The sequence below is a fragment of the Scyliorhinus torazame genome, chromosome 3, assembly GCF_047496885.1.
Source record: "Scyliorhinus torazame isolate Kashiwa2021f chromosome 3, sScyTor2.1, whole genome shotgun sequence".
NCBI classification, from domain to species: Eukaryota; Metazoa; Chordata; class Chondrichthyes; order Carcharhiniformes; family Scyliorhinidae; genus Scyliorhinus; species Scyliorhinus torazame.
This window is the reverse complement of record NC_092709.1, coordinates 356,438,293-356,666,409: the sequence shown is the minus strand read 5'-3', so window position 1 is coordinate 356,666,409 and position 228,117 is coordinate 356,438,293. Positions and strand designations below refer to the sequence as shown.

The 228,117-nt window shown below is 53.0% G+C and overlaps 1 protein-coding gene and 1 non-coding gene across 2 annotated transcripts; one reads left to right on the top strand and one right to left on the bottom strand.

The window, feature by feature from the left end:
- Positions 1–42,466: 42,466 nt before the first annotated feature.
- Positions 42,467–192,740, top strand: LOC140409360 (retinol dehydrogenase 11). The gene is made up of 6 exons (XM_072497796.1): positions 42,467–42,654; positions 66,365–66,604; positions 103,381–103,470; positions 163,905–164,096; positions 187,677–187,786; positions 192,416–192,740. Exons 1-6 carry the CDS (start codon positions 42,477–42,479, stop codon positions 192,593–192,595), a joined length of 990 nt encoding a protein of 329 aa, XP_072353897.1. The 5' UTR covers positions 42,467–42,476; the 3' UTR covers positions 192,596–192,740.
- Positions 192,741–211,271: 18,531 nt separating this feature from the next.
- trnat-ugu (transfer RNA threonine (anticodon UGU)) lies at positions 211,272–211,344 on the bottom strand. The gene has a single exon. It is a non-coding gene; the product is annotated as a tRNA-Thr (tRNA).
- Positions 211,345–228,117: the final 16,773 nt, after the last annotated feature.

Here is a 228,117-nt window from a genome sequence, read left to right as displayed (position 1 = left end):
CACACGCCCATAAGTATGAACAGGAGTAGACTATATCACCCCTCAACTTGATTCACTGTTGTAGAAGGTCATTGGATGATCCTGACTCTCGACTACACTTTCTCGCCCTCTCCCCGTCTCTCTTGATCCCCCACAGCGATGAGAGCACCTAACGAGTTTGGCCTTGAAGATAATGTTGGCGCATTCAAAATCCGCTGGGAAGGGGGCAGTACTGGACCTGTTATTGGGGAATGCACCTGGACAGGTGGTCGAGGTTTCAGTAGGGGAACATTTTGGGAGTAGTGACCACAATTCCATAAGTTTTAGGGCACTTTTGGCAGGGATGAGGGAACCCTCGCCTTAAGGTGCTAAACTGGGAATCAGAAATTACAATAACATTCAACAGGAATTGAAGAATTTGGATTGAGTGCAGCTGTTGGAGGGTTAATCAACATCAGACATGTGGGAATCTTTCAAGCGACAGTTGATTAGGATTCAGGAAAGTCACGTTCCTGAGGGAACGAAGGATAAGTATGGGAAGTTTAGGGAGCCTTGGGTAACGAGGGATATTGTGAACCTCATCAAAAAGGAAAAGGAGGCTGTTGTACGGTCCAGAAGGGTGGGGACAGTCAAAACCCTTGAGAATATAAAGAAAGAAGGAAAGTACTTAAGCGTGATATTAGGAGGGCGAGGAGGGGGTCATGAAAAGTCCTCGGCAAGTAGGATTAAGGTGAATCCTAAAGCTTTTCATTCATATGTAAAAAGCAAGAGGGTGGCCAGGGAAAGGATTGGACCACTTAAGGACAGTGGGGAGAATCTATGTGTGGAGCCAAAGGAAATGGGTGAGGTACTAAATGAGTACTTTGCATCAATGTTCACCAAAGAAAAGGACTTTGTGGAAGATGATTCTTGGGAAGGGTGTGTGGACAGTCTGGATCATGTTGACATCAAAAAGGAGGAGGCATTGGACCTTTTAAAAGACATTAAGGTGACAATATTGAATTCTTTACCCGTCAGTCTGGCCTCAATAAAACTCGAGATGGATTTGTAGGCATAGTATTATTTATTTTTAACCAACTTGCAAGTCTGACTGGCTTCACAATGAGCCTCAGAACACACAAGCTGTCTTCTGAAACCCTAGGAACCGAGTGCTATCAGAGACCAAGGAATCTCTACAAATACATTCAAATGGCATCAAGGTTCACACGCAAGATTCCCATAGGTCATCCTATACTACTGACCTTGCCATATATCCTGATTGGCTCACTTCTCATTCCTTAACCCTGGGCCTCTTGTTACCCAGCATCCTTTTCCCATCCTCCACCAGACACCCCTCCCCCTTCCTTGCCATGCTTTCTGAAATCCTTTTCTGTGAACTCACTACTATTAGACTGATCACATCCACATTACTGTAACTAATATTTGAACTAACTATTTTATATCACATTCGTTTGTTCAATTCCTCATTCCCTCCTTTTATCATTTCATGATAACCTATCGGTCCAATCTGTAGCTACGGCCCCTCATCTAAGAAGATTTGTCACTGCATTTCCAATTCCTGTTGCAGCACCCCGTCATCCGCTGCACCCTCGTGGATCCTAACGGCCAAGGTTCCAGGGGTGTCTATCCGTTCCAGTGCACCCTGCATTCTACCCATCACGCATTTAAGGATGGCAAGGCCCACAAAGATGCAGCCGAGTGCCACTGCTAAATACATGGCCATATTTATCAACCAGACCTTCCAACCCCCTAATCCCCAGTTACCCCAAGAGCCAGGATCCTGCATTCCGTCCAGGTGATCCCGTATGCGATCCATAAATTTAGTGATGTTAGCGGTTAGGTCTTGAACTCCCATGATACACTTGCCTTGTACTATGGCGCATGCCCCACCCTCACGGGCCAGAAGATAGTCAAGAGCATACCGGTTCTGCATTGTAAACAACCGCAGCTGAGACAATTCCTTAGTTATTGCCCCGAGGGCTCCCAAAGTTTCGTTTCCCAGGATGGTAAGGCCACAAATAAAATAATTCCTATCGCTAACCGCCAAGGAACTCCCCACACCTCCCAGTGTCAAGATGCTCAGAATTCCCCACCCGGCCGAGTGGCCCCGGTTGGGTGCGAGAACCTGAGGTTTTTTCCAGTTCTCGCAGAATTCAGCCGAGACTGCCCGGCGTGCTAACCGATTATGCAGCATCCACGCCGAGGGGCAGGGGACTGTGGTAGGGACTAGAGTCCCAATAGCAATTTGGCGGGAAAATGGGGGTGACAAAACATTGGTCGCTGTGCCATTAAAAAAAAGTAGTATCCTTGCTCCGTGTACAGGCTAGCATCACAATCAGTATATCGGTTGCATAGGGATCCCCCAGTAGCCCAGTTTACCCAGCTTTGGAACGCCCATTCAGGCCGCCTAGCAATGCGGAAAACCCTAGTCCCAAAAGTGATATGAGAGACATTCGCCCAGCCACAAAGGAGCTGGAGGCCGGTGTTCAATGGAACGCAGGTGGTGTTGTAACAGACGTATTGGCCAGACGCCTGGGTGATATGGCACCTCCTGTCCGTACAGGTGGGGAACAGACATGTTATATTCGATTCCACCTCTACCAGCAAACAGCCGTATCCTTCACTGCTGAAACAATTCTCATACGACCGGGAATCCGTATTGGGAGTGAAGTGGCTAGGTATGTACGCCCTCCACCGTTGCAGCCTATCATACTGTGAGTGGGAATTATCCCGAGGAAGGGGAAGGCAAATAGCCGGTGGTGCTGAACCCGGATCGTAAGGAAGAGTGACTTGCTCGGGCGGTGGCTCGGAACGCTGACAATGAACCACCGTTTGGGGAGTGCCCCAAAGCGGTGAAACAGAAAATAACCTAGACACCGCTGCGGGGTTCGGGTAGCAGACAACCCGTCCCTGGCCATACAAGCGATGGTAAATCTGGTAGAAGTGATTCATACTACCCAGGTTTCCCTCATTCTGGGTCCTAAATGAATTGAGTGTATCTCCTGATAACCCACGTTCTAGTTGTATTCCCCTCCTTACACGCCCCGTCCTCTCTCTAGTCCCCCTCTCTCTCTCACAACCTCTTCCTACCCTCTCCTGACGGTCTGATTTTACCTTTATGGCACCAATCTTAACACATCCAAAATCAAATTTACATGTACTCCAAAAACAAGGCAATGTCCATGAAATGTTTCCTTCCCATCGCCGGGACCGATGCAATTGCTTCATGAGTCCTGCATTGTCCGTTAACCAGATGACCTTCCACGAGTCACAGAATGTCACCTCGGCATAAGTGAAATGTCCGTGTAGTTTGGTTGGGGTTACAGATGTAGAAGATATTTCCCTTTTCCATTTCCGCCGCCGATGTCACTCCAAGCGAGGCGAGGCCGAAGATTACACAGGCGGTGCGTAGCCACCCCATCATGCTCCACACCTGTAAAACAGCACTGGGGAAGAGAGGCAGGTTAATCTGTCCAAGAAAATGAGGCCCGTTATCAGAACTCAATTGAGCTGGTATACCATACCGGGGAATGATTTAACCACAGTAGCAGCTTTATTATCGGTAGTCGGATACACCTCAACCCATCTGCTGAACACATCCACAATGACCAAAACATGTTTATAACATTGACAGCTTTCCAACTCAATGTAATCCATTTGGAGCGTCTCAAAGGGACTACTGGGCAACGGGGTTTGCCTCATACCACAAGGGATAACTTTGCCGGTGTTATATTGCTGACAAATCAAACACCGATTACTGATACTCTGGGACAGCCCCTGCATTTTAGGGTGCCACCAAGTGTCCAGCAACAAATCACTAGTCCCCCGAGCCCCACAATGAGTTGCAAAGTGTACACATTCGATGACCCATAAAGCCAGTACATCAGACATACAAGTCTGATGTGCTGGCGTGGTCCATAAAGAGGAAACAGAATCATATGTACAACCTAACCGTTTCCACATTTGTTTATCACTCTCAGGAGCGTCCTCCTGTAACCTTATGACTTCTTGGATGGTTGGCATTGACTTGTCAGAAGCAGACCTATTTATAGCAGATCGTTTAGTCTGACTTAACATTTCAGGCACCATCACTTGCTGAATTTGCGCGGCTGTTCGCGCTGCACAATCTGCTCGTTCATTACCAACGTCAACTGGGGTCTTACCGTTTGTGTGGGCAGTGCATTTAATGATGGAAATCTGCGCGGGCATAAGGAGGGCCTGCAGTAGGTCCTTAACTAAACCCCGGTGGGATATTTCCGTGCCGGCCGAGGTAAGGAATCCCCTATTCTCCCAGAGCTGTGGGTTGGCTAAAGTCGAGTGTTAATCGTTTCAGGGACCTCAAAATATTTTATGGAAATGCCGTCTGGCGTGACTTGAAGTGCGTACTCTGTTGGATCTGAATGATCCACTGCCCTCCTTACCATAGGCCCCAGATCCTTGGCATGGTACTGGTCGTGGACCTGACGTGTAATATGAGGGCTTACCGAAGCTGACTGTGGCCATAAATGTGGTGATATTGTAACAAAATCGGCTGAACCTGCTTTTCCCGTGACTGTGGCTGTAATCTTGACTGGCCATTCGGTCCCAATTAATGGCCAGTATTTGTCCTCCAACTCCCTGTTCTGTCCGGTTCTGTCATAGGCCAGGGTAACGTGGTGCAGTGAATGTTCAATGTCTAACGTCCACCACTGGGTAGTGATAGAAATATAGCACTGTTGTCTCATCCTCCATGATTGAACCGTTATCCTTTCGTCTCCGCACTCTAGCTGTAGCTGGAAAATACACAGTAAATCTCGGGCCAACAAGTTACAGTCCAATCCAGTAGTCACTACAAATTGATGATCTGCAGACTTATTCTCGTAAGTGACTGTCACAGGTTCAGAAATAGGGTACTCACACACCTGTCCTTGGAACCCCGACAAATGCTGCGTGTGGTCGGATAGTGGTAGTCGAAGTTCTGATTGCACTGAAGACATGGCTGCTCCAGTGTCGATTACAAATGGGTGATGTTGATCTCCTGTCTGCAGAGAGATAATAGATTCCCTGTCCAATTGGAGAGTCCTTATGACTAAATTAGCTAGTCAATCTTGTGTTGGGAAAGGGTTTGTCTGGGAGAAGTCGGTGTACCTCACCTGTCCTCCCCTTGGTGGGTACCCCCTCCTTTTGGGTCGGGTAGTCTCCTTCAGCTGCCTGTCTTTTAAAGGGGCATTCCTGATGCCAGTGATCTGTACGGCCACAATTAAAACATGTATTGTTCCCTCTATATCTGCCGCTGGTTGGGGTCTCAGATCATCCTTTTTCATTACATACTCAGTCTTAATCTTTGTAATTGAGCCTCCTTCCTGGCCTACACCCTCCTTCCAATAAAATCTGACTGCCCTGGCCATTCGGGAAGGGTCGTTCTCTGTCCAATTCATGTTATTACATTTCACGGCAGTAGCCACGGAAGGTGGTAGGCAATGCATTAACATAGCACAATATTGAGGGGAATTCTGACCATTTTGATATGGCAAGTCGCCTGACTGCCCACGGTAGATTTCATTAAAACGCTCCAGAAATTCCTCTGGCTCTTCAGTCTTTTTAGGTTTGAGGTCTAAGATAGCAGAGATGTTTATGGGCTTTTGAAATGTGACATTCAACGCATTCAGGATTTGTGCCCACCTATCATCGTCCAAGGCATGGGCTTGCTGAAGTGCGGCGTGGCTAGCATAATTCAAGTGGTTGAGGTAACTGCGGTGCTCTGCTGGGGTTAAAAACTGCTGGACTAGGGCCCAGAGGTCCCTTGAATCAGCTTGATAAACTGAGATGGTAGTTCTCAGATAGTCCACGAAAGCAGCAGATTTCTTCCTGTCTGGGATTGCAGCCAGAATAGCCTCATCTCACTGGGTCTCCATGGGAAATAAATGTCTATCGTGGGCTAGGCTGCTGCTGTTGCAGCATCAGTGTTGGGTATTTTCCTAATCGGCAACTGTCTCAGAGTCTCACTAGGGGGCGCTTTAGTGGATTTCTCTGGCTCTTCAAAGACTTCGATGTCCTTCCCTTCCACTAGGGGGAGCTCCAGCTCCTCAGAACCATTCCCATCCTCTTTCTTTGTTCTCATACTTTTCTGTCCTACTATATCGGTCTTAAGGAATCTAGGTGGTATGCGTAATTGTTTCTGGATAGGATCAGGCCCCTCTCTCATTGTCTGAGATCGGGTCCTAGAGCTAACTGGGCTTGTGGAACAGAGCTCCCCTTCTCTAACAGACGGTGAAAGTGCAGAAATAGGACCCAAACTATTAACCGAAGGGGCTGGAGAGGCTGGCATGATTTAAATCTGGGGAGCAATGACTGGACACCCTGGTGGTTCCGGAATTAGTGCAGACAATGCTACTGGTGCAGTTGGGACTCTAGCCGACATGGTTCAATTGTCTGGGTCATCATCTGCGTCTGTCAATGCAAGGCCAGCCATTGAACTACGTAGCCCATCTTTTTAACTCGAGTCCACCCTCTCTTTACTTGCGCGTTTTTTGAATGCACACTTCTTTTTCAAGATCTCCAGAGTTTCCTGGTTCCCCCCTTCACTAATTGGAATCCCCATTTTAAGGGCATTTTCTTGCCAACTTAATCACATGATCTTGTCCCTCTCCTCTTGACACTATTGTCTCCATAATCGAATAACTCTTTAGCTTTCATACTTTGGCTCTTTATTTATTTATTTATTTGCCTATTTATAACCAATGGCAATTTTTGCTACTTGGCAAAGATATTTAAAAGGTTTTAACAGTGTTCTTTCAAAACTTAAAATGTTTGAAAATTCAAATTGAATTACTGCAAACTGCAAGCTTAGTTCTGATCTCAACTCAGAACTGAATTTACGATTTGCTTAACACAAACTTGTATGACTTTTACAACTTAATTAATTCTTTATCTTAACAATTTTTCTTTTAACAAGCTTTTCTTACATTCACAAAAATGTGAGCTGCTATCAATGAGGGAGCAGTTAGCTGCGGTGATGTATACCGGAGCAAAGTCAACTGTCATCTCCAGATTTACACTTTTAAAAATGGTGTCAGTGAGTTTCTTTCAGTTTCTATTAATTCACAAATAAAATGAAATAAACATTATTTCAAGGAATTCAAACTTAAGATTCTGGCAATTTCAATCAATCGCTTGCTAAAATAACTTTTATCAAAGAGGTGGAGAAACCCACTGGTTTCCTTTAATTAATTCAAAACGTAACTTTGCTGGAGTTTCGCTGACTCGATTACATCACAGGCTGCTGCTGTTATCTCAAGGCCCGTGTGAGAAGCACTGTCTGTAGTCTTTAACTTTAACTTTGGCTGCTGTTAACCCTTTGAGAGACTTCTGCTTTAACTAACATGCAGCATCCAGTTCTATGGATGCGTCTTTGTTTTGAAATCTATCCAAGCAATTTCCCATAATCTCTAACTAGTCCTCAAGACTGCGTTTCTCGCCACTACAGTCCAAGGATACAATTTTAGCTTAATCAACTATAGTTTTAAAAATACTCGTAGAACTGAACCATCCTTTCCGATGTCCCATCAGTTCATCAAAAACACTCATGGAACTAAACCATCTTTCCGATGTCCCATCAGTTCCACAATTAACCCAAAACTGAACTATCAATTATGATATCCCATCAGTTTAATTTTCGAATCCCCAGACTGACCTTTGATTTCATCGAGACGATCTTTCCGTACCAACCGCGAGTGACCAGACCAATCAGACTATGAGAAGAGGGGAAAACCAATGTGGGTCGTTTTCCAGCTACACACATTGTGGGCGCTTTTCCACTTTCCTTGTCCAACATCAATCTAATTCTGATTTCGCAGCTGGCCGGTGACCGTCTGGAGAAATCCCGGGTTTCGGCATCAAATGACACTATTGAATTCTTTACCCGTCAGTCTGGCCTCAATAAAACTCGAGATGGATTTGTAGGCACAGTATTATTTATTTTTAACCAACTTGCAAGTCTGACTCGCTTCATAAAGAGCCTCAGAACACACAAGCTGTCTTCTGAAATCCTAGGAACCGAGTGCTATCAGAGACCAAGGAATCTCTACAAATACATTCAAATGGCATCAACGTTCACACACAAGATTCCCATAGGTCATCCTATACTACTGACCTTGCCATATATGCTGATTGGTTCACTTCTCATTCCTTAACCCTGGGCCTCTTGTTACCCAGCATCCTTTTCCCATCCTCCACCAGACACCCCTCCCCCCTTCCTTGCCATGCTTTCTGAAATCCTTTTCTGTGAACTCACTACTATTAGACTGATCACATCCACATTACTGTAACTAATATTTGAACTAACTATTAATATCTCATTCGTTTGTTCAATTCCTCAAAGATAGATAAGTCTTCTGGGCCGGATGGGATTTATCCCAGAATACTGAGGGAAGCAAGGGAGAAAATTGCTGGGGCCTTGACTGACATCTTTGTATCCTCATTGGCTACAGGTGAGATCCCAGAGGACTGGAGAATAGCTAATGTGGTACCGCTGTTTAAGAAAGGTAACAGGGATAATCCAGGAAACTACAGGCCAGTGAACCTCACGTTGGTAGTAGGTAAATTATTGGAGAGAATTCTCAGGGACAGGATTTATACCACTTGGAAACAAATGTACTCATTGGCGATGGTTTTGTGAAGGGGAGGTCGTGCCTCACTAACTTGATCGAGTTTTTTGAGGAGGTGACAAAGGTGGTTGATGAGGGGAGGGCGGTGGATGTTGTTTACATGGACTTCAGTAAAGCTTTTGACAAGGTGCCTCATGGCAGACTGGTACAAATGGTGGAGTTACATGGCATCAGAGGTGAGGTGGTGAGATGAATACAGAACTGGCTCGGTCACAGAAGGCAGAGGGTAGCTGTAGAAGGGTGTTTTCTGAATGGAAGGTTGTGACTAGTGGTGTTCCACAGGGATCTGTGCTGGGGTCTTTGTTGTTTGTAGTGTACATAAACGGTTTTGAGAAAAATGTAACCGGTCTGATTAGTAAGTGTGCGGATGACACCAAGGTTGGTGGCGTGGCAGATAATGTCGAGGATACAGCAGGGCATAGATAGATTGGAGACTTGGGCAGAGAATTGGCAAATGGAGTTTAATCCAGACTAATAATAATAATAATCTTTTTCTTGTCACAAGTAGACTTAGATTAACACTGCGATGAAGTTACTTAAATATGAGGTAATGCATTTTGGTCGGTCTAACATATACCGTAAATGGCAAAACTCTTAGGAATATAGAAAGTCAGAGCGATCTGGGCGTGCAGGTCCACAGATCTTTGAAAGTGGCAACACAAGCGGACAAGGTAGTCAAGAAAGCACACGGAATGCTTGTCTTCATTGGATGAGGCATCGAGGGATGCTACAATTGTATCGAACGTTGGTAAGGCCGCACTTGGAATATTGCGCACAATTCTGGTCGCCACACTACCAGAAGGATGTGGAGGCTTTGGAGAGGGTGCAGAGGAGATTTACCAGGATGTTGCCTGGTCTGGAGGGTGTTAGCTATGTGGAGAGGCTGAATAGATTCAGGTTGTTTTCATTAGAACGACGGAGGTTTAGGGGCGACCTGATAGAGGTCTACAAGATGTTATAAAGGGCATGGATAGAGTGGATGGGCAGGCACTCTTTCCCAGGGTGGAGGGGTCAGTCACCAGGGGACATAGGTTTAAGGTCTGCGGGGCAAAGTTTAGCAGAGACGATCAAGGCAGGTTTTTTTACGCAGAGGGTGGTGAGTGCCTGGAATGCGTTGCCAGGGGAGGTTGTGGAAGTGGATACATTAACGGCGTTCAAAAGGTATCTCAGCAAATACATGATGTGGAGATGCCGGCGTTGGACTGGGGTGAGCACAGTACGAAGTCTTACAACACCAGGTTAAAGTCCAACAGGTTTGTTTCGATCTCACTAGCTTTCGGAGCGCCGCTCCTTCCTTCACCTGAGGAAGGAGCAGCGCTCTGAAAGCTAGTGACATCGAAACAAACCTGTTGGACTTTAACCTGGTGTTGTAAGACTTCGTACTGAGCAAATACATGGACAGGATGGGTATCGAGGGATACGGCACAAGGAACTGCTGAGGGTTTTGGCCCAGGGTGGTATCATGACCGTAATGGCTTGGAGGGCCGAAGGGCCTGTTCTTGTGCTGTATTGTTCAGGGGCTGGTTTAGCACACTGGGCTAAATCGCTGGCTTTTAAAGCAGACCGAGGCAGGCCAGCAGTTCAATTCCCTTACCAGCCTCCCCGAACAGGCGCCGGAATGTGGCGACTAGGGGCTTTTCACAGTAACTTCATTGAAGCCTACTTGTGACAATAAGCGATTTCCTTTTCATTTTAATTTTCATTGTTCTTTGACTGCAGAATGTTCAGCACCATTCAATCGGGCAGGAGATACTAAAGTAGGAAGGGCGAGGAATGCCCTGCCTGCAACAGTAGTGGACTCGCCAACATTAAGGACATTCAAATGGTCATTGGATAGACACATGGACGATAAGGGAATAGTGTAGATGGGCTTTAGAGTGGTTTCACAGGTCGGTGCAACATCGAGGGCCGAAGGGCCTGGACTGCGCTGTAATGTTCTATGTTCTATGTTCTAAAGTCTGAGAAAATGCACTAAAAGATTCAAAAACAGCTTCTTCCCCGCTGTTACCAGACTCCTGAATGACCCTCTTATGGACTGACCTTATTAATACTACACCCTGTATGCTTCATCCGATGCCAGTGCTTATGTATTTACATTGTGCATTTTATGGTTGCCCTGTTACGTTTTTTTTTCATGTACGGAATGATTTATCTGAGCTGCTCGCAGAACAATACTTTTCACTGTACCTCGGTACACGTGACAATAAACAAATCCAATCCAATTAAATCCAATCCAATTGTTGACTCCTCAGATAATGAAGCAGTCCGTGTCCAAATGCAGCAAGACCTGGACAATATCCAGGCTCGGGCTGACAAGGGGCAAGTTACATTCACACCACACAAGTGCCAGACAATGACCATCTCCTACAAGAGAGGATCTAACCATCGCCCCTTGACATTCAATGGCATTACCTCACTGAATCCTGGGGGTTACCATTGATCAGAAACTGAACTGGACTAGCCATATTAATACAGTGGCTACCAGAGCAGGTCAAAGACTAGGAATCATGTGGTGAATAACTCACCTCCTGACCCCCAAAGCCTGTCCACCATCTACAAGGCACAGTCAGGAGTGTAATGGAATACTCTCCACTTGCCTGGATGAGTGCAGCTCCAACAACACAAGAAGCTCGACACCATCCAGGACAAAGCAGCCGCTTGATTGCTCTCCCTTCTACAATTCACTCCACCACCGACGAACAGTGGCAGCCGTGTGCACCATCTACAAGATGCACTGCAGGAACTCACCAAGGTTCCTTAGGCAGCACCTTCCAAACCCACGACCACTACCATCTAGAAGGACAAGAGCAGCAGATACCTGGGAACCCCACCACCTGGAGGTTCCCCTCCAAGTCACTCACCACCCTGACTGGGAAATATATCACCGTTCCTTCACTGTCGCTGGGGCAACATCCTGGAACTCCCTCCCTAACAGCACAGTGGGTGTACCTACACCACGTGGACTGCAGCGGTTCAAGAAGGCAGCTCACCACCACCTTCTGAAAGACAACTAGGGACGGGCAATAAATGCTGGTCTAACCAGCGAGGCCCACATCCCGGAAATTAATTTAAAAAAAGAATACTTTGCTCCATGAGTAATTGGACAAAGAAATGGGAATTTAGTATTTGAAGACAAAACTTTATTATAAATACAATGTTAAACTCTTTCACATGATACCTGAAAATAGTTTACATTTACTCCTTAATTACTATGTCCATTCCCTATTAAATAACAATTAAAAAAACACACAGCTCTCAATCCATCCTACATCCCAGTGGCACAGAGTAACACTTTCCAAAACAGATTTGGCTCCTGTTAGAACCCCTGCAGACTGTGGCTGGATATCGTCAAAAAGCTGTGTCAGGGGCGGTACGGTGGTGCGTGGTTAGCACTGTTGTCTCACGGCGCCGAGGACCCAGGTTCAATTCCGGCCCCAGGTCATTGTCCATGTGGAGTTTTCACATTCTCCCTGTGCCTGAGTGGGCTCACCCCCACAATCCAAAGATGTGGAGGGTAGGTGGATTGGCCGCGTTAAATTGTCCCTTAATTGGAAATTATAAAAGCTCTTTCAACTGGTTTGTTTCAGCTTCTTCCTTGTCCTCAGACAAGTCTGCACAGCTTTAAATACTATTCAGCATTTTTTTTACTATCCTAAGTGAGAGCAAAAGAGTAGGCTAAAAGGTAGCCAGATCCTCAAAGATAACTCAAAAAACTTTCTCAACATGTCTGAATGCCTTAGCTCCACCCAGCAATGACATCATAACCTGAAGCTGGAAACAAATTAACTCCCCAGGCTGAAAACACATTAACTCCCCATAGACAGAGAGAACAGTGCATTAGCCCAGGCTTTTTACTCTGGTCTTATTCACATCTGACTCCTAAAAGCGTTCCAGTTTTGCAAAGCAAGGTTCTTTTAAAAACATGACTACTTCAGTCAAACACACTCTAACCCAGGCTTTTAACCCTTAAATTGTCAACTGTTTATAATCCAATGTATGTAAAATCCTGCATGCATCACTAATGGTAAGATATTACAAAGTGTAGATACACAAAGGGTGTTCATGTCCACAATTCATTGAATGCCAGCATACTATGGTGCAGCAAACTATTAGGAAGGCTCATGAAATGTTAGCCTTTATCGTGAGAGGATTTGAGTACAGGAGGAGTGAGGTCTTGCTTCAGTTATATAGAAGTTTGCTTTGACTGCCCCTGGAGTATTGGACGCAGTTTTGGTCCCCTTACCTCAGAAAGGATATTATTATCACAGAGGGAGGTTCACCAGACTTGTTCTGGGATTGGCGGGACTGTCTTATGAAGAGAGACTGGACAAACTGGGCCTGTATTCGCTGTAGAGTTTCGAAGAATGAGAGATGATCTCACTGAAACCTACAAACTACTTAAAAGGAATAGACGGGGTAGATGCAGGAAGATGTTTCCCTTGGTAGGGGGCACAATTTCAAATTATGGGGGAAACAATTTAGGGCCGAGATGAGGTGAAATTTCTTTACACGGAAGGTTGTGACTCTTTGGAATTCTCTACCCCAGAGGGATGTGGTAGCTCAGTCACTGAGTGTGTTTAAAGCAGAGATTGACAGATTTCCGATGAACGATAACAGAAAGGGTTATGGGGATAGTGGGTGTGAAAGGCATTGAATTGTCCGATCGGCCGGGTTATTATTGAAATTCGAAGCAGGCCCGATGAGCTGTATGGCCTATGAACCTATCGAGCTTTGGAGCAGGATTGAGGGGTTGAATGGTCCCTTCCCAGAATTAATCCCAAATTCACAGAATCTGAAATCCTTGCTCCTTCACCATCCCTCCAGCCTCTCATGAACGCTTTTATCGTCTTGTGGCGTTGTTGCCTGGCACTGGGAGTAATCCAGAGATGATTACGTTTGAGGTCCATCTCCCCTGTCTCTTCCCTACCTCCTCAAACTCCTTTCCGAAGGACATCTGCCCGTTTCCTTCTCGCGTCAGTGGTTCCAACATAATCCGCAAGGTGTGGCTCACTCTCTTTCCTCCTGCAGAATGTTCGCGAGAGGGAACACCACGCGGGATTCGCCATCCCGCCACACGGAGCATCCCCACAGCGCCGAATCCAGCCCACCATGTTTGTCGAGACCTTGCTTTCCACTGGATGGGGTTCAGAGGTTCGAAGCTGCCCGCTGCCACGAAGGAAATGGCCAAGGAACAACGCCACGCGGGGTTATACAACAGAGAGGGTCATGGACCTGACCCAGAAGGAGAAGACTCCCTGGGCAGCACAAAACCAGCCAATGACCCAGAGGCAGGTGGGGCTGGTGGGATGCCCTGCTGTGGGAAACGCATCATTTTCAGATTTGTAAATCGAGAAAGTCATTTTGCAATGGTTCTGCAAAAAAAAAGCAACTGATTACAGATTTACTGACTCCTCTGCCGCAGCGATTATAAGAGTCTCAGGTCTCCGCACCGTCATCCACACAAACAGTGGAAGCAGCCAAATCTTGCACACTTTTAAATTCCTAATCATGGCATATTCAGACTTTTTAAATATAAGTAAATATAAATAGGACAGCACCGTGGCGCAGTGGTTAGCACTGCTGCCTCACGGCGCTGAGGACCTGGGTTCGACCCCGGCTCTCAGTCACTGTCCGTGTGGAGTTTGCACATTCGTCCTGTGTCTCCGTGGGTCTCGCCCCCACAACCGAAAGATGTGCAGCTAGGTGGATTGGCCGCGCTAAGTTGCCCCGTAATTGGAACAAAATAATTGGCTATTCTAAATTTCAAAATATGAATGTGAATATACACATAAGTAACTACACTTCTGAATGGAATTATAAAGCAAGAAATAAATGGGCATTATTTGATGCATACAATGAAGAACTAGGGACATAACCTGTTCAGACCAGTTTGGAAATGATAGTAACCCCATTTACCAGAACAGATGTAGTGCCGTCACCACCAGTAATTCTGCTGTCACCACCAGTAATACTGCTGTCACCATCAGTAACACTGCTGTCACCACCAGTGATGCTGCTGTCACCACCAGTAACACTGCTGTCACCACCAGTAATACTGCTGTCACCACCAGTGATGCTGCTGTCACCACCAGTAACACTGCTGTCACCATCAGTAACACTGCTGTCACCACCAGTGATGCTGCTGTCACCATCAGTAATGCTACTGTCGCCATCAGTAATGCTGCTGTCACCACCAGTAATGCTACTGTCACCATCAGTAACACTGCTGTCACCATCAGTAACACTGCTGTCACCATCAGTAATGCTGCTGTCACCACCAGTAACACTGCTGTCACCATCAGTAATGCTGCTGTCACCATCAGTAACACTGCTGTCACCACCAGTAATGCTACTGTCACCATCAGTAACACTGCTGTCACCATCAGTAACATGGCTGTCATCACCAGTAATGCTGCTGTCACCACCAGTAATGCTGCTGTCACCACCAGTAATGCCGCTGTCACCACCAGTAATACTGCTGTCACCATCAGTGACACGGCTGTCACCAGCAGTAATACTGCTGTCACCACCAGTAACTCTGCTGTCACCATCAGTAATACTGCTGTCACCACCAGTAACACTGCTGTCACCATCAGTAACACTGCTGTCACCACCAGTGATGCTGCTGTCACCATCAGTAATACTGCTGTCACCACCAGTAACACTGCTGTCACCACCAGTACCTCTGCTGTCACCACCAGTAATACTGCTGTCACCATCAGTGACACGGCTGTCACCACCAGTAATACTGCTGTCACCACCAGTAACTCTGCTGTCACCACCAGTAACTCTGCTGTCACCACCAGTAATACTGCTGTCACCACCAGTAACACTGCTGTCACCATCAGTAACACTGCTGTCACCACCAGTGATGCTGCTGTCACCATCAGTAATGCTACTGTCACCATCAGTAATGCTGCTGTCACCACCAGTAACACTGCTGTCACCATCAGTAATGCTGCTGTCACCATCAGTAACACTGCTGTCACCACCAGTAATGCTACTGTCACCATCAGTAACACTGCTGTCACCATCAGTAACATGGCTGTCATCACCAGTAATGCTGCTGTCACCACCAGTAATGCTGCTGTCACCACCAGTAATGCCGCTGTCACCACCAGTAATACTGCTGTCACCACCAGTAACTCTGCTGTCACCACCAGTAATACTGCTGTCACCATCAGTAACAATGCTGTCACCACCAGTAACACTGTTGTCACCACCAGTAATACTGCTGTCACCATCAGTAATGCTGCTGTCACCACCAGTAATACTGCTGTCACCACCAGTATCACTGCTGTCACCATCAGTAATGCTGCTGTCACCATCAGTAATACTGCTGTCACCATCAGTAATGCTGCTGTCACCACCAGTAATACTGCTGTCACCACCAGTATTACTGCTGTCACCATCAGTAACACTGCTGTCACCATCAGTAATACTGCTGTCACCACCAGTAATGCTGCTGTCACCACCAGTAACGCTGCTGTCATCACCAGTAATGCTGCTGTCACCACCAGTAATGCTGCTGTCACCATCAGTAACACTGCTGTCATCACCAGTAATACTGCTGTCACCACCAGTAACTCTGCTGTCACCACCAGTAATACTGCTGTCACCATCAGTAATAATGCTGTCACCACCAGTAACACTGTTGTCACCACCAGTAATACTGCTGTCACCATCAGTAGTGCTGCTGTCACCACCAGTAATACTGCTGTCACCACCAGTATTACTGCTGTCACCATCAGTAATGCTGCTGTCACCACCAGTAATACTGCTGTCACCATCAGTAATGCTGCTGTCACCACCAGTAATACTGCTGTCACCACCAGTATTACTGCGGTCACCATCAGTAACACTGCTGTCACCATCAGTAATACTGCTGTCACCACCAGTAATGCTGCTGTCACTACCACTAACACTGCTGTCACCACCAGTAATGCTGCTGTCACCATCAGTAACACTGCTGTCACCACCAGTAATGCTGCTGTCACCACCAGTAACACTGCTGTCACCACCAGTAACACTGCTGTCATCACCAGTAATGCTGCTGTCACCACCAGTAATACTGCTGTCACCATCAGTAACACTGCTGTGGCCACCTGTAATGCTACTGGCACCATCAGTAACACTGCTGTCACCACCAGTAATGCTACTGGCACCATCAGTAACACTGCTGTCACCATCAGTAACATGGCTGTCATCACCAGTAATGCTGCTGTCACCACCAGTAATACTGCTGTCACCATCAGTGACACGGCTGTCACCACCAGTAATACTGCTGTCACCACCAGTAACTCTGCTGTCACCACCAGTAATACTGCTGTCACCATCAGTAACACTGCTGTCACCACCAGTAATACTGCTGTCACCACCAGTAATACTGCTGTCACCACCAGTAATACTGCTGTCACCATCAGTATCACTGCTGTCACCACCAGTGATGCTGCTGTCACCATCAGTAACACTGCTGTCACCACCAGTATTACTGCTGTCACCACCAGTAACACTGCTGTCACCACCAGTAATACTGCTGTCACCACCAGTAATACTGCTGTCACCATCAGTAATGCTGCTGTCACCATCAGTAACACTGCTGTCACCACCAGTAATGCTACTGTCACCATCAGTAACACTGCTGTCACCATCAGTAACATGGCTGTCATCACCAGTAATGCTGCTGTCACCACCAGTAACACTGCTGTCACCATCAGTAACACTGCTGTCACCACCAGTAACACTGCTGTCACCACCAGTAATGCTGCTGTCACCACCAGTAATGCTGCTGTCATCATCAGTAACACTGCTGTCATCACCAGTAATACTGCTGTCACCACCAGTAACTCTGCTGTCACCACCAGTAATACAGCTGTCACCACCAGTAATACTGCTGTCACCATCAGTAATAATGCTGTCACCACCAGTAACACTGCTGTCACCACCAGTAATACTGCTGTCACCATCAGTAATGCTGCTGTCACCACCAGTAGTACTGCTGTCACCACCAGTATTACTGCTGTCACCATCAGTAATGCTGCTGTCACCACCAGTAATACTGCTGTCACCATCAGTAATGCTGCTGTCACCACCAGTAACACTGCTGTCACCATCAGTAATACTGCTGTCACCACCAGTAATGCTGCTGTCACTACCACTAACACTGCTGTCACCACCAGTAATGCTGCTGTCACCATCAGTAACACTGCTGTGACCACCAGTAATGCTGCTGTCACCACCAGTAACACTGCTGTCACCACCAGTAACACTGCTGTCACCACCAGTAATACTGCTGTCACCATCAGTAACACTGCTGTCATCACCAGTAATGCTGCTGTCACCACCAGTAATACTGCTGTCACCACCAGTAATACTGCTGTCACCACCAGTAATACTGCTGTCACCATCAGTAACACTGCTGTCATCACCAGTAATGCTGCTGTCACCACCAGTAACATGGCTGTCACCACCAGTAATACTGCTGTCGCCATCAGTAATACTGCTGTCACCACCAGTAATACTGCTGTCACCACCAGTAATGCTGCTGTCAGCACCAGTAATACTGCTGTCACCATCAGTGACATGGCTGTCACCACCAGTAATATTGCTGTCACCATCAGTAATAATGCTGTCACCACCAGTAACACAGCTGTCACCACCAGTAACAGTGCTGTCACCACCAGTAATGCTGCTGTCACCATCAGTAACACTGCTGTCACCACCAGTAATGCTGCTGTCACCACCAGTAATGCTGCTGTCACCATCAGTAACACTGCTGTCACCACCAGTAATACTGCTGTCACCATCAGTAACACTGCTGTCACCATCAGTAATGCTGCTGTCACCATCAGTAACACGGCTGTCACCACCAGTAACACTGCTGTCACCACCAGTAATACTGCTGTCACCATCAGTAACACGGCTGTCACCACCAGTAACAGTGCTGTCACCACCAGTAATGCTACTGTCACCATCAGTAACACTGCTGTCACCATCAGTAACACTGCTGTCACCACGAGTAATACTGCTGTCACCACCAGTAATGCCGCTGCCACCACCAGTAATGCTGCTGTCACCACCAGTAATGCTGCTGTCACCACCAGTAACACTGCTGTCACCACCAGTAATACTGCTGTCACCATCAGTAACACGGCTGTCACCATCAGTAACACTGCTGTCACCATCAGTAATGCTGCTGTCACCATCAGTAACACGGCTGTCACCACCAGTAACACTGCTGTCACCACCAGTAATACTGCTGTCACCATCAGTAACACGGCTGTCACCACCAGTAACAGTGCTGTCACCACCAGTAATGCTACTGTCACCACCAGTAATGCTGCTGTCACCATCAGTAACACTGCTGTCACCACCAGTAATACTGCTGTCACCACCAGTAATGCTGCTGTCACCACCAGTAATACTGCTGTCACCACCAGTAATGCTGCTGTCATCACCAGTAATGCTGCTGTCACCACCAGTAACACTGCTGTCACCACCAGTAATACTGCTGTGACCACCAGTAATGCTGCTGTCACCACCAGTAACACTGCTGTCACCACCAGTAATACTGCTGTCACCACCAGTAACACTGCTGTCACCACCAGTAATACTGCTGTCACCATCAGTAACACTGCTGTCAGCACCAGTAACACTGCTGTCACCACCAGTATTACTGCTGTCACCATCAGTAATGCTGCTGTCACCACCAGTAATACTGCTGTCACCATCAGTAATGCTGCTGTCACCACCAGTAATACTGCTGTCACCACCAGTATTACTGCTGTCACCATCAGTAACACTGCTGTCACCATCAGTAATACTGCTGTCACCACCAGTAATGCTGCTGTCACTACCACTAACACTGCTGTCACCACCAGTAATGCTGCTGTCACCATCAGTAACACTGCTGTCACCACCAGTAATGCTGCTGTCACCACCAGTAACACTGCTGTCACCACCAGTAATACTGCTGTCACCATCAGTAACACTGCTGTCATCACCAGTAATGCTGCTGTCACCACCAGTAACATGGCTGTCACCACCAGTAATACTGCTGTCACCATCAGTAATACTGCTGTCACCATCAGTAATACTGCTGTCACCACCAGTGATGCTGCTGTCACCACCAGTAACACTGCTGTCACCACCAGTAATACTGCTGTCACCACCAGTAACACTGCTGTCACCATCAGTAATGCTGCTGTCACCATCAGTAACACTGCTGTCACCACCAGTAATGCTACTGTCACCATCAGTAACACTGCTGTCACCATCAGTAACATGGCTGTCATCACCAGTAATGCTGCTGTCACCACCAGTAATACTGCTGTCACCATCAGTGACACGGCTGTCACCACCAGTAATACTGCTGTCACCACCAGTAACTCTGCTGTCACCACCAGTAATACTGCTGTCACCATCAGTAACACTGCTGTCACCACCAGTAACTCTGCAGTCACCATCAGTAACACTGCTGTCACCACCAGTAATACTGCTGTCACCACCAGTAATACTGCTGTCACCACCAGTAATACTGCTGTCACCATCAGTATCACTGCTGTCACCACCAGTGATGCTGCTGTCACCATCAGTAACACTGCTGTCACCACCAGTATTACTGCTGTCACCACCAGTAACACTGCTGTCACCACCAGTAATACTGCTGTCACCACCAGTAATACTGCTGTCACCATCAGTAATGCTGCTGTCACCATCAGTAACACTGCTGTCACCACCAGTAATGCTACTGTCACTATCAGTAACACTGCTGTCACCATCAGTAACATGGCTGTCATCACCAGTAATGCTGCTGTCACCACCAGTAACACTGCTGTCACCATCAGTAACACTGCTGTCACCACCAGTAACACTGCTGTCACCACCAGTAATGCTGCTGTCACCACCAGTAATGCTGCTGTCACCATCAGTAACACTGCTGTCATCACCAGTAATACTGCTGTCACCACCAGTAACTCTGCTGTCACCACCAGTAATACTGCTGTCACCACCAGTAATACTGCTGTCACCATCAGTAACACTGCTGTCATCACCAGTAATACTGCTGTCACCACCAGTAATACTGCTGTCACCACCAGTAATACTGCTGTCACCATCAGTAATAATGCTGTCACCACCAGTAACACTGCTGTCACCACCAGTAATACTGCTGTCACCATCAGTAATGCTGCTGTCACCACCAGTAGTACTGCTGTCACCACCAGTATTACTGCTGTCACCATCAGTAATGCTGCTGTCACCACCAGTAATACTGCTGTCACCATCAGTAATGCTGCTGTCACCACCAGTAACACTGCTGTCACCATCAGTAATACTGCTGTCACCACCAGTAATGCTGCTGTCACTACCACTAACACTGCTGTCACCACCAGTAATGCTGCTGTCACCATCAGTAACACTGCTGTGACCACCAGTAATGCTGCTGTCACCACCAGTAACACTGCTGTCACCACCAGTAACACTGCTGTCACCACCAGTAATACTGCTGTCACCATCAGTAACACTGCTGTCATCACCAGTAATGCTGCTGTCACCACCAGTAATACTGCTGTCACCACCAGTAATACTGCTGTCACCACCAGTAATACTGCTGTCACCATCAGTAACACTGCTGTCATCACCAGTAATGCTGCTGTCACCACCAGTAACATGGCTGTCACCACCAGTAATACTGCTGTCACCATCAGTAACACTGCTGTCACCATCAGTAATGCTGCTGTCACCATCAGTAACACGGCTGTCACCACCAGTAACACTGCTGTCACCACCAGTAATACTGCTGTCACCATCAGTAACACGGCTGTCACCACCAGTAACAGTGCTGTCACCACCAGTAATGCTACTGTCACCATCAGTAACACTGCTGTCACCATCAGTAACGCTGCTGTCACCACCAGTAATACTGCTGTCACCACCAGTAATGCTGCTGTCACCACCAGTAATGCCGCTGCCACCACCAGTAATGCTGCTGTCACCACCAGTAATGCTGCTGTCACCACCAGTAACACTGCTGTCACCACCAGTAATACTGCTGTCACCATCAGTAACACGGCTGTCACCATCAGTAACACTGCTGTCACCATCAGTAATGCTGCTGTCACCATCAGTAACACGGCTGTCACCACCAGTAACACTGCTGTCACCACCAGTAATACTGCTGTCACCATCAGTAACACGGCTGTCACCACCAGTAACAGTGCTGTCACCACCAGTAATGCTACTGTCACCACCAGTAATGCTGCTGTCACCATCAGTAACACTGCTGTCACCACCAGTAATACTGCTGTCACCACCAGTAATGCTGCTGTCACCACCAGTAATACTGCTGTCACCACCAGTAATGCTGCTGTCCTCACCAGTAATGCTGCTGTCACCACCAGTAACACTGCTGTCACCACCAGTAATACTGCTGTGACCACCAGTAATGCTGCTGTCACCACCAGTAACACTGCTGTCACCACCAGTAATACTGCTGTCACCACCAGTAACACTGCTGTCACCACCAGTAATACTGCTGTCACCATCAGTAACACTGCTGTCAGCACCAGTAACACTGCTGTCACCACCAGTATTACTGCTGTCACCATCAGTAATGCTGCTGTCACCACCAGTAATACTGCTGTCACCATCAGTAATGCTGCTGTCACCACCAGTAATACTGCTGTCACCACCAGTATTACTGCTGTCACCATCAGTAACACTGCTGTCACCATCAGTAATACTGCTGTCACCACCAGTAATGCTGCTGTCACTACCACTAACACTGCTGTCACCACCAGTAATGCTGCTGTCACCATCAGTAACACTGCTGTCACCACCAGTAATGCTGCTGTCACCACCAGTAACACTGCTGTCACCACCAGTAATACTGCTGTCACCATCAGTAACACTGCTGTCATCACCAGTAATGCTGCTGTCACCACCAGTAACATGGCTGTCACCACCAGTAATACTGCTGTCACCATCAGTAATACTGCTGTCACCATCAGTAATACTGCTGTCACCACCAGTGATGCTGCTGTCACCACCAGTAACACTGCTGTCACCACCAGTAATACTGCTGTCACCACCAGTAATACTGCTGTCACCATCAGTAATGCTGCTGTCACCATCAGTAACACTGCTGTCACCACCAGTAATGCTACTGTCACCATCAGTAACACTGCTGTCACCATCAGTAACATGGCTGTCATCACCAGTAATGCTGCTGTCACCACCAGTAATACTGCTGTCACCATCAGTGACACGGCTGTCACCACCAGTAATACTGCTGTCACCACCAGTAACTCTGCTGTCACCACCAGTAATACTGCTGTCACCATCAGTAACACTGCTGTCACCACCAGTAACTCTGCAGTCACCATCAGTAACACTGCTGTCACCACCAGTAATACTGCTGTCACCACCAGTAATACTGCTGTCACCACCAGTAATACTGCTGTCACCATCAGTATCACTGCTGTCACCACCAGTGATGCTGCTGTCACCATCAGTAACACTGCTGTCACCACCAGTATTACTGCTGTCACCACCAGTAACACTGCTGTCACCACCAGTAATACTGCTGTCACCACCAGTAATACTGCTGTCACCATCAGTAATGCTGCTGTCACCATCAGTAACACTGCTGTCACCACCAGTAATGCTACTGTCACTATCAGTAACACTGCTGTCACCATCAGTAACATGGCTGTCATCACCAGTAATGCTGCTGTCACCACCAGTAACACTGCTGTCACCATCAGTAACACTGCTGTCACCACCAGTAACACTGCTGTCACCACCAGTAATGCTGCTGTCACCACCAGTAATGCTGCTGTCACCATCAGTAACACTGCTGTCATCACCAGTAATACTGCTGTCACCACCAGTAACTCTGCTGTCACCACCAGTAATACTGCTGTCACCACCAGTAATACTGCTGTCACCATCAGTAATAATGCTGTCACCACCAGTAACACTGCTGTCACCACCAGTAATACTGCTGTCACCATCAGTAATGCTGCTGTCACCACCAGTAGTACTGCTGTCACCACCAGTATTACTGCTGTCACCATCAGTAATGCTGCTGTCACCACCAGTAATACTGCTGTCACCATCAGTAATGCTGCTGTCACCACCAGTAACACTGCTGTCACCATCAGTAATACTGCTGTCACCACCAGTAATGCTGCTGTCACTACCACTAACACTGCTGTCACCACCAGTAATGCTGCTGTCACCATCAGTAACACTGCTGTGACCACCAGTAATGCTGCTGTCACCACCAGTAACACTGCTGTCACCACCAGTAACACTGCTGTCACCACCAGTAATACTGCTGTCACCATCAGTAACACTGCTGTCATCACCAGTAATGCTGCTGTCACCACCAGTAATACTGCTGTCACCACCAGTAATACTGCTGTCACCACCAGTAATACTGCTGTCACCATCAGTAACACTGCTGTCATCACCAGCAATGCTGCTGTCACCACCAGTAACATGGTTGTCACCACCAGTAATACTGCTGTCACCATCAGTAATACTGCTGTCACCACCAGTAATACTGCTGTCACCACCAGTAATGCTGCTGTCAGCACCAGTAATACTGCTGTCACCATCAGTGACATGGCTGTCACCACCAGTAATATTGCTGTCACCATCAGTAATAATGCTGTCACCACCAGTAACACAGCTGTCACCACCAGTAACAGTGCTGTCACCACCAGTAATGCTGCTGTCACCATCAGTAACACTGCAGTCACCACCATAAATGCTGCTGTCACCACCAGTAATGCTGCTGTCACCATCAGTAACACTGCTGTCACCACCAGTAATACTGCTGTCACCATCAGTAACACTACTGTCACCATCAGTAATGCTGCTGTCACCATCAGTAACACGGCTGTCACCACCAGTATCACTGCTGTCACCACCAGTAATACTGCTGTCACCATCAGTAACACGGCTGTCACCACCAGTAACAGTGCTGTCACCACCAGTAATGCTACTGTCACCATCAGTAACACTGCTGTCACCATCAGTAACACTGCTGTCACCACCAGTAATACTGCTGTCACCACCAGTAATGCTGCTGTCACCACCAGTAATGCCGCTGCCACCACCAGTAATGCTGCTGTCACCACCAGTAATACTGCTGTCACCACCAGTAATGCTGCTGTCACCATCAGTAACACTGCTGTCAGCACCAGTAATACTGCTGTCACCACCAGTAATGCTGCTGTCACCACCAGTAATACTGCTGTCACCACCAGTAATGCTGCTGTCATCACCAGTAATGCTGCTGTCACCACCAGTAACACTGCTGTCACTACCAGTAATACTGCTGTGACCACCAGTAATGCTGCTGTCACCACCAGTAACACTGCTGTCACCACCAGTAATACTGCTGTCACCACCAGTAACACTGCTGTCACCACCAGTAATACTGCTGTCACCATCAGTAACACTGCTGTCAGCACCAGTAACACTGCTGTCACCACCAGTAATACTGCTGTCACCATCAGTAACACGGCTGTCACCACCAGTAACACTGCTGTCACCACCAGTAACACTGCTGTCACCATCAGTAACACTGCTGTCACCACCAGTAATACTGCTGTCAGCACCAGTAATACTGCTGTCACCATCAGTAACACGGCTGTCACCACCAGTAACACTGCTGTCACCACCAGTAATACTGCTGTCACCATCAGTAACACGGCTGTCACCACCAGTAACAGTGCTGTCACCACCAGTAATGCTACTGTCACCATCAGTAACACTGCTGTCACCATCAGTAACACTGCTGTCACCACCAGTAATACTGCTGTCACCACCAGTAATGCCGCTGTCACCACCAGCAATGCCGCTGCCACCACCAGTAATGCTGCTGTCACCACCAGTAATACTGCTGTCACCACCAGTAACGCTGCTGTCACCATCAGTAACACTGCTGTCACCACCAGTAATACTGCTGTCACCACCAGTAATGCTGCTGTCACCACCAGTAATACTGCTGTCACAACCAGTAATGCTGCTGTCATCACCAGTAATGCTGCTGTCACCACCAGTAACACTGCTGTCACCACCAGTAATACTGCTGTGACCACCAGTAATGCTGCTGTCACCACCAGTAACAGTGCTGTCACCACCAGTAATACTGCTGTCACCACCAGTAACACTGCTGTCACCACCAGTAATACTGCTGTCACCATCAGTAATGCTGCTGTCAGCACCAGTAACACTGCTGTCACCACCAGTAACTCTGCTGTCACCACCAGTAATACTTCTGTCACCACCGGTAATACTGCTGTCACCACCAGTAATAATGCTGTCAGCACCAGTAACACGGCTGTCACCACCAGTAATGCTGCTGTCACCACCAGTAATAATGCTGTCAGCACCAGTAACACTGCTGTCACCACCAGTAACTCTGCTGTCACCACCAGTAATACTTCTGTCACCACCGGTAATACTGCTGTCACCACCAGTAATAATGCTGTCAGCACCAGTAACACGGCTGTCACCACCAGTAATGCTGCTGTCACCACCAGTAATAATGCTGTCAGCACCAGTAACTCTGCTGTCACCACCAGTAACTCTGCTGTCACCACCAGTAATACTTCTGTCACCACCGGTAATACTGCTGTCACCACCAGTAATAATGCTGTCAGCACCAGTAACACGGCTGTCACCACCAGTAATGCTGCTGTCACCACCAGTAATAATGCTGTCAGCACCAGTAACTCTGCTGTCACCACCAGTAATGCTGCTGTCACCACCAGTAATACTGCTGTCACCACCAGTAATGCCGCTGCCACCACCAGTAATGCTGCTGTCACCACCAGTAATACTCCTGTCACCACCAGTAACTCTGCTGTCGCCACCAGTAATAGAATCATAGAATCATACAATTTACAGTGCAGAAGGAGGGCATTCGGCCCATCGAATCTGCACCGGCTCTTGGAAAGCGCACCCTACCCAAGGTCAACACCTCCACCCTATTCCCCGTAACCCATTAACCCCACCCAACACTAAGGGCAATTTTGGACACGAAGGGCAATTTAGCGTGGCCAATCCAACTAACCTGCACATCTTTGGACTGTGGGAGGAAACCGGAGCACCCGGAGGAAACCCACGCAGACACGGGGAGGACGTGCAGACTCCGCACAGACAGTGACCCAGTGGGGAATCAAACCTGGGACCCTGGAGCTGTGAAGCAAGTGTGCTAACCACTGTGCTACCGTGCTGCCGTACTGCTGTCACCACCAGTAACTCTGCAGTCACCACCAGTAATACTGCTGTCACCATCAGTAACACTGCTGTCACCATCAGTAACAATGCTGTGACCACCAGTAATACTGCTGTCATCATCAGTGATGCTGCTGTCATCACCAGTAACACTGCTGTCACCACCAGTAATACTGCTGTCACCATCAGTAATGCTGCTGTCACCACCAGTAATGCTACTGTCACCATCAGTAACACTGCTGTCACCACCATTCATACTGCTGTCACCATCAGTAATCCTGCTGTCACCATCAGTAACACTGCTGTCACCACCAGTAATGCTACTGTCACCATCAGTAATGCTGCTGTCATCACCAGTAATGCTGCTGTCACCACTGGTAATACTGCTGTCACCATCAGTAACACTGCTGTCACCATCAGTAACACTGCTGTCACCACCAGTAATGCTGCTGTCACCATCAGTAATGCTGCTGTCATCACCAGTAATGCTGCTGTCACCACTGGTAATACTGCTGTCACCATCAGTAACACTGCTGTCACCACCAGTAATGCTGCTGTCACCACCAGTAACACTGCTGTCACCACCGGTAATACTGCTGTCACCATCAGTAACACTGCTGTCACCACCGGTAATACTGCTGTCACCATCAGTAACACTGCTGTCATCACCAGTAATGCTGCTGTCACCATCAGTAACACTGCTGTCACCACCAGTAATACTGCTGTCACCACTGGTAATACTGCTGTCACCATCAGTAATACTGCTGTCATCACCAGTAATGCTGCTGTCACCACCAGTAACATGGCTGTCACCATCAGTAACACTGCTGTCACCACCAGTAATGCGGCTGTCACCACCGGTAATACTGCTGTCACCATCAGTAATACTGCTGTCATCACCAGTAATGCTGCTGTCACCACCAGTAACACGGCTGTCACCATCAGTAATACTGCTGTCACCATCAGTAACATGGCTGTCACCACCAGTAATATTGCTGTCACCATCAGTAATACTGCTGTCACCACCAGCAACACGGCTGTCACCACCAGTAACAGTGCTGTCACCACCAGTAATGCTGCTGACACCATCAGTAATACTGCTGTCACCATCAGTAACACTGCTGTCACCACCAGCAACATGGCTGTCACCACCAGTAATGCTGCTGTCACCACCAGTAATGCTGCTGTCACCACCAGTAATGCTGCTGTCACCACCAGTAATGCTGCTGTCACCACCAGTAATGCTGCTGTCACCATCAGTAACACTGTTGTCACCACCAGTAATACTGCTGTCACCACCAGTAATACTGCTGTCACCACCAGTAATGCTGCTGTCACCATCAGTAACACTGCTGTCATCACCAGTAATGCTGCTGTCACCACCAGTAATGCTGCTGTCACCATCAGTAACACTGCTGTCACCACCAGTAATACTGCTGTCACCATCAGTAACACTGCTGTACACATCAGTAATGCTGCTGTCACCATCAATAATGCTGCTGTCACCATCAGTAACACTGCTGTCACCACCAGTAATACTGCTGTCACCACCAGTATCTCTGCTGTCACCACCAGTAATGCTGCTGTCACCATCAGTAACACGGCTGTCACCACCAGTAACACTGCTGTCACCACCAGTAATACTGCTGTCACCATCAGTAACACGGCTGTCACCACCAGTAACAGTGCTGTCACCATCAGTAACACTGCTGTCACCACCAGTAATGCTGCTGTCACCATCAGTAACACTGCTGTCACCACCAGTAATACTGCTGAAACCACCAGTAACAGTGCTGTCACCATCAGTAACACTGCTGTCACCACCAGTAATACTGCTGTCACCACCAGTAATACTGCTGTCACCACCAGTAACGCTGCTGTCACCATCAGTAATGCTGCTGTCACCATCAGTAACAGTGCTGTCACCACCAGTAATGCTGCTGTCACCATCAGTAATGCTGCTGTCACCATCAGTAACACTGCTGTCACCACCAGTAATGCTGCTGTCACCACCAGTAACACTGCTGTCACCACCAGTAATACTGCTGTCACCATCAGTAATGCTGCTGTCACCACCAGTAACACTGCTGTCACCACCAGTAATACTGCTGTCACCACCAGTAATGCTGCTGTCACCATCAGTAACACTGCTGTCATCACCAGTAATGCTGCTGTCACCACCAGTAATACTGCTGTCACCATCAGTAACACTGCTGTCACCATCAGTAACACTGCTGTCACCACCAGTAATGCTGCTGTCACCATCAGTAATGCTGCTGTCATCACCAGTAATGCTGCTGTCACCACTGGTAATACTGCTGTCACCATCAGTAACACTGCTGTCACCACCAGTAATGCTGCTGTCACCATCAGTAACACTGCTGTCACCACCGGTAATACTGCTGTCACCATCAGTAACACTGCTGTCACCACCGGTAATACTGCTGTCACCATCAGTAACACTGCTGTCACCACCAGTAATGCTGCTGTCACCATCAGTAACACTGCTGTCACCACCAGTAATACTGCTGTCACCACTGGTAATACTGCTGTCACCATCAGTAATACTGCTGTCATCACCAGTAATGCTGCTGTCACCACCAGTAACATGGCTGTCACCATCAGTAACACTGCTGTCACCACCAGTAATGCTGCTGTCACCACCGGTAATACTGCTGTCACCATCAGTAATACTGCTGTCATCACCAGTAATGCTGCTGTCACCACCAGTAACACGGCTGTCACCATCAGTAATACTGCTGTCACCATCAGTAACATGGCTGTCACCACCAGTAATATTGCTGTCACCATCAGTAATGCTGCTGTCACCATCAGTAACACTGCTGTCACCACCAGTAATACTGCTGTCACCACCAGTAACTCTGCTGTCACCACCAGTAATGCTGCTGTCACCATCAGTAACACGGCTGTCACCATCAGTAACACTGCTGTCACCACCAGTAATGCTGCTGTCACCACCGGTAATACTGCTGTCACCATCAGTAATACTGCTGTCATCACCAGTAATGCTGCTGTCACCACCAGTAACACGGCTGTCACCATCAGTAATACTGCTGTCACCATCAGTAACATGGCTGTCACCACCAGTAATATTGCTGTCAGCATCAGTAATACTGCTGTCACCACCAGCAACACGGCTGTCACCACCAGTAACAGTGCTGTCACCACCAGTAATGCTGCTGACACCATCAGTAATACTGCTGTCACCATCAGTAACACTGCTGTCACCACCAGCAACATGGCTGTCACCACCAGTAATGCTGCTGTCACCACCAGTAATGCTGCTGTCACCACCAGTAATGCTGCTGTCACCACCAGTAATGCTGCTGTCACCACCAGTAATGCTGCTGTCACCACCAGTAATGCTGCTGTCACCATCAGTAACACTGTTGTCACCACCAGTAATACTGCTGTCACCACCAGTAATACTGCTGTCACCACCAGTAATGCTGCTGTCACCATCAGTAACACTGCTGTCATCACCAGTAATGCTGCTGTCACCACCAGTAATGCTGCTGTCACCATCAGTAACACTGCTGTCACCACCAGTAATACTGCTGTCACCATCAGTAACACTGCTGTACACATCAGTAATGCTGCTGTCACCATCAGTAATGCTGCTGTCACCATCAGTAACACTGCTGTCACCACCAGTAATACTGCTGTCACCACCAGTAACTCTGCTGTCACCACCAGTAATGCTGCTGTCACCATCAGTAACACGGCTGTCACCACCAGTAACACTGCTGTCACCACCAGTAATACTGCTGTCACCATCAGTAACACGGCTGTCACCACCAGTAACAGTGCTGTCACCATCAGTAACACTGCTGTCACCACCAGTAATGCTGCTGTCACCATCAGTAACACTGCTGTCACCACCAGTAATACTGCTGTCACCACCAGTAACAGTGCTGTCACCATCAGTAACACTGCTGTCACCACCAGTAATACTGCTGTCACCACCAGTAATACTGCTGTCACCACCAGTAACGCTGCTGTCACCATCAGTAATGCTGCTGTCACCATCAGTAACACTGCTGTCACCACCAGTAATGCTGCTGTCACCATCAGTAATGCTGCTGTCACCATCAGTAACACTGCTGTCACCACCAGTAATGCTGCTGTCACCACCAGTAACACTGCTGTCACCACCAGTAATACTGCTGTCACCATCAGTAATGCTGCTGTCACCACCAGTAACACTGCTGTCACCACCAGTAATACTGCTGTCACCACCAGTAATGCTGCTGTCACCATCAGTAACACTGCTGTCATCACCAGTAATGCTGCTGTCACCACCAGTAATACTGCTGTCACCATCAGTAACACTGCTGTCACCATCAGTAACACTGCTGTCACCACCAGTAATGCTGCTGTCACCATCAGTAATGCTGCTGTCATCACCAGTAATGCTGCTGTCACCACTGGTAATACTGCTGTCACCATCAGTAACACTGCTGTCACCACCAGTAATGCTGCTGTCACCATCAGTAACACTGCTGTCACCACCGGTAATACTGCTGTCACCATCAGTAACACTGCTGTCACCACCGGTAATACTGCTGTCACCATCAGTAACACTGCTGTCACCACCAGTAATGCTGCTGTCACCATCAGTAACACTGCTGTCACCACCAGTAATACTGCTGTCACCACTGGTAATACTGCTGTCACCATCAGTAATACTGCTGTCATCACCAGTAATGCTGCTGTCACCACCAGTAACATGGCTGTCACCATCAGTAACACTGCTGTCACCACCAGTAATGCTGCTGTCACCACCGGTAATACTGCTGTCACCATCAGTAATACTGCTGTCATCACCAGTAATGCTGCTGTCACCACCAGTAACACGGCTGTCACCATCAGTAATACTGCTGTCACCATCAGTAACATGGCTGTCACCACCAGTAATATTGCTGTCACCATCAGTAATACTGCTGTCACCACCAGCAACACGGCTGTCACCACCAGTAACAGTGCTGTCACCACCAGTAATGCTGCTGACACCATCAGTAATACTGCTGTCACCATCAGTAACACTGCTGTCACCACCAGCAACATGGCTGTCACCACCAGTAATGCTGCTGTCACCACCAGTAATGCTGCTGTCACCACCAGTAATGCTGCTGTCACCACCAGTAATGCTGCTGTCACCATCAGTAACACTGTTGTCACCACCAGTAATACTGCTGTCACCACCAGTAATACTGCTGTCACCACCAGTAATGCTGCTGTCACCATCAGTAACACTGCTGTCATCACCAGTAATGCTGCTGCCACCACCAGTAATGCTGCTGTCACCATCAGTAACACTGCTGTCACCACCAGTAATACTGCTGTCACCATCAGTAACACTGCTGTACACATCAGTAATGCTGCTGTCACCATCAGTAATGCTGCTGTCACCATCAGTAACACTGCTGTCACCACCAGTAATACTGCTGTCACCACCAGTAACTCTGCTGTCACCACCAGTAATACTGCTGTCACCACCAGTAATACTGCTGTCACCATCAGTAACACTGCTGTCATCACCAGTAATGCTGCTGTCACCACCAGTAACATGGCTGTCACCACCAGTAATACTGCTGTCACCATCAGTAACACTGCAGTCACCATCAGTAATGCTGCTGTCACCATCAGTAACACGGCTGTCACCACCAGTAACACTGCTGTCACCACCAGTAATACTGCTGTCACCATCAGTAACACGGCTGTCACCACCAGTAACAGTGCTGTCACCACCAGTAATGCTACTGTCACCATCAGTAACACTGCTGTCACCATCAGTAACGCTGCTGTCACCACCAGTAATACTGCTGTCACCAGCAGTAATGCTGCTGTCACCACCAGTAATGCCGCTGCCACCACCAGTAATGCTGCTGTCACCACCAGTAATGCTGCTGTCACCACCAGTAACACTGCTGTCACCACCAGTAATACTGCTGTCACCATCAGTAACACGGCTGTCACCATCAGTAACACTGCTGTCACCATCAGTAATGCTGCTGTCACCATCAGTAACACGGCTGTCACCACCAGTAACACTGCTGTCACCACCAGTAATACTGCTGTCACCATCAGTAACACGGCTGTCACCACCAGTAACAGTGCTGTCACCACCAGTAATGCTACTGTCACCACCAGTAATGCTGCTGTCACCATCAGTAACACTGCTGTCACCACCAGTAATACTGCTGTCACCACCAGTAATGCTGCTGTCACCACCAGTAATACTGCTGTCACCACCAGTAATGCTGCTGTCCTCACCAGTAATGCTGCTGTCACCACCAGTAACACTGCTGTCACCACCAGTAATACTGCTGTGACCACCAGTAATGCTGCTGTCACCACCAGTAACACTGCTGTCACCACCAGTAATACTGCTGTCACCACCAGTAACACTGCTGTCACCACCAGTAATACTGCTGTCACCATCAGTAACACTGCTGTCAGCACCAGTAACACTGCTGTCACCACCAGTATTACTGCTGTCACCATCAGTAATGCTGCTGTCACCACCAGTAATACTGCTGTCACCATCAGTAATGCTGCTGTCACCACCAGTAATACTGCTGTCACCACCAGTATTACTGCTGTCACCATCAGTAACACTGCTGTCACCATCAGTAATACTGCTGTCACCACCAGTAATGCTGCTGTCACTACCACTAACACTGCTGTCACCACCAGTAATGCTGCTGTCACCACCAGTATTACTGCTGTCACCATCAGTAACACTGCTGTCACCATCAGTAACACTGCTGTCACCACCAGTAATGCTGCTGTCACCACCAGTAACACTGCTGTCACCACCAGTAATACTGCTGTCACCATCAGTAACACTGCTGTCATCACCAGTAATGCTGCTGTCACCACCAGTAACATGGCTGTCACCACCAGTAATACTGCTGTCACCATCAGTAATACTGCTGTCACCATCAGTAATACTGCTGTCACCACCAGTGATGCTGCTGTCACCACCAGTAACCCTGCTGTCACCACCAGTAATACTGCTGTCACCATCAGTAACACTGCTGTCACCACCAGTAACTCTGCAGTCACCATCAGTAACACTGCTGTCACCACCAGTAATACTGCTGTCACCACCAGTAATACTGCTGTCACCACCAGTAATACTGCTGTCACCATCAGTATCACTGCTGTCACCACCAGTGATGCTGCTGTCACCATCAGTAACACTGCTGTCACCACCAGTATTACTGCTGTCACCACCAGTAACACTGCTGTCACCACCAGCAATACTGCTGTCACCACCAGTAATACTGCTGTCACCATCAGTAATGCTGCTGTCACCATCAGTAACACTGCTGTCACCACCAGTAATGCTACTGTCACTATCAGTAACACTGCTGTCACCATCAGTAACATGGCTGTCATCACCAGTAATGCTGCTGTCACCACCAGTAACACTGCTGTCACCATCAGTAACACTGCTGTCACCACCAGTAACACTGCTGTCACCACCAGTAATGCTGCTGTCACCACCAGTAATGCTGCTGTCACCATCAGTAACACTGCTGTCATCACCAGTAATACTGCTGTCACCACCAGTAACTCTGCTGTCACCACCAGTAATACTGCTGTCACCACCAGTAATACTGCTGTCACCATCAGTAATAATGCTGTCACCACCAGTAACACTGCTGTCACCACCAGTAATACTGCTGTCACCATCAGTAATGCTGCTGTCACCACCAGTAGTACTGCTGTCACCACCAGTATTACTGCTGTCACCATCAGTAATGCTGCTGTCACCACCAGTAATACTGCTGTCACCATCAGTAATGCTGCTGTCACCACCAGTAACACTGCTGTCACCATCAGTAATACTGCTGTCACCACCAGTAATGCTGCTGTCACTACCACTAACACTGCTGTCACCACCAGTAATGCTGCTGTCACCATCAGTAACACTGCTGTGACCACCAGTAATGCTGCTGTCACCACCAGTAACACTGCTGTCACCACCAGTAACACTGCTGTCACCACCAGTAATACTGCTGTCACCATCAGTAACACTGCTGTCATCACCAGTAATGCTGCTGTCACCACCAGTAATACTGCTGTCACCACCAGTAATACTGCTGTCACCACCAGTAATACTGCTGTCACCATCAGTAACACTGCTGTCATCACCAGTAATGCTGCTGTCACCACCAGTAACATGGTTGTCACCACCAGTAATACTGCTGTCACCATCAGTAATACTGCTGTCACCACCAGTAATACTGCTGTCACCACCAGTAATGCTGCTGTCAGCACCAGTAATACTGCTGTCACCATCAGTGACATGGCTGTCACCACCAGTAATATTGCTGTCACCATCAGTAATAATGCTGTCACCACCAGTAACACAGCTGTCACCACCAGTAACAGTGCTGTCACCACCAGTAATGCTGCTGTCACCATCAGTAACACTGCTGTCACCACCAGTAATGCTGCTGTCACCACCAGTAATGCTGCTGTCACCATCAGTAACACTGCTGTCACCACCAGTAATACTGCTGTCACCATCAGTAACACTACTGTCACCATCAGTAATGCTGCTGTCACCATCAGTAACACGGCTGTCACCACCAGTAACACTGCTGTCACCACCAGTAATACTGCTGTCACCATCAGTAACACGGCTGTCACCACCAGTAACAGTGCTGTCACCACCAGTAATGCTACTGTCACCATCAGTAACACTGCTGTCACCATCAGTAACACTGCTGTCACCACCAGTAATACTGCTGTCACCACCAGTAATGCTGCTGTCACCACCAGTAATGCCGCTGCCACCACCAGTAATGCCGCTGTCACCACCAGTAATACTGCTGTCACCACCAGTAATGCTGCTGTCACCATCAGTAACACTGCTGTCAGCACCAGTAATACAGCTGTCACCACCAGTAATGCTGCTGTCACCACCAGTAATACTGCTGTCACCACCAGTAATGCTGCTGTCATCACCAGTAATGCTGCTGTCACCACCAGTAACACTGCTGTCACTACCAGTAATACTGCTGTGACCACCAGTAATGCTGCTGTCACCACCAGTAACACTGCTGTCACCACCAGTAATACTGCTGTCACCACCAGTAACACTGCTGTCACCACCAGTAATACTGCTGTCACCATCAGTAACACTGCTGTCAGCACCAGTAACACTGCTGTCACCACCAGTAATACTGCTGTCACCATCAGTAACACGGCTGTCACCACCAGTAACACTGCTGTCACCACCAGTAACACTGCTGTCACCATCAGTAACACTGCTGTCACCACCAGTAATACTGCTGTCAGCACCAGTAATACTGCTGTCACCATCAGTAACACGGCTGTCACCACCAGTAACACTGCTGTCACCACCAGTAATACTGCTGTCACCATCAGTAACACGGCTGTCACCACCAGTAACAGTGCTGTCACCACCAGTAATGCTACTGTCACCATCAGTAACACTGCTGTCACCATCAGTAACACTGCTGTCACCACCAGTAATACTGCTGTCACCACCAGTAATGCTGCTGTCACCACCAGTAATGCCGCTGCCACCACCAGTAATGCTGCTGTCACCACCAGTAATACTGCTGTCACCACCAGTAATGCTGCTGTCACCATCAGTAACACTGCTGTCACCACCAGTAATACTGCTGTCACCACCAGTAATGCTGCTGTCACCACCAGTAATACTGCTGTCACCACCAGTAATGCTGCTGTCATCACCAGTAATGCTGCTGTCACCACCAGTAACACTGCTGTCACCACCAGTAATGCTGCTGTCACCACCAGTAACAGTGCTGTCACCACCAGTAATACTGCTGTCACCACCAGTAACACTGCTGTCACCACCAGTAATACTGCTGTCACCATCAGTAACGCTGCTGTCAGCACCAGTAACACTGCTGTCACCACCAGTAACTCTGCTGTCACCACCAGTAATACTTCTGTCACCACCGGTAATACTGCTGTCACCACCAGTAATAATGCTGTCAGCACCAGTAACACGGCTGTCACCACCAGTAATGCTGCTGTCACCACCAGTAATAATGCTGTCAGCACCAGTAACTCTGCTGTCACCACCAGTAATGCTGCTGTCACCACCAGTAATACTGCTGTCACCACCAGTAATGCCGCTGCCACCACCAGTAATGCTGCTGTCACCACCAGTAATACTCCTGTCACCACCAGTAACTCTGCTGTCGCCACCAGTAATAGAATCATAGAATCATACAATTTACAGTGCAGAAGGAGGGCATTCGGCCCATCGAATCTGCACCGGCTCTTGGAAAGCGCACCCTACCCAAGGTCAACACCTCCACCCTATTCCCCGTAACCCATTAACCCCACCCAACACTAAGGGCAATTTTGGACACGAAGGGCAATTTAGCGTGGCCAATCCACCTAACCTGCACATCTTTGGACTGTGGGAGGAAACCGGAGCACCCGGAGGAAACCCACGCAGACACGGGGAGGACGTGCAGACTCCGCACAGACAGTGACCCAGTGGGGAATCGAACCTGGGACCCTGGAGCTGTGAAGCAAGTGTGCTAACCACTGTGCTACCGTGCTGCCGTACTGCTGTCACCACCAGTAACTCTGCAGTCACCACCAGTAATACTGCTGTCACCATCAGTAACACTGCTGTCACCATCAGTAACAATGCTGTCACCATCAGTAACACTGCTGTCACCATCAGTAATGCTGCTGTCAGCACCAGTAACACGGCAGCCACCATCAGTAACACGGCTGTCACCACCAGTAACTCTGCAGTCACCACCAGTAATACTGCTGTCACCACCAGTAACACTGCAGTCACCACCAGTAACTCTGCAGTCACCATCAGTAACACTGCTGTCACCACCAGTAATACTGCTGTCCCCACCAGTAATACTGTTGTCCCCACCAGTAATACTGCTGTGACCACCAGTAATACTGCTGTCATCATCAGTGATGCTGCTGTCATCACCAGTAACACTGCTGTCACCACCAGTAATACTGCTGTCACCATCAGTAATGCTGCTGTCACCACCAGTAATGCTACTGTCACCATCAGTAACACTGCTGTCACCACCATTCATACTGCTGTCACCATCAGTAATGCTGCTGTCACCATCAGTAACACTGCTGTCACCACCAGGAATGCTACTGTCACCATCAGTAATGCTGCTGTCATCACCAGTAATGCTGCTGTCACCACTGGTAATACTGCTGTCACCATCAGTAACACTGCTGTCACCATCAGTAACACTGCTGTCACCACCAGTAATGCTGCTGTCACCATCAGTAATGCTGCTGTCATCACCAGTAATGCTGCTGTCACCACTGGTAATACTGCTGTCACCATCAGTAACACTGCTGTCACCACCAGTAATGCTGCTGTCACCATCAGTAACACTGCTGTCACCACCGGTAATACTGCTGTCACCATCAGTAACACTGCTGTCACCACCGGTAATACTGCTGTCACCATCAGTAACACTGCTGTCATCACCAGTAATGCTGCTGTCACCATCAGTAACACTGCTGTCACCACCAGTAATACTGCTGTCACCACTGGTAATACTGCTGTCACCATCAGTAATACTGCTGTCATCACCAGTAATGCTGCTGTCACCACCAGTAACATGGCTGTCACCATCAGTAACACTGCTGTCACCACCAGTAATGCTGCTGTCACCACCGGTAATACTGCTGTCACCATCAGTAATACTGCTGTCATCACCAGTAATGCTGCTGTCACCACCAGTAACACGGCTGTCACCATCAGTAATACTGCTGTCACCATCAGTAACATGGCTGTCACCACCAGTAATATTGCTGTCACCATCAGTAATACTGCTGTCACCACCAGCAACACGGCTGTCACCACCAGTAACAGTGCTGTCACCACCAGTAATGCTGCTGACACCATCAGTAATACTGCTGTCACCATCAGTAACACTGCTGTCACCACCAGCAACATGGCTGTCACCACCAGTAATGCTGCTGTCACCACCAGTAATGCTGCTGTCACCACCAGTAATGCTGCTGTCACCACCAGTAATGCTGCTGTCACCACCAGTAATGCTGCTGTCACCACCAGTAATGCTGCTGTCACCATCAGTAACACTGTTGTCACCACCAGTAATACTGCTGTCACCACCAGTAATACTGCTGTCACCACCAGTAATGCTGCTGTCACCATCAGTAACACTGCTGTCATCACCAGTAATGCTGCTGTCACCACCAGTAATGCTGCTGTCACCATCAGTAACACTGCTGTCACCACCAGTAATACTGCTGTCACCATCAGTAACACTGCTGTACACATCAGTAATGCTGCTGTCACCATCAGTAATGCTGCTGTCACCATCAGTAACACTGCTGTCACCACCAGTAATACTGCTGTCACCACCAGTAACTCTGCTGTCACCACCAGTAATGCTGCTGTCACCATCAGTAACACGGCTGTCACCACCAGTAACACGGCTGTCACCACCAGTAACACTGCTGTCACCACCAGTAATACTGCTGTCACCATCAGTAACACGGCTGTCACCACCAGTAACAGTGCTGTCACCATCAGTAACACTGCTGTCACCACCAGTAATGCTGCTGTCACCATCAGTAACACTGCTGTCACCACCAGTAATACTGCTGTCACCACCAGTAACAGTGCTGTCACCATCAGTAACACTGCTGTCACCACCAGTAATACTGCTGTCACCACCAGTAATACTGCTGTCACCACCAGTAACGCTGCTGTCACCATCAGTAATGCTGCTGTCACCATCAGTAACACTGCTGTCACCACCAGTAATGCTGCTGTCACCATCAGTAATGCTGCTGTCACCATCAGTAACACTGCTGTCACCACCAGTAATGCTGCTGTCACCACCAGTAACACTGCTGTCACCACCAGTAATACTGCTGTCACCATCAGTAATGCTGCTGTCACCACCAGTAACACTGCTGTCACCACCAGTAATACTGCTGTCACCACCAGTAATGCTGCTGTCACCATCAGTAACACTGCTGTCATCACCAGTAATGCTGCTGTCACCACCAGTAATACTGCTGTCACCATCAGTAACACTGCTGTCACCATCAGTAACACTGCTGTCACCACCAGTAATGCTGCTGTCACCATCAGTAATGCTGCTGTCATCACCAGTAATGCTGCTGTCACCACTGGTAATACTGCTGTCACCATCAGTAACACTGCTGTCACCACCAGTAATGCTGCTGTCACCATCAGTAACACTGCTGTCACCACCGGTAATACTGCTGTCACCATCAGTAACACTTCTGTCACCACCGGTAATACTGCTGTCACCATCAGTAACACTGCTGTCATCACCAGTAATGCTGCTGTCACCATCAGTAACACTGCTGTCACCACCAGTAATACTGCTGTCACCACTGGTAATACTGCTGTCACCATCAGTAATACTGCTGTCATCACCAGTAATGCTGCTGTCACCACCAGTAACATGGCTGTCACCATCAGTAACACTGCTGTCACCACCAGTAATGCTGCTGTCACCACCGGTAATACTGCTGTCACCATCAGTAATACTGCTGTCATCACCAGTAATGCTGCTGTCACCACCAGTAACACGGCTGTCACCATCAGTAATACTGCTGTCACCATCAGTAACATGGCTGTCACCACCAGTAATATTGCTGTCACCATCAGTAATACTGCTGTCACCACCAGCAACACGGCTGTCACCACCAGTAACAGTGCTGTCACCACCAGTAATGCTGCTGACACCATCAGTAATACTGCTGTCACCATCAGTAACACTGCTGTCACCACCAGCAACATGGCTGTCACCACCAGTAATGCTGCTGTCACCACCAGTAATGCTGCTGTCACCACCAGTAATGCTGCTGTCACCATCAGTAACACTGTTGTCACCACCAGTAATACTGCTGTCACCACCAGTAATACTGCTGTCACCACCAGTAATGCTGCTGTCACCATCAGTAACACTGCTGTCATCACCAGTAATGCTGCTGCCACCACCAGTAATGCTGCTGTCACCATCAGTAACACTGCTGTCACCACCAGTAATACTGCTGTCACCATCAGTAACACTGCTGTACACATCAGTAATGCTGCTGTCACCATCAGTAATGCTGCTGTCACCATCAGTAACACTGCTGTCACCACCAGTAATACTGCTGTCACCACCAGTAACTCTGCTGTCACCACCAGGAATGCTGCTGTCACCATCAGTAACACGGCTGTCACCACCAGTAACACTGCTGTCACCACCAGTAATACTGCTGTCACCATCAGTAACACGGCTGTCACCACCAGTAACAGTGCTGTCACCATCAGTAACACTGCTGTCACCACCAGTAATGCTGCTGTCACCATCAGTAACACTGCTGTCACCACCAGTAATACTGCTGTCACCACCAGTAACAGTGCTGTCACCATCAGTAACACTGCTGTCACCACCAGTAATACTGCTGTCACCACCAGTAATACTGCTGTCACCACCAGTAACGCTGCTGTCACCATCAGTAATGCTGCTGTCACCATCAGTAACACTGCTGTCACCACCAGTAATGCTGCTGTCACCATCAGTAATGCTGCTGTCACCATCAGTAACACTGCTGTCACCACCAGTAATGCTGCTGTCACCACCAGTAACACTGCTGTCACCACCAGTAATACTGCTGTCACCATCAGTAATGCTGCTGTCACCACCAGTAACACTGCTGTCACCACCAGTAACACTGCTGTCACCACCAGTAATATTGCTGTCACCACCAGTAATACTGCTGTCACCACCAGTAATGCTGCTGTCACCATCAGTAACACTGCTGTCATCACCAGTAATGCTGCTGTCACCATCAGTGACACGGCTGTCACCATCAGTAATCCTTCGTAATGTGAAGGTGCCCAGAACTGCTCACAGTAATCCAAGTGGAGTCCAACCAGGGTTTTGCGTATCTGCAGCATCACCCCTGTGTATTTATAGTCCATTCATCTTGAGATAGGGTCTGGTTTAGCACACTGGGCTAAATAGCGCGGGATCAGTTCCCGTAACGGCCGCTCCAAACAGGCGCCAGTATTTGGCGACCATGAGCTTTCCACAGTACCCTTATTGAAGCCTATTTGTGACAATAAATTATAAAGACTAGCATTCTATTCGCCTTTTTCTGCACTTGTTTGTGGCATTTTAAGGACTGTGCACCTGAACCCCCAAATCTCTTTGGACATCCACTGTACCTGGCCTCTTTGCATTTAGAAAGTACCCTGTTCAATCCATTTTTGGTCCAAAATGGATAACCTCACACTGAGACTGAATTCCACCTGCCACAAATCTGCCCATTTGCCGAGTCTGACGCTCACTTCAGCGTGTGTTCCCACAGGGAGGTTCTGGATTATTTCCAATTCTCTGAAGTTGCTACTTTACCTAAAAGTTTCATTGCCGTTCATGACGTCCACCTCGGGCTCCAGAATTTGTTTTCAAATAGCAAGTTAATTGCTAAGCGTTGAGTAAACATTGCATTCTGGGCAATGGGTTAGACTCTGCACTGTGAGGCTCAGCTGCATTCATGGAGCTGCCTCTGCTCTTCGCCCAGCTCCTGTCGCCCGCCGCGCACCCTGTCTGGTTCACAGTTTCCTTCGTCCTGTTTTTCATTGTCAGGTTGCAACGGAGAGGATGGTGGAGGCCCAGTGATTGCCCAGTGGATCTCAATGGCAAAACGGCCATTGTCACTGGTGCTAATACAGGTAAGAGTTTATATCACCTTTGCTCATCGGCTCAATCCTGACTCCTCAGCACTGGCTTTCCGTGTGAAGGGTGTGCTGCATTGACAGAGGTGCTGTCCTGCAGGTCAAATATTAAACCAAAGCCCCAATGCTGGTTCAGACCTTGTCTCTTTCTCTCGTTGCATATCTGTATCGTGTCAGGAATGTCACGCCGATGATATCTGCGAGGGTATCTCAACTTGAATCACCAGATTATGGGGCTGCATAGTGTTTTTGTAATGATGTGCGGAGAATAATAATCCAGTCATCGCGCAGCAATTATTATTTTTTAAAAAATATATTTTATTGAAATTCTTTTCCCTGAGCAACATTTTTCCCGCTTACAAAACAAGCGAAACGATAACAGTAACAAAACAGAAATTTTTAAACTTTTTAACAATAATAATAATAGTAGTAATAATATACAAGTAACAAAACCTCGTACTCTATTGACCTATACTCAACTGCCTCCCCCCCTCCCCCACCCCCCCCCCCCCCCCCTGGGTTGCTGCTGCTGGTCATCCGTCTTCCCTCTAACGTTCCCCTAGGTAGTCGAGAAATGGCTGCCACCGCCTGGTGAACCCTTGAGCCGATCCTCTCAGGGCAAACTTTATCTGCTCCAGTTTAATGAACCCCGCCATATTGTTTACCCAGGCCTCCAGTCCGGGGGGTTTCGCCTCCTTCCACATGAGTAGGATCCTGCGCCGGGCTACGAGGGACGCAAAGGCCACGACATCGGCCTTTTTCGCCTCCTGCACTCCCGGCTCGTCCGCAACTCCAAATAGAGCTAACCCCCAGCCTGGTGTGACCCGGGCCTTCACCACCTGCGAAATCACTCCCGTCACTCCCTTCCAATACCCTTCCAGTGCCGGGCACGCCCAAAACATATGTGCGTGGTTTGCCGGGCTCCCGCCACACCTCCCACATTTGTCCTCCACTCCAAAGAACCTGCTCAATCTTGCTCCCGTTATGTGTGCTCTATGTAGCACCTTAAATTGAATCAGGCTAAGCCTGGCGCATGAGGAAGAGGAATTTACCCTGCTTAGGGCATCAGCCCACATACCCTCCTCTATCTCCTCCCCTAATTCTTCTTCCCACTTTCTTTTTAGTTCGCCCACCGACTCCTCCCCCTCTTCCCTCATCTCTCTATAAATCTCTGACACCTTGCCCTCTCCGACCCACACCCCTGAAAGCACCCTGTCCTGTATCCCCTGTGTCGGGAGCCGCGGAAATTCCCTCACCTGTTGTCTAGTAAATGCCCTCACCTGCATATATCTCAAGAAATTCCCACGGGGTAACTTATACTTTTCCTCCAGTGCTCCCAAGCTCGCAAAAGTCCCATCTATGAATAAATCTCCCACCTTCCTAATTCCCAACTGGTACCAGCTCTGAAATCCTCCATCCATTCTTCCTGGGGCGAACCTATGGTTGTTCCTGATAGGGGACCCCACCAAGGCTCCCCGCACCCCTCTCTGTCGCCTCCACTGTCCCCATATGTTCAGTGTTGCCGCCACCACCGGGTTCGTGGTGTACCTTTTCGGTGAGAACGGTAGCGGCGCCGTCACCAGCGCCTCTAGACTCGTCCCTTTACAGGACCTTCTCTCCAGCCTTTTCCACGCCGTTCCCTCACCCTCCATCATCCATCTACGTATCATTGCCACATTGGCGGCCCAATAATAATCTCCCAAATTCGGTAGTGCCAGTCCTCCTCTGTCCCTACTGCGCTGCAGGAACCCCCTCCTTACTCTCGGAACTTTCCCTGCCCACACAAAGCTCGTAATGCTCCTATCTATTTTATTAAAAAAGGTCCTGGTGATTAAAATAGGGAGACATTGAAATACAAATAAGAACCTCGGGAGGACCATCATCTTAATTGCCTGCACCCTGCCCGCCAGCGATAAAGGCTGCATGTCCCACCTCTTAAAGTCCTCCTCCATTTGTTCTACCAACCGTGTCAGATTAAGTCTGTGCAAGGTTCCCCAGCTCCTAGCGATCTGAATCCCCAAGTATCGGAAGTTTCTTTCCACTTTCCTTAGAGGTAAGCCTTCTATCTCTCTACTCTGGTCCCCTGGATGTATCACATATAATTCACTCTTCCCCATGTTTAACCTATACCCCGAAAATTCCCCGAACCTCCTCAAGATTCGCATAACCTCTATCATCCCCCCCGCTGGGTCCGATACGTATAGCAATAGGTCATCCGCGTATAACGAGACTCGGTGTTCTTCTCCCCCTCTAGTCACCCCTCTCCATTTCCTGGAGTCTCTCAGCGCCATGGCCAGAGGTTCAATTGCCAGCGCAAACAACAATGGAGACAGCAGGCATCCCTGTCTTGTTCCCCTATATAATCGGAAATACTCCGATCTATGTCGACCTGTAACTACGCTTGCCGTTGGTGCCCCATAAAGTAGTCTAACCCAGCGAATAAATCCGTTCCCAAACCCAAACCTCCTTAACACTTCCCATAAATACTCCCACTCCACCCTATCAAATGCCTTCTCTGCGTCCATTGCCGCCACTATCTCTGCCTCCCCCTCCACTGAGGGCATCATTATCACCCCTAATAACCGTCGCATGTTAACATTCAATTGTCTCCCTTTTACGAACCCTGTCTGGTCTTTGTGCACCACCCCTGGGACACAGTCCTCTATCCTCGATGCCAGCACCTTTGCTAGCAGTTTGGCGTCCACGTTCAATAGTGAAATAGGTCTATAGGACCCACACTGCATCGGATCTTTGTCCCTCTTCAAAATTAGCGATATCGTCGCCTCCGACATTGTCGGGGGTAGTGTCCCCCCTTCCCTGGCCTCATTGAACGTCCTCGCCAACAACGGGGCCAACAAGTCCACATATTTTCTGTAGAATTCCACCGGGAACACGTCTGGCCCCGGAGCCTTCCCTGCTTGCATGCTTCCCAGTCCCTTAATAACCTCGTCCACCTCAATCGGCGCCCCCAGGCCTGCCACCGCCTGCTCTTCCACTTTCGGGAACCTCAACTGGTCCAGGAACTGCCGCATCCCCTCCTCTCCCTCTGGGGGCTCAGACCTATACAGTTCTTCATAAAAGGTCTTAAACACCTCATTTATCTTTCCTGCCCTTCGCACGGTGTCTCCCTAAAGGAATCTTTAATTTATAAGGAATCATTGCAGTTTTAAACAATAAAATTGACACTTAAAATACAACAGGCATTTCAAAATAATTATTAAAATTATTATACAATAAAAGTTGAACATATGATCTAGTAATAAATGGTAAAATGATTATCAAAATTGATGTCAAGTCTTTGACATCCTCTGGATTATACACAAAAGCTTGTTGAAAGGGTTAATTTTCTTACAGAGACAAAAGAGGCGTATCGCTTGGAATGATGCCATTCGCATCTTTTAAACTTTTTTTTTGTCACTCAAATGGACTGGGAGTAAAAGTTGGATTGCTGCCAAATTCCCGTTATCAAATTTCTTTGAACAACCTGTTCTTTTGGCTTTTAATCAAAGATTGTTGGTTTTTTTTTTAGTTGCTTAGCCAGTGTTGCTGACCAGAAGCCATACTGGGTGTGTCTTGTTGGTACGTGTTATATGGTTGACCACGAGGTGGAAATGTATTGTAGTGAACATTGTCTCCTTCATTATCATCTCTCGAATCCATCCGTTGTTTTTGATAGCATTTTGCCATCCAGTGTCCTACTCTACCACAGGAAAGACATTGTGGTATTTCCTTACGTGATTTTAATGGAGCAAGGGTACATGTTTGCTCTGGCGCTGGTGGTGAAATTGTAGTTACTGCTGATATTCCTGCAGGTGCTGCAACAGCCGCCGCTGGAGCAGCAGGTAACATGGGCTGGATTTGAGCAATAGGCTGCATTTGAGCAGCTGCAGTGTTAAAAGTTGCCTGATTGTGCAAACCACGATCTATCTGAATGCATCGGTCAATTATGTCTCGGTATGTGCCAGCTGTGGCCCAAGCTGGTAAAACCAAATTCAAGGCAGCAGAAACTCCAGGTTTAACACCGGCTATAAAAGCCGTTTTTAATGGACTTAAAGTGCTTGCATCCCATGTGTCATTTTCCTGGTCGAGTGTCATTCCTGAATATTCCATCCAAGTACGTAAAAATCTTTCCTCAAAATCCTGAATATCTTCATCATTTTTTTGAAAGCAAGCTGTGATCTTAGACCAATTGGTCCTCGGGGGGCGAAATTGTAATAGCCAATTCTTGATTGTTAGCCAACCAGCTTCTAAATTTTGCAAATCGTCTCCAAGGGCAACTTCTACTTCATTTCTAAGGGTTGAACTTATACGAGTACCTAGCATGATAGTCAGAATTTGTACTCCATCAAATGGGTGGAGACTGTAAATGGCTTGTAATCTGTGAATTCCATCCCATGTGGTCTTACCACCCTTTTTAGGGTGTGGAAGACCCTTGGACCATTCGTCAATTTTAGAAGGATCAATTTGTTCATGAACCCATTGGTGGTCAAATATGTTTCTAGTGATAGTTTCACCATCTTCTTCTATTTTTTTGCTTCCAACTCTAACCCGTTTGCGTTTTAAAGGGGCTAGTCGAATTGCTTTAGTATTTTGTATTGTAGGAACACTATCTTCGTCTGATTCATCCGACAGAGAAAATGATTTACGTTTAACAATTGATCTTGGCTGTGCAATTGCCGATTGTGCCACTAGGTGGGTGGCTTGGACTGCTTTCTGAGTTTGTTCAATCTTTTGTACAGAAAGCATGTTTGTCAAAGAATTGCAATGTTCAGTCACGCTGGTTATATTTCTTTCTAAAACACATCTTTCTTTCACTAACTTGCAATTTTCAAGTTCAATTCGCTCAGTTTTTTATTGCAATTGTCGGTATTTTGACTCCACTTCAAAGACTTGATTTTGGAATTCTGTTATTTGAAAAGATAACTGCTGGAGTTCAGAGGTTTTGTTTCGCAAATCTGTTTTAATTTCATCATAATGCTCAAGTTTGGATTTTGCATCTTGCAATTCTTCAACAACTGCAATTAGTTGCTTTTTAGTGGACCTATACTCATCATCGCTTCACTCAGTAGTTAATTGCAACTGTTGGTATTTTGACTCCACTTTAAAAACTTGGATTTGAAATTGCTGGAGTTCAGAGGTTTTGTTTTGCAAATCTGTTCTAATTTCATCATAATGCTCAAGTTTGGATTTTGCATCTTGCAAATCTGTTTCAAGTTTGGATTTTGCATCTTGCAATTCTGTTTTAATTTCATCATAATGCTCAAGTTTGGATTTTGCATCTTGCAAATCTGTTTCAAGTTTGGATTTTGCATCTTGCAATTCTTCAACAACTGCAATTAGTTGCCTTTTAGTAGACCTATACTCATCATCACTTCGCTCAGTATTTAATTGTAACTGTTGGTATTTTGACTCCACTTAAAAAACTTGATTTTGAAATTCTCCGATTTGAACATTTAACTGCTGGAGTTCAGAGGTTTTATTTTGCAAATCTGTTCTAATTTCATCATAATGCTCAAGTTTGGATTTTGCATCTTGCAAATCTTCAAGAACTGCACTTAGTTGGTCTTTAGTGGACTGAAGCTGATGATCACTTTTATTTTTAACAATGATCTCTTGCTGACTGTGTATCTGTCCCGTAATTACCAGGGACCATTTTACACGTTCTGCACCGTGTAATCGTGTGCATTTTCCCCATGCTCTCTTGATATTATTGAAGGACCACAGTCCTCTGGGGATATCATACTTTGATTCAATTTTTTGTGAGGTTTCACATAGGTTAAAATGTCTACGAGTGAAAGATCTACAATCCCCCAACATATCTTCAACAGAAACATCTGGTATTCCAGCACACCCCTTGGATGTAGTGGGGAGTAATTTTCTGTCTGCTGAAGGCTCTGAATCTACACTTTGAATTGGATCAGCCATAACTTTTCTTGATCGCTGACTGCCGTTTTATTTTAGTTACTGCAGTGACTAATCTTCCAGTCACGTCTGATAGTCTGACCGACTGGCACTTGATTTATTTAACACAGTTTATAAAAAAAAAAAATGTTCTTTTCAAGGGTCGAAGTACTGATTGATGCGGCTTTAAGACTTTTAATGGGTGAAAAAGATATTTCTTACCCTAGTCTAGCCATGGGTTCCGGCTGTCTTCTGGGCCTCCTTCGATTATCTCCGAAGCTTCCCGAAGGTTCCCGACCTCCTCCGATTATCTCCGAAGCTTTCCGTCGTCACCTGGGCCTCCGAAGGTCGTCCTCAGTACTCCCCCCTTCTGCCTGACTACGCCAATTAAGGGAATCTTTAATTTATAAGGATCTTAACCTGTCGAACTACGCCAAGTTTGGGGGAAACTTAGTTGATGAATCAAGTCCTGGCGCAATACGACAAGTTGTAAGATTTGTAATATTTGTAGACTGTGTTAAGTTGTTCGATTCCTTATATTATTCGACTGTGTAAAGTTGAAGGAATTTATATCATCTCTGCTATTCGGTTATCAGTAGCACTTTGCGAATACTGGAACTCAGCAGAAGTTTCAGTTAAAACTTCTCAGGTGCCAAAAAGAATTGTTTTATTTGTAGTCGCTTGATTACAATTTGAAAGTCATTTAAAAGGCAATTCGTAGACAATTCGAAGCTTTCAGAGAATTACAGACATTATCTTTCTTTGCTTAGGCAGACAGCTCGAAAGTAACTTTTAAAAGGTCAAAGTCTGGCAATGAAACATGAAGAGAGAGAGAAAGCTAATCTTCAGCTAAACTCAAACTCAAAGTCAAAAGTGGACTAACATCACTGACACAGACTGTTAGACTGACAGAACCCCAAAAGACATCTCTAAAATGGAGACTAGAATCAAAGGCTAAAAACACTAAACTAACAGAAAGACAACACAGCACAACACACCCCCAAAGACAATACACCACAGACAACACACGAAAAACTAAACCGAACCTACAAAGACAATACTCACAAAGACAACAAAACCCAAAATGGCGGGGGAAACTTTTTAGTTATACACTTTCATATCTGTCTTAAGTCATCTAATCACACCCCAATATAATCCTAATTGGTTTGGGTTAGACTCAAACACATTTGATTTGATGGCAAGCCGTCCATCTTCAATGTGCAACATCAGCTTTTCTGACCTAGCTGTTATCTGCATTGTGAACAATGGTGCCTTCATGTTGCTGTGTATTCAGTCCCTGTCCTTGACAATTAGCACAAGCAGTGTCAAATTATCTTGAAAATATGCATTTGCCAGAACAACGGACTTCAGTAAAAGTGAATTATGCTGTATAAATGGGTATTTAAAACTGGGGCTCAACATTTATGCTTAAACAGTTATCTTTTACCTATTCTAGTTGTATTTGAAATACTTGGCTTCTACACTCCCCTTTCATCCCTAATTCCTCCTATCTCCCTCGCTGCTGCCCTCTTTCGCAGTTGGTGCGCCAACAGGCGACTCGCCTTTTCCCCATATTCATACCTCCTCCCCTGTGCCTTCCTCCACAGTACCTCCGCCTTTCTGGTGGTCAGAAGGTCAAACTCGGTCTGGAGTCGTCTCCTCTCCCTGTACAGCTCCTCCTCCGGGGTCTCTGCAAATTCCCTGTCCACCCTTAAAATCTCCCCCAGTAATCTATCCCTTTCCTTGGCCTCTGTTTTCCTTTTGTGGGCCCCAATAGAAATCAGCTCTCCTCTGACCACCGCTTTTAGTGCTTCCCAGACCACTCCCACAGGGACCTCGCCGTCATCATTGACCTCCAGGTATCTCTCGATACGCCCCCGCACTCTTGCACACACTCCCTCATCCGCCATCAGTCCCACATCTAATCGCCAGAGTGTTCTCTGCTCCCTTTCCTCTCCTAATTCCAGATCCGAAACCGCTATGGCTGAGTATTCAGCTTCTTCCACCCTAGAGATCAACGACCTTCCTAGAACAAAAAAATCTATCCGGGAGTACACTTTATGGACGTGGGAGAAGAAGGAATACTCCCTAGCCCTGGGTCTAAGAAATCGCCATGGATCCACTCCCCCCATTTGGTCCATAAACCCCTTAAGTACCTTGGCCGCTGCCGGCCTTCTTCCAGTCCTTGAGCTGGATCTATCTAGCCCCGGGCCCAGCACCGTATTGAAGTCCCCTCCTAAAATAAAATTTCCTGCCTCCAGGTCCGGAATACGCCCCAGCATCCGTCTCATGAACCCCGCATCGTCCCAATTTGGGGCATACACATTAACCAACACGACCTCCATTCCCTCCAGCCTACCACTCACCATTACATATCTACCTCCGCTATCTGCTACGATGTTCTTTGCTTCAAATGCTACCCATTTCCCCACCAAAATGGCCACCCCTCTGTTCTTTGCGTCCAGTCCTGAGTGGAACACCTGTCCCACCCATCCTTTCCTTAGCCTAACTTGGTCCGCCACCTTTAGGTGCGTCTCTTGGAGCATAACCACGTCTGCCCTTAGTCCTTTCAAATGCGCGAGCGCTCGGGCCCTTTTTATCGGCCCATTCAGGCCTCTCACGTTCCACGTGATCAGCCTCACTGGGGGGCTACCTGCCCCCCTCCCGTGTCGACTAGCCATTACCTTCTCTAGGCCAGTCCCATATCCCGCCTCCGCGCTCCCGCTCGCTCCCCCAGCGTCGCATTCCGCCCCCGACCACCTTCTCTTTAGCCATTTCCTTTTGGATTTCCGCAGCAGCAACCCAGTTGTCCCCCCCCCCCCCCCCCCCGCCCGCTAGATCCCTATCTAGCTTGATTGCTCTCCCCGTATCACTTCCGTAAGTCAGCTGACTTCAAGTGACCCCGGCTACTCCTGCTCGCTCCTCGGCCCCCCCGGTGTGAGGGAACTCCCATCCGCCTTGCGCCTGTTTTCCCGCCTTATTCTTTCTGGCGCGGGAACATCCCTTTACCTGTCCCGCCTCTTATGGCGCAGCTCCCTTTCCCCTCCCCCTCTCCTTCCCCATTCTCTGACTATGTCCCGCCTCTCCCCCTCACCGGCGCCCACATTTCCCCAGTGTCCCCCCCTTCCCTGTTTACTTCTCGCTTAACTTTCACCATCCCATTAACAAAAAAAATAATAACAACAATAACAGTTCCCTGCAGCATCAGTCCCTCAGTTCCGGTCCAGTTTCTCTTCATTGATGAAGGACCATGCTTCCTCCGCCGTCTCGAAATAATATTGTCTCTCCTGATGCGTGACCCATAGTCTTGCCGGCTGCAGCATCCCGAACTTCACCTTCCTTTTGTGCAAAACCTTTTTGGCTCGGTTGAAGCTCGCCCTCCTTCTCGCCACCTCCGCACTCCAATCCTGGTATATCCGTACCACCGCATTCTCCCATCTGCTACTCCGCACCTTTTTGGCCCATCTCAGGACCTCTTCTCTGTCCTTAAGGCGGTAGAATCGCACGATTATCGCCCTCGGTGGTTCTCCCGCTTTTGGTCTTCTCGCCGGGATCCGATTTGCCCACTCCACCTCCATGGGGCCCGCAGGGGCCTCAGCACCCATTAGTGAGCTCAGCATCTTACTTGCGTACGCTCCACAGTCCACTCCTTCCACACCCTCCGGGAGACCTAGTATCCGAAGGTTCTTCCTTCGCGCTCCATTTTCAAGGGCCTCAATCCTGTCAGTACACTTTTTATGAAGTGCCTCGTGCGTCTGAGCCTTGACCGCCAGGCCCAGGACCTCGTCCTCAATACCTGACACCTTCTGCTCCACCACGCGAAGTTCCGTCTCCTGGGTCTTTAAAGTCTCCTTAAGCCCCTCAATTGCCTGTAACAACGGGGTCATTACCTCCTTCTTCAGCAGGTCCACGCACCGTCTCACCACCTCGTCCTGCTCAGGCCCCCATGTCACCTGTGGTTTCTCCGCCGCCATTTTGTTTCACTCCCTCTCTCTCTCTCTCTCTGATCTTCTGGCTGCAGATTCTTCGGGCTGCAGCCGCCGCCGCCGGTTTTTCCCTCCGTCTTTCGGGGGGGACTCCCTTCCCTCGCGCCTCGCACCGGGTTTTACGGCCGTCCAAGTCCCGGTTGGGGCTCTTAAAAGAGCCCGAAGTTCCGTCGGAGCTGGAGCCGCCGAAACGTGCGGCTCGCTCATCCCTGCCGCAACCGGAAGTCCGTGGTGCAGCAATTATTAAAGACTATTTATTAAATTAAAGAAAAGACAACTGCACACGGACAGGATTACCATACCCTAGGCAATTACTATATCAATTACTAAACACACACACAGTTTATGTAGAATCCTTGTTGCTAAATATGTCTACAATTCCTGAACTCCTGAAGACTTTCCTTTCCCCCAAACAACATCCAAATTAAATAAATCCATAAGTGAAATCCAGTGTATAGTTACCACACAATACAGGGCTGACAATCAAGTCTGGGAAACTTTTTTTTTGTATAAATGCTTTTCACTGGGTTATTCGAACATAGTATTTACTCGGGGCGGGGCTGGGTGGTGCCCCTGCTGTTGCTTGCTTCTCCCGGTCAGTTTTTGCTGTTGTTGTTGTGCGCTTGCCTCCACTTCGGCCGTTCGGCGTTGCTTCCTCCTGGACTGTCTTACTTTCTGCTGCTGTGTTTGTCATGGTCGTTGTCATTTCCTGTGCCCTCCTTCCAGTTTGTGGGTTCCCTCGTCTTTCTCCCCTCTCTGGTTCCCCTCTATTGTTCTTTGCCCCCTGTCCTTCCTTCTTCCCCCCCCCCCCCTCCCTGCCCCCCTCCGCGCCCCCCCCTTCCCTCCCCCCGCTCCCTCCTGGTAACTCACCTTTCTTTTCTATTGTGTTTAGCTACCCCCTCTTGCACTGCTCCCCCCCCTCCCCTCCCCCGGGGTCTTTCCCTCCTTCCTTCTCTTTTCTCATGTTTTGGCTACTTTCCCCTGGCTCTTGGCTACTTGGTTATTTATCAGCCTGTTCGTTGGCCGCAAACAAGCCCCGGAACAATTGGATGAATGGCTCCCGCGTTCTGTGGAAGTGGTCGTCCGACCCTCGGATGGCGAATTTGATTTTCTCCATTTGGAGAGATTCCGAGAGGTCGGACAGCCAGTCTGCAGCTTTGGGTGGTGCTGCTGACCGCCAGGCGAACAGGATTCGACGGCGGGCGATCAGGGAGGCAAAGGCAAGGGCTTCCGCCCTCCTCCCCAGGAATAGATCTGGCTGGTCTGAAACCCTGAAGACTGCCACTTTCGGGCATGGCTCCACCCTCACCCCCACCACCTCGGACATTGCCTCGAAGAAGGCAGTCCAGTACTCCACAAGCCTGGGGCAAGACCAGAACATGTGGGTGTGGTTGGCCGGGCCTCCTTGGCACCGTTCACATCTGTCCTCCACCTCCGGGAAGAACCTACTCATTCGGGTTCTTGTTAAGTGGGCTCTATGTACCACCTTTAGTTACGTCAGGCTGAGCCTTGTGCACGTGGAGGTGGAGTTGAGCCGATGCAGTGCTTCGCTCCAGAGTCCCCACCCTATTTCGAGCCCCAGGTCTGTAGTGATATGTATCACTGTATTTACACAAGGGGTTAATGTACAACTAAGTAACCACTAGAGGGAGCACCAGAGATGTATATAATGGACAGGCAAGAAGTCAGGGGGCACTCTTCACAGGAACAGCAGCTGGTGAGCAGGACACAGACAGGCACCTCAGATGGAATATACAGTATAAGCGCTGGATAGAGAACGAACTCACACAATAAAGCATCTACTGTAACTGTAAGACTACGAGCTTTGTTCAGACACAAGGAATAATACAAGGTCGTCCTCCCATTTCTTCCTCGTAACGTTCAGTACGGTGTCAGCCCTCTCCACCAGTCATTCGTACATGTCGCTACAATTTCCTTTATCAATAATGTTTGCGTCCAGTAATTCGTCTAGTAGTGTCTGTCGTGGTGGTCGTGGATACATCCTTGTCTCCTTCCATAGGAAGTTTTTAAGCTGCAGGTACCTTTGTTTGTTGCCCCTAGCTAGCTGGAATTTCTCCGTCAGTTCGTCCAGTGTTGTGACCCTGCCGTTGGTGTATTGGTCCCTGTCATGTGAGAGTACCTTTAAGACATAGATGTTTAAGCAATGTACCTTTAAGAAAACAGTGATGTCAGAGAGTGGGTGGAGCTGAGGTCAGGACAGCCATTTTGCAGTTTAGTTTTGCAGTTTAAAAAGCAGTTGGTGTGTGTCTGTGTGTTTCCAGAGAGCTGCAAGTTTGAAAAGAGCTTGGGGGGTGTCTGTGTTTGCATTGAGCTGGATCTCTGCCATGAAAGATTGTCTCTGGATCATTTGGGTCATTTAAACTCATAATAGTAAAACCTTTAACCTGATGTGATTCTGTTTAAAGGTGTTAAGTCTCTTGGAAGTTTGAAGGAACATTTTAAGGAATTATTTACTGTTGCAATATTTTCGGAGTTATCTTTGAAGTAAGGGGCGTTAAGAGATCCAATGTTTATTTAAGATGTTAAGTTGAGTTCATGGAATAAACAGTGTTTTGTGTTTAAAAACCCACGTGTCCATAATTGTAATCCCACACCTAGGGAACAAGCCGTGTGCCGGGAAAAGCAACAATAGCATTAAAGGGAGAGGTTGGTTGAACTCCATGATACATTTTGGGGTTCTGAAAACGCCTCGCCCACAACAGTCCCTGAATGTCAGTGTCCCCCGTCCTGGCTCCACTTTTTAAAGGTGGCGTCGGTGAGTGCTGGTGCGAACCTATGGTTGTTGCTTATGGGGGCTTTGTCGGACATATTGGTCAGTCCGAATTGCTGCCGTAATTGGTTCCAGGTCTGGAGGGTGGCTATCACCACCGGGCTGTTTGAGTGCTTTTTGGGTGGGGATGGGAGTGCCGCCGTGGCGAGGGCCCGGAGCGAGGTCCCCCTGCAGGAGGCCTCCTCCGCACACACCAACTCAGCTTCTGGCTCCTTAATCCATCCCCTTACTTGTTCTGTTATTGCCGCCCAGTGGTAGAATTGTAGGTTTGGGAGGGCTAGCCCACGTCTGCACTTTGTTTTCTGTAGGACCTTCTTTGGGATCCTAGCATTCCCCCCCCACCCCACCCCCCCACCCCCCCACACCCCCACCCCCCCCACCCCCCACCCCCCCCACCCCCCACCCCCACCCCCCCATCCCCCACCCCCCCCAGACTAATTTTAAACATTTATTTTAAAATATCAAATACAATAACTTATTAAATATATAACTGAACCAATCTTGTGCTGTATCTTGATTTTCTGTAGATGAATTTGTCGATTCTGTTAAAGGAAACACAGCTAACAAGATATGTTAATTTCTTTAAATTAATAAAGCAACGTTCAGAATAATGACAGTTTTCTTAAGTTGACAGTTCTTGGCAACTTTTTAGCGATACATTGAGGGTTCTTTAGCTGCTTTGATGGCAGCCGTTCTGTTCTGAGTAAGTTCCCTTTTTCGTTTGGAAATTTTCTGTCCCAAGTAAACATCTTTCTGGGCAATTTGTGCTTTGTGAAAGCTAGCTTTGCGACTGTTAGTACTGAGGTGGTTCAAGACCACCCGTAAGTCTTTGTCACGATCATCTTTATTGATGGAGGTTATCAGAACATCATCTTCATATTGGATAATGGTGGAAGGCCGAACAGGCAGTTGCCTGAGATGATTCTGTAAAGCCATGTGGTAAACAGTTGGGCTATTATGATACTGTTGTTGATTAACTGTAAAAGCAAACCATGGTTGTAGTTGCTTAGCCAGTGTTGCTGACCAGAAGCCATACTGGGTGTGTCTTGTTGGTACGTGTTACATGGTTGACCACAAGGTGGAAATGTATTGTAGTGAACATTGTCTACTTCATTATCATCTCTCGAATCCATCCGTTGTTTTTGATAGCATTTTGCCATCCAGTGTCCTACTCTACCACAGAAAAGACATTGTGGTATTTTCTTACGTGATTTTAATGGAGCAAGGGTACATGTTTGCCCTGGCGCTGGTGGTGAAATTGTAGTTACTGCTGATATTCCTGCAGGTGCTGCAACAGCCGCCGCTGGAGCAGCAGGTAACATGGGCTGGATTTGAACACTATCTTCGTCTGATTGTGTTGGATCACATTTTGATCCAAAAAGACGAGGTGTTGGGTGTCTTAAAAAATATTAAGGTAGATAAGTCCCCAGGGCCGGATGGGATCTACCCCAGAATACTGAAGGAGGCTGGAGAGGAAATTGCTGAGGCCTTGACAGAAATCTTTGGATCCTCGCTGTCTTCAGGGGATGTCCCGGAGGACTGGAGAATAGCCAATGTTGTTCCTCTGTTTAAGAAGGGTAGCAAGGATAATCCCGGGAACTACAGGCCGGTGAGCCTTACTTCAGTGGTAGGGAAATTACTGGAGAGAATTCTTCGAGACAGGATCTACTCCCATTTGGAAGCAAATGGACGTATTAGTGAGAGGCAGCACGGTTTTGTGAAGGGAAGGTCGTGTCTCACTAACTTGATAGAGTTTTTCGAGGAGGTCACTAAGATGATTGATGCAGGTAGGGCAGTAGATGTTGTCTATATGGACTTCAGTAAGGCCTTTGACAAGGTCCCTCATGGTAGACTAGTACAAAAGGTGAAGTCACACGGGATCAGGGGTGAACTGGCAAGGTGGATACAGAACTGGCTAGGCCATAGAAGGCAGAGGGTAGCAATGGAGGGATGCTTTTCTCATTGGAGGGCTGTGACCAGTGGTGTTCCACAGGGATCAGTGCTGGGACCTTTGCTCTTTGTAGTATATATAAATGATTTGGAGGAAAATGTAACTGGTCTGATTAGTAAGTTTGCAGATGACACAAAGGTTGGTGGAATTGCGGATAGCGATGAGGACTGTCTGAGGATACAGCAGGATTTAGATTGTCTGGAGACTTGGGCGGAGAGATGGCAGATGGAGTTTAATCCGGACAAATGTGAGGTAATGCATTTTGGAAGGGCTAATGCAGGTAGGGAATATACAGTGAATGGTAGAACCCTCAAGAGTATTGAAAGTCAAAGAGATCTAAGAGTACAGGTCCACAGGTCATTGAAAGGGGCAACACAGGTGGAGAAGGTAGTCAAGAAGGCATACGGCATGCTTGCCTTCATTGGCCGGGGCATTGAGTATAAGAATTGGCAAGTCATGTTGCAGCTGTATAGAACCTTAGTTAGGCCACACTTGGAGTATAGTGTTCAATTCTGGTCGCCACACTACCAGAAGGATGTGGAGGCTTTAGAGAGGGTGCAGAAGAGATTTACCAGAATGTTGCCTGGTATGGAGGGCATAAGCTATGAGGAGCGATTGAATAAACTCGGTTTGTTCTCACTGGAACGAAGGAGGTTGAGGGGCGACCTGATAGAGGTATACAAAATTATGAGGGGCATAGACAGAGTGGATAGTCAGAGGCTTTTCCCCAGGGTAGAGGGGTCAATTACTAGGGGGCATAGGTTTAAGGTGAGAGGGGCAAAGTTTAGAGTAGATGTACGAGGCAAGTTTTTTACGCAGAGGGTAGTGGGTGCCTGGAACTCACTACCGGAGGAGGTAGTGGAAGCAGGGACGATAGGGACATTTAAGGGGCATCTTGACAAATATATGAATAGGATGGGAATAGAAGGATACGGACCCAGGAAGTGTAGAAGATTGTAGTTTAGTCGGGCAGTATGGTCGGCACGGGCTTGGAGGGCCGAAGGGCCTGTTCCTGTGCTGTACATTTCTTTGTTCTTTGTTCTTTGTTCTTTGTTGATTCATCTGACAAAGTAACCGATTTATTTGTGACATTTGTTCTTGGCTGTGCAATTGCCGATTGTGCCACTAGGTGGGGTGCTTGGGCTGCTTTCTGAGTTTGTGCTGTTTGTTCAAATATCTGCACAGAAATTTTGCAGTGTTCAGCTAAAACACATCTTTCTTCGATTAACTTGCAATTTTCAAGTTCAATTCGCTCAGTTTTTAATTGCAATTGTCGGTATTATGACTCCACTTCAAAGACTTGATTTTGGAATTCTGTTACTTGAAAAGATAACTGCTGGAGTTCAGAGGCTTTGTTTTGCAAATCTGTTCTAATTTCATCATAATGCTCAAGTTTGGATTTTGCATCTCGCAATTCTTCAATAACTGCAATTAGTTGGTCTTTAGTGGACCTATACTCATGATCAAATTTAATTTTTGCAATTGTCTCTTGATGTTTTTGGAGCTGTGCCATTACTGCAAAAGACCATTTCATACGTGTTCCACCGTTTAACCGTGTGGTCTTACCCCATGCCTTCTTGATATTATCAAGGGACCACTGTCCTTTGGGGATATCATATTTTGATTAAATTTTTGTAGCAACTTCAGACAGTCCAAATTGTCTACGAATGAAAGATCTAAAATCCCCCAACATATCTTCAACAGAAACATCTGGTATTCCAGCACCCCCCTTGGATGCAGTGGGAGTAATTTTCTGCCTGCTAAAGGCTCTGAATCTACACTTTGATTTGGATCAGCCATAACTTTTCTTGATCGCTGACTGCCGTTTTATTTTAGTTACTGCAGTGACTAATCTTCCAGTCACGTCTATGATAGTCTGAACGACTGGCACTTGATTTATTTAACACCGTCTATAAAAAATGTTCTTTTCAAGGGTCGAAATACTGATTGATGCGGCTTTAATGGGTGAAAAAGATATTTCTTACCCTAGTCTAGCCGTGTGTTCCGGCTGTCTTCTGGGCCTCCTCCTCCTATCTCCGAAGCTTCCCGAACGTTCCCGACCTCCTCCGATTATCTCCGAAGCTTCCCGAAGGTTCCGGACGTCCTCCGATTATCTTCGAAGCTTTCCGTCATCACCTGGGCCTCCGAAGGCCGTTCAGTACTCCCCCCCCCAGCTGCTGACTATGCCAAAATGAAGGAATCTTAAATTTATGGGATCTTAACCTGTCGAACTACGCCAAGTTTGGGGGAAGCTTAGTTGATGAATCAAGTCCTGGCGCAATATGACAAGTTGTAAGATTTGTAATATTTGTCGACTGTGTTAAGTTGTTCGATTCCTTGTATTATTCGACTGTGTAACGTTGAAGGAATTTATATCATCTCTGCTATTCGGTTATCAGTAGCACTTTGCGAATACTGGAACTCAGCAGAAATTTGCAGTATAAACTCCTCAGGTGCCAAAAAGAATTGTTTTATTTGTAGTCGCTTGATTACAATTTGAAAGTCATTTAAAAGGCAATTCGTAGACAATTCGAAGCTTTCAGAGAATTACAGACATTATCTTTCTTTGCTTAGGCAGACAGCTCGAAAGTAACTTTTAAAAGGTCAAAGTCTGGCAATGAAACATGAAAAGAGAGAGAAAGCTAATCTTCAGCTAAACTCAAACTCAAAGTCAAAAGTGGACTAACATCACTGACACAGACTGGTAGACTGACAGAACCCCCAAAAGACATCAACTAAAATGGAGACTAGAATCAAAGGCTAAAAACACTAAACTAACAGAAAGACAACACAGCACAACACACCCCCAAAGACAATACACCACAGACAACACACGAAAAACTAAACTAAAAATGGCGGGGGAAACTTTTCAGTTATACACTTTCATATCTGTCTTAAGTCATCTAATCACACCCCAATATAATCCTAATTGGATTGGGTTAGACTCAAACACATTTGATTTGATGGCAAGCCGTCCATCTTCAATGTGCAACATCAGCTTTTCTGACCCAGCTGTTATCTGCATTGTGAACAATGCTGCCTTCATGTTGCTGTGTATTCAATCCCTGTCCTTGACAATTAGCACAAGCAGTGTCAAATTATCTTGCAACTGTGCTGTTTTAATGTCACACTGTCTCTGAAAATATGCATTTGCCAGAACAACGGACTTCAGTAAAAGTGAATTATGCTGTATAAATGGGTATTTAAAACTGGGGCTCAACATTTATGCTTAAACAGCTATATTTTACCTATACTAGTTGTATTCAAAATACCTGCCTTCTACACCTAGGTCCAACCCCCCCCACCCCCACCCCCCCCCACCCCCACACCCCCCCCCCGCCCATTCCTGCAAAACCCACCCAAAGGGGCAATTTAACAGGGCCAACTTATGTGTTAAGGTTAAGAAACTGTATGTAATATGTTAGTGTTAGAATGGCCAATTTAACATAGAGAGAAACACAGGGTCTCTCTCTATGCGGACGATTTGCTGCTTTATGTCACGGACCCGGTGGGGGGTATGACTGAAATCATGGAGGTATTAGGAGAATGTGGGCGATTTTCAGGCTATAAGTTAAATATGGGAAAGATCGAGATGTTTGTGATCTAGGCACGGGGGCAGGAAAGGAGACTGAAGGAACTACCTTTTAAAGTGGTTGGGAGGAGTTTTAGGTATCTGGGGATTCAGGTGGCCAAGGATTGGGAGCAGCTTCACAAGTTAGAGAAGGGATTTTTGTAGATGGGACATGCTCCCATTGATGCTGGTGGGGAGGGTTCAGATGGTGAAGATGACGGTCCTTTCGAGACTACTTTTCTTTTTTCAGTGTCTCCCGACTTTTGGCCCAAAGGCTTTTTTCAGAAGTACGAATGTGATGATATCGAGGTTTAGATGGGCGGGTAAAGCCCCGAGCGTAAAGAGGACACTCCTGAAACGGACCCGCGGGGAAGGGGGCTTGGCTCTCCCGAGCTTTATTAACTATTACTGGGCTGCCAACATATCGATGGTCAGCAAGTAGGTAGTGGGGGGAGGGGTTGGTCTGGGAGCGGATGGAGGCAGCATCCTGCAAAGATACGAGTCTGGAGGCTTTACTGCTGGTGCCCCTGCCGTTCTCGCCGGCTCGGCTTTCTAAAAAAAACAATGGCCAAGATATTTAACCAGACGCATAACGTTTTTCAAGTTTTAAGACAATGCAGAACGAGCGATTCATTCTCGGAGAGATAATATATGAAATAGTGCATGGTTATTTTATAAACAAACTTTATTAAAACAAAAGAAAAGAAAACAATATTTAAAATTTTACTTCCATTCTAACACTAACATATTACATACAGTTTCTGAACCTTAAAACATAGGTTTCCATTAAACCATACATAGAACATAGAACATTACAGCGCAGTACAGGCTCTTCTGCCCTCGATGTTGCGCCGACCTGTGAAACCACTCTAAAGCCCATCTACACCATTCCCTTATCGTCCATATGTCTATCCAATGACCATTTGAATGCCCTTAGTGTTGGCGAGTCCACTACTGTTGCAGGCAGGGCATTCCACGCCCTTACTACTCTCTGAGTAAAGAACCTACCTCTGACATCTGTCTTATATCTATCTCCCCTCAATTTAAAGCTATGTCCCCTCGTGCTAGACATCACCATCCGAGGAAAAAGGCTCTCACTGTCCACCCTATCCAATCCTCTGATCATCCTGTATGCCTCAATTAAGTCACCACTTAACCTTCTTCTCTCTAACGAAACAGCCTCAAGTCCCTCAGCCTTTCCTCATAAGGTCTTCCCTCCATACCAGGCAACATTCTGGTAAATCTCCTCTGCACCCTTTCCAATGCTTCCACATCCTTCCTATAATGCGGCGACCAGAATTACACGCAATACTCCAAATGCGGCCGCACCAGAGTGTTGTACAGCTGCAACATGACCTCATGGTTCCGAAACTCAATCCCTCTACCACTAAAAGCTAACACACCGTACGCCTTCTTAACAACCTCTCAACCTGGGTGGCAACTTTCAGGCATCTATGTACATGGACACCGAGATCTCTCTGCTCATACACACTGCCAAGAATCTTCCATTAGCCCAGTACTCTGTCTTCCTGTTATTCCTTCCAAAATGAATCACCTCACACTTTTCTGCATTAAACTCCATTTGCCACCTCTCAGCCCAGCGCTGCAGCTTATCTATGTCCCTCTGTAACTTGTAACATCCTTCCGCACTGTCCACAACTCCACTGACTTTAGTGTCATCTTCAAATTTACTCACCCATCCTTCTACGCCCTCCTCCAGGTCATTTATAAAAATGACAAACAGCAGTGGCCTCAAAAGAGATCCTTGTGGTACACCACTAGTAACTGGACTCCAGTCTGAACATTTCCCATCAACCACCACCCTTTGTCTTCTTCCAGCTAGCCAATTTCTGATCCAAACTGCTAAATCACCCTGAATCCCATGCCTCCGTATTTTCTGCAGTACCCTACCGTGGGGAACCTTATCAAACGCTTTACTGAAATCCATATACACCACATCAACTGCTTTACCCTCATCCACCTGTTTGGTCACCTTCTCAAAGAACTCAATAAGGTTTGTGAGGCACGACCTATCCTTCACAAAACCGTGTTGACTATCTCTAATCAAATGATTCCTTTCCAGATGATTATACATCCTATCTCTTATAAACCTTTCCAAGATTTTGCCCACAACAGAAGTAAGGCTCACTGGTCTATAGTTACCGGGGTTGTCTCTACTCCCCTTCTTGAACAAGGGGACAACATTTGCTATCCTCCAGTCTTCTGGCACTATTCCTGTAGACAAAGATGACTTAAAGATCAAAGCCAAAGGCTCAGCAATCTCCTCCCTAGCTTCCCAGAGAATCCTAGGATAAATTCCATCCGGCCCAGGGGACTTATCTATTTTCACACTTTCCAGAATTGCTAACACCTCCTCCTTATGAACCTCAAGCCCTTCTAGTCTAGTAGCCTGAATATCAGTATTCTCCTCGACAACATTGTCTTTTTCCTGTGTGAATGCTGACGAAAAATATTCATTTAGCACCTCTCCTATCTCCTCGGACTCCAAGCACAACTTCCCACTACTGCCCTTGACTGGCCCTAGTCTTGCCCTAGTCATTCGTTTATTCCTGACATATCTATAGAAAGCTTTCGGGTTATCCTTGATCCTACCTGACAAAGACTTCTCATGACCCCTCCTGGCTCTTCTTAGCTCTTTAGGTCCTTCCTAGCTAACTTGTAACTCTCAAGCACCCTAAATGAACCTTCATGTCTCATCTTTACATAAGCCTCCTCCTTCCTCTTGACAAGTGTTTCGACTGCTTTAGTAAACCACGGTTCCCTTGTTCGACCACTTCCTCCCTGCCTGACAGGTACATACTTATCAAGGACACGCAGTAGCTGTTCCTTGAACAAGCTCCACATTTCCATTGTGCCCATCCCCTGCAGTTTTCCTCCCCATCCGATGCATCCTAAGTCTTGCCTCTTCGCATCATAATTGCCTTTCCCCCAGATATAACTCTTGCCCTGCGGTATATACCTATCCCTTTCTATCACTAAAGTAAATGTAATCGAATTGTGGTCACTATCAGCAAAGTGCTCACCTACCTCCAAATCTAACACCTGTCCTGGTTCATTACCCAGTACCAAATCCAATATGGCCTCGCCTCTCGTTGGCCTATCTACATACTGTGTCAGGAAACCCTCCTGCACACATTGGACAAAAACGGACCCATCTAAAGTACTCGAACTATAGCGTTTCCAGTCAATATTTGGAAAGTTAAAGTCCCCCATAACAACTACCCTGTTGCTTTCGCTCCAGAATCCAGACATTGTGGTTAGAGCACTTCAGAGTTACTGGAGCATGAAGGAAGACATGGGGCGTTATTCTCTCCCCCCCCCCCCTCCCCCCGCCCCACCCACGCCGGGTGGGAGAATCGAGCAGTGCCCAATACTGAGACTGGTACAGCTAGGATTGCCAGGGCTTGGATTGCCAGAGCTTCCGGCCAATCAGATTGCCCAGCAGCTCCCGGGGGCAGGATTCCTTGCTGCTGAGGGGTGGAAGTCTGACCTTTGCCTGTTTCGCCCAATAGCAGCACGTTCTGGCTGTGTGACGAGCTTCATTCAGGTGCGGGGTCGCCTGCCTACAGGGGTATTGGTGCAAGACACCTATGTCAGAATCCTATTTATCGACTACAGCTTACCTTCAACACCATCATTCCTACGAAACTCATCTCCAAACTCCGTGGCCTGGGCCTCGGCTCCTCCCTCTGCGACTGGATCCTGAACTTTCTAACCCACAGGCCACAATCAGTAAGGATAGACAACAACACCTCCTCCACGATCATTCTCAACACCGGTGCCCCACAAGGCTGTGTCCTCAGCCCCCTGCTATACTCCTGATACACCTATGACTGTGTGGCCAAATTCCCCTCCAAATCGATCTTCAAATTTGCTGATGACACCACCGTAGTGGGTCGGATTTCGAACAATGACGAGACAGAGTACAGGAATGAGATAGAGAATCTGGTGAACTGGTGCGACGACAATAATCTCTCCCTCAATGTCAACAAAACGAAGGAGATTGTCATCGACTTCAGGAAGGGTAGTGGAGAACATGTCCCTGTCGACATCAATGGGAACTAAGTGGAAAGGGTCGAGAGCTTCAAGTTTTTAGGTGTCCAGATCACCAACAGCCTGTCCTGGCCCCCCTCTGCCGACACTATAGTTAAGAAAGCCCACCAACGACTCTACTTTCTCAGAAGACTAAGGAAATTTGGCATGTCAGCTACGGCCCTCACCAACTTCTACAGATGCACCATAGAAAGCATTCTTTCTGGTTGTATCACAGCTTGGTATGGAGCCTGCTCTGCCCAAGACCGCAGGAAACTACAAAAGGTTGTGAATGTAGCCCAGTCCATCACGCAAACCAGCCTCCCATCCATTGACTCTATCTACAATTCCCGCTGCCTCGGAAAGGCAGCCAGCATAATTAAGGGCCCCACGCACCCCGGACATGCTCTCTTCCACCTCCTTCCGTCAGGAAAAAGATACCAAATTTGAGGTCACGTACCATCCGACTCAAGAACAGCTTCTTCCCCACTGCCATCAGACTTGTGAATGGACCTACCTCGTATTAAGTTGATCTTTTCTCTACACCTTGCTATAACTGTAACATTATATTCTGCAGTCTCTCCTTCCTTCCCTATGTATGATACGCATTGTCTGTACAGCATGCAAGAAACAATACTTTTCACTGTATACTAAAACATGTGACAATAAAAAATCAAATAAATCAAAGCAAATCATACCCCCTTCCCCAGTGCAATCCAGCCCCAGGAGCAGGAAGAGAAGTGAGTGCAAATCACCCCCTCCCTACAATGCGATAGTTGAGGATGGAAGCAGCAGATTGCACGCTCGCCCAACTGCGTTACGTTAGAACTGAATTTGGTGATTAACTATGTTCAAAGGCTGCAGGCAGACTCGGGAAAAGGTAGTTTACTTTTGCATGTTTACACAGGATGTTGTCAAGAGAGAGTGAGGAGAGGATGGGGTGTTTTGCGTCACTGTCTGTGCGGAGTCTGCACGTCCTCCCCGTGTGTGCGCGGGTTTCCTCCGGGTGCTCCGGTTTCCTCCCACAGTCCAAAGATGTGCAGGTTAGGTGGATTGGCCATGCTAAATTGCCCTTAGGTGGGATTACTGGGTTACGGGGATCAATTGCCCTTAGGTTAGGTGGGGTTACGAGGTGTGGACCTTGGGTGGGGTGCTCTTTCCAAGAGCCGGTGCATACTCGATGGGCCGATTGGCCTCCTTCAGTACTGTAAATTCTATGCTATGTTTTAAAGATTCATCCTTCCCAGAATCATTAACTCATGCTGCACAGAGAGAGGCCATGCGGCATCCTGTCTGTGCTAGCTCTTTTGAAGAGAAATCCAGTTAGTCCCACTCTCCCCGTTGGACGGTCAGCTCTTCACGTTCAAATTTTGCTCTAATTCCCTGAAGGAAAATTGTTGCGAAAAACGCCATCGTGTTGTTGACCCGAGCCTTTTTCTTCACCCCCTGCCCAGGTATCGGGAGGTACATTGCTCAGGACTTAGCCCGGAGAAATGCCCGTGTGATCCTGGCCTGCCGCAGTTTGGAACGAGGAGGGCGAGCAGCGCAAGAGATCCGGCGCAGAACTGGGAACAATAATGTTCACCTCCGCATTGTGGACACCAGCTCAATGGAGTCGGTGCGGAGGTTCACTGAGCAGATTAAGTCTGAGGAGAAACGGCTGGACATCCTTGTAAATAACGCAGCCACCTCAGGTGACGTGAAGTCTGTTACATTTAAACTCCTGGTACCATGTTATATTACTAAGTTGTAATATAAATATTGCTCTTTTGTCTTGCCGAGTTGTATTGAATTCTGATGCGAAATAGTCGAAGTCTTCCAAATGTTGACAAAATGTTTATTGAGTCATATACAATTAACCCGTGAGTTCTTTCACTTTAATACATTGATTATTAAACTGAATAAGTACGTTTAGAATAATTATGATAATACACTACACTCTGGTCTGATCACGCCTTCACTCTAGCTGTACTCCACGCACACTAGCCACGCACTGTTCCCAGTCTGATCCTGGATTCGCTGTCTCACTCCCATTCTGTTCCCATCCTGCTCCTCGAATCCCGGTCGCACTCCCACTCTGTTCCCATTCTGATCCTGGATTCCCGGTCTCACTCCCACTTTGTTCCCAGTATGATCCCGTATTCACGGTCTCACTCACACTCTGTTCTCAGTCTGATCCTGGATTCCCCGTTTCACTCACACTCTGTCACCAGTCTGATCCTAGATTCCCTGTCTCACTCCCACTATGTTCCCAGTCTGATCCAGTATTCCCGGTCTCACTCCCACTCTGTTCCTAGACTTCTCCTGGATTCCCGGTCACACTCCAACTCTGTTCCCAGTCTGATCCTGGATTCCCGGGCTCACTCCCACTCTGTTCCCAGTCTGATCCTGGATTCCCGGTCTCACTCCCACTCTGTTCCCAGTCTGATCCTGGATTCACACTCACTCCCACTCTGTTCCCAGACTGATCCTGGATTCCCGGTCTCACTCCCACTCTGTTCCGAGACAGATCCTGGATTCACACTCACTCCCACTTTGTTCCCAGTCTGATCCAGTATTCCCGGTCTCACTCCTACTCTGTTCCTAGTATGATCCTGGATTCCCGCACTCACTCCCACTTTGTTCCCATTCTGATGCTGGATTCCCGGTCTCACTCCCACTCTGTTCCCAGTCTGATCCTGGATTCCCCGTCTCAGTCCCACTCTGTCACCAGTCTGATCCTAGATTCCCTGTCTCACTCCCACTATGTTCCCAGTCTGATCCTAGATTCCCGGTCTCACTCCCACTCTGTTCCCAGTCTGATCCTGGATTCCCGGTCTCACTCCCACTCTGTTCCCAGTCTGATCCAATATTCCCGGTCTCACTCCCACTCTGTTCCAAGTCTGATCCTGGATTCACACTCACTCCCACTCTGTTCCCAGACTGATCCTGGATTCCCGGTCTCACTCCACTATGTTCCCAGACTGATCCTGGATTCCCGGTCTCACTCCCACTCTGTTCCCAGTCTGATCCTGGATTCCCGGGCTCACTACCACTCTGTTCCCAGTCTGATCCTGGATTTCCGGTCTCACTCCAACTCTGTTCCCAGTCTGATCCTTGACTCCCGGTCTCACTCCCACTCTGTTCCCAGACTGATCCTGGATTCCCGGTCTCACCTCCACTCTGTTCCTTGTCTGATCCTGGATTTCCGGTCTCACTCCCGCTCTGTTCCCAGTCTGATCCTTGACTCCCTGACTCACTCCAACTCGGTTCCCAGTCTGATCCTGGATTCCCATTCTCATTCCCACACTGTACCCAGTCTGATGATGGATTCCCGGTCTCACTCCCACTCTGTTCATAGAATTCATAGAATTTACAGTGCAGAAGGAGGCCATTCGGCCCATCGAGTCTGCACCGGCTCTTGGAAAGAGTGCCCTACCCAAGGTCAACAACTCCACTATAGCCCAATAACCCAGTAACCCCACCCAACACTAAGGGCAATTTTGGACACTAAGGGCAATTTATCAATGCCAATCCACCTAACCCGCACATCTTTGGACTGTGGGAGGAAGCCGGAGCACCCGGAGGAAACCCACGCACACACGGGGAGGATGTGCAGACTCCGCACAGACAGTGACCCAAGCCGGAATCGAACCTGGGACCCTGGAGCTGTGAAGCAATTGTGCTAACCACTGTGCTACCGTGCTGCCCCACTCCCACTCTGTTCCCAGTCTGATCTTGGATTCCCGGTCTCACTCACATTCTGATCCCAGTCTGATTCTGGATTCCAGGTCTCACTCCCACTATGTTCCCAGTCTGATCCTGGATTCCCGGTCTCACTCCCATTCTGTTCCCAGTCTGGTCCTGGATTCCCGGTCTCACTCCCACTCTGTTCCCAGTCTGATCCTGGATTCCCGCATTCACTCCCACTCCGTTCACAGTCTGATCCTGTATTCATGGTCTCACTCCCACTCTATTCCCAGTCTGATCCTGGATTCCCGGTCGCACTCCCACTCCGTTCACAGTCTGATCCTGTATTCCTTGTCTCACTCCCACTATGTTCCCAGACTGATCCTGGATTCCCGGTCTCACTCCCACTATGTTCCCAGACTGATCCTGGATTCCCGGTCTTACTCCCACTCTGTTCCCAGTCTGATCCTGGATTCCCAGTCTCACTCGCACTCTGATCCCAGTCTGATCCTGGATTCCCGGTCTCACTCCGACTCTGTTCCCAGTCTGATCCTGGATTCTCACTCACTCCCACTCTGTTCCCAGACTGATCCTGGATTCCCGGTCTCACTCGCACTCTGATCCCAGTCTGATCCTGGATTCCCGGTCTCACTCCCACTCTGTTCCCAGTCTGATCCTGGATTCTCACTCACTCCCACTCTGTTCCCAGACTGATCCTGGATTCCCGGTCTTACTCCCACTCTGTTCCCAGTCTGATCCTGGATTCCCAGTCTCACTCGCACTCTGTTCCCAGTCTGATCCTGGATTCTCACTCACTCCCACTCTGTTCCCAGACTGATCCTGGATTCCCGGTCTGACTCCCACTCTGTTCCCAGTCTGATCCTGGATTCCCAGTCTCACTCGCACTCTGATCCCAGTCTGATCCTGGATTCCCGGTCTCACTCCCACTCTGTTCCCAGTCTAATGCTGGATTCCCGGTCTCACTCCCACTCGGTTCCCAGTCTGATCCTGGATTCCCGGTCTCACACCCACTCTGTTCCCAGTGTGATCCTGGATTGCCGGTCTCACCTCCACTCTGTTCCCAGTCTGATCCTGGATTTGCTGTCTCACTCCCATTCTGTTCGCAGTCTGATGCTGGATTCCCGGTCTCACTCCCACTCTGTTCCCAGTCTAATTCTGGATTCCCGGTCTCACTCCCACTCGGTTCCCAGTCTGATCCTGGATTCCCGGTCTCACACCCACTCTGTTCCCAGTGTGATCCTGGATTGCCGGTCTCACTCCCACTCTGTTCCCAGTGTGATCCTGGATTGCCGGTCTCACCTCCACTCTGTTCCTTGTCTGATCCTGGATTTCCGGTCTCACTCCCGCTCTGTTCCCAGTCTGATCCTTGACTCCCTGACTCACTCCAACTCGGTTCCCAGTCTGATCCTGGATTCCCATTCTCATTCCCACACTGTACCCAGTCTGATGATGGATTCCCGGTCTCACTCCCACTCTGTTCATAGAATTCATAGAATTTACAGTGCAGAAGGAGGCCATTCGGCCCATCGAGTCTGCACCGGCTCTTGGAAAGAGTGCCCTACCCAAGGTCAACAACTCCACTATAGCCCAATAACCCAGTAACCCCACCCAACACTAAGGGCAATTTTGGACACTAAGGGCAATTTATCATGGCCAATCCACCTAACCCGCACATCTTTGGACTGTGGGAGGAAGCCGGAGCACCCGGAGGAAACCCACGCACACACGGGGAGGATGTGCAGACTCCGCACAGACAGTGACCCAAGCCGGAATCGAACCTGGGACCCTGGAGCTGTGAAGCAATTGTGCTAACCACTGTGCTACCGTGCTGCCCCACTCCCACTCTGTTCCCAGTCTGATCTTGGATTCCCGGTCTCACTCACATTCTGATCCCAGTCTGATTCTGGATTCCAGGTCTCACTCCCACTATGTTCCCAGTCTGATCCTGGATTCCCGGTCTCACTCCCATTCTGTTCCCAGTCTGGTCCTGGATTCCCGGTCTCACTCCCACTCTGTTCCCAGTCTGATCCTGGATTCCCGCACTCACTCCCACTCCGTTCACAGTCTGATCCTGTATTCATGGTCTCACTCCCACTCTATTCCCAGTCTGATCCTGGATTCCCGGTCGCACTCCCACTCCGTTCACAGTCTGATCCTGTATTCCTTGTCTCACTCCCACTATGTTCCGAGACTGATCCTGGATTCCCGGTCTTACTCCCACTCTGTTCCCAGTCTGATCCTGGATTCCCAGTCTCACTCGCACTCTGATCCCAGTCTGATCCTGGATTCCCGGTCTCACTCCGACTCTGTTCCCAGTCTGATCCTGGATTCTCACTCACTCCCACTCTGTTCCCAGACTGATCCTGGATTCCCGGTCTCACTCCCACTCTGTTCCCAGTCTGATCCTGGATTTGCTGTCTCACTCCCATTCTGTTCGCAGTCTGATGCTGGATTCCCGGACTCACTCCCACTCTGTTCCCAGTCTAATGCTGGATTCCCGGTCTCACTCCCACTCGGTTCCCAGTCTGATCCTGGATTCCCGGTCTCACACCCACTCTGTTCCCAGTGTGATCCTGGATTGCCGGTCTCACCTCCACTCTGTTCCCAGTCTGATCCTGGATTTGCTGTCTCACTCCCATTCTGTTCGCAGTCTGATGCTGGATTCCCGGTCTCACTCCCACTCTGTTCCCAGTCTAATTCTGGATTCCCGGTCTCACTCCCACTCGGTTCCCAGTCTGATCCTGGATTCCCGGTCTCACACCCACTCTGTTCCCAGTCTGATCCTTGACTCCCTGACTCACTCCAACTCGGTTCCCAGTCTGATCCTGGATTCCCATTCTCATTCCCACACTGTACCCAGTCTGATGATGGATTCCCGGTCTCACTCCCACTCTGTTCATAGAATTCATAGAATTTACAGTGCAGAAGGAGGCCATTCGGCCCATCGAGTCTGCACCGGCTCTTGGAAAGAGTGCCCGACCCAAGGTCAACAACTCCACTATAGCCCAATAACCCAGTAACCCCACCCAACACTAAGGGCAATTTTGGACACTAAGGGCAATTTATCAATGCCAATCCACCTAACCCGCACATCTTTGGACTGTGGGAGGAAGCCGGAGCACCCGGAGGAAACCCACGCACACACGGGGAGGATGTGCAGACTCCGCACAGACAGTGACCCAAGCCGGAATCGAACCTGGGACCCTGGAGCTGTGAAGCAATTGTGCTAACCACTGTGCTACCGTGCTGCCCCACTCCCACTCTGTTCCCAGTCTGATCTTGGATTCCCGGTCTCACTCACATTCTGATCCCAGTCTGATTCTGGATTCCAGGTCTCACTCCCACTATGTTCCCAGTCTGATCCTGGATTCCCGGTCTCACTCCCATTCTGTTCCCAGTCTGGTCCTGGATTCCCGGTCTCACTCCCACTCTGTTCCCAGTCTGATCCTGGATTCCCGCACTCACTCCCACTCCGTTCACAGTCTGATCCTGTATTCATGGTCTCACTCCCACTCTATTCCCAGTCTGATCCTGGATTCCCGGTCGCACTCCCACTCCGTTCACAGTCTGATCCTGTATTCCTTGTCTCACTCCCACTATGTTCCCAGACTGATCCTGGATTCCCGGTCTTACTCCCACTCTGTTCCCAGTCTGATCCTGGATTCCCAGTCTCACTCGCACTCTGATCCCAGTCTGATCCTGGATTCCCGGTCTCACTCCGACTCTGTTCCCAGTCTGATCCTGGATTCTCACTCACTCCCACTCTGTTCCCAGACTGATCCTGGATTCCCGGTCTCACTCCCACTCTGTTCCCAGTCTGATCCTGGATTTGCTGTCTCACTCCCATTCTGTTCGCAGTCTGATGCTGGATTCCCGGTCTCACTCCCACTCGGTTCCCAGTCTGATCCTGGATTCCCGGTCTCACACCCACTCTGTTCCCAGTGTGATCCTGGATTGCCGGTCTCACCTCCACTCTGTTCCCAGTCTGATCCTGGATTTGCTGTCTCACTCCCATTCTGTTCGCAGTCTGATGCTGGATTCCCGGTCTCACTCCCACTCTGTTCCCAGTCTAATGCTGGATTCCCGGTCTCACTCCCACTCGGTTCCCAGTCTGATCCTGGATTCCCGGTCTCACACCCACTCTGTTCCCAGTGTGATCCTGGATTGCCGGTCTCACTCCCACTCTGTTCCCAGTGTGATCCTGGATTGCCGGTCTCACCTCCACTCTGTTCCTTGTCTGATCCTGGATTTCCGGTCTCACTCCCGCTCTGTTCCCAGTCTGATTCTTGACTCCCTGACTCACTCCAACTCGGTTCCCAGTCTGATCCTGGATTCCCATTCTCATTCCCACACAGTACCCAGTCTGATGATGGATTCCCGGTCTCACTCCCACTCTGTTCATAGAATTCATAGAATTTACAGTGCAGAAGGAGGCCATTCGGCCCATCGAGTCTGCACCGGCTCTTGGAAAGAGTGCCCTACCCAAGGTCAACAACTCCACTATAGCCCAATAACCCAGTAACCCCACCCAACACTAAGGGCAATTTTGGACACTAAGGGCAATTTATCATGGCCAATCCACCTAACCTGCACATCTTTGGACTGTGGGAGGAAGCCGGAGCACCCGGAGGAAACCCACGCACACACGGGGAGGATGTGCAGACTCCGCACAGACAGTGACCCAAGCCGGAATCGAACCTGGGACCCTGGAGCTGTGAAGCAATTGTGCTAACCACTGTGCTACCGTGCTGCCCCACTCCCACTCTGTTCCCAGTCTGATCTTGGATTCCCGGTCTCACTCACATTCTGATCCCAGTCTGATCCTGGATTCCCGGTCTCACTCCCATTCTGTTCCCAGTCTGGTCCTGGATTCCCGGTCTCACTCCCACTCCGTTCACAGTCTGATCCTGTATTCATGGTCTCACTCCCACTCTATTCCCAGTCTGATCCTGGATTCCCGGTCGCACTCCCACTCCGTTCACAGTCTGATCCTGTATTCCTTGTCTCACTCCCACTATGTTCCCAGACTGATCCTGGATTCCCGGTCTTACTCCCACTCTGTTCCCAGTCTGATCCTGGATTCCCGGTCTCACTCCGACTCTGTTCCCAGTCTGATCCTGGATTCTCACTCACTCCCACTCTGTTCCCAGACTGATCCTGGATTCCCGGTCTCACTCCCACTCTGTTCCCAGTCTGATCCTGGATTTGCTGTCTCACTCCCATTCTGTTCGCAGTCTGATGCTGGATTCCCGGTCTCACTCCCACTCTGTTCCCAGTCTAATGCTGGATTCCCGGTCTCACTCCCACTCTGTCACCAGTCTGATCCTGGATTCCTGATCTCACTCCCACTCTATTCCCAGTCTGATCCTGGATTCTCGATCTCACTCCCACTCTGTTCCCAGTCTGATCCTGGATTCCCGCTTTCACTCCCACTCTGTCACCAGTCTGAACCTGGATTCCCGGTCTCACTCCCACTCTGATCCCGGTCTGATACTGGATTCCCGGTCTCACTCCCGCTCTGTTCCCGGTCTGATCCTGGATTCCCGGGCTCACCCCCACTCTGTTCCCAGTCTGATCCTGGATTCCCGGTGTCACTCCCACTCTGACACCAGTCTCATCGTGGAATCTCACTCACTCCCACTCTCTTCCCAGTCTGATCCTGGATTCCCGGTCTCACTCCCACTCTGTTCCCAGTCTGATCCTGGATTCCCGGTCTCACTTCCACTCTGTTCCCAGTCCGATCCTGGATTCCCGGTCTCACTCCCATTCTGTTCCCAGTCTGGTCCTGGATTCCCGGTCTCACTCCCACTCTGTTCCCAGTCTGATCCTGGATTCCCGGTCGCACTCCCACTCCGTTCACAGTCTGATCCTGTATTACTTGACTCACTCCCACTATGTTCCCAGACTGATCCTGGATTCCCGGTCTTACTCCCACTCTGTTCCCAGTCTGATCCTGGATTCCCGGTCTCACTCGCACTTTGATCCCAGTCTGATCCTGGATTCCCGGTCTCACTCCGACTCTGTTCCCTGTCTCATCCTGGATTCTCACTCACTCCCACTCTGTTCCCAGACTGATCCTGGATTCCCGGTCTCACTCCCACTCTGTCACCAGTCTGATCCTGGAATCTCACTCTCTTCCACTTTGTTCCCAGACTGATCCTGGATTCCCGGTCTCACTCCCACTCTGTTCCCAGACTGATCCTGGATTCCCGGTCTCACTCGCACTCTGATACCGATCTGATCCTGGGTTCCCGGTCTCACTCCAACTCTGTTTCCAGTCTGATCCTGGATTCCCGGGCTCACTTCCACTCTGTTCCCAGTCTGATCCTGGATTCCCGGTCTCACTCCCACTCTGTTCCCAGTCTGATCCTGGATTCACGGCCTCACTCCCACTCTGTCACCAGTCTGATCCTGGATTCCTGATCTCACTCCCACTCTATTCCCAGTCTGATCGTGGATTCTCGATCTCACTCCCACTCTGTTCCCAGTCTGATCCTGGATTTCCGGTCTCACTCCCACACTCCTCCCAGTCTGATCCTGGATTCCCGGTCTCACTCCCACTCTGATCCCGGTCTGATACTGGATTCCCGGTCTCACTCCCGCTCTGTTCCCGATCTGATCCTGGATTCCCGGGCTCACCCCCACTCTGTTCCCAGTCTGATCCTGGATTCCCGGTATCACTCCCACTCTGACACCAGTCTGATCCTGGAATCTCACTCACTCCCACTCTCCTCCCAGTCTGATCCTGGATTCCCGGTCTCACTCCCACTCTGTTCCCAGTCTGATCCTGGATTCCCGGTCTCATTCGCACTCTGTTCCCAGTCTGATCCTGGATTCGCTGTCTCACTCCCATTCTGTTCCCATCCTGATCCTGGAATCCCGGTCTCACTCCCACTCTGTTCCCATTCTGGTCCTGGATTCCCGGTCTCACTCCCACTCTGTTCCCAGTCTGATCCCGTATTCCCGGTCTCACTCCTACTCTGTTCCCAGTAAGATCCTGGATTCCCGCACTCACTCCCACTTTGTTCCCAGTGTGATGCTGGATTCCCGGTCTCACTCCCATTCTGTTCCCAGTCTGATCCTGGATTCCCGCTCTCAATCCCACTCTGTTCCCAGTCTGATCCAGTATTCCCGGTCTCACTCCCACTCTGTTCCCAGACTTCTCCTGGATTCCGGTCTCACTACCACTCTGTTCCCAGTCTGATCCTGGATTCACACTCACTCCCACTCTGTTCCCAGACTGATCCTGGATTCCCGGTCTCACTCCCACTCTGTTCCGAGACTGATCCTGGATTCACACTCACTCCCACTCTGTTTCCAGACTGATCCTGGATTCCCGGACTCACTCCCACTCTGTTCCCAGTCTGATCCTGGATTCACGGTCTCACTGACACTCTGTTCCCAGTCTGATCCTGTATTCCCGGTCTCACTCCCACTCTGTTCCCAGTCTAATCCTGGATTCTTGGACTCACTCCCACTCTGTACCCAGTCTGATCCTGGATTCCCAGTCTCACCCCCACTCTGTTCCCAGTCTGATCCTGGATTCCCGGTCTCACTCCCACTCTGTTCCCAGTCTGCCCCTGGATTCCCGCTCTCACTCCCACTCTGTTCCCGGTCTGATCCTGGATTCCCAGTCTCACTCCAACTCTGTTCCCACTCTGATCCCGGATTGCCGGTCTCACTCCCACTCTGTTCCCAGTGTGATCCTGAATTGCCGGTCTCACTTCCACTCTGTTCTCAGTCTGATCCTGGATTTTCGGTCTCACTCCCACTCTGTTCCCAGTCTGATCCTTGACTCCCGGTCTCACTCCCGCTCTGTTCCCAGTCTGATCCTGGATTCCCGGTCTCGCTGGCACTCTGTTCCCAGTCTGATCCTGGATTCCCGGTCTCACTGACACTCTGTTCCCAGTCTGATCCTGGATTCCCAGTCTCACTCCAACTCTGTTCCCAGTGTGATCCTGGATTCCCGGTCTCACTTCCACTCTGTTCCCAGTGTGATCCTGGATTGCTGGTCTCACTCCCACTCTGTTCATATTCTGATCCTGGATTTCTGGTCTCACTCCCACTCTGTTCCCAGACTGATCCTGGATTCCCCGTCTCACTCCCACTCTGTTCCCAGTCTGATCCAGGATTCCCGGTCTCACTGACACTCTGACACCAGTCTGATCCTGGAATCTCACTCACTCCCACTCTCCTCCCAGTCTGATCCTGGATTCCCGGTCTCACTCCCACTCTGTTCCCAGTCTGATCCTGGATTCCCGGTCTCATTCGCACTCTGTTCCCAGTCTGATCCTGGATTCGCTGTCTCACTCCCATTCTGTTCCCATCCTGATCCTGGAATCCCGGTCTCACTCCCACTCTGTTCCCATTCTGGTCCTGGATTCCCGGTCTCACTCCCACTCTGTTCCCAGTCTGATCCCGTATTCCCGGTCTCACTCCTACTCTGTTCCCAGTAAGATCCTGGATTCCCGCACTCACTCCCACTTTGTTCCCAGTGTGATGCTGGATTCCCGGTCTCACTCCCATTCTGTTCCCAGTCTGATCCTGGATTCCCGCTCTCAATCCCACTCTGTTCCCAGTCTGATCCAGTATTCCCGGTCTCACTCCCACTCTGTTCCCAGACTTCTCCTGGATTCCGGTCTCACTACCACTCTGTTCCCAGTCTGATCCTGGATTCACACTCACTCCCACTCTGTTCCCAGACTGATCCTGGATTCCCGGTCTCACTCCCACTCTGTTCCGAGACTGATCCTGGATTCACACTCACTCCCACTCTGTTTCCAGACTGATCCTGGATTCCCGGACTCACTCCCACTCTGTTCCCAGTCTGATCCTGGATTCACGGTCTCACTGACACTCTGTTCCCAGTCTGATCCTGTATTCCGGGTCTCACTCCCACTCTGTTCCCAGTCTAATCCTGGATTCTTGGACTCACTCCCACTCTGTACCCAGTCTGATCCTGGATTCCCAGTCTCACCCCCACTCTGTTCCCAGTCTGATCCTGGATTCCCGGTCTCACTCCCACTCTGTTCCCAGTCTGCCCCTGGATTCCCGCTCTCACTCCCACTCTGTTCCCGGTCTGATCCTGGATTCCCAGTCTCACTCCAACTCTGTTCCCACTCTGATCCCGGATTGCCGGTCTCACTCCCACTCTGTTCCCAGTGTGATCCTGAATTGCCGGTCTCACTTCCACTCTGTTCTCAGTCTGATCCTGGATTTTCGGTCTCACTCCCACTCTGTTCCCAGTCTGATCCTTGACTCCCGGTCTCACTCCCGCTCTGTTCCCAGTCTGATCCTGGATTCCCGGTCTCGCTGGCACTCTGTTCCCAGTCTGATCCTGGATTCCCGGTCTCACTGACACTCTGTTCCCAGTCTGATCCTGGATTCCCAGTCTCACTCCAACTCTGTTCCCAGTGTGATCCTGGATTCCCGGTCTCACTTCCACTCTGTTCCCAGTGTGATCCTGGATTGCTGGTCTCACTCCCACTCTGTTCATATTCTGATCCTGGATTTCTGGTCTCACTCCCACTCTGTTCCCAGACTGATCCTGGATTCCCCGTCTCACTCCCACTCTGTTCCCAGTCTGATCCAGGATTCCCGGTCTCACTGACACTCTGTTCCCAGTCTGATCCTGGATTCCCACTCTCACTCCAACTCTGTTCCCAGTGTGATCCTGGATTGCCGGTCTCACTCCCACTCTGTTCCCAATCTGATCCTGGATTCCCGGTCTCACTCCCACTCTGTTCCTTGTCTGATCCTGGATTTCCGGTCTCACTCCCACTCTGTTCCCAGTCTGATCCTTGACTCCCGGTCTCACTCCAACTCTGTTCCCAGTCTGATCCTGGATTCCCATTCTCATTCTCACCCTGTACCCAGTCTTATGATGGATTCCCGGTCTCACTCCCACTCTGTTCATAGAATTCATAGAATTTACAGTGCAGAAGGAGGCCATTCGGCCCATCGAGTCTGCACCGGCTCTTGCAAAGAGCACCCTACCCACGGTCAACAACTCCACTCTATCCGAATAACCCAGTAACCCCACCCATCACTAAGGGCAATTTTGGACACTAAGGGCAATTGATCATGGCCAATCCACCTCACCTACACATCCTTGGACTGTGAGAGGAAACCGGAGCACTCGGAGGAAACCCACGCACACACGGGGAGGATGTGCAGACTCCGCACAGACAGTGACCCAAGCCGGATTCGAACCTGGGACCCTGGAGCTGTGAAGCAATTGTGCTAACCACTGTGCTACCGTGCTGCCCCACTCCCACGCTGTTCCCAGTCTGATCTTGGATTCCCGGTCTCACTCGCACTCTGATCCCAGTCTGATTCTGGTTTCCAGGTCTCACTCCCACTATGTTCCCAGTCTGATCCTGGATTCCCGGTCTCACTCCCACTCTGTTCCCAGTCTGGTCCTGGATTCCCGGTCTCACTCCCACTCTGTTCCCAGACTGATCCTGGATTCCCGGTCTCACTCGCACTCCGATCCCAGTCTGATCCTAAATTCCCGGTCTCACTCCCACTCTGTTCCCAGTCTGATCCTGGATTCCTGGTCTCACTCCCACTCTGTTCCCAGTCTGATCCTGGATTCCCGGTCTTACTCCCACTCTGTTCCCAGTCTGATCCTGGATTCCCGGTCTCACTCGCACTCTGATCCCAGTCTGATCCTGTATTCCCGGTCTCACTCCCACTCTGTCACCAGTCTGATCCTGGATTCCTGGTCTCACTCCCACTCTGTTCCAGTCTGATCCTGGATTCCCGCACTCACTCCCACTCCGTTCACAGTCTGATCCTGTATTCCTGGACTCACTCCCACTCTGTTCCCAGACTGATCCTGGATTCCTGGTCTTACTCCCACTCTGTTCCCAGTCTGATCCTGGATTCCTGGTCTCACTCGCACTCTGATCCCAGTCTGAACCTGGATTCCCGGTCTCACTCCCACTCTGTTCCCAGTCTCATCCTGGATTCTCACTCACTCCCACTCTGTTCCCAGTCTGATGCTGTATTCCCGGTCTCACTCCCACTCTGTACACAGTCTGATGCTGGATTCCCGGTCTCACTCCCACTCTGTTCCCAGTCTGATCCTGGATTCCCGGTCTCACTCCCACTCTGTCACCAGTCTGATCCTGGATTCCTGATCTCACTCCCACTCTATTCCCAGTCTGATCCTGGATTCCCACTCCCACTCACACTCTGTTCCCAGTCTGATCCTGGATTCCCGGTCTCACTCCCACTCTGTCACCAGTCTGATCCTGGATTCCCGATCTCACTCCCACTCTGATCCCGGTCTGATCCTGGATTCCCAGTCTCACTCCCACTCTGTTCCGAGACTAATCCTGGATTCACACTCACTCCCACTCTGTTTCCAGACTGATCCTGGATTCCCGGTCTCACTCCCACTGTGTTCCCAGTCTGATCCTGGATTCCCGGTCTCACTGACACTCTGTTCCCAGTCTGATCCTGTATTCCCGGTCTCACTCCCACTCTGTTCCCAGTCTAATCCTGGATTCCCGGACTCACTCCCACTCTGTCCCCAGTCTGATCCTGGATTCCCAGTCTCACCCCCACTCTGTTCCCAGTCTGATCCTGGATTCCCGGTGCCACTCCCACTCTGTTCCCAGTCTAATCCTGGATTCCCGGTCTCACTCCCACTCTGTTCCCAGTCTGCCCCTGGATTCCCGCTCTCACTCCCACTCTGTTCCCGGTCTGATCCTGGATTCCCAGTCTCACTCCAACTCTGTTCCCAGTCTGATCCCGGACTTCCGGTCTCACTCTCACTCTGTTCCCAGTGTGATCCTGACTTGCCGGTCTCACTTCCACTCTGTTCCCAGTCTGATCCTGGATTTCCGGTCTCACTCCCACTCTGTTCCCAGTCTGATCCTTGACTCCCGGTCTCACTCCCACTCTGTTCCCAGTCTGATCCTGGATTCCCAGTCTCGCTGGCACTCTGTTCCCAGTCTGATCCTGGATTCCCGATCTCACTGACACTCTGTTCCCAGTCTGATCCTGGATTCCCAGTCTCACTCCAACTCTGTTCCCAGTGTGATCCTGGATTCCCGGTCTCACTTCCACTCTGTTCCCAGTGTGATCCTGGATTGCTGGTCTCACTCCCACTCTGTTCATATTCTGATCCTGGATTTCTGGTCTCACTCCCACTCTGTTCCCAGTCTGATCCTTGACTCCCGGTCTCACTCGAACTCTGTTCCCAGACTGATCCTGGATTCCCCGTCTCACTCCCACTCTGTTCCCAGTCTGATCCAGGATTCCCGGTCTCACTGACACTCTGTTCCCAATCTGATCCTGGATTCCCTGTCTCAGTCTCACCCTGTTCACAGTCTGATCCTGTATTCCCGGTCTCACACCCACTCTGTTCCCAGTCTGATCCTGGATTCCCACTCTCACTCCAACTCTGTTTCCAGTGTGATCCTGGATTGCCGGTCTCACTCCCACTCTGTTCCCAATCTGATCCTGGATTCCCGGTCTCACTCCCACTCTGTTCCTTGTCTGATCCTGGATTTCCGGTCTCACTCCCACTCTGTTCCCAGTCTGATCCTTGACTCACGGTCTCACTCCAACTCTGTTCCCAGTCTGATCCTGGATTCCCATTCTCATTCTCACCCTGTACCCAGTCTTATGATGGATTCCCGGTCTCACTCCCACTCTGTTCATAGAATTCATAGAATTTACAGTGCAGAAGGAGGCCATTCGGCCCATCGAGTCTGCACCGGCTCTTGCAAAGAGCACCCTACCCACGGTCAACAACTCCACTCTATCCGAATAACCCAGTAACCCCACCCATCACTAAGGGCAATTTTGGACACTAAGGGCAATTTATCATGGCCAATCCACCTCACCTGCACATCTTTGGACTGTGGGAGGAAACTGGAGCACCCGGAGGAAACCCACGCACACACGGGGAGGATGTGCAGACTCCGCACAGACAGTGACCCAAGCCGGATTCGAACCTGGGACCCTGGAGCTGTGAAGCAATTGTGCTAACCACTGTGCTACCGTGCTGCCCCACTCCCACGCTGTTCCCAGTCTGATCTTGGATTCCCGGTCTCACTCGCACTCTGATCCCAGTCTGATTCTGGTTTCCAGGTCTCACTCCCACTATGTTCCCAGTCTGATCCTGGATTCCCGGTCTCACTTCCACTCTGTTCCCAGTCTGGTCCTGGATTCCCGGTCTCACTCCCACTCTGTTCCCAGACTGATCCTGGATTCCCGGTCTCACTCGCACTCCGATCCCAGTCTGATCCTGGATTCCCGGTCTCACTCCCACTCTGTTCCCAGTCTGATCCTGGATTCCTGGTCTCACTCCCACTCTGTTCCCAGTCTGATCCTGGATTCCCGGTCTTACTCCCACTCTGTTCCCAGTCTGACCCTGGATTCCCGGTCTCACTCGCACTCTGATCCCAGTCTGATCCTGTATTCCCGGTCTCACTCCCACTCTGTCACCAGTCTGATCCTGGATTCCTGGTCTCACTCCCACTCCGTTCACAGTCTGATCCTGGATTCCTGGACTCACTCCCACTCTGTTCCCAGACTGATCCTGGATTCCTGGTCTTACTCCCACTCTGTTCCCAGTCTGATCCTGGATTCCTGGTCTCACTCGCACTCTGATCCCAGTCTGAACCTGGATTCCCGGTCTCACTCCCACTCTGTTCCCAGTCTCATCCTGGATTCTCACTCACTCCCATTCTGTTCCCAGACTGATCCTGGATTCCCGGTCTCACTCCCACTCTGTTCCCAGTCTGATGCTGTATTCCCGGTCTCACTCCCACTCAGTTCCCAGTCTGATCCTGGATTCCCGGTCTCACTCCCACTCTGTCACCAGTCTGATCCTGGATTCCTGATCTCACTCCCACTCTATTCCCAGTCTGATCCTGGATTCCCGCTCCCACTCACACTCTGTTCCCAGTCTGATCCTGGATTCCCGGTCTCACTCCCACTCTGATCCCGGTCTGATCCTGGATTCCCAGTCTCACTCCCGCTCTGTTCCTGGTCTGATCCTGGATTCTCGGGCTCACCCCCACTCTGTTCCCAGTCTGATCCTGGATTCCCGGTCTCACTCCCACTCTGATCCCGGTCTGATCCTGGATTCCCAGTCTCACTCCCGCTCTGTTCCCGGTCTGATCCTGGATTCTCGGGCTCACCCCCACTCTGTTCCCAGTCTGATCCTGGATTACCGGTCTCACTCCCACTCTGACACCAGTCTGATCCTGGAATCTCACTCACTCCCACTCTGTTCCCAGTCTGATCATGGATTCCCGGTCTCACTCCCACTCTGTTCCCAGTCTGATGCTGGATTCCCGGTCTCACTCCCACTCTGTTCCCAGTCTGATCTTGGATTCCTGATCTCACTCGCACTCTGATCCCAGACTGATCCTGGATTCCCGGTCTCACTCCCACTCTGTTCCCAGTCTGATCCTGGATTCCCGGTCTCACTCCAACTCTGTTCCCAGTCTGTCCCTGGATTCCCAGGCTCACTCCCACACTGTTCCCAGTCTGATCCTGGATTCCCGGTCTCACTCCCACTCTGTTCCCAGTCTAATCCTGGATTCCCAGTCTCACTTCCACTCTGTTCCCAGTCTGATCCTGGATTCCCGGTCTCAGTCCTACTCTGTTCCCAGACTGATCCTTATTTCCCTGTCTCACTCGCACTCTGTTCCCATCGTGATCCTGGGTTCCCAGTCTATCTCCAACTCTGTTCCCAGCCTGATCCTGGATTCCCGGTCTCACTCACACTCTGTTCCCTGTCTGATCCTGGATTCGCTGTCTCACTCCCATTCTGTTCCCATCCTGCTCCTCGAATCCCGGTCTCACTCCCACTCTGTTCCCATTCTGCTCCTGGGTTCCCGGTCTCACTCCCACTCTGTTCCCAGTATGATCCCGTATTCCCGGTCTCACTCACACTCTGTTCTCAGTCTGATCCTGGATTCCCCGTCTCACTCACACTCTGTCACTAGTCTGATCCTAGATTCCCTGTCTCACGCGGACTATGTTCCCAGTCTGATCCAGTATTCCCGGTCTCAGTCCCACTCTGTCCCTAGACTGCTCCTCGATTCCCGGTCACACTCCAACTCTGTTCCCAGTCTGATCCTGGATTCCCGGGCTCACTCCCACTCTGTTCCCAGTCTGATCCTGGATTCCCAGTCTCACTCCCACTCTGTTCCCAGTCTGATCCTGGATTCACACTCACTCCCACTCTGTTCCCAGACTGATCCTGGATTCCCGGTCTCACTCCCACTCTGTTCCGAGACAGATCCTGGATTCACACTCACTCCCACTCTGTTCCCAGTCTGATCCCGTATTCCTGGTCTCACTCCTACTCTGTTCCCAGTATGATCCTGGATTCCCGCAGTCACTCCCACTTTGTTCCCAGTCTGATGCTGGATTCCCGGTCTCACTCCCACTCTGTTCCCAGTCTGATCCTGGATTCCCCGTCTCAGTCCCACTCTGTCACCAGTCTGATCCTAGATTCCCTGTCTCACTCCCACTATGTTCCCAGTCTGATCCTAGATTCCCTGTCTCACTCCCACTATGTTCCCAGTCTGATCCTGGATTCCCGGTCTCACTCCCACTCTGTCACCAGTCTGATCCTGGAATCTCACTCACTCCCACTTTGTTCCCAGACTGATCTTGGATTCCCGGTCTCACTCCCACTCTGTTCCCAGACTGATCCTGGATTCCCGGTCTCACTCGCACTCTGATACCGATCTGATCCTGGGTTCCCGGTCTCACTGCAACTCTGTTTCCAGTCTGATCCTGGATTCCCGGGATCACTTCCACTCTGTTCCCAGTCTGATCCTGGATTCCCGGTCTCACTCCCACTCTGTTCCCAGTCTGATCCTGGATTTGCTGTCTCACTCCCATTCTGTTCCCATCCTGATCCAGGATTCCCGGTCTCACTCCCACTCTGTTCCCAGTCTGATGCTGGATTCCTGGTCTCACTCCCACTCTGTACCCAGTCTGATGCTGGATTCCCGGTCTCACTCCCACTCTGTTCCCAGTCTGATCCTGGATTCCCGGTCTCACTCCCACTCTGTCACCAGTCTGATCCTGGATTCCTGATCTCACTCCCACTCTATTCCCAGTCTGATCCTGGATTCCCGCTCTCACTCACATTCTGTTCCCAGTCTGATCCTGGATTCCCGGTCTCACTCCCACTCTGTCACCAGTCTGATCCTGGATTCCCGATCTCACTCCCACTCTGATCCTGGTCTGATCCTGGATTCCCGGTCTCACTCCCGCTCTGTTCCCGGTCTGATCCTGGATTCTCGGGCTCACCCCCACTCTCTTCCCAGACTGATCCAGGATTACCGGTCTCACTCCCACTCTGACACCAGTCTGATCCTGGAATCTCACTCACTCCCACTCTGTTCCCAGTCTGATCCTGGATTCCCGGTCTCACTCCCACTCTGTTCCCAGTCTGATGCTGGATTTCCGGTCTCACTCCGACTCTGTTCCCAGTCTGATCTTGGATTCCCGTTCTCACTCGCACTCTGATCCCAGACTGATCCGGGATTCCCGGTCCAACTCCCACTCTGCTCCCAGTCTGATCCTGGATTCCTGGTCTCACTCGCACTGTAATCCCGGTCTGATCCTGGATTGCCGGTCTCACTCCCACTCTGTTCCCAGTCTGATCCTGGATTCCCGGTCTCACTCCAACTCTGTTCCCAGTCTGTCCCTGGACTCCCAGGCTCACTCCCACACTGTTCCCAGTCTGATCCTGGATTCCCGGTCTCACTCCCACTCTGTTCCCAGTATAATCCTGGATTCCCAGTCTCACTTCCCCTCTGTTCCCAGTCTGATCCTGGGTTCCCAGTCTCTCTCCAACTCTGTTCCCAGTCTGATCCTGGATTCCCAGTCTCACTCACACTCTGTTCCCAGTCTGATCCTGGATTCGCTGTCTCACTCCCATTCTGTTCCCATCCTGCTCCTCGAATCCCGGTCTCACACCCACTCTGTTCCCATTCTGATCCTGGATTCCCGGTCTCACTCCCACTCTGTTCCCAGTATGATCCCGTATTCCCGGTCTCACTCACACTCTGTTCTCACTCTGATCCTGGATTCCCCGTCTCACTCACACTCTGTTCCTAGACTTCTCCTGGATTCCAGGTCACACTCAAACTGTGTTCCCAGTCTGATCCTGGATTCCAGGTCACACTCAAACTGTGTTCCCAGTCTGATCCTGGATTCCCGGGCTCACTCCCACTCTGTTCCCAGACTGATCCTGGATTCCCGGTCTCATTCCCACTCTGTTCCCAGTCTGATCCTGGATTCCCGGGCTCACTACCACTCTGTTCCCAGTCTGATCCTGCATTCCCGGTCTCACTCCCACTCTGTTCCAAGTCTGATCCTGGATTCACACTCACTCCCACTCTGTTCCCAGACTGATCCTGGATTCCCAGTCTCACTCCCACTCTGTCACCAGTCTGATCCTAGATTCCCTGTCTCACTCCCACTATGTTCCCAGTCTGATCCTGGATTCCCGGTCTCACTCCCACTTTGTTCCCAGACTGATCTTGGATTCCCGGTCTCACTCCCACTCTGTTCCCAGACTGATACTGGATTCCCGGTCTCACTCGCACTCTGATACCGATCTGATCCTGGGTTCCCGGTCTCACTGCAACTCTGTTTCCAGTCTGATCCTGGATTCCCGGGATCACTTCCACTCTGTTCCCAGTCTGATCCTGGATTCCCGGTCTCACTCCCACTCTGTTCCCAGTCTGATCCTGGATTTGCTGTCTCACTCCCATTCTGTTCCCATCCTGATCCAGGATTCCTGGTCTCACTCCCACTCTGTCACCAGTCTGATCCTGGATTCCTGATCTCACTCCCACTCTATTCCCAGTCTGATCCTGGATTCCCGCTCTCACTCACATTCTGTTCCCAGTCTGATCCTGGATTCCCGGTCTCACTCCCACTCTGTCACCAGTCTGATCCTGGATTCCCGATCTCACTCCCACTCTGATCCTGGTCTGATCCTGGATTCCCGGTCTCACTCCCGCTCTGTTCCCGGTCTGATCCTGGATTCTCGGGCTCACCCCCACTCTGTCACCAGTCTGATCCTGGATTCCCGGTCTCACTCCCACTCTGTTCCCTGACTGATCCTGGATTACCGGTCTCACTCCCACTCTGACACCAGTCTGATCCTGGAATCTCACTCACTCCCACTCTGTTCCCAGTCTGATCCTGGATTCCCGGTCTCACTCCCACTCTGTTCCCAGTCTGATGCTGGATTCCCGGTCTCACTCCCACTCTGTTCCCAGACTGATCCGGGATTCCCGGTCCAACACCCACTCTGCTCCCAGTCTGATCCCGGATTCCTGGTCTCACTCGCACTGTAATCCCGGTCTGATCCTGGATTGCCGGTCTCACTCCCACTCTGTTCCCAGTCTGATCCTGGATTCCCGGTCTCACTCCAACTCTGTTCCCAGTCTGTCCCTGGACTCCCAGGCTCACTCCCACACTGTTCCCAGTCTGATTATGGATTCCCGGTCTCACTCCCACTCTGTTCCCAGTCTAATCCTGGATTCCCAGCCTCACTTCCACTCTGTTCCCAGTCTGATCCTGGGTTCCCAGTCTCTCTCCAACTCTGTTCCCAGTCTGATCCTGGATTCCCGGTCTCACTCACACTCTGTTCCCAGTCTGATCCTGGATTCGCTGTCTCACTCCCATTCTGGTCCCATCCTGCTCCTCGAATCCCGGCCTCACTCCCACTCCGTTCCCATTCTGATCCTGGATTCCCGGTCTCACTCCCACTCTGTTTCCAGTATGATCCCGTATTCCCGGTCTCACTCACACTCTGTTCTCACTCTGATCCTGGATTCCCCGTCTCACTCACACTCTGTTCCTAGACTTCTCCTGGATTCCAGGTCACACTCAAACTGTGTTCCCAGTCTGATCCTGGATTCCCGGGCTCACTCCCACTCTGTTCCCAGTCTGATCCTGGATTCCCGGTCTCACTCCCACTCTGTTCCCAGTCTGATCCTGGATTCACACTCACTCCCACTCTGTTCCCAGACTGATCCTGGATTCCCGGTCTCATTCCCACTCTGTTCCCAGTCTGATCCTGGATTCCCGGGCTCACTACCACTCTGTTCCAAGTCTGATCCTGGATTCGCACTCACTCCCACTCTGTTCCCAGACTGATCCTGGATTCCCAGTCTCACTCCCACTCTGTTACCAGTCTGATTCTGGAATCCCAGTCTCACTCCCACTCTGTTCCCAGTCTGATCCTGGATTCCCGGGCTCACTCCCACTCTGTCCCCAGACTGATCCTGGATTCCCGGTCTCACTCGAACTCTGTTCCCAGTCTGATCCTGGATTCCCGGTCTCACTGACACTCTGTTCCCAGTCTGATCCTGGATTCCCGGGCTCACTCCCACTCTGTACCCAGTCTGATGCTGGATTCCCGGTCTCACTCCCACTCTGTTCCCAGTCTGATCCTGGATTCCCGGTCTCACTCCCACTCTGTCACCAGTCTGATCCTGGATTCCTGATCTCACTCCCACTCTATTCCCAGTCTGATCCTGGATTGCCGGTCTCACTCCCACTCTGTTCCCAGTCTGATCCTGGATTCCCGGTCTCACTCCCTCTCTGTCACCAGTCTGATCCTGGATTCCCGATCTCACTCCCACTCTGATCCCGGTCTGATCCTGGATTCCCGGTCTCACTCCCGCTCTGTTCCCGGTCTGATCCTGGATTCTCGGGCTCAGCCCCACTCTGTTCCCAGTCTGATCCTGGATTACCGGTCTTACTCCCACTCTGACACCAGTGTGATCCTGGAATCTCACTCACTCCCACTCTGTTCCCAGTCTGATCCTGGATTCCCGGTCTCACTCCCACTCTGGTCCCAGTCTGATCCTGGATTCCCGGTCTCACTGACACTCTGTTCCCAGTCTGATCCTGGATTCCCGGGCTCACTCCCACTCTGTTCCCAGTCTGATCCTGGATTCCTGGTCTCACTCCCACTCCGTTCCCAGTCTGATCCTGGATTCACACTCACTCCCACTCTGTTCGCAGACTGATCCTGGATTCCCGGTCTCACTCCCACTCTGTTCCGAGACTGATCCTGGATTCACACTCACTCCCACTCTGTTCCCAGTCTGATCCCGGATTCCCGGTCTCACTCCTACTCTGTTCCCAGTCTGATCCTGAATTCCCGCACTGACTCCCACTTTGTTCCCAGTCTGATCCAATATTCCCGGTCTCACTCCCACTCTGTTCCCAGACTGATCCTGGATTCCCGATCTCACTCCAACTCAGTTCCCAGTCTGATCCTGGATTCCCGGGCTCACTCCCACTCTGTTCCCAGTCTGATCCTGGATTCCGGGTCTCACTCCCACTCCGTTCCAAGTCTGAGCCTGTATTCACACTCACTCCCACTCTGTTCCCAGACTGATCCTGGATTCCCGGTCTCACTCCCACTCTGTTCCCAGACTGATCCTGGATTCCCGGTCTCACTCCCACTCAGTTCCCAGTCTGATCCTGGATTCCCGGGCTCACTACCACTCTGTTCACAGTCTGATCCTGGATTCCCGGTCTCACTCCCACTCTGTTCCAAGTCTGATCCTGGATTCACACTCACTCCCACTCTGTTCCCAGACTGATCCTGGATTCCCGTTCTCACTCCTACTCTGTTCCCAGACTGATCCTGGATTCCCTGTCTCACTCGCACTCTGTTCCCATCCTGATCCTGGGTTCCCAGTCTCTCTCCAACTCTGTTCCCAGTCTAATCCTGGATTCCCGGTCCCACTCACACTCTGTTCCCAGTCTGATCCTGGATTCGCTGTCTCACTCCCATTCTGTTCCCATCCTGCTCCTCGAATCCCGGTCTCACTCACACTCTGTTCCCATTCTGATCCTGGATTCCCGGTCTCACTCCCACTCTGTTCCCAGTCTGATCCTGGATTCCCCGTCTCACTCACACTCTGTTCCTAGACTTCTCCTGGATTCCCGTCACACTCAAACTGTGTTCCCAGACTGATCCTGGATTCCCGGGCTCACTCCCACTCTGTTCCCAGTCTGATCCTGGATTCCCGGTCTCACTCCCACTCTGTTCCCAGTCTGATCCTGGATTCACACTCACTCCCACTCTGTCCCCAGAATGATCCTGGATTCCCGGTCTCACTCGAACTCTGTTTCCAGTCTGATCCTGGATTCCCGGTCTCACTGACACTCTGTTCCCAGTCTGATCCTGGATTCCCGGGCTCACTCCCACTCTGTACCCAGTCTGATGCTGGATTCCCGGTCTCACTCCCACTCTGTTCCCAGTCTGATCCTGGATTCCCGGTCTCACTCCCACTCTGTCACCAGTCTGATCCTGGATTCCTGATCTCACTCCCACTCTATTCCCAGTCTGATCCTGGATTCCCGCTCTCACTCACACTCTGTTCCCAGTCTGATCCTGGATTCCCGGTCTCACTCCCACTCTGTCACCAGTCTGATCCTGGATTCCCGATCTCACTCCCACTCTGATCCCGGTCTGATCCTGGATTCCCGGTCTCACTCCCGCTCTGTTCCCGGTCTGATCCTGGATTCTCGGGCTCAGCCCCACTCTGTTCCCAGTCTGATTGTGGATTCCCGATCTCACTCCCACTCTGACCCCGGTCTGATCCTGGATTCCTGGTCTCACTCCCACTCTATTCCCAGTCTGATCCTGGATTCCCGCTCTCACTCACACTCTGTTCCCAGTCTGATCCTGGATTCCCGGTCTCACTCCCACTCTGTCATCAGTCTGATCCTGGATTCCCGATCTCACTCCCACTCTGATCCCGGTCTGATCCTGGATTCCCGGTCTCACTCCCACTCTGTTCCCGGTCTGATCCTGGATTCTCGGGCTCAGCCCCACTCTGTTCCCAGTCTGATCGTGGATTACCGGTCTTACTCCCACTCTGACACCAGTCTGATCCTGGAATCTCACTCACTCCCACTCTGTTCCCAGACTGATCCTGGATTCCCGGTCTCACTCCCACTCTGTCACCAGTCTGATCCTGGATTCCCGGGCTCACTACCACTCTGTTCACAGTCTGATCCTGGATTCCCGGTCTCACTCCCACTCTGTTCCAATTCTGATCCTGGATTCCCGGTCTCACTCCCACTCAGTTTCCAGTCTGATCCTGGATTCCCGGGCTCACTACCACTCTGTTCACAGTCTGATCCTGGATTCCCGGTCTCACTCCCACTCTGTTCCAATTCTGATCCTGGATTCCCGGTCTCACTCCCACTCTGTTCCCAGACTGATCCTGGATTCTCGTTCTCACTCCTACTCTGTTCCCAGACTGATCCTGGATTCCCTGTCTCACTCGCACTCTGTTCCCATCCTGATCCTGGGTTCCCAGTCTCTCTCCATCTCTGTTCCCAGTCTGATCCTGGATTCCCGGTCCCACTCACACTCTGTTCCCAGTCTGATCCTGGATTCGCTGTCTCACTCCCATTCTGTTCCCATCCTGCTCCTCGAATCCCGGTCTCACTCCCACTCTGTTCCCATTCTGATCCTGGATTCCCGGTCTCACTCCCACTCTGTTCCCAGTCTGATCCTGGATTCCCCGTCTCACTCACACTCTGTTCCTAGACTTCTCCTGGATTCCCGGTCACACTCAAACTGTGTCCCCAGTCTGATCCTGGATTCGCTGTCTCACTCCCATTCTGTTCCCATCCTGCTCCTCGAATCCCGGTCTCACTCCCACTCTGTTCCCAGACTGATCCTGGATTCCCGGTCTCACTCCCATTCTGTTCCCAGTCTGATCCTGGTTTCCCGGGCTCACTCCCACTCTGTTCCCAGTCTGATCCTGGATTCCCGGTCTCACTCCCACTCTGTTGCCAGTCTGATCCTGGATTCACACTCACTCCCACTCTGTTCCCAGACTGATCCTGGATTCCCGGTCTCACTCCCACTCTGTTCCCAGACTGATCCTGGATTCACACTCACTCCCACTCTGTTCCCAGACTGATCCTGGATTCCCGGTCTCATTCCCACTCTGTTCCCAGTCTGATCCTGGATTCCCGGGCTCACTACCACTCTGTTCCCAGTCTGATCCTGCATTCCCGGTCTCACTCCCACTCTGTTCCAAGTCTGATCCTGGATTCACACTCACTCCCACTCTGTTCCCAGACTGATCCTGGATTCCCGGGCTCACTCCCACTCTGTCCCCAGAATGATCCTGGATTCCCGGTCTCACTCGAACTCTGTTCCCAGTCTGATCCTGGATTCCCGGTCTCACTGACACTCTGTTCCCAGTCTGATCCTGGATTCCCGGGCTCACTCCCACTCTGTACCCAGTCTGATGCTGGATTCCCGGTCTCACTCCCACTCTGTTCCCAGTCTGATCCTGGATTCCCGGTCTCACTCCCGCTCTGTCACCAGTCTGATCCTGGATTCCTGATCTCACTCCCACTCTATTCCCAGTCTGATCCTGGATTCCCGCTCTCACTCACACTCTGTTCCCAGTCCGATCCTGGATTCCCGGTCTCACTCCCACTCTGTCACCAGTCTGATCCTGGATTCCCGATCTCACTCCCACTCTGATCCCGGTCTGATCCTGGATTCCCGGTCTCACTCCCGCTCTGTTCCCGGTCTGATCCTGGATTCTCGGGCTCAGCCCCACTCTGTTCCCAGTCTGATCCTGGATTACCGGTCTTACTCCCACTCTGACACCAGTCTGATCCTGGAATCTCACTCACTCCCACTCTGTTCCCAGTCTGATCCTGGATTCCCGGTCTCACTCCCACTCTGGTCCCAGTCTGATGTTGGATTCCCGGTCTCACTCCCACTCTGTTCCCAGTCTGATCTTGGATTCCCGGTCTCACTCGCACTCTGATCCCAGACTGATCCGGGATTCTCGGTCCAACTCCCACTCTGCTCGCAGTCTGATCCTGGATTCCTGGTCTCACTCGCACTGTAATCCCGGTCTGATCCTGGATTCCCGGTCTCACTCCCACTCTGTTCCCAGTCTGATCCTGGATTCCCGGTCTCACTGACACTCTGTTCCCAGTCTGATCCTGGATTCCCGGTCTCACTCCCACTCTGTTCCCAGTCTGATCCTGGATTCCTGGTCTCACTCCCACTCTGTTCCCACTCTGATCCTGGATTCACACTCACTCCCACTCTGTTCGCAGACTGATCCTGGATTCCCGGTCTCACTCCCACTCCGTTCCGAGACTGATCCTGGATTCACACTCACTCCCACTCTGTTCCCAGTCTTATCCCGGATTCCCGGTCTCACTCCTACTCTGTTCCCAGTCTGATCCTGAATTCCCGCACTCACTCCCACTTTGTTCCCAGTCTGATCCAATATTCCCGGTCTCACTCCCACTCTGTTCCCAGACTGATCCTGGATTCCCGGTCTCACTCCAATTCAGTTCCCAGTCTGATCCTGGATTCCCAGGCTCACTCCCACTCTGTTCCCAGTCTGAACCTGGATTCCGGGTCTCACTCCCACTCTGTTCCAAGTCTGATCCTGTATTCACACTCACTCCCACTCTGTTCCCAGACTGATCCTGGATTCCCGGTCTCACTCCCACTCTGTTCCCAGACTGATCCTGGATTCCCGGTCTCACACCCACTCAGTTCCCAGTCTGATCCTGGATTCCCGGGCTCACTACCACTCTGTTCCCAGTCTGATCCTGGATTCCCGGTCTCACTCCCACTCTGTTCCCAGACTGATCCTGGATTCCCGGTCTCACTCCCACTCTGTTCCCAGACTGATCCTGGATTCCAGGTCTCACTCCCACTCAGTTCCCAGTCTGATCCTGGATTCCCGGGCTCACTACCACTCTGTTCCAAGTCTGATCCTGGATTCACACTCACTCCCACTCTGTTCCCAGACTGATCCTGGATTCCCGGTCTCACTTCCACTCTGTCCCCAGTCTGGTCCTGGATTCCCAGTCTCACACACACTCTGTTCCCAGTCTGATCCTGCATTCCCAGTCTCACTTCAACTCTGTTCCCAGTGTGATCCTGGATTGCCGGTCTCACTCCCACTCTGTTCCCAGTCTGATCCTGGATTGCCGGTCTCACTCCCACTCTGTTCCCAGTCTGATCCTGGATTTCCGGTCTCACTCCAACTCTGTTCCCAGTCTGATCCTTGACTCCCGGTCTCACTCGCACTCTGTTCCCAGACTGATCCTGGATTCCCGGTCTCACTCCCACTCTGTTCCCAGTGTGATCCTGGATTGCCGGTCTCACTCCCACTCGGTTCCCAGTCTGATCCTGGATTGCCGGTCTCACTCCCACTCGGTTCCCAGTCTGATCCTGGATTCCCAGTCTCACACACACTCTGTTCCCAGTGTGATCCTGGATTGCCGGTCAACTCCGACTCTGTTCCTTGTCTGATCCTGGATTTCCGGTCTCACTCCCGCTCTGTTCCCAGTCTGATCCTGGATTACCGGTCTCACTCCCACTCTGACACCAGTCTGATCCTGGAATCTCACTCACTCCCACTCTGTTCCCAGTCTGATCCTGGATTCCGGGTCTCACTCCCACTCTGTTCCCAGTCTGATGCTGGATTCCCGGTCTCACTCCCACTCTGTTCCCAGTCTGATCTTGGATTCCCGATCTCACTCGCACTCTAATCCCAGACTGATCCTGGGTTCCCGGTCCAATTCCCACTCTGCTCCCAGTCTAATCCTGGATTCCCGGTCTCACTCGCACTGTAATCCCGGTCTGATCCTGGATTCCCGGTCTCACTCCCACTCTGTTCCCAGTCTGATCCTGGATTCCCGGTCTCACTCCAACTCTGTTCCCAGTCTGTCCCTAGATTCCCAGGCTCACTCCAACACTGTTCCCAGTCTGATCCTGGATTCCCGGTCTCCCTCCCACTCTGTTCCCAGTCTAATCCTGGATTCCCAGTCTCACTTCCACTCTATTCCCAGTCTGATCCTGGGTTCCCGGTCTCACTCCTACTCTGTTCCCAGACTGATCCTGGATTCCCTGTCTCACTCGCACTCTGTTCCCATCCTGATCCTGGGTTCCCAGTCTCTCTCCAAATCTGTTCCCAGTCTGATCCTGGATTCCCGGTCTCACTCACACTCTGTTCCCAGTCTGATCCTGGATTCGCTGTCTCACTCCCATTCTGTTCCCATCCTGCTCCTCGAATCCCGGTCTCACTCCCACTCTGTTCCCATTCTGATCCTGGATTCCCGGTCTCACTCCCACTCTGTTCCCAGTATGATCCCGTATTCCCGGTCTCACTCACACTCTGTTCTCAGTCTGATCCTGGATTCCCCGTCTCACTCACACTCTGTCACCAGTCTGATCCTAGATTCCCTGTCTCACGCCGACTATGTTCCCAGTCTGATCCAGTATTCCCGGTCTCACTCCCACTCTGTCCCTAGACTTCTCCTGGATTCCCGGTCACACTCCAGCTCTGTTCCCAGTCTGATCCTGGATTCCCGGGCTCGCTCCCACTCTGTTCCCAGTTTGATCCTGGATTCCCGGTCTCACTCCCACTCTGTTCCCAGTCTGATCCTGGATTCACACTCACACCCACTCTGTTCCCAGACTGATCCTGGATTCCCGGTCTCACTCCCACTCTGTTCCGAGACTGATCCTGGATTCACACTCACTCCCACTCTGTTCCCAGTCTGATCCCGTATTCCCGGTCTCACTCCTACTCTGTTCCCAGTATGATCCTGGATTCCCGCACTCACTCCCACTTTGTTCCCAGTCTGATGCTGGATTCCCGGTCTCACTCCCACTCTGTTCCCAGTCTGATCCTGGATTCCCCGTCTCAGTCCCACTCTGTCACCAGTCTGATCCTAGATTCCCTGTCTCACTCCCACTATGTTCCCAGTCTGATCCTGGATTCCCGGTCTCACTCCCACTCTGTTCCCAGTCTGATCCTGGATTCACACTCACACCCACTCTGTTCCCAGACTGATCCTGGATTCCCGGTCTCACTCCCACTCTGTTCCGAGACTGATCCTGGATTCACACTCACTCCCACTCTGTTCCCAGTCTGATCCCGTATTCCCGGTCTCACTCCTACTCTGTTCCCAGTATGATCCTGGATTCCCGCACTCACTCCCACTTTGTTCCCAGTCTGATGCTGGATTCCCGGTCTCACTCCCACTCTGTTCCCAGTCTGATCCTGGATTCCCCGTCTCAGTCCCACTCTGTCACCAGTCTGATCCTAGATTCCCTGTCTCACTCCCACTATGTTCCCAGTCTGATCCTGGATTCCCGGTCTCACTCCCACTCTGTTCCCAGTCTGATCCTGGATTCCTGGTCTCACTCGCACTCTGATCCCAGTCTGATCCTGGATTCCCGGTCTCACTCCCACTCTGTTCCCAGTCTCATCCTGGATTCTCACTCACTCCCACTCTGTTCCCAGTCTGATCCCGTATTCCCGGTCTCACTCCTACTCTGTTCCCAGTATGATCCTGGATTCCCGCACTCACTCCCACTTTGTTCCCAGTCTGATGCTGGATTCCCGGTCTCACTCCCACTCTGTTCCCAGTCTGATCCTGGATTCCCCGTCTCAGTCCCACTCTGTCACCAGTCTGATCCTAGATTCCCTGTCTCACTCCCACTATGTTCCCAGTCTGATCCTGGATTCCCGGTCTCACTCCCACTCTGTTCCCAGTCTGATCCTGGATTCACACTCACACCCACTCTGTTCCCAGACTGATCCTGGATTCCCGGTCTCACTCCCACTCTGTTCCGAGACTGATCCTGGATTCACACTCACTCCCACTCTGTTCCCAGTCTGATCCCGTATTCCCGGTCTCACTCCTACTCTGTTCCCAGTATGATCCTGGATTCCCGCACTCACTCCCACTTTGTTCCCAGTCTGATGCTGGATTCCCGGTCTCACTCCCACTCTGTTCCCAGTCTGATCCTGGATTCCCCGTCTCAGTCCCACTCTGTCACCAGTCTGATCCTAGATTCCCTGTCTCACTCCCACTATGTTCCCAGTCTGATCCTGGATTCCCGGTCTCACTCCCACTCTGTTCCCAGTCTGATCCTGGATTCCTGGTCTCACTCGCACTCTGATCCCAGTCTGATCCTGGATTCCCGGTCTCACTCCCACTCTGTTCCCAGTCTCATCCTGGATTCTCACTCACTCCCACTCTGTTCTCAGACTGATCCTGGATTCCCGGTCTCACTCCCACTCTGTCACCAGTCTGATCCTGGAATCTCACTCACTCCCACTTTGTTCCCAGACTGATCTTGGATTCCCGGTCTCACTCCCACTCTGTTCCCAGACTGATCCTGGATTCCTGGTCTCACTCGCACTCTGATACCGATCTGATCCTGGGTTCCCGGTCTCACTCCAACTCTGTTCCCAGTCTGGTCCTGGATTCCCGGTCTCACTCCCACTCTGTTCCCAGTCTGATCCTGGATTTGCTGTCTCACTCCCATTCTGTTCCCATCCTGATCCAGGATTCCCGGTCTCACTCCCACTCTGTTCCCAGTCTGATCCTGGATTCCCGATCTCACTCCCACTCTGTTCCCAGTCTGATCCTCGATTCCCGGTCTCACTCCTACTCTGTTCCCAGTCTGATCGTGAATTCCCGTTCTCACTCCCACTTTGTTCCCAGTCTGATCCTGGATTCCCGGTCACACTCCCACTCTGTTCCTAGTCTGACACGGTATTCCCAGTCTCACTCGCACTGTGATCCCAGTCTAATCCTGGATTCCCGCTCTCATTCCCACTCTGTTCCCAGCCTGATACTGGATTCCCTGAATCACTCTCACTCTGTTCCCTGTCTGATCCTGGATTCCCGGTCACACTCACACTCTGTTCCCAGTCTGATCCTGGATTCCCTGTCTCACTCGCACTATGTTCCCATCCTGATCCTGGGTTCCCTGTCTCACTCCCACTTTGTTCCAATTCTGATCCTGGATTCCCGGTCTCACTCACACTCTGTTCCCAGTCTGATCCCGTATTCCATGTCTCACTCCTACTCTGTTACCAGTCTGATCCTGGATTCCCGCACTCACTCCCACTCCGTTCACAGTCTGATCCTGGATTCCTGCTCTCACTCCCACACTGTTCCCAGACTGATCCTGGAATCCCGGTCTCACTCCCACTCTGTTCCCATTCTGATCCTGGATTCCCGGTCTCACTTCCACTCTGTTCCCAGTCTGATCCCGTGTTCCCGGTCTCACTCCTACTCTGTTCCCAGTCTGATCCTGGAAACCTGCTCTCATTCCCACTCTGTTCCCAGCCTGATCCTGGATTCCCGGTCTCACGCCCACTCTGTTCTCAGTCTGATCCTGGATTCCCGGTCTCACTCCCACTGTTCACAGCCCCGGGACAGGAGGAGTTCTGACCCCAGGGAGAGGTCCTGACTGAAATCCAGAGTGAAAATTGTCAGCAGTGTGTTGACAGGGACTGGATCGTTGAGCGTGTATGATTGGTAGATTCATTGATTCTCTAAATGCAGAAGGAGGCCATTTGGCCCATCAAGCCTGCGTCAACCCTCTGAAAGAATACTCTATCCAGTCCCACTCCCCACCCCATCCCCATAACCCCTCAACATAACCTACACACATCTTTGGACACTACGGGGCAATTTAGCGTGCCCAGTCCTCTTATGGGCCACAAGGTAGCTCTGTTGCTTCGCAGTGCTGGGGTCCCAGGTTCGATTCCCGGTTTGGGCCACTGTCTGTGCGGAGTCTGCACGTTCTCCCCGTGTCTGCGTGGGTTTCCTCCGGGTGCTCCGGTTTCCTCCCACAAGTCCCGAAGGAAGTGCTGTGAGGTGAATTGGACATTGTGAATTCTCCCTCTGTGTACCCGAACAGGCGCCGGAGTGTGGCGACTAGGGGCTTTTCACACTAACTTCATTGCTGATGTTATTTAAAAAAATATATTTTTATTTCAATTTATGCACTATGATGAACGGTTACTGTAACACTGCACCCTTGTCATTATGTGCGGTGATGTCCCCTTTAAGACTGGGCTTGGAACCCTGGGGGACTCCGCCTCCGGCTCCGCCCATCTGGGAGCCGTATATAAGGGGCTGCCTTGTGGCCGGCACCTCTGTTAGCACCCGTCTCAGCACCAGGCTAGTTCTTAGCTTATTAAAGCCTTCTTTACCGTTTACTCTCTAAGCGTCGTTATTGAGGGTACCACAATTTAATAAGCTAAACTACATCAGGATGGATGCAGGCCTAAAACCAGAGAAGCTCAACCTGGAAGCACAGACACCGGAGGCAAAGGACATCTTTTAATACTGGCTCCGATGCTTCGAGGCCTACCTGGACTCCTCAGAGACCCCCATCCTGGGGCCACGCAAGCTGTGTCTACTCCACGCCCGGGTGAGTCACAGAATCTCCGCCACGCTCGAAAAGGCGACGACTTATGAAGAGGCAGTCGAGCTACTCCGCAAGCGGTTCGTCAAACCCATCAACGAGGTACACGCCAGGCATCTGCTCTCTACCTGCCGGCAGTGCTCGGGGGAATCGCTAGACGAATTCGTTGAAAATCTCACCGCGCTTGCCAGGGACTGTGACCACCAGGATGTGACAGGGGAAGTCCAAAGATGTGCAGGTTAGGTGGATTGGCCATGAAAAATTGCCCTTAGTGTCCAAAATTGCCCTTAATGTTGGGTGGGGTTACTGGGGATAGGGTGCAGGTGTTGACCTTGGGTAGGGTGCTCTTTCCAAGAGCCGGTGCAGCCTCGATGGGCCGAATGGCCTCCTTCTGCACTGTAAATTCTATGTAAATCTATGTAACGTCCATATGAACCTGCACATCAGAGACGCTTTCGTGTCCAGCATCCGCTCGACCTACATCCGGCAGTGGCTGCTCGAAAACGGGGCAGAAGACCTCTAGGACACGCTAACGCTTGCCTCCTCGCTGGAGGTGGCCCGACATACTTTGGGTACGTATCCCGCGGACTCTGCGAGCCCCCTGTGGACTTCCTCAGACTCAACCATATTACAGGCCTGCACCACGCGGCAACCCGCTCATCATGGGGGCACACCGTGCTATTTCTGCGGGCAGGGCCAGCACCCACGCCCACGCTGCCCAGCCCGCTCTGCGATCTGCAGCGACTGCGGGAAGAAGGGGCAGTTTGCGAGGGTCTGCCTGGCCAGGCCCAGGGGCCCGAAGAACAAAGAACAGCCGGCCCGAAAATCAGGCTCTGAGGCCCGCAGGCCTCGCAATGCGGCTGCGCACCGACCCGTCACGCCCCCTTATGATGCGTCATCAGCCTCGTGCGAATCATGGGAGCGGCCATCTTGTCGGCGGCCATCTTCCCGGTCCGATACGTGCGACCGACGGCGGCGGCCATTTTATGAGTCCGACTCGGCTGAGGACCCGGACTACCCGTGAGTTGGAGTGATCACCCTTGACCAAACTCGGCCAAAACATCTGCAAAATTCGATGATGAATGTCCAAGTCAACGGGCGTGCCACTGCATGCCTCTTCGACTCCGGAAGCACGGAGAGCTTTATCCATCCTGAAAGGGTAAGGCGCTGCTCCCTGCGCATCCATCCCGTGTCCCAAACCAAAGCCCTCACATCCGGGTCCCACTCGGTACAAATCACGGGGTACTGTATCGCGGATCTCTCGATCCAGGGTGTCAAGTACACCCGTTTCAAATTTTATATCCCCCCCCCCTCCCCCCACCTCTGCGCCCCCCTGCTGCTCGGACTGGATTTCCAGTGCAGCCACCGAAACCTGACACTGAAGTTCGTCGGACCCTTGCCCCCCCCTCACGGTGTGCAGCCTTGCGACACTGAAAGTCGCACCCCCCTCGCTATTCGCGAACCTCACTCCAGGAGCCGGCGCTACAGTGCCCAAGATATGGCTTTTATCAAGTCAGAGGTCCGGCGTTTACTGGGAGAGGGGGTCATCGAGGCTAGCAACAGCCCTTGGAGAGCGCAAGTGGTGGTCGTCCGGTCCGGGGATAAGAAACGGATGGTCGTGGATTATAGCCAGACCATGAACCGCTTCATGCAGCTTGATGCGTACCCCCTTCCTCGCATCGCGGAAATGGTAAATCGGATCGCCCAATACCGAGTCTTTTCCACGGTCGACCTCAAATGCGCCTACCACCAGCTCCCCATCCGACCAAAAGACCGCCCCTCTCCTGCCTTCGAAGCAGCCGGCCGGCTCTTCCACTTCCTCAGGGTCCCCTTCGGCATCACAAATGGGGTCTCCATCTTCCAAAGGGCGATGGACCAAATGGTGGACCAGTACGGTTTGCGGGCTACATACCCGTACTTGGACAATGTCACCATCTGCGGCCATGATCAGCAGGACCATGACGCTAACCTCAAAAAGTTCCTCCAGACCGCCCGAGCCCTTAACCTGACCTATAACGAGGGCAAATGCGTTTTCCACACCACCCTGCTGGCCATCCTCGGCTATGTCGTGGAAGACGGGGTCCTAGGTCCTGACCCCGACCGCATGCGCCCCCTTAAGAAACTCCCTCTCCCCCACAGCCTCAAGGCCCTCAAACGGTGCTTGGGACTCTTCTCCTACTACGCCCAGTGTGTCCCCAAATATGCGGACAAAGCCCACCCACTCCTAAAGACCACCACATTTCCCCTCTCGGCTGCAGCTCGATTGGCCTTCAGCCGCATCAAGGCCGATATCATCAAGGCCGCCATGCGCACGGTAGACAAAACTATCCCCTTCCAGGTAGAGAGCGATGCATCAGACATCGCCCTGGCTGCTACCCTCAACCAGGCAGGCAGACCAGTAGCGTTCTTCTCCCGAACCCTCACCGCCTCCGAGGTTCGACACTCTGCAGTCGAGAAGGAGGCACAAGCCATTGTAGAGGCTGTGCGGTGCTGGAGACACTACCTCGCCGGTAGGAGGTTTACCCTCGTCACCGACCAACGGTCGGTCGCCTATATGTTCGATAACACGCAACGGGGCAAAATAAAAAACGATAAAATTTTGAGGTGGAGGATCGAACTCTCCACCTACACGTACGATATCAAGTATCGTCCAGGGGAGCTCAACGAGCCCCCAGATGCCCTGTCCCGTGGCACATGCACCAACGCGCAGGACGACCACCTGCAAGCCATCCACAATGACCTCTGCCACCCGGGGGTTACCCGGCTCGTCCATTTCATCAAGTCCCGCAACCTACCTTACTCAACCAAGGAGGTCAAGGCCATGGTCAGGGCCTGCCAGGTCTGTGCGGAGTGCAAACCGCACTTCTACCGGCCAGACAAGATTCGACTCGTGAAGGCCTCGGGGCCCTTTGAGCGACTGAGCGTGGACTTCAAGGGGCCCCTCCCGTCCACCAATCATAATGCCTATTTCCTCACCATTATCGATGAGTTCTCCCGCTTCCCATTCGCCATTCCCTGCCCCGACATGACCTCAGCCACGGTGATTAAGGCACTGCACAGCATCTTCACCCTGTTCGGTTTCCCTGCTTATATCCACAGCGACCGGGGTACATCGTTCATGAGCGATGAGCTGCATCGGTATCTGCTCAGCAAGGGCATCGCCTCGAGCAGAACGACCAGTTATAACTCGCGGGGAAACGGGCAAGTGGAGAGGGAGAACGCAACAGTTTGGAAGGCTATCCGTCTGGCCCTACGGTCGAGAACTCTCCTCACTACCCGCTGGCAGGAGGTCCTGCCCGATGCCCTACACTCCATTAGGTCGCTCCTCTGCACGGCCACGAATGAGACCCCTCACAACCGATTGTTTCTCTTCCCCAGGAAGTGTACCTCCGGGGTCTCGCTCTGGGACGGCTCTGGGACCTGTTCTTCTCCGGAGGCACGCGAGGAGCCATAAAACGGACCCCCTGGTCGAAAAGGTCCGACTGCTCCACGCCAACCCCAGTTACGCCTACGTGGAGTACTCCGACGGCAGGCAAGATACGGTTTCCCTCCAGGACCTGACACCCGCTGGATCCCCCACTACAGATGCCCCTTCCCGCGCCGCTCCTTTGCAGGACCTGGCACCCCCTACAACACACCCCCTCCCGGCCCCACTCCCCGTTGGTGAGCACCTACCGCGCGCGCCCCCTAGCGCCCCCCCTCTACACACCCCGCCGGCACCGCTACCCCCGGCCCCACCTATTCTCCCTGCGCCCCGTTCCCCTACTCCGACCCGGACCAAGGCTCCGACCGCCGTGCTCCCGGACGTACCCGCAACCAAGACATCCTTGCCCGCCGCACCACCGCCCGAGCTGAGGAGGTCGATGAGGACGAGACGAATGGACTTATGATGGCACTTCACCCCCGCCGGACTCTTTTTTAAACAGGGGGTGAATGTGATGAACGGTTACTGTAACACTGTACCCTTGTCATCATGTAAGGTGATGTCCCCTTTAAGACCGGGCTTGGAACCCTGGGGGACTCCACCTCCGGCTCCGCCCATCTGGGAGCTGTGTATAAGGGGCCGCCTTGTGGGCGACGACTCTGTTAGCACACGTCTCAGCACCAGGCTAGTTCTTAGCTTATTAAAGCCTTCTTTACCGTTTACTCTCTAAGCGTCGTTATTGAGGGTACCACATACACAGTATCACTTTCCATTTAATATTTACAGCATGTGTAGATCCTATATACATATAAGTACATGTATTGTCCCCTGGCTCCTATTCCGCCCTTTTTCACTGCTGTGTTAATGCAAACTTACTTGTCACATTAATAAAGATTATTATTATTGTAACCTGCACGTCTTTGGACTGTGGGAGGAAACCGGAGCACCCGGAGGTAACCCACGCAGACACGGGGAGGACGTGCAGACTCCGCACAGACAGTGACCCAAGTGGGGAATCGAACCTGGAACACGAGTGCTATTCCAGATTTGGATTAATTGTCGCTGATTTTCTTCTCTCCCAGGTTTAAAGCCTTCAGTCAGTTCTGAGGGGTTGGAAATGACCGTTGCCACAAACCACCTGGGCCCATTCCTCCTGACCAACTTGCTGCTGGGTGAGTGCTTCACCCGTCACTGATGCGTGCACAGGTTAACAAGGCCTGAAATATCAAACCATGCACTGAGTTCATTTCTGTATTAGGAGCTGTTCAGAGAGAGTTCCCTCAACTGATGGCTGGGATGGGGAGAGGTGGGAGGGGGTGCATTTATCTTATGAGGAAAGGTTGGACAAGCTGGGCCTGTATCATTGACGTTTCAAGAATGAGAGGTCTTAATGAAACATAGAACTTTCCCCGGGGCATGACCCCTCACTGGGGTCAGGACCATCCCCGGGACTGTGACCCCCTCACTGGGGTCAGGACCATCCCCGGGACTGTGACCCCCTCACTGGGGTCAGGACCTTCCCCGGGGCTGTGACCCCCTCACTGGGGTCAGGACCTTCCCCGGGACTGTGACCCCTCACTGGGGTCAGGACCTTCCCCGGGACTGTGACCCCTCACTGGGGTCAGGATCTCTCCTCCCCGGGACTGTGACCCCTCACTGGGGTCAGGACCTTCCCCGGGACTGTGACCCCCTCACTGAGGTTAGGACCTTCCCCGGGACTGTGACCCCTCACTGGGGTCAGGACCTTCCCCGGGACTGTGACCCCTCACTGGGGTCAGGATCTCTCCTCCCCGGGAATGTGACCCCTCACTGGGGTCAGGACCTTCCCCCGGACTGTGTCCCCTCACTGGGGTCAGGACCTTCCCCGGGACTGTGACCCCCTCACTGAGGTCAGGACCTTCCCCGGGACTGTGACCCCTCACTGGGGTCAGGACCTTCCCCGGGACTGTGACCCCTCACTGGGGTCAGGATCTCTCCTCCCCGGGAATGTGACCCCTCACTGGGGTCAGGACCTTCCCCCGGACTGTGTCCCCTCACTGGGGTCAGAACCTTCCCCGGGACTGTGACCCCCTCACTGGGGTCAGGACCTCTCCTCCCCCGTTACTGCGACCCCTCACTGGGGTCAGGATCTCTCCTCCCCGGGAATGTGACCCCTCACTGGGGTCAGGACCTCTCTTTCCCCGGGACTGTGACCCCTCACTGGGGTCAGGACCTCTCCTCCCCCATTACTGCGACCCCTCACTGGGTCAGGACCTCCAGGGCTGTGACCCCCTCACTGGGGTCAGGAACTCTCCTCCCCCGTTACTGCGACCCCTCACTGGGTCAGGACCTCCGGGGCTGTGACCCCCTCACTGGGTCAGGACCTCTGGGGCTGTGACCCCCTCACTGGGGTCAGGACCTCCCCCTTGGATTCTTCTTCTCTCCAATTGGATTCACTCCACGCAACATCCAGAGAATCCACACAATCTCTCCAGTGCAGAAGGAGGCCATTCGGCCCAACGGATCTGCACCGAGCCTCTGGAAGAACGCTCTAAACAGGCCCCCCGCCCTATCTCCGCAACCCGTTACCCCCACCTAACCCACACATCACTGGAGATGAAGGGGCAATTTCAGCGTGGCCAATCCACCTAACCTGCACGTCTTTGGACTGTGGGAGGAAACCGGAGCACCCGGAGGAAACCCACGCAGACACTGGGAGGACGTGCAGACTCCGCACAGACAGTGACCCAAGCTGGGAATCGAACCCGGGACCCTGATGCTGTGATGCATCAGTGCTAACCACTGCGCTGGTAATGGTGGCAGCAGAGTGGATGTTGAGAGGACGATTCCTTTTGTAGTGAGAGCAGGGCTAATGGACATAGTTTAAAAATAAGGGGTTTCCTTCTGAGACAGATGTTGGAGGGTCATGAGTGAAAGAAAATCATGAATGGGATGTGGGCGTCGCTGGCTGGGGCAGCATTTAATGCCCTGCTCTGAGGGAACTTCAGAGTCAACCACATTGCTGTGGGTCTGGAGTCACATGTAGGCCAGACCGGGTAAGGACGGCAGATTTCCTTCCTTCAAGGACATTAGTGAACCAGATGGGGTTTTACGACAATCGGCAATGGTTTCATGGTCATCATTAAACCTTTAATTGCAGATTTTTATTGAATTCAGATTTCACTATCTGCCGTGGTTGGATTTGAACCCGGGTCCCCAGAGGAGGGGGAAACACAGAGCAAAATTAAAAATAGAAATGATGTGGCGATGCCGGGGTTGGACTGGGGTGAGCGCAGTAAGGAGTCTGACAACACCAGGTTAAAGTCAAAACAGCTTTGTTTCGAATCACTAGCTTTCGGAGGGTAGCTCACCTGAGGAAGGGGCAGTGCTCCCAAAGCTAGTGTTTGAAACAAAGCTGTTGGACTTTAACCTGGTGTTGTCAGACTTCTCACTAAGAATCGAAAGGGGAATAAAAAAAGTGATGGCAGAGAAATCAAGGTTCAAATTCACACAACAGCGCCACAGTGACAAATAGTGGGAACAAGACAAGTGAAGTTAAAAAGACTTAACGCGAGGAGCATTCACAATAAAGTGGCGGAGAATCCCGCCCCCGCCGGGTCGGAGAATCGCTGGGGGCTGGCGTGAATCCCCCCCCGCCGGGTCGGAGAATCCCTGGGGGTTGGCGTGAATCCTGCCCCCGCCGGGTCGGAGAATCTCCGTGGCCCTGGCGTGAATCCCGCCCCCGCCGGGTCGGAGAATCGCTGGGGGCTGGCGTGAATCCCTCCCCCGCCGGGTCGGAGAATCCCTGGGGGCTGGCGTGAATCCCCCCCCGCCGGGTCGGAGAATCTCCGTGGCCCTGGCGTGAATCCCCCCCCGCCGGGTCGGAGAATCGCTGGGGGCTGGCGTGAATCCCCCCCCGCCGGGTCGGAGAATCCCTGGGGGCTGGCGTGAATCCAGCCCCCGCCGGGTCGGAGAATCGCTGGGGGCTGGCGTGAATCCCGCCCTCGCCGGGTCGGAGAATCGCTGGGGGCTGGCGTGAATCCCCCCCCCGCCGGGTCGGAGAATCCCTGGGGGCTGGCGTGAATCCCTCCCCCGCCGGGTCGGAGAATCGCTGGGGGCTGGCGTGAATCCCCCCCCGCCGGGTCGGAGAATCGCTGGGTGCTGGCGTGAATCCCCCCCCCGCCGGGTCGGAGAATCCCTGGGGGTTGGCGTGAATCCCCCCCGCCGGGTCGGAGAATCTCCGGGGGCTGGCGTGAATCCCGCCGGGTCGGAGAATCGCTGGGGGCTGGCGTGAATCCCGCCCCCGCCGGGTCGGAGAATCGCTGGGGGCTGGCGTGAATCCCCCCCCCCCGCCGGGTCGGAGAATCGCTGGGGGCTGGCGTGAATCCCTCCCCCGCCGGGTCGGAGAATCGCTGGGGGCTGGCGTGAATCCCCCCCCGCCGGGTCGGAGAATCCCTGGGGGCTGGCGTGAATCCCGCCGGGTCGGAGAATCCCTGGGGGCTGGCGTGAATCCCTCCCCCGCCGGGTCGGAGAATCGCTGGGGGCTGGCGTGAATCCCGCTCCCGCCGGGTCGGAGAATCGCTGGGGGCTGGCGTGAATCCCCCCCCGCCGGGTCGGAGAATCGCTGGGGGCTGGCGTGAATCCCGCTCCCGCTGGGTCGGAGAATCGCTGGGGGCTGGCGTGAATCCCCCCCCGCCGGGTCGGAGAATCGCTGGGGGCTGGCGTGAATCCCTCCCCCGCCGGGTCGGAGAATCGCTGGGGGCTGGCGTGAATCCCGCCCTCGCCGGGTCGGAGAATCGCTGGGGGCTGGCGTGAATCCCGCTCCCGCCGGGTCGGAGAATCGCTGGGGGCTGGCGTGAATCCCCCCCCGCCGGGTCGGAGAATCGCTGGGGGCTGGCGTGAATCCCTCCCCCGCCGGGTCGGAGAATCGCTGGGGGCTGGCGTGAATCCCGCTCCCGCCGGGTCGGAGAATCGCTGGGGGCTGGCGTGAATCCCGCTCCCGCTGGGTCGGAGAATCGCTGGGGGCTGGCGTGAATCCCTCCCCCGCCGGGTCGGAGAATCCCTGGGGGCTGGCGTGAATCCCTCCCCCGCCGGGTCGGAGAATCTCCCGGGGCTGGCGTGAATCCCGCTCCCGCCGGGTCGGAGAATCGCCGGGGGCTGGCGTGAATCCCCCCCCGCCGGGTCGGAGAATCTCCCGGGGCTGGCGTGAATCCCCCCCCGCCGGGTCGGAGAATCGCTGGGGGCTGGCGTGAATCCCCCCCCGCCGGGTCGGAGAATCGCTGGGGGCTGGCGTGAATCCCTCCCCCGCCGGGTCGGAGAATCGCTGGGGGCTGGCGTGAATCCCGCTCCCGCTGGGTCGGAGAATCGCTGGGGGCTGGCGTGAATCCCCCCCCCGCCGGGTCGGAGAATCGCTGGGGGCTGGCGTGAATCCCGCCCCCGCCGGGTCGGAGAATCCCTGGGGGCTGGCGTGAATCCCCCCCCCGCCGGGTCGTAGAATCGCTGGGGGCTGGCGTGAATCCCTCCCCCGCCGGGTCGGAGAATCGCTGGGGGCTGGCGTGAATCCCGCCCTCGCCGGGTCGGAGAATCGCTGGGGGCTGGCGTGAATCCCCCCCCCGCCGGGTCGGAGAATCGCTGGGGGCTGGCGTGAATCCCTCCCCCGCCGGGTCGGAGAATCGCTGGGGGCTGCCGTGAATCCCGCCCCCGCCGGGTCGGAGAATCCCTGGGGGCTGGCGTGAATCCCTCCCCCGCCGGGTCGGAGAATCTCCCGGGGCTGGCGTGAATCCCGCTCCCGCCGGGTCGGAGAATCCCTGGGGGCTGGCGTGAATCCCCCCCCCGCCGGGTCGGAGAATCTCCCGGGGCTGGCGTGAATCCCGCCCCCGCCGGGTCGGAGAATCCCTGGGGGCTGGCGTGAATCCCTCCCCCGCCGGGTCGGAGAATCGCTGGGGGCTGGCGTGAATCCCGCCCCCGCCGGGTCGGAGAATCCCTGGGGGCTGGCGTGAATCCCTCCCCCGCCGGGTCGGAGAATCTCCCGGGGCTGGCGTGAATCCCGCTCCCGCCGGGTCGGAGAATCGCTGGGGGCTGGCGTGAATCCCCCCCCGCCGGGTCGGAGAATCTCCCGGGGCTGGCGTGAATCCCCCCCCGCCGGGTCGGAGAATCGCTGGGGGGCTGGCGTGAATCCCCCCCCGCCGGGTCGGAGAATCGCTGGGGGCTGGCGTGAATCCCTCCCCCGCCGGGTCGGAGAATCCCTGGGGGCTGGCGTGAATCCCGCTCCCGCCGGGTCGGAGAATCGCTGGGGGCTGGCGTGAATCCCGCTCCCGCCGGGTCGGAGAATCGCTGGGGGCTGACGTGAATCCCTCCCCCGCCGGGTCGGAGAATCCCTGGGGGCTGGCGTGAATCCCTCCCCCGCCGGGTCGGAGAATCGCTGGGGGCTGGCGTGAATCCCGCTCCCGCCGGGTCGGAGAATCGCTGGGGGCTGGCGTGAATCGCGCCCCCGCCGGGTCGGAGAATCGCTGGGGGCTGGCGTGAATCCCCCCCCCGCCGGGTCGGAGAATCGCTGGGGGCTGGCGTGAATCCCCCCCCCGCCGGGTCGGAGAATCGCTGGGGGCTGGCGTGAATCCTGCCCCCGCCGGGTCGGAGAATCCCTGGGGGCTGGCGTGAATCCCGCCCCCGCCGGGTCGGAGAATCCCTGGGGGCTGGCGTGAATCCCGCTCCCGCCGGGTCGGAGAATCCCTGGGGGCTGGCGTGAATCGCGCCCCCGCCGGGTCGGAGAATCGCCGGGGGCTGGCGTGAATCCCGCCCCCGCCGGGTCGGAGAATCGCTGGGGGCTGGCGTGAATCCCCCCCCGCCGGGTCGGAGAATCGCCGGGGGCTGGCGTGAATCCCGCCGGGTCGGAGAATCGCTGGGGGCTGGCGTGAATCCCCCCCCGCCGGGTCGGAGAATCCCTGGGGGCTGGCGTGAATCCCTCCCCCGCCGGGTCGGAGAATCCCTGGGGGCTGGCGTGAATCCCCCCCCGCCGGGTCGGAGAATCCCTGGGGGCTGGCGTGAATCCCTCCCCCGCCGGGTCGGAGAATCCCTGGGGGCTGGCGTGAATCCCCCCCCGCCGGGTCGGAGAATCGCCGGGGGCTGGCGTGAATCCCGCCGGGTCGGAGAATCGCTGGGGGCTGGCGTGAATCCCGCTCCCGCCGGGTCGGAGAATCGCTGGGGGCTGGCGTGAATCCCCCCCCGCCGGGTCGGAGAATCGCCGGGGGCTGGCGTGAATCCCGCCGGGTCGGAGAATCGCTGGGGGCTGGCGTGAATCCCGCTCCCGCCGGGTCGGAGAATCGCTGGGGGCTGGCGTGAATCCCGCTCCCGCCGGGTCGGAGAATCGCCGGGGGCTGGCGTGAATCCCGCCGGGTCGGAGAATCGCTGGGGGCTGGCGTGAATCCCGCTCCCGCCGGGTCGGAGAATCGCCGGGGGCTGGCGTGAATCCCGCCGGGTCGGAGAATCGCTGGGGGCTGGCGTGAATCCCTCCCCCGCCGGGTCGGAGAATCGCCGGGGGCTGGCGTGAATCCCGCCGGGTCGGAGAATCGCTGGGGGCTGGCGTGAATCCCGCTCCCGCCGGGTCGGAGAATCGCCGGGGGCTGGCGTGAATCCCGCCGGGTCGGAGAATCGCTGGGGGCTGGCGTGAATCCCTCCCCCGCCGGGTCGGAGAATCCCTGGGGGCTGGCGTGAATCCCCCCCCCGCCGGGTCGGAGAATCCCTGGGGGTTGGCGTGAATCCCTCCCCCGCCGGGTCGGAGAATCGCTGGGGGCTGGCGTGAATCCCTCCCCCGCCGGGTCGGAGAATCGCTGGGGGCTGGCGTGAATCCCCCCCCGCCGGGTCGGAGAATCCCTGGGGGCTGGCGTGAATCCCCCCCCGCCGGGTCGGAGAATCCCTGGGGGCTGGCGTGAATCCCTCCCCCGCCGGGTCGGAGAATCCCTGGGGGCTGGCGTGAATCCCCCCCCCCGCCGGGTCGGAGAATCCCTGGGGGCTGGCGTGAATCCCTCCCCCGCCGGGTCGGAGAATCGCTGGGGGCTGGCGTGAATCCCTCCCCCGCCGGGTCGGAGAATCCCTGGGGGCTGGCGTGAATCCCGCCGGGTCGGAGAATCGCCGGGGGCTGGCGTGAATCCCGCTCCCGCCGGGTCGGAGAATCGCTGGGGGCTGGCGTGAATCCCTCCCCCGCCGGGTCGGAGAATCGCCGGGGGCTGGCGTGAATCCCTCCCCCGCCGGGTCGGAGAATCGCTGGGGGCTGGCGTGAATCCCTCCCCCGCCGGGTCGGAGAATCGCTGGGGGCTGGCGTGAATCCCTCCCCCGCCGGGTCGGAGAATCCCTGGGGGCTGGCGTGAATCCCCCCCCGCCGGGTCGGAGAATCGCTGGGGGCTGGCGTGAATCCCCCCCCCGCCGGGTCGGAGAATCGCTGGGGGCTGGCGTGAATCCCTCCCCCGCCGGGTCGGAGAATCCCTGGGGGCTGGCGTGAATCCCCCCCCGCCGGGTCGGAGAATCGCCGGGGGCTGGCGTGAATCCCGCCCCCGCAGGGTCGGAGAATCGCTGGGGGCTGGCGTGAATCCCTCCCCCGCCGGGTCGGAGAATCTCCGGGGGCTGGCGTGAATCCCGCTCCCGCCGGGTCAGAGAATCGCTGGGGGCTGGCGTGAATCCCTCCCCCGCCGGGTCGGAGAATCGCTGGGGGCTGGCGTGAATCCCTCCCCCGCCGGGTCGGAGAATCGCTGGGGGGCTGGCGTGAATCCCGCCCCGCCGGGTCGGAGAATCGCTGGGGGCTGGCGTGAATCCCTCCCCCGCCGGGTCGGAGAATCGCTGGGGGCTGGCGTGAATCCCTCCCCCGCCGGGTCGGAGAATCGCTGGGGGTTGGCGTGAATCCCTCCCCCGCCGGGTCGGAGAATCCCTGGGGGCTGGCGTGAATCCCCCCCCCCGCCGGGTCGGAGAATCGCTGGGGGCTGGCGTGAATCCCTCCCCCGCCGGGTCGGAGAATCGCTGGGGGCTGGCGTGAATCCCTCCCCCGCCGGGTCGGAGAATACCTGGGGGCTGGCGTGAATCCCTCCCCCGCCGGGTCGGAGAATCGCTGGGGGCTGACGTGAATCCCGCTCCCGCCGGGTCGGAGAATCCCTGGGGGCTGGCGTGAATCCCGCCCCCGCCGGGTCGGAGAATCGCTGGGGGTTGGCGTGAATCCCTCCCCCGCCGGGTCGGAGAATCGCTGGGGGCTGGCGTGAATCCCTCCCCCGCCGGGTCGGAGAATCGCTGGGGGCTGGCGTGAATCCCTCCCCCGCCGGGTCGGAGAATCGCTGGGGGTTGGCGTGAATCCCTCCCCCGCCGGGTCGGAGAATCCCTGGGGGCTGGCGTGAATCCCCCCCCCCGCCGGGTCGGAGAATCGCTGGGGGCTGGCGTGAATCCCTCCCCCGCCGGGTCGGAGAATCGCTGGGGGCTGGCGTGAATCCCTCCCCCGCCGGGTCGGAGAATACCTGGGGGCTGGCGTGAATCCCTCCCCCGCCGGGTCGGAGAATCGCTGGGGGCTGACGTGAATCCCGCTCCCGCCGGGTCGGAGAATCGCTGGGGGATGGCGTGAATCCCTCCCCCGCCGGGTCGGAGAATACCTGGGGGCTGGCGTGAATCCCTCCCACGCCGGGTCGGAGAATCGCTGGGGGCTGGCGTGAATCCCTCCCCCCGCCGGGTCGGAGAATCGCTGGGGGCTGGCGTGAATCCCTCCCCCGCCGGGTCGGAGAATCGCTGGGGGCTGACGTGAATCCCTCCCCCGCCGGGTCGGAGAATCGCTGGGGGCTGACGTGAATCCCGCTCCCGCCGGGTCGGAGAATCGCTGGGGGATGGCGTGAATCCCGCTCCCGCCGGGTCGGAGAATCGCTGGGGGCTGACGTGAATCCCGCTCCCGCCGGGTCGGAGAATCGCTGGGGGCTGACGTGAATCCCGCTCCCGCCGGGTCGGAGAATCGCTGGGGGCTGACGTGAATCCCGCTCCCGCCGGGTCGGAGAATCGCTGGGGGATGGCGTGAATCCCTCCCACGCCGGGTCGGAGAATCGCTGGGGGCTGGCGTGAATCCCTCCCCCCGCCGGGTCGGAGAATCGCTGGGGGCTGGCGTGAATCCCTCCCCCGCCGGGTCGGAGAATCGCTGGGGGCTGACGTGAATCCCTCCCCCGCCGGGTCGGAGAATCGCTGGGGGCTGACGTGAATCCCGCTCCCGCCGGGTCGGAGAATCGCTGGGGGATGGCGTGAATCCCTCCCCCGCCGGGTCGGAGAATCCCTGGGGGCTGGCGTGAATCCCGCTCCCGCCGGGTCGGAGAATCGCTGGGGGCTGGCGTGAATCCCTCCCCCGCCGGGTCGGAGAATCCCTGGGGGCTGGCGTGAATCCCTCCCCCCGCCGGGTCGGAGAATCGCTGGGGGATGGCGTGAATCCCTCCCACGCCGGGTCGGAGAATCGCCGGGGGCTGGCGTGAATCCCGCCCCCGCCGGGTCGGAGAATCGCCGGGGGCTGGCGTGAATCCCGCCCCCGCCGGGTCGGAGAATCGCTGGGGGCTGGCGTGAATCCCTCCCCCGCCGGGTCGGAGAATCGCTGGGGGCTGGCGTGAATCCCGCCCCCGCCGGGTCGGAGAATCGCTGGGGGCTGGCGTGAATCCCTCCCCCGCCGGGTCGGAGAATCCCTGGGGGCTGGCGTGAATCCCGCCCCCGCCGGGTCGGAGAATCGCCGGGGGCTGGCGTGAATCCCTCCCCCGCCGGGTCGGAGAATCGCTGGGGGGCTGGCGTGAATCCCCCCCCGCCGGGTCGGAGAATCGCTGGGGGCTGGCGTGAATCCCCCCCCGCCAGGTCGGAGAATCGCCGGGGGCTGGCGTGAATCCCGCCCCCGCCGGGTCGGAGAATCGCTGGGGGGCTGGCGTGAATCCCCCCCCGCCGGGTCGGAGAATCGCTGGGGGCTGGCGTGAATCCAGCCCCCGCCGGGTCGGAGAATCGCTGGGGGCTGGCGTGAATCCAGCCCCCGCCGGGTCGGAGAATCGCTGGGGGCTGGCGTGAATCCCGCCCCCGCCGGGTCGGAGAATCGCTGGGGGCTGGCGTGAATCCCTCCCCCGCCGGGTCGGAGAATCGCTGGGGGCTGGCGTGAATCCCGCCCCCGCCGGGTCGGAGAATCCCTGGGGGCTGGCGTGAATCCCTCCCCCGCCGGGTCGGAGAATCCCTGGGGGCTGGCGTGAATCCCTCCCCCGCCGGGTCGGAGAATCCCTGGGGGCTGGCGTGAATCCCTCCCCCGCCGGGTCGGAGAATCCCTGGGGGCTGGCGTGAATCCCGCTCCCGCCGGGTCGGAGAATCCCTGGGGGCTGGCGTGAATCCCGCCCCCGCCGGGTCGGAGAATCCCTGGGGGCTGGCGTGAATCCCGCCCCCGCCGGGTCGGAGAATCGCTGGGGGCTGGCGTGAATCCCGCCCCCGCCGGGTCGGAGAATCCCTGGGGGCTGGCGTGAATCCCTCCCCCGCCGGGTCGGAGAATCGCTGGGGGCTGGCGTGAATCCCTCCCCCGCCGGGTCGGAGAATCCCTGGGGGCTGGCGTGAATCCCTCCCCCGCCGGGTCGGAGAATACCTGGGGGCTGGCGTGAATCCCCCCCCCGCCGGGTCGGAGAATCCCTGGGGGTTGGCGTGAATCCCCCCCCGCCGGGTCGGAGAATCCCTGGGGGCTGGCGTGAATCCCTCCCCCGCCGGGTCGGAGAATCGCTGGGGGCTGGCGTGAATCCTGCCCCCGCCGGGTCGGAGAATCGCTGGGGGCTGGCGTGAATCCTGCCCCCGCCGGGTCGGAGAATCGCTGGGGGCTGGCGTGAATCCCCCCCCGCCGGGTCGGAGAATCGCTGGGGGCTGGCGTGAATCCCTCCCCCGCCGGGTCGGAGAATCGCTGGGGGCTGGCGTGAATCCCTCCCCGCAGGGTCGGAGAATCGCTGGGGGCTGGCGTGAATCCTGCCCCCGCCGGGTCGGAGAATCGCCGGGGGTTGGCGTGAATCCCTCCCCCGCCGGGTCGGAGAATCCCTGGGGGTTGGCGTGAATCCCTCCCCGCCGGGTCGGAGAATCCCTGGGGGCTGGCGTGAATCCCGCCGGGTCGGAGAATCGCTGGGGGCTGGCGTGAATCCTGCCCCCGCCGGGTCGGAGAATCGCTGGGGGCTGGCGTGAATCCAGCCCCCGCCGGGTCGGAGAATCGCTGGGGGCTGGCGTGAATCCAGCCCCCGCCGGGTCGGAGAATCCCTGGGGGCTGGCGTGAATCCCGCTCCCGCCGGGTCGGAGAATCCCTGGGGGCTGGCGTGAATCCCCCTCCCCCGCCGGGTCGGAGAATCGCTGGGGGCTGGCGTGAATCCCTCCCCCGCCGGGTCGGAGAATCGCTGGGGGCTGGCGTGAATCCCTCCCCCCCCGGGTCGGAGAATCGCTGGGGGCTGGCGTGAATCCCTCCCCCGCCGGGTCGGAGAATCGCTGGGGGCTGGCGTGAATCCCTCCCCCGCCGGGTCGGAGAATCGCTGGGGGCTGGCGTGAATCCCTCCCCCCCCGGGTCGGACAATCGCTGGGGGCTGGCGTGAATCCTGCCCCCGCCGGGTCGGAGAATCGCTGGGGGCTGGCGTGAATCCCTCCCCCCCCGGGTCGGACAATCGCTGGGGGCTGGCGTGAATCCCTCCCCCGCCGGGTCGGAGAATCGCTGGGGGCTGGCGTGAATCCCGCCGGGTCGGAGAATCGCTGGGGGCTGGCGTGAATCCCTCCCCCGCCGGGTCGGAGAATCGCTGGGGGATGGCGTGAATCCCTCCCCGCAGGGTCGGAGAATCGCTGGGGGCTGGCGTGAATCCTGCCCCCGCCGGGTCGGAGAATCGCTGGGGGCTGGCGTGAATCCTGCCCCGCCGGATCGGAGAATCGCTGGGGGCTGGCGTGAATCCCCCCCCGCCGGGTCGGAGAATCCCTGGGGGCGGGCGTGAATCCCTCCCCCGCCGGGTCGGAGAATCCCTGGGGGCTGGCGTGAATCCCCCCCCGCCGGGTCGGAGAATCGCTGGGGGCTGGCGTGAATCCCCCCCCGCCGGGTCGGAGAATCGCTGGGGGCTGGCGTGAATCCCCCCCCGCCGGGTCGGAGAATCGCTGGGGGCTGGCGTGAATCCCCCCCCGCCGGATCGGAGAATCGCTGGGGGCTGGCGTGAATCCCCCCCCGCCGGGTCGGAGAATCGCTGGGGGCTGGCGTGAATCCCGCCGGGTCGGAGAATAGCTGGGGGCTGGCGTGAATCCCTCCCCCGCCGGGTCGGAGAATCCCTGGGGGCTGGCGTGAATCCCTCCCCCCGCCGGGTCGGAGAATCGCTGGGGGCTGGCGTGAATCCTGCCCCGCCGGATCGGAGAATCGCTGGGGGCTGGCGTGAATCCCGCCGGGTCGGAGAATCGCTGGGGGCTGGCGTGAATCCCGCCCCCGCCGGGTCGGAGAATCTCCGGGGGCTGGCGTGAATCCCGCCGGGTCGGAGAATCGCTGGGGGCTGGCGTGAATCCCTCCCCCGCCGGGTCGGAGAATCACTGGGGGCTGGCGTGAATCCCTCCCCCCGCCGGGTCGGAGAATCGCTGGGGGCTGGCGTGAATCCTGCCCCGCCGGATCGGAGAATCGCTGGGGGCTGGCGTGAATCCCGCCGGGTCGGAGAATCGCTGGGGGCTGGCGTGAATCCCGCCCCCGCCGGGTCGGAGAATCGCTGGGGGCTGGCGTGAATCCCGCCGGGTCGGAGAATCGCTGGGGGCTGGCGTGAATCCCGCCCCCGCCGGGTCGGAGAATCTCCGGGGGCTGGCGTGAATCCCGCCGGGTCGGAGAATCGCTGGGGGCTGGCGTGAATCCCTCCCCCGCCGGGTCGGAGAATCCCTGGGGGCTGGCGTGAATCCCTCCCCCGCCGGGTCGGAGAATCCCTGGGGGCTGGCGTGAATCCCCCCCCCGCCGGGTCGGAGAATCCCTGGGGGCTGGCGTGAATCCCTCCCCCGCCGGGTCGGAGAATCGCTGGGGGCTGGCGTGAATCCCGCCCCCCCGCCGGGTCGGAGAATCCCTGGGGGCTGGCGTGAATCCCTCCCCCGCCGGGTCGGAGAATCCCTGGGGGCTGGCGTGAATCCCCCCCCCCCCCGCCGGGTCGGAGAATCGCTGGGGGCTGGCGTGAATCCCGCTCCCGCCGGGTCGGAGAATCGCTGGGGGCTGGCGTGAATCCCCCCCCCCCGCCGGGTCGGAGAATCGCTGGGGGGCTGGCGTGAATCCCCCCCCCCCGCCGGGTCGGAGAATCGCTGGGGGCTGGCGTGAATCCCGCTCCCGCCGGGTCGGAGAATCGCTGGGGGCTGGCGTGAATCCCGCTCCCGCCGGGTCGGAGAATCGCTGGGGGCTGGCGTGAATCCCTCCCCCGCCGGGTCGGAGAATCGCTGGGGGCTGGCGTGAATCCCTCCCCCGCCGGGTCGGAGAATCCCCGGGGGCTGGCGTGAATCCCTCCCCCGCCGGGTCGGAGAATCCCTGGGGGCTGGCGTGAATCCCCCCCCGCCGGGTCGGAGAATCGCTGGGGGCTGGCGTGAATCCCCCCCCGCCGGGTCGGAGAATCGCTGGGGGCTGGCGTGAATCCCCCCCCGCCGGGTCGGAGAATCGCTGGGGGCTGGCGTGAATCCCCCCCCCCCGCCGGGTCGGAGAATCCCTGGGGGCTGGCGTGAATCCCTCCCCCCGCCGGGTCGGAGAATCCCTGGGGGCTGGCGTGAATCCCGCCCCCGCCGGGTCGGAGAATCGCTGGGGGCTGGCGTGAATCCCTCCCCCCGCCGGGTCGGAGAATCGCTGGGGGCTGGCGTGAATCCCCCCCCCGCCGGGTCGGAGAATCCCTGGGGGCTGGCGTGAATCCCCCCCCCCGCCGGGTCGGAGAATCCCTGGGGGCTGGCGTGAATCCCCCCCCCCGCCGGGTCGGAGAATCGCCGGGGGCTGGCGTGAATCCCTCCCCCGCCGGGTCGGAGAATCCCTGGGGGCTGGCGTGAATCCCCCCCCCCGCCGGGTCGGAGAATCCCTGGGGGCTGGCGTGAATCCCCCCCCCCGCCGGGTCGGAGAATCCCTGGGGGCTGGCGTGAATCCCGCTCCCGCCGGGTCGGAGAATCCCTGGGGGCTGGCGTGAATCCCTCCCGGCACCGGAGATTCGGCGGGGGCGGGAATCGCGCCGCGCCGGTTGGCGGGCCCCCCCCCCCCCCGATCGATTCTCCGGCCCGGATGGGCCAAAGTCCCGCCGATAAATTGCCTGTCCCGCCGGTGTGGATTAAACGACCCTTTGAATGGCGGGACAAGGCGGGCTCCGGGGTCCTGGGGGGGGGGGGGGGCGCGGGGCGATCTGGCCCCGGGGGGGGGTGCCCCCACGGTGGCCTGGCCCGCGATCGGGCCCCACCGATCCGCGGGCGGGCCTGTGCCGTGGGGGCACTCTTTCCCTTCCGCCTCCGCCATGGCCTCCACCATGGCGGAGGCGGAAGAGACTCCCTCCACTGCGCATGCGCGGGAAACTGTCAGCAGCCGCTGACGCTCCCGCGCATGCGCCGCCCGGGGATGTCATTTCCGCGCCAGCTGGCGGGGCACCAAAGGCCGTTTCCGCCAGCTGGGTTTAAAATGGAAGGAAGAGGGATGAGTATTCTGGTTGCCGATATTGAAATCATTGCAGCCAGTTATCTTCCCAGGACATAGAGTGTTGAAACAACCAGTTGAATTGCTAATGAGGATCTTATGGCTGGAACATTCAAGCAGGACTGTCAGGCTGTGGGATCCCCTCGAGGCAGACACTTTTACTTGTGCCACCCTAAACCTTCACATGGAAGATCTACCTCATGTCTGTTTAATTCTGATTTGCTTCCATCTCCCCCAGATTAACTATCAGCATCACTGAGACCATAAGACCACAGTTCTCCACATGAGAGTTTTAAAAAGGATTCTTAAGATACAGCTCTCGGCTTGGAGCTTTTAATCAGTGTCCAGTCTCATGAGACCATCTACCAGCTCGGCTGAGGACAAAACAGAGACTCCAACTTGAGTCGGGGGGAAGGGGGGGGGGAGGACCCTCTGGGAGAGATTGAAAACGAGCTTCCTTAAGGTCTGACTGAGTTCAAAACGAAACTAACTTGGAAAAGAGTCTCACCGAGAAAAGGAATATGCAAGAACGGGCACCACCAATCAGCATCACATGTCAGTTGAGACTGAGGAATATAAAGTCGCTGGTTGGTTACCAGCCAAGTCCATCAAAATATATCATCACTGAGGTCAGACCAAGAGCATATCTTCCGGAGTTTTCCATTTTAAAAAGTATTAATGGTGCAGTCCGTCTGAAAGGTATAGGCCCGAGTAATTGTCCAGGTGCAAAAAATATAGAAGCCAAAAAGAACAGAGGAAAACAAGGGACAGACAAGGGTTTACAAGAGGATCCTTACAGCATGGCTGCAGGGCGACCAGCGATGGCAATTGAACTTTCAGGGACATTTAGTATTTAGGAAGGACAGACAAAAAGGAAAAGGCAGTGAAGTTGCAGTGCGCGTTAAAGAGGAAAGTAACACGATGGGGATCAAGACGGGGGCCGGGATTCTCCAAAATCCCGGCCAAGTGTTGTCGCCGGGGTAAACACTGGAATGTTTCACACCGGCGTCAACGGGCCCCTTGGCCCAGGGACTCAGTGGGCCACAGGGGGCCAGCACGGCACCGGAGTGCTGCGCTCTGCTCCGGCTTGGTACGCAGCCCTGTATTGCCGGCGCGGGCCTGCGCACGCGCGTGGTGGCCGTTTGCTGAGCCGGCGCCTCGCAACATGGTGGAGCCAGACATCCGGCCGGCGCGAAAGGAGGCAGGCCCCCTCCAGATCGGGGGCGCCCACCAATCAGTAGCCCCCGATCGCGGGCCTGGCCGTCGCGGGCCTCCCCGGAGTCTGATCCCCCCCCCCCCCCACCAGGACGGTCACTGTGGTGGCAGGTCCGAGCTCCGCCAGGTGGTACCAGGTTGGAGCCACGGTGATGGAACCCGGCCGGTGCTGCGTCAACCGCGCGCAATTGGCGGTGATAGTCCGGTCGCTGGAGAATCACTTCCTAGTGTCGGAGCGGCGTGGCGGAGACATTCCAGCCTGACCGCCGATTCACCCACACGGCGCGGGCTCGGAGAATCCCGGCCGGGAATCCTCGTCGGCTGACACTGGAACCGGGAAAGATCGATTGGGTGGAGAATGAGTCATGAAGCCAAAATGGGGTCGGCCTCCGGTATCTCGGCAGCAGCGTCAATCCGTTCCAGTCCGAACGCACAGGAAGCAGCGTTGGCATATCGTTGGCGAGGGGGGGTTGACGGGGGTGAGCAGGGGATGGGCCGTGGGGGCGAGGTGACTCCCCATAGTACCGGGGTATCCAGGCATGGAGCGCCATTGCCACGGCCTGCGAGGGAGCCACCTTGCGGCGCAGATCACTGACCACCCACCAAGGCCCATGGATGTGCAGAGTGACATCGACGTATATGTGCATCCACCACACCACCCTCGCACCACAGCCCCCACATTACGCCACCCAAACCGGGCGCCACCTGCCGACAGCATGCGGCCCAAACAAAGGGCAATGCCCACAGTAGCTCCTGCAGCAGGCTGCCGGACGGCACCCACGGAGTCTACCACTGACAGGGTAGTGCCAGTCAATGGTAATCCTGGCAACAGGTACGGGCACCTGGGCCAGAGAACAGCAGCGTCTCCTTTTCGGCGCTGGTGAATCGGGGCGGCGCTCTCCTCGCTGCCATCTTATTGGCTGGGGTGGTACGTGGGGAGTGGAGCTGGGATGGTGTACGTGGGGAGTGGAGCTGGGATGGTGTACGTGGGGAGTGGAGCTGGGATGGTGTATGTGGGGAGAGGAGCTCGGATGGGGTACGTGGGGAGTGGAGCTGGGATGGGGTACGTGGGGAGTGGAGCTGGGATGGGGTACGTGGGGAGTGGAGCTGGGATGGGGTACGTGGGGAGTGGAGCTGGGATGGTGTACGTGGGGAGTGGAGCTGGGATGGGGTACGTGGGGAGTGGAGCTGGGATGGGGTACGTGGGGAGTGGAGCTGGGATGGTGTACGTGGGGAGTGGAGCTGGGATTGGGTATATGGGGAGTGGAGCTGGGATGGTGTACGTGGGGAGTGGAGCTGGGATGGTATACGTGGGGAGTGGAGCTGGGATGGTGTACGTGGGGAGTGGAGCTGGGATGGGGTACGTGGGGAGTGGAGCTGGGATGGGGTACGTGGGGAGTGGAGCTGGGATGGGGTACGTGGGGAGTGGAGCTGGGATGGGGTACGTGGGGAGTGGAGCTGGGATGGGGTACGTGGGGAGTGGAGCTGGGATGGGGTACGTGGGGAGTGGAGCTGGGATGGGGAGTGGAGCTGGGATGGGGTACGTGGGGAGTGGAGCTGGGATGGGGTACGTGGGGAGTGGAGCTGGGATGGGGAGTGGAGCTGGGATGGTGTACGTGGGGAGTGGAGCTGGGATGGGGTACGTGGGGAGTGAAGCTGGGATGGGGTACGTGGGGAGTGGAGCTGGGATGGGGTACGTGGGGAGTGGAGCTGGGATGGGGTACGTGGGGAGTGGAGCTGGGATGGGGTACGTGGGGAGTGGAGCTGGGATGGGGTACGTGGGGAGTGGAGCTGGGATGGGGAGTGGAGCTGGGATGGTGTACGTGGGGAGTGGAGCTGGGATGGGGTACGTGGGGAGTGGAGCTGGGATGGTGTACGTGGGGAGTGGAGCTGGGATGGGGTACGTGGGGAGTGGAGCTGGGATGGGGTACGAGGGGAGTGGAGCTGGGATAGGGTACGTGGGGAGTGGAGCTGGGATGGGGTACGTGGGGAGTGGAGCTGGGATAGGGTACGTGGGGAGTGGAGCTGGGATGGGGTACGTGGGGAGTGGAGCTGGGATGGGGTACGTGGGGAGTGGAGCTGGGATGGGGTACGTGGGGAGTGGAGCTGGGATGGGGTACGTGGGGAGTGGAGCTGGGATGGGGAGTGGAGCTGGGATGGTGTACGTGGGGAGTGGAGCTGGGATGGGGTACGTGGGGAGTGGAGCTGGGATGGTGTACGTGGGGAGTGGAGCTGGGATGGGGTACGTGGGGAGTGGAGCTGGGATGGGGTACGAGGGGAGTGGAGCTGGGATAGGGTACGTGGGGAGTGGAGCTGGGATGGGGTACGTGGGGAGTGGAGCTGGGATAGGGTACGTGGGGAGTGGAGCTGGGATGGGGTACGTGGGGAGTGGAGCTGGGATGGGGTACGTGGGGAGTGGAGCTGGGATGGGTACGTGGGGAGTGGAGCTGGGATGTGGTACGTGGGGAGTGGAGCTGGGATGGGGTACGTGGGGAGTGGAGCTGGGATGGGGTACGTGGGGAGTGGAGCTGGGATGGGGTACGTGGGGAGTGGAGCTGGGATGGTGTACGTGGGGAGTGGAGCTGGGATAGGGTACGTGGGGAGTGGAGCTGGGATAGGGTACGTGGGGAGTGGGGTGTTTATATGCGGCCGTCAGCCTCTCCCGTGTCAATTTCAACTCTGGTGAATTGGATACGATTTTCCATTGGAATCGATTGTGATCCGCACGGGGATGGTGCCAGCCCATTAACATTGGAATCGATTGTGATCCACACGGGGGCGGTGCCAGCCCATTAACATTGGAATCGATTGTGATCCACACGGGGACGGTGCCAGCCCATTAACATTGGAATCGATTGTGATCCACACGGGGACGGTGCCAGCCCATTAACATTGGAATCGATTGTGATCCACACGGGGACGGTGCCAGCCCATTAACATTGGAATCGATTGTGATCCACACGGGGACGGTGCCAGCCCATTAACATTGGAATCTATTGTGATCCACACGGGGATGGTGCCAGCCCATTAACATTGGAATCGATTTGTGATCCACACGGGGACGGTGCCAGACCATTAACATTGGAATCGATTGTGATCCGCATGGGGATGGTGCCAGCCCATTAACATTGGAATCGATTGTGATCCACACGGGGACGGTGCCAGCCCATTAACATTGGAATCGATTGTGATCCACACGGGGACGGTGCCAGCCCATTAACATTGGAATCTATTGTGATCCACACGGGGATGGTGCCAGCCCATTAACATTGGAATCGATTTGTGATCCACACGGGGACGGTGCCAGACCATTAACATTGGAATCGATTGTGATCCGCATGGGGATGGTGCCAGCCCATTAACATTGGAATCGATTGTGATCCACACGGAGACGGTGCCAGCCCATTAACATTGGAATCGATTGTGATCCACACGGGGACGGTGCCAGCCCATTAACATTGGAATCGATTGTGATCCGCACGGGGATGGTGCCAGCCCATTAACATTGGAATCGATTGTGATCTGCACGGGGATGGTGCCAGCCCATTAACATTGGAATCGATTGTGATCCACACGGGGATGGTGCCAGCCCATTAACATTGGAATCGATTGTGATCCACACGGGGACGGTGCCAGACCATTAACAGTGGAATCTATTGTGATCCACACGGGGGCGGTGCCAGCCCATTAACATTGGAATCGATTGTGATCCACACGGGGACGGTGCCAGCCCATTAACATTGGAATCGATTGTGATCCACACGGGGGCGGTGCCAGCCCATTAACATTGGAATCGATTGTGATCCACACGGGGATGGTGCCAGCCCATTAACATTGGAATCGATTGTGATCCACACGGGGACGGTGCCAGCCCATTAACATTGGAATCGATTGTGATCCGCACGGGGACGGTGCCTGCCCATTAACATTGGAATCGATTGTGATCCACACGGGGATGGTGCCAGCCCATTAACATTGGAATCGATTGTGATCCACACGGGACGGTGCCAGCCCATTAACATTGGAATCGATTGTGATCCACACGGGGACGGTGCCAGCCCATTAACATTGGAATCGATTGTGATCCACACGGGGACGGTGCCAGCCCATTAACATTGGAATCGATTGTGATCCGCACGGGGATGGTGCCAGCCCATTAACATTGGAATCGATTGTGATCTGCACGGGGCGGTGCCAGCCCATTAACATTGGAATCGATTGTGATCCACACGGGGACGGTGCCAGCCCATTAACATTGGAATCGATTGTGATCCACACGGGGACGGTGCCAGCCCATTAACATTGGAATCGATTGTGATCCACACGGGGATGGTGCCAGCCCATTAACATTGGAATCGATTGTGATCCACACGGGGATGGTGCCAGCCCATTAACATTGGAATCGATTGTGATCCACACGGGGACGGTGCCAGCCCATTAACATTGGAATCGATTGTGATCCGCACGGGGATGGTGCCAGCCCATTAACATTGGAATCGATTGTGATCCGCACGGGGACGGTGCCAGCCCATTAACATTGGAATCGATTGTGATCCGCACGGGGACGGTGCCAGCCCATTAACAGTGGAATCGATTGTGATCCGCACGGGGACGGTGCCAGCCCATTAACAGTGGAATCGATTGTGATCCACACGGGGCGGTGCCAGCCCATTAACATTGGAATCGATTGTGATCCACACGGGGCGGTGCCAGCCCATTAACATTGGAATCGATTGTGATCCACACGGGGACGGTGCCAGCCCATTAACATTGGAATCGATTGTGATCCGCACGGGGACGGTGCCAGCCCATTAACAGTGGAATCGATTGTGATCCACACGGGGACGGTGCCAGCCCATTGACATTGGAATCGATTGTGATCCACACGGGGACGGTGCCAGCCCATTAACATTGGAATCGATTGTGATCCACACGGGGCGGTGCCAGCCCATTAACATTGGAATCGATTGTGATCCACACGGGGGCGGTGCCAGCCCATTGACATTGGAATCGATTGTGATCCGCACGGGGACGGTGCCAGCCCATTAACATTGGAATCGATTGTGATCCGCACGGGGACGGTGCCAGCCCATTAACAGTGGAATCGATTGTGATCCGCACGGGGACGGTGCCAGCCCATTAACAGTGGAATCGATTGTGATCCGCACGGGGACGGTGCCAGCCCATTAACAGTGGAATCGATTGTGATCCACACGGGGACGGTGCCAGCCCATTAACATTGGAATCGATTGTGATCCACACGGGGACGGTGCCAGCCCATTTACATTGGAATCGATTGTGATCCGCACGGGGACGGTGCCAGCCCATTTATATTGGAATCGATTGTGATCCGCACGGGGACGGTGCCAGCCCATTAACATTGGAATCGATTGTGATCCGCACGGGGACGGTGCCAGCCCATTAACATTGGAATCGATTGTGATCCACACGGGGACGGTGCCAGCCCATTAACATTGGAATCGATTGTGATCCGCACGGGGACGGTGCCAGCCCATTAACATTGGAATCGATTGTGATCCGCACGGGGACGGTGCCAGCCCATTTACATTGGAATCGATTGTGATCCGCACGGGGACGGTGCCAGCCCATTAACATTGGAATCGATTGTGATCCACACGATGACGGTGCCAGCCCATTAACATTGGAATCGATTGTGATCCGCACGGGGACGGTGCCAGCCCATTAACATTGGAATCGATTGTGATCCACACGATGACGGTGCCAGCCCATTAACATTGGAATCGATTGTGATCCACACGGGACGGTGCCAGCCCATTAACATTGGAATCGATTGTGATCCGCACGGGGACGGTGCCAGCCCATTAACATTGGAATCGATTGTGATCCACACGATGACGGTGCCAGCCCATTAACATTGGAATCGATTGTGATCCGCACGGGGACGGTGCCAGCCCATTAACAGTGGAATCGATTGTGATCCACACGGGGACGGTGCCAGCCCATTAACATTGGAATCGATTGTGATCCACACGGGGACGGTGCCAGCCCATTGACATTGGAATCGATTGTGATCCGCACGGGGACGGTGCCAGCCCATTAACATTGGAATCGATTGTGATCCACACGGGGCGGTGCCAGCCCATTAACATTGGAATCGATTGTGATCCACACGATGACGGTGCCAGCCCATTAACATTGGAATCGATTGTGATCCACACGATGACGGTGCCAGCCCATTAACATTGGAATCGATTGTGATCCACACGGGGACGGTGCCAGCCCATTAACATTGGAATCGATTGTGATCCGCACGGGGATGGTGCCAGCCCATTAACATTGGAATCTATTGTGATCCGCACGGGGACGGTGCCAGCCCATTGACATTGGAATCGATTGTGATCCGCACGGGGACGGTGCCAGCCCATTAACATTGGAATCGATTGTGATCCGCACGGGGATGGTGCCAGCCCATTAACATTGGAATCGATTGTGATCCACACGGGGACGGTGCCAGCCCATTAACATTGGAATCGATTGTGATCCACACGGGGATGGTGCCAGCCCATTAACATTGGAATCGATTGTGATCCACACGGGGCGGTGCCAGCCCATTAACATTGGAATCGATTGTGATCCACACGGGGACGGTGCCAGCCCATTAACATTGGAATCGATTGTGATCCGCACGGGGACGGTGCCAGCCCATTAACATTGGAATCGATTGTGATCCGCACGGGGATGGTGCCAGCTCATTAACATTGGAATCGATTGTGATCCGCACGGGGACGGTGCCAGCCCATTAACATTGGAATCGATTGTGATCCGCACGGGGACGGTGCCAGCCCATTAACATTGGAATCGATTGTGATCCACACGGGGATGGTGCCAGCCCATTAACATTGGAATCGATTGTGATCCACACGGGGATGGTGCCAGCCCATTAACATTGGAATCGATTGCGATCCGCACGGGGACGGTGCCAGCCCATTAACATTGGAATCGATTGTGATCCGCACGGGGACGGTGCCAGCCCATTAACATTGGAATCGATTGTGATCCGCACGGGGATGGTGCCAGCCCATTAACAGTGGAATCGATTGTGATCCACACGGGGACGGTACCAGCCCATTAACAGTGGAATCGATTGTGATCCGCACGGGGACGGTGCCAGCACATTAACATTGGAATCGATTGTGATCCACACGGGGACGGTGCCAGCCCATTAACTTTGGAATCGATTGTGATCCACACGGGGACGGTGCCAGCCCATTAACATTGGAATCGATTGTGATCCACACGGGGACGGTACCAGCCCATTAACATTGGAATCGATTGTGATCCACACGGGGACGGTGCCAGCCCATTAACATTGGAATCGATTGTGATCCACACGGGGACGGTACCAGCCCATTAACATTGGAATCGATTGTGATCCACACGGGGACGGTGCCAGCCCATTAACATTGGAATCGATTGTGATCCACACGGGGCGGTGCCAGCCCATTAACATTGGAATCGATTGTGATCCACACGGGGACGGTGCCAGCCCATTAACATTGGAATCGATTGTGATCCACACGGGACGGTGCCAGCCCATTAACATTGGAATCGATTGTGATCCGCACGGGGACGGTGGCAGCCCATTAACATTGGAATCGATTGTGATCCACACGGGGACGGTACCAGCCCATTAACATTGGAATCGATTGTGATCCACACGGGGACGGTGCCAGCCCATTAACATTGGAATCGATTGTGATCCACCCGGGGACGGTACCAGCCCATTAACATTGGAATCGATTGTGATCCACACGGGGCGGTGCCAGCCCATTAACATTGGAATCGATTGTGATCCACACGGGGCGGTGCCAGCCCATTAACATTGGAATCGATTGTGATCCACACGGGGCGGTGCCAGCCCATTAACATTGGAATCGATTGTGATCCGCACGGGGACGGTGGCAGCCCATTAACATTGGAATCGATTGTGATCCACACGGGGACGGTGCCAGCCCATTAACATTGTAATCGATTGTGATCCACACGGGGGCGGTGCCAGCCCATTAACATTGGAATCGATTGTGATCCACACGGGGACGGTACCAGCCCATTAACATTGGAATCGATTGTGATCCACACGGGGCGGTGCCAGCCCATTAACATTGGAATCCATTGTGATCCGCACGGGGACGGTGCCAGCCCATTAACATTGGAATCGATTGTGATCCACACGGGGACGGTGCCAGCCCATTAACATTGGAATCGATTGTGATCCGCACGGGGACGGTGCCAGCCCATTAACATTGGAATCGATTGTGATCCGCACGGGGACGGTGCCAGCCCATTAACATTGGAATCGATTGTGATCCACACGGGGACGGTGCCAGCCCATTAACATTGGAATCGATTGTGATCCGCACGGGGACGGTGCCAGCCCATTAACATTGGAATCGATTGTGATCCACACGGGGACGGTACCAGCCCATTAACAGTGGAATCGATTGTGATCCGCACGGGGACGGTGCCAGCCCATTAACATTGGAATCGATTGTGATCCACACGGGGACGGTGCCAGCCCATTAACTTTGGAATCGATTGTGATCCGCACGGGGACGGTGCCAGCCCATTAACATTGGAATCGATTGTGATCCGCACGGGGGCGGTGCCAGCCCATTAACATTGGAATCCATTGTGATCCGCACGGGGACGGTGCCAGCCCATTAACATTGGAATCGATTGTGATCCACACGGGGACGGTGCCAGCCCATTAACATTGGAATCGATTGTGATCCACACGGGGACGGTACCAGCCCATTAACATTGGAATCGATTGTGATCCACACGGGGCGGTGCCAGCCCATTAACATTGGAATCGATTGTGATCCACACGGGGCGGTGCCAGCCCATTAACATTGGAATCGATTGTGATCCACACGGGGCGGTGCCAGCCCATTAACATTGGAATCGATTGTGATCCGCACGGGGACGGTGGCAGCCCATTAACATTGGAATCGATTGTGATCCGCACGGGGACGGTGCCAGCCCATTAACATTGGAATCGATTGTGATCCGCACGGGGACGGTGCCAGCCCATTAACATTGGAATCGATTGTGATCCACACGGGGACGGTGCCAGCCCATTAACTTTGGAATCGATTGTGATCCGCACGGGGACGGTGCCAGCCCATTAACATTGGAATCGATTGTGATCCGCACGGGGGCGGTGCCAGCCCATTAACATTGGAATCCATTGTGATCCGCACGGGGACGGTGCCAGCCCATTAACATTGGAATCGATTGTGATCCGCACGGGGACGGTGCCAGCCCATTAACATTGGAATCGATTGTGATCCGCACGGGGACGGTGCCAGCCCATTAACATTGGAATCGATTGTGATCCGCACGGGGACGGTGCCAGCCCATTAACATTGGAATCGATTGTGATCCGCACGGGGACGGTGCCAGCCCATTAACATTGGAATCGATTGTGATCCGCACGGGGACGGTGCCAGCCCATTAACATTGGAATCGATTGTGATCCACACGGGGACGGTGCCAGCCCATTAACATTGGAATCGATTGTGATCCACACGGGGACGGTACCAGCCCATTAACATTGGAATCGATTGTGATCCACACGGGGCGGTGCCAGCCCATTAACATTGGAATCGATTGTGATCCACACGGGGCGGTGCCAGCCCATTAACATTGGAATCGATTGTGATCCACACGGGGCGGTGCCAGCCCATTAACATTGGAATCGATTGTGATCCGCACGGGGACGGTGGCAGCCCATTAACATTGGAATCGATTGTGATCCACACGGGGACGGTGCCAGCCCATTAACATTGTAATCGATTGTGATCCACACGGGGGCGGTGCCAGCCCATTAACATTGGAATCGATTGTGATCCACACGGGGACGGTACCAGCCCATTAACATTGGAATCGATTGTGATCCACACGGGGCGGTGCCAGCCCATTAACATTGGAATCCATTGTGATCCGCACGGGGACGGTGCCAGCCCATTGACATTGGAATCGATTGTGATCCACACGGGGCGGTGCCAGCCCATTAACAGTGGAATCGATTGTGATCCACACGGGGACGGTGCCAGCCCATTAACATTGGAATCGATTGTGATCCGCACGGGGCGGTGCCAGCCCAATAACATTGGAATCGATTGTGATCCGCACGGGGACGGTGCCAGCCCATTAACATTGGAATCGATTGTGATCCACACGGGGACGGTGCCAGCCCATTAACATTGGAATCGATTGTGATCCACACGGGGACGGTGCCAGCCCATTAACATTGGAATCGATTGTGATCCGCACGGGGACGGTGCCAGCCCATTAACATTGGAATCTATTGTGATCCGCACGGGGACGGTGCCAGACCATTAACATTGGAATCGATTGTGATCCGCACGGGGACGGTGCCAGCCCATTAACATTGGAATCGATTGTGATCCGCACGGGGCGGTGCCAGCCCATTAACATGAGAATCGATTGTGATCCACACGGGGACGGTGCCAGCCCATTAACATTGGAATCGATTGTGATCCGCACGGGGACGGTGCCAGCCCATTAACATTGGAATCGATTGTGATCCGCACGGGGACGGTGCCAGCCCATTAACATTGGAATCGATTGTGATCCACACGGGGACGGTGCCAGCCCATTAACATTGGAATCGATTGTGATCCGCACGGGACGGTGCCAGCCCATTAACATTGGAATCGATTGTGATCCGCACGGGGACGGTGCCAGCCCATTAACAGTGGAATCGATTGTGATCCGCACGGGGACGGTGCCAGCCCATTAACATTGGAATCGATTGTGATCCGCACGGGGACGGTGCCAGCCCATTAACAGTGGAATCGATTGTGATCCGCACGGGGGCGGTGCCAGCCCATTAACATTGGAATCGATTGTGATCCGCACGGGGACGGTGCCAGCCCATTAACAGTGGAATCGATTGTGATCCGCACGGGGACGGTGCCAGCCCATTAACATTGGAATCGATTGTGATCCACACGGGGACGGTGCCAGCCCATTAACATTGGAATCGATTGTGATCCACACGGGGACGGTGCCAGCCCATTAACATTGGAATCGATTGTGATCCACACGGGGACGGTGCCAGCCCATTAACATTGGAATCGATTGTGATCCGCACGGGGACGGTGCCAGCCCATTAACATTGGAATCGATTGTGATCCACACGGGGACGGTGCCAGCCCATTAACATTGGAATCGATTGTGATCCACACGGGGACGGTGCCAGCCCATTAACATTGGAATCGATTGTGATCCACACGGGGACGGTGCCAGACCATTAACATTGGAATCGATTGTGATCCGCACGGGGACGGTGCCAGCCCATTAACAGTGGAATCGATTGTGATCCACACGGGGACGGTGCCAGCCCATTAACATTGGAATCGATTGTGATCCACACGGGGACGGTGCCAGCCCATTAACATTGGAATCGATTGTGATCCACACGGGGACGGTGCCAGCCCATTAACATTGGAATCGATTGTGATCCACACGGGGACGGTGCCAGACCATTAACATTGGAATCGATTGTGATCCGCACGGGACGGTGCCAGCCCATTAACATTGGAATCGATTGTGATCCACACGGGGCGGTGCCAGCCCATTGACATTGGAATCGATTGTGATCCACACGGGGACGGTGCCAGCCCATTAACATTGGAATCGATTGTGATCCGCACGGGGACGGTGCCAGCCCATTAACATTGGAATCGATTGTGATCCGCACGGGGACGGTGCCAGCCCATTAACAGTGGAATCGATTGTGATCCGCACGGGGACGGTGCCAGCCCATTAACAGTGGAATCGATTGTGATCCACACGGGGACGGTGCCAGCCCATTAACATTGGAATCGATTGTGATCCGCACGGGGACGGTGCCAGCCCATTAACATTGGAATCGATTGTGATCCACACGGGGACGGTGCCAGCCCATTAACATTGGAATCGATTGTGATCCGCACGGGGCGGTGCCAGCCCATTAACATTGGAATCGATTGTGATCCGCACGGGGACGGTGCCAGCCCATTAACATTGGAATCGATTGTGATCCACACGGGGACGGTGCCAGCCCATTAACATTGGAATCGATTGTGATCCACACGGGGATGGTGCCAGCCCATTAACATTGGAATCCATTGTGATCCGCACGGGGACGGTGCCAGCCCATTAACATTGGAATCGATTGTGATCCACACGGGGACGGTGCCAGCCCATTAACATTGGAATCGATTGTGATCCACACGGGGACGGTACCAGCCCATTAACATTGGAATCGATTGTGATCCACACGGGGCGGTGCCAGCCCATTAACATTGGAATCGATTGTGATCCCCACGGGGCGGTGCCAGCCCATTAACATTGGAATCGATTGTGATCCGCACGGGGACGGTGCCAGCCCATTAACATTGGAATCGATTGTGATCCACACGGGGCGGTGCCAGCCCATTAACATTGGAATCGATTGTGATCCGCACGGGGACGGTGGCAGCCCATTAACATTGGAATCGATTGTGATCCGCACGGGGATGGTGCCAGCCCATTAACATTGGAATCGATTGTGATCCACACGGGGACGGTGCCAGCCCATTAACATTGTAATTGATTGTGATCCACACGGGGGCGGTGCCAGCCCATTAACATTGGAATCGATTGTGATCCACACGGGGACGGTACCAGCCCATTAACATTGGAATCGATTGTGATCCACACGGGGCGGTGCCAGCCCATTAACATTGGAATCGATTGTGATCCACACGGGGATGGTGCCAGCCCATTAACATTGGAATCGATTGTGATCCACACGGGGACGGTGCCAGCCCATTAACATTGGAATCGATTGTGATCCGCACGGGGACGGTGCCAGCCCATTAACTTTGGAATCGATTGTGATCCGCACGGGGACGGTGCCAGCCCATTAACAGTGGAATCGATTGTGATCCGCACGGGGACGGTGCCAGCCCATTAACATTGGAATCGATTGTGATCCGCACGGGGACGGTGCCAGCCCATTAACATTGGAATCGATTGTGATCCACACGGGGTGGTGCCAGCCCATTAAGATTGGAATCGATTGTGATCCACACGGTGATGGTGCCAGCCCATTAACATTGGAATCGATTGTGATCCACACGGGGCGGTGCCAGCCCATTAACATTGGAATCGATTGTGATCCACACGGGGACGGTACCAGCCCATTAACAGTGGAATCGATTGTGATCCACACGGGGACGGTGCCAGCCCATTAACATTGGAATCGATTGTGATCCACACGGGGACGGTGCCAGCCCATTAACATTGGAATCGATTGTGATCCACACGGGGATGGTGCCAGCCCATTAACATTGGAATCGATTGTGATCCGCACGGGGACGGTGCCAGCCCATTAACATTGGAATCGATTGTGATCCGCACGGGGACGGTGCCAGCCCATTAACATTGGAATCGATTGTGATCCACACGGGGGCGGTGCCAGCCCATTAACATTGGAATCGATTGTGATCCACACGGGGCGGTGCCAGCCCATTAACATTGGAATCGATTGTGATCCACACGGGGACGGTGCCAGCCCATTAACATTGGAATCGATTGTGATCCGCACGGGGACGGTGCCAGCCCATTAACATTGGAATCGATTGTGATCCACACGGGGACGGTGCCAGCCCATTAACATTGGAATCGATTGTGATCCGCACGGGGACGGTGCCAGCCCATTAACATTGGAATCGATTGTGATCCGCACGGGGACGGTGCCAGCCCATTAACATTGGAATCGATTGTGATCCACACGGGACGGTGCCAGCCCATTAACATTGGAATCGATTGTGATCCACACGGGGACGGTGCCAGCCCATTAACATTGGAATCGATTGTGATCCGCACGGGGACGGTGCCAGCCCATTAACATTGGAATCGATTGTGATCCACACGGGGACGGTGCCAGCCCATTAACATTGGAATCGATTGTGATCCGCACGGGGACGGTGCCTGCCCATTAACATTGGAATCCATTGTGATCCACACGGGGCGGTGCCAGCCCATTAACATTGGAATCGATTGTGATCCACACGGGGCGGTGCCAGCCCATTAACATTGGAATCGATTGTGATCCACACGGGACGGTGCCAGCCCATTAACATTGGAATCGATTGTGATCCACACGGGGACGGTGCCAGCCCATTAACATTGGAATCGATTGTGATCCACACGGGGACGGTGCCAGCCCATTAACATTGGAATCGATTGTGATCCACACGGGGATGGTGCCAGCCCATTAACATTGGAATCGATTGTGATCCGCACGGGGACGGTGCCAGCCCATTAACATTGGAATCGATTGTGATCCACACGGGGGCGGTGCCAGCCCATTAACATTGGAATCGATTGTGATCCACACGGGGACGGTGCCAGCCCATTAACATTGGAATCGATTGTGATCCACACGGGGACGGTGCCAGCCCATTAACATTGGAATCGATTGTGATCCGCACGGGGACGGTGCCAGCCCATTAACATTGGAATCGATTGTGATCCGCACGGGGACGGTGCCAGCCCATTAACATTGGAATCGATTGTGATCCACACGGGGGCGGTGCCAGCCCATTAACATTGGAATCGATTGTGATCCACACGGGGCGGTGCCAGCCCATTAACATTGGAATCGATTGTGATCCACACGGGGACGGTGCCAGCCCATTAACATTGGAATCGATTGTGATCCACACGGGGACGGTGCCAGCCCATTAACATTGGAATCGATTGTGATCCACACGGGACGGTGCCAGCCCATTAACATTGGAATCGATTGTGATCCGCACCGTGACGGTGCCAGCCCATTAACATTGGAATCGATTGTGATCCACACGGGGCGGTGCCAGCCCATTAACATTGGAATCGATTGTGATCCGCACGGGGACGGTGCCAGCCCATTAACATTGGAATCGATTGTGATCCACACGGGACGGTGCCAGCCCATTAACAGTGGAATCGATTGTGATCCACACGGGGACGGTGCCAGCCCATTAACATTGGAATCGATTGTGATCCACACGGGGCGGTGCCAGCCCATTAACATTGGAATCGATTGTGATCCGCACGGGGACGGTGCCAGCCCATTAACAGTGGAATCGATTGTGATCTGCACGGGGACGGTGCCAGCCCATTAACATTGGAATCGATTGTGATCTGCACGGGGACGGTGCCAGCCCATTAACATTGGAATCGATTGTGATCTGCACGGGGACGGTGCCAGCCCATTAACATTGGAATCGATTGTGATCCGCACGGGGACGGTGCCAGCCCATTAACATTGGAATCGATTGTGATCCACACGGGGACGGTGCCAGCCCATTAACATTGGAATCGATTGTGATCTGCACGGGGACGGTGCCAGCCCATTAACATTGGAATCGATTGTGATCCACACGGGGACGGTACCAGCCCATTAACAGTGGAATCGATTGTGATCTGCACGGGGACGGTGCCAGCCCATTAACATTGGAATCGATTGTGATCCACACGGGGACGGTACCAGCCCATTAACATTGGAATCGATTGTGATCCACACGGGGACGGTGCCAGCCCATTAACAGTGGAATCGATTGTGATCTGCACGGGGACGGTGCCAGCCCATTAACATTGGAATCGATTGTGATCCACACGGGGACGGTGCCAGCCCATTAACATTGGAATCGATTGTGATCCACACGGGACGGTGCCAGCCCATTAACATTGGAATCGATTGTGATCCACACGGGGATGGTGCCAGCCCATTAACATTGTAATCGATTGTGATCCACACGGGGACGGTGCCAGCCCATTAACATTGGAATCGATTGTGATCCACACGGGGACGGTGCCAGCCCATTAACATTGGAATCGATTGTGATCCGCACGGGGACGGTGCCAGCCCATTAACATTGGAATCGATTGTGATCCGCACGGGGGCGGTGCCAGCCCATTAACATTGGAATCGATTGTGATCCGCACGGGGACGGTGCCAGCCCATTAACATTGGAATCGATTGTGATCCACACGGGGACGGTGCCAGCCCATTAACATTGGAATCGATTGTGATCCGCACGGGGCGGTGCCAGCCCATTAACATTGGAATCGATTGTGATCCACACGGGGCGGTGCCAGCCCATTAACATTGGAATCGATTGTGATCCACACGGGGACGGTGCCAGCCCATTTACATTGGAATCGATTGTGATCCACACGGGGACGGTGCCAGCCCATTAACATTGGAATCGATTGTGATCCGCACGGGGCGGTGCCAGCCCATTAACATTGGAATCGATTGTGATCCGCACGGGGACGGTGCCAGCCCATTAACATTGGAATCGATTGTGATCCACACGGGGACGGTGCCAGCCCATTAACATTGGAATCGATTGTGATCCGCACGGGGACGGTGCCAGCCCATTAACATTGGAATCGATTGTGATCCACACGGGGACGGTGCCAGCCCATTAACATTGGAATCGATTGTGATCCACACGGGGCGGTGCCAGCCCATTAACATTGGAATCGATTGTGATCCGCACGGGACGGTGCCAGCCCATTAACATTGGAATCGATTGTGATCCACACGGGGACGGTGCCAGCCCATTTACATTGGAATCGATTGTGATCCACACGGGGACGGTGCCAGCCCATTAACATTGGAATCGATTGTGATCCGCACGGGGCGGTGCCAGCCCATTAACATTGGAATCGATTGTGATCCGCACGGGGATGGTGCCAGCCCATTAACATTGGAATCGATTGTGATCCACACGGGGCGGTGCCAGCCCATTAACATTGGAATCGATTGTGATCCGCACGGGGACGGTGCCAGCCCATTAACATTGGAATCGATTGTGATCCACACGGGGCGGTGCCAGCCCATTAACATTGGAATCGATTGTGATCCACACGGGGCGGTGCCAGCCCATTAACATTGGAATCGATTGTGATCCACACGGGGACGGTGCCAGCCCATTGACATTGGAATCGATTGTGATCCACACGGGGCGGTGCCAGCCCATTAACATTGGAATCGATTGTGATCCACACGGGGATGGTGCCAGCCCATTAACATTGGAATCGATTGTGATCCGCACGGGGCGGTGCCAGCCCATTAACATTGGAATCGATTGTGATCCACACGGGGACGGTGCCAGCCCATTAACATTGGAATCGATTGTGATCCACACGGGGCGGTGCCAGCCCATTAACATTGGAATCGATTGTGATCCGCACGGGGCGGTGCCAGCCCATTAACATTGGAATCGATTGTGATCCACACGGGGACGGTGCCAGCCCATTAACATTGGAATCGATTGTGATCCACACGGGGACGGTGCCAGCCCATTAACATTGGAATCGATTGTGATCCACACGGGACGGTGCCAGCCCATTAACATTGGAATCGATTGTGATCCACACGGGGACGGTGCCAGCCCATTAACATTGGAATCGATTGTGATCCACACGGGGACGGTGCCAGCCCATTAACATTGGAATCGATTGTGATCCACACGGGGACGGTGCCAGCCCATTAACATTGGAATCGATTGTGATCCACACGGGGACGGTGCCAGCCCATTAACATTGGAATCGATTGTGATCCACACGGGGACGGTGCCAGCCCATTAATATTGGAATCGATTGTGATCCACACGGGGACGGTGCCAGCCCATTAACATTGGAATCGATTGTGATCCACACGGGGACGGTGCCAGCCCATTAACAGTGGAATCGATTGTGATCCACACGGGGACGGTGCCAGCCCATTGACATTGGAATCGATTGTGATCCACACGGGGCGGTGCCAGCCCATTAACATTGGAATCGATTGTGATCCACACGGGGATGGTGCCAGCCCATTATCATTGGAATCGATTGTGATCCGCACGGGGACGGTGCCAGCCCATTAACATTGGAATCGATTGTGATCCACACGGGGACGGTGCCAGCCCATTAACATTGGAATCGATTGTGATCCGCACGGGGACGGTGCCAGCCCATTAACATTGGAATCGATTGTGATCCACACGGGGACGGTGCCAGCCCATTAACATTGGAATCGATTGTGATCCACACGGGGACGGTGCCAGCCCATTAACAGTGGAATCGATTGTGATCCACACGGGGGCGGTGCCAGCCCATTAACATTGGAATCGATTGTGATCCGCACGGGACGGTGCCAGCCCATTAACATTGGAATCGATTGTGATCCGCACGGGGCGGTGCCAGCCCATTAACATTGGAATCGATTGTGATCCGCACGGGGCGGTGCCAGCCCATTAACAGTGGAATCGATTGTGATCCGCACGGGGACGGTGCCAGCCCATTAACATTGGAATCGATTGTGATCCGCACGGGGACGGTGCCAGCCCATTAACATTGGAATCGATTGTGATCCACACGGGGACGGTACCAGCCCATTAACATTGGAATCGATTGTGATCCACACGGGGCGGTGCCAGCCCATTAACATTGGAATCGATTGTGATCCGCACGGGGACGGTGCCAGCCCATTAACATTGGAATCGATTGTGATCCACACGGGGCGGTGCCAGCCCATTAACATTGGAATCGATTGTGATCCACACGGGGACGGTGCCAGCCCATTAACATTGGAATCGATTGTGATCCACACGGGGACGGTGCCAGCCCATTAACATTGGAATCGATTGTGATCCACACGGGGCGGTGCCAGCCCATTAACATTGGAATCGATTGTGATCCACACGGGGACGGTACCAGCCCATTAACAGTGGAATCGATTGTGATCCACATGGGGACGGTGCCAGCCCATTAACATTGGAATCGATTGTGATCCACACGGGGACGGTGCCAGCCCATTAACATTGGAATCGATTGTGATCCACACGGGGACGGTGCCAGCCCATTAACATTGGAATCGATTGTGATCCGCACGGGGACGGTGCCAGCCCATTAACATTGGAATCGATTGTGATCCGCACGGGGACGGTGCCAGCCCATTAACATTGGAATCGATTGTGATCCACACGGGACGGTGCCAGCCCATTAACATTGGAATCGATTGTGATCCGCACGGGGACGGTGCCAGCCCATTAACATTGGAATCGATTGTGATCCACACGGGGCGGTGCCAGCCCATTAACAGTGGAATCGATTGTGATCCACACGGGGACGGTGCCAGCCCATTAACATTGGAATCGATTGTGATCCACACGGTGATGGTGCCAGCCCATTAACATTGGAATCGATTGTGATCCGCACGGGGACGGTGCCAGCCCATTAACATTGGAATCGATTGTGATCCACACGGGGACGGTGCCAGCCCATTAACATTGGAATCGATTGTGATCCACACGTGACGGTGCCAGCCCATTAACATTGGAATCGATTGTGATCCACACGGGACGGTGCCAGCCCATTAACATTGGAATCGATTGTGATCCACACGGGACGGTGCCAGCCCATTAACATTGGAATCGATTGTGATCCACACGGGGACGGTACCAGCCCATTAACATTGGAATCGATTGTGATCCACACGGGGACGGTGCCAGCCCATTAACATTGGAATCGATTGTGATCCACACGGGGCGGTGCCAGCCCATTAACATTGGAATCGATTGTGATCCGCACGGGGACGGTACCAGCCCATTAACATTGGAATCGATTGTGATCCGCACGGGGACGGTGCCAGCCCATTAACATTGGAATCGATTGTGATCCACACGGGGACGGTGCCAGCCCATTAACATTGGAATCGATTGTGATCCACACGGGGCGGTGCCAGCCCATTAACATTGGAATCGATTGTGATCCGCACGGGGACGGTGCCAGCCCATTAACATTGGAATCGATTGTGATCCGCACGGGGACGGTGCCAGCCCATTAACATTGGAATCGATTGTGATCCACACGGGGCGGTGCCAGCCCATTAACAGTGGAATCGATTGTGATCCGCACGGGGACGGTGCCAGCCCATTAACATTGGAATCGATTGTGATCCACACGGTGATGGTGCCAGCCCATTAACATTGGAATCGATTGTGATCCGCACGGGGACGGTGCCAGCCCATTAACATTGGAATCGATTGTGATCCACACGGGGACGGTGCCAGCCCATTAACATTGGAATCGATTGTGATCGACACGGGGACGGTGCCAGCCCATTAACAGGTGATGAACTGCTCTGGGAGCGGCGCCAGTTTTGCTGTTGCAGAACTCCACCGATTCTGTCCCCAATCAACACTTCTAGCTGCATTCTCCGGGTTTCGGGCTATGCCCGGGGCATTTGCCTAGCCTTACGATCAAAAGGTCGGCGCCGCTTACGCACCGATGCTCAGTCCAGCGGGGGGCGAGCAGCAATGCCGCGTAAAACCCCCGGCTTTACCCGCAGATACGGACAGAGAATTGCCGGGTCTGTGGTCGCGCACGTGCAAGGCGGCGCTAGCCACGCGCGGACCCGGCCTGCCAGATAGTGCCCTCCTGTAACCCCCCTCGTCACCCCCAGACCACCCCCATCAGTCCCCCCAGCCCCTGCCAACCCCCCCCCCCCTCGCCTGCCAGCAGGACGGCTCCCCCACCGTCTGGGCCGCAGCCGCCACGGGGCATCGCCAAAAAACTTTGATCAAAATTGTCCCACTCTGTCGGGGAGTGGGCCGATCGTGGGCGGAGCATCGAGGGAGGGCCTCAGGTGACATCCTGATATCGTCCCAATGGTTTGGGGCCTACTCGGCAATGATGCTGTTTTTGAGGGGCGGAGCATCGGAAAACAGGTGCCGCCCCCGATTTCGGCATCAAAAAGGATTCTCTGCCCAATCGCCGAATGCGATCTTGGCGTCGCCAATCGGAGAATCCAGCCCTCAGTCTCAGACATGGAGAATCCCGTCAATTGGCTCCGACAATGTGGAATGTGTATGGTCAGAGCTGAGAAAAACCAGGGGGAAATAAATGTTCAAGAAGGTTGTAAATAGACGCCCAAACTGTAGTGATGATGTTGGGAACGGCATTAAACAGGAAATTCGAGACGCATGCGAGAAAGGGACATCTGTAATTATGGGCCATTGTTGAAAAGAAATTCCAATTAATGGGCAATTTAGCGTGACCAACCCACTCATCCTGCACATCTTTAGGTTGTGGAGGTGAGACCCAAGCAGACATGGGGAGACATTCAGGATTCGATGAGAAGGAAAAGAGAGGCTTTTAACAAATAGAATCATAGATTTACAGTGCAGAAGGAGGCCATTCGGCCCATCGAGTCTACAATGAACATAGAACATAGAACATAGAAGCGCAGTACAGGCCCTTCGGCCCTCGATGTTGCGCCGACCTGTGAAACCACTCCAACGCCCATCTACACTATTCCCTTATCATCCATATGTTTATCCAATGACCATTTGAATGCCCTTAGTGTTGGCGAGTCCACTACTGTTGCAGGCAGGGCATTCCACGCCCTTACTACTCTCGGAGTAAAGAACCTACCTCTGACATCTGTCTTATATCTATCTCCCCTCAATTTAAAGCTATGTCCCCTCGTGCTAGACATCACCATCCGAGGCTCTCACTGTCCACCCTATCCAATCCTCTGATCATCTTGTATGCCTCAATTAAGTCACCTCTTAACCTTCTCTCTAACGAAAACAGCCTCAAATCCCTCAGCCGTTCCTCATAAGATCTTCCCTCCACACCAGGCAACATTCTGGTAAATCTCCTCTGCACCCTTTCCAATGCTTCCACATCCTTCCTATAATCCAAAATGAATCACCTTACACTTTTCTGCATTAAACTCCATTTGCCACCTCTCAGCCCAGCTCTGCAGCTTATCTATGTCCCTCTGTAACCTGCAACATCCTTCCGCACTGTCCAGAACTCCACCGACTTTAGTGTCATCTGCAAATTTACTCACCCATCCTTCTACGCCCTCCTCCAGGTCATTTATAAAAATGACAAACAGCACTGGCCCCAAAACAGGTCCTTGTGGTACACCACTAGTAACTGGACTCCAGTCTGAACATTTCCCATCAACCACCACCCTTTGTCTTCTTCCAGCTAGCCAATTTCTGATCCAAACTGCTAAATCACCCTGAATCCCATGCCTCCGTATTTTCTGCAGTAGCCTACCGTGGGGAACCTTATCAAACACTTTACTGAAATCCATATACACCACATCAACTGCTTTACCCTCATCCACCTGTTTGGTCAGCTTCTCAAAGAACTCAATCAGGTTTGTGAGGCACAACCTACCCTTCACCAAACCGTGTTGACTATCTCTAATCAAATTATTCCTTTCCGGATGATTATACATCCTATCTCTTATAAACCTTTCCAAGACTTTGCCGACAACAGAAGTAAGGCTCACTGGTCTATAGTTACCGGGGTTGTCTCTACTCCCCTTCTTGAACAAGGGGACAACATTTGCTATCCTCCATTCTTCTGGCACTATTCCTGTAGACAAAGATGACTTAAAGATCAAAGCCAAAGGCTCAGCAATCTCCTCCCTAGCTTCCCAGAGAATCCTAGGATAAACCCCATCCGACCCAGGGCACTTATCTATTTTCACACTTTCCAGAATTGCTAACACCTCCTCCTTATGAAACTCAAGCCCTTCTAGTCTAGTAGTCTGAATCTCAGTATTCTCCTCGACAACATTGTCTTTTTCCTGTGTGAATACTGACGAAAAATATTCATTTAGCACCTCTCCTATCTCCTCGGACTCTACGCACAACTTCCCACTACTGTCCTTGACTGGCCCTACTCTTACCCTAGTCATTCTTTTATTCCTGACATATCTATAGAAAGCTTTAGGGTTATCCTTGATCCTACCTGCCAAAGACTCCTCATGTCCCCTCCTGGCTCTTCTTAGCTCACTCTTTAGGTCCTTCCTAGCTAACTTGTAACTCTCGAGCGCCCTAACTGAACCTTCATGTCTCATCTTTACATAAGCCTCCTTCTTCCTCTTGACAAGTGTTTCGACTGCTTTAGTAAACCACGGTTCCCTTGCTCGACCACTTCCTCCCTGCCTGACAGGTACACACTTATCAAGACGCACAGTAGCTCTTCCTTGAACAAGCTCCACATTTCCATTGTGCCCATCCCCTGCAGTTTTCCTCTCCATCCGCTGCATCTTAAGTCTTGCCTCATTGCATCATAATTGCCTTTCCCCCAGATATAACTCTTGCCCTGCGGTATATACCTATCCCTTTCCATCACTAATGTAAACGTAATCGAATTGTAGTCACTATGACACAAGTGTTCACCTACCTCCAAATCTAACACCTGTCCTGGTTCATTACCCAAAACCAAATCCAATATGGCCTCGCTCTCGTTGGCCTTTCTACATACTGTGTCAGGAAACCCTCCTGCACACATTGGACAAAAACGGACCCATCTAAAGTGCTCGAACTATAGCGTTTCCAGTCAATATTTGGAAAGTTAAAGTCCTCCATAACAACTACCCTGTTGCTTTCGCTCCTATCCAGAATCATCTTTGCAATCCTTTCCTCTACATCTCTGGAACTTTTCGGAGGCCTATAGAAAACCCCTAACAGGGTGACCTCTCCTTTCCTGTTTCTGACCTCAGCCCATACTACCTCAGTAGACGAGTCCTCATCAAACGTCCTTTCTGCCACCGTAATACTGTCCTTGACTAACAATGCCATCCCTTCCCCTCTTTTACTACCTTCTCTGAGCTTACTGAAATATCTAAACCCCGGCACCTGCAACAACCATTCCTGGCCTCCGACCTCGAAGCAGCATCGGATGCCAGGAAGATCGCGCTATTTCTCTCCACCGCGAGGGACCACGCCATCCACATCTACATCTCCCTCACGTTCACTGACGGCGAAGACAAAACGAAATTCCAAACAGTCCTGCTGAAGTTTGACAGCCACTGCAACATTGAGGTGAATGAGAGCTTTGAACGGTACGTTTTACAGCAGAGGCTTCAGGGTAAGGATGAACCTATTCAGTCTTTCTTCACCCATCTCCGCATCCTAGCGCAGTCATGTAACTCTGACTCGACGACTGAGTCCATGATCCGGGATCAGATTGTTTTCGGGGTCCAGTCCGACTCCCTTCGGCAGCAGCTCCTGAAAGTCAAACAGTTGAGCCTCTCTGTCGCTATCGAGACTTGCGTTGTCCATGAGCATGCTGAGAATCGTTACTCCCACATCATGCCGGCAGAAACTGCGAAGCTGGCCTCCCACGAACGGGTGCAGGCCATTGCACAAATGCAGGGCCTGAGCATCGAGGGAGTGGACGTTTTGCGCGCTTTTCCCGGGTCCCTGCACATGCACGCCACGACCGAGTGGACGACGGGCCCGACAACCCGACTGCGCAGGTGCGTACGTGGACCGACCGCACGGCGCATGCGCGATGGCGCACGGAATGCGCTGATGTCGGCATCATGACGTGTCCGAATTGTGGCTCTGCCCATTTAAAGCGGCAATGTCCGGCAAAGGACGCCGGTGTCTACACAGTCCTTTGCAGATCTGCTCCACCGCTCAGCAGCCAGCGATCCCAGCTGAGGCGCAGAAGTGTCCGCTCAATACAACAAGGCATGCCAGATTCCGATCCCGACAGCCCAACGGACCCTGATGCTGACTGCCTCAAGTCCCCATACCGGGTGGGCATCATAACTACACATGCGCTGCCGTCCACCACACCTACGCAACGCCTCTCGATCCTCAGTGTGAATCCCGACGACGAGTTGTCTGCTGTCCTCACAGTGAACAAGGCTCGCATCCGGTTCAAACTGGACACCGGCGCATTGGTGAACCTCATCTCGAAATCCGACCTCGACACCATCCGCGCCAGACCAAGCATTCTGCCACCAGCCTGCCAGCTCCTTGACTACAATGGCAATGCCATAGCTGCCAGTGGCTCGTGTCAACTGGGGGTATCCAATAAGGCGATCAAGGCGATGCTGCGGTTTGAAATCGTCGGGCCTGACAGAGCGTCTCTGCTCGGTGCTCGTGCCTGCAAACTCCTGAACCTTGTTCAACGTGTCCACACCATGTCATCATCACCGGAGACGGCCTCGCCCGATGGAAACTTGCAAGCTGACATAGATGACATCATCACGCAGTACCACAGCGTGTTCGATGGAATGGGCACGCTCCCATACCGATACAAAATCCTGCTCAAGCCGAACGCCACCCCACGTAATTCATGCACGTCGCCGGGTGCCAGCGCCCCTCAAGGATCGTCTGAAGAAGAAATTACAGGACCTCCAAAACCAGGGCATCAAAGGTTACAGAGCCCACAGACTGGGTCAGCCCCATGGTCTGCGTCAAGAAGCCGTCAAGGGAGCTTCGCATTTGATTGACCCTGTGGAGCTAAACCGAAACATCACAGAGGGAGCATTACCCGATACCAAAACAAGAAGAGTTGACCAGTGAGATGGCTCATGCCAAATTCTTCACTAAGCTCGACGCCTCCAAGGGTTTTTGGCAAATACGACTGGACGCGTCCAGTCGCAAGTTGTGCACGTTCAACACCCCGTTTGGTCATTATTGCTGCAACCGGATGCCTTTTGACATCATATCTGCCTCCAAAGTATTTCATCGCATCATGGAGCAGATGATGGAGGGCATCGAGGGGATGCGAGTGCACGTTGACGATGTCATTATCTGGTCCCCAACGCCGCAGGAAAACATCGCTCACCTCAAAAATGTAATCCAAAGAATCCATGAACATGGTCTTCAGCTCAACAGGGCCAAGCGCTCATTTGGTCAATCGGAGATCAAATTCCTAGGTGACCACATCTCGCAGCAGGGCGTGCGGCCAGACGCCGACAAGGTCTCGGCCATCAACGCCATGAAGACCCCGGAGGACAAAAAGACGGTCCTCCGCTTTCTCGCAATGGTCAACTTCCTCGGGAAATTCATTCCCAATATGGCATCCCACACCACGGCCCTCCACCACCTCGTCCAAAAGTCGACGGAATTCCAGTGGCTTCCCACGCGTGAAGAGGAATGGCCGCGAACTGAAAGCAAAACTCACAACAGCCCCGGTCCGAGCGTTCTTCAATCCAACAAAGGAAACCAAGATGTCAACTGATGCAAGCCAGGACGCATTGGGGCGTTGCTCCTCCAGCGGGATGACTCCGCGTCCAGGGCTCCAGTGGCGTATGTCTCCAGGGTCATGACGCCCACTGAGCAATGGTACGCTCAGATTGAGAAGGAGTGACAGGGATAATCAAGTTCCACGACTATGTTTACGGCCTGCCGAAATTCACGGTAGAGACGGACCACAGGCCTCTAGTCCACATAATCCAGAAGTATTTAAATGACATGACACCTCGGTTACAGCGTATTCTTCCAAAGCTACGCTGCTACGACTTCGAACTGGTCTACACGCCAGGTAAAGAGCTGATCGTTGCAGATGCCCTGTCCAGGTCCATTACCACGCCGCATGAACAAAGTGACTTCATCTGCCACATAGAAGCCCAAGTGCAGTTGTGTGCCGCAAACCTTCCGGCCTCCGACGAACGGGTGGTCCAAATTCATGAGGAAACGGCCAAGGATCCTTTACTGCAGCGCGTGATGCAGCACCTTACCCATGGCTGGCAGAAGGGACAATATCCCCAGTTCTATAACGTAAAAGACGACCTGACGGTGGTGGAGGGAATCCTTTTGAAACTCGACAGGATCGTAATTCCTCAGAGTATGTGGGCTATGGTGCTGGGCCAACTCCATGAGGGTCATCTTGGGGTTGAGAAATGCCGACGCAGAGCTTGGGAGGCGGTCTATTGGCCGGGCATCAACCAGGACATTGCCGACACAGTCCTCAACTGCCCTACCTGTCAGAAGTTCAGCCAGCTCAACCCAAAGGAACGTTGCAGCAGCACAAGATCGTGACCTCTCCGTGGTCCAAAGTAAGTGTAGACCTTTTCCACGCCAAGGGGTGTGACTACGCACTCCTGGTTGACTACTTCTCCAGTTACCCAGAAGTAGTGAAACTGTCCGACCTCACATCGAAGACGGTAATCAAAGCCTGCAAAGAATCGTTCGCCAGGCATGAGATCCGCTCACGGTAATGAGCGGCAACGGTCCTTGTTTTTACAGCCAAGAATGGTCTGATTTTGCACAGACCTACAACTTCCGTCACGTAACCCCCAGTCCCCACTACCCGCAGTCAAACGGGAAGGCCGAGAAAGGGGTCCACATTGTAAAGCGGCTGCTGTGCAAAGCTGCAGATTCAGGCTCCGATTTTAACCTGGCGATGCTGGCATACAGGGCGACCCCACTGCCCACTGGGTTGACTCCAGCCAGATGCTCATGAATCACACTCTGAGGACCACAGTTCCAGCCATCCACGTTCCCGACCTTGACCACCTCACGGTCCTACAGAAAATGCAGCAGTCACGGGCCCAACAGGAAGCCACGTACGATGCCCATGCCACGGATCTGCCCGAGCTGGCCCCAACTGACCATGTTCGTGTCCAGTTGCCTGAGGGCGGCTGGTCAGCCACAGCTGTTGTGCTCAAACAAGTGGCCCCAAGATCATTCCTTGTCCGCATGGCTGATGGCTCCCTGCTACGGTGCAACAGACGGGCACTGCGAAGAGTTCCACGCCCGCTACCTGACCGGTGTGCCCCGCCGCCTACGATGCCTCCTCCGGACGTACCCGACCACGAGGCCACCGATCTACCAGCAATCCTGCCGGTCCACGCACCCACCACGATGCCAGCGATCCCGCCTCTCCAAGCACAGGTGGCTCCTAATCCGCCTCTGCGGCGATCAACAAGAATTCGTCGCCCACCACAAAGACTAAATCTATAGACTGAGCTTTTGTACATTTATGTGACTTCACCAATTGGACCTCTGTAAATATTGTTTTGTTTGCCCTGTATCTGCACTATTGCAACCTTCCTATGTATATATGTTTGTTTAGACATCTTTCTGTACATAGTCAGGCACATATATATATATTTATATATTTATAAGCATCCACACCTTAGTATTTATTTTTTTTTAAAAAGGGAGAGATGTCATAATATCCACGCATGTATATAACAAAGTGCAGACAGGCAGTGATTGGCACACAGGATGACCAATAAGCACACAGCATAGTGCAGCCAATCACCAGACAGGACACCACCACTATAAAGCCAGAGGGCACTCGGTTTCCCGCTCTCTCTGGACCCAACCACTGAGACAGTCAGTGTCCACGAGCTAGCACAGTACAAACACCATGCGGTAGCTAGTAAGTCTGGTCAGGCTACACCAAGGTCTCCAGTCAGTTCAGTATAGTGTCGACCCACAGTTAAATATGTATGTTAGTTCTATCGTTCAATAAAACCGTGTTGGATCTTCTGCAGTGTTAGAGGTCCGTTTCTCGCATCGCTGCATCAACTGCAGTCCACACCGAACCTACCTGCCTAACACATCAGGCACCTCCTGGCCACGTGACGGCAACTCCCGGGGGAGACTCTGGACGATTTCTTGTGGGCTCTACAGATCCTCAGTAGGAACTGTGACTGCCAGGCAGTTTCGGCAGTCCAACACACCGAACTACTAATCAGAGACGCTTATGTCACGGGCGTTAAGTCAACATATGTTCGTCAGCGGCTACTGGAAAAGGGTATGCTCGATCTTGCAGAGACTGTGCAGCTTGCCAATTCCCTGGAAGTGGCCTCCCGTAATCTGTAGGCCTACAACTCCGACCGCACGGCACCTGCGTGGGCATCGTGGGCCCCACCAGCTGAGACTCGAGTACACCGCAAACCTGCGCCGCGCGGCAGCCAGCCAACTCCGGAGGGCCCAAATGATATTTTTGCGGCCAGAGCAAACATCCCAGGCAGTGCCGCCCGGCGCGGAGTGCGACCTGCAATGGGTGTGGGAAGAAGGGCCACTTTGTTTCCGTTTGCCAGGCCCGGTCAGTCGCCGCTGTTTCCAGGCCCGACATTGCTACACCCCCCACCTGTGATCGAGGGGCGCCGCCATCTTCTCCACCACAAGCCACGTGCGGCCCGTGGGCGCTGCGATCTTTGACGCCGCCCACCGTGTGTGCCCCGTGGGCGCCGTCATCTTCGGCGCCATTTTGGACCGTGCCTCAGGACCCCTGCTCGTCGGGCCGTTCGTCGCCCGCTGCTACCTCCGCCACCGCTGATCAGCCCAGCAACTCCCAACATCTTCCACAGCTCGCCTCCACCACCCTGGGTCAGTCTCGGCCCCGCAACCTCGCGACCGCTACGACAACGGTAAAAATCAACGGGCACGAGACGACCTGCCTCTTTGACTCCGGGAGCACAGAGAGTTTCATCCACCCCACTACGGTAAGGCGCTGCTCCCTCCCGGTACACCCCGGCACCCAGAAAATCTCCCTGGCCTCCGGATCCCATTCCGTGGAAATCCGGGGGTACTGTGTCGCGACCCTCACCGTCCAGGGTGTAGAGTTCAGCAACGTCAGGCTCTCCATCCTCCCCCATCTCTGCGCTGCCCTGTTACTAGGTCTTGATTTTCAGTGCCACCTCCAAAGCCTTACTTTGAAATTCGGCGGACCCCTGCCCCCCCCCCTCACCGTCTGCGGCCTCACGACCCTTGAGGTCGATCCACCTTCACTGTTTGCAAACCTCACCCCGGACTGCAAACCCGTCGCCACTAGAAGCAGACGATACAGCGCCCAGGACAGGACCTTCATCAGGTCCGAGGTCCAACGGTATCTGCGGGAGGGGATCATCGAGGCCAGAAACAGTCCCTGGAGAGGTCAAGTGGTGGTAGTGAAGACTGGGGAGAAGCACAGGATGGTCATTGACTACAACCAGAACATCAACCGGCACGACGTGTTCCCTCCCACATTGATGCACTATCAATTACGACGAGACGAGAGTAGAGAGTAATCGAGGCTTTATTAAGCCTCCTGTGTAGCCTCCTGCAGCTGCTGTCAAAATGGCTGCAGCTCGGTGAGCACATACATTTATACTCCGCCTACTGGGCGGAGCCAGCAGGCAGGGATCTGCCCCGTACCTGTAGTACAGGAGCCTTACCGTATTACATCTCATATGTGATATATACAACAGTGGTGACTACCACATTCACCCCCTGTTAAAAGAGTCCAGCGGGGGTGGGGGGTGGGGGGGGGGGGGGGGTGGGGGGGGGGGGGGGTTGGAAAACTATTTACATGCATTTTAAGGTTAACATTTTGGGGAAAGATCACAAATTCAGCCGATCGGATGCCTTGATCCTCCGTGGTGAGCGCCGCAGTCCTGGTGGTGATTTTGGCGCCGGCTCGGTCGTGGAGCCGCACGTGTTTGCGGAGGAGAACGGGTCCTGGAGCCACCAGCCATGTTGGGAGCGAAACCCCGGAGGTGGACTTCCTGGGGAAGGCAAGGAAACGTTCATGGGGGGTGTCATTAATCGCAGTGCTAGGTAGCGATTGGATGGAGTGGAGGGTGTCGGGGAGGACCTCCTGCCAGCGGGAGACCGGGAGATTTTTAGACCGTAGGGGCAGCAGGACCGTCCCGTTCTCCCTCTCCACCTGCCCGTTTCCCCGGGGGTTGTAGCTGGTCATCCTGCTCGAGGCAATGCCCCTGTTGAGCAGGAACTGACGCAGCTCATCGCTCATAAAGGAGGATCCCCTGTCACTGTGGATGTAGGCGGGGAAACCGAACAGGGCGAAGATGGTGTTGAGGGCTTTGAAGACGGTGGGAGATGTCATATCGGGGCATGGGGCGGCAAAGGGGAATCTGGCGTATTCGCGACCAAGTGAAGGAAGTACGTGTTTCGGTCGGTGGAGGGGAGGGGCCCTTTGAAATCCACGCTGAGGCATTCAAAGGGGCGGGAGGCCTTCACTAGATGCACGCGGTCTGGCCGGTAGAAGTGCTGTTTGCACTCCGCGCAGACCTGGCAGTCTCTGGTGACCACCCTGACCTCCGCAATGGAGTAGGGCAGGTTGCGGGCCTTTATGAAGTGAAGGAACCGGGTGACCCCTGGGTGACAGAGAGCATTGTGTAGGATCCGGGGTCGGACTACTTGTGCGCTGGCACATGTACCTCGGGATAGGGCATCGGGGGGCTCGTCGAGCTTACCGGGGTGATACAAAATCTCGTAATTGTAGGTGGAGAGCTCGATCCTCCACCTCAAGATTTTATCATTTTTAATCTTGCCCCGCTGCGTGTTATTGAACATGAAGGCTACCGACCGTTGGTCAGTGAGGAGAGTGAATCTCCTGCCGGCCAGGTAATTTCTCCAATGCCGCACAGCTTCAACGATAGCTTGGGCCTCCTTCTCGAGGGAGGAGTGCCGAATTTCGGAGGCATGGAGGGTGCGTGAAAAGAATGCCACGGGCCTGCCTGCCTGATTGAGGGTGGCGGCCAGAGCGACGTCTGATGCATCGCTCGCGACTTGAAAGGGGAGCGACTCGTCGACTGCGTGCATCACGGTCTTAGCGATGTCGGCCTTGATACGGTTGAAGGCCTGGTGAGCCTCGGCGGTCAGGGGGTAAACGGTGGAGTGAATGAGTGGGCGTGCCGTGTCCGCATAGTTCGGGACCCATTGGGCATAGTAGGAGAAGAACCCCAGGCATCGTTTGAGGGCCTTGAGGTTGTGGGGGAGGGGGAGTTCCATGAGGGGAAGCATGCGGTCGGGGTCGGGCCCTTGAAATCCATTTTGCACCACATAGCCGAGGATGGCTAAGCGGTTGGTGCTGAACACGCACGTCTCCTTGTTGTACATTGGGTTGAGGAGTTTGGAGGTGTGGAGGAATCTGGAAAGGTTAGCATCGTGGTCCTGCTGGTCGTGGCCGCAGATGGTGACATTATCCAGGTATGGGAAGATGGCCCGCAGTCCGTACCGGTCAACCATTCGGTCCATCTCCCGCTGGAAGACCGAGACCCCATTAGTGACGCCGAAGGGGACCCTAAGGAAGTGGTAAAGGCTGCCGTCCACTTCAAACGCGGTGTACGGGTGGTCCACCTTGCGAATAGGGAGCTGGTGGTAGGCAGATTTCAGGTCCACTGTCGAGCGGACCTGGAAATGTGCAATCTGGCTGGTTTAGCTCACTGGGCTAAATCGCTGGCTTTTAAAGCAGACCAAAGCAGGCCAGCAGCACGGTTCAATTCCCGTACCAGCCTCCCCGAACAGGCGCCGGAATGTGGCGACTAGGGGCTTTTCACAGTAACTTCATTGAAGCCTACTTGTGATAATAAGTGATTTTCATTTCATCTGATTGACCATATCAGATATGCGTGGGAGGGCGTACGCGTTGAGCTGCGTGTACCGATTGATGGTCTGACTGTAGTCAACGACCATCCTGTTTTTCTCCCTAGTTTTCACAACTACCACTTGGGCTCTCCAGGGGCTGTGGCTGGCCTCGTTGATGCCTTCCCGCAGCAGCCGCTGGACCTCGGACCTGATGAAGGTCCTGTCCTGGGCGCTGTACCATCTGCTCCTGGTGGCGACGGGTTTGCATTCCGGGGTGAGGTTTGCAAACAGAGAAGGCGGGTCGACCTTAAGGGTCGTGAGACCGCTGACAGGAAGGGGTGGTCGGGGCCCGTCGAATTTTAGGGTTCGCCTTTGGAGGTTGCACTGGAAGTCCAGGCCGAGTAGCAAGGCAGCGCAGAGATTGGGGAGGACGTAGAGCCGGAAGTCTCTGAACTCTACGTCCTGGACGGTGAGGGTGGCGGTGTAGTACCCCCGGATCTCCATGGAGTGGGATCCGGAGGCCAGGGAGATTCTCTGGTTAATGGGGTGTACCGCAAGGGAGCAGTGCCTAACCGTATCAGGATGGATGAAGCTCTCTGTGCTCCCAGAGTCAAGAAGGCATGATGTCCTGTGCCCATCGACCTTTACCATCGTCGACGCGGTTGCGAGGTTCTGCGGCCAGGACTGGTCGATCGTGATGGAGGCGAGCTGTAGCTGGTGTTGGAAGGCCCCTGGCTGGTCGGCAGGCGAAGAGCGGCCCGATGAGATGTCCGACGAGCAGGGTCCTGAGGCGGGGAAGATGGCGGCGCCCACGGGCCGCACGTGGTCTGAGGCATGTGGGTTGCGGGGGCGAAAATGGCAGCGCTCACGGGTCGCACCTGGGGGGGTGCAGGAACAATGGAGCTGGTTACAGCGGCGATCGACCGGGCCTGGCACACCACAGCGGAATGTCCTTTCTTCCCGCAGGCCTTGCAGGTTGCGCGCCGCGCCGGGAAGCGCTGCCGGGGGTGCTTTGTCTGTCCGCAGAAGTAGCACTCGGGTCCCCCGGGGTTGGCTGGGGGCAGTCGCTGGTGGGGTCCACGATATCGAAGAGGGGGGCGCCGTGCGGTCGGGGGCGCACGCTTGTACATTACGGGAGGCGACCGTTAGTGAGGTCGCGGGTTACTTGGTCACCGCGAGGTCGAGGGTAGCCCCTTCTGAGAGGCGCTGGCGGATGTACGCCGACCCAATGCCCGTAACGAAAGCGTCCCTGATTAGGAGTTCGGAATGTTCAACGGTCGAAACGGCCTGGCAATCGCAGTCCCTCGCCAGGGCGTAGGGCACGCCGGAAATCTTCCACAGACTCACCGGGGAGTTGATGCCGCGTGGACAGGAGGTGCCTGGCATAGATCGTGTTGGTCTGCTGGGTGTAGTTCTCTTTCAGTAGCGCCATGGCCTCAGCGGAGGTCGGCGCGTCCCGGATGAGGGTAAAGATATTGGAGTTCAGCCGCGTACACAGGATCTGGAGCTTCTGTGCCTCTGAGGGTGGTTCTGTCGTAGATCCGATGTTGGCCTCAAAGCAAGCTAGCCAATGTGCGATGGCCGACGTGGCGTGGTCTGCTTGAGGGTGCAGCTGCAGGCGATCAGGCTTGATGCGGAGGTCCATCGTTGTAAAATCTCTGCGTAATAAATTGATGCACCATCAATTACGACGAGCCGAGAGTAGAGGGTAAACGAGGCTTTATTAAGCAGAGATGTGTAGCCTCCTGCAGCTGCTGCCGAAATGGCTGCAGCTCAGTGAGCACGCACATTTATACTCCGCCTACTGGGCGGAGCCAGCAGGCAGGGATCTACCCCCGTACCTGTGGTACAGGAGCCTTACCGTATTACTTCTCGTATGTGATATATACAACAGTGGTCACTACCACACACACGCATATCCAACATGGTCAATCAGATTGCGCAGTATCGAGTCTTCTCCACAGTAGACTTGAAGTTCACCTACCACCAGCTCCCCATCCACCCGGAGGACCGCCAATACACTGCATTCGAAGCAGATGGCCGCCTCTATCACTTCGTTAGAGTTCCCTTCGGCATCACTAATGGGGTCTCGGTCTTCCAACGTGAGATGGACCGAATGGTTGACCAGTACAGACTGCAGGCCACCTTCCCGTACCTAAGTAACGTCACCATCTGCGGCCACGATCAGCAGGACCACGACGCAAACCTCCACAAATTCCTCCATACCGCAAAACTCCTTAACCTCACCTACAATAAGTAGAAATGCCTGTTCCGCACCAACCGCTGAGCCATCCTTGGCTACGTAGTGGAAAATGCAGGCCCACCCCGACTGCATGTCCCTCCTGGAACTCCCTCTCCCCCACTGCCCCAAGGCCCAGAAACGATGCCTGGGGTTTTTCTCGTATTACACCCAGTGTGTCCCTAATTATGCGGCAAGGCCCGGCCACTTATCAAGTCCACAGTTTTTCCCCTGATGGCTGAGGCCCGCCAGGCCTTCAAGCACATCAAGGCGGACATCGCCAAGGCCACGAGGCACGCAGTCGACGAGACCCTCCCCTTTCAGATGGAGAGCGATGCATCGGACGTAGCTCTGGCTGCCACCTCAACCAGGCAGGCAGGCCCGTGGCTTTCTTTTCCCGCACCCTCCATGCCTCCGAAATTCGGCACTCCTCTGTCGAAAAGGAAGCCCAAGCCAGAGTAGAAGCTGTGCAACATTGGAGGCATTACCTGGCCGACAGGCGATTCACTCTCCTCACTGGCCAACGGTCGGTTGCCTTCATGTTCAACAACACACAGCGGGGCAAGATCAAAAATGACAAGATCCTGAGGTGGAAGATCGCGCTCTCCACCTATAACTATGAGATCTTGTATCGCCCGGGGAAGCTCAATGAGCCCCCTGACGCCCTATCCCGCGGTACATGTGCCAGCGCACAAGTGGACCGACTCCGGGCTCTCCACAATGTCTCTGCCACCCGGGGGTCACCCAGTTCTTCCATTTTGGCAAGGCCCGCAACCTGCCCTACTCCATTGAGGTGGTCAGGACCGTAACCAGGGACTGCCAAGTCTGCGCAGAGTGCAAGCTGCACTTCTACCGGCCAGATAGAGTGCACCTGGTGAAGGCCTCCCGCCCCTTTGAACGCCTCAGCATGGACTTCAAAGGGCTCCTCCCCTCCACCGACCGCAACGTGTACTTCGTCAACGTAATTGATGAGTAGTCCCGGTTCCTCTTCGCCATCCCGTGCCCCGACATGACTTCTGCCACGGTCATTAAAGCCCTGCACAGCATTTTCATTCTGTTCGGCTTCCCCACCTACATCCACAGCGATCAGGGTTCCTCCTTCATGAGTGATGAGCTGTGTCAGTTCCTGCTCAGCAAGGGGATCGCCTCGAGCAGGACGACCAGCTACAACCCCTGGGGAAACGGGCAGGTGGAGAGGGAGAACGGGACGGTCTGGAAGGACGTCCTGCTGGCCCTGCGGGCTAAAAATCTCCCAGTCTCCCGCTGGCAGGAGGTCCTCCCTGACGCGCTCCACTCTATCCGATCGCTCCTCTGCACCACGACCAACGAGACCCCTCACGAGCGTGTGTTTGCCTTCCTAGGAAGTCCACCTCCGGGGTCTCGCTCCCACATGGCTGACAGTTCCTGGACCCGTCCTCCTCCGGAAGCATGTGCGGACCCATAAATCGGACCCCTTGGTTGAGAAAGTCCACCACCTCCATGCAAACCCGTAGTGCGTCTACGTGGCACAGCCCGACGGGCGACAGGACACAGTCTCCCTCCGGGACCTGGCACCCGCTGGTTCCCCATCCACAACCCCCGACCTGATACTGCTCCTTCCCCCCCGGTTGCCTCATTCACCCCTGCGCCGCCCACCCTCCCACCAGCGAACCTCACCGCAGCCCACCCCAGCGGGATCCGTCCCCTCACGGGATCCACTAAGGGCTGACGAAGAAGAGGACAACACACTCCCGGAGTCGCAGGTGACCACGTCGGCGCGCACACCACCACCAGGACCCGAGGCGATTGCAGCGGAGGGTCAGAGCCCTCGACAGACTCAATCTTCACCCCCGCTGGACTCTTTTTTAAACAGGGGGTGAATGTGGTAAACACCACTAGTAACACATTGCATGTATTATGGTACTGATACTGTATCACAAGTACAATGGTAAATCCCAGCCTGCTGGTCCTCCCAGCAGGCGGTGTATAAAAGTGTCTGCTCTCCTGCGCTGCTCCCATTCTGGTTCCTGCAGGAGGCACAGCACCTTCTGCAATAAAGCCTCGACTGTTTCACCATTCTCGTCTCGTGGTAATTGACGGTACATCGCACTGTTTAGCCAGCGAGTGCAGAGAATGTGAAACTTGCTACCACAGCCGGTCAAATAGCAGAGATATTTTTCCGGGAAGTTAGACAAGTATGTGAAGGAGTGAGGAACAGAAACACATGTTGATGGGTGAGCTTTGGGTACACTGGAAGGAGGCTGATGTGGCGCATACACAGCAGCTGCCCGAAGGGTCGAATGGCCTGGTTGTGGGCTGTACAGTCTTTGGCCTGAATTTCACATTCGGAGGTCAGCCGTGCGCTCGACCTGACCAAATGTGGATAAGTGTGAAATGAAGAGGGGCGTGCTCCGTGACGTTATCGCGCCGGGGCGCAATATCGCGTTCAGTGGGCGTGTGAGTCAGATATCCTCCCCACTGACAATAAAAGGGCCAACTAATGCCATGAACGAGCCAATTTACCCGATGATACGTTGGCCGAGCAATTTTTCGCTCTTCGCGTGCACGAAGTGAGTGAGTGACCAACACCTTTCAATCAAATCTTCAGTCAAAGGCGTGGTAAAAGATCCCGGGACACAAACGCTTTCAGGCCGTTGCAAGCTTGCTGTTGTGCCAGTGTCGAAGATGAGGTCCTTGAAATTCAGTTTTGCACGCTTACTGAAACCAAACGAAAACCTGCTGCGACTTCCCTGGAAGGTTTGTTTGGGGATTACACCTTTATTTACAAGGCACAGATCCTTGTGTAGCTCATCCAATGGGGATAATACAGTCAGCAGTGTTGCTGCCCTCAGCTCAATTAACTGACGATACAGACAAGTTGAATACTCACTGCAAGTTTGATTTATCTTTCTATTGGTAACTTTATTTAACTAACTTTAAGACTTCACAGCCTGAACTAAATTGCTACCTGCTAGAGAGAACATGGCCAGGCTTGCTCTGGAGAGTGTGCCCTGTGATCTTCCAATCTCGGGTCCTGTCTTGTGAATGTTGACCCCAGGGGCATTGCCACTGAAATCTCAAAGCCTCTGCTTTTTATACAGCTTAAGTTAAACAATCCTGTAGTTTCGAGGCATCACCCGGCCTTGAGAGAGATTGGTCCTCGATGTTCCATCATTTGCAAGTAGTCATTCTGACTGTCCTTACTGCAGAGAGGCAGTTTCCCACACAGACCAATCTGTTGGCCCTTTTTTTTTATCACCAAGCGTCACGGCACAATGTTGAGCATCCTTCCCATCAACAGGTGGGACCTCCGCTGAGGAGGAAGCAAGCGACAAGAGGGAGAGGGGACCAGGTGAGTGCGAGCAGTGCCTCGGGGAGAGATATATTGGAGGAGAGGCACAGACTCATTTGATTCGGGGCCACCAGGGAGGTCAAGGCAATTGAGTCTGCCGAAGATGCCATTACCCAGCGGAGTATCCAGGCAGTTCTCCAATTAAGTCCAAATGTTCGAGGTTCAGCGCCACAGGTCCAGTGACAGTAATATGACAAAGAATTGGGCCGTTCGCAGGGCTGGAGGAATTGACTGAAAAGCACCTGCTCCCGAGGGGGACTGGATTCCGGTACATGGAACATAGAACATAGAACAATACAGCGCAGTACAGGCCCTTCGGCCCACGATGTTGCACCGAAACAAAAGCCATCTAACCTACACTATGCCATTATCATCCATATGTTTATCCAATAAACTTTTAAATGCCCTCAATGTTGGCGAGTTCACTACTGTAGCAGGTATGGCATTCCACGGCCTCACCACTCTTTGCGTAAAGAACCTACCTCTGACCTCTGTCCTATATCTATTACCCCTCAGTTTAAAGTTATGTCCCCTCGTGCCAGCCATATCCATCCGCGGGAGAAGGCTCTCACTGTCCACCCTATCCAACCCCCTGATCATTTTGTATGCCTCTATTAAGTCTCCTCTTAACCATCCTCTCTCCAACGAAAACAACCTGAACTCCATCAGCCTTTCCTCATAAGATTTTCCCTCCATACCAGGCAACATCCTGGTAAATCTCCTCTGCACCCGCTCCAAAGCCTCCACGTCATTCCTATAAGCGGTGACCAGAACTGTACGCAATACTCCAAATGCGGCCGTACCAGAGTTCTGTACAGCTGCAACATGACCTCCCGACTCCGGAACTCAATCCCTCTACCAATAAAGGCCAACACTCCATAGGCCTTCTTCACAACCCTATCAACCTGGGTGGCAACTTTCAGGGATCTATGTACATGGACACCTAGATCCCTCTGCTCATCCACACTTTCAAGAACTTTGCCATTAGCCAAATATTCCGCATTCCTGTTATTCCTTCCAAAGTGAATCACCTCACACTTCTCTACATTAAACTCCATTTGCCATCTCTCAGCCCAGCTCTGCAGCTTACCTATATCCCTCTGTAACCTGCTACATCCTTCCACACTATCGACAACACCACCGACTTTAGTATCGTCTGCAAATTTACTCACCCACCCTTCTGCGCCTTCCTCTAGGTCATTGATAAAAATGACAAATAGCAACGGCCCCAGAACAGATCCTTGTGGTACTCCACTTGTGACTGAACTCCATTCTGAACATTTCCCATCAACCACCACCCTCTGTCTACTTTCAGCTAGCCAATTTCTGATCCACATCTCTAAATCACCCTCAATCCCCAGCCTCCGTATTTTTTGCAATAGCCTACCGTGGGGAACCTTATCAAACGCTTTGCTGAAATCCATATACACCACATCAACTGCTCTACCCTCGTCTACCTGTTCAGTCACCTTCTCAAAGAACTCAATAAGGTTTGTGAGGCATGACCTACCCTTCACAAAGCCATGCTGACTATCCCTGATCATATTATTCCTATCTAGATGATTATAAATCTTGTCTTTTATAATCCCCTCCAAGACTTTACCCACTACAGACGTGAGGCTCACCGGTCTATAGTTGCCGGGGTTGTCTCTGCTCCCCTTTTTGAACAAAGGGACCACATTTGTTGTCCTCCAGTCCTCTGGCACTATTCCTGTAGCCAATGATGACATAAAAATCAAAGCCAAAGGTCCAGCAATCTCTTCCCTGGCCTCCCAGAGAATCCTAGGATAAATCCCATCAGGTCCCGGGGACTTATCTATTTTCAGCCTGTCCAGAATTGCCAACACCTCTTCCCTACGTACCTCAATGCCATCTATTCTATTAGCCTGGGGCTCAGCATTCTCCTCCACAACATTATCTTTTTCCTGAGTGAATACTGACGAAAAATATTCATTTAGTATCTCGCCTATCTCTTCAGACTCCACACACAATTTCCCATCCCTGTCCTTGACTGGTCCTACTCTTTCCCTAGTCATTCGCTTATTCCTGACATACCTATAGAAAGCTTTTGGGTTTTCCTTGATCCTTCCTGCCAAATACTTCTCATGTCCCCTCCTTGCTCGTCTTAGCTCTCTCTTTAGATCCTTCCTCGCTACCTTGTAACTATCCATCGCCCCAACCGAAACTTCACACCTCATCTTCACATAGGCCTCCTTCTTCCTCTTAACAAGAGATTCCACTTCCTTGGTAAACCACGGTTCCCTCGCTCGACGCCTTCCTCCCTGTCTGACCGGTACATACTTATCAAGAACACGCAGTAGCTGATCCTTGAACAAGCCCCACTTATCCAGTGTGCCCAACACTTGCAGCCTACTACTCCACCTTATCCCCCCCAAGTTACGTCTAATGGCATCATAATTGCCCTTCCCCCAGCTATAACTCTTGCCCTGCGGGTGTATACTTATCCCTTTCCATCATTAACGTAAACGTCACCGAATTGTGGTCACTGTCCCCAAAGTGCTCTCCTACCTCCAAATCCAACACCTGGCCTGGTTCATTACCCAAAACCAAATCCAACGTGGCCTCGCCTCTTGTTGGCCTGTCAACATATTGTTTCAGGAAACCCTCCTGCACACACTGTACAAAAAACGACCCATCTATTGTACTCGAACTATATCTTTTCCAGTCAATATTTGGAAAGTTAAAGTCTCCCATAATAACTACCCTGTTACTTTCGCTCTTATCCAGAATCATCTTCGCCATCCTTTCCTCTACATCCCTAGAACTATTAGGAGGCCTATAAAAAACTCCCAACAGGGTGACCTCTCCTTTCCTGTTTCTAACTTCAGCCCATACTACCTCGGAAGAAGAGTCCCCATCTAGCATCCTCTCCGCCACCGTAATACTGCTCTTGACTAGCAGCGCCACCCCACCCCCCCCTCTTTTGCCTCCTTCTCTGAGCTTACTAAAACACCTAAACCCCGGAACCTGCAACATCCATTCCTGTCCCTGCTCTATCCATGTCTCTGAAATGGCCACAACATCGAAGTCCCAGGTACCAACCCATGCTGCCAGTTCCCCTACCTTGTTTCGTATACTCCTGGCATTGAAGTAGACACACTTCAAACCACCTACCTGAACACTGGCCCCCTCCTGCGACGTCAAATCTGTGCTCCTGACCTCTATACTCTCATTCTCCCTTACCCTAAAACTACAATCCAGGTTCCCATGCCCCTGCTGCATTAGTTTAAACCCCCCCAAAGAGCACTAACAAATCTCCCCCCCAGGATATTTGTGCCCCTCAGGTTCAGATGTAGACCATCCTGTCTGTAGAGGTCCCACCTTCCCCAGAAAGAGCCCCAGTTATCCAGAAATCTGAATCCCTCCCGCCTGCACCATCCCTGTAGCCACGTGTTTAAATGCTCTCTCTCCATATTCCTCATCTCACTATCACGTGGCACGGGCAACAACCCAGAGATAACAACTCTGTTTGTTCTAGTTCTGAGCTTCCATCCTAGCTCCCTGAAAGCCTGCCTGACATCCTTGTCCCCTTTCCTACCTATGTCGTTCGTGCCAATGTGGACCACGACTTGGGGCTGCTCCCCCTCCCCCCTAAGGACCCGGAAAACACGATCCGAGACATCACGTACCCTTGCACCTGGGAGGCAACATACCAAACGTGAGTCTCTCACGCTCCCACAAAATCTCCTATCTGTGCCCCTGACTATAGAGTCCCCAATTACTAATGCTCTGCTCCTCTCCCCCCTTCCCTTCTGAGCAACAGGGACAGACTCCGTGCCAGAGGCCCGTACCCCATGGCTTACCCCTGGTAAGTCGTCCCCCCCACATGTATCCAAAGCGGTATACTTGTTTCTCAGGGGAACGACCGCAGGGGATCCCTGCACTGACTGCTTTTTCCCAGTCCCTCTTACAGTTACCCACCTATCTCCAATCTTTGGTGTAACTAATTCCCTGAAGCTGCTATCTATGACCCCTTCTGCCTCCCGAATGATCCGAAGTTCTTCCAACTCCAGCTCCAGTTCCCTAACTCGGTCTTGGAGGAGCTGGAGATGGCAGCACTTCCTGCAGGTAAAATCAGCAGGGACACTAACTGCATCCCTCACCTCAAACATCCTGCAGGAGGAACATTGCACTCCCTTCCCTGCCATTCCTCTAACTTTCTACCAAGATCTGGCTAACAACTAAATTAAATTTTTTAATAAAAAATAATATAATATAATAAAATATGGTACTTACCTCAGACCAAAGGGTTTTATTATTAGGTTAGAGGAGGAGGGCGGGTGGGAGACACTACACGTGTAGTGTCTCGGGTTTCCTCTCCACCAGAATTTATTGGTGAGGGTCTTCCCAGACGTCCGCGGGTCGACCTCCTGTTCCCGCCTAAAACACTAATTAAAAAAAAAAAAAAAAAATTCTCAGCTCCTGCTGAAATTGACTAACCAGCCAGCTCCACTCCCGCCGAAATCGACTGGCCTGCCCCTGCAAAGACAAGTGCTTTTAAAGGTTGACTTACCTCCCAGCAACCTCCTTCCGCAATGCTCCCGCTGAAACTGACTCACCAGCTGTTCTCACGCCGAAATCGACTGGCCTGCCCCTGCAAAGACAAGTGCTTTTAAAGGACAGACTTACCTCCCAGCAACCACTTCCGCACTGCTCCCGCTGAAACTGACTCACCAGCTGTTCTCACGCCGAAATCGACTGGCCTGCCCCTGCAAAGACAAGTGCTTTTAAAGGACAGACTTACCTCCCAGCAACCACTTCCGCACTGCTCCCGCTGAAACTGACTCACCAGCTGATTCTCCCGCCGAAATCGGTACATGCAGGTGCAGGACTTTGTATGGAAAGAGTTCCCTCTGGTTGTTCCCTCAGCTGCCGAGCCCCACACTGTTAGATCGACTGTTATCAAGAGCTGGGGAGGGGAGGATCTCGGACATCTATGGGTGGCTGCTGGAGACAGGAACGGCTTCAATAGAAGAGATAAAGGGAGGAGCAGGAGCTGGGAGTGGCACCGGGGGAGGGGTCTGGAGTGAAATATTGTATCGGGTACATGGGGAGATAGTGGCTCAGTGGAATTGTCACTGGACTAATAAACCAGAGACCCAGTGTAATGCTTTGGGGACCCAGGTTCGAATCCCACCAGGGCAGATGGTGAAATCTGAATTCAATAAACATCTGGAATTAAAACTCTAATGGTGACCATGAAACTATTGCCGATTGTCGTAGAAACCCATCTGGTTCACTCGTGTCCTTTAGGGAAGGAAATCTGCCGTCCTTCCCCGGTCTGGCCTACACGTGACTCCAGACCCACAGCAATGTGGTTGACTCTTAAGGGCAGTTAGGGATGGGCAGTAAATGCTGGCCCAGCCAGCGACCCCACGTCCCGTGATCAAATAAAAAGCTGAACTCCACCTCCTCCTCAAGAGATGAGGCTGATACAATTTAAAGTGGATCACATGACTCGTGTACGTATGAGGGGGTTCTTCCAGGCTTAGAAAGAGCACCCTACTTAAGTTCATGCCTCCACCCTATCCCCATAACCCAGTAACCCCAACTCACCTTTTGTTTTGGACACTGAGGGCAATTTATCACGGCCAATCCACCTAACCCGCACGTCTTTGGGCTGTGGGAGGAAACCGGAGCACCCGGAGGAAACCCACGCAGACACGGGGAGGATGTGCAGACTCCGCACAGACAGTGACCCAAGCCGGGAGTCGAACCTGGGACCCTGGCGCTGTGAAGCCACTGTGCTAACCACTGTGCTACCGTGGATGATCAGCCAAAAGGCCTCCTCCTGCTCCTATCTTTAACGTATGGATGTATGTCTGTGTTAGGTTTTGGTATGTCGGAGCTGCCGGAGGGGACGTGGGGCTGATGCCGTGACCTTTGACTCTCTGATTGCCTGCCGATGAATCCTGCTGGGTCGGAGGTCGGCGGTGCCACCGAGGGCGTCGCCGTTGGTTGGGGGATGTGGCAGAATTCCTGCAGCTGGAGAAAATTAGGTTTGCCCTCAGGGGGTCAGAGGAGGGGTTCTACACCAGGTGGAGGCTGTTGTCTGTTTGCGAGGAGCTGCTTGTCGCCAGCGAGTATATTGGGGGGAAGGAGGGGGAAGAGTTAGTTAAGTTTTAAAAGAGACAAAAAAATACTGTTTGCAATTTGAATTAGCTTATGAATGTGGAACTTTCTGTATGATTCGGAATAAAATAAATACTTTAACAAATGATTGGGCCGGGAGTCGTCACCAAGTGTGTGGTGGACATCCCATGTCACTGACTTTATAGATCACAGTGGCCCTCAACCTGGACTCCAGCAGCTTCTACCAGGGCTCAGCGGGGATCTGAGTGGCGTGTCTCGATCACTGACCCTATCTTCAGACATGTCCTCACAGGGGCAGCCTGTGGCTAGCACTGTGGCTTCACAGCACCAGGGTCCCAGGTTCGATTCCCGGCTTGGGTCACTGTCTGCGCGGAGTCTGCACATCCTCCCCGTGTGTGCGTGGGTTTCCTCCGGGTGCTCCGGTTTCCTCCCACAGTCCAAAGACGTGCAGGTTAGGTGGATTGGTCATGATAAATTGCCCTTATTGACAAAAAAAAACGTTCGGTAGGGTCATTGGGTTATGGGGATCGGGTGGAAGTGAGGGCTTAAGTGGGTCGGTGCAGACTCGATGGGCCGAATGGCCTCCTACTGCACTGTATGTTCTATTTATCTGTTGCCAACCAAGCGGAGAGAGTCAGAAGCTCTGCTCTGATTGGTGGGTTACCCCTGGTGTAACAGATAGCAGTCACATGGCCATGAAGGTGTCGGGAGGCTTCGTCAACAGAAAGGGCTCCCACACAATGAACGTGCAGATCATCTGCCTTGACCACGGCACACAGATTCCCCACGCCTGTCCCCGTTAGCCTGGCGGTCCACACGATGCTTAGATCTTGCAGCACTCACAACAAAGGTAAAAATCAGGCTTCTGTGATTCTGTGCCGATCTGTCACAAACTTGCTTATAATTTTCAGATTTGATGAAATGCTCCCAGAATGCACGGATTGTGAATGTCTCTTCGATGAATCACAGGCGTGGGGAGATCAACTTTCAGCATTTGAAAGTAGAGGATCTGCCACAATTGCAGAGAGATGCGATGTACAACAATACCAAACTAATGAATGTGCTGTTCACCAAGGAGCTGTGCAATCAGCTCCGTCACACAGGTAGGGGAGTGCTCGGCGAGCTGGGGTCGGAGTGGGAGGGTGAGGTCTGTCAGTGAGGGACAATGTTCTCTCTGACGTTCAATACTGTATAAGACCATAAGACCATAAGACATAGGAGCGGAAGTAAGGCCATTCGGCCCATCGAGTCCACTCCACCATTCAATCATGGCTGATTTCAACTCCATTTACCCGCTCTCTCTCCATAGCCCTTAATTCCTCGAGAAATCAAGAATTTATCAACTTCTGTCTTAAAGACACTCAACGTCCCGGCCTCCACCGCCCTCTGTGGCAATGAATTCCACAGACCCACCACTCTCTGGCTGAAGAAATTTCTCCTCATCTCTGTTCTAAAGTGACTCCCTTTTATTCTAAGGCTGTGCCCCCGGGTCCTAGTCTCCCCTGCTAATGGAAACAACTTCCCTACGTCCACCCTATCTAAGCCATTCATTATCTTGTAAGTTTCTATTAGATCTCCCCTCAACCTCCTAAACTCCAATGAATATAATCCCAGGATCCTCAGACATTCATCGTATGTTAGGCCTACCATTCCTGGGATCATCCGTGTGAATCTCCGCTGGACCCGCTCCAGTGCCAGTATGTCCTTCCTGAGGTGTGGGGCCCAAAATTGCTCACAGTATTCTAAATGGGGCCTAACTAATGCTTTATAAAGCTTCAGAAGTACATCCCTGCTTTTATATTCCAAGCCTCTTGAGATGAATGACAACATTGCATTTGCTTTCTTAATTACGGACTCAACCTGCAAGTTTACCTTTAGAGAATCCTGGACTAGGACTCCCAAGTCCCTTTGCACTTCAGCATTATGAATTTTGTCACCGTTTAGAAAATAGTCCATGCCTCTATTCTTTTTGCTAAAGTGCAAGACCTCGCACTTGCCCACGTTGAATTTCATCAGCCATTTCTTGGACCACTCTCCTAAACTGTCTAAATTTTTCTGCAGCCTCCCCACCTCCTCCATACTACCTGCCCCTCCACCTATCTTTGTATCATCGGCAAACTTAGCCAGAATGCCCCCAGTCCCGTCATCTAGATCGTTAATATATAAAGAGAACAGCTGTGGCCCCAACACTGAACCCTGCGGGACACCACTCGTCACCGGTTGCAATTCCGAAAAAGAACCTTTTATCCCAACTCTCTGCCTTCTGCCTGACAGCCAATCGTCAATCCATGTTAGTACCTTGCCTCGAATACCATGGGCCCTTATTTTACTCAGCAGTCTTCCGTGAGGCACCTTATCAAAGGCCTTTTGGAAGTCAAGATAGATAACATCCATTGGCTCTCCTTGGTCTAACCTATTTGTTATCTCTTCAAAGAACTCTAACAGGTTTGTCAGGCACAACCTCCCCTGACTAAATCCATGCTGACTTGTCCTAATCCGACCCTGCACTTCCAAGAATTTAGAAATCTCATCCTTAACAATGGATTCTAGAATCTTGCCAACAACCGAGGTTAGGCTAATTGGCCTATAATTTTCCATCTTTTTCCTTGTTCCCTTCTTGAACAGGGGGGTTACAACAGCGATTTTCCAATCCTCTGGTACTTTCCCTGACTCCAGTGACTGTTGAAAGATCTGTACTGTACACTAAAAAGGGTCGGTTATTTGTATTTGGCACTGTTGTAACATACCTCACAAGCCATGGGTCAGTCAGCATAGTTCTTAAGAACAGAAGGAATAGAGGAATCGATAAGCCATAGAACAACAAAGAACAAAGAAATGTACAGCACAGGAACAGGCCCTTCGGCCCTCCAAGCCCGTGCCGACCATACTGCCCGACTAAACTACAATCTTCTACACTTCCTGGGTCCGTATCCTTCTATTCCCATCCTATTCATATATTTGTCAAGATGCCCCTTAAATGTCCCTATCGTCCCTGCTTCCACTACCTCCTCCGGTAGTGAGTTCCAGGCACCCACTACCCTCTGCGTAAAAAACTTGCCTCGTACATCTACTCTAAACTTTGCCCCTCTCACCTTAAACCTATGCCCCCTAGTAATTGACCCATCTACCCTGGGGAAAAGCCTCTGACTATCCACTCTGTCTATGCCCCTCATAATTTTGTATACCTCTATCAGGTCGCCCCTCAATCTCCTTCGTTCCAGTGAGAACAAACCGAGTTTATTCAACCGCTCCTCATAGCTAATGCCCTCCATACCAGGCAACATTCTGGTAAATCTCTTCTGCACCCTCTCTAAAGCCTCCACATCCTTCTGGTAGTGTGGCGACCAGAATTGAACACTATACTCCAAGTGTGGCCTAACTAAGGTTCTATACAGCTGCAACATGACTTGCCAATTCTTATACTCAATGCCCCGGCCAATGAAGGCAAGCATGCCGTATGCCTTCTTGACTACCTTCTCCACCTGTGTTGCCCCTTTCAATGACCTGTGGACCTGTACTCCTAGATCTCTTTGACTTTCAATACTCTTTAGGGTTCTACCATTCACTGTATATTCCCTACCTGCATTAGCCCTTCCAAAATGCATTACCTCACATTTGTCCGGATTAAACTCCATCTGCCATCTCTCCGCCCAAGTCTCCAGACAATCTAAATCCTGCTGTATCCTCAGACAGTCCTCATCGCTATCCGCAATTCCACCAACCTTTGTGTCGTCTGCAAACTTACTAATCAGACCAGTTACATTTTCCTCCAAATCATTTATATATACTACAAAGAGCAAAGGTCCCAGCACTGATCCCTGTGGAACACCACTGGTCACAGCCCTCCAATTAGAAAAGCATCCCTCCATTGCTACCCTCTGCCTTCTATGGCCTAGCCAGTTCTGTATCCACCTTGCCAGTTCACCCCTGATCCCGTGTGACTTGACCTTTTGTACTAGTCTACCATGAGGGACCTTGTCAAAGGCCTTACTGAAGTCCATATAGACAACATCTACTGCCCTACCTGCATCAATCATCTTAGTGACCTCCTCGAAAAACTCTATCAAGTTAGTGAGACACGACCTCCCCTTCACAAAACCGTGCTGCCTCTCACTAATACGTCCATTTGCTTCCAAATGGGAGTAGATCCTGTCTCGAAGAATTCTCTCCAGTAATTTCCCTACCACTGAAGTAAGGCTCACCGGCCTGTAGTTCCCGGGATTATCCTTGCTACCCTTCTTAAACAGAGGAACAACATTGGCTATTCTCCAGTCCTCCGGGACATCCCCTGAAGACAGCGAGGATCCAAAGATTTCTGTCAAGGCCTCAGCAATTTCCTCTCCAGCCTCCTTCAGTATTCTGGGGTAGATCCCATCAGGCCCTGGGGACTTAGCTACCTTAATATTTTTTAAGACACCCAACACCTCGTCTTTTTGGATCACAATGTGACCCAGGCTATCTACACCCCCTTCTCTAGACTCAACATCTACCAATTCCTTCTCTTTGGTGAATACTGATGCAAAGTATTCATTTAGTACCTCGCCCATTTCCTCTGGCTCCACACATAGATTCCCTTGCCTATCCTTCAGTGGGCCAACCCTTTCCCTGGCTACCCTCTTGCTTTTTATGTACATGTAAAAAGCCTTGGGATTTTCCTTAACCCTATTTGCCAATGACTTTTCATGACCCCTTCTAGCCCTCCTGACTCTTTGCTTAAGTTCCTTCCTACTTTCCTTATATGCCACACAGGCTTCGTCTGTTCCCAGCCTTTTAGCCCTGACAAATGCCTCCTTTTTCTTTTTGACGAGGCCTACAATGTCACTCGTCATCCAAGGTTCCCGAAAATTGCCGTATTTATCTTTCTTCCTCACAGGAACATGCCTGTCCTGTATTCCTTTCAACTGACACTTGAAAGCCTCCCACATGTCAGATGTTGATTTGCCCTCAAACATCCGCCCCCAATCTATGTTCTTCAGTTCCCGCCTAATATTGTTATAATTAGCCTTCCCCCAATTTAGCACATTCATCCTCGGACCACTCTTATCCTTGTCCACCAGTACTTTAAAACTTCCTGAATTGTGGTCACTGTTACCGAAATGCTCCCCTACTGAAACATCTACCACCTGGCCGGGCTCATTCCCCAATACCAGGTCCAGTACCGCCCCTTCCCTAGTTGGACTGTTTACATATTGTTTTAAGAAGCCCTCCTGGATGCTCCTTACAAACTCCGCCCCGTCTAAGCCCCTGGCACTAAGTGAGTCCCAGTCAATATTGGGGAAGTTGAAGTCTCCCATCACCACAACCCTGTTGTTTTTACTCTTTTCCAAAATCTGTCTACCTATCTGCTCCTCTATCTCCTGCTGGCTGTTGGGAGGCCTGTAGTAAACCCCAACATTGTGACTGCACCCTTCTTATTCCTGATCTCAAGCCTATCTCAAGCCTGTTCCATCATTCCGTACAATGTTCCACATGATCCCTTTCCCACATTTTCCGCACATTCCTTTAATTTCATTTGTCTCAAAAATCTATTGACCTTGGTCTTGGATATCCGCTGTGAGTATTTAAACCCATTGAGCACCCATGGCTGCCTTAGGAAAGGAATTCCAGAGATTCAGAACGCTCTGACTGCAGAAACGTTGTCCCATCTTAGTCCTAAACGTGTTACTCCTTATCCTGGCATAACTGGGCGAGATCCTCCGGCTGTACACCCGGGTTTCCTGGTGGTGTGGGTGGATTCAATGGGAAATCTCACTGACAACTGGCGGGACCGGTATTTCCCGCCGCCTCCCGCTGAGGAACAGCCCCGCGGGGAGACCAGAGAATCCCCCACCCCACCCATGGCCCATAGTTCTAGACTCACCTGCCTGAGAAAAAGTCTTTCAATATTAACCCCACCTCCCTCAATCTCTTGAAATATAACCTCCGCAATATTAACACCAGCTGAAACATTGACTCCCCTGAAATATTAACCCCCAAAGCATTACCCGTCAAAATATTAACCCCCTGAAAATATTAACCCAATAAAATATTAACTTCCTGCAACATTTGTCCTCAAAACATTAAGCCCCCAAGGCATTAAGCCCCAAAATTAACCCCCAAACATTAACCCCCAAAACATTAACCCGGAAAACATTAACTGCTGCAAAATTAACCCCCAAAACATTAACCCTGAAAACATTAACTCCTACAAAATTAACCCCCAAAACATTAACCCTAAAACATTAGCTCCTGCAAAATTAACCCCCAAAACATTAACCCTGAAAACATTATCTCCTGCAAAATTAACCCCAAAACATTAACCCTGAAAACATTAACTCCTGCAAAATTAACCCCCAAAACATTAGACCCTGAAAACATTAACTCCTGCAAAATTAACCCCCAAAAACATTAACTCTGAAAACATTAACTCCTGCAAAATTAACCCCCAAAAACATTAACCCCGAAAACATTAACTCCTGCAAAATTGACCCCCAAAACATTAACCCTGAAACATTAACTCCTGCAAAATTAACCCCCAAAACCATTAACCCTGAAAACATTAACTCCTGCAAAATTAACCCCCAAAACATTAACCCTGAAAACATTAACTCCTGCAAAATTAACCCCCAAAACATTAACCCTGAAAACATTAACTCCTGCAAAATTAACCCCCCAAAACATTAACTCTGAAAACATTAACTCCTGCAAAATTAGCCCCCAAAAACATTAACCCTGAAAACATTAACTCCTGCAAAATTGACCCCCAAAACATTAACCCTGAAACATTAACTCCTGCAAAATTAACCCCCAAAAACATTAACTCTGAAAACATTAACTCCTGCAAAATTAACCCCCAAACATTAACCCTATAACATTAACTCCTGTAAAATTAACCCCCAAAACATTAACCCTGAAAACATTAACTCCTGCAAAATTAACCCCCAAAACATTAACCCTGAAAACATTAACTCCTGCAAAATTAACCCCCAAAACATTAACCCTGAAAACATTAACTCCTGCAAAATTAACCCCCCAAAACATTAACTCTGAAAACATTAACTCCTGCAAAATTAGCCCCCAAAAACATTAACCCTGAAAACATTAACTCCTGCAAAATTGACCCCCAAAACATTAACCCTGAAACATTAACTCCTGCAAAATTAACCCCCAAAAACATTAACTCTGAAAACATTAACTCCTGCAAAATTAACCCCCAAACATTAACCCTATAACATTAACTCCTGTAAAATTAACCCCCAAAACATTAACCCTGAAAACATTAACTGCTGCAAAATTAACCCCAAAACATTAACCCTGAAAACATTAACTCCTGCAAAATTAACCCCCAAAACCATTAACCCTGAAAACATTAACTGCTGCAAAATTGACCCCCAAAACATTAACCCTGAAACATTAACTCCTGCAAAATTAACCCCCAAAAACATTAACCCTGAAAACATTAACTCCTGCAAAATTGACCCCCAAAACATTAACCCTGAAACATTAACTCCTGCAAAATTAACCCCCAAAAACATTAACTCTGAAAACATTAACTCCTGCAAAATTAACCCCCAAACATTAACCCTATAACATTAACTCCTGTAAAATTAACCCCCAAAACATTAACCCTGAAAACATTAACTGCTGCAAAATTAACCCCAAAACATTAACCCTGAAAACATTAACTGCTGCAAAATTAACCCCAAAACATTAACCCTGAAAACATTAACTCCTGCAAAATTAACCCTAAAACATTAACTCCTGCAAAATTAACCCCCAAAACATTAACCCTGAAAACATTAATCCCCGAAATTAACCCCCAAAAACATTGACCCCAAAACATTAACTCCGACCAAATTAAACCCCAAAACATTAACCTTAAAAACATTAATCCCCCCCAAATTAACCCACCAAAACATTAACCCCCCCAAAATAAATTATTAAACCTCCCAAATTAACTCCCAAAACATTAACTCTCAGAAACATGAACTATCTCCCAAAAGGACTATACCCCCTCCCAGAAGCAGGAACCGCAGAAGGATTAGACCCACCACCCACAGCCCAGAATCATTAGCACCCCTCCCATGGGTTACAATCCCAGTTGATGTTATAACTGGACGGGATGATTGCAGAATGGAACCCTAGCTCAAAACACTGTACCTCTTAGTTTATTTTAATCAAATGTGAACGAACAGTGTCACAAGACTGCTTTGTTTTAGTTTTAACAAAATAAAACATTTATTAAACATGGAAAAAATTAATTATAATACAATACTCCTCTCTTACCCCTTAGCTTAACAATTACACACAGATTTTAAGATTAACATGGATGCCACAGTATATTTGAAGTTATAATGGTCTCATTAACACATTAAGTCCCTTTTTTAAATACACAAGATGGCTGTGGTCAAATACGTACTCCACTCTGAACCCAAGTTAGAGTCTGTGGATTTCTCCTCAGTATTCTCCCACACGATCGTCACATGAATGTTCCCAAACTCCACTCCCAAAACATGTTTTAAAACCCTCTCTCGCACTAAGATTTCCCATCAGCAAGTTGAATTCCAAAATCCACTCCACGTATTCCAAAGGATTCTTTTGAACAGATCATCCGCTCCATCTCTACCAGTCAATCCACTCCAGGATTTTACACCAACCACTTTAGCATTCCTTTGTCTCGACTGACTTCCACTGTGAACACAAACTCTGATATCCAGCCAATACAGTCTTCCCAATCACTTTAAAATGTGTTTCGCAGACTGTAGTAAGATGTTCCAAACTTTAGGATTACTTTAAGAACCTTTAAGATTACTTTAGAAACTTATCTCCTCACCAGCCAATTCCTCCCCAGCTTGGTCTGGGCTGCCCAAGAACTTTATCCTGTTTTATTTCCAGGTTTCTAGAACCAACCGTCCTTTAGTTCCTCTGTAGCTTTCTTTCTTTCATTTTACTGCATTTAGCAGAGCTATTGGGGCTGCCTTCTCACTCTTTCCCTGTTTCCAACTGCTATTAGCAGAGTTGTGGGACATGCTACCTCTCCGGCAGTACACCTGCACAAACTGCCCTGACTTCCAGTTAAGACTAATGAACAAAGCATGTTTTTCTCTTATAAAGACCTCTAGTTTCCAAGCAACTATATTTACTCTTCACACTGTCACTCCCTCTATCACAGGTGTTACTTAACCAACCCCACACACACAAATAACTTTATCCAGCATGAATCTAATTATTATAGGTGCCTTCCAGACACTGAAATATTACATTAAACCCACCAAAAACCATACATTATTATTAATGTTTTCCTGCTTTGAAGCTAACAACAATGTTTATGAACACCTAGCTATGATCAACAGCCCCTGACCACATCAAAATAAGTTAAGTGCTTTTTGCTGAGAAAAGAGGACGTGAAAGCACTTACCCCGCAGTTGATTACAAACATTGTGCTTAGTTTCAAACCAGGATACCAGGATGCATTCAAGCTTGAAGGGAGACTAAAACAAACAATACAGGCACTTTGCTGTCAGAAAGCTATTGCCCTGTCTCATACAGTCTGCTAAAAGCTATTTCTCTTTGAAAGCGAATAGAAGCCTGTCATATCAAAGGATCTGAGGGGGTTTAAAGCCTTGTGATGTGTTTTGACGTTCTATGAAGCACGGACACCTGTAACAGGTGCTGCTTTCAACACTTCTGTCTGAGGCAGTAGGTGTAAGGGGTTGAGAAGGGAAAAATAAATTATACTTCACTGTCTCTGCCTGGATTGTTCTTTAGCTTACAGGCTGGAGTGACTGAGGGGGGTGGAGAGGTCTTTAGCTCGGACAGTGAGTGCTGTGGGATTGTGAGATTAAGTTCTCTCTGCTCTGCTCTAGCTGTGACAGTGAGTGCCGTGGGACTGTGTTTCAATTCTCTCTGCTCTAGCTGTGACAGTGAGTGCTGTGGGACTGTGTTTTTATTCTTCCTGCTCCGCTGTCGCTGTGACAGTGAGTGCTGTGAGACTGTTTAAAATTTATTTGCTCTAGCTGTGACAGTGAGTGCTGTGGGACTGCATTTAAATTCTCTTCGCTCTGTTCACACTGTGACAGTGCGTTCAGTGGGACTGTGTTTAAATTCTCTCTGCTCTAGATGTGCCAGTGCGTGCTGTGGGACTGTGTTTAAATTCTCTCTGCTCTCATCTCACTGTGACAGTGCGTTCAGTGGGACTGTGTTTAAATTCTCTCTGCTCTAGATGTGCCAGTGCTTGCTGTGGGACTGTGTTTAAATTCTCTCTGCTCTAGCTGTGCCAGTGCGTGCTGTGGGATTGTGAGATTAAGTTCTCTCTGCTCTGCTCTAGCTGTGACAGTGAATGCTGTGGGACTGTGTTTAAATTCTCTCTGTTCTAGCTGTGCCAGTGAGTGCTGTGGGACTGTGTTTAAATTCTCTCTGCTCTAGCTGTGCCAGTGAGTGCTATGGGACAGTGTTTAAATTCTCTCTGCTCTAGCTGTGCCAGTGAGTGCTGTGGGACTGTGTTTAAATTCTCTCTGCTCTCCTCTCACTGTGACAGTGAGTGCAGTGAGGCTGTTTAAATTCTCTCTGCTCAGCTGTAACAGTGAGCGCTGTGGGGCTGTGTTTAAAATCTCTCTGCTCTGCTCTGGCTGTGGCAGTGAGTGCTGTGGGACTGTTTTTAAATTCTCTCTGCTCTGACTGTGAGAGTAAGTGCTGTGGGACTGTGTTTAAATTCTCTCTGCTCCAGCTGTGACAGTGAGTGCTGTGGGACTGTGTTTTTATTCTTCCTGCTCCGCTGTCGCTGTGACAGTGAGTGCTGTGAGACTGTTTAAAATTTATTTGCTCTAGCTGTGACAGTGAGTGCTGTGGGACTGCATTTAAATTCTCTTCGCTCTGTTCACACTGTGACAGTGCGTTCAGTGGGACTGTGTTTAAATTCTCTCTGCTCTAGATGTGCCAGTGCTTGCTGTGGGACTGTGTTTAAATTCTCTCTGTTCTAGCTGTGCCAGTGCGTGCTGTGGGACTGTGTTTAAATTCTCTCTGCTCTCATCTCACTGTGACAGTGCGTTCAGTGGGACTGTGTTTAAATTCTCTCTGCTCTAGATGTGCCAGTGCTTGCTGTGGGACTGTGTTTAAATTCTCTCTGTTCTAGCTGTGCCAGTGAGTGCTGTGGGACTGTGTTTAAATTCTCTCTGCTCTAGCTGTGCCAGTGAGTGCTGTGGGACTGTGTTTAAATTCTCTCTGCTCTCCTCTCACTGTGACAGTGAGTGCTGTGAGGCTGTTTAAATTCTCTCTGCTCAGCTGTAACAGTGATCGCTGTGGGGCTGTGTTTAAAATCTCTCTGCTCTGCTCTAGCTGTGGCAGTGAGTGCTGTGGGACTGTTTTTAAATTCTCTCTGCTCTGACTGTGAGAGTAAGTGCTGTGGGACTGTGTTTAAATTCTCTCTGCTCCAGCTGTGACAGTAGTGCTGTGGGACTGTGTTTAAATTCTCTCTGCTCTGCTCCAGCTGTGACAGTGAATGCGGTGGGACTGTGTTTAAATTCTCTCTGCTCTAGCTGTGACAGTGAGTGCTGTGGGACTGTGTTTAAATTCTCTCTGCTCTAGCTGTGACAGTGAGTGCTCCGGGACTGTGTTTAAATTCTCTCTGCTCTGCTCCAGCTGTGACAGTGAATGCGGTGGGACTGTGTTTAAATTCTCTCTGCTCTAGCTGTGACAGTGAGTGCTGTGGGACTGTGTTTAAATTCTCTCTGCTCTGACTGTGAGAGTAAGTGCTGTGGGACTGTGTTTAAATTCTCTCTGCTCCAGCTGTGACAGTAGTGCTGTGGGACTGTTTATAAATTCTCTCTGCTCTGCTCCAGCTGTGACAGTGAATGCGGTGGGACTGTGTTTAAATTCTCTCTGCTCTAGCTGTGCCAGTGAGTGCTGTGGGACTGTGTTTAAATTCTCTCTGCTCTAGCTGTGACAGTGAGTGCTGTGGGACTGTGTTTAAATTCTCTCTGCTCTCCTCTCACTGTGACAGTGAGTGCTGTGAGGCTGTTTAAATTCTCTCTGCTCAGCTGTAACAGTGAGCGCTGTGGGACTGTGTTTAAATTCTCTCTACTCTCGCTATAGCCGTGACAGTCAGTGCTGTGGGACTGTGTTTAAATTCTCTCTACTCTCGCTATAGCTGTGACAGTGAATGCGGTGGGACTGTGTTTAAATTCTCTCTGCTCTAGCTGTGCCAGTGATCGCTGTGGGGCTGTGTTTAAAATCTCTCTGCTCTGGCTGTGGCAGTGAGTGCTGTGGGACTGTTTTTAAATTCTCTCTGCTCTGACTGTGAGAGTAAGTGCGGTGGGACTGTGTTTAAATTCTCTCTGCTCCAGCTGTGGCAGTGAGTGCTGTGGGACTGTGTTTAAATTCTCTCTGCTCTGCTCCAGCTGTGACAGTGAATGCGGTGGGACTGTGTTTAAATTCTCTCTGCTCTAGCTGTGACAGTGAGTGCTGTGGGACTGTGTTTAAATTCTCTCTGCTCTAGCTGTGACAGTGAGTGCTCTGGGACTGTGTTTAAATTCTCTCAGATCTCCTTTCACCGTCACAGTGAGTGCTGTGGGACTGTTTTTAAATTCTCTCTGCTCTGACTGTGAGAGTAAGTGCTGTGGGACTGTGTTTAAATGACCTCTGCTCCAGCTGTGACAGTGAGTGCTGTGGCACTGTTTATAAATTCTCTCTGCTCTGCTCTAGCTGTGACAGTGAGTGCAGTGGGACTGTGTTTAAATTCTTTCTGCTCTAGCTGTGACAGTCAGTGCTCTGGGACTGTGTTTAAATTCACTCTGATCTCCTCTCACCGTCACAGTGAGTGCTGTAGGACAGTGTTTAAATTCTCTCTGCTCTCCTATCACTGTGACAGTCAGTGCTGTGTAACTGTCTTTAAATTCTCTCTGCTCTGCTCTAGCTGCGCCAGTGAGCGTTGTGGGACTGTGTTTAAATACTCTGCTCCAGCTGTGACAGTGAATGCTGTGGGACTGTGTTTAAATTCTCTCTGCTCAGCTCTAACCAAGACAGTGATCGCTGTGGGGCCGTGTTTAAATTCTCTTTTCCTCGGCTCTAGCTGTGACAGTGAATGCTGTGGGGCTGTGTTTAAATTCTCTCTGCTCTTGCTGTGACAGTGAGTGCTGCGGGACTTAATTAAATTCTCTCTGCTCTGCTCTCACTGTGACTGTGAGTGCTGTGGGGCTGTTTTAATTCTCTCTGCTCTGCTCTCGCTGTGACAGTGAGTGCTGCGGGACGGTGTTTAAATTGAATCTGCTCTCACTGTGACAGTGAGTACTGTGGGGCTGTGTTTAAATTCTCTCTGGTCTAGCTGTGCCAGTGATCGTTGTGGGACTGTGTTTAAATTCTCTTTGCTCTGCTCTAGCTGTGGCAGTGAGTGCTGTGGGACTGTGTTTAAATTCTCTCTGCTCTAGCTGTGACAGTGAGTACTGTGGAACTGTGTTTAAATTCTCTCCGCTCTCGCTGTGACAGCGATGATGTGGGACTGTGTTTATAATCTCTCTGCTGTGCTCTCGCTGAGAGAGTGAGTGCTGCGAGACCATGTTTAAATTCTCTATGCTCCAGCCTAGCTGTGACAGTGAGTGCTGTGGGATTGTGTTTAAATTCTCTCTGCTCGAGCTGTGACAGCGAGTGCAGTGGGACTGTGTTTAAATCCTCCCTGCTCTCGTTGTGACAGTGATGCTGTGGGACGGTGTTTATATTCTCTCTGCTCTGCTGTCGCTGTGGCAGTGAGTGCTGCGAGACTGTGTTTAAATTCTCTCTCTTCTGCTCTAGCTGTAACAGTGAGTGCTGTGGGACTGTGTTTAAATTTTCTCTGCTCCAGCCTAGCTGTGACAGTGAGTGCTGTGGGACTGTGTTTAAATTCTCTCTGCTCTAACTGTGAAAGTGAGTGCTGTGGAACTGTGTTTCAATTCTCTCCGCTCTCGCTTCGATATTGATGCTGTGGGACTGTGTTTATTATCTCTCTGCTCTGCTCTCGCTGTGGCAGTGAGTGCTGCGAGACTGTGTTTAAATTCTCTCTCTTCTGCTCCCGCTGTGACAGTGAGTACTGTGGGACTGTGTTTATTATCTCTCTGCTCTGCTTTCGCTGTGGCAGTGAGTGCTGCGAGACTGTGTTTAAATTCGCTCTCTTCTGCTCCCGCTGTGACAGTGAGTGCTGTGGGTCTGTCTTTAAATCCTCTCTGCTCAGCTGTAACAGTGAGTCCTGTGGGACTGTGTTTAAATTCTCTCTGCTCTACCTGTGACAGTGAACACTGTGGGACGGTGTTTAAATTCTCTTTGCTTTGCTCTCACTATGACAGTGAGTGCTGTGGGACTGTGTTTAAATCCTCTCTGCTCAGCTGTAACAGTGACTCCCGTGGGACTGTGTTTAAATTCTCTCTGCTCTACCTGTGACAGTGAACACTGTGGGACGGTGTTTAAATTCTCTCTGGTAAGCTCTCACTGTGACTATGAGTACTGTGGGGCTGTGTTTAAATATTCTCTGATCTTGCTGTGACAGTGAGTGCTGCGGGACTGTTTAAATTCTCTCTGTTCTGCTCTCACTGTGACAGTGAGTGCTGCGGGACCGTGTTTAAATTCTCTCTGCTCCAGCCTCACTGTGACAGTGAGTGCTGTGGGACTGTGTTTATATTCTCTCTGATCTCGCTGTGTCAGTGAGTGCTGCGAGACCGAGTTTAAATTCCCTCTGCTCCAGCCTAGCTGTGACAATGAGTGATGCGAGACTGTGTTTAAATTCTCTCTCTTCTGCTCTAGCTGTAACAGTGAGTGCTGTGTGACTGTGTTTAAATTCTCTCTGCTCCAGCCTAGCTGTGACAGTGAGTGTTGTGGGACTGTGTTTAAAGTTTCTCTGCTCTGCTCTAGCTGTGACAGTGAGTGCTGTGGGACTGTGTTTAAAGTCTCTCTGCTTTGCTCTAGCTATGACAGTGAGTGCTGTGGGACTGTGTTTAAAGTCTCTCTTCTCTGCTCTAGCTGTGACAGTGAGTGCTGTGGGACTGTGTTTAAATTCTCACTGCTCCGCTCTTGCTGTGACAGTGAGTGCTGTGGGACTGTGTTTAAATTCTTTCTGCTCTAGCTGTGACAGTGAGTGCTGTGGGGCTGTGTTTAAATTCTCTCTGCTCTGGCTGTGACAGTGAGTGCTGTGGGGCTGTGTTTAAATTCACTCGACTCTTGCTGTAGCTGTGACAGTTAACGCTGTGGGACTGTGTTTACAATCTCTCTGATCAGCTCTAACTGTGCCACTGATCGCTGTGACACCGTGTTTAAATTCCCTTGGCTCTGCTCTAGCTTTGTCAGTGAATGCTGCAAAACTGTGTTTAAATTCTCTCTGCTCTGCTCTCACTGTGACTGTGAGTACTGTGGGGCTGTGTTTAAATTCTCTCTGCTCTCCTCTCACTGTGACAGTGAGTGCTGTGTGACTGTGATTATATTCTCTCTACTCTCACTGTGACAGTGAGTGCTGTGGGACTGCGTTTAAATTCTTTCTGCTCTAGCTGTGACAGCGAGTGCTGTGGAACTGTGTTTAAATTCTCTCCGCTCTCGCTGTGACTGTGAAGCTGTGGGACTGTGTTTATTATCTCTCTCTTCTGCTCTCGCAGTGACAGTGAGTGCTGTGGGCCTGTGTTTAAATTCTTTCTGTTCTTCTCTAGCTGTGACAGTGAACGTTGTGGGACGGTGTTTATATTCTCTCTGCTTGGCTCTTGCTTTGACAGTGAGTGCTGTGGGACTGTGTTTACATTCTCTCTGCTCTGCTCTTGCTGTGACAGTGAGTGCTGTGGGACTGTGTTTAAATTCTCACTGCTCCGCTCTAGCTGTGTCAGTGAGTGCTGTGGGCTTGTGTTTAAAGTCTCTCTGCTTTGCTCTAGCTGTGACAGTGAGTGCTGTGGGACTGTGTTTAAAGTTTCTCTGCTTTGCTCTCACTGTGACAGTGAATGTTGTGGGACTGTGTTAAAGTCTCTCTGCTCTGCTCTAGCTGTGACAGTGAGTGTTGTGGGACTGTGTTTAAAGTCTCTCTGCTCTGCTCTAGCTGTGACAGTGAGTGCTGTGGGAGTGTGTTTAAAGTCTCTCTGCTTTGCTCTAGCTGTGACAGTGAGTGCTGTGGGACTGTGTTTAAAGTCTCTCTGCTTTACTCTAGCTGTGACAGTGAACGCTGTGGGACTGTGTTTAAAGTCTCACTGCTCCACTCTTGCTGTGACAGTGAGTGCTGTGGGACTGTGTTTAAATTCTCACTGCTCCGCTCTTGCTGTGACAGTGAGTGCTGTGGGACTGTGTTTAAAGTCTCTCTGCTTTGCTCTAGCTGTGACAGTGAGTGCTGTGGGACTGTGTTTAAAGTCTGTCTGCTCTGCTCTAGCTGTGACAGTGAATGCTGTGGGACTGTGTTTAAATTCTCACTGCTCTGCTCTTGCTGTGACAGTGAGTGCTGTGGGACTGTGTTTAAAGTCTCTCTGATTTGCTCTAGCTGTGACGGTGAGTGCTGTGGGACTGTGTTTAAAGTCTGTCTGCTCTGCTCTAGCTGTGACAGTGAGTGCTGTGGGACTGTGTTTAATGTCTCTCTGCTTTGCTCTAGCTGTGACAGTGAGTGCTGTGGGACTGTGTTTAAAGTCTCTCTGCTTTGCTCTAGCTGTGACAGTGAGTGCTGTGGGACTGTGTTTAAAGTCTGTCTGCTCTGCTCTAGCTGTGACAGTAAGTGCTGTGGGACTGTGTTTAAAGTCTCTCTGCTTTGCTCTTGCTGTGACAGTGAGTGCTGTGGGACTGTGTTTAAAGTCTCTCTGCTTTGCTCTTGCTGTGACAGTGAGTGCTGTGGGACTGTGTTTAAATTCTCACTGCTCTGCTCTAGCTGTGACAGTGAGTGCTGTGGGACTGTGTTTAAAGTCTGTCTGCTCTGCTCTAGCTGTGACAGTGAGTGCTGTGGGACTGTGTTTAATGTCTCTCTGCTTTGCTCTAGCTGTGACAGTGAGTGCTGTGGGACTGTGTTTAAAGTCTCTCTGCTTTGCTCTAGCTGTGACAGTGAGTGCTGTGGGACTGTGTTTAGAGTCTGTCTGCTCTGCTCTAGCTGTGACAGTAAGTGCTGTGGGACTGTGTTTAAATTCTCTCTGATCAGCTCTAACTGTGCCACTGATCGCTGTGACACCGTGTTTAAATTCCCTTGTCTCTGCTCTAGCTTTTTCAGTGAATGCTGCAAAACTGTGTTTAAATTCTCTCTGCTCTGCTCTCACTGTGACTGTGAGTACTGTGGGGCTGTGTTTAAATTCTCTCTGCTCTCCTCTCACTGTGACAGTGAGTGCTGTGTGACTGTGATTATATTCTCCCTACTCTCACTGTGACAGTGAGTGCTGTGGGACTGCGTTTAAATTCTTTCTGCTCTAGCTGTGACAGCGAGTGCTGTGGAACTGTGTTTAAATTCTCTCCGCTCTCGCTGTGACAATGAAGCTGTGGGACTGTGTTTATTATCTCTCTCTTCTGCTCTCGCAGTGACAGTGAGTGCTGTGGACCTGTGTTTAAAATCTTTCTGTTCTGCTCTAGCTCTGACAGTGAACGTTGTGGGACGGTGTTTATATTCTCTCTGCTTTGCTCTTGCTTTGACAGTGAGTGCTGTGGGACTGTGTTTAAATTCTCTCTGCTCTGCTCTTGCTGTGACAGTGAGTGCTGTGGGACTGTGTTTAAATTCTCACTGCTCCGCTCTAGCTGTGACAGTGAGTGCTGTGGGACTGTGTTTAAAGTCTCTCTGCTTTGCTCTAGCTGTGACAGTGAGTGCTGTGGGACTGTGTTTAAAGTCTCTCTGCTCTGCTCTCACTGTGACAGTGAATGTTGTGGGACTGTGTTTAAAGTCTCTCTGCTCTGCTCTAGCTGTGACAGTGAGTGTTGTGGGACTGTGTTTAAAGTCTCTCTGCTCTGCTCTATCTGTGACAGTGAGTGTTGTGGGACTGTGTTTAAAGTCTGTCTGCTCTGCTCTAGCTGTGACAGTGAGTGCTGTGGGACTATGTTTAAAGTCTCTCTGCTTTGCTCTAGCTGTGACAGTGAGTGCTGTGGAACTGTGTTTAAAGTCTCTCTGCTTTGCTCTAGCTGTGACAGTGAGTGCTGTGGGACTGTATTTTAAGTCTCTCTGCTCTGCTCTAGCTGTGACAGTGAACGCTGTGGGAATGTGTTTAAAGTCTGTCTGCTCTGCTCTAGCTGTGACAGTGAGTGCTGTGGGACTGTGTTTAATGTCTCTCTGCTTTGCTCTAGCTGTGACAGTGAGTGCTGTGGGACTGTGTTTAAAGTCTCTCTGCTTTGCTCTAGCTGTGACAGTGAGTGCTGTGGGACTGTGTTTAAAGTCTGTCTGCTCTGCTCTAGCTGTGACAGTAAGTGCTGTGGGACTGTGTTTAAAGTCTCTCTGCTTTGCTCTTGCTGTGACAGTGAGTGCTGTGGGACTGTGTTTAAATTCTCACTGCTCTGCTCTAGCTGTGACAGCGAGTGCTGTGGGACTGTGTTTAAAGTCTCTCTGCTTTGCTCTTGCTGTGACAGTGAGTGCTGTGGGACTGTGTTTAAATTCTCACTGCTCCGCTCTTGCTGTGACAGTGAGTGCTGTGGGACTGTGTTTAAATTTTTTCTGCTCTAGCTGTGACAGTGAGTGCTGTGGGGCTGTGTTTAAATTCTCTCTGCTCTGGCTGTGACAGTGAGTGCTGTGGGGCTGTGTTTAAATTCACTCGACTCTTGCTGTAGCTGTGACAGTTAACGCTGTGGGACTGTGTTTAAATTCTCTCTGATCAGCTCTAACTGTGCCACTGATCGCTGTGACACCGTGTTTAAATTCCCTTGGCTCTGCTCTAGCTTTGTCAGTGAATGCTGCAAAACTGTGTTTAAATTCTCTCTGCTCTGCTCTCACTGTGACTGTGAGTACTGTGGGGCTGTGTTTAAATTCTCTCTGCTCTCCTCTCACTGTGACAGTGAGTGCTGTGTGACTGTGATTATATTCTCTCTACTCTCACTGTGACAGTGAGTGCTGTGGGACTGCGTTTAAATTCTTTCTGCTCTAGCTGTGACAGCGAGTGCTGTGGAACTGTGTTTAAATTCTCTCCGCTCTCGCTGTGACAGTGAAGCTGTGGGACTGTGTTTATTATCTCTCTCTTCTGCTCTCGCAGTGACAGTGAGTGCTGTGGGCATGTGTTTAAATTCTTTCTGTTCTGCTCTAGCTGTGACAGTGAACGTTGTGGGACGGTGTTTATATTCTCTCTGCTTTGCTCTTGCTTTGACAGTGAGTGCTGTGGGACTGTGTTTAAATTCTCTCTGCTCTGCTCTTGCTGTGACAGTGAGTGCTGTGGGACTGTGTTTAAATTCTCACTGCTCCGCTCTAGCTGTGACAGTGAGTGCTGTGGGCTTGTGTTTAAAGTCTCTCTGCTTTGCTCTAGCTGTGACAGTGAGTGCTGTGGGACTGTGTTTAAAGTCTCTCTGCTCTGATTAGTAAGTTTGCAGACGACACAAAGGTTGGTGGAATTGCGGATAGCGATGAGGACTGTCAGAGGATACAGCAGGATTTAGATTGTCTGGAGACTTGGGCGGAGAGATGGCAGATGGAGTTTAATCCGGACAAATGTGAGGTAATGCATTTTGGAAGGGCTAATGCAGGTAGGGAATATACAGTGAATGGTAGAACCCTCAAGAGTATTGAAAGTCAAAGAGATCTAGGAGTACAGGTCCACAGGTCATTGAAAGGGGCAACACAGGTGGAGAAGGTAGTCAAGAAGGCATACGGCATGCTTGCCTTCATTGGCCGGGGCATTGAGTATAAGAATTGGCAAGTCATGTTGCAGCTGTATAGAACCTTAGTTAGGCCACACTTGGAGTATAGTGTTCAATTCTGGTCGCCACACTACCAGAAGGATGTGGAGGCTTTAGAGAGGGTGCAGAAGAGATTTACCAGAATGTTGCCTGGTATGGAGGGCATAAGCTATGAGGAGCGATTGAATAAACTCGGTTTGTTCTCACTGGAACGAAGGAGGTTGAGGGGCGAACTGATAGAGGTATACAAAATTATGAGGGGCATAGACAGAGTGGATAGTCAGAGGCTTTTCCCCAGGGTAGAGGGGTCAATTACTAGGGGGCATAGGTTTAAGGTGAGAGGGGCAAGGTTTAGAGTAGATGTACGAGGCAAGTTTTTTACGCAGAGGGTAGTGGGTGCCTGGAACTCACTACCGGATGAAGTAGTGGAAGCAGGGACGATAGGGACATTTAAGGGGCATCTTGACAAATATATGAATAGGATGGGAATAGAAGGATACAGACCCAGGAAGTGTAGGAGATTGTAGTTTAGTCGGGCAGTATGGTCGGCACGGGCTTGGAGGGCCGAAGGGCCTGTTCCTGTGCTGTACATTTCTTTGTTCTTTGTTCTTTGTTCTCTGCTCTCACTGTGACAGTGAATGTTGTGGGACTGTGTTTAAAGTCTCTCTGCTCTGCTCTAGCTGTGACAGTGAGTGCTGTGGGACTGTGTTTAAAGTCTCTCTGCTCTGCTCTAGCTGTGACAGTGAGTGTTGTGGGACTGTGTTTAAAGTCTCTCTGCTCTGCTCTAGCTGTGACAGTGAGTGTTGTGGGACTGTGTTTAAAGTCTCTCTGCTCTGCTCTAGCTGTGACAGTGAGTGTTGTGGGACTGTGTTTAAAGTCTCTCTGCTCTGCTCTTGCTGTGACAGTGAGTGTTGTGGGACTGTGTTTAAAGTCTCTCTGCTCTGCTCTAGCTGTGACAGTGAGTGTTGTGGGACTGTGTTTAAAGTCTCTCTGCTCTGCTCTAGCTGTGACAGTGAGTGTTGTGGGACTGTGTTTAAAGTCTCTCTGCTCTGCTCTAGCTGTGACAGTGAGTGTTGTGGGACTGTGTTTAAAGTCTCTCTGCTCTGCTCTAGCTGTGACAGTGAGTGCTGTGGGACTGTGTTTAAAGTCTCTCTGCTTTGCTCTAGCTGTGACAGTGAGTGCTGTGGGACTGTGTTTAAAGTCTCTCTGCTTTGCTCTAGCTGTGACAGTGAGTGCTGTGGGACTGTGTTTAAAGTCTCTCTGCTCTGCTCTAGCTGTGACAGTGAACGCTGTGGGACTGTGTTTAAAGTCTCACTGCTCCACTCTTGCTGTGACAGTGAGTGCTGTGGGACTGTGTTTAAATTCTCACTGCTCCGCTCTTGCTGTGACAGTGAGTGCTGTGGGACTGTGTTTAAAGTCTCTCTGCTTTGCTCTAGCTGTGACAGTGAGTGCTGTGGGACTGTGTTTAAAGTCTGTCTGCTCTGCTCTAGCTGTGACAGTGAGTGCTGTGGGACTGTGTTTAAAGTCTCTCTGATTTGCTCTAGCTGTGACGGTGAGTGCTGTGGGCTTGTGTTTAAAGTCGCTCTGCTTTGCTCTAGCTGTGACAGTGAGTGCTGTGGGACTGTGTTTAAAGTCTCTCTGCTCTGCTCTAGCTGTGACAGTGAGTGTTGTGGGACTGTGTTTAAAGTCTCTCTGCTCTGCTCTAGCTGTGACAGTGAGTGCTGTGGGACTGTGTTTAAAGTCTCTCTGCTTTGCTCTAGCTGTGACAGTGAGTGCTGTGGGACTGTGTTTAAAGTCTCTCTGCTCTGCTCTAGCTGTGACAGTGAACGCTGTGGGACTGTGTTTAAAGTCTCTCTGCTCTGCTCTAGCTGTGACGGTGAGTGCTGTGAGACTGTGTTTAAAGTCTGTCTGCTCGGCTCTAGCTGAGACAGTGAGTGCTGTGGGACTGTGACTAATGTCTCTCTGCTTTGCTCTAGCTGTGACAGTGAGTGCTGTGGGACTGTGTTTAAAGTCTCTCTACTTTGCTCTAGCTGTGACAGTGAGTGCTGTGGGACTGTGTTTAAAGTCTGTCTGCTCTGCTCTAGCTGTGTCAGTGAGTGCTGTGGGACTGTGTTTAAAGTCTCTCTGCTTTGCTCTTGCTGTGACAGTGAGTGCTGTGGGACTGTGTTTAAATTCTTACTGCTCTGCTCTAGCTGTGACAGTGAGTGCTGTGGGACTGTGTTTAAAGTCTCTCTGCTTTGCTCTAGCTGTGACAGTGAGTGCTGTGGGACTGTGTTTAAAGTCTCTCTGCTCTGCTCTAGCTGTGACAGTGAACTCTGTGGGACTGTGTTTAAAGTCTCACTGCTCCACTCTTGCTGTGACAGTGAGTGCTGTGGGACTGTGTTTAAATTCTCACTGCTCCGCTCTTGATGTGACAGTGAGTGCTGTGGGACTGTGTTTAAAGTCTCTCTGCTTTGCTCTAGCTGTGACAGTGAGTGCTGTGGGACTGTATTTAAAGTCTGTCTGCTCTGCTCTAGCTGTGACAGTGAGTGCTGTGGGACTGTGTTTAAATTCTCACTGCTCCGCTCTTGCTGTGACAGTGAGTGCTGTGGGACTGTGTTTAAAGTCTCTCTGATTTGCTCTAGCTGTGACAGTGAGTGCTGTGGGACTGTGTTTAAAGTCTGTCTGCTCTGCTCTAGCTGTGACAGTGAGTGCTGTGGGACTGTGTTTAATGTCTCTCTGCTTTGCTCTAGCTGTGACAGTGAGTGCTGTGGGACTGTGTTTAAAGTCTCTCTGCTTTGCTCTAGCTGTGACAGTGAGTGCTGTGGGACTGTGTTTAATGTCTCTCTGCTTTGCTCTAGCTGTGACAGTGAGTGCTGTGGGACTGTGTTTAAAGTCTGTCTGCTCTGCTCTAGCTGTGACAGTGAGTGCTGTGGGACTGTGTTTAAAGTCTCTCTGCTTTGCTCTAGCTGTGACAGTGAGTGCTGTGGGACTGTGTTTAAAGTCTCTCTGCTTTGCTCTAGCTGTGACAGTGAGTGCTGTGGGACTGTGTTTAATGTCTCTCTGCTTTGTTCTAGCTGTGACAGTGAGTGCTGTGGGACTGTGTTTAAAGTCTGTCTGCTCTGCTCTAGCTGTGACAGTGAGTGCTGTGGGACTGTGTTTAAAGTCTCTCTGCTTTGCTCTAGCTGTGACAGTGAGTGCTGTGGGACTGTGTTTAAAGTCTCTCTGCTTTGCTCTAGCTGTGACAGTGAGTGCTGTGGGACTGTGTTTAAAGTCTGTCTGCTCTGCTCTAGCTGTGACAGTGAGTGCTGTGGGACTGTGTTTAAATCTCTCTGCTTTGCTCTAGCTGTGACAGTGAGTGCTGTGGGACTGTGTTTAAAGTCTCTCTGCTTTGCTCTAGCTGTGACAGTGAGTGCTGTGGGACTGTGTTTAAAGTCTGTCTGCTCTGCTCTAGCTGTGACAGTGAGTGCTGTGGGACTGTGTTTAAAGTCTCTCTGCTTTGCTCTAGCTGTGACAGTGAGTGCTGTGGGACTGTGTTTAAAGTCTGTCTGCTCTGCTCTAGCTGTGACAGTGAGTGCTGTGGGACTGTGTTTAAATCTCTCTGCTTTGCTCTAGCTGTGACAGTGAGTGCTGTGGGACTGTGTTTAAAGTCTCTCTGCTTTGCTCTAGCTGTGACAGTGAGTGCTGTGGGACTGTGTTTAAAGTCTGTCTGCTCTGCTCTAGCTGTGACAGTGAGTGCTGTGGGACTGTGTTTAAAGTCTCTCTGCTTTGCTCTAGCTGTGACAGTGAGTGCTGTGGGACTGTGTTTAAAGTCTCTCTGCTTTGCTCTAGCTGTGACAGTGAGTGCTGTGGGACTGTGTTTAATGTCTCTCTGCTTTGTTCTAGCTGTGACAGTGAGTGCTGTGGGACTGTGTTTAAAGTCTGTCTGCTCTGCTCTAGCTGTGACAGTGAGTGCTGTGGGACTGTGTTTAAAGTCTCTCTGCTTTGCTCTAGCTGTGACAGTGAGTGCTGTGGGACTGTGTTTAAAGTCTCTCTGCTTTGCTCTAGCTGTGACAGTGAGTGCTGTGGGACTGTGTTTAAATCTCTCTGCTTTGCTCTAGCTGTGACAGTGAGTGCTGTGGGACTGTGTTTAAAGTCTGTCTGCTCTGCTCTAGCTGTGACAGTGAGTGCTGTGGGACTGTGTTTAAATCTCTCTGCTTTGCTCTAGCTGTGACAGTGAGTGCTGTGGGACTGTGTTTAAAGTCTCTCTGCTTTGCTCTAGCTGTGACAGTGAGTGCTGTGGGACTGTGTTTAAAGTCTGTCTGCTCTGCTCTAGCTGTGACAGTGAGTGCTGTGGGACTGTGTTTAAAGTCTCTCTGCTTTGCTCTAGCTGTGACAGTGAGTGCTGTGGGACTGTGTTTAAAGTCTGTCTGCTCTGCTCTAGCTGTGACAGTGAGTGCTGTGGGACTGTGTTTAAATCTCTCTGCTTTGCTCTAGCTGTGACAGTGAGTGCTGTGGGACTGTGTTTAAAGTCTCTCTGCTTTGCTCTAGCTGTGACAGTGAGTGCTGTGGGACTGTGTTTAAAGTCTGTCTGCTCTGCTCTAGCTGTGACAGTGAGTGCTGTGGGACTGTGTTTAAAGTCTCTCTGCTTTGCTCTAGCTGTGACAGTGAGTGCTGTGGGACTGTGTTTAAAGTCTCTCTGCTTTGCTCTAGCTGTGACAGTGAGTGCTGTGGGACTGTGTTTAATGTCTCTCTGCTTTGTTCTAGCTGTGACAGTGAGTGCTGTGGGACTGTGTTTAAAGTCTGTCTGCTCTGCTCTAGCTGTGACAGTGAGTGCTGTGGGACTGTGTTTAAAGTCTCTCTGCTTTGCTCTAGCTGTGACAGTGAGTGCTGTGGGACTGTGTTTAAAGTCTCTCTGCTTTGCTCTAGCTGTGACAGTGAGTGCTGTGGGACTGTGTTTAAATCTCTCTGCTTTGCTCTAGCTGTGACAGTGAACGCTGTGCACCCGGGCGTGGTAATGTCGGAAATTATGAGGAACTACAGCCTGCTCATGAGGATTATCTTCAACCTTATTGGATTCTTCTTCTTCAAGGTCAGACCCCCTAAGAGTCATTGGTGGAATGTGCTGGGACTTATTTGTGTCGTAACTATTGCAATGTCATGACATCTCAAACCACTTAGGGACATAGGAATTGGAGGAGGCGACTTCAATTATTCAGTTTTACACTGAGATCAGGGTTAATTTTCATAGAATTTACAAAGCAGAAGGAGGCCATTCAGCCCATCGAGTCTGCACCGGCTCTTGGAAAGAGCACCCTACACAAGGTCCACACCTCCACCCTAACCCCATAACCCAGTAACCCCACCCAACACTAAGGGCAATTTTGGACACTAAGGGCAATTTATCACGGCCAATCCACCTAACCTGCACGTCTTTGGACTGTGGGAGGAAACCGGAGCACCCGGAGGAAACCCACGCACACACGGGGAGGATGTGCAGACTCCGCACAGGCAGTGACCCAAGCCGGAATCGAACCTGGGACCCTGGAGCTGTGAAGCAATTGTGCTATCCACAATGCTACCGTGCTGCCCACAAATCTGTGATCTCGCTGCAAATACCCAACATTTTCCCCATTGAGAAGGAGACAGTGACGTAGGGGTGATATCGCTGGGCTCGCAATCCTGAGGCCCGGGCTTATGTCTCAGTCATGTTGACCAAGAAACTATCACCGATTGTCGTCACAACCCATCTGGTTCACCAATGTCCTTTAGGGAAGGAAATCTGCCGTCCTCACCTGGTCTGGCCTACACGTGACTCCAGACCCACAGCAATCTGAACATAGAACATAGAGCATACAGTGCAGAAGGAGGCCATTCGGCCCATTGAGGCTGCACCAACGCACTTGAGCCCTCACTTCCACCCCATCCCCGTACCCAATAACCCCTCTTAACCATTTTGGACACTCAGGGCAATTTATCATGACCAATCCACCTAACCTGCACGGCTTTCGACTGTGGGAGGAAACTGGAGCACCCGGAGGAAACCGCAGACACGGGGAGGATGTGCAGACTCCGCACAGACAGTGACCCAGCGGGGAATCGAACCTGGGACCCTGGCGCGGTGAAGCCACCGTGCTAACCACTTGTGCTCCCGTGCTGCCCGTTGACTTTGAACTGCCCCCTGAAATTGCTGAGTTGTTCAAGGGCAATTAGGGATGGGCAGCAAATGCAGGCCCAGCCAGCCATGCCCACATCCCGTGGTAGGATGTACAACACCCCTGAATGCTGTTGATTGACATAAATCTATCCGTCTCAGGATTTAGACTGCGGTGGCCCGAGACACGCTCTGGAGTCTTCCAGACCTAGCAAAGGGGTTTATTAATGAAAGGCAAAGACTGGGATATATTCGGCCACAGAACATGATGTTCAGGTTCTGCCCCCCCCCCCCATCCCAGGCTCCCCGATCAGTAGTTTGCAATTACCCTGCCAGTTCAACATAATATCTTGACAACATTGATGAAACCATCCCTTATTCTTCTAAATTAGCAAATGTGGAATCTCTCCTGATATCTCAACCTTTGGACCCAGGTATCAATCTGATAAAATTACTCAAGTGTCCTGAGGTGTGCTGCCTGAACGCTTTCACAGTGCTCTATGCTTGGCCCCACTTCACAGCTCAGACATGACTTGCACCCTTGTGTTCCAGACCTCCAGGGAGAAAGGTCAATCTTCTCCATTTATTGTATCATAACGTTTAGGCTGACTTGGAACAGAACAATCCAGAGTGAGAATAATTCAATGGGGGAAAGCCAAATTCAATGGGGTAAGAATGGATCTGGGATCAATAGTCAAAGTGTATTAGCCCGAAAGGGAAAGGCAGGGCAAACACATCCAGAGCTCACTGGATGACAAAGCAATTCGAAATTAAACTAAAAGAAAAGTGTGTTCATGGCAGATGTCAGGTAGAAAATATAATTGAGAACCAGGATTAATATGGAGGTTCAGAGGAGAGGTGAGGAAGCAAATCAGAGAAGCAAAGAGGGAGTACGAATAGAGACTGGCAGTCAACGTAAAAGGAAATTGAGAAGTCTTCTATCAGCATATAAATAATACAAAGGTGGTAAAATGAGGAGTAGTGCTGATCGGGATATGAAATGAAAATCGCCTCTTGTCACAAGTCGGCTTCAAATGAAGTTACTGTGAAAAGCCCCTTGTCGCCACATTCCGGCGCCTGGTCGGGGAATTGAACCGTGCTGCTGGCCTGCCTTGGTCTGCTTTAAAAGCCAGCTCTTTAGCCCTGTGCTAAACCAGCCCTGTGCTAAACCATAAGAGTGTTGGATGCAGGGGCATTGCTGAGGTATTAAATGAACACTTTTCAGCTGTTGTCACAAAGGAGGAAGGTTCGCCCCAGAATATGGGGAAGGAGAAGTTAATTCAGGCACCAGAAGGTTTAAAATTGATAAGGAGTGATTATTGGATAAGCTGTTTTGTGTCTTGTGCTTCAGGTTGACAAGGCACCAGGACCAGATGAGATGCATCCAAGTGTTGACCCTTTAAGGGCAACACAACAGAGTAAGGGTCACATGGCCTGGGTGACCAATTGGGACTCAGTGTGGAGTCACACGTGGAAAAAGACTTCTGGGTAGAGACATTTTGGGAGCGAGCTACGATATAGCTGCTGGACAATTCTCATTAATAAATACCTTTTGGTTTTTTACAAATAAATCTAGAGTATCCAATTCATTTTTTCCAATTGAGGGGCAATTTAGCGTGGCCAATCCACCTAGCCTGCACATCTTTGGGTTGTGGGGGCGGAACCCATCCAAACACGGGGAGGATGTGCAAACTCCATACGGACAGTGACCCAGAGCCGGGATCGAACCTGGGACCTCGGCGCCGTGAGGCCGCAGGGCTAACCCACTGCGACACCCTGCTGCCCCCAGGGAACATTTTTTCAATTTGCGAATGATACAAAAGCTGTAAGCATTGTGAACCGCGAGGAGGAGAGAGTAGAACTTTAAATGGACAGAGACAGATTGGTGGAGGGGGCAGATAGGTGGGACGTGAAGATCAATGTGGAGAAGTGTGAGATGATTCACTTTGGTAAGAAGAACATGGAGAGTAAAGTGCGTGCAATAAAGGACATTTATTCAGCAACAACATTGTCCACACGAGGCCCGGTTACACCTGACTGGGTCCTCTCTCCTTTCTCGTCGCCTCTTCACTGGGTGACCTTTTCTGGTCCGTTCCAGTGAACATGGGGGAACAATCATTCCCAGCTGGTTGTGTCTCTCAGAACCACAGGATCACACATTGCAGAAGAGGCCTTTTGGCCCATCGAGTCTGCACCGAGGTATGAAAGGCCCTGACCTGCCTACTGTGGTAATACCAGGTATTGCGGTACCTGAGAGGCGGATGACCATTGGCTAGACCCAGGAGTGTACCATTGGCTGATGTACATAGCTCCGCCCTGAGAGGCGGGGTATAAGAACCGATGCCGCCCCAGCAGCCTTCACTTTCTGTATCAAAGCTGCTGGGTACAGTTCTAGCTGATTAAAGCCCATTAGTTATGACTCCCCTTGTCTCGAGAGTAATTGATTGCCCATCACCCTACCTAATCTCATTTGCCAGCACTTGGCCCGTAGCCTGAATGTTATGATGTGCCACCCTCCCAGGCAGTCACCAGCCTCTGAGTAAAAATGTTGTTCCTCACATCCACCCCTCACTTTGAACTTGCGTCTGCTCGTAACTGACCCTTGAACCCAGGGGAACAATCCCATGCAGGTTATTACAGAGAGAGGCAATATAACATAGTGGTTACAACTTTAACAGGAGCAGTGGGACCTGGATGTGTATGTGCATTAGTCATTGACGGTCGCAGGATAGGTGGAGGGAGCTGTTAAGAAAGCAAGACGGTAACCTTGGCTTCATCAATAAGGGGCATAGAGTACAGAAGTAAGGAGGTAACGTTGGGCTTGTATAAGACACTAGTTAGACCTTAGCTGGAATACTGTGTACAGTTCTGGTTGTCACACGATGGGGAGGGGATGGTGTGGTGGTATTGTCACTGGACTCGTAATCCAGAGACCCAGGATAATGCTCACCTGTCCCGGGTTCGAATCCCAGCAGGGCCGATGGTGAAATTCGAATTCAATAGAAATCAGGAATTAAAAGTCGAAATGATGACCATGAAACCATCGCCGACTGTTGTAAAAACCCATCGGGTTCACTGCTGTCTTTTAGGGAAGGAAATCTTACCCAGTCTGGCCTACACGTGACTCCAGACCCACAGCGCCAGGGATGGGCAATAAATGCTGGCACACCGATGAACGAATAAAGAAAAAAAACATTGGAGAGGCTGCAGGCGAGGTTTACAAACACTGCCGCAGGGATGAGAAACTTCAGTTATGGGGATAGATTGGAGAGGGAGGGACTCTTTCCCTTGGAGAGAAAGAGGTTACGGTGAAATTTGATAGAGGTGCTTCAAACCTCGAGGGTCCGATTGTTTGAATGGAGACAATGTGAGTGGTTATGGGGAGACGGGAGAGGAATGGGACTCAGTGAAAAGCTCAGCCAGAAGACCAGTTTAGACTCGGAGGGTCAATCGGCCTCCTTCTGCACCGTGACAATTCTGTGACTCTGAATTGAACTGAATACTTGAGCAAGTGGCTTTCTTTGGCTATCGGAGCTGTTTGACATTCTGAATTTCTCTGTGTTACAGTCTTCGGAGGAAGGAGCTGTGAGCACCATCTACTGTGCTCTGTCTGAGGAAATGGAGGGGATCAGTGGGCACTACATAGACAGTGACTGTTCCCTCACTCTGCCCTCGCTGACAGCACGAGACCCAGCCTTAGCTAAGAAGCTCTGGGACCTCAGTGAGCTACTCACCGGGCTTAACTAAGGAAAACACAGGAATCGAGTCAATTCAGCCAAAAACATTCTTCCTGCTCTCTCCTTGCAGCTGCAGACCCAGACTTCAACATAAACTGGAACTTCAGAGATCTCTGTCAGCCCGACTCACCTCCCTGCCCTCAACCCCACCCCCACCCCCTCCACCTCCCTCCCCTCACCCTCCCCACCTCCTCTCCCCTCACCCCCACCCCCTTCACCTCCTCTCCCCTCACCCCCACCCCCTCCACCTCCTCTCCCCTCACCCCTCCACCTCCTCTCCCCTCACCCCCACCCTCTCCACCTCCTCTCCACTCACCCTCACCCCCTCCACCTCCACCTCCTCTCCCCTCACCCCCACCCCCTCCACCTCCTCTCCCCTCACCCCCTCCACCTCCTCTCCCCTCACCCCCACCCCCTCCTCTCCCCTCACCCTCACCCCCTCCACCTCCTCTCCCCTCAGCCCCTCCACCTCCTCTCCCCTCACCCTCACCCCCACCACCTCCACCTCCTCTCCCCTCACCCCCACCCCCTCCTCTCCCCTCACCCTCACCGTCTCCACCTCCTCTCCCCTCACCCTCACCCCCCTCCACCTCCTCTCCCCTCACCCCCAGCGCCTCCACCTCCTCTCCCCTCACCCTCACCCCCCTCCACGTCCTCTCCCCTCACCCCCAGCCCCTCCACCTCCTCTCCCCTCACCCTCACCCCCTCCACCTCCTCTCCCCTCACCCCCACCCCCTCCACCTCCTCTCCTTTCACCCCCACCCCCTCCACCCGCCTCCCCTCCACCCTCACCCCTACCCCCTCCACCCCCCCTCCACTCACCCCCACCCCCTCCACCCCCTCCCCTCACCCTCACCCCCCTCCACCTCCTCTCCCCTCACTCCCACCCCCTCCACCCCCTCTCCCCTCACCCCCCTCCACCCCCTCTCCCCTCACCCTCACCCCCCTCCACCCCCTCCACCCTCACCCCCCTCCACCCCCTCCACCCTCACCCTCACCCCCTCCCCCCTCACCCCCACCACCCCTCACCCTCACCCCTTCCAGCTCCTCTCCCCTCACCCTCACCCCCTCCACCCCCTCTCCCCTCACCCCCACCCCCTCCACCCCCTCTCCCCTCACCCCCACCCCCTCCACCCCTCTCCCCTCACCCCCACCCCCTCCGCCCCCCTCCCCTCACCCCCACCCCCTCCACCCCCCTCCCCTCACCCTCAACCCCTCCACCTCCTCTCCCCTCACCCCCACCCCTCCACCCCCTCTCCCCTCACCCTCACCCCCTCCACCTCCGCTCTCCTAACCCCCACCCCCTCCACTTTCTCTCCCCTCACCCCCACCCCCTCCACCTCCTCTCCCCTCACCCTCACCCCCTCCACCTCCTCTCCCCTCACCCCCACCCCCTCCACCTCCTCTCCCCTCACCCCCGTCCCCTCCACCTCCTCCCCCCTCACCATAGAACATAGAACAATACAGCGCAGTACAGGCCCTTTGGCCCACGATGTTGCACCGAAACAAAAGCCATCTAACCTACACTATACCATTATCATCCATATGTTTATCCAATAAACTTTTAAATGCCCTCAATGTTGGCGAGTTCACTACTGTAGCAGGTAGGGCATTCCACGGCCTCACTACTCTTTGCGTAAAGAACCTACCCCTGACCTCTGTCCTATATCTATTACCCCTCAGTTTAAGGCTATGTCCCCTCGTGCCAGCCATATCCATCCGCGGGAGAAGGCTCTCACTGTCCACCCTATCTAACCCTCTGATCATTTTGTATGCCTCTATTAAGTCTCCTCTTAACCTTCTTCTCTCTAACGAAAACAACCTCAAGTCCATCAGCCTTTCCTCATAAGATTTTCCCTCCATACCAGGCAACATCCTGGTAAATCTCCTCTGCACCCGTTCCAAAGCCTCCACGTCCTTCCTATAATGCGGTGACCAGAACTGTACGCAATACTCCAAATGCGGCCGTACCAGAGTTCTGTGCAGCTGCAACATGACCTCCTGACTCCGGAAATCAATCCCTCTACCAATAAAGGCCAACACTCCATAGGCCTTCTTCACCACCCTATCAACCTGGGTGGCAACTTTCAGGGATCTATGTACATGGACACCTAGATCCCTCTGCTCATCCACACTTTCAAGAACTTTACCATTAGCCAAATATTCCGCATTCCTGTTATTCCTTCCAAAGTGAATCACCTCACACTTCTCTACATTAAACTCCATTTGCCACCTCTCAGCCCAGCACTGCAGCTTATCTATATCCCTCTGTAACCTGCTACTTCCTTCCACACTATCGACAACACCACCGACTTTAGTATCGTCTGCAAATTTACTCACCCACCCTTCTGCGCCTTCCTCTAGGTCATTGATAAAAATGACAAACAGCAACGGCCCCAGAACAGATCCTTGTGGTACTCCACTTGTGACAGAACTCCATTCTGAACATTTCCCATCAACCACCACCCTCTGTCTTCTTTCAGCTAGCCAATTTCTGATCCACATCTCTAAATCACCCTCAATCCCCAGCCTCCGTATTTTCTGCAATAGCCTACCGTGGGGAACCTTATCAAACGCTTTGCTGAAATCCATATACACCACATCAACTGCTCTACCGTCGTCTACCTGTTCAGTCACCTTCTCAAAGAACTCGATAAGGTTTGTGAGGCATGACCTACCCTTCACAAAGCCATGCTGACTATCCCTGATCATATTATTCCTAGCTAGATGATTATAAATCTTGTCTCTTATAATCCCCTCCAAGACTTTACCCACTACAGACGTGAGGCTCACCGGTCTATAGTTGCCGGGGTTGTCTCTGCTCCCCTTTTTGAACAAAGGGACCACATTTGCTATCCTCCAGTCCTCTGGCACTATTCCTGTATCCAATGATGACATAAAAATCAAAGCCAATGGTCCAGCAATCTCTTCCCTGGCCTCCCAGAGAATCCTAGGATAAATCCCATCAGGTCCCGGGGACTTATCTATTTTCAGCCTGTCCAGAATTGCCAACACCTCTTCCCTACGTACCTCAATGCCATCTAATCTATTTACCTGGAGCTCAGCATTCTCCTCCACAACATTATCTTTTTCCTGAGTGAATACTGACGAAAAATATTCATTTAGTATCTCGCCTATCTCTTCAGACTCTACACACAACTTCCCATCCCTGTCCTTGACTGGTCCTACTTTGTCCCTAGTCATTCGCTTATTCCTGACATACCTATAGAAAGCTTTTGGGTTTTCCTTGATCCTTCCTGCCAAATACTTCTCATGTCCCCTCCTTGCTCGTCTTAGCTCTCTCTTTAGATCCTTCCTCGCTACCTTGTAACTATCCATCGCCCCAACTGAAACTTCACACCTCATCTTCACATAGGCCTCCTTCTTCCTCTTAACAAGAGATTCCACTTCTTTGGTAAGCCACGGTTCCCTCGCCCGACGCCTTCCTCCCTGCCTGACCGGTACATACTTATCAAGAACACGCAGTAGCTGATCCTTGAACAAGCTCCACTTATCCAGTGTGTCCAACACTTGCAGCCTACTTCTCCACCTTATCCCCCCCAAGTCACGTCTAATGGCATCATAATTGCCCTTCCCCAGCTATAACTCTTGCCCTGCGGTGTATACTTATCCCTTTCCATCCTTAACGTAAACGTCACCGAATTGTGGTCACTGTCCCCAAAGTGCTCACCTACCTCCAAATCCAACACCTGGCCTGGTTCATTACCCAAAACCAAATCCAATGTGGCCTCGCCTCTTGTTGGCCTGTCAACAAACTGTGTCAGGAAACCCTCCTGCACACACTGTACAAAAAACGACCCATCTAATGTACTCGAACTATATCTTTTCCAGTCAATATTTGGAAAGTTAAAGTCTCCCATAATAACTACCCTGTTACTTTCGCTCTTATCCAGGATCATCCTCGCCATCCTTTCCTCTACATCCCTAGAACTATTTGGAGGCCTATAGAAAACTCCCAACAGGGTGACCTCTCCTTTCCTGTTTCTAACCTCAGCCCATACTACCTCGGAAGATGAGTCCCCATCTAGCATCCTCTCCGCCACCGTAATACTGCTCTTGACTAGCAGCGCAACACCTCCCCCTCTTTTGCCTCCTTCTCTGAGCTTACTAAAACACCTAAACCCCGGAACCTGCAACATCCATTCCTGTCCCTGCTCTATCCATGTCTCCGAAATGGCCACAACATCGAAGTCCCAGGTACCAACCCATGCTGCCAGTTCCCCTACCTTATTTCGTATACTCCTGGCATTGAAGTAGACACACTTCAAACCACCTACCTGAACACTGGCCCCCTCCTGCGACGTCAAATCTGAGCTCCTGACCTCTATACTCTCATTCTCCCTTACCCTAAAACTACAATCCAAGTTCCCATGCCCCTGCTGCATTAGTTTAAACCCCCCAAAGAGCACTAACAAATCTCCCCCCCAGGATATTTGTGCCCCTCAGGTTCAGATGTAGACCATCCTGTCTGTAGAGGTCCCACCTTCCCCAGAAAGAGCCCCAGTTATCCAGAAATCTGAATCCCTCCCTCCTGCACCATCCCTGTAGCCACGTGTTTAATTGCTCTCTCTCCCTATTCCTCATTTCACTATCACGCGGCACGGGCAACAACCCAGAGATAACAACTCTGTTTGTTCTAGTTCTGAGCTTCCATCCTAGCTCCCTGAAAGCCTGCCTGACATCCTTATCCCCTTTCCTACCTATGTCGTTAGTGCCAATGTGGACCACGACTTGGGGCTGCTCCCCCTCCCCCTTAAGGACCCGGAAAACACGATCCGAGACATCACGTACCCTTGCACCTGGGAGGCAACATACCAAACGTGAGTCTCTCACGCTCCCACAAAATCTCCTATCTGTGCCCCTGACTATAGAGTCCCCAATTACTAATGCTCTGCTCCTCTCCCCCCTTCCCTTCTGAGCAACAGGGACAGACTCTGTGCCAGAGGCCCGTACCCCATGGCTTACCCCTGGTAAGTCGTCCCCCCCACAAGTATCCAAAGCGGTATACTTGTTTCTCAGGGGAACGACCGCAGGGGATCCCTGCACTGACTGTTTTTTCCCCGTCCCTCTTACAGTTACCCATCTATCTCCAATCTTTGGTGTCACTAATTCCCTGAAGCTGCTATCTATGACCCCCTCTGCCTCCCGAATGATCCGAAGTTCTTCCAACTCCAGCTCCAGTTCCCTAACTCGGTCTTGGAGGAGCTGGAGATGGCAGCACTTCCTGCAGGTAAAATCAGCAGGGACACTAACGGCATCCCTCACCTCAAACATCCTGCAGGAGGAACATTGCACTCCCTTCCCTGCCATTCCTCTAACTTTCTACCAAGATCTGGCTAACAACTAAATTAAATTTTTTATATAAAAAAAATATTAATAACAGTAATAAAATATGGTACTTACCTCACACCAAAGGGTTTTATTATTAGGTTAGAGGAGGAGGGCGGGTGGGAGACACTACACGTGTAGTGTCTCGGGTTTCCTCTCCACCAGAATTTATTGGTGAGGGTCTTCCCAGAAGTTCGCGGGTCGACTTCCTGTTCCCACCTTAAACACTAAAATTAAATTTTTTTAAAAAAAATTTAAAGGAGAGACTTACCTCCCAGAAATCACTTCCGCACTGCCCCCGCTGAAATGGACTAGCCTGCTCCGCTCCTGCTCAAATCGACTTGGCCTGCAAGGTAAGGAAGTTAATCAGTACTCACCTCACTCAGGCAGCGACCTTTTAAACGGTCCCCTCTGCCTCGCAGCCCCCGCGCTTTTTCAAAATTCCCGCGCTGTTTCTAAGGTCCCGGCTCTCACTCCCGAACTCAACAGCTGACCTGCAAGGTAAGCAAGTTAATCTGTACCATCACCCCCCTCCAACTCCTCTCCCCTCACCCCCAACCCCTCCACCTCCTCTCACCTCACCCCCCTCCACCCCGTCTCCCCTCACCCCCACCCCCTCCACCCCGTCTCCCCTCACCCCCAACCCCTCCACCTCCTCTCACCCCCACCCCCTCAACCCCGTCTCCCCTCACCCCCACCCCCTCCACCTCCCCTCACCCTCACTCCCCTCCAACTCCTCTCCACTCACCCCCACCCCCTCCACCTCCTCTGCCCTCACCCTCACCCCCCTCTACCCTCACCCCCACCCCCTCCACCTCCTCTCCACTCAACCCCACCCCATCCACCCCCTCTCCCCTCACCCCCAGCCCCCCAACCCCGCTCCGCTCACCCCCCTCCACCCCATCTTCCCTCACCCCCACCCCCTCTCCCCTCTACCCTCACCCCCTCCATCTCCTCTCCCCTCACCCTCACCCCTCCACCTCCTACCCCCTCCACCTCCTCTCCCCTCACCCTCACCCCCTCCACCTCCTACCCCCTCCACCCCCTCTCCCCACACCTCCACCTCCTCTCCCCTCACCCCCACCCCCTCCACCCCGTCTCCCCTCACCCCCACCCCATCCACCCCCTCTCCCCTCACCCCCAGCCCCCCAACCCCGCTCTCCTCACCCCCCTCCACCCCCTCTCCCCTCACCACCACCCCCTCCACCCCTCTCCCCTCACCCTCAACCCCTCCACCTCCTCTCCCCTCACCCCCACCCCCTCCACCCCCTCTCCCCTCACCCCCACCCCCTCCACCCCCTCTCCCCTCACCCCCACCCCCTCCAACCCCTCTCCCCACACCTCCACCTCCTCTCCCCTCACCCCCACCCCCTTCACCCCCTCTTCCCTCACCCTCACCCCCTCCACTTCCTCTCCCCCCACCCCCACCCCCTCCACCCCCTCTCCCCTCACCCCCACCCCCTCCACCCCCTCTCCCCTCACCCCCACCCCCTCCACCCCCTCTCCCCACACCTCCACCTCCTCTCCCCACACCCCCACCCCCTTCACCTCCTCTCCCCTCACCCTCACCCCCTCCACCTCCTCTCCCCTCACCCTCACCCCCTCCACCTCCGCTCCCCTAACCCCCACCCCCCCACCTTCTCTCCCCTCACCCCCACCCCCTCCACCTCCTCTCCCCACACCCTCACCCCTTCCACCTCATCTCCCCTAACCCCCACCCCCCCGCCTTCTCTCCCCTCACCCCCACCCCCTCCACCTCCTCTCCCCACACCCTCACCCCCTCCACCTCCTCTCCCCTCACCCCCATCCCCTCCACCTCCTCTCCCCTCACCCCCACCCCCTCTATCTCCTCTCCCCTCACCCCCACCCCCTCCATCTCCCTGCCCTCACCCCCACCCCCTCCACCTCCTCTCCCCTCACCCTCACCCCCCTCCAACCCCTCTCCCCTCTCCCCTCACCCCCAACCCCTCCACCTCCTCTCCCCTCACCCTCACCCTCCTCCACCCCATCTCCCCTCACCCACACCCCTCCACCTCCTCTCCACTCACCCCCACCCCCTCCACCTCCTCTGCCCTCACCCTCACCCCCCTCTACCCTAACCCCCACCCCATCCACCCCCTCTCCCCTCACCCCCAGCCCCCAACCCCGCTCCCCTCACCCCCCACCACCCCCTCTCCCCTCACCCCCACCCCCTCTCCCCTCTACCCTCACCCCCTCCACCTCCTCTCCCCTCACCCTCACCCCCTCCACCTCCTCTCCCCACCCCCTCCACCCCCTCGCCCCTCTCCCCTCACCCCCACCCACTCCCCCCCTCTCCCCTCTCCCCTCTCCCCTCTCCCCTCACCCCCACCCCCTCCACCCCCTCTCCCCACACCTCCACCTCCTCTCCCCTCACCTCCACCCCCTCTCCCCTCACCCCCAGCCCCCCAACCCCGCTCTCCTCATCCCCCTCCACCCCCTCTCCCCTCACCCTCACCCCCCCCACCCCCTCTCCCCTCACCCTCACCCCTCCACCTCCTCTCCCCTCACCCCCACCCCCTCCACCCCCTCTCCCCTCAACCCCACCCTCTCCACCCCCTCTCCCCTCTCCCCTCACCCCCACCCCCTCCACCCCCTCTCCCCACACCTCCACCTCCTCTCCCCTCACCCCCACCCCCTTCACCTCCTCTCCCCTCACCCTCACCCCCTTCACCTCCTCTCCCCTCACCCCCATCCCCTCCACCTCCTCTCCCCTCACCCCCACCCCCTCTACCTCCTCTCCCCTCACCCCCACCCCCTCCACCTCCCTGCCCTCACCCCCTCCACCTCCTCCCCCCTCGCCCTCACCCCCTCCACCTCCTCTCCCCTCACCCCCATCCCCTCCACCTCCTCTCCCCTCAACCTCACCCCCTCCACCCCCTCTCCCCTCACCCTCACCCCCCTCTACCCTCACCCTCACCCCCCTCTACCCTCACCCTCACCCCCCTCTACCCTCACCCCACCCCCTTCACCTCCTCTCCACTCACCCCCACCCCCTCTCCCCTCACCCCTCACCCCCAGCCCCCTCCACCTACTCACCCCTCACCCCCACCCCATCCACCCCCTCTCCCCTCCCCTCACCCCCTCCACCTCCTCTCCCCCCACCCCCACTCCCTCCACCCCCTCCCTCCTCACCCCCACCCCCTCCACCCCCTCTCCCCACACCCCCACCCCTCCACCTCCTCTCCCCTCACCCCCACCCCTTCACCTCCTCTCCCCTCACCCCCACCCCCTCCACCTCCTCTCCCCTCACCCCCACCCCCTCCACCTCTTCTCCCCTCACCTGCAGCTCCTCTCCCCTCACCACCACCCCCTCCACCTCCTCTCCCCACACCCTCACCTCCTCCTCCACCTCATTTCCCCTAACCCCCACCCCCTCCACCTCCTCTCCCCTCACCCCCATCCCCTCCACCTCCTGTCCCTTCACATCCACCCCTCCACCTCCTCTCCCCTCACCCCACTCCCTCCACCTCCTCTCCCCTCACCCCCTCCACCTCCTCTCCCCTCACCCCCACCCGCTCCACCTCTTCTCCCCTCACCCCCACCCCCTCCACCTCCTCTCCACTCACCCCCACGCCCTCCACCTCCTCTCCACTCACCCCCACCCCATCCACCCCCTCTCCCCTCACCCTCACCCCCTCCACCTCCGCTCCCCTAACCTCCACCCCCCCACCTTCTCTCCCCTCACCCCCACCCCCTCCACCTCCTCTCCCCACACCCTCAACCCCTCCACCTCATCTCCCCTCACCCCCACCCCCTCCACCTCCTCTCCCCTCACCCCCATCCCCTCCACCTCCTGTCCCTTCACATCCACCCCCTCCACCTCCTCTCCCGTCACCCCATCCCCTCCACCCCCACTCCCCTCACCCCCACCCACTCCACCCCCCTCTCCCCTCACCCCCACCCCCTCCACCCACTCTCCCTTCACCCCCACCCCTCCACCTCCTCTCCCCTCACCCCCACCCCCTTCACCTCCTCTCCCCTCACCCTCACCCCCTCCACCTCCTCTCCCCTCACCCCCACCCCTCCACCTCCTCTCCCCTCACCCCCACCCCCTTCACCTCCTCTCCCCTCACCCTCACACCCTCCACCTCCGCTCCCCTAACCCCCACCCCCCCCCACCTTCTCTCCCCTCACCCCCACCCCCTCCACCTTCTCTCCCCACACCCTCACCCCCTCCACCTCCACTCCCTTCACCCCCATCCCCTCCACCTCCTGTCCCTTCACATCGACCCCCTCTACCCTCACCCTCACCCCCCTCTACCCTCACCCTCACCCCCCTCTACCCTCACCCCACCCCCTTCACCTCCTCTCCACTCACCCCCACCCCCTCTCCCCTCACCCCTCACCCCCAGCCCCCTCCACCTACTCACCCCTCACCCCCACCCCATCCACCCCCTCTCCCCTCCCCTCACCCCCTCCACCTCCTCTCCCCCCACCCCCACTCCCTCCACCCCCTCCCTCCTCACCCCCACCCCCTCCACCCCCTCTCCCCACACCCCCACCCCTCCACCTCCTCTCCCCTCACCCCCACCCCTTCACCTCCTCTCCCCTCACCCCCACCCCCTCCACCTCCTCTCCCCTCACCCCCACCCCCTCCACCTCTTCTCCCCTCACCTGCAGCTCCTCTCCCCTCACCACCACCCCCTCCACCTCCTCTCCCCACACCCTCACCTCCTCCTCCACCTCATTTCCCCTAACCCCCACCCCCTCCACCTCCTCTCCCCTCACCCCCATCCCCTCCACCTCCTGTCCCTTCACATCCACCCCTCCACCTCCTCTCCCCTCACCCCACTCCCTCCACCTCCTCTCCCCTCACCCCCTCCACCTCCTCTCCCCTCACCCCCACCCGCTCCACCTCTTCTCCCCTCACCCCCACCCACTCCACCTCCTCTCCACTCACCCCCACGCCCTCCACCTCCTCTCCACTCACCCCCACCCCATCCACCCCCTCTCCCCTCACCCTCACCCCCTCCACCTCCGCTCCCCTAACCTCCACCCCCCCACCTTCTCTCCCCTCACCCCCACCCCCTCCACCTCCTCTCCCCACACCCTCACCCCCTCCACCTCATCTCCCCTCACCCCCACCCCCTCCACCTCCTCTCCCCTCACCCCCATCCCCTCCACCTCCTGTCCCTTCACATCCACCCCCTCCACCTCCTCTCCCGTCACCCCATCCCCTCCACCCCCACTCCCCTCACCCCCACCCACTCCACCCCCTCTCCCCTCACCCCCACCCCCTCCACCCACTCTCCCTTCACCCCCACCCCTCCACCTCCTCTCCCCTCACCCCCACCCCCTTCACCTCCTCTCCCCTCACCCTCACCCCCTCCACCTCCTCTCCCCTCACCCCCACCCCTCCACCTCCTCTCCCCACACCCTCACACCCTCCACCTCCGCTCCCCTAACCCCCACACCCCCCCACCTTCTCTCCCCTCACCCCCACCCCCTCCACCTTCTCTCCCCACACCCTCACCCCCTCCACCTCCACTCCCTTCACCCCCATCCCCTCCACCTCCTGTCCCTTCACATCGACCCCCTCCACCTCCTGTCCCCTCACCCCATCCCCTCCACATCCTCTCCCCTCACCCTCACCCCCTCAACCTCCTCTCCCCTCACCCTCACCCCCTCCACCTCCCTGCCCTTGCCCTCACCCCCTCCACCTCCTCCCCCCTCGCCCTCACCCCCTCCACCTCCTCTCCCCTCACCCCCACCCCCTCCACCTGCTCTCCCCTCACCCCCACCCCCTCCACCTCCTCTCCCCTCACCCCCAACCCCTCCACCTCCTCTCCCCTCACCCTCACCCCCTCCACCCCCTGTCCCCTCACCCTCACCCCCCTCGACCCTCACCCTCACCCCCCTCTACCCTCACCCCCACCCCCTTCACCTCCTCTCCACTCACCCCCGCCCCATCCACCCCCTCTCCCCTCACCACCATCCCCCTCCACCTCCTCTCCCCTCACCCCCATCCCCCCCAACCCCGCTCCCCTCACCCCCCTCCACCCCCTCTCCCCTCACCCCCACCCCCTCCACCCCCTCTCCCCTCACCTCCACCCCCTCCACCTCCTCTCCCCACACCCCCACCCCTCCACCTCCTCTCCCCTCACCCCCACCCCCTTCACCTTCTCTCCCCTCTCCCTCACCCCCTCCACCTCCTCTCCCCTCACCCCCACCCCTCCACCACCTCTCCCCTCACCCCTACCCCTCCACCTCCTCTCCCCTCACCCTCACCCCCTCCACCTCCGCTCCGCTAACCCCCACCCCCCCACCTTCTCTCCCCTCACCCCCCCCACCTTCTCTCCCCTCACCCCCACCCCCTCCACCTCCCTGCCCTCGCACTCACCCCCTCCACCTCCTCCCCCCTCGCCCTCACCCCCCCCTCTACCCTCACCCTCACCCCCCTCTACCCTCACCCCCACTACCTTCACCTCCTCTCCCCTCACCCCATCCCCCCAACCCCGCTCCCCTCACTCCCCTCCACCCCCTCTCCCCTCACCCCCATCCCCTCCGCCTCCTGTCCCTTCACATCCACCCCCTCCACCTCCTCTCCCGTCACCCCATCCCCTCCACCCCCACTCCCCTCACCCCCACCCACTCCACCCCCTCTCCCCTCACCCCCACCCCCTCCACCCACTCTCCCCTCACCCCCACCCTCCACCTCCTCTCCCCTCACCCCCACCCCTCCACCTCCTCTCCCCACACCCTCACACCCTCCACCTCCGCTCCCCTAACCCCCACCCCCCCCACCTTCTCTCCCCTCACCCCCACCCCCTCCACCTCCTCTCCCCACACTCTCACCCCCTCCACCTCCTCTCCCCTCACCCCCATCCCCTCCACCTCCTGTCCCTTCACATCCACCCCCTCCACCTCCTGTCCCCTCACCCCATCCCCTCCACATCCTCTCCCCTCACCCCCACCCCCTCAACCTCCTCTCCCCTCGCCCTCACCCCCTCCACCTCCTCCCCCCTCGCACTCACCCCCTCCACCTCCTCTCCCCTCACCCCCACCCCCTCCACCTCCTCTCCCCTCACCCCCACCCCCTCCACCTCCTCTCCCCTCACCCCCAACCCCTCCACCTCCTCTCCCCTCACCCTCACCCCCTCCACCCCCTCTCCCCTCACCCTCACCCCCCTCTACCCTCACCCTCACCCCCCTCTACCCTCACCCCCACCCCCTTCACCTCCTCTCCACTCACCCCCGCCCCATCCACCCCCTCTCCCCTCACCACCAGCCCCCTCCACCTCCTCTCCCCTCACCCCCATCCCCCCCAACCCCGCTCCCCTCACCCCCCTCCACCCCCTCTCCCCTCACCCCCACCCCCCTCCACCCCCTCTCCCCTCACCTCCACCCCCTCCACCTCCTCTCCCCACACCCCCACCCCTCCACCTCCTCTCCCCTCTCCCCCACCCCCCTCCACCTCTCCCCTCTCCCCCACCCCCCTCCACCTCTCCCCTCTCCCCCACCCCCCTCCACCTCTCCCCTCTCCCCCACCCCCTCCACCTCTCCCCTCACCCACATCCCTCTCCACCTCTCCTCCCCTACACGCATCCCCATCAGCCTCCACCTCTCCCCTCAGCCACATCACCCTCCACTACTCATCCCCTTCCCTCATCTCCAACCCCTCCACACATCCTCAACCCCTCCACCACCTCTCCTCCACTACACTCTTCTCCATCCACCTCTCTTCCCCTCCCCACCCTTATCTCAATCCCCCTTCATTTATCCTCCCCTTCCCTCATCTCCATCCCCCTATCCTGCCCCCCACTCATCCAGCCCTGTAATCCGCAGTCTTCATCCGATGTCTGTGTATTTACATTGTGTATTTATCGTTCAGTCCGATATTTTTCATGTTTGGAGCGATCTGTCTGGACTGTACACAGAACAATACATTTCTCTGTACCTCGGACAACGTGACACTGAATCTAAATCTCCAATCCCTCCTCCCCTCCCCTCATCGCCATCTCCTCCACCTCTCCTCCCCTCCCCTCATCGCCATCTCCTCCACCTCTCCTCCCCTCCCCTCATCGCCATCTCCTCCACCTCTCCTCCCCTCCCCACATCGCCATCTCCTCCACCTCTCCTCCCCTCCCCACATCGCCATATCCTCCACCGCTCCTCCCCTCCCCTCATCGCCATCTCCTCCACCTCTCCTCCCCTCCCCTCATCGCCATCTCCTCCACCTCTCCTCCCCTCTCCTCATCGCCATCTCCTCCACCCGTCCTCCCCTCCCCTCATCGCCATCTCCTCCACCCGTCCTCCCCTCCCCTCATCGCCATCTCCGCCACCTCTCCCCCCCCTCCCCTCATCGCCATCCCCTCCCCTCATCACCATCTCCTCCACCTCTCCTCCCCTCATCGCCATCTCCTCGACCCGTCCTCCCGTCCCCTCATCACCATCTCCTCCACCTCTCCTCCCCTCCCCTTATCGCCATCTCCTCCACCTCTCCTCCCCTCCCCTCATCGCCATCTCCTCCGCCTCTCCTCCCCTCCCCTCATCGCCATCTCCTCCACCTCTCCTCCCCTCGCCTCATCGCCATCTCCTCCACCTCTCCTCCCCTCCCCTCATCGCCATCTCCTCCACCTCTCCTCCCCTCCCCTCATCGCCATCTCCTCCACCTCTCCTCCCCTCCCCTCATCGCCATCTCCTCCACCTCTCCTCCCCTCCCCTCATCGCCATCTCCTCCACCTCTCCTCCCCTCCCCTCATCGCCATCTCCTCCACCTCTCCTCCCCTCCCCTCATCGCAATCTCCTCCACCTCTCCTCCCCTCCCCTCATCGCCATCCCCTCCCCTCATCACCATCTCCTCCACCTTTCCTCCCCTCCCCTCATCGCCATCTCCTCCACCTCTCCTCCCCTCCCCTCATCGCCATCTCCTCCACCTCTCCTCCCCTCCCCTCATCGCCATCTCCTCCACCTCTCCTCCCCTCCCCTCATCGCCATCTCCTCCACCTCTCCTCCCCTCCCCTCATCGCCATCTCCTCCACCTCTCCTCCCCTCCCCTCATCGCCATCTCCTCCACCTCTCCTCCCCTCCCCTCATCGCCATCTCCTCCACCTCTCCTCCCCTCCCCTCATCGCCATCTCCTCCACCTCTCCTCCCCTCGCCTCATCGCCATCTCCTCCACCTCTCCTCCCCTCGCCTCATCGCCATCTCCTCCACCTCTCCTCCCCTCCCCTCATCGCCATCTCCTCCACCTCTCCTCCCCTCTCCTCATCGCCATCTCCTCGACCTTTCCTCCCCTCCCCTCATCGCCATCTCCTCCACCTCTCCTCCCCTCCCCTCATCGCCATCTCCTCCACCTCTCCTCCCCTCCCCTCATCGCCATATCCTCCACCTCTCCTCCCCTCCCCTCATCGCCATCCCCTCCCCTCATCACCATCTCCTCCACCTTTCCTCCCCTCCCCTCATCGCCATCTCCTCCACCTCTCCTCCCCTCCCCTCATCGCCATCTCCTCCACCTCTCCTCCCCTCCCCTCATCGCCATCTCCTCCACCTCTCCTCCCCTCCCCTCATCGCCATCTCCTCCACCTCTCCTCCCCTCCCCTCATCGCCATCTCCTCCCCTCATCACCATCTCCTCCACCTCTCCTCCCCTCCCCTCATCGCCATCTCCTCCACCCGTCCTCCCGTCCCCTCATCACCATCTCCTCCACCTGCCCGCCCCTCTCCTCATCGCCATCTCCTCCACCCATCCTCCACTCCCCTCATCGCCATCTCCTCCACCTCTCCTCCCCTCCCCTCATCGCCATCTCCTCCACCTGCCCTCCCCTCCCCTCATCGCCATCTCCTCCACCTGCCCTCCCCTCCCCTCATCGCCATCTCCTCCACCTGCCCTCCCCTCTGCTCATCGCCATCTCCTCCACCCGTCCTCCCCTCCCCTCATCGCCATCTCCTCCACCTCTCCTCCCCTCCCCTCATCACCATCTCCTCCACCTGCCCTCCCCTCTGCTCATCGCCACCTCTTCCACCCGTCCTCCCCTCCCCTCATCTCCATCTCCTCCACCTCTTCTCCCCTACCCTCATCGCCATCTCCTCCACCTGCCCTCCCCTCCCCTCATCGCCATCTCCTCCACCTGCCCTCCCCTCCCCTCATCGCCATCTCCTCCACCTGCCCTCCCCTCTGCTCATCGCCATCTCCTCCACCCGTCCTCCCCTCCCCTCATCGCCATCTCCTCCACCTCTCCTCCCCTCCCCTCATCACCATCTCCTCCACCTGCCCTCCCCTCTGCTTATCACCATCTCCTCCACCTCTTCTCCCCTCCCCTCATCACCATCTCCTCCACCTGCCCTCCCCTCCCCTCATCGCCATCTCCTCCACCTGCCCTCCCCTCCCCTCATCACCATCTCCTCCACCTCTTCTCCCCTCCCCTCATCACCATCTCCTCCACCTGCCCTCCCCTCCCCTCATCGCCATCTCCTCCACCTGCCCTCCCCTCCCCTCATCACCATCTCCTCCACCTGCCCTCCCCTCCCCTCATCACCATCTCCTCCACCCGTCCTCCCCTCCCCTCATCGCCATCTCCTCCACCTGCCCTCCCCTCCCCTCATCACCATCTCCTCCACCTGCCCTCCCCTCCCCTCATCGCCATCTCCTCCACCTGCCCTCCCCTCCCCTCATCACCATTCCCCGACACCTTCCACTCCACTTCCTGTCTTGTGCAATGTTGCTGTATACGTTAACTGCCTGGCTGATATCTAAGTTATCGAGGAGGGTCGGGAAATATGGTTTCGGTTTCTGATGTATTTGATGATTAATGAATGTTTTAAGCCACTTGAAAAGTTGCATTTGGAACATATTTGATCAGAACTGTCTCATCACGTCTAATTCTTCTTCTCGAAGAGTTTGTACAAGTTCTGTTGCCATTCTTGTTGTTGCTGTGAGGGGATTGAGGGGGGCGGTGGGGGGTGGGAGAGGGGGGAGGAGCTAGACTGTTGTCATTGGACCAGCATACTGGCAACATGGGTTTGAAAATCACCACTGCAGATTTGAATTCAATAAAAACCTGGAATTAGAAGACTAACGATAACCATGAAAAGATTGTTGTAAAAACCCATCTCGATCACTCACGGCCTTTAGGAGAGGCTGTCCCAGCCAGTAACACCAATATCCCTGGAGTGAATAAATAGCAATAATCTGGTCTGGCCTACATTTGATTACAGATCTGTAGCAATGTTCTTGACTCTGAAATGGCCAACAAGTCATTCAGTTGTGTCAAGAAGCAGAAAACGGGGCAGCACGGTAGCACAGTGGTTAGCACAATTGCTTCACAGCTCCAGGGTCCCAGGTTCGATTCCGGCTTGGGTCACTGCCTGTGCGGAGTCTGCACATCCTCCCCGTGTGTGCGTGGGTTTCCTCCGGGTGCTCCGGTTTCCTCCCACAGTCCAAAGATGTGCAGGTTAGGTGGATTGGCCGTGATAAATTGCCCTTAGTGTCCAAAATTGCCCTTAGTACTGGGTGGGGTTGCTGGCTTATGGGGATAGGGTGGAGGTGTGGACCTTGGGTAGGGTGCTCTTTCCAAGAGCCGGTTCAGACTCGATGGGCCGAATGGCCTCCTTCTGCATTGTGAATTCTATGAAATGAAAAACAAAAGAAACCGGACAGACCGCCTGACATCAGCCTAGACCCTGGAAATGACAATGGCAAATATCGCCCTGTCGATCCTGCAAAGTCCTCCTGACTGAGACACAATCACAGACCGGCCAGGTTCTACAACAGTGTGTATTTCTACTTTCTTCTATTTATCGGAGAGGTCGGCATGGCAGTTTACCCGCCCTTCATCTTCAAACGTTTTCTGCTTGTTGGCAATGTTCTCATCGAAGCTGAGCGGGTCAGTGTGGCACCGTGTGAAATTGCTGTGTTGTGTAGGAGCGACGAGAAAGGATGACAACTTCAACGGTTTACTGTAAGAACACCAAAGTTCTTACACGCCACGCCTGTAACCACACTGGTGAGAACTCCCAGGCTACCGACACATCACTCCCTGTGTGCCGGCCACGGCAATTGTACATCTGGAAACAAAGTGGGAGGAAGAAAGGGGAGGATATTACAAAATTTGCAAGGCACGAGGCGAGAGCATTCGGGCAAGACACAAAAGCTGGGTCTCGAGGAGTTCAGAATTGCCCCTCGATGCCACCGCCGCTGTGAAAAAATAGATGGCGTGGTTATGATTTGAAATTGTTCAGCACAATGAAAATGAACGAAAATCGCTTATTGTCACAAGTAGGCTTCAAATGAAGTTGCTGTGCAAAGCCCACAAGGTTGAGTCAGGGAATTTGTAAAGCGGCCAATTGAAAGCTCTCTTCCCTCAGCTCGTGCGGAGTTTCATTGGAACAGTGTAGGAGGCTGAGCGAAGCGAGGTCGGGGAAGAGTCTTATTGCCCGGTGCTGATGCAACATCCTTGCCGGTTGCTTAAAATACACCCACGCAGCAGGTTAACCCTGTCCGCACAAGCGGGCCTCATGCAAGTGGTGTAGACTGGGGTTGCTTGACGAAGAATAATATTTAATAGAGTGGAGGCAGGAAAAAAAATCAGAAGAGGTTTCAGGCCCAGCACAGGGCAGCACGGTAGCATTGTGGATAGCACAATTGCTTCACAGCTCCAGGGTCCCAGGTTCGATTCCCCGCTGGGTCACTGTCTGTGCAGAGTCTGCACATCCTCCCCGTGTGTGCGTGGGTTTCCTCCGGGTGCTCCGGTTTCCTCCCACAGTCCAAAGATGTGCGGGTTAGGTGGATTGGCCGTGATAAATTGCCCTTAGTGTCCAAAATTGCCCTTAGTGTTGGGTGGGGTTACTGGGTTATGATGATCGGGTGGGGGTGTTGACCTTGGGTAGGGTGCTCTTTCCAAGAGCCGGTGCAGTCTCGATAGGCCGAATGGCCTCCATCTGCACTGTAAATTCTATGTTAATCCTGGGCATGGCCACAAGCAGAGCACAGGCACCATGTTGTCGGTTCCTCCTGTGATAGGAGGTGGCTGTTTCTTGCACGAATAAGGTCACCTGCTGTGCATTGTAATGGGCATCTCCATTGCAGACATGCATTGCGTTCCATGGATATGGATAATTTATAGATTTCTGTACACACTGCCCAGTCCACCAAGCTTGCATTCTGATCTTATCAGCCTGTGAAATGAAATGAAAATCGCTTATTGTCACAAGTCGGCTTCAAATGAAGTTACTGTGAAAAGCCCCTAGTCGCCACATTCCGGCGCCTGTTCGGGGAGGCTGGTACGGGAAATGAACCGTGCTGCTGGCCTGCCTTGGTCTGGTTTCAAAGCCAGCGATTTAGCCCTGTGTGCTAAACCAGCCCCTAAAAGTCCAGAAAGGCCCCAGCGAGGATCGAACCTGCGACCCCTGGTTTACAAGACCAGTGCTCCAACCACTGAGCTATGGAGCCTAAGTGCCTGTTTCCTTTGTCGTACAAAGGAAAGAACACCATTACTTCCGATCACTCCCCAGGTAGTTTTGTTCTCGTACATTTCTCTCCCAGTAGGTGCTGAACATGCTCCATTTTCTCAGGTTCAATCTCGAGGAGGCTTTGAACCTTACTTTCGGCCTACCTCAAAGGTAGTGTCCAAGTTTAAGTTGTGAATACAAATAATAATCTTTATTGTCACAAGTCGGCTGACATTAACACTGCAATGAAGTTACCGGTTTAGAACCCGGGTCCCTGGCGCTGTGAAGCAACAATGGGGATTTTTTCCGTTGGACACAAGTGCTCCCTGTCCACTCCATCAGGGCCGACGACCGCTTCGATTCCAGATGTTTCTGCTCTTTGACATATCTCAGTGCTGGGCAGCTCATCGTCCCATCTGATGTCTATGAATACATCTCATATGGAGCCTGTCCAACTGTTTAATCTGTTTGGAGTGGGTAGCCCATGTCTCACAGGCATATAGGAGGGTAGATGCAGTATCTTGAAAGACTGGCAACCTCAAGTGGATTAATGAATAAACGGTTAAACGTTATTAACTAAAATAATTATTTCCAGAGAGTGAGATAATGGCTACCAAACTCCATCTGAGCCCTTAACACTATGGCAGCCCCAGTCTATGTTATAAAAATGAAAATCCCCGACTATGACAACCCTGTTACTCCTGCAAATCTCCGCAATGTCCCTGCATATTTGTTCTTCTAATTCCCATTGACTATTTGGGGGCCTATAATACAACCCCAATAAGGTCACCATCCACTTCTATTTCTTCGTTCCGCCCACAAGGGCGGCACGGCGGCACAGTGGCTAGCACTTCTGCCGACAGTGCTGAGGACCCGGGATCGATCCCAGCCCCGGGTCACTGTCTGTATGGAGTTTGCGCATTCTCCCCGTGTCTGCATGGGTCTCGCGCTCACACCCCAAAGATGTGCCAGTGCGGTGGATTGGCCACGCTAAAGTTCCCCTTAATAGGAATAAACAATTGGGTCCTCTAAATTTATAAAAAATAAAATCAATTCTTCATTCCACCCACAAAGCCTCGCTGGATGTTCCCTCGGTTATTTCATCGCTGACTCCTGCCGTGATGCTCCCCCTCATCAAAAATGCAACTCCCCCTCCTCTCTTTCCTCCACCCCTGTCCCGCCTAAAGCATCTGTACCCTGGAACATTGAGCTGCCAATCCTGTCCCTTGTGGCCACCTGGGATGGCCACTTACAACCAGGGACAGAGAAACTCGCAAAGCCTAGCGGGTAAAATGGACAAAGCAAGACTCAGGCAGGCTCAGAGTCTGAAATGTGTATGTGCAAGCGAGGAGTCCAGACGGGATCGAAACTCCGACCAATTATCCTTGCAATGGGGCCGATAGGCATTTGATGGCCCACCTCCACCAGACAAAGGACTGGTACTCGAGTGACCCAGACATTTCGGCGCCAGTCCCTGTTCTCGGGAAGCATAAACACCAGGGTCAGTGACCGCTTGGGACAGGCCCACCCATCCAGGCACCCGCCCATTTATTGGTTAGAAATCGAACATAGTGATCGGGGATCGCCCAATTAGTGGGGTCCAAACTGAAGGACAGCCCAAAAGAGCGCGAAAACCCCCAAGCGGAAGAAGAGAGTCTGTCCCGCGTTCGTCCTCTCTGGCGCCCCGGCCACGACCATCTCCAATCGCAGCAACACCAGAGGCAAGTCCAAGTTCAACGCTCGCTACCAGACGGATGAGCCCAGCTGAGCAGCAGTTACTCCTCCAGACTCGATAGATCCAGAATCGAACAACGGCCACTGTTCCTCTGACCTAAGCCGGGTGCCTGAAGTTAAGTAACCTGCAGAATGTTTGAGGTGAGGGACGCCGCCAGTGTCCCTGCTGATTTCATCTGTGGGAAGTGCACCCATCTCCAGCTCCTCAGAAACCGCGTTAGGGAACTGGAGCTGGAACTGGATGAACTTCAGATCATTCAGGAGGCAGAGGTGGTCATCGATAGAAGCTTCAGGGATGTAGTTACTCCGAAGAATAAAGATAGATGGGTGACGGTGGGAGGGGCTGGGAGGAAGCAGTCAGTACAGGGATCCCCTGTGGCCGTTCCCCTGAATAACAAGTATACCGCTTTGGATACTGTTTGGGGGGGGACTTACCAGGGGTAAGCCATGGGGTACAGGTTTCTGACACAGAGTCTGTCCCTGTTTCTCAGAAGGGAAGGGGGGAGAGGAGTAGAGCATTCGTCATTGGAGACTCCATAGGGGGATAGATAGGAGATTCTGTGGGAACGAGAGAGACTCGCGGTTGGTGTGTTTCCTCCCAGGTGCCAGGGTCCGGGATGTCTCGGATCGTGTTTTCGGGATCCTTAAGGTTAGAGGGGGAGCAGCCCCAAGTCGTGGTGCACATTGGTACCAACGACATAGGTAGGAAAAGGGATAGGGATGTACGGCAGGAATTCAGGGAGCTAGGGTGGAAACTTAGATCTAGGACAAACAGAGTTATTATCTCTGGGTTGTTACCTGTGCCATGTGCTAGCAAGACGAGGAATAGGGAGAGAGAGGAGCTGAACACATGGCTACAGGGATGGTGCAGGAGGGAAGGTTTCAGATTTCTGGATAATTGGGGCTCATTCTGGGGTCGGTGGGACTTCTACAAACGGGATGGTCTACACCTGGACCAGAGGGGTACCAATATCCTGGGGGGGAAATTTGTTAATGCTCTTCGGGAGTGTTTAAACTCGTTCAGCAGGGACTTGGGAACCTGAATTGTAGATCCAGTATAGAGGAGGTTGAGAGTAGTGAGGTCATGAGTAAGGTTTCAAAGTTGCAGGAGTGTACCGGCAGGCAGGAAGGTGGTTTAAAGTGTGTCTTCTTCAATGCCAGGAGCATCCGAAATAAGGTGGGTGAACTTGCGGCATGGGTTGGTACCTGGGACTTCGATATTGTGGCCATTTTGGAGACATGGATAGAGCAGGGACAGGAATAGTTGTTGCTGGTGCTGGGGTTTAGATAGTTCAGTAAGCTCAGGGAAGGTGGTAAAAGAGGGGGAGGGGTGGCATTGTTAGTCAAGGACAGCATTATGGTGGCAGAAAGGACGTTTGATGAGGACTCGTCTACTGAGGGAGTATGGGCTGAGGTTAGAAACAGGAAAGGAGAGGTCACCCTGTTAGGGGTTTTCTATAGGTCTCCGAAAAGTTCCAGAGATGTAGAGGAAAGGATTGCAAAGATGATTCTGGATAGGAGCGAAAGCAACAGGGTAGTTGTTGTGGGGGACTTTAACTTTCCAAATATTGACTGGAAACGCTATAGTTCGAGTACTTTAGATGGGTCTGTTTTTGTCCAATGTAAGAAGTCTTACAACACCAGGTTAAAGTCCAACAGGTTTGTTTCGATGTCACTAGCTTTCGGAGCGCTGCTCCTTCCTCAGGTGAATGAAGAGGTATGTTCCAGAAACACATATATAGACAAATTCAAAGATGCCCGACAATGCTTGGAATGCGAGCATTAGCAGGTGATTAAATCTTTACAGATCCAGAGATGGGGTAACCCCAGGTTAAAGAGGTGTGAATTGTGTCAAGACAGGACAGTTGGTAGGATTTCGCAGGAATAACTAAGACCTAACCAGTGACTACCCTTGACATCAAGGCAGCTTTTGAACAAGTATGACATCATTGGAGTCAACGGGGATCAGAGGGCAATTTCTCTGCTAGTTGGAGTCATGTCTAGCACAAAGAAAGGCAGTTGCGTTGTTTTTTTTAAACACGTTCGCGGCCGCTTGCAGCTGGCGTTATGAAAAGCTGGCTGCTGCGCGGGGATTTGCGCGATTGGGAGCGCCGCGGACAACGGCTCCACGACCCTCCCGACATCCCGCGACCCACCCGCGGGTCGCGCCCCCGACTTTGAAGAACACTGTCCTGAGGAACTCCTGTGGTGGTGGTCTGGGACTGAAACGATTGGCCTCCAACAACCGCAACCACCTTTCTTTGTGCTAGACATGACTCCAACTAGCAGAGAAATTTATAAGAGATAGGCTGTATAATCATCTGGAAAGGAATAATTTGATTAGAGATAGTCAACACGGTTTTGTGAAGGGTAGGTCGTGCCTCACAAACCTTATTGAGTTCTTTGAGAAGGTGACCAAACAGGTGGATGAGGGTAAAGCAGTTGATGTGGTGTATATGGATTTCAGTAAAGCGTTTGATAAGGTTCCCCACGGTAGGCTACTGCAGAAAATACGGAGGCATGGGATTCAGGGTGATTTAGCAGTATGGATCAGAAATTGGCTAGCTGGAAGAAGACAAAGGGTGGTGGTTAATGGGAAATGTTCAGACTGGAGTCCAGTTACTAGTGGTGTACCACAAGGATCTGTTTTGGGGCCAGTGCTGTTTGTCATTTTTATAAATGACCTGGAGGAGGGCGTAGAAGGATTGGTGAGTAAATTTGCAGATGACACTAAAGTCGGTGGAGTTGTGGACAGTGCGGAAGGATGTTACAAGTTACAGAGGGACATAGATAAGCTGCAGCACTGGGCTGAGAGGTGGCAAATGGAGTTTAATGCAGAAAAGTGTAAGGTGATTCATTTTGGAAGGAATAACAGGAAGACAGAGTACTGGGCTAATGGTAAGATTCTTGGCAGTGTGGATGAGCAGAGAGATCTCGGTGTCCATCTACATAGATCCCTGAAAGTTGACACCCAGGTTGAGAGGGTTGTTAAGAAGGCGTACGGTGTGTTAGCTTTTATTGGTCGAGGGATTGAGTTTCGGAGCCATGAGGTCATGTTGCAGCTGTACAGAACTCTGGTGCGGCCGCATTTGGAGTATTGCGTGCAATTCTGGTCGCCGCATTATAGGAAGCATTGGAAAGTGTGCAGAGGAGATTTACCAGGATGTTGCCTGGTATGGAGGGAAGATCTTATGAGGAACGGCTGAGGGACTTGAGGCTGTTTCCGTTAGAGAGAAGAAGGTTAAGAGGTGACTTAATTGAGGCATACAAGATGATCAGAGGATTGGATAGGGTGGACAGTGAGAGCCTTTTTCCTCGGATGGTGATGTCTAGCACGAGGGGACATAGCTTTAAATTGAGGGGAGATAGATATAGGACAGATGTCAGAGGTAGGTTCTTCACTCAGAGAGTAGTCAGGGCGTGGAATGCCCTGCCTGCAACAGTAGTGGACTCGCCAACACTAAGGACATTCAAATGGTCATTGGATAGACATATGGACGATAAGGGAATAGTGTAGATGGGCGTTGGAGTGGTTTCACAGGTCGGCGCAACATTGAGGGCCGAAGGGCCTGTCCTGCGCTGTAATGTTCTATGTTCTCTGTTCTGTGTTCTAACTCCCTGCCGTGCCCCTGCCTGTCGTGTCTATTCAGCTCCCTGCCTGCCGTGCTCCTGCCTGTCGTGTCTATCCAGCTCCCTGCCTGCCGTGCTCCTGCCTGCCGTGCTCCTGCCTGTCGTGTCTATCCAGCTCCCTGCCTGCCGTGCTCCTGCCTGCCGTGCTCCTGCCTGTCGTGTCTATTCAGCTCCCTGCCTGCCGTGCTCCTGCCTGTCGTGTCTATCCAGCTCCCTGCCTGCCGTGCTCCTGCCTGTCGTGTCTATCCAGCTCCCTGCCTGCCGTGCTCCTGCCTGCCGTGCTCCTGCCTGTCGTGTCTATTCAGCTCCCTGCCTGCCGTGCTCCTGCCTGTCGTGTCTATCCAGCTCCCTGCCTGCCGTGCCCCTGCCTGTCGAGTCTATTCAGCTCCCTGCCGTGCTCCTGCCTGTCGTGTCTATTCAGCTCCCTGCCTGCCGTGCTCCTGCCTGTCGTGTCTATTCAGCTCCCTGCCTGCCGTGCTCCTGCCTGTCGTGTCTATCCAGCTCCCTGCCTGCCGTGCTCCTGCCTGTCGTGTCTATCCAGCTCCCTGCCTGCCGTGCTCCTGCCTGTCGTGTCTATTCAGCTCCCTGCCTGCCGTGCTCCTGCCTGTCGAGTCTATTCAGCTCCCTGCCGTGCTCCTGCCTGTCGTGTCTATCCAGCTCCCTGCCTGCCGTGCTCCTGCCTGTCGTGTCTATCCAGCTCCCTGCCTGCCGTGCTCCTGCCTGTCGTGTCTATTCAGCTCCCTGCCTGCCGTGCTCCTGCCTGCCGTGTCTATTCAGCTCCCTGCCTGCCGTGCTCCTGCCTGCCGTGCTCCTGCCTGTCGTGTCTATCCAGCTCCCTGCCTGCCGTGCTCCTGCCTGCCGTGCTCCTGCCTGTCGTGTCTATCCAGCTCCCTGCCTGCCGTGCTCCTGCCTGCCGTGCTCCTGCCTGTCGTGTCTATCCAGCTCCCTGCCTGCCGTGCTCCTGCCTGCCGTGCTCCTGCCTGTCGTGTCTATCCAGCTCCCTGCCTGCCGTGCTCCTGCCTGCCGTGCTCCTGCCTGTCGTGTCTATTCAGCTCCCTGCCTGCCGTGCTCCTGCCTGTCGTGTCTATCCAGCTCCCTGCCTGCCGTGCCCCTGCCTGTCGAGTCTATTCAGCTCCCTGCCGTGCTCCTGCCTGTCGTGTCTATTCAGCTCCCTGCCTGCCGTGCTCCTGCCTGTCGTGTCTATCCAGCTCCCTGCCTGCCGTGCTCCTGCCTGTCGTGTCTATTCAGCTCCCTGCCTGCCGTGCTCCTGCCTGCCGAGTCTATTCAGCTCCCTGCCTGCCGTGCTCCTGCCTGTCGAGTCTATTCAGCTCCCTGCCTGCCGTGCTCCTGCCTGCCGTGCTCCTGCCTGTCGTGTCTATTCAGCTCCCTGCCTGTCGTGCTCCTGCCTGTCGTGTCTATCCAGCTCCCTGCCTGCCGTGCTCCTGCCTGTCGTGTCTATTCAGCTCCCTGCCTGCCGTGCTCCTGCCTGCCGAGTCTATTCAGCTCCCTGCCTGCCGTGCTCCTGCCTGTCGAGTCTATTCAGCTCCCTGCCTGCCGTGCTCCTGCCTGCCGTGTCTATTCAGCTCCCTGCCTGCCGTGCTCCTGCCTGCCGTGCTCCTGCCTGTCGTGTCTATCCAGCTCCCTGCCTGCCGTGCTCCTGCCTGCCGTGCTCCTGCCTGTCGTGTCTATCCAGCTCCCTGCCTGCCGTGCTCCTGCCTGCCGTGCTCCTGCCTGTCGTGTCTATCCAGCTCCCTGCCTGCCGTGCTCCTGCCTGCCGTGCTCCTGCCTGTCGTGTCTATCCAGCTCCCTGCCTGCCGTGCTCCTGCCTGTCGAGTCTATTCAGCTCCCTGCCTGCCTTGCTCCTGCCTGTCGAGTCTATTCAGCTCCCTGCCTGCCGTGCTCCTGCCTGTCGTGTCTATCCAGCTCCCTGCCTGCCTTGCTCCTGCCTGCCGTGTCTATCCAGCTCCCTGCCTGCCGTGCTCCTGCCTGTCGAGTCTATTCAGCTCCCTGCCTGCCGTGCTCCTGCCTGTCGTGTCTATTCAGCTCCCTGCCTGCCGTGCCCCTGCCTGTCGTGTCTATTCAGCTCCCTGCCTTGCTCCTGCCTGCCGTGCTCCTGCCTGCCGTGCTCCTGCCTGTCGTGTCTATTCAGCTCCCTGCCTGCCGTGCTCCTGCCTGTTGTGTCTATTCAGCTCCCTGCCGTGCCCCTGCCTGCCATGTCTATTCAGCTCCCTGACTGCCGTGCTCCTGCCTGTCGTGTCTATTCAGCTCCCTGCCTGCCGTGCTCCTGCCTGTCGTGTCTATTCAGCTCCCTGCCTTGCTCCTGCCTGTCGAGTCTATTCAGCTCCCTGCCTGCCGTGCCCCTGCCTGTCGTGTCTATTCAGCTCCCTGCCTTGCTCCTGCCTGCCGAGTCTATTCAGCTCCCTGCCTGCCGTGCTCCTGCCTGTCGAGTCTATTCAGCTCCCTGCCTGCCGTGCTCCTGCCTGTCGTGCTCCTGCCTGTCGTGTCTATTCAGCTCCCTGCCTGCCGTGCTCCTGCCTGTCGTGTCTATTCAGCTCCCTGCCTGCCGTGCTCCTGCCTGTCGTGTTTATCCAGCTCCCTGCCTGCCGTGCTCCTGCCTGTCGTGTCTATTCAGCTCCCTGCCTGCCGTGCTCCTGCCTGCCGTGTCTATCCAGCTTGCCATTGCTGAGCACTGCACCTCCTTTCAGCCCCTCATTTGCTTCCCTGCTGCTGAGGATCCCGCCCCCCTGCCAATCTAGTTTAAACCCTCCCCTATAGCACGAGCAAATCTGCCCCCCAGGATATTGGTCCCCCTCCAGTTCAGATACAACCCGCCCCTCTGAAACAGATCAGCTCTGCCCAGACAGGATCCCAATGATCTAAGATTCTTATTCCCCGCTCCCTGCACCAGTCCTTTAGCCACGCACACATCTGCCATATTCCCCTGTTCTTACCCTCAGTAGCACGGGGCACTGGAAGAAATCCAAAGTTTACCAGCCCCGATGTCCTGCTTCTTTACCCTTTTCCTAGCTCTCTGTAATCACTCCTCAGAACCTCATTCTTATCTCTATTTACACCTTCTGGCTGCTCCCCCTTCCCCTTGAGAACGTTCTGCAGTCGCTCCGAGATATCCTTGACCCTGGCACTGGGGAGGCAACGCACCAGCCTGGGCTCCCGTTTTGCGGCCACACAATCTCCTGTGTGTGCCCCTAACTATCGAGTCTCCTATCATTATGATCCTGTTTACCTTCACACTTTGTCCCCCAGAGCCAGTCGTAGTGCCACAGATCTGGTTACTGCTGCTTTCACCTGAATGGTCATCTCCCCCCCCCCACCCCCCACCCCCCACTGTCGCTCCCCACCCCTCACCCCCCCAACAGTATCCAAAATAGTATACTTATTTATGAAGGGAATGGCCACAAGGGACTCCTGCACTCTGTTCCTGCTCCCTTTGCCTTTCCTGGTGGTCACCCAGCTACTCTCTGCACCTTACGTGTGACCATCTTATTAAAACTCTTATCTATAAAGTGATCAGCATCCCAGATGATCCTGAGTGCATCCAGCTCCAGCTTCCGAACACGGCCTCCCAGGAACTGCAGCCGGGTGCTCTTCCCACAGGCGTAGTCATCAGGGACAATGGAATTCTCCCCGAGCTCCCACATCATGCAGGAGGGGCATATTACTGCCCTCATTACCATTCCTACTGCACCATAGACTAAAGAGGAAAGTTCAGACGACGTTACCTGAGATTACCTAGACTCTGCTGAGACGCCACTCGCCAAAGCTTCTCGAGCCAAACCCTCACCACTCACGCACCTGCTGCAAATGTTCGAATAGCACATCTCCCTCTCACTCCTTCCCTTTTTCTTTCTCTTCCTTGTGGTCCTCACAGTGACTTTTACAGATGCACCGTAGAAAGCATCCTATCTGGCTGCATCACAGCCTGGTATGGCAACTGCTCGGCCCAGGACCGCAAGAAACTTCAGAGAGTCGTGAACACCGCCCAGTCCATCACACGAACCTGCCTCCCATCCATTGACGCCATCTACACCTCCCGCTGCCTGGGGAAAGCGGGCAGCATAATCAAAGACCCCTCCCACCCGGCTTACTCACTCTTCCAACTTCTTCCATCGGGCAGGAGATACAGAAATCTGAGAACACGCACGAACAGACTCAAAAACAGCTTCTTCCCCACTGTCACCAGACTCCTAAAGGACCCTCTTGTGGACTGACCTCATTAACACTACACCCTGTATGCTTCACCCGATGCCGGTCTATGTAGTTACATTGTGTACCTTGTGTTGCCCTACTATGTATTTTCTTTTTCTTGTCATGTACTAAATGATCTGTTTGAGCTGCTCGCAGAAAAATACATTTTACTGTACCTCGGTACACGTGGCAATAAACAAAATCCAAACCAAATTATTTGTTTTTGGTTAGAGGAGGAGAGAGGCAGACTACATTGAAGTAGTATTTGGGGTTTAACTGCCCCTTGACAGCAGCTCCTCCACAAACCACTTTCGAGAAGCACTGACCACCCGATGTAAATCTTCCCCGCAACAGCCAATCAGTGTTGCCGCTCTGCGGGAAAAACAGTCCATGATCCTTTGCAGGTCATGCTCATGGTGTGGCATGAAGACACAGTCATCAGCAAAATGGGCCTTTGACCCAGAAGCACTACAGTAAGGAACCTTGTAATTGTTTTAAGAGACTGTGGAATCATAGAATCATAGAATCATTACAGTGCAGAAGGAGCCCATTCGGCCTATCAAGGCTGCACCGACCCTCTGAAAGAGCTCCCTACCTAGGCCCACGCCCCGACCCTATCTCTGTAACCCCACCTAACCTTTTGTTTGGTATTATAGGTATTACGGTATCTGATAGGCTGGAGCACCATTGGTGGAAACTGTATGCTTTCTATTGGTTAGGTTATATGGTAGCTCCGCCCTGCTAGGCGGGGTATAAGAGCCCGTGCCGCCCCAGCAGCCTTCATTCTGTACCTGAGCTGCTGGGGGAAACATCTAGCTAATTATTGCTTCAGTGGTCATTGATCGTGCATCAATTTAATAAGCTAGTTTTTTTTAAGAAGAAAGGATGGAGCCCCGAATCAAGCCGGAGTGTCTGCAACTCAGCCCCCACGCGGCGAACTCAGCGGCAATCTTCAAACACTGGCTGGCGTGCTTTAAAGGGTATCTCGGGACGGCCAAAAACACACCCACGGGGGCGCATAAACTGCAAGTCCTGCACTCAAGGGTGAGCCCGGAGATTTACACCCTCACCGAGGAAGCAGAAGACTTCGATGCAGCAATCGAGCTGCTAAAAGGACATTATGTTTGCCCGGTAAACCAGGTCTACGCCCGGCACCTGCTTGCAACAAGGCAGCAAACCCCTGGGGAATCGCTGGAAGAATTCTACTGCGCACTCCTGGTGTCGGGGAGAAACTGCAGCTGCCCACAAGTTTCGGCGAGCGAACACACTGAACTCTTAGTCCGGGACGCTTTCGTGGCAGGTATGCTATCCTCACAAATACGCCAGTGACTGTTAGAAAAAGACACTCTGGGTCTCAGGGAGGCACGGGCTCTTGCAGGCTCCCTGGATGTGGCCTCCAGGAACGCCCGCGCTTACGTTCCCAACCGCGCGGCAGCCCCCTGGGCAGCGTGGAACCCCTCCGCTTCCAACCCAGAGACTTCCTCCATCCCCCCACAGGCCTGTGCTGCAAGGCGGCCTGGCAACCCTGGGGGGCCCCGCTGCTACTTTTGCGGTTAGGCCAGGCACCCCCGCCAGCGCTGTCCGGCCCGCGCATCCACCTGCCAGGGATACGGCAAAAAGGGCCATTTTGTGGGGTATGTCAGGCCCGTGCGGTTGCCGTGGTCTCCGGCGGGGAATGTGGACTGCAACCACAAACGTCTCCACAATCCCCGTGCGGGCAGCGGTCGCCGCCATCTTCCTATTCAAGGGCCACTTGCGGACCCCGGGCGCCGCCATCTTGTTCCGCGGACGCCACATTGGAGGGATGGGAGCCCCCATTTTGTGCACCCCCAGCCATGTGCGACCAATGGGAGCCGCCATCTTGGATGAACCCCCAGGACCCCAGCTCGGCTGACCACGCACTGCCCGAAGAGAGCTCTCAACTGCTCTGATTAGCCTCGGTGACCCTGGATCAGTCCCGGCCTCGAACACTCTCAACTGCTACAATGACCGTATTCATCAACGGGCACGAGACTTCCTGCCTAATCGACTCTGGGAGCACGGAGAGCTTCATACACCCCGACATGGTAAGGCGCTGTTCTCTCCTCATCCACCCCGTTAATCAAAAAATCTCCCTGGCCTCCGGTTCCCACTCAGTGGAGATAAAGGGGTTTTGTGTAGCAAACCTCACAGTCCAGGGAAGGGAGTTCAAAAATTTCCGTCTCTACGTCCTTCCCCACCTCTGCGCGGCTACACGCCTGGGTTTAGACTTCCAGTGTAACCTCCCAAGTCTAACCTTCAAATTCGGCAGCCCTATACCCTTACTGTCTGCGGCCTCGCGACCCTTAAGTCGACCCGCCTTCCCTGTTTGCGAACCTCACCCTGGATTGCAAACCCGTCGCCACCAGGAGCAGACGCTACAGTGCCCAGAAGCGGATCTTTATTAGGTCAGTGGTCCAAAGGCTACTGAGGGAAGGGGTCATTGAAGCCAGTAACAGCCCCTGGAGAGCTCAAGTAGTGGTGGTAAAGACCAGGGAGAAGCATAGGATGGTCATCGACTACAGTCAGACCATCCACAGGTTTACGCAGCTGGACGCGTATCCTCTCCCCCGCATATCCGACCTGGTAAAGAGGATCGCGCATTATAAGGTCTTCTCCACGGTGGATCTCAAGTCCGCCTACCACCAGCTCCCCAGCCGCACTAGTGACCGCAAATACACTGCCTTCGAGGCAGATGGGCAGCTCTCTCACTTCTTAAGGGTTCCCTTCGATGTCACCAACGGGGTCTCGGTCTTCCAGCGCGAGATGGACCGAATGGTTGACAGGTACGGTTTACGGGCAACATTCCCGTATCTCGATAATGTCACCATCTGCGGCCATGACCAGCAGGACCACGACACCAACCTCCGAAAATTTCTCCAGACCGCTAAAATCCTTAACCTTACATACAACAAGGATAAATGCGTGTTTAGCACCGACCGTCTAGCCATTCTCGGCTACGTCGTGTGAAATGGAGTTATAGGCCCCGACCCTGAGAACATGCGCCCCCTTATGGAGTTCCCCCACCCTCACTGCTCCAAGGCCCTGAAGCGCTGCCTTGGGTTTTTCAGCTACTATGCCCAGTGGGTCCCCAACTATGCGGACAAAGCACGTCCCATGATCCAATCCACAGCTTTACCCCTGTCAATAGAGGCCCACCAAGCCTTCAGCCGCATCAAAGCAGACATTGCAAAGGCCACGATGCGCGCCATCGATGAGTCCCTCCCCTTCCAGGTCGAGAGCGATGCGTCTGACGTAGCTCTGACGGTCACCCTCAACCAAGTGAGCAGACCAGTGGCCTACTTCTCTCGTACCCTCCATGCTTCCGAAATCCGCCACTCCTCAGTCGAAAAGTAGAAGCTGTGCGACATTGGAGGCATTACCTGGCCGGCAGGAGATTCACTCTCCTCACTGACCAACGGTCGGTTGCCTTCATGTTTGATAATGCGCAGCGGGGCCAGATAAAAAACGACAAGATCTTGCGGTGGAGGATCGAACTCTCCACCTACAACTACGAGATCTTGTATCGTCCCGGGAAACTAAACGAGCCTCCTGACGCCCTGTCCCATGTGCCACCGCACAAGTGGACCGCCTGCGAGCCCTCCACGAGGACCTCTGCCACCCGGGGGTCACTCGCTTTTTCCATTTTGTCAAGACCCGGAACCTGCCCTACTCCATCGAGGAGGTCAGGACGGTCACCAGGGACTGCCAAATCTGCGCGGAGTGCAAACCACACTTCTACCGACCAGAGAAAGCGCACCTGATAAAGGCTTCACGTCCCTCTGAATGCCTCAGCATGGACTGAAAGGCCCCCTCCCCTCCACCGACTGCAACACGTACTTCCTGAACGTGATTGACGAGTACTCCCGGTTCCCATTCGCCATCCGCTGCCCCGACATGACCGCAACCACCGTCATCAAGGCCCTCCATACCATCTTTGCACTGTTCGGGTTCCCCGCTTACATACATAGTGATAGGGGGTCCTCCTTGATGAGCGACGAACTGCGTCAATTCCTGCTCAGCAAGGGCATTGCCTCGAGCAGGACAACCAGTTACATCCCCCGGGGTAATGGACAGGTAGAGAGGGAGAACGGAACAGTCTGGAAGACCGTCCTACTGGCCCTACGGTCCAGGAACCTCCCAGTCTCCCGCTGGCAGGAAGTCCTCCCGGATGCCCTCCACTCCATCCAGTCACTGCTTTGTACGACCACCAACCAGACACCTCACGAACGTCTCCTTGTCTTCCCCAGGAAGTCCTCCTCTGGGACCTTGCTCCCGACCTGGCTGGCAGCACCCGGACCCATCCTGCTCCGAAAACACGTGCGGGCGCACAAGTCGGACCCATTGGCCGAGAGGGTCCATCTGCTCCATGCTAACCCCCAGCACCCCTACGTGGCTTACCCAGACGGCCGACAAGATACGGTCTCCCTACGGGACCTGGCACCCGCACACCCCAGCCACCAGTCCCACCCTCCCCTCCACCAGGGCACCTTACAGGAGGATCGGTCTTTCCGCCGGCCCCGTTTAGACCCCCCACCCACCGACGTTCCCCGCTGGCGCTCCCTTCCCAGGTCAACCGTCTTCCCCACCAGCGCCGTCTAGGGGTGCCGAAGCTGCCACAGGGATCAAGGCCACGCTCCCGGAGTCACAGACGCCCGAGCCTCCACTGGAGTCACCACCGAAGCTCCGGCGATCACAGAGGACGACCAGGGCCCCCAATCGAATGATTGCTTCATTTTAAATTGTAAACTGTAAACTGTAAATGTAAATCATCAAATGTACATAGCTATCAGAATTGTAAATAGTTACAAAACGCTGTACGGAGGTATTACAGTACCTCCATAACTAATTCTACCACATTGCCATGTTTTTAGTATCAGGCCACCACCCCCGCCGGACTCTTTTTTAACAGGGGGTGAATGTGGTATTATAGGTATTACGGTACCTGATAGGCTGAAGCACCAGTGGTGGAAACTGTATGCTTTCTATTGGTTAGGATGTATGGTAGCTCCGCCCTGCTGGGCAGGGTATAAGAGCCCGTGCCTCCCCAGCAGCCTTCATTCTGTACCTGAGCTGCTGGGGGAAACATCTAGCTTATTAAAGCCTTCAGTTGGACTACAACCTCGCTTTAGTGGTCATTGATCGTGCATGGACACTAGGAGGCAATTTATCGTGGCCAATCCACCTACCCTGCACCTCTTTGGACTGTGGGAGAAAACCGGAGCACCCGGAGGAAACCCACGCAGACACGGGGAGGAAATGCATACTCCATACAGTCACCCAGGACACCCAAATATGAGATCATGCATTTTGGAAGGTCTAATACAGGTGGGAAATATACAGTAAGTGGCAGAATCCCTTAACAGTATTGATCGGCGGAGGGGTCTGGGTGTACAGGTCCAAAGGTCACTGAAAGTGACAACACAGGTGGAGAAGGTAGTCAAGAAGGCATACGGCATGCTTGCCTTCATTGGCCGGGGCATTGAGTATAAGAATTGGCAAGTCATGTTGCAGCTGTATAGAACCTTAGTTAGGCCACACTTGGAGTATAGTGTTCAATTCTGGTCGCCACACTACCAGAAGGATGTGGAGGCTTTAGAGAGGGTGCAGAAGAGATTTATCAGAATGTTGCCTGGTGTGGAGGGCATTAGCTATGAGGAGCGGTTGAATAAACTCAGTTTGTTCTCACTGGAACAACGGAGGTTGAGGGGCGACCTGATAGAGGTCTACAAAATTATGAGGGGCATAGACAGAGTGGATAGTCAGAGGCTTTTCCCCGGGGTAGAGGGGTCAATCACTAGGGGACACAGGTTTAAGGTGAGAGGGGCAAGGTTTAGAGGAGATGTACGAAGCAAGTTTTTTACACAGAGGGTAGTGGGTGCCTGGAAGTCGCTACCGGAGGAGGTGGTGGAAGCAGGGACGATAGTGACATTTAAGGGGCATCTTGACAAATACATGAATAGGATGGGAATAGAGGGATACGGACCCCGGATGTGTAGAAGGTTTTAGATTAGACGGGCAACATGGTTGGCGCAGGCTTGGAGGGCCGAAGGGCCTGTTCCTGTGCTGTACTTTGTTCTTGTTATGGGTGTGCCATAGGGAGCCTCGTTTAACTTTTTAATCAGCAGACAGCACCTGTTGGCCATGTAGTCCTCCCCTAGTACTGCGCTGAACTGCAAGCCTGAATCACGTGCTCAAAACCTGGACTCAGGTCATGGTGTTCTGACTCTGACAGGAATGTGTTCTCACTGAGCCAAGGCTGTCCGCAGTGTGGGATCAGACCAACCTATTCAGACGGAGGGAAAGGGTGGCACAGTGGTTAGCACTGTTGCTGCACAGCGCCAGGGTCCCAGGTTCGATTCCAAGCTTGGATCACTGTCTGTGCGGAGTCTGCACGTTCTCCCCGTGTGTGCGTGGGTTCCCCCCACAAGTCCCGAAAGACGTGCTGTTAGGTGAATTGGACATTCTGAATTCTCCCTCAGTGTACCCGAACAGGCGCTGGAGTGTAGCGACTAGGGGCTTTTCACAGTAACTTCACTGGTGTATTCTACAGAGTACTCTCTTGCTCACATTCTGATGTCCGAACAATAATTGAAGTAATTTTACTGTTCGTGGACCAGGATGGGGGCAGATGCAAGAAAACCCAACTCTGACTCACTGCTGGAACTCCCTAACGCCACTGAGGAAAGTGCAGCAGTGCACCTCCCTTTTCAAGAGCAACTAACGATGACCAACTAACGGCAGTCCGAGATGTGGGATCAGACCAACTTATTCGTATGGAGGGAAGGACCGGCACAGTATTGAAGTGGGCAGCACGGTGGCACAGTGGTTAGCACTGTTGCTTTCCAGCACCAGGGTCCCAGGTTCGATTCCCGGCTGGGTCACTGTCTGTACGGAGTCTGCACGTTCTCTCCGTGTCTGCGTGGGTTTCCTCCGGGTGATCCGGTTCCTCCCACAAGCCCTGAAAGATGTGCCGTTAGGTGCGGTCCAACCTCCAGTCCAAGATCGATTATACCTCCAGATCCGAGATCGATTATACTTCCAGATCCGAGATCGATTATACCTCCAGATCCGAGATCGATTATACATCCAGATCCGAGATCGATTAAACTTCCAGATGCGAGATCGATTATACCTCCAGATCCGAGATCGATTATACTTCCAGATGCGAGATCGATTATACCTC

Excerpts from the sequence above, each read along its gene's own strand:
- LOC140409360 (XM_072497796.1), top strand. The coding sequence starts at position 42,477 with ATGGAGCTGCCTCTGCTCTTCGCCCAGCTCCTGTCGCCCGCCGCGCAC. Across the intron at positions 42,655-66,364 it reads TGTCACTGGTGCTAATACAG|GTATCGGGAGGTACATTGCT; the intron begins GTAAGAGTTTAT and ends CCCCCTGCCCAG. Across the intron at positions 164,097-187,676 it reads CAATCAGCTCCGTCACACAG|CTGTGACAGTGAACGCTGTG; the intron begins GTAGGGGAGTGC and ends GCTTTGCTCTAG.